Below are 207,500 nucleotides of genomic sequence, written 5' to 3'. Positions count from 1 at the left end.
ACCTAAGCGTGGTAGTCCCTATATAAAGCATACCTATTTACCACCACCTGTCATCCTAATCCATAAATTCATGTAGTCTTTTTTTGAAGCTCCCTATCTACTCAGCAACTACAACTTTATTACTAAGCCTATTCTAGTCATCTACCTCTGTATTTGATAATTACACACACACACACACACACACACACACACACACACACACACACACACACACACAGGCACTATAGTTGTGCTCACGGACTATATGTTGTTTCATCATGCTCTGGCATCCTATAGGCCCAGTTTTTTAAACGTTGGTGTTAGTAAATCCTAACACCAAGCCCACGTCGTATCTCCTCTTACTAACTTTGCAAATGCGCTTTTTAAACTCGGGGAAGGAGACACCACGTGGTGTTAGAACCCAACACCAACAGCACTCTTCGCACAGGTTGGCAGCTCTGAAGTGTCTCATGTGCCTGCCAAAGCGATCAGCTGATCAATGCTTTACAGTTTTCCAACCTAAACAGTCTACACTGAACACTGCATTCGCATATTATATATATATATATATATATATATATATATATATATATATATATATATATATATATATATATATATATATATATATATATATATATATATATATATATATATATATATATATATATATATATATATATATATATATATATATATATATATATATATATATATATATATACTATTTATTTATATTTTTTTTTATTTGCAGTTGGGGTTGTACATTCTCTAATCTCTAGTAGTTGCAGTGTATAGGCAAGTGGGCGCCTCTCCTCAGAGAGACATGTGAACAATTCTGGGAAGCCTCACTTACTCAGCTTGATGCACAAGATCAAAGAGCTCTAGATATGATGCAAATGTATGCAATGAGATAATTGTTTTCAGGAGTTTTCAAAACTATACTAGAAATGTTTCTTAGATGCCATCTACTATAGTTAGTTCGGAATCAGGTTATGGAGTCTTGTGCTTGTGATTACCAGATGAATTGACAAGAGTATCAAATCAATCTGGAAAAAGTGGTGGTGGCACAGTGTAAAGGAACCATAAATCACAAGGACAAAGGCGCCCGAACGCGTGTATTTATAAACACCTTAATCTCTTCCTTACAGTGATGGATACTATTTTCTTTTAGCACAAAAGTATACTGATATATCATCATACTTTTAGCATAACTTTCAGTCGCATATGAATCGTGAATATTATTGGTGTTTCTTGTTGGGGAGGGGTAGGACACACCAACAATTATTATAGGAACCAGTGGTGTCTCCAACGAGTTGACAATAACACCGCGGTTTAAAAAACGAGACGTACTAAAAATCAGCGACATTGGTATTGGTAACTACTAACACCACGTTTTCAAAATAGGGCCATACTCTTTTAAAACCATACACGTAGTAAGCTTTAAAAACTACGTATCACTAATAACAAAACATCCAGCCAACATTTATAACTCCATTATTTAAAACTTTGAGTTGATTGTGTATAGCAGTATTCGCCATTGCCGCCTTTATGCATTAATAACAAGTATCCCTAAAGAGTACCGCATACACTGGCTCGGACTTCGAACACAGTGTTGAGGAGAAGGCCAGTAGTAAGCTGCCTATGAATTACTTTGTTCTGAAACACTTCTCGACGCCCCTCTGTTTTCAAGAAGCTGTAGTTGAAGTTCCACGGGGTTTTAAGGGTCTTTCCACGGTTCTAGTAACAGATTAATAAGATTTCCACATTATTAAGAGTAGAAACACTCTTGAGAATCCGGCTAATAATTACCTTAGAAAATAGTCGTGGTGAGAGCAAAGCGTTTCTGAGTACGGCACACAGTAAAATGATGAAACCTTAGGCTCCCTTAACCGCAACTCTGGGACGACAGATTAGGAGCAAAGACTGACTACACTGTTCACTATAATACCAAAATGACTACGCACTGGCTAACGTGTGTGTTTATCGTAAGGAGAATAAACAAATACAGCAGTGTCGCTCATACGGAGCAGGCAGACCGTGGAGGAGAGTGAAGCGCATGTGCTCATCAGAAACTGTTATGCGAGGACAGAACTCAACACCATCGCCATAATTATCAGAGAGAGAGAGAGAGAGAGAGAGAGAGAGAGAAATATCATGAACGTAGAACAAAATAACTATTTAAATAAAACAAAATTTACAAACTTCTAAGTAACAAGAGGGAGGGACATTTTCCTGAGCAAGAGGCAGGAAAACACTATACAAAGTCCGTAGGAAAAATATAACACTAACAAAACGCCCTATAAAAATTGTAAGAACCGTGACAGCAATGAAGGGAACGAGGGAGAAGTGGAGACACAGGGAGAAGAGGACGGAGGGAGGGAGAAGGAGAGGGAGAGACTGAAGAGGAGACATAAAAACTCGGATGAAGATAAAGACGCCACTGTGAAGCTGCTAATTAAGGGAAGGGAAGGTGGGCGGTGAATTGGGCAAAATAAAGATGATGGTAGTGGGTGTAGGGGATGCGTGGATAGACTTGTGCTGGAAATGAGAGCCTAGGGAACCAAAAGAGTGTATACTTATATAATCTGCAATGTATATACTTCAGCAGTCGTGTCTGCATACATACATACATACATACTCATAACCGGTGTTGAAGTAACCTGTACTGTCGCTGAAATTTGAGGTCGTTATTAATATTTAATTGTAGTACAGCCTGGTTTGTTTATTTATTTTTTTTTTTATTAGTAAAGTCTTGAAACGAAGCGACGGGTTGGTAACATATCTGGCGCTTTAGTGGTGGTGGCAACAGTGACGGTGGTGGTGGTGGAGGAGGAGGAGGAAGAGGAAGAACTGGTGGTGGTGGTGGTGGTGGTGGTGGCTGTCTTCATCGTCGTCGTCGGGCTGTTGAGAAAGTGGGCGTGTAATTCTGGTGGTGGTGGTGGTGGTGGTGGTGGTGGTGGTGGTGGTAGCTGAAGCAAAAAAATAAATAAATAAATAAATAAAATATAAAAGAAAGTGAATGAAGCTCGTATCCAAAAGCCACCTTAATATTCTCCCCATTGCCATCGTAGCCTTCTCCAGCTTTCACACCCTCGAGGCGCCTATGTGGTGCAAATAACGAGGGTAATATATTGAGAAGAAAGAAAAAGACCCGTGAGCAAATGAGAAAAAAAAAAGAAAGAAATGAGAGGAAAAAATCGGCAGAATAGCGGGATGAGCATGGAAAGATCGAAGGATAACGAGGCTGAGAACAAAGGATTCCTTGATCAAACGACTCAGGAACTCAAGCCGGAGGCACCGAGGAGGCCAGTGATGCCAGGGGAAGGAAGGTACACACACACACACACACACACACACACACACACACACACACACACACACACACACACACACACACACACACACACACACACACACACACACACACACACACACAGCCATTCAGCATCTACTCATTACTTCTAATCCTTCCTACTAATCCCTCTTCGTACACCAATCATCCATTAATCATCCCACCTGCAAACTTTCCACCTCACCTCCATCTCACCACCACCTCACCGCCACATAAAAGAACCACTCCAAGCACTCTACTTCTCCACCCTCCTCCCCCCACACAAACACATCCCGCGCATTCTGCTGGCGTCCGACCCTTCCTGTCCCCCCACCAAAGTTTTGCTAACGCTTAGAGAGAGAGAGAGAGAGAGAGAGAGAGAGAGAGAGAGAGAGAGAGAGAGAGAGAGAGAGAGAGAGAGAGAGAGAGAGAGAGAGAGAGCATAATCAACAAACCATCCACATATATCGACGCTGCTCCACCTCACTGGCTAGGGAACCACATGCATTCGCGTTGAAAAATTAACACGACACCCCAAAGCCCAACCCTTCAAGTGTGTGGTCGGAAAACACCCTGCCCCCCGCCCCTTACCTTCCCTCCCCTGACGCCTCCACCAGCCTTCGCTCCCCTACCACCAAGGGCACTATTTTACTTTTTGCCATATTTTTCCATCCCGTCGGGGTTTTCCGTGTGTGTGTGTGTGTGTGTGTGTGTGTGTGTCATGGAATACTTTCCCATACACCCACACACACACAACACCCACACCGGCACACACACCCAAAAAGAAAGGAACAGGAGGAGGAGACGGCAGGAGAACTCGGGCATTCAGCGCGTGGCCCTTATTACCCTTAGGGCCGCCCAGTGACACACAGCGCCGCCATAACGACGTCTTTACAGCTGGACGCAATAGGCGGCGGCCGGCGTGATGGGTATACAACGTAACAGGCCATCTCGCATCCCGCCCTTTTACGGCCACACCAAGGAGCCTCTTAACCCACACCAGGCACCCCCTCCACCACCCCACCACCTCCACGCCCACAACATGCCACACTCCACCTAGCAGCATGTGTCTCCTCTCCCCCCTCCCCACACCACCACAGCCGCGACATTCAGCTCAGTGGCCTTACGACGATAGCGAGGAGCGATTCAGGTCATACACAACTGTCTTGGATATTATCATACACGTCTCAGTCATTGTATCTGTCTTGGCCGCACGTATCCTGGTATCCTGGCCACACAATGCAACTTGGCCACGCAACACACCTGTCTTGGCCACACAACACACTTGTCTTGGCCACACAACGTCTGTCTTGGCCACATTAAATACTTGTCCCGGCTGAAGCAACACTCCTCCTCCTGGGGACCACATAGCACAGGCAACACATAAACACATCGTAAAGAATGTGGAATTCCGCCTCAGATTCACTGCCTCCACTAACCATCTCTCTGCCATCCTAACGGTGAAGTATGAGCAAAATTGGGTAGCGAAAAACATGCCGCGTGCTGCATTAACCCTCCCTGTGCCTCTCCCTTTGATCCTCCTCCTCTTGTAAACATTTTTGGACAGTAGTTAAAATTTCGCTGTAACGAAAACGGTTGTCAGTAAACAATGGTGAAGCCTGGCGTTCCTATTCAGTGTGTACTTAGGTGAAATAAGGACGCGCCTTTAGTGACTGAAGACTAACACACTTTCTAATTGTTTTATGTCAAATAGTCGCGGAAGAATAACATCCTTTTTTCTCCACTTCTTTACCCCTAGATACGCAGCTTCATCGACCCTCAGAATACAATACTTAGTAATGTTATGCATTAGGGCTGATGTGATTTAAATAAAATTATTTATATCATTCGATTTTAATTTTCTATGAACAAATTCATATATTTCTAGTTCCACTGAGCTAAATATATAGCGACATAATGCGGTAGGGTAACTTGATTCATAGTAATGTAATGCATCGTCTTTTCCTGAAAAATGTTTGCATCCTCCGCCTGCATGCTGATTTAGCGCCACCACATGCCACACGCACCAATCACACACACACACACACACACACACACACACACACACACACACACACACACACACACACACACACACACACACACAGACAGCATCGTTACAGTTACATGTTCTGAACTTGCTCTTCATGGAAAGCTCAAGATTATTTCTTGTAACATTCTTGTCGTTCTTTGGGAAAAGAGCATAATATTAATACATTTGTCGGAAATGGCGAGCACTCCTCTCACTCCTTGCATGGTGGCGGTATCTTGCCAAGGATTGAAAGAAAACGTAATGATGTTCCCGGGCAGTTCTTTACGGCTGAGGCATCACTTCAGCAGCCTTTCACAAAGTATTTTCACAACTTTATACCCATGAAACATACATTTACATTGTTTTTATCTTATTCACCTTTATAGTTAGTACTGTCACAGATGCAGTAAATAATACATCGCGCAATTTCCCAAACCAAATAATCCGACTAACTTTTAAGTAAAATTAAATACTTCGACTAATGTATAAAACATTTCATATTCACGTCCTTCATTCCTGCCATACACCACCAATACTGAGCAGCACCCTTAAGTAAATGCAGCATTACGCCCCTCATCACACCACACAGCAGGACTTCTCAACAAGGGTTACGCGCACCAGCAGGGAACGTGAGATGAGTTTTAGGGGCACGTAACGAGTCTATTATAGGTACTGAACTGGCCCATGAATTCACAGACGATTGTTATTGTCATTACGTATGGTAGCGATGATTTCACGAGCACATCTGATAATAAATTTTACATGCTGATATATTTATGAGCAGATATTTCGTCATCACACGCCGGTTATTTCGTGGTCACAGTTGTTACTATTTACTGATAATTCCTGGACGCATGTTATATTATGATTGCATTCTGACTGCATTCAGGGTAAGGGATAGGTGACCAATACCTCAAGATTTCAAGGGATAGATAATACAGAGGGTTAAAAAGATTTTGAATCCTTGCCATAATGAAATACTCTTCCCGCTTCTGAAACCATGGCATCATTTCTGTGGTCTCTGAAATCTGCCCTCGTGAGAACACTACACACACACACACACACACACACACACACACACACACAGGCACGGATGAAAACAAGGTGAAGAGGAAAAGTCAACTATTCACAAAAGTCGATTTGCATGACAAAAGATTGTGTTTGTCCCTCTAAATGTAGGCCAATATTTGCGGCGCTGCCAAAGTAACGATTCAATATTGCTGCGATGAAAACACAATATTGGTTTTTGACTGAGCAGGTGAAAGTGCCTCAATACACCTACCTGTAACCACCCCATCCCCCCCCCACACACACATACCCTGCACCCCAACTCATCCCCCCTATACCAGAACTAATCCCCCCCACCCCTCCTTCTCAGCCACAGCCCACGGACAGTACTACTTCACCCACCTTCCTTATATGAGCAAAACAGAATAAAAATAAAAGACTCCACGGGGAAATGCACACAGAAAAGTGTAAACAAGACACACACACACACACACACACACACACACACACACACACACACACACACACACACACACACACACACACACACACACACACACACACACACACACATGGCCGAGGAAGTCCGTTTCGAGCTTGTCGGAACATAAAACCAACTAAACGTCATGAAAACAACTGCGTGATACTACAAGTCAATGAAATTCGTACAAAACCTTCTACAGGCTATGAACATTCAATAAAAAAAATATATAAAAAATCAATTAATAAATTAAATAAAGTAAATCAGATATTATAAACGTAAGGAAGAAATGTGAAGACTTCATTTATACTTGCGGTGAAAATAACACAGCAAAAGAGGTAAAAAGATGAAAAAAAAAAGCCTAACGTCGTGAGTGGCTAAAGGAGGGTCACTTTTCCGACCGCGAAGGCAGGCGAAGGGCGCGGGCCTCCCATTACATCTTGGAGGGCGGCGGTGCGAGACACATGAGAGCCGCCTCCCGCCTCCCCGATCAATGTTTCTCCCTCAGGCACTCCGGAGGCCACTACCGCCGCCCAGTAACAGCCGTAATGGGTCCCCAAGGCGCGCTAGGCAGTCTCACCCTCCCTGGTGCCAAGCTCGCCCTCTCTGCCCTCCCCCATGACCCTCACACCCACCCTCCACCCACTACCACATCTGAAAATTGCATGTGGCGGGCGTGGCGCACACCTCACAGCCCTGGGCTCCTTGCCTGCTACATTATGGAGGCCCTGCCGGCAGCCTCGTTTATTCCTGGCTAGAGGCGACCCCCTGCGCTGATCGCCTCCCTCCCCTACCCAAGCGAAGGAAAGTGGCGTTCGTAGAGCCGTGACGACGGTGCCAACAACTTGCACGAAGCCTTACGCCGCGTCCACGGTGAAGGTGAAAGCGTTACAAGCTACACATGACTATCGCGACGTGCCACGAAACTCCAGCTTCCTAAGGCTGAGCGCTGGTGAGGCGATGGCGGGGCGCAAGAAGGGTGACGCTGGCCCTTCCATGTGTGGCACTCCTCCTCTCCCTCGTGGTTCACCTTACACCTCATTCCCCGCACACAAAAGTTCCATCGTCCCCTAGGCGGCCGCCCTATAGTGCCACCTCCAGACGCTCTTAAAGGCCGTGCTGACGTTATGTATCACCACTTTGTCTTAAAAGTTCGCCAACCCCAACATAAAAGTTGGCTTTTTTTCAAGGTATCAGTGCCTTACAAAACCAGTGAATATTTCACCAGCCATTTCTGACTAGGTGTGGACCTGTCAGGTGGGCAGAGGGAAGGTGTGGTGAGGCGCCAGTAGCTGCAGTCCTGCCTGTCTGCAGTTTTATGTCCTGGGCCTCACGCAACACCTTTTTCTTTAAAGGATAAACAAGACTTGCTCTTTTATCCTTTTAAAATTTATTTCATCATAACATGATAATAAAAGGCAATGTTTTATGCTTTTAACTAATTAAAATACCAAAAAAAGAAACTGGTCTATTAATTTGAGTAACTACTGGTTCGTTTGTAATTGAATTATAAAAATTAGAACTGAAGGATATGTATGGACATCGAAGGTCTACAACATGATGCATTTACTTACTGGAAAATTTTGAAATTTTGCAGATATCACCGTGACACACAGAGGTTACCGCGCCAGGCTACGAATCAGCGGGTCGCGGTCTGAATCCGGTCTGGGGCAGTCGACGCACGGCTCACCTCAGCCTGCCGTTCACCTTCTTCCGGGTTAGTCGACAAATTATCTCGGGAAACGTTAGGAAGGAAAACTGTGTAAAATGAAGCTATTCCCTTACCTTATATATAACTTACCTTATATATAACTTACGTATAAACTACTAGACAAGGATATGCAAAGAATAAAGTTGGAACGCACCCCGGGCTGCCGCGGCTAGTCTCCGACCAGGCACGCTCCCATGACAACGATGCCATCACAGAACACACAGCAACAACCACTGCTGCCCTTGTGCATGCTCTGAACAGTATCCGTGTGTGTGTGTGTGTGTGTGTGTGTGTGTGTGTGTGTGTGTGTGTGTGTGTGTGTGCGCACACGAAACGTATTTTTAGCCTATAAGGGTAAACATTTGGGCAAGAAAATGCCGCGCTGGTGTTCCGTCTTGCGTGAGTTATCACACTTCTTTGGAGAAGCTCGGCACATTTCTAAACATGGCTGTCAAATGTTATTCCCCTAAAATCTTAATCGAATCATCTATCTCCTGAAATGCTATCTCTTGAAATGTATACCTGAGCTGATAACTGCACACAGCATGCTGTACAGTGTGTTACTAAGAAGCTGCTTCAGTCATTTGTGTCACCATTGGCCGCATGGCCTTCACTCGTGCATCCTCATCGCATTTGTTCAACAGTATTCCATTCCTTGATGTCCTAATTAAGTTATGCATTTGAATTTCTTCATTCTCTGCAAGCCAGCTCAAGAACCTTCTGCCCTAGTCTTTTGTTCGTCCTTTCTATTAATTATAAAAGCAGCAGCACAAAGGATATCTCTACAGTTTCATTCATAAATTTCTTACAAAATTTGTTTTTTCCAAGAATACTAAAAACAAGATTTATTTTTAGTCCAAATCCTCCAAACACTTAGCATCAGACTCAAGTTTTTAGACTATAAATAAGATAATTAACATAAATTCAAATACAATATATATATATATATATATATATATATATATATATATATATATATATATATATATATATATATATATATATATATATATATATATATATATATATATATATATACACTTAGAATCACTCAAGTTTTTAGACTATAAATAAGATAATTAACATAAATTCATATACAATATATATATATATATATATATATATATATATATATATATATAAAGCTCAGAATCTAGATAAAAAGGTTATATTTGGCATAAGTTAAATCCCATCTAGATTATGATGGTCAGTTCTAGCCCCTATGTTACAAGAAGGATGCAGATATACCACAGTGCAGAGGAGATTGACTGAAAAGATACAAAGGATGAGAAATATTTCTTATGAAAGGAGACTGAAGGTTTGAATTTACATTCCCTAAAGAACTGTATATTAAGAGTGGTTCTGATGGACAAACTAAAGATCAGTAATCAGGATAAGGCAAGAAATGATACATTCAAGCTTGATAAAGTTACACTGAAAAAAAAAGAGGTAAGAAGAAATTGGTTCTCAAATAATGGTAGATGAATGAACTGACTCAGTAATTAGGTTGTTAGCACCAAGTTAAAAGTGAACTTTAAAAGTACATTGGACAAATTAATGGATGGGGATGAGAGCTGATAGTAGATAAGCATGTTTTATACAAGAACTGCCACATATAAGCATGGTGGCTTCTTGCAAATTCCTTTATTTCTTTATGTTCTTATTGTCAGCCTAGAGTAAGTGCCACTGAAAGCAAAGACAATCAAAGGTAAACAGCAAAGCATTTAATCACTTAAGCCTTACATTATATAGAGAAGAAATGCAATAAAAAAAGCAATCAGTCAATAAGTCAGCAAGACACTGCATCAAGCAACCTTATCAGTTCCCTTGCTGGAGGATAGAGTAATCAAACTGGTTTTTGAAAGAATCTATTGCCAAAATGTCAAATGAAAGGTATAAACATATTCTACTCTCCAACAGCATCATCAGTAAAGTGGTGCAGTGTACTTATATCTATGAATGTACAGTACATCATAGTTTTACTTTGTTACTCCTTATCCAACCTAAACCATCATTCAAAAACAATCTAAGTACTGACTATTTGCATGAGCACTGATAAAACAAGATGCATTTCAAACAGCATATTTTCTTTTCTGAGACTAATTTATAAAAAGTACAAGTTCACTCATGCCAGCATCCCACATGACTTATGGCACAAGCAAGGGATCATCTTCAAAACCCAGCAGTGGACAGCCTCTAATCCTGCCATTTCCTGTGCACAGTGAGGCAACCAAAACAGTACCACCTCCCACACATCCAAGTGGAATCATACAAAGCTGATACATGGAGATATGGTGTTAAATGCCTAATATTGATGAAAAATTTATCACTGATATAGTTCAGCATTCTATTACCCATGCCATTTTTCCTCTGCTTGTGGCATCTCAGATTCAACATAGTCACAGCACTAAGATCTTTGACTGCAGACCATACACTTTCAGATGTTATGTGAGTTTTCACTTCTTAATTACAATTCTTTTGGCTGTTCGTACATGAAAAACATGAATTGTTAATAATAATTCACCTATATTTCCCACTATCAAGCCACCTGCCAAATTCCTGATCTTTATAACAACTATGAATTTCGCAAAACTGTTAACTCAACTTTGATGTTATTTTGTACATTCATGACTAGAATTAATACAATTGGTCTGAGAACAGGTTAGACACCACTAATTCCTGACAGGCAATCCAAAACAGATCCACTGATAACAACAACCACGAGACTTGGTACAAGCAAAACTAAGTTTTGGTACACATCGTGCATCTTTGCCTTCACTCAACCTGTTCTGAAAATTCCTTCAGTCTGACAGGATATATAAGTGATTACTCTATCAGCATTTCCACTCAGCTCTGTTTTATATGGTTATTCTTCTTCAAAGGTTATAATGTAAAAGCAGGGCTCTTCAAATTACAGGTTGGGACCCAATACTGGGTCGCAAGCTTTTGTTCACTGGGTCGCCACAGCATAATCAGATATATGAACAATTTAAATGTGTGTGTGTGTGTGTGTGTGTGTGAATTACTTTCCATATCAGAGGTCAAGAGGTACAATAGAATATGCGTACTGGGTCATGAAAGAAGTATATAAAACTAAACTGGATCGTGATAAAAAGAGTTTGAAGAACATTGATCCTGCAGCTCAGATCCTCTACACCCCTCCCCCAGGTGAAGGCAGGTGATTTTCTTTAACCCAAAGGGATATGGTTCCATGGGGTAAGAAAAATCAGATCCCCTACACTCTCCCCAGGTGAAGGCGGGTGACCTATATCTGAAATCAACCTATACTCAAGGAAATACAATATCTAACACATTACACAAGATGTCATACTGCAAAAGAGAAGTCATTAGATGGAGAGGTACAAGTAGTTCATAGGATAAGCTTAAGATTTTTTTTTCATACCTTATTTAAACAGAGATATCCATGATACTTAACAAGGTCCAACTTTCAATGGCTGGGTCACCATAGGCACAGCAAACCTAATGCTATCCTCTGAATGCTGGGCTTGCTTTCACTCCATCCACCACTTGCACAGTATTTCCAGATAGTGCAGTCTTCACATTAGCATTAACACTGTAATGCCATTCATGAGAGGAATTCTTACACCTGAGGCCAAGTAAAACTGAGTTTCCTCTAATAAAAGTTGTAAAAATTCTGGCTGGTGTTATTTCAGACACCTGCACAGGGATCACACCGAAAGTCTTAACCCAAAACTATTATTATTATTACCATTATTATTATGTACGTACTGTTACCAATATATTATTATAATAGCGAACCGTCCTTCAATCAGTCGTCACACTTACATCTTTGATTTAGATTTTTAATTAACACACGTGTTTAGAGAGTAATGAGGTCATAGCGGTGCAAAATCAAGAGAGAAGAGTCTCACATTGGGCAAAAACACGAAAAAATAGGTCAGCTCTGAGCCGCCCTCCAGGAAGCAGGTCCCAAACAGAGTCTTTCCACCACTCAGGAGTACTGTCACGCCACGAGCACGTCACCTCGCTTACCCTCAAGGTTACAACACCTCACTTTCCACGCCACGCTCGTGTGCCGAAGAACACGCTGTCACATAAGAACGAATATAGTCAAAGAAGACAATCCAGTTTGTTTTGATTCCAGTACTATTTTCTCGCCAAGGGGGCCAGCTGGTTGTATTTCAATAATTCTGGTATATTATGTCAAATCAAGGCACTTTTCACCAAACTCACTATCAAACACTATTTTCTACACTAAATGTCTTATGCAAATATGCATATTCATATATTTTCATTCACAACTAAGCTTGTTTATATGTTTTGCGAAGACTTTGCGCGTCCCCTAAAAGAGTTTCCTCCCTCACCGCCATCTGTTGGCCTGGAAAGACACCATGGCTGCCGCTGGAGGTGAGCCGCCTCCTCCCGCTTGCCCCCTTCCTTGCTGTTAACTCCTTTACCGCTATCGTTGTCCTCTGCTAACACTCAGAGCACCGTATAAATATCATTTGCATAGACACACAAAGTGAAAAAGAGGTATACAAGAATTAATAATACATCTTCTAGGCTACGGACTGTTTAAAAGACTAATATAAAATGTTATTTAACTAAGAAAAAAAATGTTAGCAGTGAAAAGGTTAGAGAAAGGGACAACGGTGTTTGGCAGATTTTTTTGTAGAAATCTCTAGCTGAAGAGAAGCAATTGCCTCCAACATCCCTGAATGGATTACTTCCTTCAATAAAACGTGTAACAGGCTGACCGTCACAATGTCCTTTATCATAAGAACCACCTCATAAAAAGACCACAGGCTGTGTTGAGGGGAGTGGTAGGTTTGGTGGTAGAATAATTGTATGTACAGAGAATGCTTGCGGGAGAGCTTCATCAATTAAGCAACGTCTGTTTCAGGTTTCCGCCCCTCACTTTACCTCAATGAAGACATCCGTGGAGCCGCGATGCTTTATGTGCTTGTCAAATGCGAGGAAAAAAACTAAGGAAAATATACTAGTTTTTAGTTTTCCATGACTGTGCCATCTCCTCATGAATGTAAGGAGTATAAAAGTAAGAAAGAAAGAAATACAAAGAAGGTCGTATACCGATGCCGCCTTCATATAAATAAAATGTCTTTGTCTAGAATTCTTGAGACAGAGGAGAGAACAATGGGTCTTGGAGCCACAATGGGGAAATCACAATGCACCTTTTACGTTAGCCAGGCCACGGCCACTCTTCTGAATAATCCGCCGCCGCCCGGCATCACGGACTCCATAATAATGAAAATCCAGGGATGAAGTGGGGCAAATTATCACGGCCGGAAAACAAAAGCTGCTGAGCCTCTATCGTTATTCCCTGCTGGCCTTAAATTGTTTCCCTACAAAAGTATAAAAAAAATATTACAAAAAAGCAGACTACGTACAGTACAGTCGTGGTCAGAATTCATGTATTCTGCCACATCTATTTCCATTGTTTAATGTTTTCCCTCGACCTCAAGCCCTTTATTAAAGGAAAGAGGACTGACAATGAAGCACAGTAGAATGATCGCACGTGACAGAAGCGAATAGAGAGCAGTACTGTTGTGAGTGCGTGAGGAATGACGCGAGCCTGCGACCTCCGAGGGAGGTGCCACACATCGATGGTCCCACACGGGTGTGGGGCAATCGGGTGTGTTAAAGGAGAGTACTTGCTATGAAGAAGCCGACGAAACTCTCCAAACTGCAATATTGATCCCCATAAAGTGAGGGAAGGAGTACTTTCTCTTTTCCGTCGGGGCCAAGGAGCCAAGAGAGTGGTGGGAATGTGTGTGTGTGTGTGTGAAAATTGTCTTGACTTGGCCACTCCCCTTTTTAAGGGAGACAGACTTATTACATGTATGTATGTATGTATGTATGTATTAAATATTATTATTATTATTATTATTATTATTATTATTATTATTATTATTATTATCATTATTATTATTATTATTATCATTATTGTTATTATTATTATTTTTATTATTATTATTATTATTATTATTATTATTATTATTATTATTATTATTATTATTATTATTATTATTATCATTATTATTATTGTTATTACTATTATTATTATTATTATTATTATTATTATTATCATGACTTATTATCAATATTTCTTTTCCTTCATTGCTGACAGGAATGTTACAAGTATGGAGTCCCTTATTGCTGAGTGAGGCGAAGCAAGGAGGGGGCGGCCAATTCTGTTCGACTGACCTCAGTGTTCGTCTGTCCTCGATTTATAGAAGCCTAGAGTGCTGCCTAGGAATACTGACTGGCAACAGAGCAGGCAAATTCAAACACGACAGACGACCTAAAGTCAGTCGCCAACTGGTCCTTAAAGACAACTTTTAATTGTGTTAAGTAGATACCTTGCAATCGGAGCCCAGAACAGATTAAGCTTACCGCAAACACTACTCAAAGATGACAATCCCATGCAGATCCTGGTATGCAAGACATCCGTCGTTATAAGACTGGTCTCAGTGATATAAGACAAAAAAAAAAAAAAGTGATAGGACACCTCGAAGCAAACACTGAGGCTACATACCATGATAACACGTCTCTGTGCTCGCGGTGATGGTATCAACACAGCAGTATTGGCACCGCACCATCGCCCGCCTGTTTTTAAAGAACGCGCCTCTCTGGGGAGGGAGGGGAGAGAGGGCTTATCCTCACGACGCCTTCATCATCAACAAACTTTTACTGTGTTCTCAAAAGATATTTTCGTCGCCATATTAATTAATTATTGGAAGACGACAAGGCTTTTCCCTGATCGGCTGGGTGATGGAGAAGGAGGGATGGGGAGGAGTGCGAGAGAAGAGCTTTTTTCTTTACTTCCTTTCCCGCCTCCCTCTCGTGCTGCGTCCCACTGATAACCTCCTCTCGCTTATCTCAGCGATACACCTGCCGAGACGAGAATGAAGATGATGGGGACGGCGGCGCCAGCTAAGGATTTGAAATGAAAAGACGCCTCGATGTTAAAGGAGGAGGAAAAAAAAAAAGGTAAGAATGGCGCAACAATGAACGATGGCAGAAGAAGAAGAAGAAAAAGAAGAAGAAGAAGAAGGAGAAGAAGATTACTATAATTTCCTTTCTCTAGGTAATCAGATGACAGCCTGTGCGCCACCATGAGAGACGTTTGGCACCCATGAGTGGCGCTAGTCAGGTGGCGGCTGGACTGGAGAGTTTCTCCTCTATACTGGTCACGCTAGAGCAAGGTTGGTCGAAGAAGGAAGCAAAGAATCTCCAGGGCACAAAAAAAATAAAAATAAATAAATAAATATAATAATAATAATAATGATAATAATAATAATAATAATAATAATGAATGAATGAATAAATAAATAAAATGAAAATAAAATAAAATAAGATAAAATAAAGTAATAAATAAATAACTACATTGTGTTAATATTTGAAGACACTGTCCAGTAACTCTCCGTATTAGTTGGCAACGCTGCAAAAGCTTCTTGCCCGACTGACATTTATATTTCACCTGCTTCCTCCGCGGCATTGGTAATACTGGCTAAACGCTCATCACTTCCATTCCAACATTATCAATTTTCTGGCGTGGAACATGAGGTTTCAATAGTACTTATCTGTCTAATTTATGGCTTACTCCTTTGAATCTTCCACGCTCACATTAATTTTCATCATATCCAAACTCCTTATTCACACATAGTCTAGTCCCTTCTCTCTCTCTCTCTCTCTCTCTCTCTCTCTGTTATTTAAAACCCTTCTAGGATCACAAACTTTTCTCTCCCACTTACAGCATCTTTCTTATTCTTCCTTACTTAATTCTTTACAAGTTGCCAAACCATTCCAGTGTGTTACGAGTGATCTTTTTTTTTTACTAATCCAAAATGTATACCTTCGCCCTTTCTAGAAAATATCATATCATGGACATTCACTTTCTTTAATCTCGCTGTAGCTGGATGATCGGCTTTGATTCCCTTGTCTCACTCAAACACTCATATATTGACGTCCTCTCTTTTTCTGCCACCGGATTCCCATGCTTTGATATCTCCACTTTTCTTCGTGTTCATTGCCATTCTGTTATCATTACAAGTCCACCAGAGTCCTCCATTGCAAGGCCGTTCCATATTCGCTTGCTTACAGTCATGCACTCCTCTCACTTCTTGTCCACTCAGCTTAGTTGCAGACTGGTTCTGACGCTATTATTGATACATGAGCTTATACATTATCATTACTATTTTAGAAGTTCTATTTCTAAGTCATTACTTTACTTATATTCTCATTTATCTTCTGTTTCTGACTACTACACATTGTATTACGAGCGTGTACCATTTCCACTTACCTTTCCTGTTCCCTGCAATCAACGCAATCAGCTGTGAACAGAATTGTACTGGACTTGAATTTGATAACATTAGCGTACGTTTCGACTGTAACGTTACGAACCTTTCATCTAATTTATCTTTAACTTCCATTCAGAAAGAGAGAGAGAGAGAGAGAGAGAGAGAGAGAGAGAGAGCCAAGGCAGCATCGCCACACCATCATGCATTCTGAAACCTTGAACCACATTCATAACATTTCATGGTCATTTCAGTGTAGAGCAGATGCATTCACCATATTTAGCAACTTTCTATCTGCGTAGTACACCTTAAGCACATCCCACATCGCCTCTCAGTCACCACACTTCCATAAAACATAACGCAGTACTTTTTTTTTTCTCTCTCTCTCTCACTTTTCTTGCCCAACGTTATATTTCAGATTCATCATCATTGTACTATTCATTAGTTTGATCTTAATCACCTCACCACCTCTTTCTTCCTATCTCTTCTTGTGTCATGCAAATTTTGTAACTCTCTCTCTCTCTCTCTCTCTCTCTCTCTCTCTCTCTCTCTCTCTCTCTCTCTCTCTCTCTACATTCATCTCTATCCTTGTTGTATATGTTCTTTCTAATCTGCATTATTCCAGCGATACTGCAATGCATCTCTCCACGTTCATCTGGTAAAATCATTCTTCTGTAATCAAGTACTTATCTCATATCCAAGCAAAATTGTCTCTTTTCCAGACTGAATCATGCACTCATCTTTCCTTTCCTTCTAAGTTTATTCACTTTCAAACACATCTATCTAACAAATGTTTTCTTTTATTGTCAGATTTTCTCTCATTCCATAGCCAAGTCAAGGAGGCACCTGAGAGTTTGCTGCTATTTGGAATCCTTTGTAATTCTTTAGATATCATTGAATTCCCTTTTATTCCAACAACGCTCATATACGCAATGCTTTCTCCGATTTCAGACACACCATTCAGACTTCCTTTCCCCCTTCACGCCAGCACCACATGACCACATTGTTGCGGTGCCTCAAACCTTTCAATCAGCCAATCCAAACATCAAACAACCAGTCCCTCTCCGCACTTCCTTCTCTCAGCCCTCCGGCAGCCTTCCCTCCACTCCCCTCCCCCCCTTCCAGCAACACTCCTCTCCTCCACTCTCCCCGCCTCTCCCAGCTACCACAGTTCCCTTCACGCTGCCCTCTCCCACCAAGCCAGCCACCAACACTCCTTCTCTCCACCCCTCTCTCCCTCTCCTCTTCCTCCTCCCTCTCTCCCCTCCCCCCACAAACCTGGCCAGCCAATCAACACCTGCCTGACGTGCAATTATCGCCTACCTGCCGCTCAGTGACACGCACACATACGCGCCCCCTTTGCAATGTACACTACTTCAACAAAGGATTTTTTTTTTTATTTTGCTCTCTCTCTCTCTCTCTCTCTCTCTCTCTCTCTCTCTCTCTCTCTCTCTCTCTCTCTCTCTCTCTCTCTCTCTCTCTCTCTCTCTCTCTCTCTCTCTCTCTCTCTTTCAGCGCAGAGGGTTTGAAGTGTTATTTCATTTTATCTTTTTTTTCATTCTGCATTTGTCCGTGTTCAATTCCGGGTGCCGTGTATTCCGTGTCTTTTTTTCTTTTTTTCGTGTGTGGGTTTGGGGGGGGGAACGTTTCCTTATACCTTTGTCTCTCTTTTCTTTCTCTCTCTCTTCATATTCTATTCTGCGTCGTCGTCGTCATCATCATCATCATCACTATCATCATCATCATCACTATTTATTGTTTTCACTGCTTTCTTTTTACTTCTCGTGTTCAGAAACGCTTTTGCTCTCTCATCGTGTCCGTTTTCAAAGCCCATAGAGATGATTAGAAGGGTTCCCGAGAGTGTTTTCCTGGTAATACAGTAGGAATCTTGTTAATCTGTCACTAGAGCCAAAAAAAAACTCCCTTAAAAAAAAAATGTAATTTCGACTAGAGCCTTTTGAATGTAATGAAGGTGAGGTATAGAAAAGTTTCAAAATGTGCTCCTTTACCTCTATTCTTAGCATCTTCACTACATCATCATCCTTATATTCTTTTCTCTCCTCTTCCCTACTTTTTTTTTTTAATCATCATCATTTCTAACATTTTCTCCATACGATTAATTTGTCTTCGAGTTTCTCTTTTTCCTCCTATTCGTCCTACATCTCGTCCTCGTTTTCTTTTCCTACTCTTTCTATACTCTTTCTAATTCTTCTCCTCAACTTTCTCCTCCTGCTTTTCATCATTCTTTTTCTTCTTGACTTTCTCCTCCACTTCCTTCTCCTCTTCCTTTCTCTCCTCCTGCTTTCTCTCCTCCTCCTCCTCCTCCGCCACGATAAGATACACGTCACGCTTACGGTCTTTAATGGATGGCGCCTCACCCGGGATGAAGGCTGACCACACACACGCCTGATTAATGACCGCCGAGACACCCCAAAAGGTAGGAAAATGTGAACTAATCCTCAAATACGGCACTATTTTAGGGTGCGTCCCACCAGCGGATGTGATCAAAAGGACCATATTCTGAAACATTTATGCGCCGCTCCTCCACTACTTTCAAAGGGCTCTAGTTGACGAGACACGGTTTTTTTTTTTTTTGTGTGTGTGTTTTTAAGAACATCTTTTATGGTTCTAGTGACAGATTAACAAGATTTCTACATTATGAACAGGAGAAACACGCCTGAGAACCCGGCTGATCATCTCTGTAGCCTTTGAAAATAGTCTTTGTGAGAGAGCAAAGCGTTTGTTGAATACAGGCATACTCAAGTACACCTACCCAAAGTTGTCTAGTTCTTCTTGTTCTTTATGGAGCTTTTAGTATTAAGTGATTCATTTGTTTCTTGTTTATTTCTGCTCGATTTTGTAGGTATGAAATTCACCGGGCTTCGTGACATTACTGCCTGGAGCAAATGTGTGTACGTACATGCTTGGTGTCCTCTCCTATCAGCTCTCAATTTTCTATTCAGGAAGACTACGATCAGCTCCTCCCCCCCTCTCTCTCTCTCTCTCTCTCTGGAAAATAATGAAACATACATTTTCGGACGAAAGAACACACACACACACACACACACACACACACACACTGCAGTTCTTGGCAAGTTTAAAATATCTGACATACCACTACAGATTGTCACGCATTGCATACAGTTTTATATGAAGATTTTCTGAAACTTGCAGTGCGTGTATGTGTGCGTGTGTGTGTGTGATTCACCTACGGTCGTCTGCTGGTCAGCCAGTCAGCCGTTACCCTACGGAAAAAGCTCAGAGCTCATAGTGACCGATCTTCGGGTAGGACTGAGACCATTCACACACCACACACCGGGACAGCGAGGTCACAACCCCTCGGGTTACATCCCGTACCTACTTGCTGCTAGGTGAACAGGGGCTACACATTAACAGGCTCGCCCGTTTGCCTCGCCTTCTTGGTTGCGAGCCGAGCGTGTGATAGATGCTTCACAAAATAACGCATTATATACACCTCTGGGTACATAAAACAGGTCCTGCAGAACAGAAGAAGAAGAAGAAGAAAGAAAGAAAGAAAGAAAGAAAAGGAAAGAAAGAAAAGAACTAGAAGATCGCAGTTACTTAGACCAAACAAATGCACAAATTACTTACACACTACATACAAACACTCACCAGGGATATTTACTGCACCCACTTTCATGTCTTTCAGTGACAACCCATCAACACGCGGGACAGTGGCCGGAGACAGCGGTGCCCCTCCCGCCGCGCGTCCAGCTGTTTAAAGGCCGCCTGCGTGCCACTCTTATTATGCCCATAAACCAAGATAATGGCGGGGCGCTTCCCTGTGACAGCCCCTATTTTGCCACCCTCGCTGGCTTGATGAGCGCTATGAGGGAGCGGGGCGGGCATTTGTTTCTTCAGATATTTTACGTAGCAATGGAAAACGGGTAAATGAGTGTGGATCTTTAATTTATGCTACTTCCCCTCGACGCGTTGTCATCGATCGCCTAACAGTCATCTGAGTATTAAGTAATTCTCGTCTGACAGCCATATAATAGTGATTTAGTTGATTACATACGTGCCACTGAACCATCACCTAATTATTACATAACAATTGAATACCACCCGGCAATCTCTACCACTTAAACAATTACCTGGCAGTCCTGTAATAGTGATCTAAGTGCCTTGTTATCACCTAATTGCCACGTACCAATAACTGCCACATAGCAAACATGTAACTGCCACCTGTCAGTTCTCAGTTGCCACCACATCAACTTCTCCGTCAGCCACGTAATAGTCAACTCATTGCAGGCAACTATCCGTCACGTGATAATCTACTAACTGCCAATTAGCAACCACCTGACGGCCACGTACCAATAATCTAACCGACACGTACCAATCACCTGTCATTTGAAAATCTATCAGGTACCTAACAGTCACTTCACTGCCTTGGGTTAAATAGCCTCGGTTACCAAAACAATTAAAAGGCATTTTCACAAGCAAAACATTCCAAGAGATCTCTCCTGAAAATTATAATTTACCGAATGCTAGCAACTTGTTGACTTTTTTCTTCAACATATTTTTTTTAAATTAATTAATTAATTAATTATTATTATTTTTTTTTTTATCATTGAACCACATTTCTTGGTCTGTTCTGTTCTGCTGTCCCGTATGTAGGTCAACAGATACCCTGACTACAGACCAACAGATCTGCCCTCATCTATTTCTCTTTTACATATTCCTACTTTCTATATTTGTATAACTTTGTTGTTCTATCCTTCCTGTGTCTATATATCCTCTACCTTTCTGAAACTCCTCACTATTCTATCCTTCTTATCTGTTTGTATGTATCCTAAGCCTTTCAAAACTCTCTGCCACTTTCTAACCTCATTGCTTTGCTGCAACCTTTACATCACAGTTTCTGTGCATCTTTTGTAACATCTGGACAACGCTAATTTCATTTACATTGGAAAGATAGTAATAAATAAAAACAAATAAAAAGTGTACATATTTATATCATTTGAAGCATATAATTGTCTATAATAAATTTTCATATACATCAGGATTATTTTTTTTGGAACACAAATACACCAAAATTATGAACATGAAGGAGCCGATTGGTGTACATTAATATCAGATATTTTAGGATCAATATAATTTAAATTATAATTAAAAGAAAAGAGAGATCATTGCACTTATCCTATGCAAGACTTTTATACACAGCAAGTGGCTAAACAGACTGGACCCAGAGGCCTCAGCTATGCATCCCAGGATACATGGTAGTAAGAGCTTACATAAAAAAATAGTCATACATTGTATGATACAGTATTGACACCAAGAAAAGAAAGTCTACTTTTAAATTCAAATTTCTCATCTTCAAAATACCTTTCCCTTATCAGTATTTTACAGTTTTGTGCTAGTTATTACACCAGTTGTGTATTTGCTAAAGGTAAGTGTATAAGGTTATAGTCTTCAGTAATGTACAAAACAACTGTGCCTAAAATATAAATGTCAAAAAATGTCTCCCCACAGCACTACTGAAGGATGTCCTGCAACAGTCCTGCAGTAAATACTCTACACATCACCCACTTTAGTTAACATTACTTAGATGTATTCAACCATTTAACTTTCTTTATCAATCAGAATTAATACCTTGTTCATGCAGTGAAATGAAAGTGGACATTCTTGCATCACCATCAGCTTCCACAACAATTTCCCACACAATGTGGAAGATGTCCATTAACTGAAAGCTGCAGCTCAATATTTATAACAGACAGGAGTCCCTTCCACTAAACAGTGATGAGAGTTCAATTAAAGAATAAATAAATAAAAAATGAGAAAAAAATACAGTATGGAAGAAATTTAACTGAATGAATGCATGCATACAATAAAAAAAAAAGTCAATTAAAAATATGGAAAGTATACTTGCAGAAATCTTGATAAGTTTTTTGTTAATGTTAGTGATGTCGGTGTCATGAGGTGTACATGCAGTGGCGGAATGAGCAATATATCCAGCAGAGTTACAGCAAAATGCAGTGATGAACATCACGTACTTGTGTCAATTCAAGAACTTTGGGAAAAGAATAATGCAATGACACTTTATAGTTTGCTTATACACAGCAAACTCAATCTGAGCCATATACAATATTCATATTACCTTTCTTTATTAGTTTTAAGCTCCAACTACCCTGTTCAGTTTTTTTTTTTGTATTAAAAGGCATACATATTTTCAGTGTTGATAAAGTAATTTCTTCAAAATTGAAGTAAATATTAGGAAAGTAATTATGTTCAGAAAACACTCCAATCCCTTACAAAAAAAGACTAGCAAATATTCTGATCTTAAATTATAAGAACTGATGAGTTTTAAAGCCAGTACATCTGGCTGAGGCTTTATTATTTAAAATGCACAATGCATTTCAGTAACTGTGAAAGCAACACTAAATTTAGACATTATCATCAAATATGCCACTAAAATATGTTCTGGTCTCATCAGTCATTTACATTTTATGGTATCTATGGACAATACATGGCATGATTTTATTTATTAAAAGGTTAACTACAGTACTTGCTATTATTTGGAACGGCACTTATGACATGACATGAGGCACAAGCTAATCCTGTTTTGAAAACATATGTATATGTAGTATATACCTGCATCTTACTGAATACAACATGATACATAAATATAATTTTTAGACTAATATTAAAAAATATCATGTAATACAAGTGTGAATATCAAAAAAGAAGCATGCAAAATCTTAAAATAACTGTATAAAATGTCATTCTAACAAATGTTTCATTTTATATGAAAAGAAAAATATGATAATCATAAGTAAAACTTTGCTAATCTGCATGTGTTGAAATCAAGTAGAAATTTCAATTTGAGTTTGATACAGTACTAAAGCAGAACTTCAACATAGCAATTGAATGACTTGTTACATTCCCTTACACTGCAAACATGAAAACAGGCTCCACCACACATACTATACCTGTATTACAATCACAGAAAACATCACACCTTTAATAACCACTTCCTTTATGCACTTGAAATAAATCAATTATCCACTTTCTGCTCAGTTGCTATACTTGGTGGTTCCAAATCTGGCCCAGAAATTTTGTCACTAAAGGGCATTTGAACATAGCCACACTGTCACTACACCAATGTTCTTATCCATTGACTAACCTATGTATTTTTTTTTTTTTTTTTTAAATATATGAGACAAAATGGCAGATCATCTGTATTTCTATAATCCAATACAGCCAACCCTCAACATTTGTAGGTTCAACATTCATGGATCTAGTAATTTGTGGACTGATCCCAAAAGGAAAATGTATGCAGATTAAATTTTTCATGGGTTGCCACCAATTCAAATCTCACCATGCCAAACATGTTTACACCCATGCACAGCTTATGGTGCATCAACCCACACACTCTCTGCTGCAGGGTAGTGTTGTCATTTAGCGCAATTATGGTGATCCATTGTGTACATTTCCTACTGCCTGTATATTGTGTACTCCCTCACTCTCACTCTTTTCATGACTACATTCATTATTGTCCTATTTCCTCCATGGTCCCTACAAGACCTTCTAAGGCATCTGCTGGAGGCTCCCTAAGCATACAAAGGTGCTCATTCTAAAGGAAAAGGTGGATTTATTAAATTAGATAAAAGAAAGGAGGCAGAACAGTAGAGCATGTGGTGATGACACAGCACTGGTAATCATGTTGGTGATACCATGGAGTAGGAAGGAGTGAGGTTGCACCATAGTATTTATTATTTTACTTTCTTTTATTAAATATAAAAAAAAATTTGTGAATACATACAGCTTTGGTTTACTTTTATGATGTCATAGAGGGATCAAGAGTGTTTTTAAGGGGATGCTTCACTATAGGAGGGTCAGAAGTTTTATTTAATGGGGTGCACCAATTATATGTTTTCACAGATTTCCAATATTGATGGGTGTTTGTTACATAACCTCTGCTAATGTTGAGACTGGCTGCACTTTATAAATGAAGGTTTTGGTAGGTTTTCAGAGTAAATGAGCAGCACATTTTAAAACAAGGAGGGAATATGTAGACTAATCAATGGCAAAGAACATTGTTCAGTGTTAGTATCTTTTCACGTCCTGTAACACTGCACATAAATATAATTTCAGCAAAGAGAATGTTAATACGCATATTAAAAAACAAATCTTGCAGTTAACGTGTGTTACAGTATCTTGAACTATAACAGCCAGATCAGATGAAAAGAAACTGGGCCCTCCTTTTTTCCTGAAAAGAAAATGACAAAACTGCTACTACTACTACTACCTACTCACGCCAAGCATTAAAGTAAGTGCAGCATACACATTATTGTCAGATGGGAGTATCAGTATGATGAGTGTGACACACATCGGAGTATTTTGTCCAATATATGGTGAAAGAATATGTATTGTCATCAGAGGCTGTGAAGATCCTACTCATCATTTAAAATCAAAGTAACTATCTTAACTAAAACTTTCATTACTGCAAAGATTAATGGAATGATAATGAGTTATTAAGAAACATGGGATTTGCTGTACTATTTGAAGAAAGAAAGGAGTTGAATACTACTATTACGAAAAAAATAGTTGAAGTTAGGATTGTATAAGAAGAAAAACACTGTTGGCAAAACATATGCTGTACAAGTTTGTAGTTTTAGGAATGCTTACAGTATTACAGATAAAGGATAAAAACTATGGAATGTTTAAGAGCAAATAAAGAAATACATAAATGGCAGTGAAGTGAGTCAATAGTCTGATTATTAGTAAAAGAGCAATGAAAGTGATGAAGTTTCCTTTAGTATAAATAAATAAAGTTGGGAATGTTTATAACAAAAAAAAAATTATGGAAATATTAGGATGTGAAGGAATCAATGTGCAAATACTATATATTCTTCGCAAGACAACATTTCTATACATCACTAGAATACCAATACCTAGAATATGAGCTAGATGTCAACGAGAGAGAGAGAGAGAGAGAGAGAGAGAGAGAGAGAGAGAGAGAGAGAGAGAGAGAGAGAGAGAGAGAGAGAGAGAGAGAGAGAGAGAGAGAGAGAGAGAGAGAGAGAGAGAGAAGGGGGGGAGTAAATAAATAATGAGACACTTTTGTTAAAGTTAAAGGGAAACAAACTAAAATTCAACAACACAGGTTATAATGTGTTTGTTTCATGAATATATACCGGGTGTGTTCAAAAAGTATCCAACCTTAATCTTTCCCACATGAGCAAAGAAAGCATGGAAAGTGCCTGCAGTGTGAGAGATGTAGGAGATCCTCATGGCCATGTGTAAACTTTTTCCTGCCTGTAGATGGCATCAGTCCGTGCGAGTAAGACTATACATTTAATGCCCGCGGGATTTTTAGTCAGCACATATGGCGGAACAAATTGAACAGTGGTACCACACCAAATTTTGTTAAAAAGATTCAGTAAGCTTTTTGGGAATGAAGCCATGGGTATTACATACATCAATGAATTGCACAACTGCTTCAAAGACAGCTGCACATCAGTGGACAGTGAATCACACTGTGGTAGGCCCTCAATGAGCAGAGACAAGCTCATTGATCAAGTTTGGTCGTTATTTATGCAAGACTGTCATATCACTGTTCAAGAACTTGCCAATAAGGTGGGATCACCATTGTTTCAGTGCATTCCAGGACCATGCATCTGTGCCAAGGATGCTAACAATGGAGCAAAAAACAATTCCATTTGGAAGTTGCACAAGACAAGCTGGACTGTACAAACATCATCCCCAACTTCCTGAACACAGTGATTGCTGGTGATGAGTCGTGGATTTGCAGATAGACCCTGAAACCAAGTTGCAATCATCACAATGAAGACACTCAGGATCCCCAAGGCTGAAAAGAGCATGGCAAGTGTGCAGCAATGTGAAAGTCACTTTGTGATTGTACATCATGAATATGCACCACAAGGCCAGAACATTATTGTACTTCAGATATGGAAGTTATCCATCATCTTTGAGATACTGTGTGCAAAAAATTACCAGATCTGTGGACAGCAGAAACATGGAAGCTGCACAATGACAATATATCTGTCCATTCTTTCCATTTGATTCAGACAGTCTTGGTCAAACACAATATTGATTCCTGTGGTTCATCAGACTCCCTACTCGCCTGACACAGCTCCTTTTGATTTTTGGCTCTTTGCTAAGCTAAAAATGACACTGAAAAGGGCTTGATTTCAATCAAGAGAAGACATCATGCAGAACACAACAATGCACCTGCACTGTTAGGGACTTATGTTTTTATTTGTATACATAATGATTTGTGATAAACAGTAAAGTGAAATATATCAATAGGAATGTTGTGTAGCTGGATGTGGCAGCCAAACAGGTTTACCATGCATGTGCAATGGTAGCCAAACAAATTGAATTTGCAATTGCTAAGAGTGTCACAATTTGAAGTGTTAGCTAAGCATCCAGGTCTGCAGTTTCCTTACAAGATAAAAGTGACAAACTGGGGAGTATTGGATAGCAGACTCTTCCCAGATACAGTGTTGAGAACAATCTTGAGTCTCTGTACATATCTGTACAATCTGTACATATTATATATAAAGAACAAAGCTCCAAAGACTGTTACTCCATCTTATCAACATAAGTCCCCAACAGTAGGCAATTCTAAAAAGAAGCCTTTCAGAGATGCTTCCATCAGTGGCAGGGCTGCTGGGAGAAGTGTGTGCTGTTGCAAAGAGAATACTACTTCAAAGGGGACTAAGGTTTGAGACGTTTAGGTATGCATTTTTATTTTTCCCAGCTGTAGGTCAGATACTTTCTGAACATGCAGGTACTTAGGATTAATGTGAGTTTGTCAAAGACTTGCTACACTTACTAAGGCTCAGCAGATTTTTTTTTCTTTTTGGTACAAGATTTTTGTGTTTACTTCAAGCTTAAAATGATCTTACAACTACATATGAAATACTTCTTTCCCTGGAGATGTATCATTTACATTCATTTGTAGTGTCTGACAATTTCACTAAACTTGAGTTCCTTTCCAGTCTCCTAAATGTCAACTGAAATAACCCAGCTACCAAAAAATGGTGTGTTTGGTAGCTATACTTTACAAGACAAGCAGTCTTAAAAAGCACTCAAGGGGCACTACTGATATGTATATTATTTATGAAAAGATGTAGAAAAATCATGAAAATTTTTATTAAGTTTATCAGTGAGGTAAAACTAATCCAATTGTGTTACCCAATATAATTCAAGAAGTGTCTTGATACACTTTTTTTAAATAGTCCAAGACATAGGGAGGTGGAAAAACATTATCTGGCAGTGAGTTCTATAGTTTACCAATGGAAAGGGTGAAAGATGAGGAATATAATTATGGTTAAATGAATGCTAGCATACATCATGTGGAAAGATAGAAAATGTGGACTGGCTGGCAAAACTTGTTATAGAAAAAGTTGAAAGAATACTACTACCAAATTCCCTGCTTGTTATAAGAGGCAACTATAAATGGACACAGCGACTGAAAACACCCTCCTCTACATCATTATTCCTATAGTGAGATAATATTATCTTTCCTTTAAAGAACAATTTTATTTTTCGACTACATGAGATGAGAATGAGACTAGAGATTTAATGCATCTGTGATGAGGATTGATAGAATGCACTGGTTTAATAATGCAGTGAAGAGATGACGAGAATGAGTGGGTGAAGCATGTTACTTATACAAGAATGAAAGGTGAAGTGCCAGAATGTGAACTAAAGAGAGGCATGGTGAAAGACATATTACACACAACAGTAAAACTAGGCGAGATGTCATTTGATGATTAAAGACATAACATTCAAACATGATCACTGCTTAACTTAGAGGTTAATGCATGGTGTATATATATATATATATATATATATATATATATATATATATATATATATATATATATATATATATATATATATATATATATATATATATATATGACAATCATGAGGCTGACAGCATGGAAAAAAGTGTACGAGATATGTGCTATGAATACCTGTGACAACTGTGTGGATGGAGTGAAGTGTGGAGTGGTGGAATGGGTGACAAGAAATATACTGAGATAACTTTGCCATATTGAGTGGATGAAGAGTGAACAATTTATAATATGTATGAATGGAACTGAAGGTATTAACAGGAAAGAAAGACCACTCTGAAGGTGGAATAAGGTAAAGGAGTACCCTATGAGATATTCCCAGAGCAAGCAAGCAGTCAGATAGGCAGACCGATAGATAGATAGGTAGGTAGGTAGACAGAAAGATGACAAATGATAACCATGGGATTTTCTAACTTCATAATAATTTACCTGCTGAAACCTAGGTGGTACCCTGCTTTGTATAATAAGTGTGCTCATGATATGTCCCACTGTGGCCAAAAGTTCTTAATGAAGGTTTAATAGATACCTTCAAATTCTAAACATGAAGGCAACATACAGCATTCACAATTTTCTGTTTGCAGCACAAGAGAATCAATGTTCATGTATGGATGCTATTTAGAAATTAAGGGTGTTCAGAGGTGTTCAGAGATGAAAGTGAAAGATGCATAAATTAAGCTAAGACTGCAAGGCTTGGTTGATGTCACAATCATCTGTATCACTACAAGATCACAATACTGGTATGAAACTGAGAGGAAATCATGGAATAATCTACTTTTCCATAGTTTTCATTATGGGGTATTTGTAGAAGCAGCAACCATAGGCTAGTCTTCTTATACAAGTGTAATACTCAACATTGTCTATATTTTTACTTCCTCACTATACATAGCAACCATGTGTGTATGGGTATGTTGTACAGATTACTAGTGATGCTGTTGATGCAGATTTTACCATTGTTGTCGTTATTGCTTTTCTTTCACAGATGTGGCAGAGGAAGGATCCTTCAGACATAATTACCTATCTATCTATCTATCTATCAATCTATCTATTTATTTATCCATCTATATGTGTTTGTGGCATACACCATCTCATCTCTCATTGTAAGTGTACATGCACACCCATCTACCCAAACACACACACACGTTTTATGAAAGACCCAAAATGGTCTTTACCACAACATGAAGGTAGTAGGAGGTTGATAAGAAAAAAAAAGAGGAATTAATGGACATGACTGGATGAAATTCCTCCTTTTGATTTCATGTTGGTTGACAACAAATACTGTATATGGGATAGTTCAAGTGTATAATAATTACTAATACCACTCCTGCAGTAAAATATTCTAGCATGGGGCTTCAGTGACTGAATGATGAGTGTGTCAGTGCAAATTGTTTTACGTGACAGTGATTATATACACATATTTTTATTTATTTATTTTTTTTTCAGCAGTCTGCATTCCACTTCTTTAGTGTGGAATGAAATGATAATAATGATAAAAAGATGATGATGATAAGTTAACTTATTTCCAAGAAGTAAACTATACATATGTGGTGAAACAACAGTGCAGGGAGTAACATGATGCTGCTACTTCTTTAATACTACTTGTTTTGAATTAGCAATGCTCTACTTAAATCAAGCTTTATCACCTTATTAGAGGTTTGATGTAATAATGGATCTTTTTTTCCTTTTCATTAAGATTAAAGTCCATACATGTAAAATTATTTGATTTCACACACATGCTAAGTAAGGTCAACACACCAATCTTCTCTTTTATGCGATCATAAAGGATTTGACTGTAGTTTAGTATTGTTCCAAATTGCTGGCAAAATTACATGCACCTGATGTAAATCTTTAATACACAAAAATAATGGAATGGAAAAATATATAAGTAGAAAATATTCAGGAAGAATAACCTATTCAGCCGAAAAAATATTATGTACATTTAGCAATACTGTTGAAGAAATTTAGGGGTATATGAGTGTATCCTAGAACAGTCATCTAGCAAGGTGACCTGTGATTGTCAGTTTTATGCTTCTGACAGCATGGTCACCTGACTGTCATAACTTTCAGCCAGCATTAAAGTTTTATTGATACCACCTATAACTGTGGTGGTCTATTTAGGGGCAATTCATCCCAGCAATATACTATTTTTAACTTCAAATATACTTAGGTGAAAAGAAACATTTAAATCTGAAGCCATGACATGTCATTCTTATCACAGTTTTGTAGGATATGAAAGTACAGTGAAAATAAATATCTTACCATTTTACACATTTTGTGGAGGTAAAGGGTGCAAAAAACCACCTACTTCACCTAGGCATTGTGCTGAATGGTGTGTCCCAGGGCTGTATTGCGCTGGTGCTCCAGACTCAGCCACTCACACTGCTCCTCCTTCAGCTCCAGGGCATTGAGTCGTAAATAGGAACTTCCTAGGTAAATATTCTCACTGAACTTGTCCTCACTCCACACGCTTATTTCAAGGATACGCTGCTTGATGATGTCCTGAGACATTCGGTAGGTTATCTGAAAAAGAGAAAAAAATAAGTAACTATAAAAAAAAAAAAAAGCCTCATTACTACATGACTAACAAGTACAACTGGTTCTTTTCTAAAAAAAAAAAGAAAAAAAAAAAAAAAAAAAAAAAACCTGATTACTACATGACTAACAAGTACAGTTGATTCTCTTCTAAAAGCAAACTTCTGTATAGCTATTTTTGTCTAATATGGCCTAAAAATGCTAATGAAGAGTCTATGAAAAATAACATGCCCATTTAGCCAATGTTTCACCATTTACTGAAACTGGTTTGAGTCCATTTTATATATGTTCTGAACAGCTAAGAAAAAGCAAAAGATATCTGACTGTAACAAAATTAGTTACTATGTATGTGATAACTGTATAAAAGCAACTAATGCTAATAATAGGCTGATGTACAATAGTTCAAAGTTATTATTTTCTACATAAAATTAGCATCCTCTAAATGCATTACATGTGTGTGTGTGTGTGTGTGTGTGTGTGTTAAGGAGTCTGGTCTGATGCTAAAAATGAATAAAGCAAATCAATCCTTCCCATAATGCTGCACCCAAAAAGGAGATAATGGAAAAAATGGGAACAGGTAACATGCATACAAGATGAGTGTAATATTCCTTTCAGATACAAAAATATTCACTAATCTTTAAAAACATCAAACAAAATAAAAATGAACACTAGAATGAAAAGAGTAGAGATGATATACGTTAAACTTTGATGAAGAGAACCTGAAAATATGACAGGATTAAGTAACAAAAAAAAAAAAAGAAAAAGAAAAAAAAAAAAAAAAGTTGTACTGAACATTCCTAAGACACTTTAACCAATAACTTACAAGCTCCATGAAAGTTGGATGGCATGTTTTTTTCACAACTTTTGTCTTCCTCTTTGTTTTCTTGTGCGGGTCTGGCAGGAGGTACAGCTTCACATAAGGGGAAGGCTCCTGTCCATTACTGATGAAAGACAGATTGCGGGCATGATGGACCATGATTTGCAGCTGCCCACGCAGGTACTGCACACTAACTTTCACTTGGCCCTGCACATGACCCGGTACACTTGGTAAATTTGGAGGGAGTGAACTACGGGTGTCTGAAAACAGAAAAAATATCTTAAAACACACACACGCACTCACACAAACTCTTCAGTCCTTTTAACAACCTGCCTGTAACTCTGTATACTTTCAGAACATCCCATAGTCCTTTCATGTCAATCCTATCAAATGCTTTCTCCAAGTTCATGAATGCCAAACAGACTTCCTTCCCATTCTCTAAAAACTTTTCACACATCTGCCTTGCTGCAAAAATCTGGTTCACACAACCTTTCTAAAACCTCCCTGTTTCTCTTCAATGGCATTTTCTCTTCCTTCTCTGATTCTCCATATGAACAGCCCACCATACACCTTTCCCACCACACTCAGCAAACTGATGCCCCTTTAGTTTGAGCGTTTCCATCTATCCCCTTTCCCTTTACATTTGTCCAGTTTTCTGTTACCTTGCCTGCAATGGCACACACATTTAGTAACCTTACCAACCACGATATAATGCTCTCCATAAATAAATAAATAAATAACTGAAATCTCTGAATGAATACATTTTCTCACCTCTATTTTTCAGTTTTTTTATGTGGATATCAGTGTCTTCTTGATCTCTCAGCAGTGGGTGAAAGAATGTGTAAACCAGATCAGAGTGGGATATCTCAGCTGTTAAGTCAAAGAGTGTGGCAAGGAAAAGCTCAATCTCAAATTTCCTCTTCTCAGCAACTGCCTTCACTTCTGAGCGGCCAATCTGAACACCTTTAGGAAGGCTGGAAAAATACATAGTAATTAAGAAAAGCTTTAAAGGGGTACCCTCATGCTTAAATATTTTTAACACCTGATAAAGACCAAGGAATACTTATCTTTTGTAGTAATAAATAATAAATCAAATAAGATGCAAAATATATTTGAAAAAAAGATGTTACTGAGTGTTTCAATTTTCTGCATTTACAACAAAAATGATATAGTTTACAAATACAAAAATTTAACTCACATTCATTAAACAAAGAAGTGATTAGATTTATATGAATACATCATGAGATGAAAATCAATATGCTTCACTTACCTATGGATCCTAGCTAATGGAAAGATGAGGCACAACTTCTGGTGAAACTCTGAGAATTCTCTGTAGGATCGGAACAAATAGGTTGGCTCTCTTTGGCCCTCCCTCTCCACTTCTAGGATGTACACATAATACTTATTGGGATTGTACCGTTTTTGGTAACTGTAAAGGCTCACCTTGCTGATTTTACCATCTTGCTGTGCTCTGTAATGCAGGTATCTCTGTCAATTCACAGATAAATTTTGTTCACTAAGAAATTATGAATAGCTGTAGTGACGGTCCCACTGCCCACCATGAGATGCACCCATGCAGTAGACCTGCATCTCACAGAGCAGTCAGACATAAAGTTAGCAGTCTTCCTAAGGGAATGTAATCCCAAAATCATACCTATTCCTCACCAGAGAAGGGCATCTGGGGAAAGAAACTTTTTGACCTGAACACATGAAACTTTTTAACTCAGTGAGATGTTCAACATTGAGTGACATGTAGCAAATGAGAAGAATCTGAAGATGCAACTCCACATTCACCATGACAATAAACTTATTCAGTCATCACCTGCATCAAATCATGTATATAATGTATAGGACCTCAAACTGAAATAGAAGTTTCACACATGAAGTTAACATCTAACCACTTCAGAGGGCCAGTAAATGTTACAAGTAAATTTTTCTCATTCAACTGTATAAATTCATGACAGAAACTTACGTATATATCTTTGGAATGAAGGATAAAAGGAGATCACCTGAGTGATCACCTGAAAACCTCAGTTGTGCCAAGTTGTGGATGAAGAAATTAACCTGGAATGTAAAGGAAAGTTATGAAAAATTATATTTTCATTTATGGGCAACACTTCCATGTATAAGCAATAAAAAAAACTATCCAGAAAACTGAATACAAATGAATGGCACATTACTGTTGTTCCAGTAGATGATGAAAAATTTATTTGAGATGAACTGATATGATACATCAAGTGAATCTTGAATATGGACTGCCGTCTGTAGGCCTGACAGCTTCTTGCTACTTACTTTTTCTTTTTGTTATATTCTGATGTTAGGCTGCTTGAAACTTGAAAGGAATATCAAAGAGTTCAATGATTAAAAACTAGTTTCATAAAGTATTAATTTCTCCTACATGTGTCCCACCTGAGTGAACCACGACTTGAGTGAGTCCTGGATCATGCGGGAGAACATGGCACCCGCCTCAGCATTGGTGTTGTCCTGTAGTAATGCTCGCTCCACGTATGTCACTGCTTCCCATGTTACACCAGGGATGCCGGAAGATGCCATCTGCAGGTTACATATACAAAATATCACTCATAATCAGTAATTTCATCTCTCATTCTAATCAGGATGAGATATCAAAAGTTGCCACAATAATGCAAGTATTTCACCCTCACTCTCTTGTACTTAATTTACTCCTATTTCAATCATACTTACCAGAGCAAATAAGTATAGGAGAAGTTGGCCATTTTTTCGAATAATGTTGAAAGCACAACAACAGAGATCAACAAATCCTTGGAATTTGTCAGAGGGTTTCTCACCTCCATTTATAACATAAGCCATGTCAGATGTCAGCACAAAGGGTGTGCGATCCCTTTTAAAACTACCAAACTTTTGTGCATCACCAAGGAATTTGCCAAAGTCAATGTGGAACAGATGTCCAGAGGTCTTCAGCATAATATTATCATTGTGACGATCACAGATTCCCAATATGTAAGTAGCAACACAGTACGCAGCACATGAAGCTGTAAAAAAAAAGAAAGGTGGTTTTCAGTACTTTTTAGCTTCTATGTGGCTTAGGTCTTGGAAGGTGTATGTTTCTTAAGTCACCATCATTTACATGAATTTTATACTATTTCATCAAGATTAAAACTAGTATTTTGTACTTGCTCGCTCATGATACAGTAGTTAACCTCTTCTTTTTTTTAGACTTACTGTTTTTTGTAGTGTGTGTGTGTGTGTGTGTGTGTTTGGGTGGGCACTTTGACACAGCTATTTTGGATCTGTTCATGCAAGAATGTCAACCTGGTATACAGATAGATAGTAAGATAGATAGATAGACAGCTTTACATGAACTGGATGAAAGTTGAGAAGAAAAAGCAGAATTTACCATCCCAGCATAAAAGACCGAGTTTCTTATTTTAAAAATCTAATTATCTATCTACTTAAGGTTGAGTCTTACAGAGTGATAGAGATATTTTAAGTAAATTTCCTACTTAGATATTTTTGTATTACTTACCAGTAAAATTTTCAACAGCTCTTTGGTACTCTAGCTGTGAGGGGTTTTGCTTCGCCAGCCACTCTGCTATGGGACGATCCTGAAAGGAGCCGGTGACCCCATATTCCGTCTGAATCTTGCGCAATGTTTCTGCATCTTTGACTAGTTCAATAATTCCTGTCAAATAAAAATTAATACAGTATTATGTTAGTCTTCACATCCCCCATGAATTTCTCACTTGCTAGAACATTTCCCACCAAAACATTATCCTTCCGTGTCATTATGTTCTTTTCATCATGGTCCAATCTCTCCATATTTTTATCATCTTTAACAGCAAAGTTTTACAACCATGAAGCATTGCACTTCTCACACATGACCAGTACCGTCTACAGTTTCCATGCAAAGAATTCTGGCTTCTTGTTGGAAGGGGAAATAACTCCCCAAAATAACTGCAAATACAGCAAATACAGTAAAAGTTAAACTTTATTACAGAAAATATACCAACAACAATAAAAATATACCCACCTATCTTATCTCCTGTGGGCACAACATTAAAAGTGACCACCTTGAGATCCAGATCCTCTTTGAGCCACAATCTGTCCATCAGCCGGATCATCTGAATCACCAGCATGTCTTGCCGCAGGTCATCTCCCACCTAGGTGAACCAGTGCTCTATTACCAGTTTTTATCCTAAACAGATCCCCAGTAATAAAACTTTTATCAAAGAGTTACTGCAGGATTTTTCTCATTAACTAATTGGTACATTTCTGAATGGGTTTGTGACCTTAAGATTTAGTACTTCCTGTATACAAAAATAATAATTATGTGAGATATAAGAACACCTGTGGTAACTTATCTCACCAAGTTTTTAGAGCAATCTTTACAAGAAAATACATCCACTTTTTCATTCTACTCTCACCAATATCTGATTTCCCATGAAGAAGCTTTCTAGTGCTTTCAGAAGCTTTCCAACCAAATAATCACCTCATCCATTGCTATGTGTTTTACCATTATCCATAAATCCTACATTTAAATCTTTATTTTCCCATAACTATCACATCAATGTTATAAAAAATCCAACGGTTGTTGAGTGACGATCTGTTTTCCCATGCTGTTCAACTTCAATCTGACAGTCACATGAACAACTATTTCAATTACCATTCTTATGAAAAGTTTTCTAAATATGCTAAACAAAACAATGTTTATTAAGTATCTACCTTGAAAATTGCATGTATTGGATCAGTTTCTGCCTCTGAAGACAAGAATGCCAGCCTGAGAGGCACTGTGAAGGAGTTGAAGTAGGAACAATTTTTTACATCCACTCCAGCAACTTCCATGGATGGTGACAAAGGAAGAGATGTTGGGCTTGCCTGAAATGAAGATGTGTACACACACACACACACACACACACACACATGTAATAAATATATCTTGAATGTTAAAACTATGTAAAGTACCTAATACTTGAGAGTTCAAAATTATAGAAAACTCTGCTTAATTACTAGATATAAAACAGTTGTAGACAGCATATGAGAGATCAACAGCTAACACATTTTATAAGAAAAATAAACATTGTACCTGAAGACTGTAATGTATATGCTCCAAATCTCTGCATAGTTTGGGCATTCTCTGGTTATCCTTAATGTCCTTGATGCTCATGGCTGTGGCATAAAGGCTCTGCAAGTTATACAAAATTACAATTAAAGGAAAGAAATCTTCATTGCTGTCTATACTTGCACATTTAGTAAGATGTATTTTGTCAGCATCCTAATAATGCACCAATACTTAGTCTTGAAGCAAACATTTTCCCAATTTTTGTTGTCATAATAATACTGCTCAGAGAATAGTGAAGTAATAAATATCCTTCATGTTTATGGTTATAAATCTCATAATTCAGCATTAATTATTTCACAAATATCTTGACAAACTTCAAAATTATAAAATCAAGCATTTCAACAAATCATGTCATTCTGTTTACCTTTATTCTTTTGTAGTTACAATTATGGTTCTATGCACATGGTATTAAATTTGCAGAATTACTCACTCTAAGGACAGCTTCTTGTTTAAGTAGCCTGTTCTCCATATTTTTCCCACACACTGCCATCAGTGCTCGGGTGACCAGGTTCAGTCGGCGCCGGTACCTGGCATCACTCACCACTTCACGCTCCCCTCCCATGTTGGTCTGTTGACAAACTTTTTCCTTACATTTAAGTAAAAATAATGTTCATCCTAAATATCCCTGAAACAACACAAAGTAAAATCCCAACTCATTCATACAATAATTAAAATCGTGGATATCAACATTATTTTTGACAATTTGTAAGTCTCTGTAAATCCCTCACAAAGGTTGTCTAAAACAAAATTGCCCCCAGAATGCCCTTTCATGTAAAATTCAGTTCATCTATTCATGCCACATGAAATTGCTTCTTCATTCTGTCCTTCTCATACTCTCCCTCCACCTCTCTGTTTTCAACAGACACCACTGTGTCATAAAAAGATATGAAAATAATAATAATTAATTTACATTTTTTTCCTTGGGAAGGGGCAAAGAACAATAATAATGATTTGCCACTGAAAGCACAGGATAGCAACCCTCACTCTGATATGGCTAATTCACCATACAAGATGTAAATTTAAATTACACAGCATGTAGATAATACTTCCCAATACTCATTAGCTACATGTTTCGAAACAATATGGCTGAACCTGCCTGAAGAGGAAGACACTGATTGAGTAGCCAATAAAGATGGTGTGCAAGCCTTGGGGAGGTGAGGGCACGTTCCAGCAGCAGCTCTGCTATGGGGGATACATCCCAAGCTTCATGTTTCACAGCCTGGACTAACTGAGGCAAAAATGATATCAGTTCATCAGAGCCCAGCCCCCTGATCCACTCCACTGCACGAGCACGCACCACACTGTCTGGGAAACTGAAAACAAATATAAACAAAATTTTACAAACAAAATTTTACAGCTGAGCTATCTTGGAAAACTATTTTATGAAGTCATAAGTCAAGTACCCTTGAATACTGAATTCCTAACAATGACAGAACCTTTTCTTAACTGATAATTTTGAGGACAATCTGACTTATATCAACGATTATTACTTTTTTTTTTAAGCAGTTCATAACACTTCATGGCATGCTACTTTCTAAAACTGGATTTCAAAATATCTGCTATTTCTTTCTAGCTCTGGAAACTTAAAACTGCAAAATGGAATGCATCGGTACTTAAAAAAAAACTACATAATTATTCTGATCTTTGGATGATTACACAGCATGCATAACAAAAATGGATTCCTATAAGTTAACTGTCTATTAACCCAAGACTAATATTTATGAATTTTTAGGCATTCATAATTTTCTGCAGGATATCACAATATAAATATAAAATCTAGTACCATGTCTTGCATCCAGTGCACCCTTCTAATACCTATGTGCCCTGTGAAATCATCCTAGTTTTTACCTACAGAAAATATGAACAGAAAAGAACAATCATATGAAATGACAAGTAAATACTCACCATAATAATCAAAGAATATAGAATGTTACCTGTAGCAAAGATATTCCAGATAAAAAAAAGTATATATTATGAAAAATAATTTTGATATAATCATTCAATGATGACACTGGAATAACTTTGTAGGAAAACTTGAGATGATGAAAAATATAAAGTTAATTGAGTTATAGAAGCTCTCCATCAGTCTCTGAATATGAAGGAAGGCCTTGGAGTTGGAAGGAAGGATGCAAGTGAGAATAGTGAATATGGAAAGGCAGAATTTTATGAGACATGAGGAAAAGAGAGAACATAAGGCAGGCAGGGATGTATGCATGAATAAACAAGAAAATTTTATCACAGCTACCAGATAGAAAGAAATAAAGTAACATATACAGATAAATGACAGTTTTCATCTTCTCACCAAGGCAACAGAAGGTGCAAGGCATCTGCTGGAGCTGGTGAGGCCCAATTCTTGACAATAGAGTGAAGATCTGGCAGACATGACACATCCCATGAGTGTGCAGCTAGCAGAACCTTGGCCAGGGCGAAGGGCTCTGCATGCAGATAGTGTCTCTTTTCCCATAGAATTTCACGTTCTTCTGCCGATCCTCTGAAAAGAGAGAACAGTATTAATACAGTATTTCTGGATGTTTCATATTTTCAGACTGAAATAAACATAAATAAAAATGCAATACTCTGCTTGCTATAATGAACCCCAAACACATTAAAAGGAACCTACTTGTTAAACGTAAAAATGTCCCTCTCTATTATATCAGAGAGAAGTTGTTGTGTGTTGATGTCCAAGGAGGAGAACTCAAGTTTTGTTGGCTCAAGGGGGATGATCTCTGGGAACACAACTTCCCCCTTAATGTCAAACAGCTCCACAGCTGAAATTCCATCAAATCAATAAAATTATTACCATCTTTCTAATAATCATCTACAGCAAGATGAACTGAAACTCAAACTCAAGAGACATAAATAATAATCAAAGAGAAAATTATCAGTATTCTGTTACAACACCACACAAGCTAATCATCTCAAGTATAATGATACTGAGATGTAATATATCCTACTATTCCTGTCTCCTTATTCATACTGAAAGGGTTTACACATAAAGCAATACAGCAACATTTTAAAATAAACAAGAATATTTTCTATTAGAAATAACCACTCACAGAGGACTGGGCAGCTGTGGACCTGTGGATGGTCAGAGGAGTAAGGCGCAGGACCCAGCCGTCTGTCACTTGCCATTGGCCACAGAGTGAGGAGGTGGGATCCCTGAGTGAGGTGTCTGAAAATGCACCATGATATGTAAGAACTCAAGCAGTTAAAAGCTAATCAATGACACATTTACCTCAGTTATGACCTAAAACTTTTTGGAGAAAATGTGTAAAGGGTTACTTAAGAATCTTTATCCTTTACCAAAATTTGCACCTAAACATCTGTAAAAAAAAAAAAAAAAAAAAGAAAAAAATAGATACATAAATAAAAAAAAATATATATAAATAAGTGATAAAATATAAATAATGACATTCACCTTAGCCTCAAACACAAACTCACTCATAATGGCATCCATCTTTCTCTCCTTGATTTGCCTAAAACATTCACAGTCAGTAAGTTTACAATATTCGCATTATTTTTAAATTAGTATAAAACTTAAAATGTAAAATATTTCCTGTCTAAAATATATTTTTAAGATGGCAACAATCAAACAATCACATACCCATCAAAGGAGAAGCACTGTACTGCCGCCCATCCAATCTCTTCTCTAATGTACTGAGGCTGGTCACCTTTACTCTCTGCTTCAATAATTTTCACTCCAAACACTGTGAAGACAAGTCTGCTCTCCTTTGGTAGAGTGTTGATGCGAGCTTCCAGATCAAGCCTGGGGTGGAGGAAAGAAAATGATCAATTTATCATGACACAAGAGGAGGAAAGGAAGTGAAGAAGACTTACTGATGTCAAAATGCGTAGATAAGAAACCAAGGCGTTACACACGGAACTACAAGCATATTACTATATAGATAAGTCTGGTCTTTAAGCTTTTTGATATCTCCTTGTATTATCCTTAAACTTAAGACTTACCATCCATTAAAAGTGACTTTGGGGTAGAATGTGGTGCCTTCAGACATTTTTCTGGTGTGAGAATAGCCAGGCTGTCCTAAACATCTTGACCCATGGAACAGCTGAGCATGCACAAAATATTCATCATATTTCCACTCTCGTTCCAGACGATGGAAACCTTGAATCTTCACAGACACTTTTTCTCTCACATCTCGTATATCTTGTGGGTCTGTAATTTGATGTGTGAATGGGATATATTAAGCACATTAAAACAATACAAACACTTTATATGCAATCACACTTCCTTTATGAATTACTGAACACAGTAATCTCACCCATAATTGAAGTAACAGAGCCAAACAATTATCCAGATGTGGAAAATACTGAATATGGTGCATTGACTCCACTGAAACTTCTTCCCTCATCTTTATACAACTGCTCAAAATGCTCATGAGTGAAGGTCACATGAAAAGTGCAGATTTTTATTGACACACAAAGGAAAAAGGTTAAATGACTTTTAATGAAAAAAGAGATAATAATAATAATAATAAAAATAAAGAAGTAATAGGCTCTCAAAAGTAACATTTTATCAACATTTCCATAACATTTTGAGTACAAGCATCACATTACCATTTGTGGGTTCTGTTGTAATATCCACTGTGAAATCCACCCTGAAGGCTTTTGCGTACATGATCAAAAAGTTGTTGACAGCAGCACCCAAGCAGCTGACAGCATCCAGGAGCTGCTTCTTAAGAAAATCTGGGCTGGATGCATCATGAGAACCAGTGGAAAGAATGCGTTGTCCAGGAAAGTCTTCTTCACCATCAAGAATGCCCTGCAGTCACATGAAGCATCATTGCATCAGGAATAACTAGCTACATGAATACTGGTCTAATAGCAGTAGAATTATCTGATATAGGTATTTCTATTTTTAAAATGTATTATATGTAATAAGAATATCTTTGTAAAAATACTACTGATTAATAAAAAAAATATGCAAATAGATTTTTTTAACAGTACATATATATTTTTTTAGAATTGCATACTCATATTTATTAATTATATATCATACATTACATAATTTGCTTCAATATATTTCATGGATTTATACTGTAATGTATTAGCTATAACTGCAGTTACTACATAGTTCTCTACTTACTTGACTCTTTTGAATAATTCTACATGTGTTCACAAGGGTAGTAATAGCATCAGAAACTTCATTTGTTTCCAAGTTTCCCAGCACAGTGCACATCTGCCTCACAACCTACAGAAAACAAGAGCTATTACTTTTAGCACATTAGGTGACCAGAATATGCATCTTACTTTGGAAACAAGGTTATAGACCAGTGAAGGAAGTGAAAACTAGTTGCAAAGAACAAGAGAAAACATGGTGTAGAGTTAGATGGAAAAAGGTTAAGCCAGTTACTGTTTTATTAATTTTTTTTTTTAGGTGTCAGCAAGTATTACAGAAGTCTAAATACACAGAACACACAGCAAAGATTTAATTACAAAATGTGATAGAGTATGTGATGGCAAGTAGTAGTAGTTTGGTGAATACATAATTAAAAGACAAATACCCAATAGTCATTATCTGTGATCTTATCATCTTTTTTTTTTCTGAGGGAACTTACACCAGGCCAACAATCCGACATGGGGTGGCCCCCCAGACAAAGCACCACACACCTATATACACACACATCATCCACACTCTTAGCTCTGTTGGCCCCTGATGGCAATCCCACATGGGGTGGCCCAGGCAAAGCAAAAATGGTTGCATGATTTAAAGGTACATACCTGACGGACTTTCCTTGACCTCATGGGGGAAGGTAAGTCTTGAACTGGTGTCCCATCAATCAGCAAAAATCCTGAATTCTGAAGGCGTGACAGTTCTTTCTCAAACGTTTCTGCAAAACAATTCACATGATATTTCCTATAAAATAACAAGGTTCATTTACAGTACCAATAAGCTTACCACAGTGTTGAAACTACTGCTTATCAATAGCCCAAGCCAATCCAATGCTTGACCCTCAGCATACAAGGTGCAAGGTGATTTTCAGGAAAATTTTATGGGGAAGATAGCATGCCCAAAGAAATGGTATCTATACACATAACAGGCTGACATACATCATATAGATTATAGAGTGATAACCAAGAGGAGGTTTACACCAAACCTTTCCTCACAATTCTATACCCACACATATACTGTAGGCCTGCTCACCTCTACAAGAAAGGCTAGATCTTTTTACTCTGAGCTTTTTTACATGTAACTCTGTTTCTCAGAGGACATTTTCATATTCTGCTCTGGTTTTCAAATGACATTGGCAACTACTTTTCCTATATCTGTCTATCCAGAGCATGCATTATTAAAAAATGTCTAAAATGGTTATCTTATCCATGCATTTTTCAACTAAATAACTAGAAGACACCTAAAAGGGTAGCTGGATAGCAGTTAACCACGTCCAAGGTGTTCCTACCTGGTGGAGAAATACAAAGTGATGATCAGCATAGTGTATTAACTTGGTCAAAACATTTGGCCTAAAACAAGACACAGCATCACTAATACATACCAACCACAATGGTGAGCTGTTCATAGTGTGCCACATCTCCAGATCCAGCAGACATAAGTTCTTCCACATGTACATTTAAGACTGTTTGGTCATCTTCCTCCTAGAATTACAAAGTTAAATTTTTTTTCACAGTAACAGTACTGTATCCATTAAGTCAGCTAATTTCTACAGTCACAGTATCATTATTTCTGTTCTTTACTATCAATTTAATCAATAAAAAAAGTTTACTCAATGCCAGCTCATAATACATAAACATATCAGTCATAATAAATTCTGAAAACAAAGAAAATATTGTTTACCGTTCGTAGATATGCTTGCTTGACTGAATCTGCATGCATGAGTGTGAAAATAACATCTTCATCAAATTTCATACAGGTGTGTACATATTCATACTCTCCAAGGACTGTCTCTCCAGATAAATATTCATCCAGTCCACGGACCTGAAGTAAACAATAATATCTAAGACAGTGGTATGCATGTTATTCAATAAACCATGAAATAACAAAAAAAAAAAAAGGGCATATGAGAGTTCACATAAGAAGGACCATTAAATGATGGCACTGAATAGAGGGAGAAAGTCTTTCATACTTTATATTAAATGTCATCTTCCTAAACAACAGAAATATTAATTATGGGCATCCATTTAATTCAGAAATGGATGGCCATAACCTGCTCAGCTTAATTACCTTGAGAACATAATCTGCTGATTCTCCAGGAAGTTCCAAAGTGCATACAGTGTGCATCACAACATGCTCCACGCTTGAATCCACTGAGGAAAAAAAACATATATATATTTATGAAATAAATTATTAAATAACAAGATTCAGAATAATTTGAAAATAACGAAATAACCTATATTTCATAGTAAAGAATATTAGGATTTTAAGACTGTCACAACAAAACTTTGAAATATTAATGGCAAATATTTCTTTTCAAAAAGCAGAGTAAGATGATACACTTACAGTTGCATGTGAAAGTGACAGATTCATGGCTGAGGTAGTGCACAGTCAGTTTAATACTCTGCTTAGGGTCAATCGAGCTTTCAAGGCAGGCACTGTGCAGGAGCCCAGGATTTCCTATGTGATCACTCCACGTATACTCTCCTGAAATTCAAAATTCATCTTTCAATAACAGTACATCTTTTTCATTCCAACTGAAATGCTACTTTCACAGGAGACTAGTCATGTAAAAATTCTTTCATACTTCTTGCATCTATGTACAACCATCACCAGTCAGCTGCATGTGAAGGAACTACTATCAGTCAATTACCTTTTCTGATCTTTTCTATTCCATGTGCACATGCATCTGTGAACATGCAATGGACTAACTAGCCAAGCCTAAGTTCAACCAGTTTTGAGTTTATTGTATCAGCAAAATCTTCTAGCCTTCAAATTCTGCAGTAGGTAGTAAGATACAGTAGCGTGAACCTAACACTGGTTGGGGGTTCAAAGTACAGGATCATGACTAGTTGCCACAAGTTAAGCTGACCTAAATGTCACACCCACCCCCAGCCTCCTCCTCCCCTCTGGCACAGCAGCTGGCTGGTAAGTGCATAATATAATCTTGACACTTCTTTACATTTTTATATTTAAGGTATTTTCAATCAAGTTATCAGAAAGCCTTGCCATAGGCAGACTTAAAAATATCAATATGAAGACCATAATAATATTGAAATATCAACCTGTCAAAAAAATAGTAAACAAATAAACATAATTACACTGGAGACAAGACACATTTTGATAGTAATATGGATGAATTTATGTAGACAACCTGTATGTATTAGTAAAGTAGCAGTAACAAGCTGCAAGCAAAGTATCCATGAAAATTAATAACAACTTAAAATGAGAATTAAACAAAACGACTCTATTTTACCTCTGCGCCTCTTGATGCTATCCCAGAAGGCTCTTGCTTCATCATCTGCACTCAGGGCAGGAATCTTGCAAAGCTGAATATGACTTGAGGTTGAAGTGCCATCAAATTTCAAGCAAGACCTCTTCTGCAATATGAAAACATATAAGCTTTTCATTCCTCTTTCCATAATGAAGGTATCAATGGAGGTCACAGTATCTCTATGAAGTGCATATACCACTATGTGCAGGAACTTGATGTATCAAAGTCTACCTGCTAACAATTATGCTGCCTATCAGCATACAGACAGGCAGACAACAATGCTACGGTCTTTTGTTTTCATTTGCTTCAGTTATATGCATAAAAAATTAATGTCGTAGGTATTCTGGAAATATTCATTTCAATTTTGAGTGGCCAGTCTCAGCCAAAATGGAACCAAAGTAATTTTCTGCCATTGCTTTGATTAAAACTCTGATGTGATTCGTGTCTAACACAGACTGAAAGCAAACCCGAACACTTACATCAGTCAATGCCCTGACTATATATGTTTATGTTGCACCTACACCTACACACACACACACACACACACACACACACACACACACACTTACATACACATCAACATGTATCTACACAAAACATACACCCTCACACACATACTGTACCCACCCCATCATGAATCTCGAAAGACTAAATAAAAAAAAATATAAAATATAATGTATCAAAATCAAATTAATGCAGCTTCAAATCATACATATTTCAAGTTTTTTTTTCAGCAATATAAGTGTACACAGTTTAACCTAATAAACCATTCCTAGACACAGTCTCACTGAACAGGATATTAGGTTTATAAATATAGGTATAGCTATTTGGCAAACTTTCAAAAACAAATCACAACACAAACCATCTCATGCTTTCTCTGATCTCTCTGCATGGCACTAGAGGCTGTGCACCCAGCGGCAGGTCGCAATGCTGATTCAGAGCTGTCACAAGGCTCCTCTAGATCATCACAATCCTCATCATCAGTAATATCAATGCTGCCATCATAATATATCATGTACCAATGGCTTTCTGACTTTCTAGTTCTAATTTGGAAATTAAGATCACAGTTATCTATAGAATCAACATTGTCTGTTACATCCACATCATTTTCATTCTCTGGACTTTTGCCTTCTGCTTCAAGTGGCAGAGGTGTGGGTACAGGTGTGGGTACAGGTGTGGGGATTGGTGCAGGCACAGGTGTGGGCACTGGTATAGGGGATTCCTCAAAAACTTCAAGATCGGCATTTACCGGAAATGAATAAAAGGTACTTTTTCTTTTGGATTTTTTAGACTTTTCCCTAGAAGTTCCAGAATCACTGGCAATCTCTTTTTCTGTTCCAGCTTTAACCATTGTAATATAATTTCTCTACATATAAATATAGTATATGTATACAATATAATATAAAGTCAGATAAAGCACTTATGCTTGTCCAAAACTTTGCACCACTCAAACTGAAAAAGGTAATTTCTACTCGAACCATTTTCATAAGGTATCAGATTCACTCCCACCAAGATACAATTGTTAACTGTTCCATCAATGAAACAAGTGATAAGATTTTGTTCATGATAATAGCTCTGAGAGATAAGATAATGCACAAGATGACGTTTCCCTGTTTATCCTAAGTTTACTCACTACCTCATTACCATACCTTTCAAAGGTTTAATTTATGTTTGTATAGGTTGGCCTTTTTTATTATTAGCAAGTAACTTTCCACACAAAATGTTTCATAGCAGCATCCCTGAAATCCTTCCAAACCCTTCTTTGCATGTTTTCTTGAATTACCTCTAAAAACTCCGCAACTAGCAACAATACAGAGTAGCGGATCTCTTCCAGTTAGGACTATAGCATACTGCATATCTACCTCAATATAAACCTTTTCCAGCAAGGCAAGCCTAATGGACTCTGTGTATATTATGATGTGGGGTTCACTGGTCTATGGTGGCCTGGGTGTACTTGTAATTCTTCCCAGGAATAAAACAATTAATGCTGGTTTACTACAGCATCTAGAATGGCCATCTGGAGTGTGTGTTTAAGAGTGGAACTAGCATTTTGCATCAAGATGGTGCCCCTTGCCACAAGGCCCAGCTCATTATTGGCTTCATGATTGCCAAATGGAGTTTATAGAGGATTGGACATGTAATTCCCCCAACCTTTCTCCTATTAAGAATGTGTAGGGGGATGATGCCTCCACTATACTGAGGCTGGTGGCAGCAGTCTGAGAGGCCTGGCAGATGCCTGGCAGCAACCTGCTGAAAAAGCTGTGATTCTGTTCCCAAGCACATTGCATAGAACAAGAAGAGGGGAAGGGGAAGGGTTATCTCTAAGTAGAGGAGCTGTTGGTGAATACCCATCCATAGTTTCATTTTGTTGAATTAATTTTTTATGCCTTTAAGTTCCTGTAGTCCATATTTCTGTGTGTGTTAATGCGGGGATGACACTTCAACTGATGGGTACTGTGGATTTGTAGATTCTGAGCCACAGATAGCCCAATAGGCCTGCTAATGTCTATCCTTTCTTTGTGTTGCTGTATCTATATGTGGCTGTTCCTCAGTTTCTTTGAAAATATTGGCATCGCCTATAACATACAGTATTGTATAAACCTAGTTTTATCAAATACTCATAGTCTGTAAATATCCAGAAACCAAGTTTGGCAGATTTTTTGGTGCTCAGTCTACTCTGAATTCAGCCAAGAAAATGCATTACATTCAAATAACTAATAGTAAACCATAGTAATATCAATGCTGCATCAAAATATAATAGAAACCTAAATTTGAAACAAAAAAACAAGATTCCCACATACCTTTAGTGCTGCTACTCTTGGAGATTTTGGACTTCTAGCTCCTCTCCGTAGTCTGATATCAACCTCTTCTACAACACTTGAGCGAGGGGGTAATGGAGGGGGAATGTCAAAAGTCTCTCCACCAACTGCTCCAGGACTGACCAAACCATCATAAATATCATAAACTGGGTCTGATCTTGTACTGCTTGCACCAGGGTGCATATACTCAAAGGGATCAACTTGTTCATAGTAACTCATTTCGTCGTCGTTGCGTGATTTACGTGACTTAAATGATAGTAACTCTTGGGCTTCTTCACTAATTGAAACATCAGAAGGCTCAACATTTGTTTCTCCTTGATTTATAGATGATGATGATGATGGAGACCTTTTCTTTGCCTTTTCCTCTTCTTTGGCTTTCAATACTATTGGGTCGAATGCATCTAAAAGACTAGTCTTTGTTTCACAGTCCACAGAATCTTTCACTGCTGACCCTTTACCAAGATCTATGAGATCATCTTTAGGAATGTTTGGTGATTTTCCAATTAAACTGACACTTAAGGCCATTTCTTTTGTGGGTGTTCCAGAGGCTGCTGATGTACTCTGACAATCAGATAAGTGATTACCCAAGACAAGATTAATATCCAGATTAGAACATCTTTGTGTGATGGGAGGAGCACTCTGAGTGCCTGATGAGGCTTGAGTTACAGGTACCAGCTGACCAGGATTTTGGAAGTTTTTGTAACTGAGACCACAAGAGAGGGAACTTGACTGTCCTATTACTGACTGGTATGAAACTGAGGAGAGGGATGATGAGCTGTAATTGGGATATGGAGTCATCCCATTCTGACCAGCTACAGACCAGGTGGACCCTGCTACAATGGGGGTTATTGTCCCTTGATATGTTGATAAACTGGAAGGGGGTCTCACTGTTGGAGGTGGGGTAGAGAATGATTGTCTGTAAGTATTTGACATTGTATATGTTCCCTGAGAAGTTGTGATAGGAACTACTGCACTCTGGTTGGCATTAATATTGTGAAGAAGAGTAAGTATGTCATTCTTTGGTTTCTCTGGACTGTGAAATGAAATCAAATCTTCCTGGTTTTCATCAGTGGATGTAAATTTTGATGTGCTTACTGATTCTAACTGACTAACATGTGTAAACTGAGATTCAGTGATAAAAGGAGAACCTTGTGACACTGATCTAGTTTTAGTTGCAGCTTGTGACTGTGGAAATAAGCTGACTGGCTGGGTGTGAGAGAGGCTAAATGTGCGAGGTTTGGGTGTTGGTTGTGTTGTGGCTGGACTGGGACGAGGTCTTGGTTTGACATCAGTTTTTGTACTCCCTCTTTCAGTGGGAGTCTGAGGCCTGGGTCGATCTGAAAATAAATAAGTATATGACTAATATCATGCAAGATATCAATAATTATAGTAATCATTTTATACATTAATATATTAAGGAGCTAAAAAAAAAGTCTTCTGATCTCACAGAGTAAGGGCTTAAAACAACAACAGGAATTTACATGGAACAAGGGAACCTCAATTACATGCATGCATTAATTGGTTCAATGTCATGCATTAACTACTGGCATAGATTTTTTTTTTACTGTTGAAAATTATAGAAATATCCAACTTAGAAATTTTAACTTTAGAAAATGAAAAAAAAAAAAAAAAAAAAAAAAAATGGAGAGTACTTAGATCTGTGTATACTTTATTTTGTGCTTCCACACTGCCACCCATCATACCTTGTGTGCCATTTTCCTTAACTGAGGCAGATCGCTGGGACTGTGATCTGCTTAGTTTTTCCCTTCGGATTCTTTCGTATTCTTTGTTTTCTTCCTCAAGGGCTTTTGCAATGTCCTGTTGTGTGTACTGACCCCCACCCACAGAGCGCATTTTTGGTGGAAGAGGAGGGGGCTTGTCTCCCATTGTTGCATCAGTCAGCTGAGGGTCATTCTACATCTGTACATAAGAGCAAGGTAGTTAATGCATATACTCATGTTCTGTAATTTCAGCAACAGAATATCTCTCCACCAGTACCTATGTATCTATGCTTTACATATACCAATAGTTATCTTTATCTACTCCATTAATGTATATGATAACAGTAACACAGGAAATTATTATCCAATTAATTAGTCAGGTTGGGAAGTTATATACATAGTGATATAATATGTAGATAAAAATGTTTTATATTTAACACGGTTTCTAGTCCAAAGCAATGAAAGTCAGCAAGGAAAAGACATGATCACCTCTGTCATGCACTCGGCACACACACACAGTTGGCTCCCTGACACAAAAGCAGTTATCATTCCATGGGAAGTCAGAAGAATACCTCTTCAGGTCCCCAACTAGTGGAGGCAGAATGGAAAAGCCACCTCTGCCTTGAAGGATCCTAAGGATAATTCCTACAGAAACATCTACAAAATTTGGAGAAATTACTACCTACAACCAAACCTAATCTAACATTACAAAAAACAACAAAATTGTAAATTTAGCCTCTACAAAAGTTATGGGCTTAACCACAGAACAGCTGTACTAATAATGAGGTCTTTAGCCTTTCAATCTTGATATTGCTTCCTGCATATCATTTCCTTCATATACATTATCTGCTCTGCTGCATAACGTATTTAATGCAAGTTACTTTTAAGCAGCAAGTTGTTCTACTGTACTGTATATACATTTTCCTTCACCTTCCTGTATTACATGAACTTTATCAACTTGCTGTACCAGGTAAACTTACCTTTCTGTGGCATGCAAACATAATTCCCAATACGAAGTGAACTTAACCACTTCATCATCCCAAGTGAACGCAACTAATAGCTGGTGAACTGTGCTATTTATCCAATAACTTCCGTTGTAAGATAACCATGTGTTTTAAATGTAGGCCATTTCCTTTACTTGTAATAATCAACAGGTGAAGGCAGGAGTATCTAGGCACAACCCCATGTATAGTACAGGCTTGTTAGCTTCATCCTCAAGCAAGGTTGTTATTGTTAATGTTACTGTCAACCTTCACTTTGCATTAACATTAATGCAGGTTACCTTCAACAAATACTGTAGTCAGGCTGCGGGGGGCTTGGGGTTCTTCAGCTGGTTGGGTGAGAGCAGTGTGGGCACCGTCAACACATAAGGAAGACATAAAGAAACACGAAATGAGAGAACCTCACCCGACGAGCACTCTAATGGTGACCTTCTCGGCGCCAGAACACTTCGGGTCCAGGACAACAACAACAATATCAACACCTAAAGTGGTGACAAAAAAATCTATATTTTATCAGTACATATACGCATTTGAACACAACATAAATCTTAAATTTGAGAACATCTTGAAAATACAGATCTCTAAGCATGACAGCAACCTAGGGGACGAAAAATTACATTATGATTTAGCTAGTTTCATTTCCACATACAATAGCTTTTTAAATTTTTCATATGTATATTATAACCAGCAATTAAAATATATTAACTTTAGAGATTATTTTTTAACGTACTACCAAACTTTTTAAGGCCGAATAAGTCTTGACACGAATGTCCTTTTTATCTTCCGCTGCACCGCCTTTCCCCACGTCCTATCTTTACTTTTATCTCCTTGCCGTCTCCCTCCATCCTGAGAGTTTGATATTAACTGCATTTATCAAGTATAAGTTTAGACTGGGATTTTAACTCTCGACAAGGACCCGATTATTTAGAACTTGAGAGGCAGGGATAAGGAGTCTTTTGATGCTACTGGTGTAAATTAGTGGTGCCTCTGTTACGGATCTGTGACCGGAAATATTATGAGTGTCAGAAAATTATTAGCCTAACTAGACAATGAGAGAGAGAGAGAGAGAGAGAGAGAGAGAGAGAGAGAGAGAGAGAGAGAGTGTGTGTGTGTGTGTGTGTGTTTGTGTCACCTCACCTGGACGAACATATGAAAGTGATTGGAATTTCTTGTTACATATACTGTGATTAAATGATGCCAATAACCGTAATTACTTGTTAGTCAGCTTTGTGGAGGGATAATCTTGTCCCAAACGCCCTTTTCTACTTTATGACAATTCTTAAACATTGCATAACAGTTTATATTCTTGATAAAGGTGTTGTTACATGCTAACTCTTCCAGTGAATAGTAGTAGTTGTTTGAACATTGAACATTATTACAGAAATACACAGGTAATTGATATATGTTTATTGTAAGTCACCACAAACATCTCTGCCCAACGAGTAAGAACAAGCAGCTGTACTTGGATCGATACAAGACGTTGTTACCAACTCAGCACCTCGATCGGGAACGTATCCAGTAATCCTTGTCGTTACCATGTACATGTGTGCCAAAGGGAACAAAGTCTAAGTAACTCCATCCATTATCATATCTAAATGCAAGTAGTTTTATGAAGTAAGCCACACCAGGCCCAGTTGTTGTGGAAAGCAATATCTGTCATCTTTTCTTATAACAACAAAGAAGGTAAACCAATTTAACTTTTTAAGAATAGTTACCAGCAGATTACATTATTCCCCATATTTCCTGTTTCAAGTTGCGTACAATTACGCGAATACTGTCAACACAGCCACTTCCTCGTAAGCCAGTTAGATTAGAGCTGGGGATGTGCCAGTAAGCTCGCACTCTGCCATTGCCGCAGCAGTGCATCAGGAAGAGAATTATACAATGTTTTGTAATTTTTATTTTTTTCCGGGAAGCACCCTGTGTACGAAACGCCCATTCCTACACACACACACACACACACATACACACACACTGAATACCTTAGCTTCTTGTAAATATAAGGAGCTTATTCTGAAACATTTCTGAGCCGCTTCTCCATTACTTTCAAAAGGATAAATTTGAACTTAAACGGGTTTTTAAGGTCTTTTTGTAGTTCCACTGACACATAAACAACATCTCTACATTATTAACTGGAGAAACACTCCTAAGAACCCGATAAATCATCTATGTTGTCTCTGAAAATAATCGTGGTATGAAAATAAAGCATTTCAGAATACGGGCATAAATAGCAGCGTGCCAGCTAACAATATTAAGACTACTGAGGTATCCGTAGACAATATTATTCCTCTCTCTCTGAATGAAACGCGCATTCTCGAGTTCTACATACGAAGCTTCATAAGTAATCACGACTAACCACTGTGGCCTGGTATGCACACCACAGCAGTCACGACACGCACGGCCGGTAAGGGGGGTGGGATGTGCACTCACCCTTACTCTTGCTCTCATTTCACACTCGCCACAACAAGTAAATGAGGAAAATTTAGAACTTTAATTTACTCCGCGGGCTCAAGATTTGTAAGACTGCTTTCTACATCAGAGAGAGAGAGAGAGAGAGAGAGAGAGAGAGAGAGAGAGAGAGCGTAGGAAGAGTTGGACTGAATGATTTATAAGAGGAGAGAAAGCAAAATAAAAAAAGAAAATGAAGAAAAGAAAAAGAAAAGAAGGAAAAGAAAAACAGCTACGGTAAGTCGAATCCAGACAAAGTAAAATTGTATCCTTGATAGCGTTGATAATTGTGGCTATTAAATGCACTGAATCACAGAAGGAAAACCATCGCTTAGGTTCCGTTACCAAGCATAACGTGCACGTGAAAAAAACATTATGTAAATTTATTTCAGCTGATGTTAAGTACGATGATTAAAAGCTGACTTGGTTGTACTACAGGTTACATTATATCATGTAGACAACCTCCCTTTTAGCCAGGCCGCCGCTAGAATGCATCGTCCGTGACCTTGTGGTAAAAATAAAACAAGATAGTGGAGTAGAATAAACTCGTGTTTCTGTTGCGACTGAAGTTATGATATTTTGAATTCAGGCGTGGCACTTCCATTTAATTGTTAACTTTCTTAGCGTAATAACTGTAGTCTTAACTAAACAATTGGTATCTGTTCATGACTTGGAGGATCGGATTCTCAAACGTTTCGGTGCCTCATCTCGACTCCTGGATCTAGCGAATGTTGTTAACTTTACAGCTACGGGTTTTTGACCCCGATGATAGGTTAACAACGATTCTGCACCATCAAGAACAAAATTACCCACGAAAATCCTCTCGTTCATTCCTGTGGCCCCTGAAAATAGTTCCAATGAGAGTTTAGAGCGTTTCAAAATACGGGACGCGAACTACTTATATTGGACATTAATTTCGATGGTCGCTCGCCTCCCGAGGTGTTGAGGTGCTAAGTCAGAACAACTAGTAATCAGTCCTAGGCATTGCCGCGACTATGACGAAGTGAATATAAAAATAGGATGCTATACACATATGTATTAGGTATATATTGGTGATAATACCCTCAAGGCACACAAATCACAGATATTTCTAGACCGCCAGACAAGAAGGTCATCCTCTTGGCAAGGGTGCGGCACGCGGAGGATGCTCGCTGCCGACCGCGAGGCAGCATCGTGCACTCGCCGGGCGTCTCCTCAGCAGATAACTGATCTTACCTATGCTTCTCAAGAATCTAAGCTATACTTGTTATGAAACATGAAACATGTTTAACTATCAGATTTCCGTGTTGTAAAACAATATTACCTTACACACACACACACACACACACACACACACACACATGGTTTTTCTTAATATCTTAACAGACAGCCGTATGTAATCCGTTAACTATAATTTAATTTCAGTACTTAAAAAAAATACATGTTGAAAATAAAGAACTTTCGGCAATAAGAAGAAAGAGAGAAAAGAAAGAGAGAAAAAAAAACGTAAATTTTAAGGCTACTGAAAGGTTACGTATCGCCGCATCCTGTGCCTCCCGTCCTGCCCGCGTCGTTCTGGAGAGTCTGCAGCGATTAGGTGAGGGGCAGCATGCACTTTACGCCGGCTGGCACCTTGCTGTCACACTCGCCTCTGTCCCAGTGTTCATGGCACGCGTGGAGGTTCTGCTCATGACCTTTACAGGATACTCTCCTCACCATGGCCCGCGGCACTTCTTCAAGACCATCCTCGCTGATGTTGACATTGTATGGCGACCCCTTTTTCCTGTAGAGAGAGAGAGAGAGAGAGAGAGAGAGAGAGAGAGAGAGAGAGAGAGAGAGAGAGAGAGAGAGAGAGTTTATATCTCGCATCCGCACTCTATTTTTACCGTTGTTATTGATGTCATTATGTGTGTTGCCGTTGGCGCTAGAGTATGTTTGTCTGTCTGTTTGTTAGCTAAATATACACTGAAAACAATCGGCTTCAGACTTCAATGAAGGAACACCTACTAACAGACTTTGAGATAGAGTAGGATATATATGTGAATCTAAAAGTGTTAGCAATATCCGCGAGAGTTTTCCACGTCACAAGACTACGGAGCATGTCCACTACACTCCATCACATCTACGGATGATATTTCAGCGCACAGGACAGCGCAGCGGACAGAGGCTCAGTCAGGCAGTCAGAGATCACGGTGTACTTACACTTTGCTGAACACCATGCGACAGGCGACCGTAGCCTCAGCATCGCCCCACATGTCGTCATTGCACACTGAGCTGTTTGTTCTCACCTCGCCGTTGAGCTGCCTGCTCCACCCGGTAACTTGCAGCCACCCTACCACCTCTAGATTGCTACCATTCACAACAGTGGTCGCGTTCTTCAGCGAGACACTGAAGGATGCTGGTAGCGCAAAATGTGTCAGTAGAACATGTGAACTGGTAATATAAATACAAAACTGTACTCATCTCCACATTTAAATCAGTGAGTCATTCTCAAACAGACATCTATTACTAAATTTAAAACACTTGCAAATCTGAAAGCTGGAAAAACAGCAATGACACGACTGAAAAGAAATAATAATGCCTAATGTCTGTATATAAACTCACATTTGATCATGAGGTCTGCAGCAGTCACAATCTCGTACTCATTGTGTGAAGGAGTGTGGCGAGGAATCTTTCTGGGCGATCGATTATCATGTCGTAATGGAGACACGTATGGTTCTCGATCCTCACGATCTTCATTACCTGTTAGTTCTTCTGGGAATTCTAAAAGTTCAAAATCAAGTTCTCCAACTGATCCATCGGGTTCAGATCCACTACCTTTGTCTTTTCCTCCTCCTCCCTTTCCTTTTCCTTTTCCTTTTCCTTTGCCTTTTCCCTTACCCCTTGGTTTTTCTGGACGTTCAGACTCATCGGGATAATCTTCGTTATCCCAGAAATCCCAATCGTCCTCCCCTTCAAAGTCCTTGTAATCAGTGCCCGGTACACGCGACCCATAAGCATTCGGGCAGGAACAAAGGGCCACTTGCTCCCACATGAAAGTACCGGACGGGGGGCATCTCTGTATGGCGTACACACTACCTTCCTCTGTAGGGTTAAAAAAAAAAGAATAAGAATAATAAATAAAGTGTCAAAATTGAAATAGTTACACATATGAAAAGCGTGTGTGTATGCAGTGTAGAGTTCAGTAAAAGGAAGTAAGTTTGCAGAGATGAGTGACTGTGGTACGTGCATAGTATTCATGGGACATCGAACTGCGCAACATAACACGCACACACACGCACTCTCTCTCTCTCTCTCTCTCTCTCTCTCTTACTTATCTTCCAGTACGTAGGTTCCGCCTGGCTCTTCTTCATCATCATGGCGTCCTCGAACACGTTTCTAAAGAATTCTTCTTCGCCTGTACTCTCGAAGTAGTCAGTCATGAGTCTTACTTCCTCATGGGCATCTCTGGTTATGAGGAGGAGGCGTTAAGAGTAGGAGTGATGCACATAAAAAACAACCCTGACCCATAATTCTTAACTTTATATAGAATAGGATACTAAAGGATTCTTATTTGCGCAGGTCCAAGAAAGTGTAACGTAAGGAGATGATTAGTTCAACTCACCTGAGGCAAACCATATCCTGGTTCGGAGCTCGTTCGGGTTGTTTTATCAGGCAACACAGCTGCTCGGGGGGAGACCACAGAGAGGTGATCTGTGCCGCAGAGAAGTAGTAGTAATAGTGTTAGTGTGTTGGAAGCTTCTGCTGGGGAGGTGTTTATGTAGAGTAAAACTTTTGCCAGAGAGAGAGAGAGAGAGAGAGAGAGAGAGAGAGAGAGAGAGAGAGAGAGAGAGAGAGAAGGAAAATGAGAACACGTAATAATCTAAAGTAATTAATGAGAAGTGAACATGCAAAATATTTTTTAAAACTTACCTTGCGCATATGTTTAACCCTTGACGTAATATCACACAATTCTGCCAAACTGTTCAATCTTTGGTAATAAAAAGAAAGTTATGTGAGGAGGCAGAGATTAATAAACCCCGCACCACAACCTCAGACCCTCACCATCTCAAGCACTTCTGTGACGACCACTGAGTTGTTCTTGGCCACATTCAGGTACTCGATAGCCAGATCGAGTGCTTTCTTCAAATACTCGTTGTAGGAATTGGACATGAACTCTGCGTCCGATGTAAAGTTGGTGGTGCTGAGGAACCCAACTACTCTGTCCACCGCGTCCTCCAGGGCAACCGTCTTCCCGGCATACACATCGGCTGCCAAACTCCACCTGGTAACGAGAGCATGAGAACGTGACGCCTCAGAATTCCGTTTTCTAAGAATTGTCGGTGCCCTCTTGATTCCTTTAAACAGGCTCTCGTGGAAGTAATTGGGGTTTTGTGTGGTGTCATGATTCTAGTAATATTTTAACAGGGGCTCTGCGACATTAATGATGGGAACTAAAATAGTGAGGAAATCAGCTAATCATTTTTGTGGCCTTTGGAAATACTAGTCCTTGTGAGGAAATGATGGACTTCAAAGATACAAGTCACAGTCTCAGTGATGAGGTGACTTGTCAAGGGAATGAAGCAGCTAGGGTGATTAGCATCAGCAAGCAGGCAAGCAAGAAAACACTTAACAAGAATAGAACGAGCAAAAACAGAGAAAATGTTTATAGACACAAGAGCAGGAAAATGAAGAAAGAGAAAAGACCAATGAATGAAAATGAAAATACACACTCAGTAACATTCATATTATCCTGAATACAAATAAACAAATAAATAAATAAACAATCTCTGTCTAGGGTGGATCAAATACAGCCCAATACTTACCAGATCTCATGTAACGTTTCGTAAATTCCATCATATGCCATCAGGTCAGAAAATACGTATATTTTGCCACTTTTGTAGAGGTTGACCACTTGCTCCAGGTCATCTAGCATTGTTTGGGACAGCACGCCCAACTCATCAATGCTCCTCACAGGCACATTGTTGCGGATCTGCTGCATGATGTACTTTACTGGATACTTTCTGAAAATAGCACCTTTTGAAATAGAGTTTCTTCATCTCACCTCCACTCTCTCTCTCTCTCTCTCTCTGATACTGGTGTCGTGTTCGTAGGTGTCTCCTTGTACGTAGCTTCATTATTATTATTACTATTACTGAAGGACAGCAAGTATCGCTTTGAAAGTCAGCTGAACTTGAAAGTTAAGGAAAGACTTACCTTCGAAACTGATCTAGACTGTGACTCTCCATGGGATAGATGGGTTGCATGTCGGGCATGTCATTGTCGTGTAGCTTCTCCTTGCGCGGCTTGTAAGTATGTGTCCTGTTAGACTTGTTATGTTTGGAGTGGTGTCTTTCCATGTATAAATCTTCGTCATCAAAATTGATTTCCACTCCTGGATCTAATGATTGATGATAATAAAAGTCATCAGGAAAGAAAATGCCGTCGCCCGGGCCACTGCAGGGGTCATGGCCATGGGGATTGACATCGAAATAGTTGACAATGTCAGGCAGTATGCGGAGCACCAGCCACCGCACAGGTCCATGTGTCGCTGCAGCTTGCTCGGTGGCTTGCTGCACCAACCGCACCAACGCCTCAAATTCCTCGTGCACATCGTCCAACTGTTAACCAGAGGGAAGGTAAAGGTAGCCTACAAGACTCGCCTAGGAAGAAACCCCACTCTCTATTACACCACAGCCCACTACACTGCCAACACCTGTTACACCACACACCACACCAGTAACACACCATACCACAACAATAACACCACACACCACACAATACACACCACACCACACACCGCACCATCATCACACCATGCACATCACCAGCACCAGGATCTACAGTTCCTTATATGAATAAAATTACTTCCTTCCACATGGAGCGAATTATTACTATCCTCACATTGAATCAAGAAGAAAATAGGAGTATGTGTTTTATCCAGAGTATTTTCATATTGAATTTCTACACTTCTACTCTCAGTTATCTTTCATTTCATGTTACCAAGTAATGTGAAGAGAACGCACGGTTGGCTCAAGTTGGGAGAGAGATTCAGAAATGGCGCTGCTGGCATCTCTCAGCTTCACTAACAACGAGTCATTGGTGGCGGTGTCCTGCAGGCCAGGGGAGCAAAGGTTGAGCTTGTTGAGTCTAACTTTGCGCTCAGTGGCCATGGCGAATTCCTCCCTCTCCTTCACTGTTCGTCCACTCACCTCGGCAAACTCAACACCGTAGGGCATCACCTGTCGACCAGCCAACACCACACTGTCCATCACACTCTTATCTCGCCCATGACAAGTGCTTAAGGCAATGTGTGCTTTGGAACATCAACTTTTTTTTTTTCCTGTAAATTGACTGATGACAGAAATGAAAGAAAAATAACAACAACAACAACAACAACAACAGCAATCAGTAAGTTTGAATCAGTGAAGTATCTGTAGTTATTCATTTGTAACCGTACATACTAAATAAAAGCTGTTTTTGATATTAACTGTCTCTCAGCAACCATTATGTTAAGCCGAGACAAGGACACACTATCGTCGCGTGCAGGAGGAATCAACCACATACCGTGAACTTTAGCGGCGTGGACCAGATCCCGTCGTTCATCTGTACCAGCGCCCCCTTGCCGGCCGCCCCCACCTCGGGCACCACCTCGCACCCCGCCCCGTCCCGCCCTACACGACACAACATTACCAGCTGCATAACTCACTGTCCTTCAGCTATACTCACATGAAGCTCCAAAAAACACAACACAACATTATCGGCAGTATAATTCAATACACTTAATTAAAAAAAATCACATCTTCCAAATCATACGAAGCAAATATTTTTTCGTACAGAATTGCAGCTATACTTGTACGTCGACAATGAGAGAGAGAGAGAGAGAGAGAGAGAGAGAGAGAGAGAGAGAGAGAGAGAGAGAGAGAGAGAGAGAGAGAGAGAGAGAGAGAGAGTGTGGGAGGAGAAAATAAGAATACATTTGTCACACTCACCCCTCATTGCTCCCTGAAGGTTTATCGAAGCAAAGACGATGTTGTTGTCGTAGTTATTGTCATTGGTCCTCCTGAAGGGGTCAATCACGAAGGCCACTAAGGCGAACTCCTTAGCGAAGGTGTCGGGGGCAGAGAGTTGCGTCACGTCCACCGGCATATCCTCATCTATGCCCAAAGCTGTGTGGATCAGACGTCAAAAAGCGCTAAAGGGTGTCAATTGATTAAGGAGGATAAAATAAAACTAAACAATAAGTATGAGAAACTTGTAGCATGCCTAGATTCTTATATAATAGTTTATATGTTAGCAGGTAGGTTTATTAAGGTGGTTGTGATGCTGTTGTGAGTATCAGTGGTGGTGATGCACATGGTGGTGACAATAGCGGCGATACTCACATTTCCCGGTGTCTGTGTCAGTCATGAGCAGCTCCCAGCCCCGGAGTCTTATCCAGGTTTGCTTCCACATCTCGACGAGCGGCAGGTACTGGGTTCTGTCCTGGTCTATGGCATCCATTATGGCCCTGGCAGAGAATGAAGGGCTGACAGGACTTGATAAGGTGGGTTTCGTAGGGTTGCTCTCTCTCTCTCTCTCTCTCTCTCTCTCTCTCTCTCTCTCTCTCTCTCTCTCTCTCTCTCTCTCTCTCTCCTGTGGTGTCCCCCATAACACATATTGATGCACGGCTTACGTTTCGTTAGTTAAGTTGAACGCTGGTACGGTCATCCCGGGCGAGTCCATCTTGGGTTTCATGTACACCAAGTAAGCCTGAACCTCCGGCGCATTGAGGAGTGATGTTTGAGCCATCGCTGCTCCTCCCTTGTTCACGATAGCCATGCTGAACCCTGTCGAGTTTAGCAGTGCGTCCAGATTGACTTACTGGGAATTTTTCTAGCTCACATTATAGTTCAACAGAAAATATGACGTTATTGTTTCACTATATAGTATAATTTGGACTTCTGAGTAATTTGAGGCGCTCGCTTATAGAGAAACATCCAGAAACGCCCTGCTCCCTCACTACGACTATTTTCGAAGGGGATAGAAATGAATAACTAGTTTTGTGAGAATGTTTCATCTTTTAATAATGTAGATATCTTGTTAATCTGTCATTGAAACCGTAAAAACATTCTTAAAAATCCGTGTAACGTCAACTATAAGAGACATTTGAATGTAGTGGAGATGCGCCGGAGAAGTGTTTCAGAATGGTCCATGCTCATTGCATCTACTGAGTGAGTGAGACCTGGGGCGGCACTTTCAAAGGTACTGATTCCATATATGGATACTTTTCGAGAGGCTTCACTAAGGAGTCACTGGAGTTTTCATGACTCTAGTGGTAGTTTGACAAGGATGATGCACCACTAGTGAGAGGAAATCACCCGAGGTATCATCTTTGTAGCCTCTGAAAACAGTCCTAGCAAGAGCGTAAAGAGTTTTGAAATAAAGTCAGATTTACATATGCAAGTACCCGTCATGCACTCACCGGAAGCCATAATGTTGCCTCCTGGTTCCGCTGATAAGGTCGGGGTCCCGTCAGTCTCGCTCACCATCCATTGCAGATCCACAGCTGATGAACGAAATGTTACCAGTTTAAAATCCTTGTAACAAACGTCCTTCTGATGAGAGACAAGCTGATTATGTTCCTCCTTAGAATAATAAAGCTGCGAAGGGCTGTCGATATTTGGCTTTACTGTTCTGGACAAATTGAACTCTTGTTGTTGGTGTTGTGAGGAGGAAGTGGTAGACCATGTTTACATTTTCACTCACCTTCCGTACAGTTTTTGTGCTGAGCGATGCATTTGTACTGAGAAGGCTCAAAGAGTTCTGGGGCTTCTCCAACATAAGCGGAGACGCAGATGAAGTAATAGCCGCACAGCTGAGAGAAATTTCCGTAATTGTTTTTAGTTTAGTCACACATTGCGCACATGAGATCAAACAGCTGCCTCATGGAAATATAACTAAGATATTTATCTCCTAGAAGAAAAAAATAAATAAATAAATCCGTCCACAGAAACGATTTGCAGTTCCGATGTATGTATGTATGCATGTATGTACCGATTTAATAATGAAAACATGCCTAATTATCATATCTGGAGCAAGATTCCACTGCAAAGCTATACGACTTTCTTTATTACGTATGATAAAAGATACATCATAAAGAGACCTAAGGTAACTCACAGAGGACGATGTATGCAGGTGAGGAACAGTAAGTTAAAGGTTCAACGCTTGCAGCTACTCACCTCTTCTTCCTCAACGTCATTGTTTACATCCAGGTTTGCGGTGGCGCCGACGGCCGGAAGACCTAGGAAACAGGAAGTGGTTACCAGTGTCTGCTGCTCACAAGTCTGAATCTACTCATTGACTCGCTGGTGGTCAGAGACTCCTATGTACATACTCCTACTGTATATACCTGGGGTCCGAGAAGCCTGTAGCACTTCCCGCCTGATGCATGCTACTGAATATTGTATCAGTATCATTATTTTCGATAGGAAGCTTTAAGAAAGAGCGGACTGCAAGGTTAGTGGAGTCTCGATCGCCCTCAGTGAATTGCGAGAGTGAGGAGATAGAGACACCAGGGATCGCATCTCGAACCTACTGGCGTCTTACAATGGTTAATCTTGACAGGCTCTGGGAAAAGTTAATGGGGTTTTCAAGGCGGTTTTCATGATTCTGATGATCGTTTAAGAAGGATCTTGTGTTGTTAGTGGGGAAAATCAATGAGAACGCTGCGTATCATCTATGTGGCCTTGAAAAACAGTCCTGATGAGAGCACAAGGCGCCTCGAAACACGGGCTGGGGTCTGCAGCGCCCAGACACACTGAGGCTGGTGGTCTTCCGCACAGCTTGGAGGCTTGGCTGTTTTTTTTTTTTTTTTTGAAGTGACATGCTGTAACTGTACATGATGCAAATATTTACGAAAAAAATAATAATTTCAACGAGATGGATTGAATGTACCTGCATTAAACTTCATAAAAAAATAAATAAATAAATAAAAAAAAGGAAACGAATCTGCACTTTAATAGATAATGAATGGATTAATTAGCTGTTGTGAGTATTATCATTATCATCACTACATCCGTCACTACTATCAACAGCATTACCATAACCACTACTCTAATAATCATTACCACCACCACCACCACCACCACCAGTCCACACCACGATACTGGTGGCAACGGCACATCACACCGCTATTGACATGTACTGCGTAATTTATTCACCAGTTTCTTGACAAAAGGTGAATGTCCTCTTTACCACCCGCAGCCACGAGTCCACCACTCCCACTCCACTCAGCGGCACTCCCCCCCCCCCCCCCGCCATCCACTCCACGCCCCAAGCTGCTCCCGTCCTCGCCATCACCGCCGCTGTCCCGGGCCTCTGGTGTTGCTTTCTCGCCTCCCAATATCTTGTCCGTGACGCAGCCCTGCACCATCAAGGTAACACCCTTATTATATAGCGTGCAATCTCTCCTCTCTCTAAAAGACATAGGTGCTGAAGGACACGAGTCAGGGATTCTCAAACACCTGATGAGCGTGTATCTCTCCTGGTTTTTGGATAAATGGTCGTTTGTATAAACTATGAATGTGTTATAATTCCTTACGTGTTCTCTATTACGGATGTGCCGGTAGGGATCTCATAATTACGCGGAAAACTCGTTGTTGAAGAATCAAACATTAGGGATCATGTTCCCTCCATCTACGCACTTGTGATGGGTGTTCCTACAATGATTCCACCACGTCCTTTGTCAGCCACCTTTTCATGGCGACTACACCTCTGTCTGGCTGCAACCCCTGGTGCTGGTGATGAATGTAGACTACAGGAACGCATCACAAAGGAGAGACAGTTCTAGGAAGGAAACACTCCCTGTGTAATACCTCCTTCACCGTAATCCTCCTCCCTGATGAAGACTCCGTTAGGGCTGGGTCGCGCCACATCAGGGTTCCTCCACAGCTGTATCATCAAATTGCCCGAGCTGGCCGGCTCCTCGTGCATCACCGTGACTGTCTGCAAGATATGCCATTAGAAGTCTTCAAATCATTCTTGTTATTGCTAGACACAGGCCAGTGTATCCAAAGAACAAGGATTTTTTTAAGATAGACCTTTTGTTTGAATCAATGTTTTTGTGTTTTCTGTCATCTTGAATGTTTTCCCACGAGCCAGTGCTCCATCTCGTTCCTTACCAAATCACTGTCGGTGGTTGCCACTAACTGAACGACGGTAACGGCCGCCATACAGCTCCTGAAGGCCAGGGCGTGTAGCAGCAGCAGCAGCAGCAGCAACAATATATGTAGTTGTTGGCGACTTCCTGGCGCCATCATTCCTTGCCTGAAAGAAGTCAGTGCGAGGCGTTAAGCAGGCGAGAAGGACAAAGCACTGCAGTAGGTTACGTACATATAGATCCTCAGTATTGCTTTGTACGAAATTAACACACACACACACACACACACACACACACACACACACATACACACACGCAAGTTTTCATTATCATTTATGACCTTCATGTTACTTCTCCAGCCGCCTACTCTGCTAGCATGCACCAGCAAGTACTAGTACATGCAGTAAGACACTAAAAAACCTTCCCGCTGTCCCACTACACTGTCATGCAATGAAATCCGTGCGGCACATCAGGCAAGGTGTTCGTGAATACTTCAGGCACTGTGGTGACGGAAGAACCAAGGGCGCTGGAGGAACTCAGTGGGTGTCAGCCTCACCCTCATCCCCTCCTCGGAATCTTTCACTTGGCACTGAAAGAAGCCGCTGCCTCATGTACCACCACCACCACCACCATCAGCACCATCATCATCATCAGCAGTAGCAGCAGTAGCAGCATCAGCCATTATAATTCAACTACAGGACTTAGGCGTTAGTCGATTATAGAAAAATTATATATATATATACATAGAGAGAGAGAGAGAGAGAGAGAGAGAGAGAGAGAGAGAGAGAGAGAGAGAGAGAGACAGAGAGAGAGACAGAGAGAGAGAGAGAAATGAAGTTACTGAATTCTGTAAAGTAAAACAACTTCCCGGTAGAACAATTTTATCAAACGTGAGGCGACTTTCCTGAGAAGGACTGGGTGGAAGGAAGGAGGATGAGAGAGAGAGAGAGAGAGAGAGAGAGAGAGAGAGAGAGAGAGAGAGAGAGAGAGAGAGAGAGAGAGAGAGAGAGAGATTTCCATTGCGTGTTTGCCTAAAAGAATAAAAGAGTCACTATAAGCTGTATCCTCGAAGGCGCGTCACGCAAAACACATCACTGGCACAGTCAGTATTCGAGGCGCCTGCACGCATGAATAACCTAACATCTATTTATTCACTTATGTATCCATATTTCATCAACTTCTACCACCCTTCCACCTCTCTCTCTCTCTCTCTCTCTCTCTCTCTCTCTCTCTCTCTCTCTCTCTCTCTCTCTCCGGTAATTCCTATCATCACCGTACATAACAATGATAATTACCACCACGGTTTATTTACGAGTAGTTATCAAAGCAAGCCTTGGAATGGTCGGCCGTGAGAAGCGACCGAATCATTACAACATAACTGAGAACATAAACTGGTGAGGGGCTTGGGCAGGGAAGAGCTGGGACGTATAGAGGGAGATGTGTTGCGTTTCTAGTTTCACAGAAAGTGTCACTACCTCCTTACGTGTCCCGCTGCTGTTACTGCTGTTGCCCTTAATACAGCTGCTGCGAAGTAGGAGGTGGATAGCAAGAGGAGGAAAGGAGGTTGGGAAAGGCACGCTAATAGAGAGAGAGAGAGAGAGAGAGAGAGAGAGAGTGTAGGAGATAATAACGAAGAAGGACTAGGAGGAGTGGAGGGGGATGGCAGAGGATGGGAGGGAAGATAATGACTGGGAGGGAAGGAAGGAAGAGGAAGGGAGGAGGGGGCAATGGTAGGAAGCAGGAGGAGGAGCAGGAGGGGAATGAGAGTGTGTGAGTGAGGAAATTATATCACGTTACACTCCCATGTTCACAAAATAGAGCAAACAATGGCAGGTGGAGCCGCGTAGAGCTTAAAGGGACGCCTTATTGATGGCAACACAACCTGGCAACCTACAGCTACGCCATTACATTATGACTGTGCATCGACCACCACAACCACGGCCATAAACACCATCGTCCTGCCAAAATATTCACATAATATGACATGGATTAATACTACAACTACAATAAGAACTGTTGATGTTACTACTACTACTACTACTACTACCACTACTACTACTACTACTACTACTACTACTACTACTACAGCCGTAATTACTTCTAGTAGGTATATGGAGAGACGTGTTAACCCTAAAACATGTTTCTTTTAACAGTACAATCTTACAGTAACTTAAACCACTGCAAATAGCAAGTTTCAGATAAAGCTTATGAAAAATCACCAACACTACTACTACTACTACTACTACTACTACAAGCACAGTCACCACCACCACCACCACCACCACCAACACTATTATTATTTCAGGGACGCATTCGACAACCTTCCTCCGCCTTTAACGACAAACTTTTCTTCTCAAAAATCAATAGGAAACGTGAAGGACAGGAAGAGAGGAGGGGAGAAAGAGGGGGAGTTGCTTTTTCTTTACTTTTCTCGTCCCCTCACACCAATACTATCTCTCTCTCTCTCTCTCTCTCTCTCTCTCTCTCTCTCTCTCTCTCTCTCTCTCTCTCTCTCTCTCTCTCTCTCTCTCGTAACTCTTGACAACATGATAACAAGTAAAGGCAAACAAGAGTGCACACACACCCACACACACACACACACACACACACATCCACACACACACACACACACACACACACACACACACACTACTTTAAACAGATTTATGAGAGACAAAAATCGACATCAAGGTATTTCATGAAGTCAAAGGTCCCCAAAACCATGACTTATTCTCCATGACAGGCAAACCTTTACTAGTATTCTGAAACTCTTTGTGCTCCCATAAGAACTAAAAGCAGGAGAGATAATTAGATGGATAATCATGAGTGTTTTGTCCATTGGTGATGCAGAATTCTTCTTAAACTATCTCAAGGTCAATTAAACCACCTAACCTAACCTAACTTAACTACCGCTGAAGATTCCAAGAACGTCCACTAGAGTTTGAAAGAAAGTGATGAAGGTGAGACGAGGAACACTGAGAATGTGAGTATTTAATCTGATGAGAGAGAGAGAGAGAGAGAGAGAGAGAGAGAGAGAGAGAGAGAGAGAGAGAGAGAGAGAGAGAGAGAGAAATATTGGCTGTTACACACAACACACACGTTACAACACCGGATAAGATAAAAGTAAGAGAGATAAACGACCGACAAATATAAGAATGAAAGAAAAAACAAGAAAACATTAAGAAAGAAAGGAAAAGGAAAGAGAACGACTGTCTTAAACCGAAGCTTACATGGAGAGACACTAGAAAAACACACAAAGAGAGAGAGAGAGAGAGAGAGAGAGAGAGAGAGAGACATGACGATGGATGGTAATGCGTGAGTGGGTAGCGTGCAGCGCCTCTGATGACTTAGTTATGATGCATTCCCTGTGTGCGCGCCGACTGTCGCCCATTTACTGACAAAACGAAGAAACGACAGGTCACTTACGTAAAACACTCACATTATTGCACAATCAGGCAGGGGAGACATGAAATAGTGACGAGGCAGGAGGGCAAGCAGTGACGAGGCAGGAGAGGGAGCAGTGACGAGGCGGGGAGAGATAGGAAGTGATGAAGCAGGGGATAGAGTGTGACGAGATAGGGGAGACAGGACAATGATGAGGCAGGGGAGAGATAGGAGTGATGAGGTAGGGGAGAGAAAGGACAGTGACGAGACAGGGGAGAGACAAAACAGCAAGGGAATTGTGTAATAGTGAACACAGAAATGCCATTAAGCTGAAGAACCAAAACTAGCACAGATTTCGAAAAATGCTCTTTTTTTTTTTAAGTAAATACTTGAACTCTTACTTGAATATTTACTAACGAAGCAGAAATTACGTTTTATTGGATTTACTGATGACATAAGTGACTACTACTACTACTATTACTACTACTACAGCACCTAACACAGTCATCATCACCACACCACTAACACCACTGGTATCACTACTATTACTACCACCATCACCACTATCTCACGGACACGTAATCGAAAATGTAAAATAGCAAGGAAATTATGTCTTATTGGACTCACGGATGTCTTAAGTGAGGAGATATAACTGATATGGATTAGAGTGGCTTGGAAAGTTGCGTCATTGAATCTGGCGTTGATTTTATGGATAAGGAAGTTAAGGTACGGTTCGCTTCTACGTTAATAATCTCGACTTGATATGAATTAGCACAGGAAAAAGTCACGTCATTGAATCTGAGGTTGGTATAAGGAAGGCGAGGTGCATTTATCCTCAGGGTAAATAAATTTGGTATGAATTAGCACAGGTAAAGTTACGTCGTTGAATCTGGGGTTGATATAGATTGGTGCAGCTAAGGAAGTCACGTCATTCAGTCAGGTGTGGCAGAGAGATTTTTATAATTACTGGAGAAGGAGAACGGACAGGTCATTTCAGCTTAAATACGATACGGGAGGATACTGAAAATTACAGGGCGTCACGGGCAAAGAAAATGGGAGTGGCAGGAGTTCATTTTACTGCTAGCGAAGAAAATATTCCCCGGGGAGCGATAAGGGGAGTCGCTGCACGATATAGAAATTATAGTGCTCCAGTAACTGACGGCGAGTGGAGTAGTGGAGTGGAGTAGCTGTCCTCGCCACTCACTGTACTTCATCTGAATAATAGTTTTCGTTTGTAACTTTTTTTGTAGAATCGGAATGTTTGAAGATGTATTTTTTTTTTCTCTCTCTCATAACTCTTTTTTTTTTTTTTTTGTAGAATCGGAATATTTAGAATTTTGTAATAGTTTTTTTTTTTTCCTTGTAACTTTTGGTAGAATCGAAATGTTTGAATTCTAGGGTTGACTTATAAAAGGACATCATAATAATAGTTTAACAAGGATATTTTAACGATAGTTTAATAAAGAGATTCTATAACGAAACTCTAACACGGAGATTCTAGTGTTAATTTAAAGAGAGTGTACTATTAGTGAAAAAAAAAAAAAATAATAATAACAACGACAGTCTGACTATTGATTCCTGTGGCCTTTGAAAACATTAATTATGAAATCCTTAAACATTTCCAAACATAAACAAATAAACTCCAACCGGATTCTGCCGAACTACCTCTCTGTCCTCAAGTTATCTATCCCGCCACCTTCACACCTTCCCTCCCTCGCGTACAGAGAAGGAAGGCGATAAGAAATGTAGCTTTAAGTGGAGGTGAACTGGAAATGGAGCACGGTGGATCGGAAGGGGTCAGTGAGTAAGTTACTAGTATACAGTGGCAGTGTCGTGCATGTGGTCCGCCATTAACATCGTTTGCCTTGCGTAACGCGTTAAAAATGCAAGAAGGTATACACAAGTACGCTATGCTGGTCTCTTTACCTGGACACGTGGCGATAGAGAGAGAGAGAGAGAGAGAGAGAGAGAGAGAGAGAGAGAGAGAGAGAGAGAGAGAGAGTGTTACGATGTGTCTCTTCACTAAGGAAGTTAGGTAAATGTTTTGTAACCTTAACGTAACTAGTAATTAGCCAATATATTACAGTCCAGAAAATCCATCATCTTTATTGGCTAAGGAAGGGACGTCAGACTCCACCACTTAATAACAACCTGAAAACAACAAGGCGTAATACGTAATGTTAGATTAGTCAATGTTGTACGTACGTATGAAACAATGATTTACTGAAATAGAGCAGATAGTTATTCAATCCGTACTAACTACCTAATTAGCTAACTGATTAGCAAACTATGCAATCACAATACTTTACTCACTCAGAATGGATACTTACAGAGTAGCTACGTAACTAACCAGTCAATTAACCAACCAACTAACAGTAACTGCCAGACTGAATGACAGACTGACTTACAAATCAACAGTAAATGAAACAACATCTTTCCTACCCAGATGAGACAAAGAGGGACACTTCCAGCCCTCCTTAATGCACATACACTGGCGCCTCGCAAAGAAGAAAGGTTCCAACAATTTTGCGTGACCGTGACAGAGCACAATGGTTTCAGGACACGGCAGGGAATGTTCCGGGACGCTTTATGGGACGAAATCGATCTTACATAGCTTATTGATGACTTCCTCGCTCTCCTTGCCACTCCTGTCACACTCGTCCCTGCCTCACCCTCAGTCTCCACGACGAACTTTGGCGGGGATACTGCAAAGCGTCTGAAACTTTCCTTCCCACTCGACTGCTTGTTTGATGTGGTATTGATATTGTAAATGATCTATAATTCAATACGGCAAGGTCAGGTGGAAGTACGACACAACAAAGACCCTCCCAGTACTGGTTTCTTTGTACTTTATCTTTAATATCCATGATCTGATGCATGATTTCTATTGCTTAACCTGTAGGTGATAAATTGTAAAGGAGAAAAATTGAATTGCTGTTTAATGCACTTGATGGAATATTACGAATGACTCACGATTTGATGCACAACTTTGTACCGGTGAATTGACAGTTGATGCTCATAAAAATACAATAAAAATAACTATTGATGAAATATGCAAACTAGTGTGGTGTTACATAATATTCGGATGGTTATAGGAATTGCCTTTGTCTGGTGTACATAGAGGGAATCGCGATGACGTAAGGGAAAAGTAAAGAAGGGGAGCACACTAACCCACTGTGGTGTTCGGGGCGAGCGCTTCACTGGTCAAGAGTGGCGCACAATGGTCCCTGTGACGTCACAAGTGCATCATTGCACATCAGCATCGGGTTTCTGAGTTAACGACCGCATGGATAGGCTGACTGACTGACTGATTGATTGATTGGTCTAATACCTCCACAAACCCGGTGTCACATAGCATCGCACTTTACAATGCCGAACTAACAACACTTGAAAATAGGATAGAAATGGGTAAAACTTGAATTCAGCAACACAAGACAGTCCAAACAGCTCATGAGGAAGGCATTGCCGGCGGACTGACAGCGGGGGAGCGAGGTGGGAGTCATTGTGGGTGGGAGAAGATTCAATTCCTTTCTGAGGTTAACGACATGCAGAGGCCAATGAATAGCAGTGTAACCTGTGCAAGCATTCATGATTCACCAGGTAAGTTAAGTTCAAATCGTTATCAATTTCACATAAAGATCTTTCTGGATTTGTGACTCTGGTGTGACTTCCCCTTTAGGTTTCACTACCGCTGCTACTGCTGCTGGTGGTGGCGCTGCTGCTACTACTACTGCTGTTACTACTACTACTGTTACTACTACTACTACTACTACTACTACTACTACTACTATTACTACTACTGCTACTACTACTATTACTACTTGGGCTGCACACACACTCTCCAAGCCGTGTCCAGCAGCTGCGTGGACTGGAGATCCTTACTGGGAAGTGTGTCACGCCCTGTACCGCAAGCCAGCCCTCGGTTCACTACTCGCTTCAGTCCCTCCCTTCCCAAGCCTGCTTAGTGGAGTGCTGCTTTGTTCCTTACCATGCACGGCAGACGAAAAATAAATAAAAGAATAAATAAAACGAATATGCTTATCAGTGGTGCTCCTATAAGTCTGATGTACCAAGCATCATTAAAAATATATTTGGGACTGTTGCCCTCATGAAAAAAAAGAAAAAAAAATGCTAGAAAGTTAGGCTCTAGGGAAGATTGTGAATGCAGATATAAATCAAGTTGAATGCAGAACAGCTGAACAAAAACAAAAATAGAAAAGAAATCACTTGAGGCACGTGCTTGTGTCTAGATCCACACACACACACACACACACACACACACACACACAACAAATACTTTCTCAAACAACCATAAACCATCACTGCTGCGTCACTTAGTAAACATGAAGCCTCTCTATAATAACAGTTTATAATCTATTCACGATCTTCCACTCAAAATATCGGTTACGTTCCAAGAAGACAGTGGCGGAGCTCATTTTATGCCGGCTGGTCCCGTCTCAGGTAGTGGTGCAGGAAAGGAAGGACGAGGCGCTGAGGTGTGACGCGCTGGGTGAAGCAGTGAGAGGGTGATGGAAGGAGAATGCATGCAGGGTGCTTTATAGGGAATGTGTTGTGTGTGTGTGTGTGTGTGTGTGTGTGTTTGGTTTATGATGTGTAAAGGAGAGACGTGAGTTCAAATCAGCACATAGACAAATAAATAAAGTCCGTCAAGTTGTCATTCTCTCTAAAAGTGAAGAGAATAATCTTGATGTCAGTAACTGAAGTATGATCGTTAATAGAAATAGCTGTCTATCAAATAAGTAAACAAGTAAATAAATGAATAAATAAATGAATAAATATATATTCAACTTGCCCCCTCAGTATATTTAACTCGAGATCCGAGTAGGAATATACGAAGACCAAAATGAAGTAAAGAAAAAGTAGTGCTTACAAAAAGTATCTCCCTGTTGATATTTTGTATTCAGGAAGGAGAAAAAGAAAAGAATAAAAACATCTGGAGACGGTTTCCAGTCTCTTGTCCTCATTCTTTGTCGCACTACTACTACTACTACTACTACTACCAAACACAAAACTTTAAGTAACCGCCATTCTGCTGAACCCTCGAAAAAGAGAAACAATAAAAAAAAAAAACGGATGAAAAAATAAAAAGTGATTGCACAGTTTACTCCTCGGAAGACGAAAACGAAGAAGAAAAAAAGTGCTACAATCGTGCCTTTGTTGGCCAGTGGCGGGACGCGGGAAGTGCGAGCGAATGCGAGGCAGCAGCAGCAGCAGCAGACAGGGACGCACTCACGGCCTTGAAGTAACGGAGAGTAGAAATAAAGTAGCGAGAGTCCCGTGAGTGAGTGTGCGGGGCCAACAGGCGGGCGGCGGCAGGTGTTACTAGCAAGTGCCAGGAGCTTCCTGGTCACTGCTCGCCCCGCCCTCCCCGGCTCCCTCACAACCCCGGCACTGGACTTGCGTTCGGTGCTGGATGAGGCGTGCGTGCCGTCCACACCACAGTCCACACCTTGACACGGCTGTGGGAGATGACTCAGTCGGGGGAGGAAAGGGGATGTATGTGTGTGTGTGTGTGTGTGTGTGTGTGTGTGGGAGAGGGGATGGAGTTGGGGAGGGTGTCGCGTCAGGAAGAAGGAATCCAGAGTACTGTGACCGGGTTGCTAGCCAATGGGACAAACACCACACCCACGGAGAGAGTGTTAAATACGTACATACATCCATGCATACATACATAGATAGACAGGTAGATATAGAAAAAATGTACAGTCTAATAATGCATAATATCTGCAAGAGTGGTGATGTTTTATCCCATCTGTTACATGACATATATACTTAGAAAAAAATAAATAAATAAAAGTCATGAAGTTAAAAGCATGCGAATATTGCATTAGCCGTCGTTTGTACGGATTAGTTACACAAGGACATAGGCAAAAAGAAAGAAAAAAAAACACAAAAGCGAGCGGATACTGTCATAATCAGTAATAGAACAAACTTGTGTGCTCACTTCCACTGTGTGTTTACCATTTTCTTGCAGTGTTAAGTCCCCTGATGTGGTGAAAACCCATCAATCGACAGGTTTTATAAGACTGTCAGCATATCAGGGAGTTTATTGCGGTAAGACGCTAAACACAGTGGAAGTAATATTTATATTCTTGAAAATTTCGTTATCTTCTATCGACTATGTTCAACAGGCTCTAGTGAAAGTAACTGCGGTTTTCAAGGGTATGCTTTCATGATCCTAGTGACAGTTTGACGAAGACTCTTTACTGTCAATAGGAAAAAAAAAAAAAAACATTCATGAGAATTCGAATGATCATCTCTGTGGCCTGTGACTTTAGTCCTTGAGAGAGACCAGCACGTTAAAAATAGAAGCCAAGTTTATTCTACAATTGGGAATTACTGTACCAACAAGTGAAAAAAAAAAAAAACTTTGGTGCAAGTTTCTATTAATGTGAAGCGATTACCGTTTGAGCAACAACTTCCAAAAGCACTCGGTAGTTTCCCAGATGGCGGTAGCGGGAAGTTGGCAGAGAAAGAACTAGCTCGTAGCGCTACATACACTTATTCCTGTTTAACCAAGATATATTCAATCAACAGAAAAGTCCTGAAATTTTATCCTTCCTTTGTATGCAGCCCGTGGTGTTTTTTATAGATAATGCTAGTGGCTTGTTTTGTCTATGAAAAAATTAAATGGGAACGGTTAGAATATGTACCTGATGGTAGTGTATTTAAGAAGTGTAGTGCAGAGAGAGAGAGAGAGAGAGAGAGAGAGAGAGAGAGAAATCACAGCTGCTATCGCGTCCTTCCAGAGAGCAAATCCAGAAAAATCAGGTAACATGAACCTTCCAGTGGGTTCCTTGTTTTCATGCAGAAAAATATAAAAAAAATAAAAAATAAATAAAAAAATAAAAATGACGCAAACCTACAAAAACTAACGAATATAAATATACATGTTCCGTGTTTTTGAGGTGCACACACACACACACACACACACACACACACACACACACACACACATGTTTATACTATGACTTAAAGAAGCTTGCATGTGTTAGTGTGTGTGTGTGTGTGTGTGTGTGTGTGTGTGTGTGTGTGTGTTGGGAGAGGAGGTTCCGAGAAACTGTAAATGTTTACTTTTGCTACCATTGTTGTCCTTGGTAGAGAGAGAGAGAGAGAGAGAGAGAGAGAGAGAGAGAGAGAGAGAGAGAGAGAGAGAGAGAGAGAGAGAGAGATGGGGGAAGTATCATTGGGGAGTGGAGAGGGTGGGGTGGGATGAAGGACTGGATGACTAAGGCGAGGTGAAAAGGAAGAAAGGAAGGCAGGAAGGCAGGAAGGGAGGAAGGGAGGGCAGGGAGGTTGATTATAAAACATGGCCCTCTATAACAGTGACCGATAAGGGCGTTATTCAACAGTGTAGTGGCCTGGTTGCCCTTCGCTACATTGATCGTTAACAGCCTACTCCTCTGCGCTATCGTCACCCTCGCCTAGCACCATTAATGAAGCCCTTTTCACTCGATAACTGGGACGCGAGGAAGGTAAAAAGTTTAAAAATATTTCTTTTCACTTTGCGTGTTCCAAACTGAACGTGAATGCATCTTGAATGAGTTGTAATACCTTTGGGAAATACTGAATGAGAAATGGCCTTACTTCCTCATCATATTGATTGATTGATTGAGTGAATGAGTGAGTGAGCGAATGGGTAAGTGATCTTTTGCACTTCATCAAGGAGGTCATAATAACACAGCTGACTCAGTGATAAATAATTCAAACATTTATGAAAACACTTCAATAATACGTGACATTTTAAACACACCCAGAACTACGAAAGTGTGGCTCATAAAAGAGAATTTTAGATCATATTAACAAACGGACCTCAACACTCCCACTCGCAATCTACAAAGTAAGTGCAATAATTATCCTTACGAGCTCCTGAATAACTGAAATTTTCTACCCGGCAAGGCTCTTCAGGTAATGGATAGTTTAATAATTATCGGCTTATATTTTTCCTCAGTATACAAAGAGTAATGGAGAGATGTTTGGGAGCTGCGAAGTTTCTTAGGGCATACGGTGCGTAAAGGGTATAACTATTTTAGTACACCCTTCATATTTACTAAAGCAGCGAACAGCATCATACCTCGTTTTCTATATGTTATATAATGGAAATCATGTTTAAAGTCACGCCAGAAATGTCAAATATTAACTCTCTCTCTCTCTCTCTCTCTCTCTCTCTCTCTCTCTCTCTCTCTCTCTCTCTCTCTAACCAAAACATTTCGCGTGTGTATCGTGTAACAGGGCAACATTTCCCTTGAATCAAACTCCTGACACCAAAAAAGCTCTTTCCATTTCCCTGCCTCTCAGCACCGCATCGTTTGTATTGATATGCGATAGTGAGAATTCCGTTGTAGCTGCTCATGGTAAAAACAGATATCAATGCAAAAACAAGAATAGCGAAAAGAAAGGAAGGAGAAAGAATTGGTAAGGTCGACCATTGGATTACGGCTCTCGTTAGCGTGTCTTATTTATGTACTGTTAGAAAAAAAATGTAAAAAAAGGGGGAGGAGCGAAGAGAAGAGAATGAAGACAGCAGTAAAGAGAATATTAAGGAATGAAAAATGGTGATGTTATAGGAATACAAGAAAAATGAAGTTCTTACAAGAAAGGGAAATAGAAATGAGGAAGAAAAATGAAGAACGGCGATGAAGAAGTTGACAAAGGAAAGCAAACTAAAGCAAGAACGCGAGGGTGTAAAAGAAAAAAAAGAAAAAAGCTACAAAGTTGAAAAAAAACGGAAAAAGAGAAAATGAGAATGAGAGGACGAAAGAAGGTAAACAAAACGAGTATAGAAAACGGAGAAATAAAAAAAATAACAGAAAACGAGAATGAGAAGAGCGAAGCAACCCTGGATATACAAAAATATACATAATAGCGAACAATGACCACAATTTTCTTTCATCATTTCTGTATTTTTGACCTTCATTCATATTATATCAAGAAATACCCCTCTCTCCCTCCCCATAAACACTATTGATAAGGTTATTTACTAGCATGGTGACGTAACGGCATCAGGGTCATGAATAATAAGCAGACTACCTCGTCCATACGGTTTGTGTTGGGAGTTATTCTGTTTATAGAGGGCGCTCGCTGGCCGGCTTGTAGTAAACTGTGGACTCTGAGGCGACGATGGAAGGTGAATGTTTAGATACGAAGTGAGTAAATGAATGAGTGAATGAGTTAATAAGTAAACATACATAGAAACGAGGAATAAATGAAAGAAATAGAAGAAAAGAAGAATGAAGGAAAGACAAAGAGAAAGAAGAGAGAAAATGCAACACACAAACTTAGCACATGATGATAAAGGTAGATGAATAAACAACTAAATATCTAAACAGAGGAACGCACGAATGAACAAACAGACACATCAACAACTAAACAAAGCAAAACAAAAAAGGCAGCACACACTCTTGACTCCCGTAACGCGAAGTAATAATGACTATCTTGCAATAATCTCAATGTTCCTTTGTGTGAAAACTATCTTAGAAATTATGTTTCCTCGACTTAATTGAGAAACGCAACGACTGTGAAAGTTTAAATATACTAGTTGCCTTTGTGATCCCCCCTCCTCTCTCTCTCTCTCTCTCTCTCTCTCTGATCGACTTCCCTTTATGCAATACAAGTACAGATGCGTGAGTGAGACAAGACAGGGAAGTGTTACGTAAGTGAATGACGTTTCTGATCCTTATTTCTTTCGTTTTCCTGCTTCTCTTTCGTCTATCGTTTCAGTCCCTGTACGTGTTCAGTGTGTGTGTGTATCACTGTGGAAGGGTAGTGACAATATATAGGCTTGTATGTATGTAAGTACTACGTGTGTCTAATGAGGTCGGGGAGGCCGCTATGTGTGGTTCTGTAAGGTAAGTTAATGAGGTTTCAGGTGCGTGGGGCGGACCGTGTAGGTGATGAGTGGGGGGAGTTTATGTATAACGTAGGGGGGGAGATGGGGAGGAATGTCTGGAATGCTAGTTATTTGCTGTAAACAAAACAACGATTAGTAACGTGCGACTCGAGGAACCTCTTGTCTATTTTAAGAGGGAATTACGTCACCTCGTGCGTATGACTGAGGATAACAACACGAAGGTCCCCGCAGCACATTCACGTTCAGCCACGTTGTGTGTACCGGACGGGAGGGAGTCAGGTTTATCTGAAGGACTGGAGCTTCAGTGGTGTGCCTTCTCGGTGTAACGGAAACAGCACAGGAATTATTAATGAAGGTTAAGGATGCCAAGGTGAGATCGACGCCGCTACAGGTTGTCTCAGTTTACCTGTCGTCATAGTGACAGGTCGGTGGCCACTGGTGCTGACGTCATGCAGCCAGCACAGCGCACTTGCCACTGCTGCTGACGTCACGCAGGTAACACGTCGCAAGGGTTCAGGGAATTTCCCAGGGAAGGGAAATATGTTCCGTCAAGTGGTGCAGGAAGTGGATTATGGAGCCGCTGGTAACTACGCTTCATTCATTCTCGGTCATGCAAACCTCAGAGCAACAGGTGCACGTGCTGCTTGAACTATGACTGCCTACCAGGAACTATATTTATGGAGCCTTCTCGCTAGCAAGCACTTTATCAATCATATGAAGGCATTGCCATTAGACTGAGCTTGTTCAGTAGCGATCATGCGTCCGTTGATTTTGATTTCCTATTCGCTTCACAATGCTTCAAACGGTGGTGCCTTGAGAGTATATCGGGCTTCATCAGAATGTGAGAACCTAGGCGTCACTTTTATTATTATTACTATTATTTTCTTATCCATTTATTTTTTAGTCCATGGACAATCTCTTCAGTGAGAAAAGAGGGTAGGCAGCTGTGGTACTGTTACTACTTTGCTTGACTTCTAACACAAGGACAGGAACCAACACTCTCTCTCTCTCTCTCTCTCTCTCTCTCTGATACACAAGGTAAGCACGTACACATGTACTTATTCATACACACACACACACACACACACACACACACACCAGACAATGAGGCAATGAACACCGAGGAGGATGGAGTGCCTTCCTTGATGAAGACCGTGTTTCGATCAATTAAGGTGGTGGACGCCTTAACAAGGGAGGGAAGGGGACTGGCTGTCAGGATCAATCAGCTCCTCTGTTACTTAAGGCCTCGGCGGGCACGACACCACCCAGATCCCGGACACACACACCGATCTGTTACTCTCTGATGACTGCAACATAATTCTATTGACAATGCATCTCAACCCAGAGCTCCACATTACAGTCCACATTATTACGCCTGTAACGAGTGGACAAATACCCTTGGCTTGGTGACGCAGAAAGATAGCAGCTCCTGCAGTCTAGTGAGGATAACAATGTAGTGAGCAGACACTCACTCAATGGTGACTGAACTCCACTTGAATCACGACGATCGATATGCCTCGATTGGTAATGAGTCCTTCAACGTTGTGTTCGATTCTTTGCATTCGTTTTTTTTTTTTTTTTTTTAAGTAAAACTTGATCCTTTGGAAAAAAAATTCGGCTTTTCAAAAATTAAGTTAATATCGTTACAATATGACACTGTTTCTGCATGTGATGTATGTATCTAAGTCGGTGAATCATCTGATTACTCTTCTAATGCAAGGCATTATATCCTTACTCCTGAAGAGAGGCCTTGCACAACTCTCTCACTTTGCCGACGTTACAGAACTGTGCTGGTCTGTGAAGTGCTTCCTGTAATCTTACTTCGTTATTATTTTTTTTTTCTAGTTTTCTGCCTAATGTTCAGCACAATTCTACATGTTATTTGATGGGTTTAATATTCTGACTATAATCAGCCTTTCTCTCTTTGCTGCAATGTTGGATCTCTTGTTAAGTTCTACAGATGTTTTCACTCTAACTGCTCTTCTGATTTTGCTAACTGTATGCCTCCCCTCCTCCCGTGGCTTCGCTGTACAAGACTTTCTACTTTCTCTTACTCCTATTCTGTCCACTTCCTAATACCAGGGTTAACCATAATTCACAGTCTTTCATCGCTTTCACTGGTAAACTCTGGAATCCCCTGCCTGCTTCTGAATCTTCCCCTTCCTATGACTTTTTTTTTTTTTTCAATGTCTCAAAACACTTCTCCAGCTTTGGATAATCTTTCTGACCCTTTTTCTATCTTGACTTGCACCTCGGTGGACCTTATATATATATATATATATATATATATATATATATATATATATATATATATATATATATATATATATATATATATATATATATATATATATATATTATCTTTGGTTTCTTGCACCAACAAAATGCATAGCATTTCTTGTTTTTAACAAAGAGGACCGCGGCATCCTGTGTGCTGGTACAACAGTCTGCTATGAAATTCATAATTCTTAACTAAATTTCAGATAACATGGGATTATGGTAAACGTAACACGAACAAGAAGTTATTTTATTTATGTTGCTTCATAAAACAAAATATTTACTCTAAGTAACAAATTGATAAAAGTCGATGATGTTGATTGCAAAGTTATCATGTGCTGTTGTTAAAAACCTCTGAGTTGAGCCAACGCTATAAAAACAAGTCTCAAAGAGAAAACAAGACTGTTACTGCAGGGAGGGGGCGGGGCGGATCCTGAGGACCCTTCACAGCCAAGGATCTGATTCTGGCAGCTTCTAGGAAGCAGAGGTATAGGGGGCGGAGGTGGGGAGGGAGACCATGTGGCAGTTGCCGTCCCTGTCCCCTACAGTCACCATGATGACGGCGTCGATGAAGCAAACGGCGATCCTTGCCAGGGGACGGCGCGTGAGGGAGAGGCAGAGCGAGGGCATGCAGGCTTCCAACACCTCCCACTTCAGGCCAACCTCGCTCTTCCACGTGTCTTCCATTATCTTGTACACCAACAAGTAACCTGAAGATGAAAGCCAGACACTCAATGCCTTCACATTTGTAACAAATGTCCTCTGTCCACACGATGGTCAGCTTCCTCTACTGAAGCGGAGCCACATGATCGCTATGTTGCAGCGCCTGAACGTAAATCAATCTGTCAAATTCCACTATACTGAAAATCCAATTATGGGGATGAGATCCTTATTCTTTGTTGTATGTTTACTTGCTCTTACGTTTTGACATGTCAGTAAATAAGCATCCATGATGATCACAGTGAAAATGGTAATAATGATAATAATAGAATGAAATATTTGCCTTGACTTGTGCCGCAGAAGACGAGGCCACGCTGGTATTGCACTATGGTGACCTCAAGCAGCACAGCGGCCCCGAGCCTCACCTTCGCCAGCGTCACCACGCAGCTGCTCCCTCCCTGAATAGTCATTTCGATCACTGGTACAGCTTGGCGAATATAATGTCAACATGCACTGTGCCTCACTGGTGCAGAGACACGCTACATGCCATGTAATACTGTCTTTACGTGTAAGAAGAAAAAGGAGAATATAGTCACATTAGTGATATATGCCCGACTCATTTAATTGACAGAAGACTAAAATAAAATAGACTTATTGATGGAAAGATAATGATACAGAAATGAAAGAGGGTAAGACGTTGAACGTGAGTCAAATGACAAGACACATGAAAGCCCAACTAACCTCAAAAAATGAAGAAGACCCGTTGGAAACAGAGCTGCCAGAATCTTGCCTTAATTCTTTGCGATGACTTGTGTTGCCCACGGCGTGCGCCCCCCTCTGGAGCCAGCTGGTGAGCACGCTCTCCCCCACCAGCCAGTAGTCGCGGTCACGGTCCATGTGCCAGTACGCTGTAACAAGACAGGGTAAGTATGTGTTTGCAGGTATGTAGTCTGACAAAGATAATAGCTGCAGAGTGAAATTTCATTCTTCAGTTTCAGTGGAGGGAGAAAAGTTTGCAGTTGGAAGAGTCTGTGTCTGAATGGTGGGTGACCGGAACGAAGGAACAGAAATAAGAAAGTGGCCATGGTAACAAGAGATGATATTCTTGTTATGAAACCGGAAATTTATTTAATTAACAACAACTTAGTCATAGTAATTCATCATCCTGATAGGAACACTCACACAGCAGTGTCCGCGAAGTGATGGTTGAGGCAAACACGAGGCCGCGGGCGAGCAGTGTGGGGTTGGGGTACCGCAGGTCCTTATACAGTGGTGACTCGGCCACAAGCGCCCCGCACAGCGTGTAAGCTCGTATGTGGCCACTGGGCACTAGTGTCGTCACCTGCATGTGGACAACAGTATCATTACCATGGGTAAGCTTTTTAAGGCGCCATTGTCCTACACGATGTAAGTGGACGAGAAGAATATTGCGTATTCAGCCATGGAAACATTTTAAGGAGTATCTATTATGGCAGAATTCTATCATGTAGTAATTTTATAAACAACATCCATGTATATTTTCCACTTTTCATTAAAGGAATGTTTGTTGAACTTGATGGTGACAATTTCCATTGAACACAGACACTTACAAATCCATTCCACAAGTCCCAGCAGATGGGCGGCGAGGTGGTCCGGATGCGACTCTGCAGGCTGAGCTGGAGACGGCCCGGCAGGAGCGTGGCCCGGTACACGGAGAGGTGGTAGTTCTCCTCCAGCTGGGACACCACCAGGGTTTGTCCGTCGGAACTGGTCCACCAAGATCTGGTATTAATATATTACACCTCTCAAAACTAGAGTGCAGGTATGGTTAATTCTGGTGGAAGAATTCTTGATCGAATAATGAATAAACCTGTGAACGGAGAAGGGAGGGAGCAGCGGGAGTGTGAAATGCAGGAAAAGTGAAGCACTAATGAGGGGGATTCTATATGTAATCTAGGTGTACTGTATGAGGTGTTTATAAATGTGTATACAGAACATTTTTCAAATCTTGGTGTTATTTTCATTTTCTTTTTTTTTTTTTTTTATCTTGGAAAATAATTGTCCGTTAAATAAGAAATGAGTATGTGGATGAAAACACAGTACGATGATGTTCACTGAAGAAGTCCTTACCATATCCTGGAATCCACCGCAAGGTTTGGAGTGATGGTGAGGGCGGTGAGGGAACGCAGGTCAGGATGCACCAGCAGGCCCAGCAACTCCTTGTTGACGCTGACGGCAAGCACTGAGGGTTCCCCGCCTTCCTCGAGGACGCACACCTGCAATCCCAAAACAGCTAAGTTATTACGAAAAGATGCAGCTAATCATGAAATAAGGATGGCGGTGGTGGAATGAGAGATGTCCATAACTAGGAAGCAAATCACACCAAACCGATGTGATTTTATAATTATTATGTTGGGTTAGGCTATGTACTTTGCCTACCTGACCAGACACACCTTGTTGACTTTACCATGGACTAGATACTGAAAAGTGACGCGCCCCTCCCCAGACACCAGGCTCAGCGTGCACGACTGGTCCTCCTCACTCCGCGTCACCGCCACCACGAACTTTTCTGAAGCAAGGAACGTGTAACACGGTGAGAGGATTTGTTATACAGAAACGAACAGTATACAGCTGGTAAGGAAAGAAGAGGTATCTTAAGATGCTGTTATTTTGAATGTTTCCATCTGAATAACACCTGTCTCAAGGCGCTCGTTCCTAACTTGAGGGATGACTTTCCATTCCTTGGTCACGTACCGGCGGCGGTGAGGAGAATGACCTGATTCATCTGCGACACAACGCTGCACGCATCCACCCGTGATGTCACCTGAGTCTGAATCAACATGCGACTCACATCGAGCCAGTCTGGTTCCTCTCTCCCGTCAGGTATTTCCGAGTCCATCCCTGCAAAAGATGAGAGCACTCACAGAAAACTGTACTAAGTACTGAGAATAATCTACACAACCCTTCTGTAAAAGGATATAGAAGCTTTTGAACAGTTAACTGGCATACCCCTCTCAGGCTTCCAGCGTTTACAATCTCAGTTTAAAAGCAACAGCAGAACCTTACCTCGCGGGCGGCATCGTGTGGTGTAGTGTTCGTGGACCAGCTCCGCCAGCAGGCGGGACGGTAGGCACTTGCACCGCTGACGACATATCCTGAAGTAAAAAAATAATAAATAAACAAATAAATAAATAAATAAATAAATAAAATAAATAAATGAATAAAATAAATAAATAAATAGTTTCAGGTGATAATCATCATCACGTTTCAGAGCAGTTCAGCATGAAAAACTTTCCTCCCTTGCATTATCATTTCACTACACAACTTACAAGAATGAGTCAGAGTCTGGTAGAACTAAAATGTCGAATTTGAGTTCTTCAGATGCATCGCTTTTAAACTAAAGAGTTCATGGTTAAATTATTTTGTATCTTATTAATTTGCCTTGGATTCCAATTAAGCTTTAATGGAAAAGAGTGGTGGAAACAAATGGCAGCACACGGTGTACTTACCAGTTCCATCATATATGTAATAAATTATACACAGGAAATGAAGAACATCAACTCTGGGCAAGGAGAAGCGCTTTGTTCTAACGTTGCATCAATCCAAACATCATTACAAATAAATAAATTAATTAATTAATAAAAAAAAAAAATAAAAAATAATAAAAAAAAAATATATATATATATATATATATATATATATATATATATATATATATATATATATATATATATATATATATATATATATATATATATATATATATATATATATATATATATATATATATAATCTATATAGAATTTATCTATATATTTTGTTGTTTTTACTATTACTACTACTACTACTACTACTACTAATAATAATAATAATATAAGGTACAATTACTATTATTATTATTATTATTACTATTATTGGTATCATTATCATCACCATCATCATCATCATCATCATCATCATTTTTCCTATTTATTTATTTTCTTTACTTTCCCAGGAAGATAGGCTCGTACTGCCAGCGCAGTGATAATGATTGGGCGACAGTGACGTCACAAGTAAACAAAAGTGTTCGTGCTGGGTGCTGCACAGGCTTTGTTTTCATCACGCCTACGGAAAATGCTGAAGAAACTTTTCTTTTCAACGTGTGAATATGAAGAACACATTGCCAAGAACACCTCTGAACCCCGTAAGGGCCCCCTGAGGAGTAACACTGGGTGAGTACACTTGACTGCAGTGTTATGGAGACTAGCGCCGGCTGACAGTTTAATATCTATTTTTAAGCAGCCCCGGCATGCATTTTAACCCACTTTTAGTATACGTAGGAGAATTCTAGATGGCAGTAAAGAGCCTTGGTAGTACTGCATGCCATGAACAATCATCACGAACCAGTCACCCAGTAATAATTTTCATGAGCTTGGCGACCGAGTGAGAGTGGCGTCAATCATGTACGTAGGCAAACATCAGACAGTCTGGTGTAGGGGTTGTGACGGTTCCGTGTGGTACGGCATCATAGGATTCATCACGTGACATTTAAACATCCATGTCGAAAAGAAAATCGTGTCGAGAAAAATTAACGCAGGATCCCCACATAAAGATATCTTCCGTTTTCTCTGACTCTACAGCCCATAGAAAACTTGGGTAATCGAATTTTCACTGCTGAGCTCCTATGCTATGCCCTAACGTTGCCACTTGACATGGCGTGATTACATTGGTTATAGAAATATCATGTGGAGGAAACATATAAGAATCAAGTAAGAGAAACAACTAACGAAATCAAGAAAATTATGTAACATTCACCTTCTCACTAGATGTCTCCACTGGCGACATACACAGGAAGCAGAGAGCAGCTCCTGCAGAGGGAGGTGGGCTAGAATCTGTTCCCATATTTCATTGGGGAAGATTGATTCCATCACTAACGCCTGCTGGAGGTAACCCTGCACGGTTACGCGAACTTTCACATATCTGCACGCTTTGACACAGCGTGTGGAGGCGCACTGGAAAACCGGGAACTGGCGGAGGGAAGGGCTGGGCAGTCACTGACAGAGGTGGAGACGGTGCCTGTGGGAGGGCGGGAGGTTTAAAAATGTTATTTGTTTTATAAGTGCAGGACAAGATTATTCCCAAGCTGCCATGCTCCTTCGGTAGGCAGACCTGAGGGCACGGGGAAAGGAGGGGACGCGTGAGGTAAAGTAATGGAAGGTGGAAGTGCAAGTCGTTTAGTAGCTGAACTTCCACCACCGATATATGGATGATTATGTATTTCTTGCGTGGTGCTGAGTGAGCCTTACACAGATGACATTCATGTGCAGGGTGTGGGATAGAGGTGAGGAGAGAAGGACATGATACCCACGAAACCGTCCCCAAGTATTTTTATCCTTGAGCTTGGGCACGCCTGGCGGCCACGGGTTTGAGGCGAATGTAAAAATAACATCCTATTTGTTAATGATTAGTCATACTGCCAAAAAACCTGCCATTATCCAGCATTACGATATGTTTTAACGAGTAGCTCCCAAGCATTTACACACGTCAGATGCTGTTTCAGATGAGGGTTAGATGGATCGCTCCGCCGAGAAGTGTCACTGTACACTACTCAGTGATAACCCAGCACAGAATTCGCCGCCACACGGGACACAGCACCCCGTCAGCACTGTCTCCTAAGACCTAAGATGCTTGCAGACTTGTGTGCGTTGTGCCAGTAGTGTGTCAGCAGCGGGTTTGAGTCTGTTCAGTAATTATTCAATTCATGCAGAGATGCCAACCGTGTTCTAATTGATATATTGTTGAAATATTAAATATCCTCCATTAAGCTTGGTATTCTTGGCCAACGACCTTTACGTAAGGTAGGTATGCATAGGTGGTGCTTCGCGGGTGGCAAGGCCGCGTGCCTGGCAATCTGGCAGATCACCTGGCTGCCCACCTCGAATTCTCACGCCATGTTATTGTCTCTCAGGCTCTCCACTACTCGGCCTTCTTTGCCAAATTATAAAGGAAGTGGTGAGCATGAGGCTGATTACTCGTCTCATTTTCCTAATTATAGTCAGGATGATCTAAACAACAAGAGCTTTCTTTCCTTTCTTTCCTTGCAAGCGTCCACAGTCACAATAGTACAGGACCCAGTGAGCCGATGCGTAGTAGGTTACACACCCACGTCAGGTTGCCGCGATGACTAGCAATCCACAACTCTCCGTGGTGTTGTATCCTTCAGGAACTTAGGTTTCATGGCGCGGTCTGTGCATTCCGTATGCTCCCAGTAGTGTTGCCTCATCATTTATTTTCTGATTTTTTATTTTTTTTTAGTTATATTGTACCTTTTTCTGACCTTACATAGTCTACGTCCATTTGTAATCAGTTATGTTGTTGTGATTGGTAAAATGATCCAGTAATAATGTGTACAGTTTTCAAGTGAGAAAATATGAAATATTGCTTGATGAAATAAGATACAAAGCTGATTTTTAGAGCCAGTTGCCACTTCCTAGTTTTCCCAAAGACTTTCCTTTCATTACCTCGCTTAACGTTTGACAGCGAGCCTACAGTGGGCAACCTTTGTTCTACAGTAATTACCCTCAACCTGACCCCAGCACCCCTAACCACCAAGACCAACCCGGAAAGGTAAGCGTTGGATAAGACAAAATGAACAGTTGGTGACCTTCTATCTGCAATCGTGGCTCCCTAAAATGGGATGACCGTGGCCGCCCTTCCCAAACATTGACCCAGAGACCCAGAGGACGCAAGCCACTTCCCTTCCCTGCCTCCAGACGAAGTTCTCTTTATCTCGAAAGAAAGGGAACTGGAAATTATATGTCAAATAAAAGAAGTACATATATAAAAAGAGAAAAAGGATTACACGATTATTAACGGAATCAGATCATCGTTGTTTACATGTAATTATCATACCACAATACACACAAACATCATCCAAATAAGCAAATCAGTCAATCACGTATAGCAGACCTTGTGACGTAATTAAAGATAAAGGTGGGATAAGATGATGGTGACATTTGGTTACGTTTATCAATGAATGACAGCTACTTTTGTCTCACCCGGCACGGCATTATGTAGTGTGACCTTACAAATGCAAGACTTACGTAAAATTCAATGTCACGAAAGGCAGATTAAAATTTACTTGAAATCATGGAGCTCTACTGGCGCTGGACTGACGTTTAAGGCCATTAGATATACATTTATTCACAAATCTTCCTATGAGTTGAGAATGGCGTTAATCTGCTGTCCGTCACTGCCAGAGGTGGAGCGGTGGAGGTAAGAAGAGTAACTGCGCCACACATCAAGCTTTCGTAACGAGTGTAAACGGATTAACTGTCTTGAGTGAAGATGCTGCTCGTGGCCATCCTGGTGTACGTACACTAACCTCAAGAGAACATTCACTTCTCATTTTACTCCTTGGTGCTTCCTGCTTGCTTCCCGCTGCTTCCTCTTGGCGACCACCAACCTGGTCTATTTATGTGCGTGGAGTAGTTTACAACATCATGCCTATAATCCAATATATTAACAGGCGGACGCTGGTCACAGGCTGCAGCTTTGTCTCCTTCCCCCCTACCTGGCTACACGTGCCTTGTGCCTTGCTGTTCTTGGCTATGAGGACTTACCTATGGAAAATAAACAGGGGAAATTGTTGTTGTGACCTGATGCAACTGATACTTTATTTACTTACCTTTTTATAACCCAACTTAGTCTACTAGGTACGAAATGTACACATATATATACTTCGGAAATCAAGCATATCCCAGTTTTCGTGTTCCCGGCTCTAAAAAAACTATTGGTTGAAGCAGAACACAGTGATCCTTCATGCTAACTTCAACAACTTTCTTTGTCTGTAGATTTGTGGCACATGGCTGAGTTACGCAGTACGGAAATGTGCAGCAAGAAGGCAGGAGTGATCACCTGAAGCCACGAGAAATGTAAACAAGGCGAGGAAGTTCACTGTCAAGCGGAAAACAAAGAGAGAAAATGATTTACGTAATTGGTCTGTCTTTACCGGGAAGAGTGGCGGGGGGGGTTAACAGGGGGACGTAAAGCGAGACTAAAGAAGTGCAAGTAAGAGGAGCTGGTGGTGAGACTGTCATGTTTTGAGATTTTCTTTTTTTAGGCAAGATTTGTTATTCCGTACATGCGTCAGTTGGTGATTCATTGACTGCTTCTTAATGCTTGTGTTATTGTTTATGATTTTGCTCTCTCTCTCTCTCTCTCTCTCTCTCTCTCTCTCTCTCTCTCTCTCTCTCTCTCTCTCTCTCTCTCTCTCTCTTAGTCTCCATTTTTATGCTGACTTTCAATCTTACGAGGAAAATTACCTGATGATGGACAAGCAGTGAAAAAATAAAGCGATGCACACTTAAAAAAATAAATAAATAAAATTAGATAAAATAATAATAATAAAAATAATATATATATATATATAAGAACAGTGTATTTATTTACCATATATTTTCCACCTATTCAGTTTACCAAGAGAATCCAAGCGGCAGTTCCAAGAGGCGGCGTGAGCAGATTGAGTTACTCTGGATCAGGGGGAGGGAAGGAGGGAAGGAGGGAGGGAGGGGAGACATCACACTCAAACCCTGGCGCGAGTTGGCCGGCGTCCAGTCATGCTGGGCGGCGCAGCTGTTTGTCGTGGTCCTCGTGAGAGAGAGAGAGAGAGAGAGAGAGAGAGAGAGAGAGAGAGAGAGAGAGAGAGAGAGAGAGAGAGAGAGAGAGAGAGAATGCGTCGTGGAAAACAGTAGTAGTGGTAGTAGTAGTAGTAGTACTGTAATGATAATAAAATAATAATAACTACTACTACTACTACTACTACTAAAATAATAATAATGAACAATGTACAAGACCTTCGTGAATAAATATGTGTTCCAAGCACCAAATCAGAGAGAGAGAGAGAGAGAGAGAGTCACGATTAATGATCTCCCCCGCACGTGCAACTCTACAGAATAACAAACAGTGCCAAAACATTTCTCAGAAGCCGGATCACGCTCTTAGGCAAGGACAGGGAAAGCTTCACAATGCCCGGAGTAGTTTCAACACTTTATTTATAGAAGGGAAAGAGAGTATGTACGTACTAAACCCGACAGGTGCGCGATTAGGTAGCCGGCCAACAAGCCCACAGGTGTTCCCGAGAGAGAAGCGCAAAAAAAAAAAAAAAAGAACAAGCAGCATATTGGGTGAACTGCTGTCCTTGGCGCAAATTATGAAGATGGATTGGAGGATGTGGAGGGGAATAGTGGATGAGATGGATGAGGGAGTTTATTTAGCTTAGTGCCTGCCTGGTTTAGTGTACCAGTAGTGGTGTAGTGGCCGTGGTGGAATGAATGCGGTGGTAATGGTAGTAGTGAAGAAGGATGAGCATAGAGGGAGTGGATGGATGAGTGGGATTTCCTGTAGAGGTGTGGGTGTGGTGTTGTGGATGTAGTACTCGTGATGTGGTAGTGATGATGGTGGTGGTGGTGGTAATGATACTGGTGATGAGTCAGTGTAGCGGTGCGTGGCGATGCAGTAGAGAGAGAGAGAGAGAGAGAGAGAGAGAGAGAGAGAGAGAGAGAGAGAGAGAGAGAGAGAGACGTAGTACAACAATCTTCTTGTAGCTAAATGATTCTCAAGGTCACGCTCTTCATTCACTATCACTTTTGTTTACCAGTTTCCCGCCAGGTGGCTTATCGCGCCGCCAGGTGATGACAGACGATTTAACCATTATATAACCCCTGTCACACGCCCCCCACATCCCTTCCCGAGGCTCCGTCACCCTTACTATCACTTGGACTAGGTACGCTCCCAGGACAGCTGGCGGAGGAGGAGTGGAGAGGAGGGGTGTTCAAGGATAGAGATAAATTGGGAGGGAGAGGGTGGGGGAGGGAAGTGAGAGCCTCCAAACAAGCCTACAGTGCCAATGTAAGGAAAATGTGGACTTGCTGATTATTTTATGCTGTATTTGAGTTATGATCGATTTTTTATTTTATTTTTTGATCTGATATTGTGAACTGCGGCACCCATTAATGTTATTCAAGTGTATAACCATGATTCGTATGTTCTCCAATGCGGATGCGGTCCACGGCTTGGCACCCAGCACATCACAGCACGCCACAACCAGATTATGTATTCTTGTCCTTCTGGCTAAGTGGATTATGGCAACTACGTAGCTACCAGTGCCACTCTAGTATTTAACAACAGTTTGTAAAGAAGGGAGGGAAACCAGCCAGTGTCTAATGCATTCAAGGAAGCTTTATGACTTTAGCTTCCTTGAATCTGTGTTCTGCGGTTCGACACAGCGTGGCACCAGTACAGAACCACGCTCCCTTTGTTCCTTGATAATGACAGTATCTTACATTACCAGGTGCAGGATGAGGGAGAGGAGCGGAAGGGAGGGGGGGGAACAGGTGTTCACATGGTATTATTCTAACCCTTACTTCCCCATCGATTAATAATTCTCCAAGTCAGGAATGCTCACTAGGGGTTTCCGGGTTAGGGTGCGTGGCTTGGTGCACCGAGCTGAGGACGGAGCGTGGAGGAGGTGGTAGTGGTGGTGGTGGTAACTGGAAGGTGGGAGTGTGGTCAGACTGGTAGTGCGTCGTGGTCAGTCAGGCGAGGGTTGGCAAGGCGCGGGTTCAGGCAGGAGACACGAGGGGGGGGATGGAAAAAGCTGTGTAAACCAGAATGAGGGAAGCGATATGAAGGAAAAAGAGGGCGGCAGGGACGGGGCGTGGTGGTGCAAGGCCAGACACGCTTGGGCACTAAGGGACAACGTGCGTAGGAGGAGCAAACTATGCGATGATGAAGGAATTTGAGAAGTATCCTGTGAGGGGTGCGGAGGGTGGGTGGTGGGCGCAGGGCGGGGCGTGTTGTGGTAGGGCCAGGGTGGACACTTCGTACACCACGATCTTTGTGGGGGGAAGGGTAGGAATGAGAATGTTGGGTAGATGTACTCTGACTTCTTGGCACTCCTCCGACCCTCCTCACCCATTTTTTGACTATAAATAAGTGACGTGTTGAATCGCCCACATTTAGCGTCGCGATAATAAGCCTCTCCTCTCATGACCGCTTTCACACCACAAGAAAACACGCCCCGTTTGAAAATGAAATAGCAGAGTCTACTTAGAACTTTAACCAGATTCTGTGCCTTCAGAGTACTATAAAGCTGATGTTTTCATGGTTACGCTGCCGCAGGTGTAAATACTGCTTCGTCATGAATCCCTTACGTGGCGAGGGTGTGCTTAGCGTCAAGAGCCCTGCCCTGGTCACTGTATGCGAGCTGCTTCAACTGTTTTGTGAGTTAACCACTGCTGATGGCTCCGAAATAAACACAAGCTGCTTCTGCAATTAAGCAATCAGTACATTCACTGCCAGAGGGTTGTGGAGTGGCCAAACTAGACAGAATTATTGCCGACATAGGGCAGTGTTACTCTTAATATTTAACTATTGCGCTGCCACGTAACAGTTTAATCGCCAAACTGATTCAAAAGCTTGCCACTAGAGAGCTGTGTTGTCAGTATTACGTAATAACACCTCTCACCTTCATATGGTAGGAACACTTGTTGTTTCTACCATATGATGTTAAATACTTGAGAAATGGTATAGCAGATCATAAAAGCAGTCTCTTAGCAGCAGTATCAGTAGTGGTAGTACGTTCAGATACGAAAACAACGTTTAATTATGCTCATTACACAGGTGGCAGCGCGGAAATTTATCACTTGGAAACTGACGCCGCATGCCAGCAGAAACACCCAACCGCCACATGAAAAAAAAAAAAAGTGTGTGTGTGTGTGTGTGTGTGTGTGTGTGTGACTATGACCGCCCGTCGTGTGGAGTGTGAAGCAAGTCTGAAATCGCTGCTGCAGAAGGGAAGGGAAGGGAAGGGAAGGGAGGGGCTGGTACATGTGAGGGAGACCGCTGCCAGATCATGAGGGGTCTGGTATCCGTACTGTGGTCACGTTGCTTGCATGTTTGATATGGGTGTTTTGTTCCTTACGGGTTTCATAATCATCATCATCATCATCGTCAGAAAGAAAGTGTACAGAGGCTCCTTTTAACTACGGTATTAAATCTATTTTCTTTCCCAGTCGATAAAAATATAAGTTTGTAGAGTATGTATATTATAAGTACATGATAAATACTTACATCACCTATTCTATTCGTATTTTCACCCTCCTTCAAGTGTGAATTATCTTATCGCGGTCTTTCAAGGTTTGTTTATTTGTTTGTGTACAGTGATACTGGTTAGGGCGAGGGTAGTAAACAAGCTTGACAAAAAAAAGTGCTTATGCGTGTTATCCCGTTGTTGAGTGACTGATATTTAACAGCCACGTGGAGCAGATTGGAGTCCTGGGCCACTGGCATATGGGGGGAGTTCAGTGGGAGGGGATTAGTGGGTGACTGCGCGTGGCAATGTCAAGGGAAGACCACGTGTATTGGTCAGATATTTATACCCAGTGGAGTACAAAAACCTGCCTGATAGGGAAGCTTGAAATATATGTGAGTTATGAAAGGCGATAAAGAGAGGTCGATTGGAGTGATTGATGTAAGGTGGTGCAACGATAAGAGAGAGAGAGAGAGAGAGAGAGAGAGAGAGAGAGAGAGAGAGAGAGAGAGAGAGAGAGAGAGAGAGAGAGAGAGAGAGAGAGAGAGCGCTAAAAAATCGATATACCGGAGAAATGGTAGTAGTAGTAGTAGTAGTAGTAGTAGTTGTTGTTGTTGTTGTTGTTGTTGTTGTTGTCGTTGTTGTTGTTGTTGTTGTTGTTTTTGTTGTTGTCGCTGTTGTCGTTGTTGTTGTTGTTGTAGCAGCAGCAGTAGTAGTAGTAGTAGTAGTAGTAAAAATCGGGAGTTTTATAAGTGTGTGTGTGTGTGTGTGTGTGTGTGTGTGTGTGTGTGACAAGCTAAGATGGTGGGGGAGCGTAGGTACAGTACCCCCCAATGTGAATAACACCTGTGTGTACCTGAAGATCATGAGTGAATGTGATTCCCTAATAAGTTTACTGCCTCGCCTGGACTCGCTTCGCCTCACCCCGCTCACTGCTGACCGCCTTTCCTTTCTCTCAAATGACACAACGCGCAGTTTCTTTCTGCGCATGTTTTTACTGGATGCCTCAGTGTTTCGGGGCGAGGGAGGAGAGGTGGTTGTACTTCTGGCGCCTCTCTCGCATCCTCATCACTCGTATGTCAGCCAATATATGCCAAGGTCAGAGCCCCCTCTCCTCTCCGGACCTACTAGGCATTCAAGCAGGCACCCAAGGTCGAGGGGACAGTAGATTAACACAGGCTATTTATGTCTGAGAGCACAGCTGCATGTCCGTATTGCCCGTACCGTTGAGGATGGTCGTGTGTGTGCGTGTGTGTGTGTGTAGTCATGCGGGTTCTCAAGTCTCATGATGCGTATGTTTACGTGACTTTTTCTCCCTTTCACGCCGCGCCATTCACTTTCATGGAGCAGTGTGGCGCAGCACATTCTTCTCGCCAGGGTTTGCTGCACCGTAAAAATAAACATTCGTGCCCCGAGGTGTCGTGACTAGGGATCGCAGATGTCCATATGTGTGTGTGTGTATGTAGGTGGGTAGGTAGGCGTGTGTATATCTGAGTTATACAGGTGTGGAGGGAATGCCAAATCAGAGTCTGTGAGTCTTTTTCATAACCAAAGAAACAGATGGCCTTGGTGATGGTGGGAGTGAAACAATAGCCAAGATACGCATTTCAGCATCCCTTACATAACCCTGTGGCAGCGAACCCTCCACTCATTGGTCACTGCCCGTCTGGCCGCGCCGCCCCGACAGATTACGTAACTCTGCCGGGAGGTTGTGATGTAATATTTGAAGGAACGCCCCACACATGTGCCTTTTTCTTCGTTTTGTTTACATTCAACATTTATTTTATTCTCCTTGCTTGAAGGGCCGGGAAGTGAGGCGCTGCATTAGCCAAGACTTTAACAAACGTTCCACAAACGTTCACTCCTCGCCAGCTGTAACAAAGCGGAATCACGCCGCATGAACACCCAGCTGGCGCGTCCTCCTGACACACAGACCTGCCACCGTAACCTTTTTCCCCTCTCTCGCCCCTTGTGCCAGCCTCGTGAAGAATCCACCTCTGTCAGCTCCAGTGCCATGCGTAGGGTAGTTGATACGTCATGATCTCTCGTCAGTGTGTCGCCACGGGGTTCCTTTAAAACAGTACTCAGCAGTAACAAGTATGACTAGACCGAGGTATGCTGTGTGGTAGTGGGGATGAGGAGGGAGGGAGGGGTGGCACCATTCATTTGACACTAACTTATGTCACTGTCACACCTTACGTAACTTATTTTGGATGTCCATGTCGCTTTACATGTACAGTAAAATCCCTATCATCCGGCATTCGAGTATCCGGCAGCTTCAAGTATCCGGCACATTTTTCCCCGAGCCTTATAATCAATAAAAAATCAATGTGTACTCATAAAATCGATTAAAATTCCCGCGCGAGGCATACTTTGTCCCCTCGCCACCAAAGCGCACTGCTTCGCGCCACCCGCGGCCCACTGCACTGTGTTTACTCTGTGACTCAGTCCCGCGTGTGCACTGTTTATCGCCTGACGCCTTCATCATGCCTAAAGTTGTAGAAAAGAGGAAGCGTGTTGTGCTTACACTTAAGCAGCTGATCAGATCAGCTGCTGATTAAGATCAGCTGATCTTTGTTATGGTAAGATGCGTGAGTATAGGGTGGTGATTGTGGACATAATTTCACTTCTATTCAAGTATCCGGCAATATTCAAGTATCCGGCATGTCGGCGGTCCCGTTGATGCCGGATAAGAGGGATTTTACTGTACAGTACCTACGTGTGGTACGTAGCTCGGAATACATCTGCACAAGCGGGGAGTAAGTGATTCTGAGGTGTTGACAAGTTATTAATGCATGTAGTGTGAGGGCCACAACTTCATCATGAGTGTATCAGTGAAGCTCGTGGTGAGTGGGTGAAGTAAGCTTCGCCCAACAAAGAGTACCAGGACGCGAAGCAGTCAAGGCGAGGGAGAAAGGACGGAAAACACTAGCGAGGTTTCTCCACAGGCATCACGCCACTGCCTCAGCCGTCCCGCCTCCACCAATGGGAGCGCGAGAACAAGCCGCACCTCCTTCGGCCCATTCTGAACCACACACGCCACACAGGTGACGCACGAGGCCGAACACTCACACCACCTTATCTCCTGGAAAGCTTGCACTGCAGCACCCAAAGGAATTCACGTTGCTGGCTTACGCTCTACTCGTTGCTTCTATAAATTGAAAGAGGAGGGAATGACTGCATGACTTTCTCTCTCTCTCTCTCTCTCTCTCTCTCTCTCTCTCTCTCTCTCTCTCTCTCTCTCTCTCTCTCTCTCTCTCTTGCACAGTAAGAGCAGTTTCGAAAGCTAAAGATATGCTCAGTGAGGATAAATCTGTCTTAAAAGTTACTTCCTCATGTGCGAGTGTTTTAAAAAATAGTGTTCATGGCATTAACAAAGCACTGTCTACTGTCTGGCTCTTTCACCTCAGGATCTCTTTCTCTCTCTCTCTCTCTCTCTCTCTCTCTCTCTCTCTCTCTCTCTCTCTCTCTCTCTCTCTCTCTCTCTCTCTCTCTCTCTCTCTCTAAATGGATTTTACTTCAAGGATTGCTGTAATTGAGTTTATTTAAGGTGTTCTTCGCGTGAGCTCTCCAATGGAACACTGCCTTGTCTCAGTGAAAAGGCTTACGTATTGGAACGACAGGTGTAGCTATACTAGACAACCCAACCGAGAGAAATCAGACTTAATGCGTTCACCAGCAAGACTCCTTAGCCAGCGCGGAATGTCTTGGCTTAACCTTCACCCAATCATGGCCCCTAGATGAGAGGAGGTTCTGGGAGGCCTTTGTTAAGCTGTGGACTCAAGGAACTGGTGGTCATGATAATTGTAAATGTGTATCTAATATCACCTTTTTATCCTTTCATGTGAAGTTCTTTTAGTAACCGTTGATCAATCCTTAATACCTTTCTAATGCTTCTTAACCCTTTCACTGCCACTTGATGTGTCTTTCCTTAATCACTAACCACTCTGAGATATCTCTTATTGTTCTACAGCCACCTCTAAATATTACATTACAATGGCTGGAAATTGCAAAACTTACTATTATAAATCCCTTTCTTTCTTGTAGACTCTTAATAAGGATTTCATGCATCGTTTTAGTGTCAGGAATTGTTGTATATTGCATGTAAAGGGTTAATGAAATAAGTTGCGGAGGCTTCAAGTGTGGCTGAATCGTGTGACAGCCTTACTGACAAACACTGCCTCGTAAATCATGTGTTCTGAGGGCTGGAAGGGACTAACTGCGTCAAAATATTCACCTGTTTGTGTAGATTATCCTGTCTGGATATTATAATTCTGAACACTGTCGGTACTATAGCACGTTACATAATAGTGGTGGTGGTTGAGGCAAGTGTCGTATGGAGACGGTTCAGCAGTACGCAAAGACGGGGCTCACTAAGGCTTCCCCTCAGCCCACCAAGGATGAGGGAAAGCCATATACGGCAATGAGGCGCACCGCGGAACTCTCCCGCATAGAGGTCAGGGAACTTTTTTGTTGTATCACTGCGTTTCTTTTTGCGTACTTTGGTATTATTATTATCATTGGCCCATATAGTTATTATTTTCTTTCTTTCATTCATTCATTCTTGTTTGTTTGCTTCCTGTTCTTGTTGCTGTTTTTCTTTCTTTTTTCTTCTTCTTTGCTTTATATAGTAAAAAAAAAGTAAATCATGGCATAAAATTGTCTACGTCACATTTTGTCAGTATCTGTTTCTTCTCCTTTTCAGAACTTATTTCCGGCTACCCCAATCTTTGTTTTATCAATCTTTGCTGCTCAGAGTTATTTGAGAGCGTTAATCTTTACGCACACGTCATGGTGCGGTATTACATCACGTTCATTGTGTAGTCTCTCCAGGGGCTGCTTCGGTGGCTAGGCTACCCGAGCCCTGATGTAATTTGCAGCAGTCATGAAATCCGATTATATAATAAATATTGCGTAGACACACTCTCTCTCTCTCTCTCTCTCTCTCTCTCTCTCTCTCTCTCTCTCTCTCAGGCTGCTGGTTGTGTAGCAGAAACGGTGCGGTGCCCCAGAGCAGTGTGGCCTTGCGGTGTGGCCCAAGGTCAGCGTGGCGCACACAGAATGAGGAGGTGGCGTGATGGTTCTTCTCTCTCATTGGTCCTCTGGCCAAGTCTGCGTCTTACTATTGGTATTCCCCTCCTGCATCCCGTTAGGTGATTGGTGCTCGATGGGGTGTGTGCCGTGTCTGGTTTGGCCCTGTGGCGCGACCTGCACTGGCCAGCTGGCTCCTCGTGGCAGTACTCCTGGGTTGCGGCGCTCGTGGTACGCTGAAGTGAAACGCTAAATGGGTGGCTGGCACTCGTCAGATATTTCAGTTCATATTTCATTATAATGGTGTTGTCTGCCTACATTCCCAGACGGCACTCAGATGACCCTCAGCGGTAGTAAACAACAGCAATTTCTTTTTACCTCCCCACAAATATGTGTTTAATATCCCTGCTTACCAAACTACACACACACACACACACACACACACACACACACACACACACACACATACTGTATCTGTATTTCTATTGTAGCTATATCTTCTTCAGCACTGTATTGTAATTAAATCAAACAACTTGAAGCTATGTTGCTTCTTGAAATTCACATGTATTCACTTATGCGTAATTCACACACACACACACACACACACACACACATGCGCCGCTCAAACAACCAGTTTTACCTGTACCATGCGCCGCACCACGTGGTTTGACAAGATGCGTCGTGCAGACACGCCAACACCCTCTTCCTCCCCGTCCCACGCCCTATCCCCCATCACCTTGCCCCCCGCCTGACCCTCCCATCCGGTCCCTATCCCATCTCGCGGGGATGCCGAGGCTGGCGTCGCCCACTCACCCAGACTCCGACACATGGCCAGCAACGTGCCGCGTGATGCTCATGTTGACTGGCTGATAATCTTGTTGGATGACGTCGTGAGGATAACTATGTTTTTATATTGATCTTATTATCAGGTGCCGTTCTCTCTCTTAGTTGTGTATTCTTGGTAGAAGCGGCAACTCCAGCAGGCGCGGGAGTCCGAGAAGAGGCGCGTCAACGGAATTCCTTATTCTGCTGCAGTTCCTCTATAGTGGTCCTTCTTGCCTTGCGCCTCGACTGTATCTTGTTTCTTGTTGACGCTTTCTGGAAGACCGCCAGATTTCTGACTATGAATGCCTCTGAAGATGTTGTGTGTATCAACTTCAGTATATGAAGACATTATAGTTTACTAAATATGATGTTAGGGAACATACAAAGGTCTTTTTCCTCATCAGAGATCACAATAGTGTTACATAATACGACTTGAGGTATTCAGTTGATGTCTTGAATACTAGCGTGGTACTAATGATCCAAGGTCTGTCTCGCATCCAGCTTCAAGAAACTGGTCTGCCACAATGGCTGGATGCTGCGATGTTGCTCCGTTCCACACGTGACGAAAACAGAAACGCTCTCTAGTTTTATTTTTTTTTTTTTAATGAAGTTAAGCGAAAAAAAAAACAAAAACAATACCTACTTGTTAGTGATCATGAAAATAACGTTAACACAGAGGCGTCATTTAGTTGTTGAGACTTAAAAAGACACATAAATAAAAGTCCCATACACTACACTGAGGTTCGTAGGTTTGTGTAGGTACCAGCAATAAATTCTAACTTGCAGTATAAATAGTGGTGGGAACGAGGATTCTGTGCTTACTCTTACTCTTCCTCAAGGCCGACGGGGCGCTGTTGCCATTTATCGCTTCCCGTCTGACCTTTCACTGCCGCGTTCGTGGGTTGCAAGTGACGAGTTCCTGGTGTAGGATTATGTATAGTTCCATAGAAGATTGACCTTGGGGTGCGTCTAGAGTAGTGACATGGATGAGGTGGCGGAAGGCTAACGGGCGGGAGGCTGTGGCGTAGCTGGTGCTGGCTTTGTAGAACTGTTACGTGTTACTGTCATTGCGAATAGCTGTCATAATTCTGCATGACGATTGGGTGAGATTGTCGAGACCGTTCAGCTTATGGTTCACGTTTACTGCGCCATAAGAACGTTTACTATGAAGTTAAACACCCATTATTTGCCATGGAATGTACTGCTCGTATTGTTTTACGGCTGAATGGAGTCATGTGATTGGCAACATCCGGTACACATACACACACACACTTACACACATACACAAGGGGAAAAAAAGTGCTAGCATAACAGAATACATACAAAAAACATGAGCTCTTTAGTAGCTGAGTGCACGTACAATAGCAAGGCCGTCTGAGAGCGTGTAAGCCTCCCCTCTCGAGTCAACAAAGGCGACCAGACCATCTCATGATGCAGCGCGACACCTAACACCCGCCAGGGACCAGGAAGGATGATGAGACACGCTTTGTACGTAACACAGGCGACGAACCATCCATGTCTTGCTCTTTTGCCTTTCTTTTTGTTTGTGTTTCTTGTTGTTCTTGTTGTTGTTGTTGTTCGGCGCTGTATGATCGAATTATTATTGCATCTTAACCCTTTCAATACCCTGATCATCGTTTTTATTAGATCCTAGATGCCATTAGAGCATTTTCATAAGCTAACACATAAATTTCGTAACAGAGAAGTTGGGACTCATTCACCACGACTGCATCCTAATTATATACTCAATTATAACTAAAAATACGTCATTTTAGGAAGTTTGGAAGTTATCCGCCGTACTGAAAGAGTTAAAATCAATCAGTCTTTGTTTTTTTTATTTTCTTTGAGTATGAAAACAGTGACTCCCGGAAAAAAATAAAATAAAAAAAACGTTTATCTGGCTGTCCTTCCATATGCAAATACAAGGCTGAGATTTGCTTTGGCTTTCAGAAACTGCATTGTGTAGGTCAGGAGTTGCCTTGTCTAGGTCAGGAGTCGCCTTGATGTGTGCAGCATGTAGGTCAGCAGTTGCCTTGTGGAGATCAGCTGGCCTTATGCAGTATCTTTATTATCTTATCTGCTTAATTTTATGTTCTTATTTTATTTTATTTGTCATTTTATGTAAGAGAAGCTCTGGCCAAAGGTTAAAAAAAAAAAAAAAGAGTGTGGGGTGGTGGGAGAGAGGTCTACTAAAGGCACCAGTCCTTAAACAGAAGTTCGAAAGCAAGTTCATAATTACATTGGGTATAAGAAAATAAGATTCAGTAATAACCGAGACAATGCCTTGGTTTCGGAGGAGCTCGGAAGAAAAGTGTTATTTTCTACACTTCTCCGAAACTCTGATGCATAAACAAACTCTTTCTTCTCTCTGGCTTTACGCGTTGCTTGTGTTTATAAACTCATTAATGAGGTAAACTTAGTAGTAATCTTCACAGTTGAGTTTCAGTGTTAAACATGTTAAGCTTCATGTAGAGACAGCGGATTTTATTTGTTTACTTGTTTATTTATGTATTTATTTATTTATTTATTTATTTATTTATTTGGCTGGCATTTTACTGTACTCAAATTGCAATATTGCGTTCACTGTTGTATCCTTATTATATTCTTATTGCACTCTTTATTGTGGTACTGTATTCTTTTTCCATTTTTGTTATGGTATTTATTATATTTTTACTGTATCCTTTGCTATATTCTTTTGGCCACGTTCACCTCCAGATGAAGGAAGGCGGTATCAGTCAGTCCGTGTCTGTCATCGTGTGTAGAATATCGCTCAAGTTTCTCTGTGAAAGCGTGACTGTGACGAGACTGAGACATGGCGCGACGAGCAGCAAGCTGTGAAGGGCGTGGCCAGCCTGAGGGGCACGTGAAGTGAAGGGGGACTCGAGGGGTGAGACAAGCCGGTGCCTCACTGTGTTGTTCTGAGACAATGGCAGTAAGTCATTGTTTGTGCTTCCTTCCTGTATTGTGACTCGCTGATGTGAAGATGTTTTGAGGTAAAATTTCCAAGTAAACATTTCCTCTAACATTCACAATCGCAGTGTCAATTTCCTATGCGAGTTTGTGAATCGCCTAAGTGCTGCAGTTTTTCTATACGATCTTTTTTTTTTTTCAGTAACGTTCATTATCATTCATCACGTTCTTTCTCTGAGACAACAGGGAGAAAGTGAGGGTGATATTGTGCACCAGAGCATGAACCAGCAACGTGATCTAGCCAGCATTCATCAGCTAACGTTGCCAGATCTGCTGTGCTTTACATGAAGTCAAGAATACCATTATTTTTTCCTCGCTTTAATACGTTCAAATCACTCTTCCTTTCATCGGCTAGAAATCAACAAAAACGAAATAGGATGACACGTATAAACTGCAGCTTCCTCCCCATCACCACTGTAGTGAAGAGGATGACTGTTATTTACTTCCCCAACACCGAGGCTGAGTCTTCCTGTCGTTAATCCCCGCGTCATGGCCACACAATCGTCGCTACCTCAGTCAACGAGAAGAGAATTGTTCCCCCAAGGCTGTCGCTGCTCTGATCCCCGCCTGAAGTCCCCCCTTAAGGCTGCTGGATCACTAAGCTCTCGTTGTGCTGCCAGGAGAGCGTTTTTTGTCGCTCTAGCCTGACGCACGAGAAGGTTACTGGCGCCGTTATACTACAAGGTCTGGCGGGGTATTGCGTTGTGTACTATTAGGCGGTCACTGTCACTCCTGTGATTGTTGTTGTTGTTGTTGTTTGTTGTTATTGGTAGTAGTAGTAGTAGTAGTAGTAGTAGTAGTAGTAGTAGTAGTAGTATATCATAATCATCATCGTTATTACTTTCGTTGTTCTCGGTGGTGGTGCCACTGAGAGAGAGAGAGAGAGAGAGAGAGAGAGCCTGGAAGTGATAGGTATGGAAATGTAAACACTTGCCTACCTACGTGGGGGATGAGATGCGGGAGGCAAGGAGCGAGGAGCCAAGGTGAGCCAGGCTGGAACTCAGTCCTGCCTCACGCTCCCTTGAAAACACTTCACTTTTTACCTGACGCATTTACACATTACTTATTAATTCATTTAGTTATTTCACTTTATTTCTTTTTTTTATTGATTGTTTTTTTGCCATGTAGTAGAGTCACACATTACAAGAAGGTATCACAGACATTGACTTACTGTGATGTATCTCTTCCACTAGTAGCTCGTGTAGAAAAGTGTAGTCAGACAACCTATGAAGGGGTTAAAGGTCTGTTGCTGTTCGTTATTCTATGTAAGATACTGTTAGACGGTTCTGATGGAGTCAACTTCATGTTTATCTTATCTTTTTTTTTTATCTAAACTTCTATGGACATTCATACCCTGTGTACGGTCTTCATAGAGTCTCTTCCGTGGTCCTCTCTCTCTCTCTCTCTCTCTTCATGGTCTTCTTAACCTGGTGTTTGTCCTTCAGTAGTCTTTTCTTAGTCCTGTCATCTTTTACGGTCGTCTTAACTGGTACTTTCCTGATACTGTCTTAGCTATACAGCCTTTGTCTACTTCCCTTTGTGCTCTGACTAAACACGAGTTTCTTGCTAACACTGCCTCGTCAGCTTTTCCGTTTCCGTTACGTAACATTTTCCTTCCTGCTTGACAGACGCTTCCTTCCTGTCATGTGGCTGCGCTTTAGTTAATTTGCTGTAAAGAGACGTGGCCGCTCGGATGCGTTAGGCTCTACCGTCATAGAGAGTGTTCCATAAAGTTTAGGACAAATGTTTAGTATCTTAACGTAAATTCTTGCCGATTCTGTCTCTTGTGTCTTTACGTTTTTCTATGCCGTGGTGGCCCTAGTCGGTGAAGCAGCCAATCAATCTATCAGTCATATCTGTTTGGTTAATGTTTCTCCTTAGCACATCAGCAGCAGGGTTTCACTACGTTCTTTTCATTTGAGGTACATCACAGTGCTCTCTTCTGCCGACCATCATCTTGTTTATCAGATACCTGCATAGTTCACTTCATGTAAAACTGATAAGTACATTAATGACTTTACCTTACGATTCACATATTTTCACACAGTACGATAGGAAGTTCATTAATCACAAACTAATAAATGGACAGACTGGCGGCAACGACTTTAAAATCATATACAAGTAGCTACAAATGGACTCTCCTCGACCAGGGAAAGAGAAAGAGAGGTCAAGAGGGTCCCCGTGTGGTCCGCGTGATCCCTCGACCTCATTCCACGCGGGGCCAAGGAAGCCACGCAGGTGACGGAAAGCATTGACAAAGCGCGGGCGGCAACAAGGGCGGCAGTAAGAGCAGCACACTTTACAGGGAGCAGGAAGGGGCGGATGAATGTCAAGCTTATCGCCCCAGTGAAGTGGGATCCGACCGTCAGAGGGGGAAATGTGCCGAAGCGAGCTGATGTGTCCCTCGTGGCATGCTCTGAATTCAACTGATCGCCTCATGACTCTCGTGGACATGTGATGAATATTATCGATCACGTGGTTAAGGATTTTGTTTCTTTGTCCTCTTTTTCTGTGCTTCTTTTTAATGCGCTGCACACTCGCCTGCTCAAGTGCCTCGCGGTGATATGCGTGGTGCTTGCTATTTTTTTTTTTTTTTTTATCGTAAGGTGGATGCGCATTTGTTGTGTGTGTGTGTGTGTGTGTGTGTTTGTGTGTGTGTGTGTGTGTGTGTGTGTGTGTGTGTGTGTGTGTGTGTGTGTGTGTGTGTGTGTGTGTGTGTCGTATTCCGCTCTTGTCGATGAATGAATGGACACATGATGAAGGAATGAATAGGCAAGTAGATCAATATAGCAAAAAAAGAAAAAGAAAAAGAAAAAGAAAAAAAAACTGCATGAATAATCAGGCAAATTAAATGAAAAAAAAAAGTGAAAATAAGAATAGCGGCCAAAAATGGAAAAAAAGGAAAATAAATATAGCAAACGAGGCAAAAAAAAAAAAAATAAATAAATAAATAAAAAGGTAACAACGAAAACAGCAACACACGTACGTACAACCATTTTTCGTCCGCCATACAGCACAGGAGTCATTCAGTTCAAGCTCTTGCCAAGTGTCTCAGTACCTCCTCAGACCAACATCGAGCATTAATCAGTAAAAAAAAAAAAAAAAAACGTTGATTATGAAACTGTTCTGCATAGTCCCTGTGGAAACATACTGTAGTGTTATTAAGTAGTCACGATTAAAGTATATTCATTTCTATTTTCACTACTATTCGTCACATATTTTCTTAGTCATTAACCCCTCTGAGCCATCTTTTCTTGTCCCACAGCCGCCTGCAAACACTGTAATGGATAGAAATTGCAAAATCTATTCTTTTTCATCCCATCTTTCTTGTAGACGCCTATAAAGATTCCATACATTGTTTTTAGTGCTGTGAATTGTTGCATATCACAGAGAAGAGTTTCCGTTCCCACACTTTGAGAACCCGGTAGCTGTCAAGTGTAGTACGACCGTCAGCAGATCAGAGGACTCACCAAGACTGAGATGAAACGGAAGACGTAATGGAAATAAGAGCAGCAGGTTAATCAATCTCTAACTCCCTTTACGTTTGTGGTGAAAGGAACAGTAGGAAATGCACTGCGTCCTTCACACCAGCACCCACGCGAATACTCAAAAGGAAAGGCCGCTTGACACATTACATCAGTGAATTAGAAGAGAGAGAAAGAAAGAGAGAGAGAAAAAAATGACATGCCCACAAAAGTCACAAGATCATGAGTAACACAAAGCTGTAATCAGTGACGTAGGAGTCAAGCCAGGGTGGGAATATCATCTCAGCGGTCAAGAGTATACACGGGACTATGACTCCACCCTCCAGTGATAAGTCTGAAGTGACCTGGTGGAGCGGCGGCCTCACCTGACTTGTGACTTATCTTGATGTTGCTCATGATTAGTAAAGCAGTCAGTCGTCTTGGTATTCCCTAATCTGGCCATTAAAGAGAGAGAGAGAGAGAGAGAGAGAGAGAGAGAGAGAGAGAGAGAGAGAGAGAGAGAGAGAGAGAGAGAGAGAGAGAGAGAGGCTATTCTAGGTACTACTTACTGACAAAACAGTGAGATATCAGGAGTGTGAGTGGCTCTAGTTATCACTTCTTCTCGATAGGAAATGTTTTCATTCGAGGAAAAGAGGAAATCAATACAGAGAAAACAGGAAAGGAGCAAATCGATACAAACTTGCACGCAACACCAATTTCCTGTCATCCCCGTCAGTAGTCGCCATTGTGGTGGACTGCTACCGCTGTACATCAATGGCACACGGGACTCCTGTTCCTGTGGCTATGAAGTTTACCTGTGTGACCAAACGCCCTTTGACTGGTAATGTTGCTTCACATTTATCAAAGCAACCATAAGCAGTTTTTCTCAGCAAATATTAACCTACATGCACTTAAAAAAAACTTTAGTATAATATCTGATCGCCTTCTTTGCTGTGTTATCTTTGAATGTTGTAATCAGAAATTGCTGAAAATGATTTTATTAATTTCAGAACAAGTCATTGCACTGAGAGGGCTGAAGTGTGAAAGTACGTGCAGTTATCGAATAAAGTGACGGTCTATCCTACAGAATGTTTAAATAATGTCTGGCAATCACCGTCACCGTCACCGTCACCTATCGCGTCCCTGCTCTTCATATCCGAGTGATACTTCTTATAAACAGTCCGTAAATATTTTCTTGTATATCAGTGACCTCTCAAGGGTTGGTGTAATGAGTGTGACTTTCTTCCTGCCGCATGACCACTCCATTACTCTTAGTTAATTATGTCCTATGAATATCTGGTGTCGTTACGCAAGGCCTCCAAACGTTTATGTAACACCGGAAGGGGGAATTCCTTTTCACTCGTAGGAAAATTTATGAATCCGTCGTGAATGTATAGGTGAATCAGTGTGTTGCTTCACCTCGTCCTCCCTCCCTCCCTCCCTTCCTCTCCCTTCTCGCTTTTGTTCGTCTCCGTCCCAGTCTCAATGGTCTTCTTAACTTGTTCATCCACTTCTTTTTCTTCCCTTTGCTTTCCTCCTTCCCGCTCATCCTCTGTTCCTTGCACTTTCGTCCCTTGACCGATGACAGGCGCCCTTTACTCGCTAAGGCTTTACACACACACACACACACTAATGAAGAAATGCACAAGACCACAAAATCTAGGGCGTTTTACCGAAATTACGAATGCATTCAACAAAAACTATATGATATTTCTGCCTGCCTCTTCCGTCGTCACTGTTTGTTCCTGCAGCTGAGGTCAACCCACTAACAGGTGTGTGAGTCAGGTGGTTGCTCCCGGAAAAAAAAGACTTACCCTCGCCACCTCCAATCACTTAGGAAGCCCACTGGTGCAGCGAAAGACAAAGTGGAGCGCCTCTTTATGGTCATGCCGAGTCAAGCCACCCAAGCCTAAAGTGGTGATGCTGTGGGATTATGGCATGGCTTGCTTTTTGTTGACATGTGATTATGTTAAGTTAAGACAGCAGCTTCCAAACTTGGGCTTACGTGCCACCATGAATGTTCGGAAGAATGTTCAGAGCTACCAGATGATAGTGAAGTCATCAAAGCAGTTTGAAAGCTTGTCGACAGAGAGAGAGAGAGAGAGAGAGAGAGAGAGAGAGAGAGAGAGAGAGAGAGAGAGAGAGAGAGAGATCCTATGGTTAAGTTTTAATTAGTACTCACTGTTAAGGAAGCAAAGTCAGCCAGCCATGTCAGACTCTCCATCCGTCACTCAGACATCTCTTCTCACAGATGGGCGCTGCCTGCCCATCCCGCGCCTCAACCTCTCGCCCCGGGCCTCGTCTCCGGCAGGTCTGGGTCAGCTAACAATAACCGGCTGCGCAAAAGTTTGGCTGCCAAGACAACTATCTTTTTTCCCCTTCCTTAGTTAAGCTTCAGGTGTTTATGGTGTGCTTTACAGGAATGCTGCGCCCCCACCAGTCAACGCCCGCAGCGGAGTGGGCGGTGGCGGTTTTAAGGACAGCGTGATCATGTTGGGGTAGGCGGAAGGTCTCTCTCAGTGTAGCCTTCGCTCTGCAGATGTCACCTTCGCCTTGGGGTGATGGCGGCAGTGACGTCCCAAATATTCCACCTCTATGCCTACACGTTCCTTTGTCCTCACCTTGAATTCATTTTATTATTATTTTCTGTACGAGTAATGCATCAGCGGAAGGTCGCGTCAGAGAGCCAGGGTGAGGCGGCGGAGCTGAAACAGAGCCCCCACATAGCGTTAGAAGCACCAAGGTTTAGTGGAAAAGACAAGAGCGAGGGAAGGACACTGGTGCCTAAAGCTGTGACGGAAGGCGTGAAGATGATGAAAAGGAGAAAAATAGAAGAGAAGAGGAAGAGGAAGGTAAAGACACAGGTCAAGGAGAACTACTGTATATGCTGCGCCGTGTTTTGTGGCTTCAGTTCCATTATAGGTGTCGTGGTGAGCTATTTAATGAACAAGGATAAAATTGGTGTATAACTTTCCCCTCCTTCCTCCTTTCTTTTCTTATTTCCTACTTGATTCATGTTGCTTGAAAAGAAAAAGAAAAAAAAAAATCGGGACTCATCTTTCTCCCTTTCGTTTTATCCTATATTCATCAGACATTTTCTCCATTACCTCTTCGTTCTTGGTTATAAATATCGCCTTTACCTGCTTCTCTCCTTCGCATCATCTAACGCCACCACCAACACTTTCTCGCATCACTCACTCAATAGCTTGGGGCTCGAAACACCGTTAATTAATTTCATAATCGTACCAGAGATTCGCGCTGCGGTATTGAATCATATCTGGCTCTTACTTTATTCATACTTTATATACGTCATTATATGCGAAGATTATCTGCTGGAAATGTATTTGCCACAGCTACGTGTACTTAGTTTTACTTTTCTTATCGGCAATATCCTCACATTCACTGAAATCCTTGAATTACTCATGGCAGAAGGACTGATTTCGTAAGCTGGAAATCCGTCTGACATAGATAGGAAAATCTCTGAGCATTGAAACAGTCCGTGTGTGAGATGGAATCGTGTTCACTTCCAACTTCAGAAAACAATTTCAGGCCACAAAAATTGCAGAGGAAAGCAAAACAAGCAGTATGGTAGTGCTTGTGGTGGAGTTTATAGATGCAGAGTTTGCTTATGATGATATCACGATATGCACATTAATTTTGGAAACCTTTGCCTCACGGAAAGCGAATGCGTGGTGGTGGTCTCCAAAAAAGACGTATTGTTTCCTGAATGCAATGGAAACATCCGAACACTGGCGGCCGTAATGCTGCCATGTGGCCTTTAATTGATAACACAGATTTTTTTTCTTTTATCTGCATACTTCATATACTTTCTTGTGTCTGCTTTGAAGAGCCTCGTTCGTGACAAGACTTTTAATTTAATTTGTCCAGTTGTTCGTTTTTTTTTTTTTTTTTAGATTTGTGTCTCTGTTAAGGGTAAAGTGCATCTTTATTGTCTTTATTTAACTTTGTTCCGACAAATTAAACATCTTCATGAATAAATTTTGCTGGAGTTTTCTTTAATATGAGAAACAAATATTTTAAATCTGTAAAAGAAAAAAAAAGTAAATATATAGATAAATAAATAAATCGTGCGGCACAATCAGGTTCTGCACACGAAGATATACTTGACATTCTTCTTGTGTTGAAAACCATAAATAAAAATAAATAAAAGAATCTAAGGAGGCGCAGCAGAACAAGAATGGCTGGCGTCACAGGGATGGCTGGCGAGGCTAAACTTACTCCAAGGACAGCGTGTTGTGCACCAAGAAATGAACACCATCTCCACCGCCTCCTCCTCTTCCTTCTCCTTCACCTCCTCTGCCTAGGATATCAGACCAACACCTCCTCCTTCTCCTCCTTCTCCTCTTCCACCTCCTCCTCCTCCTCTTCCTTCTCCTTCACTTCCTTTACCTAGAATATTAGACCAACACCACCACCTCCTCCTCCTCCTCCTCCTCCTCCTCCTCCTCCCGTAGTTCTCGCTGCCATCACTCACCAATGAAAATTTTTAACATCTCTCGCCGAGTCCACGAAATTAAAGGCAACGATAGGACTCTTTGATGCTAGACGTTACCAACACTTGTCGATTCTTCTGTCTGGTATTACGTACACGGTTCACGAAAACAGTAGCAGCAGCAGTAGTAGTAGTAGTGATAGTAGTAGTAGTAGCAGTGATGGTGGTAGTGGTGGTAGCTGTATCAGGAGTAGTAGTGGCGATGGTAATGGTGATAACAGTAAAAAATAGTAGCACTAGTAGGAGTAGTAGTAGTAGTAGTAGTAATAGTAGTTGGACTATGCGTGTTAGAATATTGCATTTATCTGTAAAACTTAAGTGGCTGTAACAAAGTAAGCGAGACTCCTTGCTTACGAAAACTTAATAGCAAATGTTCGTCCTTGCTTACATTTAGGTTCAGATATTTTCGGAACCTATGAACAAATTCAACATTTTTCTTGAGTATTTGGCCTTGTTCCATTTCCGTATACTAAAAGAATACGGAGTTGCGAGGTGACTGAAAGTATTAGCCTGAACATTCAGTAGCGATTTATTCTAATTTCACTTATATGTTTTACAAGACATCCTGGTGGGCTATCAGTGCATAAAGAGTTGAGTTTAGTGCTTGGTGTGAGCAGACTGGAGGGAAGAGACAGGAAGGGGTCAGGCTTGTGTTGTTTGATGATATTGATGATAATGATGATAATGATGATGATGATAATAATAATAATAATAATAATAATAATAATAATAATGATAATGATAATAGTAACAATATACACTTTCTTAATAATATATAATAAAAACCTTTCAAATACATCCCTTAAGATGCCTATAGTGTTGATATGTGATAGTCGTGAGAACACCAACGAGGCACGACCAGGACTTGGCTAATCAGTACTTGAAGATGCTCAAGGTAACACAGAGGAACACGCACAAGGAGAAGTCAAATGAGTTCTTGCGAAAAATGTTAGAAGTGTCTTGCATAAATTTCAAAGCCGATATGTTTCTAGGTTCTTTTCTAAGCTTTTTTTTTTTTCCTCCACCTTATTGATGGTCACAAAAATGCAGGTAATTTCAGATGTGTGACCGACTTACAATAACGCAAATTAGATTACCCAACGCTATTAATAACACCGCCTTATTGCCTTAAAATCTCACTACTGTTTGTTTCCACCACTTGATATTTAAATACAAGTTATTTTCGGTTCCTTTGTGTCGGATCATGTGGGTTACAAGCCGGTCCAGAAATCTCAACATCCTGTCGCAAAACCACATTTATGTATGTATGTCAGGAGGTACAGGTGTGTGTGTGTGTGTGTGTGTGTGTGTGTGTGTGTGTATTTGTTAATAGCAGTAGTAGTAGCAGTAGTAGTAGTAGTATAAGTAGTAGTAGCAGTAGCAGTAGTAGTAGTAGTAGTAGTAGTTGTTGTTGTTGTTGTTGTTGTTGTTATTAATATGAAAACAGATGGATAAATAAGAAGACATAGCCAGGTGCGTAAATCGGCAGCTAGATACACAGATAAACAGATATACAGACAGACAGATAGATAAACTAACAAATAAACACGCAAATCATAAGATAAACAGATAACAACAGTACAGAAAGCAAGATATCACCACATTTACCATTATCAGCAATAAAAGGCTACACTTATCACGCTGCCGTGTGGTGGAGGGCGGAAGGTAAACCATGCAACAGTCCGCTTGAAGGGTGTGACGCGATACTCATTGATTGGCCAACTTTCCGGCTCTCACGGTGCCTTTTCCTTGTTCTTTGTGCCCTTATTCTTTTCTTCCTTCCAGATGCAACCAGTTTCCTCCTCTCTCAGCTGCTTTATTTATGTGTAGTTTATCTGTCTTTCTAAATATGTATCTATATGTTTGTCTATCTATCTGTCTATCTATCTATCTATCTATCTATCTATCTATCTATCTATCTATCTATCTATCTATCTACCTATCTATCTACCTACCTATCTACCTACACGATCTGCAATACTCTCTCAGACACCAACCTTTATCGTATATTATAAACCAATGAAACGTGAAATTAACAAGTAAAGGAAAAACGTCCCGTGGTTGCCACATTGCCATAACCAGCTATTGAGTGCATCCAACCATTAGTCCTCCTCTGCAGGTATATATGGAGGGTGATTTTTCCCTCTCTACATCGTCTTTAGGGTTATATTAGGCCTCGACCCTTACAGATCTTCCTTTGTCTGCCTCATCTCGCCCCGCCCTGCTGTATATTGTAATGTTTACTTTGTTGGCGCGCGTTTTGGGTGTACTCGCATAGGCGTAGTCTTGGCGGGCGGTGGGTGTTGCCTGAAGATCTCGTGTCTCTAATCTTATCTATGGGATTGTTCAGAGCGGGCGATGAAGTGTGGCAACCTTCTGGGGATGTAGCAATGCCTATTTTGTGATACATCCCCTTTTGGTTATGTGAATAGTGCCGCTGTCGCCTTTCTGCAATGTTCAGTGTGTCGAAATAGAGGGAAAAATATGAAGTGTCACGGAGAGAAAAGGATAGAGACGAAGGTACAGTGGGGAATTAAAAAGTGTTTGAATTTCCACGCAGATATTCAAGAAAGTTTACGACTACAAGCTACAGAATTTGAATCTGGGACGCGGTACTTCGTGAGACATCGATCGCTGCCTTGGTCGTTGTAACATCAGTATATTCTTAGATAAGGGTGATGGCGTTATAACAGTGGATCATTTATATCCTAATCACGGTGGGCATGAATCAGATCAGAGGTGCATTAATAACAGAGCACTGACCGGTGTGATAATTGCTGCCTCTGCTTTAAAAGTCGACGCAGGAGTGCTTGCGAGGATAGATACCAGACCTCTGCCACTGATCAGATTACCTAACGTTGTCAGTGAGGACACGGAGAGGCTTCCCAGCTCACGATCACTTAACATTCACCTGCTTAACGAACTTCACCAGCGATAATGTTCACACTTTTTCCGAAAATAGATAAATAAATGAAAAATGAAAAATTAAGATCCCAAAGTTCGAGTTTCTTAATAATCTGTAATTGCTTATTTGTTTATCAGACTGCTTTATAAAAGTTTACGAAAATTGTGATAAAAGTTGGAGTGAAGATCAGATTATGAATTAGACGCCTTCCTTTCCACTCGTATGACCTTCGCTGTGAAGCCACGCAAGAATTTTTTTTTAATCACTTCACTTCACCTTCCACTCACAACCTGCGGGGAATAATCACGCGTACAAATTTCTGAAGAAGTGACACAGTTTTACAAATACCAAGAGTTTTCAAGGTTGGGGTTGTTTTACATTAAAATCTGAATGGCCTCCTAACACGATGATCTTGTAATTCCCCCGCCACGCACCGGGAAACTGTTAAAGTGGGAAGGTAAGAGAGCACACCTGTCAGACTGTTAATGAGCTGTATTATAAAGACCAGCTGGAAAGGAGCTCTTCAAGGTTCAGCATTGAGACATGTTCCTCATCTCTCTCTCTCTCTCTCTCTCTCTCTCTCTCTCTCTCTCTCTCATACAACTAGCAATTAGGAATAGTCGCTACTCAATTAAATCTGGCTTGATAAAATAGAGCCTATAAAACCGTGGGAACTATACGTATATGTGCTCAAAAGACAAACTATTTATGGAAGCAGTAATCAGCAGGTGAGATATGAGAGGTCAACATATCAAGTAAACAAACCCTCCCCGCCTCCCTCGCCAGATCTTGCTTTATATTCATTGTTGTTATGCTGAGGAAAGTAATGTTATCGCCTCGAGTGCCGCTGACCATCATTGGTACATGTGGCTTCCCGGCTTTCGTCTGTACGTCTGTCGTATTATTCAACGGTATCTTTAAAAGGGTACGTACTTTACCACGGGGTTTTCCTTGTTTATTTCTTCAGGTTTTACGGGGTTAGAAATGATGCACAGAGTAATGGGTGTCTCCTGTAGTCGTCCTGGTATCTTGTTTTGTGGGTGTTCTGTACTTGGGTATCATGAGCGTGGGTATTTATGATGATAAGGACGGTAACAATAAGAAAGGAAGATGTATGTACGAGTATATAATGAATGGAAAGGGGCACGTGGGAAGGCCAGTGTGTCTTAAAAATGACTGCAAGTAATTAGAGAGAGTGAGGAAATGTGGGATATTTGGAAAGAGAATGAAATGTTCGGAAAGGAAGGAAGGAAGGAAGGAAGGGGAGGGACAAGGGGAAGAGGGAAAGGTAATCTTGTTTACTGTACAGGAATGGAAGGAGTAGTGGTGAGCAGAGGTGAGGCGGGGAGATATTGCTACGGAAACCTGATACCTGTTACCTTGGCCGGGTATTTTACATCCGTTTCCTTGGGGAGCACCTGAGTCGTGAAATCAGGCTTGTGTTAGGAAGTTGAAAATTGTTTACGTAATATTAATTTTCATGATAAGAGTATCAGTGCTTATATAAATCCCTTATCAAATATTTCATGTGAGTCTCTTTATCAATCTTGTTATCCACCTCCTCCACAGTGTCATAATACGAAATTAGTTAATTAAAGCTTGTTATCATACATAGGCTTAAGGACTTGACTCAAGCACTTAACTTGTGTATTGCCATGTAGTGAAAAAGAAAAAGAAGAAAGAATGAATTTCACCGCTCAACTAACGTAAATGAAGTGAAGACTTATCATATCTCAACACAAGCATCCATCATCAGAAATACCCTGTGAAATTCCATGGAAAGTTACGGCTGGATAAGAGACACACGTAGTAACAAAGATAAAGAGGAAGAAATCACTGTTAAATGTTAATCAGACCTAAACTTTCACCTCGAACAGAATGACGGTACATTTTTTTTTGTTTTTTCGTCTTCTCATTTCTTGAATTGTAAGGTATTAAAGTGAGCAGCGGGCGAGATTCATACCACGAGCAGTTCCTTATGGCGTGAGTCACGAAAACTTCCCAACACGAGCAGCACAGTTTGGTCTTCTTTGATGGTGCTGCATTGTGTTCTCACCCTTTGATTACTAATGGCGGTATTGATCAACCCTTTACATTCTTCTTCTGCTGTTTCTTTTAAGGGGTTTTGTTTTTATTATATTATGTTTTATTTTATGTACTTATTTATTCATTTCTTTATTTCATTCTTTATTTATTTATTTTTTACTCATTTTGTGCCCTGGTTAGACTCGGCATCCTCCTCAAGGTGTACAAGAAAAACATTAATAAATAAACAGATAAACACAAAGATAGTTTGGTTTTCATTATACTTGCAGCTTTTAGATACTCTTTTTTTTTTTAATGCCTATTTATTTCCCCTACATACTAAACAAACAAATAAAGAATCGATAAACAGAAAGATAAATAGAGCAATACAATTTTTTTTTCATTTCATTTGAGTAACCTTGAACAACTTCACAAAACAAAAATAAAGAAAAAAATACAATCTTAATTATCTGAACTATTCTCTATTGCCTATAATCTCTCTTTCGAAATTACGATACAAACCTGCTACACTATTTTATCAAGCTGAAGGACAACGCCATGGCAGTCACTGGTTGATTTTCGCTAGCTACCTTCATGTTCTCTCTCTTCTGCCTCAACAAGTGAAGGAGGAAGTCTGACGTCACCCACTTTATTCCTCCCCGCAGTGACATCAGTTCATGCCACTAAGCCATTCATGACTTCCTTATCTATGTATCTTCTTTTTATCTCTTTATTGCATATTCGTATGTATGAGTAATTGCTGTCATCTTTATCTTTTATCATTTCAAATTTCTCCGATGCTCTTTTCTTTCACTCTTGTCTTTCCTCCTCTACAGTCGAGCCTCCCAACATTCTCCGCCCATTGCACCTTGACCTTATTATCTATGAAACACGAAGTCCTACATACACACGCTCATGACGTCTATCACCTCAGTTTTTTTCAACACCTGTCAGCTAAAAATACAATATCGCGAGAGAAAAAGAGAGAGAGAGAAAGAGAGAAAGAGAGAGAGGGAGAAAAAAAAAAGGTTAGCATGTATCCTTAAGAAAAATGGCTCAAGGTTCGTAAATCCGTGCCAGGTGGGGACAGGGACACTCGAGGCTGTTAATGATGTTGATAATGTGATAATACAGAAGGTCACTCCGGCACGATAGCAGGATGGGCGTGGTGATAGTGTAGTCAGGCTGAAGGGGTGATGGTGATATCTCCTGCCTTTCCCTTGGAGATTACGAAAAAGAAGAAAAAAAGGGGGTTTCTATAGGGCAAGAACCTTGTTGGGTTATTCCTTTCACTAACAGTCCGTGAAAGAAGTACAGAGTTTATTTTTGGAGTCAGAATTCGGTATTGAGAGAGAGAGAGAGAGAGAGAGAGAGAGAGAGCTATCATCCCCAGCCAAAAACACATCAGCATCTCACTCACAACTTTTCAGCTACGATTTCTCTAAGTCACGATAGAGGGTTTACAGAAGGCATTGGTGGTGAGATGTCCAGGCGTGAGGGGTCGTTCCTTCTTGGTGTGGGGACGAGGCAAGTGGTCCCAAACATGATGGAGAAGGACGCCCACGAGGAGAGAGATGTGAGGACAGACAAGATGAGAGAAAAGCAAGAGAGAGGCGTTTACTTGATCTTTCTTCTCTTGTTAGTGTTGATTGTTATGAAGGTTATGTGGAGAGAGAGAGAGAGAGAGAGAGAGAGAGAGAGAGAGAGTTGCTACACCACCATAGAGATACAGGTAGGTGGATAATTAGCCCCCCAGCACAGCTCCTCTTCAATTTAATGGGCAGCTATGATATAAGCATTTTCTCATGGCCATCTGAATTGCGATGAAAGTTGCTGATAGGAGCGGTGGAGACAATAGTCAGAGGAGGAAGAAGAAGTAAAGGAAAAGTCAGAACAAAAACTAAAACGAGAGGAACAAAAGCGAAAATAAAAACTAGAGGATAAATGACAACACCACCACCACCATTACCAACAACAACAACAACAACAGCAACAACAGCAGCAGCAGCAGCAGCAACAACAACAACAACAGTAGCGCGGCATCCATGACCTAGCTCATCATGACGGGCCCGCATCGAGGAGCTCGGGCTGGCACCGTGCCATCAAGGAGGCGGCCGTGTGACTGTCATGGCCTAGCAGGATCCGGCTTGAATAAGAAAAAAAACTGTCATGCGGTGGAATCCTTACATCCAGTGTGTGTGTGTGTGTGTGTGTGTGTGTGTGTGTGTGTGTGTGTGTGTGTGTGTGTGTGTGGGCAGGCGCCACTAAGGACAACATTCTGAAACACTTCTGCACCGAATCTCCACTACTTTCATAGGGCTCTAGTTGAAGCTACACGGGTTTTTAATGTTGTTACTGTTTCAATGGCAGATTAGCAAGATTCCCACATTATTAATAGGAGAAACTGTCTTGAGAACTCGGTTGATCGTCTCTGTGCCCTTGGAGAGCAGTCGTGGTGAGACGGCAAAGTGTTTCTGAATAAGGGTCTACATCGCATGAGTGCCCTGCTGGGTGTGGCAGATCGCATGTGTTACAAAGCTGAGTGGAAAGAGGAGAAGAAAGTTTGCTTAGGAAATTATCAAATGTAGCGTATTAGGTGGGTGTTTCCGGGCCAGTACAAGCTACGGAAGTGTCTTGTAAGCCACCAACATGCAGGCGGTGTGAGGAAGGGAAGAGAGGAAGAGCGTGCCGTGACGCTTCCTGTCTCTTGTTCATGCATCAGGCTTTTTATAACCTCCGGCACATTAGTGGTGAGGATGGCCACATACTCCCCACTCATGTGCATGGACCAGCAAGTCATGTACTAAGTGAACTCGCAACGTTTATAAATTAAGCTCAGCTGTTGGACAACTAACTTATCAAAGCCGCTGACGTCAAACATCAAAATAACATATACAGTATACATAGTGGTGTGGTTGTTGCCCTCATAAGTCTCCTTGCCATCTTTTGTCCCTGGCTGACAGGAGGCTGTGAGGCGGGGCAGCACGCGCCTCCTGGGATCGGATGCCAAGTGGCTGTTGAGTTGGACTGCGCAGGTATAGGCTCGGCCAGGGGGAGTCAAGACATGTGAGTCAAGTGTCAGATCTGCAAACAGTGGTCTTGTTTATGCGTTCCCGCTGCCCCATCGCAATACTGAGCTTCCTGGTGCGTTTGTTCGCGGTTACCATGACGCAAGGAGAGAACCCTGCCTTTCTTGCCTGGTGGTGCGTCTTTGTGGCGGGGTAGGAGGAAGAGAGCGGCCGCTGGGGATTTTATAGGTGGAGCAGAGAGAGGGAAGAAGGGGAGTCAGAGGGTCACTTAAGGGATTATAAAAGCGGAGCAGCTGGGACGAGAGTAAGGGCGGAAGCTCTTGAAGTGGATCAGTGAGAGGGAACCAGCAGGGGAGTAGGAAGAGTAATAAATGGAGATCTTAAGAGTGGATCAGAGCTGTAAAGATTGAAGATAAAGATACATAGAAGGATCCAGAAGGTGAATCAGCGGGAGGAAACCAGCAGAGGGGCAGGAGGGGCGATCACGGTGGGGTCTTAAAGGTGGATTAGAGAGAGGGAAGCAGCAGAGGGAACAACCGAGGACTGGTAACTAGGTCGCTGCGTGTTGCCTTGCATATATGTTCGCTGACAAGACTTTCTTCCACTTTTCTTATATACAACTCTGCGTCTCATAAGTGTAGCCTGCAATGCGGACCTCCTCTCTCTCTCTCTCTCTCTCTCTCTCTCTCTCTCTCTCTCTCTCTCTCTCTCTCTCTCTCTCTCTCTCTCTCTCTGCATCCCAGCCTCGCTCTTTTTAGCTTCACCTCATCTCTTCATAAATCTCCTCTCGTCTTATCATCCTCTCCTCTCGTTCCTGTTGCCGAGAGAGAGAGAGAGAGAGAGAGAGAGAGAGAGAGAGAGAGAGAGAGAGAGAGAGAGAGAGAGAGAGATTCAGATTTCAAACTATGGTCCAGAAGTCTTCATTGCGCAATTATCCCCATTAAAAACTGATGAGCCGCTTGTATGTATCGTTCATTCTCCTCAAATTGCCAGCAAAGATCTATTATGGAACACTTCCCTGCGTCTTTGATCCTTGACTACGAATATAATGGAACGGGAGGACAAAGAAGGTGGAATTTCTCTCTCTCTCTCTCTCTCTCTCTCTCTCTCTCTCTCTCTCTCTCTCTCTCTCTCTCTCTCTCTCTCCCTGAAACACTCACAATCTCCTCCGATCAACAGAATTAGGCGCCGCAAAATATATTAATGAGTAGAAATGTCTTCTTCCATCTACTGCACAGCCTCCCCCTGCTCCCCGCCGCCTCACTCCCCGCCTCCCCGCTCTCCGCCAGCGCCGACGCCTGAGTAACGCAAAGTTGGCAGGAAATAGCGACTTCTTGGCGACGAGGCTGAGGGTGGAAAGGCACTGTCCTTCTCGCCTCTTTCATGTCCTAGCTGACCTTAATGGAAAATTATATTTATTGATAAGTAAATTCGCTGCTTGTTATTTTTGTCTATTTTATATATTCATCTTTTTTCATTCATTCACTTAATTACTTGCTTACTTAATGATTTACTGATTTATTTATCTATCCACCCATCTATCTATTTATCTATCTATCTCTATTTATTTATTCATTGAGATACTGATGGAATAATTGATTGAAGGACTGTTTGTATTTAATTAGCCTTGATTGGGTATGTGTGTGTGTGTGTGTGTGTGTGTGTGTGTGTGTGTGTGTGTGTGTGTGTGTGTGTGTGTGTGTGTGAGTGAGTGGGTGGGTGGGTGTATGTGGGTGGATGGATGGGTGTGCGTGTGTGTGGGTGGATGGGTGGTGTGTGAGTGTGTGTGTGTGTGTGTGTGTGTGTGTGTGTGTGTGGGTAGGTAGGTGGGTGGATGTAGGTGGATGGATGGATGGGCGTGAATATTTAGTTTATTTTGACTAGGAATTTCTTATTAATAACATTAATAAACTACTACTACTGAGAGAGAGAGAGAGAGAGAGAGAGAGAGAGAGAGAGAGAGAGAGAGAGAGAGAGAGAGAGAGAGAGAGAGAGAGTGCGTATAATGCACGCGCAACCTCCCTCTCTCCCTTCTCGCATACATTTCACTCTCCCTCGTATATCTCACCCCCCTCTGTCTTGACTACGAGCAATCATGATGAAGCGCAAGATGAGACGCAATATGAGGACGTGACTAAGTGACCGTGCCAGGAAGCAATGCACGAGCCTCGCCGTCTGCGTATTGAAAGGGAGGAGGAAGGAGATGCAGGAGGCCCGGGTGGAGAGAGATAGAGAATGAAGTGTGGGCGGATGCGTAGATAGGTGAAGTGTTGAGCGGGAGGAGAAAGGATTGGAAAGAATGGAGGTTAGGTTTGCAATGTATGGATGGATGTTTGTGAGGTGATTGGAGTTATAGGTGAGGGTGGGAGAGGGAAAGGTAATTGAGATAGGGAGATAGGTATAGTAGAAGTATAATAGGTGTTTATGTCATTTTCCCATGCCTTTGCTGCCTCCTTGACCACTTGGTGCCTGTCTGTTAGGTATTGTGGAGCTGTGGGGTTCACGAAGGGGGGGTGTTGATAGATACTTCTTGAAAACGTGCTTGCTTGTGCTTCTTTCTTTTTCTCTTTCCTTTGTTTTGTCTTGCTCATTTTCGTCTTCTTTTCTGTTTTTTTTTTTTTCCTTCCGGTTGTTGTTGTTGTTGTTGTTGTTGTTGTTGTTGTTGGTGGTGGTGGTGGTGGTGGTGGTGGTGTGGTGGTGGTGTTCTTTTCCTTCTTCTTCTTCTTCTTATTATTATTATTATTATTATTATTATTATTATTATTATTATTATCATTATTATTATTATTATTATTATTATTATTATTATTATTCCTCCTCCTTCTCCTCCTCCTCCTCCTCTTGCCATAATCATCCTTACCATTATCATTATCCCTATACCATATTAAGGTATTACATATTAAACATTCTTGTGAGTTTGTTATTTTTTTTTCATTCTCTTACTAAGCATCTATCGAAGAATATTTGTTGCCTTCATGTATATTTAGCTGCAAGACACACCCCAACAAATTCACCCTATGAGCGTGAGAGAGAGTAGAGAAGAGGAATGCCTAGAAGTTGCTCATTGCCTCTTCTGACGTCTTATATTTACGAGTTTGACTCATCGCGCGTCCCTCCCAGTGTCTGGCACCTTGAAGTTGACAATTCCTCGTGTCCCCCGCTAGCTGTGACTTTCCTACTAATGGACTAAAGCTATTGCTAATCTCTCTGCTTTTCACGTATCTACTCGGTGTTTTCATGCCTACACATTTAAAGGCCCTGCTTGCGTCACCAGCAGCCGGCGAGCAGTGCCAGCCAACACGTGTTATCTCAGAGGGGGTCCCGCCAGCTCACCTGCCTCGGTTCGCACATCTCCTGACCCATGCCTTATCCTTTCTTCCCGCCTCCTCTGCTCGCGTGCACTCTCGCGAGCCCACACACACACACACACACACACACACACGCGCGTATAGGACAAACAAGGACGATGGGCACGAAAGTTATTGGGCAGATCATTGTAAAATCTCTCTTCCCTTGTTGTCTGAAGAGGAAGAACAGTTGAGACCTATAACCGACGGAGCAAAAAGAAGAAGAAAAAAAAAAAAAATAGAAAACGGGATTATCAGAATTTTCACCACTAAACTATAATATAATTGGCAGATGTTACTAATATGGCGCAGCTGATCTGAACACCGATTACCTTCAATCGCCCAAACTGATCTGAACCCATTTTTCCTTTTTCTTTTTATTGTATAGCCTTTTTTTAGCGAGCCCCTTTGCCGGAAAAAAATAAAAAATAAGTAAAGAGGCGGAGGAGGAGGAGAAGTAGGAGGAGGAAGAGGAGGCGGAGGTGGAGGAGGAGAAAGAGAAAGAGTAGAAGGACGAGGAAGGGAAAGAGGAGGAGAACGACGTCGAAAAGGAGAAGAAGAAGAAGGAGAGAGAACGAAAGGAGAAGAACGACATCGAAAAAGAGGAAAAGGAGAAGGAGGAAAAAGAAGAAGAGGAGGAGTAGGACGTCGAAAAGGAGCAGGAAGAGGAGAAAGAGAGAGAAAAAAGACAGACAGAGAGAGAGAGAGAGAGAGAGAGAGAGAGAGAGAGAGAGAGAGAGAGAGAGAGAGAGAGAGAAGCGTCCCATCGGCCAGTACAGTGATCCTTCCTCGGCTTTGTGTTGGACTCCCTCAGAGCAGCAAGTTTCATAAGATATTTCGGCCATTGGTACGGTAACTCAATCCGCAGCCTTTCGCGGAATCCCTCGTATCCGTGCAAGAGTGAGAAGAAAGAAAAGTATCGAGTCACCAGCTGGAAAACCAATTAATCTTATCAGAGTACATATTTTTCTCGTTTGGTTGAAAAGTGTTCTCTTTCTCTGTTCTCTCTTTGTTTCACCCTCTCTTTACCAAGTGGCAGAGAGAGAGAGAGAGAGAGAGAGAGAGAGAGAGAGAGAGAGAGAGAGAGAGAGAGAGAGAGAGAGAGAGAGAGAGAAAACCTGAAAAAAAACAAAATGACGTATCACACTCCTAGATACACAGGTAGGTATGTCCTGTTCATCTAACGTGTACCACAGACAGAGCCACATCATATGAGCCAAGTATACGAGGAGAGGGTCAACGCACGAGCACATGTAAGGGAGGGAGAGCCTGGAGGTCTTTGTGACGTCACTGGTAGGAGGGGGAGTAGGAGGAGGAGACGTCTCGACCCATGTGGTGGTTGCTTTAGGGAAAGGATCTTAGGGTTAAAATGACCGTATTCTCAAATGTGTAGGAGCCTCATCTCCACTTTTAATAGGTGAAAGTTAGAGGGCTTTTCAAGAGTGTTTTCAGAAGTCTAGTGGTGATTTTAAAACTGTTTCACCACTAGGAAAACAGCTATGAGAATCTGACAAACCGTCTCTGTGGCCTTAGAAGAGTAATTATGAGGGTTCAAAGCGTCTAAGGATACGATCAAAAGACTGATGCCAGGAGGAGAAGGAGGAGAACAAGAAGAAAGAGGCATAGGAGGGAGAGGAGATGGAGTAATCTATCTCTGGCCTTAGAAAAGTAGTTATGAGGGTCCAGAGTGGTAGGAATATGATCAAAAGATTAGTGCCAGGAGGAGAAGAAAACAAAGGAGGCACAGGAGGGAGAGGAGGTGGAGGAAAGTCAAGTCGTCGGTGTTAGGACTTAAAGGTATCACTCCCTCCTTCGAACATTACTAGAAGGGATACGTGATCTAAATAAGCCAAGTATGTAATCTTGCTCCACACTTCTCAAAAGACGCAGAGGAAGGAAACAGTGATAATGACTCGTATCGGAAGCTAGTCTTGGTTGCCTCCTCTCTTTTTACATACGAGTCTGTCGCAAGATTCCTTCCCTCGGGGTGTTTGTTATGTTAGCTGTGTTGATCCCCTGTCTGCCTGCTTACCTGCCTGCCCTGCCTACCTGCCTGTCCCCCCTACGGTAGCCGCTGAAAATAACCGGGACGTCATGAGTGATGCGTTTGAGTTTCTTCCGATAGCTTATGCATGATGTAATGCTGTGTTAATTTTGTGTTGCTTTGTGTTGCACGGACTCCGTTTTTTTTTATCATTATTATTACAGTTTTTTCGTGTGTGTGTGTGTGTGTGTGTGTGTGTGTGTGTGTGTGTGTGTGTGTGTGTTTGTGTTTTAAGTTTATTTGCTGTCATAATTATTTGTTTAGAGGAATTTATTCTGATTTTTCGCAGTGTTCCTTGTTTATTATTATAGTTGATGTTTCTCTCCTCCTGCTCCTCCTCCTCCTCCTCCTCCTCCTCCTCCTCCTCCTCAAATTCGCTTTTATTCTCTCTCTCAGAAGTCAGAATGGGCCGTCGATAATAAATATAGCCACAGTCCCTTGCACACACACACACACACACACACACACACACACACACACACACACACACACACACGTCATAATCAGAAAGAAGTACAGGACGCAAGTTGGTATGTATCACAACTCTCTCTCTCTCTCTCTCTCTCTCTCTCTCTCTCTCTCTCTCTCTCTCTCTCTCTGTTTGGATACAGCACTTCTAACTAGTTTCCTGCGGTTGCATCATTTCTCCTCCTCTTGATTCTTCTTTCTTTCATGTTATTTTTTTCTACTCCCTTCCCTTTCTCTGTTATTTGCCCCCTGTGCGACTCCTTCTCCTCCTCCTCCTCCCCGTCTCTTTCTCTTCCCTCCATCAAGACTCGTTTCCTTCAACATCCTTCTCCTCCTCCTCCTCCTCCCGGTTCGCTGACGTCACTGTTAGTTTTCTCCTCCCGTGTGACCTTATAAGGAGAGTACGCTGGCTTTTTTTGTCAGCCAGCAACTTAAAGGTGTTGGTGTGATGAGTGGTGAGTGTGGTGTTGCTGGGATGGGTGAGGGCGGTGAGGGTTGTGAGTGGTGGTGACTGGTGGCGTTGTGTTGTGTTGCTGGGGTTTGAGGTGGTGGTGGATGTTGGTGACTGTGCTGGTGCCTGGAATGGTACAGGGGTTAAATAGTAAGAAATAACAAGTAAAGGTCTAATGGTGTATGTCTGACAGGGCTGTGTGTCGTGATGCTGGTGGTGGTGGTGGTGGTGGTGATGGTGGTGGTTATGATGGTGGTGGTGGTGGTGTAATGGTAAGACCTTGCGAGGCTTGCTAAATATAAATATCAATAACACACACACACACACACACACACACACACACACACACACACACGAGATTTAATTATGTTTCAAGTTACGTACAAAGGGAATGGAACAGAGGACAGTAAAGACTCTCTAGTAAAGGAGAACGAAAGGACAAGAGGATACGAATATAGATCAAAGGATATGAGGAACACACACACACACACACACACACACACACACGAAATAGTGACTAATGGAAGGTGATGCTGGTGTGGAATATTCATGAAATTGCCACCAGATTTAGCCAGGTGGATAGGCAGACATGTCAACATAACCTTTGCTTAAATCCTGACCTATGGAAATGAGAAGACTGAACTAACACACACACACACACACACACACACACACACACACACACACACACACACACACACACACACACACACACACACACATGTAACGTTACCCATTGAGTCTCCCTCGCCCACGCAATGCTTACTAATGGGAAAACCGATGCTGTTGTTCTGTCCATTTAGTGAGGAACATAATTCTGCATCTGATTCTTCTTCAACCCGTATTCTGAAACGCTTTGCTCTCTCAAGATAACAGTTTTCAAAGGTCACAGAGATAAGGCAGGAAATGAAGTGAAATATAAGTTACTAATTGTGTCGGACATTAGTAGTAATAGTAGTGGTAGTGGGAACAGTAGTAAAAGTAGTTGTAGTAGTTGTAGTAGTTGTTAGTGTTGCAGCAGTAGTAGTTGTAGTAGTAGTAGTTGCCGTTGTTGTTATTGTTGTTGTTCTAGTAGTAGTAGCCATGTACCATATGCGCTGACCATGAAATGTTTATAAGGATGGGCAGGGAAAGTGGTGCAAACATTGAGGGCTGAGTTTTGGGCTTACCGTGAACACCTGAGAGCAAGAACCAGGTGTGGCCCGCAGACGACCTCATTCTCACACAGCAGCGGGTTTCGGTGCGGAAGGACAGAAAATACGGGACTGTACACAAGAAAAGTAAAAAGTGAATGGCAGATCTCTCTCTCTCTCTCTCTCTCTCTCTCTCTCTCTCTCTCTCTCTCTCTCTGATTTCGAGGAAACTGCAGGAAAACACATTTAGATTTCTTATAACATTAGATGTAACGCACCGGGCATCTTTCCACCTCCTGTCTCTTCTTATCTCTTTACAGTATCTCCCAGGGCTGAGATTGTCTACACAGCTATATGGTTTAAATATTCAGTTTGCGTTTATTTTTGGCGATGCTGTATAATCTCTGCTTACCTTCCTCGTGAGCGTTTGTCTTCCCTGTGTCTTTCGTTTTCTTACTGCTTCGTTTGCATGAAAGCGATGGAAGCGTCTTGGTATTATGAGATACTCGTTTTTTTTTTTTTTTTTTTATCTACGTAGTGACTGCATTTTTTTTTTTTCTTCTGAGCGAAAGGCTTGGTCGTGTATGAAGGCAAACATGAAAACTCATTTTATTCCGTTCTCGAGTTACGCTCTCATGCCAATCAGTAAAAGTGTCGTGTTTTTCCTGAGGGCATATCATGACTAAGCCACGAGAGAGAGAGAGAGAGAGAGAGAGAGAGAGAGAGAGAGAGAGAGAGAGAGAGAGAGAGAGAGAGAGAGAGAGAGCAAATCCAACAGTTCATCCTCTCAGCTTGGGTACCCCTCCATATAGGACATGATGCGGAATCGCTTGGAAAATCTCTCATCCGCTACTGCTTTTCCGGTTTTTATAAGGCAAAGGACACTGGCGGGGGAAATGGCAATACTATTTCCGCGGACCCAATACTCTCCATCCCCTTCATCCCTCTGCCTCGCCTACCTTTCCCTATACCCATCATTGTTCTGCCTTGCCGCTCTCTGCAACACTGCCGCTGCTAGATCCGGGACGCTCGGCAACCATAGGGAAGGGGGAGGCAGGTGTTGTGATCAGCTGTTGTTTCGTTGTGCAGGGCCGCTTGAATGCATGACTATGTGGGGTTATGAGGCTATGCTGCTGTGTGGCAGACGGGTCTCGGCCAGTAAACATCCATCCGCATATTATGCATTCTCGCATCACAAACCAATATCTGCTTTGTACTTTCACTTGAGAGTGAATGAGGCTGGTACGTTGCCAGATGGGATATAAATCACACATGGCTTCCATGCTTTCGTCACTAACAGACTGCTAATATAATAACCGACAACATCATGTGGAAGTGGGCCACTCAGCAGGTACAAGGTATTATAAAATCAAGCGTATTGAACGACACTGTCAGCACAGAGCATACTTGTAATAAACAAAAATATAAATAAACAAGAATTAGAATGGATAATCTTCTTTTCTTTTATATATGATGACGATATAAGAGGAGAACATTATTACGGAAACTGGTAACTACAGCTACCATCCGTGGGCCACTCAGCGAGCAGGCCCATCTAGCGCAGTGCGTCACCAACAGCGAGGGAGGGAGCATTCACGTTTTGCATCTCCTCGCGGAAAGTACTACACTTCATATTGTGAGTGAATAAGTTTGGATATTTTGGGTCATGATTGAAGTGAAGCTTTGTGTTTCTCGTGTGAAGAAATTAAATCGATTAATACGTGGGTTATGTTTGCTGGGTGTAGAAAGCTTAGTCTTTTGTGCTGACAGTGGAGTGAGGGCCAGCTGAGCCGAGGCCCAGTGAGGAGGTGGCGGCCCAGGCACATCGAAAGAAAGAGAGAGAGAGAGAGATAAAACGTGAAAGTGTTGTGTGGCACTCTGCAAGACGGGAGCCGCACAGCTGACGGCTGAAATGCTCCCCGGCGTGGACTGGTCGAGAACTGTGGAACTTGCCGGGTATTGATTTCTCATCGTGCACCGTCTGGTGGCGGCAGAAGGTGTGGCCCTAGTGATTCACTCTGGAGCACAGGTGACACGGGAGAGGACGGCCCCAAGCACGGCTCAAGCACGGAGGAGGAACACCACCGCAGGATACAAGACTTAGTGATCAGTGCCCAGTGTCGTGTGGTTGACAGCCTCGCGTGGCAGCTCGTCATTGCGTCATTGGAGTAGCGGATGCGATGCTTACTAGGTTTGAAATGTGTTTGCAGCTTGTTCCCACTCGTAGCATAATGGTTATTACATCACCGCGGAGGCGCCGGTGGAAGGTGGGCGGCGGTGCTTAAAGGGGAACGTCCATGAGGTGCTCAGTGCTGGCAATTTATTGACGGGCGACAAAGGTCAGGCGAGGCTCCAGGCCCCTTGGTTCTGTGGCTCTGAAGGTTTTACTCTGAGGAATTCTTTGCCCAGAATCGATGACTCGTCCTTCAGTGATTAATCCAGCCAGTCACTCCATTCCCAGCCGAGATCCGCCGTGGCTTTTGCCCTGGCCATCATGCGCTTTGTGTCTCAAGCAGGCACTGGTCGATCCAGGCTGGCACACAAACATAAGAAAAAGTGGTCAGACGGGCTGCCAGGTGTGCTAAATAGTTACCAAGTGTGTTTTTTCTCAAGCAGGAATTCTTTTTTTTTTTTTTTAATGCAGAGAGAGAGAGAGAGAGAGAGAGAGAGAGAGAGAGAGAGAGAGAGAGAGAGAGAGAGAGATTGTTGATCCATTCTCTATAAGTCAACTGTAGTCAAGTCTTGGTCAAACGTGTAGGAGGCGTCAGACCTGATAAAATCCCACCATTGCTTGCGTGCTGCAAAGGAAAGGATTTTTTTTTTTTAGTTCGAATTGTTCAGCCAGTCATTGTGTGTATGTGCGCTCGCGCTCGTGTGGGCGAACTCCTAAAGGGCCTCTGACCTTTGTCCGGACAGCACTGCTCAGGTGTGGCGAGGCTTTTTCAAGTCTTTATTCTAACCGCATCGATAGCACTCTCGGATGTAGCAGTAATGTGAGATTGATTGACTTATCAGAGAGAGATAATTTTATCATGTTGGGTATGAGGTTAAATCCATTGCGAGGCTGGAAAGTCCGAGATGAGTGTCAGGTCAGGCAGTGAGTGGCAAATCATTCTTGAAAAGGAGTTTGGCGACTTGTGCCATGGAACGTCATTGTGGTTACCTCGCTTATTCTTGTAAAAACATGCCTATCTTTAGATAAGCGTTGCTTGAACATGTTTTAAGAATTAAAACGCACATAATTTAATCGCAGATCTGTATAATAACCAACTTTGCACACTTGCTTACCAGACCTTGCAAAAACAATACAACAAAGTCATTGTGCCCAACTAATTTCCAAACTTGTTGGATGAAAGTGACCAACAGGAACTTGGTGGTAATAGGTTAGCTGTTTCTTTAATGAAAACAGTCTGGCACAACTTCCAGTACGTTATCGTTATTATTATTATTATTATTATTATTATTATTATTATTATTATTATTATTATTATTATTATTATTATTATTACTGTTATTATAAGGCTAGCCGTATGTGCGTACCTACACCCACTCCTCCACATGGACGTGAGTCACGGTAGCGCGTCAGCCAGACATACACGTCGGCTTCCAAGGTTCACGGGCAGCAGGTGTGGAAAAGTGAACAGGTGTACTACTGCCAGATGGTGGTCCGAATGTCCTGCTAGTGCCTCCATACGTGTGATAATGTTTCAGAATTTTTTTTCTTTCTATCCTTCCATGCTCTGGTGCCGGGGTGGACACGATCGTTGATTAGCAGTGTTGTGCTATCAGTGACGTCACTCCAGCTGAGTCTTATCGTTACCGGCGTTGTGCAAGCAAGGAAGGAAGTTAGTTTATATCAGTGGTTCAGACAATAGCGTTCTTCCTGTGACGTTGTGAAGGGGGAGTTTTTTTGTGTATGGGCTAATAGATACTCATTTCATACCTCATGGTTATTAATGTGTGTCAAGCGCTATGTCGACGGTAAACAGTGACATTCCTAGACCACCAGCAGAGCGTCAAGGAGGTCATCCATTGTCTGTGGCTCGTGGTGGTGAATCGTGATTAAAATTTGTCTCCTAACAGGACGCGCACGCCTGTTGGGGACACAAGTTCCCCGCCCAGCTGCCGAGGAGAGGAGAGGATGAACTACATTGGCAAGTTCATATCCAACTTCAAGGATTTCTACAACGAGATCAACGCCGCGACACTAACGGGTAAGCACGTCATGTTCTGACCTCCAGTTAGGGACTTGAATTCAAACCACACCACGTCGGTTAATCATTGCGTATGTGTGGGCGGGTGTCGGCAGCGGGTCTAGAGTTGGAAGTAGGTAATGCTACTTCATGCTGGTTTAGATTGTTGCATAATTCACTTTATTTGTAAAGAGGAAGTCTTATTTCAGTAGGCATGTAGAACACACACACACACACTGAAGGTGTTTTTTGTTCACAGTTATGTAGAGGCTATGCACCCCCTGCTTGGGAATGAACTAATTCGTCAGAAGCACCGGAAAGGCTGGTGTCTTCTGCCTTGCGAAAGTTTCCTATAGTTTTCATGACTTCATCTTGTGTGAACGGAGTACAATTCGATAGCGACTATGTGCATTATTGCAGAAACTTCGCCATTCCCGTGATCATGAAAGTTTTTAGAATCTGGTACAATATTTTCCTCTTTCTTGGGAACTGTCCTGCAGGGAGCGGTGTACCACGAAGGACAACATGGCGTGCTGCAGTGTAGGAGTGAAATTGGACCTTGCCGTGTGTCAGGGCGGCGCCATGCGTGTTGCAGCATGAGGGGGAGTTCCCACGAGGGGAGGGGAAGGAAAGGGGCGGAAGTCCTGGGAGGGGTTTTGGGTCACTGATGAAATATGTGTTACGTGGGGAGGGTGAGGAGGTGGGCAGGCAGCACCCGTCTATAGTTGATGTGGGGAGAAAGAATTTGACAGCGGTCAGTACAGTATATAACTCTCTCTCTCTCTCTCTCTCTCTCTCTCTCTCTCTCTCTCTCTCTCTCTCTCTCTCTCTCTCTCTCTAGGCTTCCCATGTAGTCTAGCCTGAAACAATTTTAGATGGTAACATTAATAGTTGCAATGACACGAAGCTCATGAGTGACATAGGAAACATCATCCGGTTGTAGTTTTACTGGAAGGTGGAGGTGAATAGAAGGCGGAGGAAGTGTTTATAATTGTCTTACACACACACACACACACACACACAGTTTAGTGAGCACGAGGCGGACGCACTCTCAACCTCCATGTCTCTGGGGCTGCGTGGCCAGACGAGGGGCGGCTGACTCACCCAGCGCCACAACCATCGACTCGCTGTCTAGACTTGCCCTTGTCTCCCTTCCCTCCCCCTCCCTAATCTTTCCCTCTCCCATTCCCCTTTTTCCCTCGTGACTCGCTCTTTCCCTCCCACACTTCCCTTCCATAGCTGCTTTTTCTTTGTCACCTGCACAAGACAGCGTCATGCCTTTTACCAATGAGTTTACTATTGAGATCATGTTGTGGCGTTATTAATCTATTCACTGAAGTAATTATCATTGAACGGCAGGCTTTAGGGCGTGGCTTTGTGGAGCAGTCGTGGGATGTGGCCTGGAGGGGAGTAGGGGATGGATGGATGGTGACGGGGGAGGTATAGTGTAGAGTATGGATTGCAAGAATTCCAAGGATGGTGGGGAGTGAAGAGTGGAGGGTTAGTCGATAACGATTGGAGTGGAGTTTAATGGATAGGATTAGATGGATGATTGGCGGAGAGGAAAGGGTGAAAAGTTTATATAAAAGGAGCAAATGGAGGTTTAGTGGATTAAGTAAGTGAAGTTTGCTGGATTATGAAGAAAATATTGTGTAGGTGGAACGAGGCTCGGGAGTGGAGGGTTTGTGGGGAAGGCGTGGAGGTAATGTGGGAGAAGTGGATGGTGGGTGTGGAGGTGGCAAGATGTGGTGGAATGACCTCGTGCCAGTGAGCCACAGTGGAAGAGAATCCAGGGATCGATGTGGTGGTTCGCGTTCCCTGTGATGCATCCAGCGCCGTGAAGGACAAGAATAGAATGACTTGCTTCAAACATCAGTGCAACAGTAACAACATGATCCAGTAGTTAAGAAATTTAGCCTTGTCTATTTATACTGAGGTGCGAGTTTATAAATGTCGCTCAAATAAATGCGTGATGTTATATTAAAGATCCAATGAGAGATAACTGAACTTGTGTATTGCAAACGAGAAGGTTAATCTAATTATTTAATGAGCAATGCAGGTGTGTTGAAGTGTATCGAATCTTTCAAGTTTTTAAGGTAATCAAGAAAAACGAATAACAATGTAACTGTGAATCATCAAATACGAGAATGAAAACCAAGACATAAGGAAATTCTGGGAGTTATTCGTCATTCGTCCTTATGGTGGCTGATTGTGGCGGCTGTTCGTGACATGATTGTGGTGGAGCAGGCATATCTGGCGAGGTATTCTGCTCTTATTCCTATACTTGTCTCTGCTCTTTATCGTGCTCAGAACTCGTTAACTCTCTCTCTCTCTCTCTCTCTCTCTCTCTCTCTCTCTCTCTCTCTCTCTCTCTCTCTCTCTCTCTCTCTCTCTCTCTCTCTCTCTCTCTCTCCTAGTAAATTAATTCTCGCACACTTCTGAAAGTGAAAGGAGCATGTCTGGTTACAGAATTCGAGTAGTAGTAGTAGTAGTAGTTAATGTTGTTGTTGTTGTTGCAGAAATATACGTTTAAGGGGAAAAGAAAAAAAATAAAGTGAAATGTTCCTCAGCTTTGCACGTCATCCTGCAAGTTCATATTTTCGTAACTCGTAACCCAAGGAGCATTACGGTGACATTTTTTTTTTTTTTTTACCTTGGACAGTTCACGTTACCCAAGATTTAGAAGTGAACAAATGTCAGAGAGAGAGAGAGAGAGAGAGAGAGAGAGAGAGAGAGAGAGAGAGAATATATCCGGAACACTTATGCGATGATTGAAGCTCGCGAGCCGAACCGGATTCTAGGTAACATTCTTAAATTCCCTTGAAATAAACATATCCTTTATTTTTTTATACTTTTTTACCTTCCTATCTTTCCTGGTGTTGTGGATAGGTGAATGGTGATGTAGGTGGTGGTGGTGGTGGCGAAGAGTATTAATGATGGTGAGCGGTGACGGGGGGAGGCGAGTGAAGTAGTGATGGTGAAAGCGAAATGCAACGTAGAGGCTGGTGGTCTGATGGTGATGGTGGTGGTGGTGGTGGTGGTGGTTTAAATATTTAGCGAATGAGGGATGACTAACAGGAAAGTGTGCCGTAAAAATGAAGTGAAGTAATGACTCATATAAAGTACTAGTGCAAATAATGCCAATCTCCGCACATTACTCTAAATTGCTGTGTTTGTTTTAATTCGCATATCTCATCATAAATTTGTTTTAGAATCATGTGTATCGTGCGTCTGGCATCGCAACACTCAGTCATCAACGACGCAATGGTAACAGTTTATCTGAAAATTTGAGTTAAAGGCCTCATCTTGAAAGTGAGCATTGTACACCTGTCGTCTTCTTAACATTTGGCTCACAGTTCCAGTAATGCACGTAGAATAATGATAATTCAGTACATAAAAAGCCTCACCAACGACGAAAAAAAAAAAAGTCAACAATATATGCACGCATTGAAGATACATGTTACTAATCATTGCTCAAGAGGTCATTGCGTGCTCAGCTGGTCCGCTTTGTGGGCAACTACCAGGCTGAGTGTGTGCCGCCAAACCACTTGTTCCCGCCGTGCTCGAAACTGATCACAGGGCATGGCAGGCGAGGCGGGCTTGACGGAGTACCAGACATTTCTGATACTGCGGGTTCGTTTTGTTCTGTGTGTGGTGGAAGGCTGGTGAATATCTCTCCCTCTCTCTCTCTGGACAGACTTTTTTTTTTTTTTTTTTTTTTTTTTTTTTCCTCTCTAAAGTGATTCGACAAAATACATTCCTCAGTCAGTGTAATTAGTAACACGTACGTATGTAGCTTTCGTGTAGGCTGCGTTCTCCTGGCTTGACGTTTCACAATCTTATCTCACGATTTGAATGTGGGGATTGTTCTTGATACGACCATTATTAACGTAATCCTGGCAGGCTTAAGTGAGGTAAAAACAAGCTTTTCAGTGTCTGGTTTCGTGTTTGTGTGTGTATGTGTGTGTGCGTTTGTGTGTGTAGGTAGGTAAGTAAAGACCATTCATTCAAGAGCACAAATATGGAAACTTGTTGGCGTCAATGGAATACTATATTATAATTAAGAATTTAAAACTAGGGATACTTAATTTTTAGAGCAACTACACACACACACACACACACACACACACACACACACACACACACACACACACACACACACACACACAGGCCCTTTATGTAACCTTCGTCTTTGTCTCCCCGCCACAGGTGCCATCGACGTGGTTGTGGTGCAGCAGGAAGATGGCACGCTGGTCAGCTCACCCTTCCACGTCCGCTTCGGCAAGATGGGCGTCCTCAGGAGTCGGGAGAAGGTGGTAAGTACTCATTTGTGCATTCACCAGCTTATTTATTTCTTGAGTAATAGTTAATGAATAGTTTAAAAAAGGACTGAAAATAGAAAGTATGGGGTTTTCCCTTTCCTGAGAGTTATTAAAGGAAAAAAAAACTGATCGTGTTCAATTTAACTCCGGTAGGGACCTTCGTCTCAAGAATTATGTTGTAGAATATGGGGGAAAAAAAAATGACAAGGCGGAGTAGCGGAGTGTTCAAGAATTTATGGGTGTCTTTGTGTGTGTAGTAAGGCGCATGTATGAACTCGCCGCCCTTGAGCCATTCGCAGCAGAACCTCAGAACGCAAAGGGCACTGCAGGAATCCACTAGTTGACTAGGCCGACAAGTGGCTGTATAATTCAGTGCTTCATTAAAGTAGATTGCCATTGTCAAATACCACTTTTTGGGGATGGAAATAGCGGTGAGGGTCGTAACACACACAGACGAATTATTTTATTGTTCTTTGTTTTACTGGTACTTTACATGGTCGTCTGGTTTAGTCTCGTTATCTGATCCTGGTACTTTTCTTTAAGGGCTCAAGATAATATCGTAATAGCTCCTTCTATCCAAGTAGCTTATCGGCCCTAGTGCAACTCAGAGGTGTTAAAATTGTTGTGCCTGTGATGTGTGACTCTTTCTGTATTAATCGTCTAATCATTTGTAAGTTGAAGGAAGAAAGCATACCACTGTTGTTTATATATGTATGCCCTTATACGTAGTCACAAGGCACGAGGACTATTATATGAGAATTAACATGTTTATTTGTTGTGCATTCTGGTCTTCTTTCATTTCTTACCTTGGATTCCAGTTTTCCACCATATTGATGCTAATATATATTTATTTAAAATATGCAAATTCGTGGCCTTGTATTTACCCGTTTGATAGTAATAATGATGGATATATCCTTGGACTTTTTTTTTTTTTTTAATGTGGAGTATTAGATGCCAACCCAATGGAGCATTATTGCACAAAGATGAAGGGATCGCAGCAGCAAGTGTCAGCAGTAGAGTGGCCCCAAGCAGAACACGGTTAATTTATTACTAATGTGGAAATCTGCTGTACAGTTAATTTTCATATCACGGCTCGTCTTGTAGCAAATCTACTCGTACATGAATTTTATCTTCATCCTTTCTTATTTTTCGCATAGTAACGCGTGAAGTATTACGATGTTAATGGGTTACGTTTCCTTCATTACATTTCGGGATTAATTTTGATGCCGTGGAAACGTGAGGCGGATGCAGATGGGTTGTTCCCTTTACTGGTGTCAGTCGTCGTTCATTCTGGGTACTCCTCCGTTGTTTTGAAGTTGCTGTGTGTGTGTGTGTGTTGAGGCGGGATGTGGATAATCTAGACGGTGATTGATTCAAGGTCTGGCGAAGCTGACTGGAGTGGAGTGGAGGCCCTTACCTACTGATAGGACTCCCGGCGCACACAGCTGCCCCGCCTGATGGCATTCCATCGTCTCACACGAGACGACGAGAACGAAAAATCACTAGTTGATATGTTACTTGCGTGTCAACATTTCGAGCCCCGCCTCGCTTTCCTTCTCTCTCAACTTTGTCGAATTAAAGAAAAAAAAAAAAAACCGGTAAACCTGACTCGGATTTATCATTGCAAGGTCGAATGTACAAACAAACGTGACCAGTGAGTGGAGCGTGACTTTATGGTACGGGATGAGTTTTGTGGCCACATGATGATGCGCTAAGAGAAAACTGAAGAAGGAATGAAAAAAAATAAATTAGTCACAGGTGGAAGCATTCATTGGCTTAGTTGGTCTAAATACAGTCTGTCTTCAAGACTACTGACGGTGGTCACAGACTGAAATTTTATTTCTTGTTTAATTATTTGCATGATCTTTTATTTCAAAGATTTTTTTTTTTTCATCAGTAAAGCAAGTTGTAGGATCAGGGTTGTGTGTTGGAGGGATTCAGATTCTTCTTTTTCTAGGGACGTCCATAATGCGTTGCGTTTCATAGGATGTGCTGGTGGCAGCGTGAGTGTCGTTTCATAAAAGGTAGTGGATGGCGTCTGCCTTGCCCTGTTGTTTTGAGATCGGGAATCAGACCTTGTGTTAGATTCGAGCACGTGATGCAAAACTGTGGTCATTGTAAAAGTCATCGCGTGGGTCCTTCGTAAACACTGAATTTGAACACGCTTGGTTTGTGTTGTTTTATCTGCCCTCACCATGTAGTTGACGGCTCTGGTAGCCATCTAAGCGGTCGTCAAGGAAAGGAGTGAAGTGTGTCCTCCATACATCCTCGAAGGCTGATCGCTGCAGTGTATCACTATCGTGTCACTCGTCTTGGTGTCCCATGGATTGCTGTTGTCGGGCACTGCTGCTTGGTACGTTCGTGACGGTAGAGCTGCCTTTTACTTTTACATTCGGGGTGTCATTACTTATTACTTGGGAAAGGATGTTGTCAGAGATGTGAGGCCTTTCAGGACTGACGTTGTTGTCATAGGTCTAAAAACTGAGGATGGCGAAGGCTGTTGCTTGTCACTAATTTATCCTTGGATAACAGCATAATGTAATTCGTCAGAGCAAATAAGTTCAGTGAAGTGCGTCCACATCGCAGGTGACTGCTGCACTTCTTGCATTTCGTTAACATGTAATTAATTTTGTCTTTATGTAAGGCCTTTGTATTGTAAGCGTTTTCAGTACTCGTAAGAAGGTAATATCACCAGAAAAATCATGAAGCCTCGGAGTCTACGGCTTTAGCTTAGTAAAGACCCTGCCCTGTTCCCTAGGCGTGCAGAAACTTGAAGCTCCTTTTCTTAATGATATAGTACCACCCGGTCTGTTTGTTGAAACGGTAATATAGTGTGTGTGTGTGTGTGTGTCGTTTTGCAATATAAACATTTAAATATTTAGTGTATCCCATATTTGCTACAGTTTCAATTCATGAAAAACTTCACTTTGCTATAGTTTTCATGTCCTGTCATCCTCTCATCGATCGTTGACCTCTGTTCCACCCACGACTGCAATTGTACTGCCTTATCTTTTGGGCGCTGACACACACACACACACACACACACTCAACGTTGTGGTTAGCACGCTGTACACAACCAAGGTTCTGGGAGCGTTGAGGCAGATAGGCGAGCTTATTATTGTGTAGCTTCTGTTCACCAGCATCAAGAGGGATGTAAGCCCAGGGGTTGCGACTTCGCTGCCCCTTAGCGTGGTGCGAGCGCCCAGAGATCGGTCACTATAAGCTCTAAGCTCTCTCCGTAGGGGAGCGGTTGGCTGTGTCGCGAGACCAGCAGACGCCAGTGGGTGAATAGCAGCGTGTGAAAGGAGTGGGAGACGGCAAGGTGGTGCACGTGCAGGGGGCGTGTTGGCTGTTGCCAGGTGAAGCCCAGGCCGCCACGCCTCGGCCAGCCAACCGTCCACCTTTAAGCTGCAGGAAGGAGGATAACTGTGCTTCTTACATCCTTAGTAGTCCGCTGAGTGACGAATTAATGCTGCCTGCGGCTTGGCCTTCACTGGGTGATATGCGGGTGGCGCGGCTGAATGCGTGCCAGTTAGTCAATATCATCCCAAGACTGTCTGCCAGGCACGTGACTCCCTACCGCAGTTACCGCCGCGGTCACACACGTCTCCGCTACCACAGCTATCACACACAATCCCCTCACATCGAGTTTGAGAATACTTGTAGTCACGGTCTCCTTGGGGATTTGCGTGGGTGTGAGGATGCTTGAGGCTTGACAGCTTATTGTACATGCAGTTTATCTGTCTTTTACTTTTTATTAACGAAGCGTTAGGTCGCCACAGCAGAAAAGCAATCTGTCATGATTCGTAGCAGTAACAGTTATCAGATACCAAATATTATCCATGTCCTTGGCACTGATCAAGGTGACATTGGTCCTCGAAGACATTAACATTAAGGAGGTGGATGCTCGGTAGTTTAACTGGGTGTATAATAGTGACACCTACACAGAATGGGCCCAGCATGGCAAGCAGTGGCCGGTTTTGAGTGCTGCCTGCGTGAGTCACTGGAGGGAGATGGGAAGTCTCAATTTCAAGTTTAAAACTGGTTTTCGCTCAGCACTGGGCGACGACCTATGTCGGTGTTCATGCCACACCTTGGTGCTCTACTGCCGCTTGATCCATGAGCGTCTCTCTCTCTCTCTCTCTCTCTCTCTCTCTCTCTCTCTCTCTCTCTCTCTCTCTCTCTCTCTCTCTCTCTCTCTCTCTCTCTCTCTCTCTCTCTCTCTCTATATATATATATATATATATATATATATATATACACACACACACACACACACACCATTCCTATCTCCATCCATCTCGCCATCCGTTTGGTTATATTGGGATGTTGACTTTCCCCCAATAGAATCAAACAACAATGCAAAGCATGTGGTAATGAGCACTCGTTGGGAATTCCCAGTGGTATAAGGCCATAAGCCTTCGCGTGGGGAGGGCCAGCAGTGGCCATCGTGGAGGGCACTGGTTACTGGTGGCGAGGCAACTCCTGGCCCTGTACTCGTGTTACCTGTTTTATTTGCAGCTTGTTAGCAAACAAGTGTGATTGAAAAAAAAAAAAAAAAGAAAAATGTGATGTAGACTGATATTTCTCTTTAGTTTAAAGCGTTTGTGAAATATTGATTTGTTAACGTCATGAAAATTTGAGTTATCAGTCTTGAAAGTATATTTTATACAATTTTATCAGGTGTGGATTTTATTTAGGAAAGTTTTTTATTGCTAAGTTTCTTTATATGAAAGTGCAGTGGTGTTGTGTGTGTGTGTGTGTGTGTGTGTGTGTGTGTGTGTGTGTGTCCCAGCTTATATACTTGTATTCATATTTATAGAATTCATTGATGTGGCATTCTTTTTTCAGGTTGATATTGAGATTAATGGAGAGCCTGTTGATATCCACATGAAGCTTGGAGAGACAGGGGAGGCCTTCTTTGTGGAAGAGGTTGAGGAAGGTGACAATGTAAGTCCCCTGCTGGGGACTTCACCTCTGCCCCCCCTCAATCCTACAGAACTACCAAGGGTCTGCAGAAGACTTTGAGTGCCAGCGGCATGATTCTGGCATTGATAACTCTGCTGACTCCTCTACAAGTGTACCAAAGAACATTAATAGTGGCATTAGCTCTCCTGGTGATGGGGTGGAGGAAGAGGAAACCCAGTCCCACCAGAGGACTGTAATCCTAGATGACAAGACCAAAGAGGAAGACTCAGAGCTTGGAGTGATCAAGAAAGTGAAGAAAAGTGTTGAGAAGAAGGATGTTAGGAGCAGCTATGCCCAAACTGATGAGTCTTTCAAATTATCTGAAGTTCCTAAGAAGGGAGTGAAGGAGTCTGCTTCACTCAAGAGTCCTCAGAAATTGGGAAGGAATGATACTGGTTCCAGACGCAGCAGTTTGTTAGCAGAGGCGCATGGAAGCAAGACTGATGGAGAAGAGACTGTTAGAGGTTTGTGTTGTTTCTATACAAGATGTGTTTTAAAAACACGTTTGAGGGGTTCATAAAAAATCCTGACAAGTTTCATATTATGAGGATCACACTAGTTTTGGAATGTGACATCATGTAATTAACTGATAATCATGGAAGTTTTCTCCAGTATTGATACACATGCATGTCCCTGTTAGGACATGAGAGGTTAAAGATTAATATTTTCATTTATGTTTTCATGCAGTCAAGAAAATAATTATATTTAATGTTGTTGATGACTGATCTTAATACTTGCACCTTGTGTTACAGTCAGTAAGAATAATCGACGTAAGCGTAAGAAGCGGTGCTACAACAAGAAGCAGCGTCCCAAGAGCTCAGGGAGTCAGTCCAGTGACACCTCTACCACCAGTGAGGTGGCAGACTTGTCTGCTGTGGTTCCACCAGTGGCCAATCAAGAGGGGATTTTTGTTATGGATGATGTTGATTCATCTGAGAAGGTAAGATTGGATGTCATCAGGCTCTGTTAACCTCTGTGTTAATAGAAATCCTAATTTTAATTTATTTACCTTATTTTAGTTTGCATGTAACATGAGCAAGTAACAGAATATTTGTCAAAAGTATGAGAGGAGCTGCTTGCAACAGATGACTACATGTATGTTATTTGTAACAAAAGCTTTTGTTTGTTGGGACTAGTAAAAAAAATAGTTAATGCATTGGCTGTTAAAGAAGACTAACAGACTTGATAGGTACCATACAGAATTGTGCTTGGTACCAAGCACAATTCTGTTTGGTTTTTAATTTGAGCAGCTTATGAGAAAATTTATTTGTAGAAGCTGAAGTCAAGGTGCAAACTGCACTCAGATCATGCTGATCGTTATGGCTTGATTGATGAGATGCTTGAGTAGATTGAGTGTCCTGCCAGGGCTCTTGAGCTTGAGACACTGTCTTGTGGCTAAACCCTGTTGATGAAAATCTCATTTTCTCATTGTTTCAAAACATGAAGCATTATATATTCAAAATAAGTAAGGCTGTCCAAGAGGTTTGATTGCTGTATTCTTAACTAAGATTTAATATATATCTTTTCTATTGAATGAAATGAGTGCATGTGGGTTCTTGATTTATGTATGTGTTTCATTATTGCTACTGGGATTAAAACATTGCAGACATGTACTTACATCCCCCCTATCCAGTCCTCATCCCACCCAAACACACACACACACACACACACACACACACACACATACAGTCAGTTACAATATTGAGGTGCTATTTTTTCTTACTTTTATCCATGTGAATGTATCAGAGAATGTCTTTATTCTGAAATTTTAACAAATGCATTACTATCTACTTGTTATAGATTTGGCTGTAGTATATGCATGAAACATTAATTTTCTTTAGATATTTTCCTAGTATTGGTTTTTGGAGTCACTTTTCTGGTTATATTTGCAACATTGAATATTAGCCATATTTTGGATTTTCTCTCAGTCTGTTCCAAGTTCATCTCCTCTCACCAAAAATATGGCACAGTCTGCATCAATGCCACTGTTACATGAAAAGTCTCGGGATGAAGCCGTGCAGGAGTGGAACAGTGCCCTGTCCAGATCCATGGGGCCAGACTTCCATCCATTCAGCGACACTGATCTCAGTCCTCCCCCAAGGTCAGTTGAGGTTTTTGAATAGTTTCACTAGTATTGATGTGATGTGAAAACAAGAAGTTTCATGTTTGTAAATGAATATAAATTTTATTTGTGCCTGTATAATAGATAATCAGGCACTTTTTTTCATTGATGAATGATTGAAATTATAAAAAAAAATTTTAAGTAAAAATTTATTAATGGAAATGGAATATATTTGTGTTGCAGTCCCTCCAACTCCCGACCACCAACACCAATCAAGTCAGACACTGAGTATGAGGTTGAGCGGCAAAAGGCAGACTTCATTGATGGTTCATCTCAGACTGATGAGAACAAGTGGCAGTGGACCTGGGGAGAACTGCCCACCCCTCCCCCCAAGACACCAACACGCATGGCAGCTTCCCATCCAGATTCTCCACTTGTCAAGTCTAGTACTGACAAAAATAACATAATTGGGAAGGATGAAGGTTAGTGGCTCTTTATTGAATTTTTCGGGTGTTCTTATTGCTTTGTGTATGTTCATTGTGGACGTCTCATGTTTGCAAGGTCACTTACAAGTTTTTCTTTTTGGGTTGATAGGCATCAGAGGGATGTGTGTGATGAATCTGCTTGCATATTACTTATGCAGTGACATGTCAGTAATCCAGAACCATATTTAAAAGTTAGCTTTCTTAAAACTGAATATTTCTTGAGTGATGAAATATCAGGTTCTAAATTAACCAATATAACATCCATTTGCAGAGAGGTGTCAGTACCTCTCGAGTCTTATTGTTTTCTTTTAAAAGTTTTCGTGAATTATTCATGGTAGCAATTAGCCAAAAGTGGGTGGTGGTGTTACATTCTGATGCTGTCCAGTTCCAGCTTGAATCATTAGCAACAATTTTAGGAAAAGTGCAAACTGAAGGAAATGCACATATAGCTACTTTACATTACATGTTTGGTCTCAAAAACATGATGTCAGTGAAAATGTTATTCCTTTGTGCTACTATTTTATCATGTATACATATTTTATTAAGAAATCTTGGTTACTATGCAAATTATCTGGCATGTTATATTTTTCATTGATACTGTTTGTTATGAGACTATCCTTTTTGATTTTTGTTTGTTGTCACCTGCCCTTGTTCATATACTTTGATCTTTAGAATTTTTGGTTGTCACTTCCCCTTGTCTATGTACTTCATCTTTGCAATATCTCTCTCTCTCTCTCTCTCTCTCTCTCTCTCTCTCTCTCTCTCTCTCTCTCTCTCTCTCTCTCTCTCTCTCTCTCTCTCTCTCTCTCTCTCTCTCTCTCTCTCTCTCTCTCTCTCTCTCTCTCTCTCTCTCATGAAGCAATAGTTAATAGTAATAGATTGACATCCTCTTGCTGCTTCCTCTCATTTGATACCCTCATTGCAAAATTTTCTTATGTTTTCATACTTGCACAAGATCAAACCAAAATAATACATTTATCTATTTCCATGATCTGTTCTCTCCTCTCTGTCACATAGTATCCCATTCATTTGTTGCTTCTTTTCCTTGGTAGAGAATAAGAATTATTTCCTTGTTTGATCTCCATGCACTGTTTGTTCCCTCCTGAGTTAGGTTTGAGTGTATCCAGCAGACAAATATAGTTTCTCCTCCATGTATCAACATTGAGCCATTATTGACATGAGAGAAATAAAGAAATATGACAAATATAATAATAATAGATTGTTAATTTATGGTTATTCTTGTAGTAATTTTGCTGTCAGAACAAATAGCACCAACATCCATAAGGGGAAAGTACACCCATAACAGTGGAAAGCATCTTGTATGCAAATCATGATTTCACTATTTATTAATGTATGGAAAACAGATTGGTATATTTGTCCTGGGTTATTAACATTTTACTGTATCATAGTACGTATAATGTGTGTGTGGTAGTCTAGTTATTATAGTATTGTCTTTTATCCCTTTTAGTGGCATTAGTCAGCTTACCCTTTTCTTTATCTTTTGTCACTTATATAGTACAAATGCATTTGAAGATGAATGTGTAATTAAAATTTAATACTTTTAATTCCTCTAATATGATATTGTATTTTAGATGTACTATAAATTATTATTTTGAGCCTTTGTCCCTTTGTTATTCATAGTTTGTTTCATGAACTTGTTTCTTTATTATCATAGTTTGTTTCATGAGCTTCTTTCATTATTATTATTATTATTATTGTTTTTATTTCTCACAAGGGAGACAATAAGAATCATAGATTATTATTTTCACTGAAAAACTTTAACCTAAAGTCTTGGACCTTGTTAATTGACTTATAATTCATTAGCAATTTGAACACTACATTCATTTTAATTAACACTACATTCTTCTTTATTTATATGCCCTAAATAAGTTTTCATTAATCTTAAGGCCTGGGGTATTTACAGTAGTATTTGTAACATCTTTTGTATTACTGTTTTGGGTTTGTGTTTGTGAAAGTGGAGTAGCTTGCCTATGTAGACTTCTTCCTCCCAGATGATGAACGCTCAGTGTTGGGCAGTATGTTTAGATTCATGCGGGTCACCAAGAAGGCTCGCCATAACCCTGAGAGCGAGGGGATTTACCTTGATGATCTTAACTTGGAGGAGCTGGACCCTGAAGTGGCAGCTCTGTACTTTCCTCGAAACTTCAGAGTACCTGAAAAGTCTGGTTACAGTGGCTATCCTTCTGGTAAGAGAAAGTTTTATAGCCATGAATGTGTTATCTGCTTTTACAGGCTGCATGCTCTATGATGCACTTATTAGAAGAATTTTGTGATTGGTTAGAATATATTACCTTCAAGTAAATCTGTGGCTTTGGCATTCTTAAGATAGATAGTGTAAAATTAAATGTTTACATGTATATAACAAATATTATTGTGTACCACTTTAATTATGACTTGATTAATTAGACTATTGCTTTTAATAGGCTGATATTGCTTTTAATAGGCTGAATCATCTACATGGTGTTGATTTTTTCCAGCTTAAATTTAGTATATAATCAATGAAGATTAGATATTGCACTTCTTCTGCAATTAATCTGTTTTATTTTGTGTTCTCTGTTCTGTTTTGACCAGAAAGTGAAGCTGAAGTGTACGCTCAGTCTTGCCTTTTCAAGAAATACATTTTACCTGACTGTATAATGCATTTCCTAAGTAATATACCTTTGTATTTCATTAATACTTGTTTAAATGATAAGCTATACTTGATTTGTCCATCATAAAGGTAAATGTGTTTAGATATACTTGATTTGTCCATCTTAAAGGTAAATGTTTTTAGATAATGCTTATTTAGTGTGTTTACACTGATGTTTGTATGTGGGAACACCACTCATGAAGTGGCAATGGCAGAAGAGTTCACTTGTGCTTCTCCCCCCTCTCTCTCTCTCTTCTCTTCTCTTTTCTTCTCTTCTCTTCTCTTCTCTTCTCTTCTCTTCTCTTCTCTTTCTCCTTCTCTTCTCTTCTCTTCTCTCTCTGAAATGAAAACACATATACCCATATGAAAATTTTTTCTAAAAATGTGCACTTCATTTGTAAGGCTATTAGGTGAAACACTGTGTTTCGGTAAGTGTTTCTATCTTACTGATTACTTTGTTGGAAAGATACTTTGAAAACATTGTGCTTCATTCCTTTACTGGCTAACAGTGTTATATATAAATGCCTTCTTTTTGTTAAAATTCCACTTCCACCATATGATATTACTCAGCTTATCTCACCACAAGGAGTTTTGTGTTGCACTTTTCTTCCACATCATAACTGAAATACTTTCAAAGTTCACCTATGAAGTAGCATGGTGTTGAATAATGTAAAAAGAAATTGGAACTGTATATTGTGACTTAAGATCTTACAAAGCTTTATAACCATATACTGTTCTTTTGTTACTGTTGTGTCACAAACAATTGTGAAGGGAATTGCCCAAGATGAAATTCATGAAAAATTAAACATTTCCTGAAAATTGTGACATTTCAGCCACTCATCAGCTGCACTGATTCCAAGTGTGAATTCTGCTTTTCAATTTTTGCCATGTAAAACAATAGGTAAAATACAATTGTGTGGGTCCCTGTAATGCATGTTGCTTGGATTCCATTTTCTGTCTGTGCATGTAGTTTACAATAGAACAATCTATGCAATTTAAAAAAAATGTTTGTGCTTCTTTATGGTTAATTAGACACTCCACTGGGTAACATTACATCCAAGTGTGTCTGTGCCAGTGAGTAATCTTACAGTGGTGGTTAAGGTGTGAGGGACAAAGCTGTAAATATTGAAGCCAGTGATCCTGCATTTATAAAGTGATAAGAACATTTCTTTTTGTCTGTCAAGGTGCCATGCTATCATGGAAGACAGTGACATATTGTATTAAAAGCTTCAACACCCACACTGGGAAGAAAATTTAATTGCACCTTGCTCAACACACTGGACATGCTTGCCGCAGAACCTATACCCTCTGCAGTCAGAGCTTACCTTGCTCAGCAGGAAGGTCAACCACCTGGACAACACCACTGCCAGCACCTAATGGGATAAGAAATAGCATCATAGAAAATTTCACAAATCACAAGAAAAGTAGTGTGTGAATGTTGTGACGTGACTGTGTGACTGATGCTGGAATTGTGTGTGAAGCTGCACATTTGTCATTGAGAAACTGTGGCCATTTCTGCTATCAAACAACTACAGATGCAAGATAAAGATTGCTTCTGCTGAAAAAACACAGACCAAAACCAGATCCTGGTGGATACAATGCCAAAAATCCTGATATACACACACACACACATACACATGCATATTCATAATACAGTATTTTGAAATTCTCTTAATCAGTTTGAAAGGGTTCTAAAATCATCCCATAAAATTTTAGAAAATTCATTAAAAAAAGCTCAAAACATGATTGAGCTGAAACTGCTGTGAACAATACTAAGTTGGGCCTATTACTGCACATGAGCATTGCAAGCAATGCATTGAAGTGTCAGAACCTCCTTAACAAGCTCTTTATTTCCTTTTAGCTCAATTTACTAGCTTATGTAATTTCAATATAGGTAATTCCATTTGAGCACTGTCTATATTCAGGGATAGGGCAAGTTCTTGTTTAACTCACTGTCTCATTTCTAACAATGGATGGTTTATCCTCCATGCAATCTCTGTTTTTCCTATTTTAAGAGAGATAATCCTAATGGTTTATTTTAATTCACAGGAAGTACCAAGGATGAGGATGCTGAATCTGGCAATGGTCCCTCCCTCCCTCAGTCTCCACATAGTGTAGAGGGTGCCATTGGTGGTCCAAAAATTTGCAGCGACTCCGACTTCGAAGATTCAAGACATCCTAGTTTTGATTACAAGTATGGTCATTTTGTTCACGAACTACAGATGTATCTTAACTGAATGTGTGAATGGTAATTGCATGTTGTGTGATCCATTACAGGGAACAATCACTTGATAATATGAATTTCTTCCCCAAGTTTGGATACCTTATTGGCTAGTAGAAAAATTATAACGATGGCAGTGATCATATTGCCAGCAATTATACTTGTTGGTATCTGAATGGTTGGTTGGTATTCTCCACATAATCAATAACAGCATTTGATTTTCAGATTTTTTGTTATCCAATGAGTGATCTTTCAGTTGGTCTGTTAACTTCATGTAAAGTGTTCAGGTGGTGTTGTCTAGTCCCCTGCTTGTAATTTTTAGGTAATGGGTAGTATTCATATTAATTTAATATGATATTGATAGAAATGCAAGGGTAAATATGGCTGTTTCTAGTTGAATTATTGGAGTTTTATCTTTCAACAGAGGCTACCAAGACATTGCCTTTTCATTGTGTGGTCGCCTTAACGAATACGAGACCGACTTCCCGGAGAGCCTCTTCTTGCAGAGCCTTGTTACCTATGATGACTTTTGTGAGAACCCAAACATCCTAGACAACCCTGACCTTGTGATAAGATTAGGAGGGAAGTACGTGAATTGGGCAACTGCAGCTCCTCAGATCATGTCTCTGGTGTTATTCCAAAGGCCTGTTCCTCAGGTGAGTGGCTGATTACTGTCTTTTCACTCTTACTTAGTGAGGGCACAACTCATCTTCTTGGAGGAAGAGACCTTAGCTGATAATTCTAAAGGCCCTGGCTAAGGAGTTGAATTCTACATTAAGGGTTGAGCATATGAATCATGTTACCAAAGAGTTTCTTATGATGATGATTATATTAATAACACAAAGTGGTATATGAACTATTGCTGCAAGATAAGAAAAAAGTAAAATCTTGGTTTAGAGGTAAATTGTGGTATATACTAAAGCAATCAAGTTCAGCTCTTATAGACAGCACATGGATGGTCAAATTAGTAACTGAGGTTCAAAGCCTTTTTTTTTTTTTTTTCCCCACAAAAGCAGTATCTTGGATGATGGTTAAAGTTGTCTTGTCAACTTCAGAAACTTGCTGATGATCTCATGAAAGACAACATGCCTAAGAAGACCAGGAAGCGCTCAGAGTCTAAGGGGTACTCATGGTTCTCTTGGAGGCGTAACAACCAGACTGAGGATCCCAACACCAACAAAGACATGAATACAGATGTTGAGAAGAGTACCATGCTTCCATTACAGTCCAAGGAGGTGAGCTTATTGAATTGATTAATTTCTTTTGTGAGGTGGTTGGCTGATTCCCTGTAAAATTTTCAACTTTATTTGCATATGCTTTCTTTACTAACTCTTCGCTCTTCATTCTCTCAATATGGCCATACTATCTTAATGTGTCTTTTCTGCCATCCCACGAATCACAGTGGTTGCATAGTGTTCATTTCCATCACATCACATCTTTGCTCCCATTTCACTACACATACTCTTAGATAATTCCTTTCCACTGTGCCTTATTTCACATCCAGATCTCTGATCAATACATCAATGTTGGCAGGAGAACACTGTTCCTTAAACCCTTATTTATTTCCATAGGTACATTTCTCCTATCCATGACAAAGTGTCTGCAATTCACAACCCTCTCTTTAATCTTTATTTCACCATGTCTACAAAGCACTATATCTTTCTCACCTCCTCCATTCTCTCTCTCCTTCAATAAACACGTTACACTTTCCTACAACTGGCACACTCATTCTTCAAGGCATCCTGAAGTCACATGCCTCCTTTTCTCTCTCAAAACCTTATCTTACACTGAGCTGACTTATCCCTCTGTGACTATTACACTTGTTCCTCCAACCTTTACCTTTATATATGAGTACAATAACTATTTTCCTTCACTCATCAGGTATTTCTTGCCTCCATGCCAGGTTATGTATTAGAAGATAAATCTAATCTGTTACCATGTCGCCTCCATAGATTGATAAAATAATTGCCTAGTCCTTGCAACTTCCATAAAGGAATGGCCAATGGCTGAAAAGTGGGGGCATCAGCTCCTGTCCATTCTTCCATTTATTTCATGCACCCTAATCTTGTTCAGTATCTTTTCAAAACTTCAGGTACATTATATCACAATTATTCCCATTATCTGCACAAGCAAGAGTAAGAGGATGATGAAACTTTAATGTTTTGAAAACCTGCACTTTAGTTTTCAAGGTTTACTACAGTACTTCCACTTTATATTGAACACAAAAATCACTTACAGCAAGAAGCCAGTCAACCAGTAGACTCAAGTCTTATTGAGGTTACTGCAGCTGAAACTCAAACTAGCTTACCAGGAACTCCAAGGAAGCAGGGTGTTCACAATCGTAAAGTGGGCACAGATTCCTCTGAATCAGAGGACTTAGAAGAAGGAAAGGAAAGAAAGTTTTCTGGAGAAAGATACAAAAAGAGTTTGAGACTCTCATCAGAACAACTTGTAAGTAATTATATATTATCAGTTAGATACTATGTGATGAAACAAATAATTCTTTAATGGGCAGTTTAAATCTTCAATATTTAACATGTAAATTTCTTTCATCAGCTACATAGCAAGCTAAGAATTTTTATCTTTTCTTTTTAGGTAAAGCTCAATCTCAAAGAAGGAAGGAATGAAGCACTGTTTTCAGTGACCACTGCTTACCAGGGAACTACTCGATGCAAGTGCCATATCTTCTTGTGGAACTACAATGCCAAGATTGTAGTTTCAGACATTGATGGAACCATCACAAAGTCAGATGTACTTGGTCACCTCTTGCCCATCCTTGGAAAGGATTGGGCCCAGAGTGGTGTGGCACAGCTATTCACCAAGATCAAGAACAATGGATACAATTTCTTGTACCTTTCAGCTAGAGCCATAGGTGATTGATGTTAATAGCAAGTAATTGGAATGCATTCCCAATAATGATGTATTTTTAAGGTTATGTTGAAATTGAAATGTTAATGCTGAAATTGAAAAATTAAGCTAAAAAAATTTTACTACCCTAAATTTTAAGTACCTGTTCATAAACACATGGCTAATTTTGCATTATATTCCAGGACAAGCACGTATTACTAGGGATTACCTAAGGTCTGTCAAACAGGGAGATTTGTCCCTCCCAGATGGGCCACTGCTGCTGAATCCCACATCCCTGGTGCAGGCCTTCCACCGGGAAGTAATTGAGAAAAAACCTGAGGAATTCAAGATATCATGTCTGAGAGATATTCAAGCTCTTTATCCCTCAGACAGGAATCCGTTTTACTCAGGATATGGAAACAAAATTAATGTAAGACAACACGCAGTACATCATATAATGCATGGTAACTTAGTAATATCTTGTGGTAGGTGAGGAATGAAGAATACAAATATCTAAGGTCTTTGTATTCTAGCTTGCCTGTTTCAGTGTTCACATGTTTTATGAATTTTTAGCTAAAACTTCTTATTCTTTACAGGATGTGTGGGCTTATCGTGCTGTTGGAATTCCAATATCAAGAATCTTTACCATAAATCACCGAGGGGAATTGAAACATGAACTGACTCAGACATTCCAATCCTCGTGAGTATACATGCAAGGTTTTGTTCTTGAGCATGAATTTCATCCATCCTCCCAGGCAGGCATGGACAAGCGTTATACATTTTTTTCTCACGTAGTAGGCTCTATACCACCATGAGAAAGAAGGAAGCTTTGTGCATGGCAGAGTAGCCATAGAATTATTATATCAGCTTACTTTTATGAACTTTATACAGCTTAACATCATTGTTCAAGTTATACTTGATGGAGGAAGTTGTGTATTTTAGAAACATGTATATAAGCTTTTCTTTAAGGTGAAAAGAGAAAAACTTGGATGATGCAAGTATTGCCCTCTTCCTTAACAAAAACTTTGTCTTTACAGTTACATACGACAGAGCTCTGTAGTTGATGAAACTTTTCCACCTATTGAAAATAGAGAAATATCCCGCAATTTGATGACATTTGTATACAGTGACAGTGATATGGAAGATGATGATAATTGTGTTGACTCTATGGATAATGTGGAGAGTGACTGGGTGTGGTATCCTTCAGGACTATTGTCATTGTACTCTAGAGATTTAAGAAGGCATAGTGAATGAATGAGCATATATATATCAAAGTGACAGACCAATTGGAGAGTGCATAAAGTGATGAAAATTTTGAGCAATGCCTGAACAAGGTTATTGAAGATCAACGTTCTAGCTATGTCCAAAATTCTAGTCTGTCTGAGACTAGACAAGAAGCCTTACCTAGGGTAAGCGCATGGTGTGCGGTGCTGTCCTGTACTTTGGCACCGCCTCCTAGGCTGGTTATTGCTATATCTTGCTTACTCGTGCTTAACCTTCTCATCTTCATGCAACAAATTTTAGGACAACTTACTAAACATGCACAAAGTGCTTCTTAACATATTTACTCTCTAAACATGCTCTTTATTGAATCTATAAACATTGATGATGCTACTACCTGTATAATCTGACAAAGCACTATTTTGTCAGAATAATTTACAGACATTGCTGTTTTGTACTTCATACAGCATGTGCAGTAAGTGAATGCCAAATATAATAACTACTAACATTCACTAATGAATATAGGCAGATATCGTTCCACTTGTAGTTACATACTTGGGTAGTGAGGATACATGCAGTTCTTGAAGTAGTTTTTTCTAGCATAGTGTAACAGTTGCTTATTTGATATATTTCCTGTAGAAATTAAGATATAGAAAGTTAAAAGGGGACATACAATGTCAAGCTATTTTAGTGAATGATATCTTCCAATAGATACTTGGAATGTGCTTTAATTGATCCATTTCACTTGTTATAAATTACTTGTTAAGGTTGAAAGTATACCATGAGAAGGCTCATATTCTTCTTCAAATATTAATGTAAAGAATGCATTAGCCTAAGAAAAGTTTTAAGCTATTTGTGGAGAAAGTTGCAGGTAAGCATATCTCTTAATCCTTTCTTGCTCAGATGCACCAGCTAATTATACCTCCCCCTCACATTCTAGCATAAATCACCTATGGCAACCTTCTCCTCTGAATATTGTGAAACTTTTATGAGTTAATGCACTCATTTGTAGATTTATAGAAAAGTATAAGCTTTCCCAAGATGCCTTCAATTTTTACTTGCAATAACTGATTTGTAATTTATTTCAAGTTAAAGGGGTCTGTTAAAGCACATCCCATCCATGTTTTTTATGGGGAATCATTGACAAAAGTATCTTGATGTCAGTCATATCACAGATAAAGGGGTTAAGTGTGGCTGGTGAGCAGATCTTAATAAGAACCACATGCATACTTTTGCTAGGCTGTTAATCAGAAGCTATGAGCAAATTTTCACATCATGGATTAGCATGGAAAAGCTACAACTACGAGTATACTACAAAAAATAAGCCCTTTAATAGTGACTTCTCTGAACTTTGTGATGAGGTGGGTCAGTAAAAACACTAGAAAGCAACCAAGATTTCTGTCTTCATTTTGAGTTTTTACAAGGGAAATGTTACTATAATCATATTAAACATATTTTACTATAATCATATTAAACATATCAAATGCATATGTAAAGAAGTGAGACATCAAAGGTTTTTGAATAGTACAGTTAGATGTAGACTTGGCCTTTGGCATGTTTTATTACTAAATCGCTAGAATGTATGTATAATAATAATACTGCATGCAAAAGTATATGACAATACAAATTTTAAAATTTTCATTTTGTTTTACAAAAAGAAAAGAAAAAAAGTGATCACTAATCCTTTTCCTCAAAAGTACAATATGGCAATATCCTATTGAGACAGGATTCTTTTGAGCATCAAACATTTATGTAAATTATTATTATTCAAACCCATATGTGAAAGTTGAAGCAGTCCCAGTAAACCAAGTTTCCTATAATCTCAAACATTTAGCTGTAAGAAGAGTTGAATCATACCTAAACTCCAACATGCAATTGTATTCAGTCAGTCTAGCAATGTGCATATGACTGACTCAAAGCAATGAGAGTTGGTGTATCTTGTAGTTATAAGGGTTGTATCTTACAACAAAGTGCTTTCCTTTAATTGTTTTACTTTTTGCAGTTACTCCAACTTGAGTGATATATCCAATCACATGTTCCCACCCGTGGCCCATCAGGAGACTCTTGGGGAGTACTCCTCTCTTCAGTACTGGAGGCCTCCTATGCCTGATGTCTCACTTGAGATTGAAGCCATTCTATCTGAAGAGCGTGGGAAATAACAAAATTAAATGTTAGATTTTGGAAATTCTTATGGTAAGTATGGTTTGCATTGTTTACTCGGAAGAAATGAACATTGAATTTTGTGTTATGAGATTGTGGATGGTGGGGTGAAAACTGTATAGAAGGATGGAGAGAGAGAGAGAGAGAGAGAGAGAGAGAGAGAGAGAGAGAGAGAGAGAGAGAGAGAGAGAGAGAGAGAGAGAGAGAGAGAGAGAGAGAGAGAGAGAGAGAGAGAGAATCATATGGACCACCTTCAATACTGGGCTCTATTTCCCAATGCTGAAAATTCTAACTACAGTAATCATGTGCCTAGTATTTGGAGAGGAAGAATGGCTGAGTGAGTGTATGTAAGCATGATGTGTATGAACAAGGAGTCACATCAAGAATCTGAAAGGATCATTTATCATCCTTCCCAAGAAATGTTTATATTATAGTTCCTAATTTAATGACTGAAATGTTGCAAAAGAAAATATATTTATTTAAGATATGTAACAGAGTTACATATCTTTAGATATGTTTAGAGTTGCTAAAAACTAAATAAATTAATTAATAAAATAATGCCAGGACTAAAGAGAACAGGCAGATGGATTATCCATAGTTGGAGTGTCTTGAAATCTCGGTCTTCAAAGAGTTCTTCAAGTTATGTGAAGTGGGAAACACACAAGAAGGCAGGCAGGCAGTTCCAGAGTTTACCATAAAAAGGGATAAATAATAATGGAATAATGGAAAATTCTAGCACTATAAAGTTAGACAGAACAGGGTTGAAAGAAAGTAAAATATCTTGTATGGTGAAGCCACAGGAGGAGAGGAGACAAGACATGCAGTTAACAAGATCAGTGCAAAAAGCGACAGAAGATAGCAAGAGATGAAACATTCCAATGGAGAGAAAGGCTGAAGACAGTCAGAGGGGATATCCATAAGAGTGGCATGAGTGGAACCATGTATGTGAAATGCATGAACTTAATACATGGATGGATAAGCTCCGGTGGAGGGGTGAGAAAAACTGGTGGAGACAATTCAGAATGTGTAACCTTATAGAAGCTGCTTTAGCTAGAGATGAGATGAGATGTTTCCAGTTTAGATTATTAGTAAAGGACAGACCAAGGATATTCTGTGTAGAAGTGTAGTGTGTATTGGCTTTATTTACAATTTTAAATCATTATTATTATTATTATTATTAATTATTTTCTCTCTCTCTCTCTCTTCAGAAACTGATGTGCAGTGGCCAAGATTGTAGTTACATTCCAAGATGTCATCTCTGTTTAGAAGGCAATTGTACTGGTGTATTTCAGTTTCAAGTGGTTAAGTTCATACTTACATAATTTTTTGTATAATTAAAATTGAGCAACCAAGTTAAATTTCAATCATGATAGCAAGCAATCACTCTTGTTAGTTTGAAAATGTCTGAATTCTGCTGCCTCAGGGAACAATGATAATTTAATGTGATATTGCACTTATATCTTGCTGATGTAATGGTGAACAAGCTGGACAGTGTCTTTTGAACCTGCATTGCATATTTTGAACTGGATTTTAAAATGACATTTGAATAAGTGCATCGACAGCAACTTTTTTTTTATTGTTTATTTTTAAGGAGTCAATCACTTGTGATAAAGTAATATGATTAAGCAAGATGTGATACATTGTTCATACATTGCTAATTGTTGATAAGGGAGTAGCAGTCATAATAGACAAACATCCATCTGTAGTGATGAAGAGCCAGGGTGTGCCTGTGAGTGACACTGACTGTTTTGTCAATGGGCATTACAACTTCATACTCATGTGCCATGTTTTCATTTCATTATGTTATTTAAGGATTCAGTTGACTGTGTAATTGTTTATAATTACTGCAGCATATTGAATGAATGGACAAATTATTTACTAGTGAACTCCAAAGAAATTGTTAGAGTATGTTAGTGTTTGTTCTCCCACTTGTGAAGGACTGGTGTGTGTACAGTTCTGAAGATATGTTAAGTTATTTTTGTTATTAGTTTTAGTGTAAGAATTATGCATATCATTTAGTGTGCTATTCAGGGAATTTTCAACATATTTATTTTTATAGAGTGGTATCATATCATTTACTTGTTTCTTTCATAGTCATGGTTAATGCCTCTGAACTTTTTTTTTTTTTTTCTCCACAGAAAGGACTGTAGTTTTTTTTAAGTTCTAGTGTAAACACAAACCCAGTAAGATCATTGTATAATGTTTTGCACTTACTGAATTCAACAATTGGAAATAGTCATAGTTTATACACATGACAGTGTATGTGATGCTATAGGAGGCAACTGCCCACAGAGTTCCTCATAACTGGTGTAAAAAGTAAGCCTTGTTACACCTTTACCTGTGATTTGTTGAAATAATGCATCTAGGTGCTCTACATGGTATTGTAGTAATTTGTGGGAAAAATACAGTTCAATTATGGTAAAATATACAAATTTGTTTAAGACTTATTTGTGAACTTGTGCTCAGTGAAAAACTGCACTGTGTTACCAATTCATTGAGTTCTTTAATGTAATTGTAGCAAACAGTCCTAGTACATACTACATGACTCGCTGTGATTCGTAAGCGTTTCAAAATTTGTTCATGACAAAATCTACATGATGTGAATTTGTCTGTATGTCATTAATGGTCAGGTTGAAGAATACTTGATGTGATATATACCCTAAAAGACACCATCATCATATATATAAATAATCAGTGTTTGCCCAGAGTTGATCTGAAAACTATTGCACTGTTTGGGAAGCCTAAAACTGTGGTAGATAGCCATTACCAGCTGTTAGTCCTGAGATATTTATTTATCGCAATTACTGCCAGGTTCATTGTGTAAAAATTCACTGCAAATAATACATGTTGAAGGAGTTGTGCCTATTGTATGTAGGTGACCTGCTTTTTTTCTAACTAATCAAATGTAATGTTAGATATTGAAAATGTGTGGTGCAAAGAAAATTGCACTTTGAGTTGGGAAGGTTGGGAGGTGGATGTGGAGAGGGCATTGAGGAATCATGACAACAGCAGTAGGGAAGTGTTTTAAATAAGACTGATATATGACTTGACACCTTCATTAACTGTAGCAGCTGCATGTTATCATATGTTCTTAAGAAAAAAAAAAAAAAAAGTCTGATCTTGAACAAGTTAAAGTGACTCAAGGATGCAATGCTTGAGATGTTTGGGGTATGAAATTTTAGAATGGTAGGTTTGATGAAAAGTTTAATGAAGATGTTTAAATGAATAGTAGTGTGATAAAGGAATTAAAAGTATTCACATGGTGGTAATGAAAGGCACTAAAAAGAAATTTTAACCACAAAAATTGGGAATAAGTATATTGGCAATATACAACAGCATGCACTTGTGCTGTGAGAATCCAACAACCAACTAATACTGAACACTAACAAAAAAAAAAAAAAAAAAAAATGGGAAATTGCTTTATTTTCTGTTGCGTTACATACTTTCACTGGATGTTTTGTAGTGCAGCACTAAGTTTTGAGTTTTAGTATGGATTACATCACTATGGATATCGCTATGCCAGTACACATCAGGACATGTCTCTAGGTACAGACTACTGTGCTCAGAAATCCACACTACCCCAAGGTGTCATCATTGTTCCATATTTGTATAATTAATTACCAAGTGTACAACTGCTGCGGTCACATCAAAAGTTTACAGACATCTGGTTGCTACAGTCACCACAGGTTAATCTTTCCTTCCTCTTCCCTTTCAGTGGAGAAGTTGACTGGTGCACTTGTAAAATTCCTGCCACTTACCCAAATTTTCAACCACTATCAGTTAATTTTGCTCCCAAGCTGGTAATATCAAAAAGTATTAATCCTTTTGAAAAAAAAAATTGTAGAAACAAATTATGGATGAACTTACATAAGAGTTAAAAACTTGACATTATCATTGTTTTTGTAATGGGAAAAAAAAGCTACTGGAAGGTAACTGGAGATGTTAAGTATCAAAATGTGCATCAATTACCTGCTATACTGAAAAGGTGATTAGTGGCAAGGCCATAGCTTCTAGATCAGCTTAACCTGAAGCAACTATGATGAAAAATGACAGCATAGTAATAACCACTTAATGTTTATATTATTAATGAATACAGTCATTTTCAGTACATTCTAAAGAGAAATTTAACACTGACGCAATGTTTGAAAACACATGTAAAGGAAACAGTTTTATATTTGCGTAATGATGAGGTATTAGTGATGGTAAGCTCTGGTTAGATCCACAAGGCAGGCAATTAAACAAACAGATTCGACACTGAGCTAAACAATGTAGTCAGGAGTAAATGTTACCCAGAGCAAAGGCAGGTGAAATCACCATCCTCTCATAGGATTTTCACTATTTTTCATCTGGTGCTCATACAAATAAGCTGAACCATTTTATGTAGTAAGCATTTTTATGCTTTGTGTGTGTATAATTTTAGTACTGCTCACTTTATGTATATTTATTATATTTTCATTCTATGTGGAATTTGGTTGCATATATTCTGTGTGCGTCCTACTTTTTTTGCTTGTATCAGGCATTTCCAAATTATTTATAAATCACACTTACTAATTATTCATTGTGGCAAACTTCATGACTTAATGCATATTATCTTTAGTTTGTATAACTCCTCATGTTGTGGCACTGAATAATATAAGAAATGAACAGTGGTTTGGAAGGTTGTAGATATTGTGCATTCCCAAGTAACCATGTTACAGTTACATGTCTGCAACTGAAAGGCATTTATACATTATATATATATATATATTTTTTCATTATTATTATTATTATTATTATTATTATTATTATTATTATTATTGTTGTTAAGATATTTCACTTAAATCTGCTTACCAACAGTGTAAATTACAGTTGTAGTAAAACTGCTCTAGTAATAGCATTACACTTTTCATTGTGAGTGATGATTAATTATTTTTTGAGCTGCTAACCCAGACAGTGTTCTATTTGCATTCCTCATTCCAGATTTGATTACAGTATTCAGCTTTACATGTCCTTTGTGCTAATGTACTTTTGCAAAAAAAAAAAAAAAAAAAAAGAAAGAAATGAAAAAAAAAAAAAAAACATGGTAGGCATTTAGGGTCTAATTTTGAGATGTTAATAGACTAGCTTGGCTATCAATGGCCTTTTTCTACTGTAGTAAATGATAAGTAGCTCCTGTGACAATATCCTCTACAGAAAATATTTGATAAAACCTAAAATATAATCTTGGATGTTAGATATTTTGCAGTTTGCAATAGTCACATCCACCATTCTAGTCAAATGACTTAATAGCTCCAGAACAATTGCAGGTGCACAATCTATACATTTAGGAATTAGTAAATTATGCCAGATTAAACCTTTAGCTTAATGCAACATGTTCTTTTGATTATCTAAATGCATTGCTACTTACACTGTTGGTATTATTTTTGTCTATTTGCATTCATTTGCATAAAAAAAAGTTTCAAACAGTCACAGGCTTGACATATAAAGCTTTGGCTTTGTATTTGTCTTCTGTTTTGTTATGTGATGTGCTCACAATAAAATGTAAACTTGAGATGTATTCATTATTACACCTACCAACTCTCTTATAATTAATTGCACTCCAGTTTATTTCTTACCTTCTTCACCTATTTATCTGCAGCACCTTTTCTTAAGATCTATCCATAAGGGATGGCTGAAAATGGAGTGTGGTATACTTGCGCTGTTACTGCTAGTTACTAATAAGCACTATATTATAGTATTGAACCTGTGAGGTTAATTAAACTAAGGTGTGAAACTGGATTACCAAAACATATAAGGACTTCTTAGTGCTAAATAAATAATTGCATAGCAGCAAGAAGAGCTTGCTATTTGATAAACTTAGTGCATTATGCAAAGTACTTCCAAAAATCAAAATTACATTAAAAGCCATGAAGACATAAAAATAAGGATCATCTGGATATAGTTAAAAACCTTTAATAAGTTGTTAAATTACAATGGGAAATTAAATGTGATCCAAAGTATCCTATGATGTAAGGGATTTCAAATTAATTGCTCAGTAACAAAGTTTTTAAAACTCAGAAAAAAAATACCACTGCTGACCACACCACCATAGTTCAACTATGTATTTAATGACAGGAGTTACATATAATCATGTACTCCCATATAGTTTTTGTAACTGAAGTATACAACCTATCTTGCAACAGAGAGAAAGAGAGAGAGAGATCTCAGAGCTGCCTGAAGACTTTTTCCACATTAATGTGTACACTTATCACTGATCAGCTGAGTGAAAGGTATCTGTTGTCTCCTCCACCAGGAGCATCAGACCACATTGCTCAGAGGTGAAATGATCAAAGGCATTTTCACAATCAATAATGATTCCATCAAGAAATTTTCAAATTGATTAAATTCCTTCATGCAGTACCATTTATTACCAAGCTAAAATTTTATTTATTTTTTTATTTTTTTATTTTTTTATTATTATTGCTTGTGGTGATGAACACTGGTGAAAATGCAGTGAAAGAAGGCATACAAGGTAATGGAAGATGAATATGAAAAAAAAAAAAAAAAAAAAAAAATATATATATATATATATATATATATATATATATATATATATATATATATATATATATATATATATATATATATATATATATATATATATATATATATATATATATATTGATTGATTGATTGATTGATTGCATATATTTAAATAAGTGGAAATGCCATACCATGGTCTCAGTCTGAGAAGGAAAATAAGACTAAATGATATTATAAGCAAGGTGTTTGATAAAATTCTTGTTGAAAAGAATTAGGGAATTATAAATTAAAATTTTGTTGAGTAGCATGGTGGATGTATCACAATGAAGGCCAGTGTGCAGAAACTACAATATGGGGATGAATTACAAAATGTAAATATATTAAAGAAAAAAAAAATGTATTCACTAATGTAGAGGAAACTTGTGGCAAGATAGACAGGTAATGTGGCATTTGCAGAAGGCATATTATGTTGACTGAACACACACACACACAGACACACACAATCGCGCGCGCGCTCGGCAAAAAAGAAAAAAAAAATCAGAGAGAGAGAGAGAGAGAGAGAGAGAGAGAGAGAGAGAGAGAGAGAGTTAATGATGCGATCTGTGTAGTTAGATGTTGTGGTTGTGATATATGGTTTCGTAAAACGTCACACTACAGCAATTCATGGAGCCCGCCAATGTTGGTTTACAACTGTCAGCTGATGAGCCCTTCACGAAACGTTGGCGTATCAGCGCTGTTTTTACTTGCTACACTAAATATGATGGAAGGGGGGGGGGGGCGATAGGGGGATGTGACAGTATGGGGTATGTGGTCAAACGAATGGTTTTGAATATACATTAATGATTCCAATGCTTTGTCCCTTAATATAATTTTCATTTATTCGTATAACTCTCCCGATGAGATATATGTACACAATAACTTCTTACTGGACGTCTCTTGTTTTATAATTAAACACGTAAGCCGTGCATAGCTGTCATTATTTATGAAACAAACCCTCGTTGCAATGAGCTGAAATTTCTGAAACTTGACTATCTCCTTTGATACTTATGTGAAATCTGGCTGAGTCAGTCAGCTGGTAACACCAGTGTGGTGCTTGCGACTCGGCAGCGAAATCACTGCCCGTATTACCCATCAAAAAGCTGCTGCCTGCCATTACTGCACAACATTGGCTAAACGGCTGACTGTAATACGTAACTGGCGGTGTCATTACTATGTTCCATAACAACCCGTTATCAACAATAACTTGGAGAACACACTATCACTAACGGTGCTGCTTTTATTGTGAAACTTTTTTCTAACAACACACCAACTTTGTTCAGTTAGGTGAACTATCTTCAAGTGTGTGTGTGTATAACTAGAGTACTGGAAATTAATACAATGATTCATAAATGTTTTTATTTAGGAGATAAGCTGTGTACTAATGTTTGATATTTTTTTTTTATTTTAAGAGGAGGAATACATGTCCGCTCTGACATGCGATGGAATGAAGTTTCAGCATAGGAAGTCATATTCAGGAAGTAGGAAGTTTTTTATTTTTTGTGGGAAGGTTTCGTAATACCATTAGCATGATCAGAGCAAGTACAGAGCAGCTTGAGGATTGGGGTAGGGTAAGGGAGGGGGGACGAGAATAACTGGGAGGCACCACAGAACGCGTTGCTTCACTGAAGCTGCTGTAGTGCGGGACGAGATGTGACGGTAACAGTTTAGAGTATTAGTACACCAAGGATGTTCAGAGTAGAAGAGGAGGCCAGTTGAGTGTCACTGAAGAAGAGGGGATAGCTATTTGGAAGATTATGTTGTGTTGACATAATCTTCAAACCAAGTTTGCTCTGCCCCAATCAAAAAAAAAAAAAAAAAAATGGAAAGATCACAAGTTAGGCATTCTGTGGCATGTTAATAGAAAGGCTGTGCAAGGATATGCAATGAAAACCCAAGTGTGAGGCCTTGGAGAGAGAGAGAGAGAGAGAGAGAGAGAGAGAGAGAGAGAGAGAGAGAGAGAGTACTAACAATGGAAATAATGAAGATGCATTAGAAACAAGAGAAATTGGGGGGGCGGGGAAGAAACAGGAAAATGAGAGAAGTATCTTCAGAAAAATTCTAGAATAAGAGTTGGAAAAACCTAATCTGATGGACAAAATTGTTAGAGTGACTGAAAGAGAAAGAAATATGTTAAGGATGACATAAAATGTGCATACTGATCTTTGGTGTTTGGGAATAGGAAATCTCTAACAAGTTACTAATATAAAGTGAACCAAAACAAACAGCAACTTGGATTGTGGATCAAGTGCATGAAGAAGATAAAACATGCAGCAGATCAGACAGAAGTAACCCAAAGAACTGGGAAATAAGCAGAATAAGGAAGCATGTAAACTAGATTTAACTAGACAGAAAAAAAAAGTCTGGGCAAAGAGAGACATATAAATGTACATAACATTGTTAAACTTAACGTGCATATATATATATATATATATATATATATATATATATATATATATATATATATATATATATATATATATATATATATATATATATATATATATATATGAGAGAGAGAGAGAGAGAGAGAGAGAGAGAGAGAGAGAGAGAGAGAGAGAGAGAGAGCTAAGGTGAAAAAAAAGGCTTATTATAGAAAGATTGACATGAAACTAATGACAGAGATGGGAGAGGAGAGACTTAAAAGTGATGAAGGGAGCAGAACAATTAGACAAAGATGTGTGGGGAATGAAAGAGACAAGAGGGGACATGAAGGAATGCTGAAGTGAACCACTTGTAGTAAAGAGATGACACAGCTTTCCCCACAGAAATATTTAAGTCTGAAACAATTTGGAAAGGAAAATGGTCCATGCAGGGAACATTTATGACTTCAAGATAAGTTGGATACTAGTAAATATGGAGACGGGACAGTACGAGGATAACCCTTTTCCTTTATGTTGCAACTAAGTAGATACACTCATTTTCCATTCATTACACTTTCATTTTCAGGAACTCTACTCTTCATGGTATTGAGTGCCCATTAAGCAGAATGGTGTCCTGCCATTACAAGATCCACTGAAAATTTCACATGTTACATCTGACTATCATGTTATTAACAAGAAAGAAGAGGACTACATCCTTCACAATTATGCCAAGCTACAAAACTGCTTTAGTACTTGCTTCAGTCCTTCTCTGTATCACTACCACTTCTGGAAAAAATTATGTCTCTCCTTTGAATGTAGTTGAAACTTTCCCCATAAAACATGATGTTCGAGCATCCCTAAATTCTTGTCCCTGCAAAAACAAATTTCTTTGCATGCCTCTTTCACAAGCCAAGAATAAATATCCAACAGCACCACACGTCCTCAACTTCATAAAAAAATCGAACAAAACAGAGGTAGGTAATTTTTTTTATAACTTAGTTCTTAGCTTATACTAAGAGGGACAGATCTTGTAGTTCTTAGACATCATCAAATCACCATTTTTCATCCTATATATTAAGTCATATATGATTCTAATTTAGGACAAAGATGTCTCCTTGATACCAATGAGTCAATTAAGCTAGATCTTGCATCATGTTGGCTTAAAGCACCTTGACAGGGTGCCTATGGCATGAAAAGGCTGAATTGTTAGCCATGCTTGATGTGTCCTCTCATCTGTGAGGTAAGCACTAACCCCAACATCAGCAATGTTTTAAGCACACATGATATTCAGTATATTGTTCACTGATTGTAAGACTTTCCAATGTGATAAACAGCATTAGGGATGTCTAAATCATAGCATGAAAACAGGAGAAACAAGCTCACAAATAAAGCAGTTTTTTATTGCCACAAGAAACAAACATTCCCTTATTTTGCTTTAGCAAATCAAGTCAGCTTTCCTGCTTTCTTGCAATATTTTACATTAGTGACAGACATGAAGGTTTGAAGCCTTATGAGAACAGTAGCTCAAGGGTTCAAGCTTGTTAACCACTAGCTAGTAAATGCATTCAGGTTTTCGTAAGGTTTCATGAGTTAAATTTCATATTTGGACAAAACCTTGACATGACTTTGTCTTTGACTGTACATGAAGATATTAAATTATTCATGACCATACATTAACATTGTTATATTGATTTTTTTTTTTTTTTTTACATTGTGCTAGTGAGAGTACATTACTTGGTAAATATTGCTATAACTTAACCTTTAAGAAAATATTTTCCCTTACTCTATTCAAGTAAGATGTATAGGATTTTTTTTAATGTACTATACCATTTCTAATGAAGGAAAAGTGCCTTACAAGGTACAAAATGCATATGAATGTCCTTGCCAAATTTTACACATCATGTCATCAAGGAATTTTTCATTTTCATTATCTTTTCCTACAAGTACACTGCTCAGTAATATTTTCTACTCAGGTGTTTGCTTTTGTTGTGAAATGTGATGCTTCAGTGTGGGGAAAGTTTGACTGGTCCAAGCTCACAACTGTGGCTCTAGCCAACTTCTATGATGCCGAGTTAATCTGTCATGCCCACCAGCATGGTGTTCGAGTGGTCAAACTAGGTATGGACAAATACTGTACACATATTAATGGTAAAAAAAAGTCAGCTTTCCTGCTTTCTTGCAATATTTTACATTATGAACCTTTGTCAACATATTAGACACTTTATACAAATATCCAAATGTGAAAGGAAAGCACCACAAAGAACATAATTGTCTATGAAATATATTATGCATGACTTAAAAATTACCAGAAGTAAGACTTTTGTAATTGTCTAAATCTTCAGCTTTATGTATACATAAGTCTTCAAGATTCCTAATTCTTCTTTTATATTTTACTTTACTTATTTCTAGCACTCAATGAATTTCTTGTCTACAGGCAATTTTCCAACAACTAAGCTTGGTAATATTACTGCTCGAAGGAATTGGATCAACATACAGATTAGTGATGTTACCTTGAAATTTCTTGATGGAATTAATATTGATTATGAAGATGCCCTTGATCCTTTCACTCCTGAGCAATATGGTCTGACAAGCCTGGTGAAGGAAACAGCAGAGGTCTTCCACACAGCAATTCCAGGCTCACAGGTAAGTGTATGTACATGTTTATTACACAGCACCGGCAATTTGGCATACTAATAAAAATTGAATTCAACTTTTTTACTCATATTTTGTCATGTCATTACAAGATGGCATAAACATGCATATGATGATGAAAACTACAGATAAATGAGATTGGTAAGAGGTGACCAACTCATTTTGGCATTGGTCAACTTCTGGTGAATGTACTAGGGTGACATTTTTTATTTACACAGGTATCATTTGATGTTGCTTGGTCAGCACGTGGAATTGATGGCCGCTACTACGAGTACAAGAAAATTGCTGATTACAGCGATGTCATCTTCATTATGGCCTATGATGAGCAGAGCCAGATCCTAAAAGGTCCTTGTGCTGCTCGGTAAGTGTAACTGTTCCTAACAAACATTTGTACATCTGTATGCCAGGACACCCAAAGGCACAAAGTCAGCAAAATGTCAGTTATATCTTTTAGGACAAGTGGCTTAGGATTGTGTGTCAGTCTACAGACTCCTTTGCTTGGGGATCAGGAAATCAGCACAAATAAGAACTTTTAAAGTTGCATCACCTTTCACCACTGTCCTAATAATTCTGATCAGACATGATTTGTAACACAAGTGTATGATGAAACATGTCAGAAGAATATTGTGCCCTGGTACTCTGTGCATACATGACAATGAATTAAATTCATCATGAACTGCAGGACAGGCATACTGTATGATATAATTGAAAAAATAACATGCTTATATTATCATTTGACTGCTATTCATAGAATCCCATTTATCAGGCCAAACTCTGGGTTTTATAAAACTGTACAAGGGATGATGACTTACTTGGACTTGGGCATCCCCCCCACCAAAATGATTCTTGGGGTTCCTTGGTATGGATACACCTATCCCTGTCTTCAGCTAGACAAGGTAGGTCCTCCCTGAAATAGTGATCAATTATTTTTCCTTACAAATAATCAGGAAACAAGAGATTTTTTTTTATATCACACTAACACATTTTCTACAGTCCATTATCCCACCAACAATTCAAAATGTAAGATTATAATTGCAACTCCACAACCTCAGACATATCTTTCTGCAACTGCAACAACACAAAAAAAAGATGGGAATGAAAATTTTCACAACCACAAACTGCAACCTAAATCCAGCTTCTAAATTTTATGTCCAGTGTAAATATAAATCAGAATGGAAATTCTGTAAATTGCTTACTATAATTGTTTACTTGTAAATTTAATTGCTGCTTGTTACTATAAGTCAGGAGTGTCAAACACATGGCCTGCCAACCAAATGTGGCTCAGGAGGTGACAAATGATTTTTCAACTTGATACTATAATTGTTACAGTTGAGGAAGCAAAACATAATAATAACTAATAATAACAATAATAATAACATTCCATATTATTTATATGCCAGTCATTTATTTTGTATCAAAATTGCTAGCAGTAACTCTTTTATTGCTAATTTTAATAAACTAACATTATAACCTGAATGCATAAGCTACCTAAACATTCTCATATGTACCGTCTGCTGACGACTTACCTGCTACTAGTATTGGGCATGAGGGAGACACAGAGGCTTGAGCTACTGTCAGGTAGTATGTCTGTTGGTTATTCAGTTATGCGATGTAAGATGTGGGTTGTGATGTAGCTGGGTGTGATGATGGTTCTGATTTGGCTGGGTGTGGTGTGTATGGTGTGATGTAACTGTGATGGCCTTTGAGATCATACCCAATTGCATAATTGGCCCTCAAATTGATTTGAGTTTGATACCCCTACTATAAATAATCACAGGCCTCTGAAAAACATTCAGCTGGCTGGGAACTGACATGTTAAATGGTGCAATGCATGCTTTTATGTACAGCAGCATATAGCATGCTCAGATAGTTGGGATGTGCAGAAAATCATACTTCAGCTTGATTATTCAAATGTCATGCCATAACATAGAGGGATGGGACAGGGTTGGGTAGAAAGGAAGATGAAAGGGAGAGGATGGTAGGGGAGGTAAAGGTAGGTGGGGAAGGAGAGTGGAAGGTAGAGTAATATAAATAACATACTACTGATGTGGTGGCAACACCATCTGCCAGCACAATACCACAATCTTTTGGCAGTATTTGCCATATCTGGAACCCTTAAAGAAAAAGCATAAGCCCACAATAGGGGAGTTGTAGTTTGTGGAACTTTTTGGAGAAGTATCCACCAACACCAATATCTCAATCTATATTCACTATTGTTCCTCTGTACAATTTTTCTGCTTCTCCATATTTAGATTATTCCTCGTAGATTGCAATAAGAATGGCTACTGCAATTAATAAGAAATATATCTCCATGTATAGTTGTCTTTTACACTCAGAACAATACATGCTACATCAAGGAAGTGCCATTCAGAGGTGTCAACTGTAGTGATGCTGCGGGAAAAGAATTGCCCTTCAGAGAAATTTTGAACATCCGCCATTTGTACAATGCAACAGACCACTGGGATCAGAATTCCCTCACTCCTTGGTTTAATTTTAAGGTAGGTGCAGAGGTCAGAACATGTATGAAAGGAGAAAATTCAAAGCAAATGGAACTATTAGTAAAGTAATGAAGTATATAAGGAGGATATTCAGTAGGAGGTGTGTGTGTGTGTGTGTGTGTGTGTGTGTGTGTGTGTGTGTGTGTGTGTGTGTGTGTGTGTGTGTGTGTGTGTGCCCATCATGTTGGCCTGAAGTAGAAAATTATTCAGAATCAAAATGGAAAATTCTATGTATGTATAAATTTCATATGTGAATAGACATTTTAAAATATGTAATATAATCACTGGATCACATGCTTTTGCTTTTTATCACTGCAAAAAGAACTCTTGTTGAAGCAATTTTAATACAAGTGCAATCACACTGAAAAGATTCCACTGTATTGTTTTGCAGTTTTACACATCTTGAATCGAAAACTAACCATGCAAAGTCTAAGCAGTAAACATGTACTTATTGTAGTACAGCATGTTACTATTTCTTTGATTTAATTTATTACAGAGTAAGGAGGGACAGCATCAAATATGGTATGATGATGAAAGAAGCCTCCTCTACAAGTACATGGTCGCCATCGTCACAGGCTTCAGGGGGGTTGGCATGTGGACAGCAAATTTTCTAGATTACTCTGATACACCGGAGGCTAAGCTCCAACAAGAGCATATGTGGGGCCTGCTGCCTTGAGATGACCCTTTCAACTTCTTGAAATTCACCTAAGTGAAGAGAATAGTTTGGCTGAATGTGCTAATGAGAGCAGCTGTGCATCATACAGTCTGGGGCAGGTACTTATGCATTACTTAATAAACAGCTACTGCTTGATTTTTAACTGTCAAACAATGCTTATGGTTTACTTCAGACTCATCATTACAGTGCAAAATTATGAAAGTATTAAGCTATATACTTCTGTATTATTTTAAGGTTCATCACATTTAATTCATTTACACAGTGATTTAGACTCTGTATTCAGTTATCCAAAGTAACACAATGCCCATACACAAAGTAAAATACAAAATTGTCTTGTAAGTGAAACTTAGCAATAACATCCCAGTAATTATTGAGAATCTGGCTTGTATAGTGGAAGTGCATGTGGCTGCTATTTTGTGGCTGTGCATTCAAGCCCTGGTCCTAAGTCTTTTTATCTGTCAGACATTACTGCCCCTATAAGCAAGGGGTAAGGAGGTGACCAAATCATCCCAATTTTCCTGCTAATGCAGCCATAGTTTGGGCTGACTAATGTCTCACATGGGTGAAGAGGGGGCCAGAAGTGTCCATCATGCATGTGACAAGTAGTTTGAGTGTTCACAATTTCCTATCGCTCCAACAGTCATTGGCGACCTTTTACCTTCAATGAATTTTATGGCCATCCTGTGGTATCAACCACAGCCATTGTAAGAGCAAGGTGAAATTACAGGACCAAGCTGTTCTGCCAGTTGCAAAAGATATGCTTTGTTTGGATGGGCCAAAAATGTGAACATTATATATTACTGGCAGAAAGAAACACGAGATAGTGTCAAAGAGCATCATCTTCAGTCTTTCCCCATCTATCAGCAGCAGAAACAAGATGATAATTCAGGTGAATCTCCATAATTTATCTGTGATGTTACAGACTTCCAATGGTTGAGGCAGGGCAGGTAAAAATATCCCAAATATGTAGCAAGATCTTGAGACCAGCTGGATGCCCTGGCAAAGACCTGAGGCAAGGGTGGATGCACTATGTGGTGACTGGAGTGTGGTACCTGGATGTGTGGAGGCCTGCACAAGGCTGTGGAGGCCAGAGGGAGCTGCAGCCTGGAGGAAGACTGCAGGTGGGTAGATGGCTGTGAAACCTCCATACTGCTGGAGCCTCTGTAAGGTGTCCACTGTGTGCCTGAGGGCTGACCTGAGGATGGAGTGCATGAAGAAATCCTGTGGCTGTAAGGAGTACCAGCTGCTTGGAAGTGCAGCTGAGGGGGACTCTTTGTCACATCTTTATAGTCTTCATGTTGTGCTGTAAGTTGTGAGTTGTGCCTTCCTTCATGCGTGTTCTGCGTGGATATCTGGGTGACTTGGTTCTCTGGATGTGTGTGGGCAGTGTGTGCCACATGCTTATAATTCTGTGCTCTGCTAGGTGAGTTCTTGTGTCTGGTGTCCTGTGTGTCAGGAGATAATTGTGTTCTGTTCTCTAGTTATGAAATATATGCCTGTGCTGTGCATATAGTCTTTGCATTTTTTCTTGCCTCACACTCCAACTACATCCATCCCTCTGGGTTGCTTCCACTAGCATTGTGGTGCCTGGTGATGAAGTGAGTGCAGTCCTGACTTCTCCTCTATGTGAGTTGCTGCCTGCCTGGTTAAGAGTGTTACTAGTGGCTGGTCAGTAAGTGGTGGGTGCCACAACAGTATATTAAAAAATTATGCTGGGAGATCAAAATTAGAACCACCCAACATGCCTATTCTGTAAAAACACACCCACCCTAAATACCTACACAGTTAAATATAGAAAAAAAAAAGATCCTTGTTGAAAATTACACAAGTACTGTTAGGTAATTCCTCACAACAGTGATGTGTTCTAAGTCTCAAACTCCAAATACTGTCCATTCTTCCCCAATGCTCTCAGGACTCATTCCACCTAACCTAACCTAGAGGCCTGTCTATACTGGGCCTTGTTAGTGTTGGTGTTGATTGTAAGGTGTTGAAGACAGGCTTTTTAATACACCATGTGCCTCACAACTGCCCCAATTACATGAAGCAGGGCAGTGGTCATCATTATGCAGGGAGTGAAAGGCACATGGCTTATGACAGATGATGTTCCAAGTTATGATACACATTTGCCATAACCTATATGATACATGTCATAGCTATATGAAAAATATGGCCCCTGCTGGGGTTTTGCTGTATTTTTTTTTTTTTTTTTTGTATTGAGGCTTAGGATAGTTATGCATTTGCAAATGCATGATTTGAGTATATTTAAACATAAATGCACATTTGTAATTTTTTCCTTAATACGACCTATTTTTGAAAAGTTCTTATGTGCTTATGATGAGTATTCTATGTATATGTACTAGTATTTTTAATTGTAATTTTTGTAAGTCACATGTCATTTAAAATCTGGTTTTTGAACAGGATAAGGCTACATATTTCATAAGTGGAATGTATATTTCAGTGCATATTTTACCATATTCTATTATAAATTTGTATGTATATTTAGCTAATTTTAAGCGCAAATTATCCTTAGCCTCGTAATGAACGAAATGTGATGCCTGAGAGGATGGAGAGATGAGTGACAATGCCACTAAGGAGAGAGAGAGAGAGAGAGAGAGAGGAGCCTGGAAGATGAGCAAGAGGAGGCTACACATCCTTCCCTTGATAATGTTCAGAGAGGTGACTGTCACAGTGTCACTGACGTGCAGCAACACTCCGCCGAGCGGTGAAAGATTGCGGACACTTGGCGCTTCATTCAACACTGCCATCTGCCTCATGGAGAGCTGCACGACGGAGCCTAACAGGGAGGGGACTGTGTCCCCGGCTTTCCCGAAATCTGAGAGTTAACTCCATCTAACCAGGAGCTCTATTGTAAAAAATTCCCGCATGTCATTATATGCTGCCCTGTAAACGTATGTAAACTGGAAGCGAACAGTCTTTAGTCTGGTAATGTCATTGTGATAATTTCATCTCATCTTTAGCACTGTACTGGATGAAATCTGCCCCACAGTATAGGGTGAAGTCTTGAAGCCTGAGCCCTTCTCAGCTTTGAAGGTCAGACTGATTTCGGACATAACACGGTGGCAATGGTTTCCCATAACCAACGATCTAGGAATATGAACAAAATAAAAGCTTGCATACTTATTCAGATGTTCAAATTTGCTACTTTTCTTATGCCATTTTACTACCATCGTGTAACATTACAAACCGTGTCTTCCTATCACATAATTTACTATTACTATATACCTTACATTTAATAACGGTAACACAAGTGGGATTCTACATACCTTGTCCCAAATAGAAAAAAAAAAAAAAGCCTCATATCTTCATCAATCACATTAACAGGAGGGTTTACAGTAGGGGAGAAGCCAGCCCACCATCACCACCACCTATTCCCGTCTAACTTACCTGACACCTTTTGGATCGTGAGCTTCGTGGCAAGTGGACGTGGCATTCGCGCCTGCGCACTGATTTTTAGTTACAGCCAATGCAGCAAGTAAGGAACAAACATCGGCCTGTTGTAAGGATATTCAACAATATATAAAGAAAAAAGAAAATTGAAAAGTGTATAAACGAATAATTTACCTCCTTGTGGGTGAATTTATATATAGCAATGTGTGACGGCTTCAGATACCATTGAGACCTGAACCTCATAAACAAGAATTCTATGCAGAGTTGGTGATGAGAGGTGAAAGATTAAACAGAACACAAGTGAGGAATAAAAACTGACGTGATTGCAAAGATGTAGGTTCGTGGTTACAGTTGAATTGCAGTTTTAGAGCTCAGTGAAGAGGGGTAACTATTGTATTCCGTCTGAAGCAACATTCGAAGCTTCTCAACTTGTCATGTTTACATACTATTTTCAACAAGTGACTATCGTGTTTTCAGTTATGATAATATAATGTTGTACATATTTATTTTTAGACTTTAGACTATCTGTGTTCGTATAAAAGTATAATATTATGCAACCGTGAGGTAACATGAACCATCTATACTATCCCTCCGAAATTAGACAATAATGATTACCAACAAGAGTACAATAATCAATAATCAACCAAGGATAAACACATACGAGTAACAACACTAATAAAAAGTGGCTGGAGTGTACTCATGCGAAACTACACAACACAACAGTATGCATGGACACACCCCTTTCTAGCCTGACGCTTCCTCTGCTGCTGCTGCTGCTGCTGCTCGCGGCTGTGGGACGCTCGCTAATGTTCGGATTTATCTTGCCTTTTAGATCATATTCCTGTTTCTGTTAAGTACCCACGAGAGGTATTACAATACGATAGTGTGGATAGTCATTTACCTGGTGAGTTGTTGTTGTTGTTATTATTATTATTATAAATTTTTAACTAAGACCTGGGTAAAGATGCACTTCTTTGAGATATTATGGAAAAGTCTATATTTGAGTCATTCATAATACAAGTCATCAACCATTCATGATGTCGCAAAAACAAATGGAGTAATATCAATATTTTCTTTTAGGTTACACACTAGCTATGGTGGAACTTATCCCATCTACAACAAATCTACATTTTTACTTTTGTGTCCTTGCTTGTTAGTAGACACAACTCTTAAATTCCGAAAAAAAAAAAAACTCACGATCCTGCTTATTACCAAATATAAATTCCTGTTATAGTGGATGCTAAAATCTTGAATTGCTCATAAACCTCCTTGCCTGTTGTCAATCCTTGTATTTTTTTCCAGGTGAGCCAAGTAAAGTAAGCCTCTGGATGAGATATCTACAGTTACTTTGTGTTAACAATTTCAACCTCTTCTGTCACATATCTATACAATATATTCTGTATCAAACTCTAAACATCAGTCATTCATACCAATAAAAAGTATAAACAATTTTCAGGAACCTCTTTGTTTAAAAGAATATTTGAGTATCAATTTTTCATGAACCAAGACTTTCCTGTACACCAAAAGTTTACATTACAGTGAAGTGCCTCAGTCTTCAGATCACAATGGAATGCAAACTGAATGCACATGGAACCTCTGGATACTCAGGTTAGCGACATTTTGTGTAAAAAGCCTCAGATTACATGACCTGCCCTACAAAAATATGAACCCAGATATGAAAATTTTAAGATTCCCTGAGATAAAAATTTAGAATACAGCTTTCCATATTTCCTGCATGTTGTAGAAGGCAACTCAGAGGGATGAATATGGGGATCCCACAGTGATCTATGTACTGTATATTGTGCATTTCCTCAAGAGGAAAGACATGAGAGAATTTGAATTACTCTATTAGTATGACTTTTGGTATTTGTTCAACTTTTGTTATCTTTTCTTTCTAGAGTGCCATTTACATGTGCAGGCAAAGGCGAGGAGAGAGAGAGAGAGAGAGAGAGAGAGAGAGAGAGAGAGAGAGAGAGAGAGAGAGAATATTCTTAAACTAGCATAAACATCAGGATAATGTAGTGCTTCAAGCTATGTGCATTCTTGCATCATACAGTTTTCTTATCATGTAGAAAATTAAATAATCTCTATTTACTTAAAAAATAATAATAAAACAAAAAAATAAAATAAAATCATCCCTTTATTAAAAAAAAAAAAAAAAAAAAAAGTGATGCCATCCAAAACTTTCAGTATTCCAGGTCAAAATCAGCAGTCATGCCAAACTTCAATACTACACAAGTGAAATGACATACTTCTGTTACAACTACATACTACAAAAGTTAACCAATGGAACCATTATCAAGTTATGCTTTCAGAAAACAAAATTTTGCTCAAAATTTCATGATTATGAAATAATTATTGAATTATGCACAGCAGTATAGTTAATTAAAATATAAAAATTAATCATAAATATCACACATAACATTAATACAGTAATATTTATGGAAATATATATGTGAGAATATTTTTTTATATATGTAAATCATACATTGCATTGCACTGCATAATAAAGTTAAAACTAATACTGTACTGCATTACCAAATACTCACATAAATAATGCCCAACTCATTTCACCTCTTACAAAGTCAACACAGTCAAAATGGATCTGCCCTTTTCCTCTTTTCATAGTGCTGTTTGTTAACGAGTCACAATCCTGCAGTGTGTGTGAGCACAGTTTCATCTGAGGTGGAGTTCATGCTGATACACAATCTTCAGGATATAATGGTCTCCCAGATGTGGCTTGTATAGAAAGGAATGCATAGATTAAGCACTAAAATGTATTTACTTTACTCATGTGAATAAAAAATAAACAGACAGGGCATATAATGCAGTGCCAAGAGCACAATTATTGGCACAAAATGCTGAACTATATACATAATTACTAACACCAATTTACGTGAAGCTTTATAATCATTATATTTAAAATACACATACGGGATTTGATCTTAAGCTTCCAGGATGCATTCTAGAAATACACAATGTATTATGCATTATGAAATGCCACAGGATTCTAAATATCTCTATAGAACTCTTGATAGTATTAATTTCAATGGTATTGTGGAACTGGTCTTGCTATTACTACAACGTTCCTTCTATTCTTCCCTCATGCTCACATCATCTAGTATAATATTGACAGCATTAGTAGCAGACTCTATTTCCCTAACAAATACTGTTTGATTTTTGGTATGTTAATCATCATGATGACCAAATCTTTACAAATACAGGAAGACAACATGTAGTAATAGTTCATTGTCTTCAGCGGAAAATTTTTTTCTTAAAGTATGTTAAAATTACTTACATTATCAGTTCAATTTGCTACATGCTGTTCTTAGCCCTCTTATATCTTTGCTCAGCATAAATTTAATCTACTATATTAGTTCATACTCGTCCTTAATGTCTTCACATTGTAAAGCTAAAATATGAAAATACAGTTTTATGAATAACAGGAGTAGTTCTGAGAAAACTACTCCATAAAAACCTTAAGATACAAGTGGTTCTACAAAGAGCACATTTTGCTTATTACCTGCAATTTCCTTCCCAATAAATAAATCACTATAATTAATCTTGTGGAATTAAGAAAAAATCTTATGCTAATCTAAAAAGGAGTGGAGAATCCCGATGATAATATAAGCTTGATTGTTGTCATGTTTTAGTTTAGCCCAAATATATCCTTACATATGAAATTTATTCACATCATAGTATCCACATGTACAATGAAAAACTTCCAAGATCCTTAAATAATATAAAAAAGGCATATTTGACATGTTGAAATGTCTTCTCAGTTTACCATAATTCTATGCATGATGTACATACATAATACCTGATTTTTTTAACAAAAAATAAAATGTCATTAAAATGTTAATGTTTAGTAGGTATATATATCAATAAATTCAAGAAAATGGGCTGAACTTATAACATTATGAAAAACATCTTCATAAAGTTTCCTCACTGGATTTACAACATTTCTATATACTCACAGGCTTACTAAAGATGTCAATTGACTTATGAAGGTATTCTTATGATCAATCAAGATCTACATTTTCTCTTCCTAAAGGCTTTCTTACTGCCAGCATCTAACTCGATTTACTATGATAAATTACTTTTGCATGTGTCAATATAATCTATGAGCTGGAACAGATTAATGAAGCAGTAAGTAGACAAGGTGTTTCAGCAATGCCTTTTTTGTAACTATGTTGCTGGATTTGTTCTAATAGCCATATAACTGTACTTTTGAGGCAACACATAAAGCTTTCACAAAAATAAGGAAGCATATGCAATTACTTTTATTGTGTTAAGGCAAGAAAATTTTGAAAGCTGCAATATGACAGCTTTCAATTGCATAATTTTGTGCATCATAGCTTATCAAACACTAAATTTGATTTCTTAAAAAGTATATGTTCATATCTGATTAAACACAGGTTGACCACTGGTACTCTGACATCGCTTAATTTAGAACCTCATTTAATATGATATTTTCAGTTAGCTGTATTTTTTTTAAGCATGTGCTGTGGCCATGTGATTAATTTGCTGCATGCAGATGGCACTACAAACCTAGCATGGTATCACTGTTGTGTGAGTTTATGTGTCAAAACTGCTCCTGGAAGACACCTTTGTGCATGTGCACTATAGTGAGAAGGCATCAAAACTCTAACAGATAATTTATACATTTAACATGTAATGAATTATGTATTAACAACATCTGTATGGAGTTATCTTAGCAAATTATTATCACTCTGTTGTCTGTAGAATACATTATGATAGAAATGGAGTAAGAAAACAAGAGTAATGTGTTAAAACAGAGCACCAAAACATACCCTATGTGCGAGTGTAAAAGTCCTACCATCCAATCTTATATTAGTAGATTTGGTGTGCTATCAACAATTATATTGAGGTATATTGACAAATTATTACTGCTGTCTGTAGAATATGTTAGGGTAGAAATGGAGCAAGTAAATCCAGGAACAATTTTGATGGTGGGAGTGATTCCACATTGCACTGCCAATCCATTCAAGAAGCCCTTCAGTGTGTGTGTGTGTGTGTGTGTGTGTGTGTGTGTGTGTGTGTGTGTGTGTGTGTGTGTGTGTGTGTGGAACTGGTGCTGAGCAGAAATGTTTTTATTCAGATATTTTTTATTTGTGACTCCTACATCATGCTAGTTATGACTTCAAAAGAAGCAAGTGGAGATTGTGGCACAAAATGTTCAAATGTAAAATAATAATAATAAAAGAAAAGTTAAATTTTTGCAAAAATCGGACTGCAGCATTTTTTCATCACCTGTGTGAAACTTATGGCACAGGATCAGCACTTGCTTAGAACAGTTTAATGCAGTGGGAAAAATTGAAACAATTCAAATTCGAAGAAACAGATATGCATATGAAAAACTATGAAAGATATAAAGATAGAAAGAGTACAGCTTATGATCAAGTAATGCCACAGTGGTTTCAACAGCAAGTGATGATGTAAACATATCTGATACAATAATGATGAAACAAATGAAGGTATTTCATAGAGGGTTTGGTTCAAAACAACACTGAGTTTACCACGGGATGGTTGTAGAGATTCCTGAAGTGCCATGGCATTTCAGTGAATTAGGTTTGTTTCTGAACAAGGAAGGAGCAGAAGAATACACCAACAAGTTCACCAGGCTTGTTTCCTGTTTTGTGATATTTGTGTTTGACTTACATTTAATACAATATCTGTTTCATTTTACTGGAAAACATTCTTTGGCACACCAGTCACATTATTTAAGTCTTTTAGATATATCAGGAGCTGTATTAGAGGTGTCAAGGTTAAACCTTGGTTAATTCAAGAAAATGGTTAATTTGGGATGGTTCTAAATCCAATGATGTTAAAGTATTGATGGTCAACCTGTTTTACATCTTGGAGATAAAACAAATTAACAGAACTTTATAATCCTCATGGAACAAGGCAGCAGAACACCTCCAAGATTGAAAAATTAACAAATTACTAATTAATGTTGATTACTTAGATAAAAACATGATTTCCACAAATGTAGAACTGAAAAAATTGAAACATTTCAGTCTACTGGATATTATAATATCATGCCACTGTTTGAATGATAATATTCAATGCTTTGGTGTAGTACCTAATGAGCTCAGCTCTCAACCAAGAGGACTTAGGTTTGAGTTCAAGACCATCAGAAATTAATTTGGACTTGTCTCCTTTCACACTGTAGTCCATGTCCACTATGCACAAAAATGGTATAGAACTAACACTGAGATATTGTGAACTTGAAGCTTGACATGAAAAAGGTGGTTTGCAGTTGTACCCTACTGTAAGTGAGTGTGCTTACTATAAAAGAACAAACCTCACCAGTACCACATCATGAGACAAAGACAAAAACTAATAATTAATAATAATAATAATAATAATAATAATAATAATTACTGTGAAAAATCAGGTGACACCATAATCTGTCATTAATGTGCCTGTTCTTATGATGATACAAGTACTGCCAAAGTGAAGATAAAGCAATGAACTGTTATTGCTATGGGTATGCTGTTGAAGAATTACAATATGCAAGGAGACATGCTAAGTATAAAATATTAAAATTTTATGGCTATATCTTAGATGAAAGGGAAAACTTGTAAAAAGAAAACTTCCAACAATCCTGATTGAAGTGTTTCAACTGATTGCTTATGTGGGTCATAAAATTCTTTAGTGATTACTGTAAAAATACTGGATTAACTTGAACATCAAAACTTTAAATATCCACCCATATAGAATATGTCACTTGTAATAGGAAGATGGTATATACTGGATGTCCTGGGTGGAAAGTTGTATATTCTCAGAAATGAAAGATTGACATTCAAAGTCAGAAATATTCTATGGTCAAATGGTTTAGAAGTTACCGGAAATTCAAAGCACAATGGCAAGTGACTGCACATGGGCTGTCCTGCAATGTCCAGCTAATTGCTGTTGCCATATGGCATTCCCTATGTTTTAGCTATTATTTGCTACAACAATATGCTCCATTCTTGAATACGATTATATATCTTTATTTATGAAAACCTTGAAGTGTAATCAAGTAACATCCTCAATATGCCCTCTCCTCCCCCTCTCCCTTGCCAATTCTTAGTGCCTTCATATTAAAATGTCGTTACTTCTTAACAATGGCACTGAAAGCATTAGACCACAGAATATTTCCAACTTGGAATGGCTTGATCTTTCATATCTGACAAGATGTGACTTTCCTTCTAGGACATCCTGTATATGTAATGAATATATGAAGTACTTTTAATCCAAAAGAATATGGAAATATTAGTATCAAAATCTAAATGCATACTTCAGAAGCTTAAACTTACATATATCATTATTTTCTATATTAAATGAATGTCTGCTTTAGCAATATTAGTCATTTTTGTTAAATTACTGAAGTTCATACAACATGAGCTCCACTATTACCAGGTTGTGGGATTCCAGTTGATAATGTTGTGCCACTGAAGAGAGAAGTGCCACTGAGGAGGGAAGTACCACTCAGAATTGAATGCCCAGCTGCCAAAGCATTGCCACTACCACTGAGCGAAGTTCCACTCAGGATAGATGATGCACTGCTTGTTGAAGCTAATGTGGTTCCAAGCTTATTGTTGCCTGCAACAGACACTTTGGTATTGCTGCTGGTGTTACTGCCATTGTTACTTTTAGTATCCGACAAACCTGAGAGATTGATGCCCTGCGGATGATAGGATGGGCTGCCTGAACGAGGCTGCTGAACTACAGTGTAAGGGAGGCGTTCGGGGTGTTTTCTTTCCATATGTGCATTGAATGTTTCCTGACGTACAAACTCCAAGTTGCATGGCACACATGTAAAGGGCTTGTCCACTTTGTGAATCATCTCGTGACGTTGCAGCTTGTCCTTCCTAGTAAAAGACTTTCCACAGTGCTGACACACAAAAGGTCTTTCCCCAGTGTGGACAACAGCATGCCTAGTAAGTTTGTCCTTTCTAGTGTAACCCTTACTGCACACAATACAAACATAAGGGCGCTCTCCTGTGTGGATCCGAGTGTGGACACGCAGTCCCTCGGAGCGGAGGAATCCCTGGCCACAAGTGTCACAATGGAAGGGAAAGTTGTTCGTGTGGGTGCGAATGTGATTCTTCAGCTTGTCACCTCGAGAGAGAACTTTCCCACAAATGTTACAGACTTTCTTAGTATCCCAACGTCCAGTTCCAGCTGCAAAAAGTTAATACAAGGTTATCAGAGAAAACAACTCCAATTCACAAAACATGCCCAAATAGTACTTGCAATTTGATGTCATAAAGCTATTTACATTTTCAAACACCACTCCTTTTACTACTGTCATGTTATTGGCCGAGTTTACCTTGAATGGGATCACATTTTCTTAGTGTCCCCCTTGTTCTGATTACCTGCCATTCGGGCATTATTCTTATTATTGGTTATAAGTAGTGTAAGGCTTATTTATCCATTTTATATCATGTAGTATTATTCTCTTCATAATTTAATTTAACATTAATCTGGTATTAGAGGTGATTCCAGGTGTGCTGAGTCAAGGTAAAGGTAGAGTGAGAGGTAATCCTGGCGATTTCGGATAGGTCGGGTAGGCACTCGAAGCCTTTAAAAATCCAGACCTTTAAAACTTTCTGGGATCAGTGTAACGTCCACTTTCTTGGAAAGATAACCGGGATCGTACGATCGTAAGTAAGTAAGCGATCGTGACACTACTCATTACAGCTAATTTTTTCGTAAGAATAACATTCTCTCTCACATGCACTCTTAGCAACCAATAATTTTACCTTTTTATATATACTCTCAATTCAGCCTCATAGAACTGAACACCATAACTAACTTACCAGCCTTAGCTTTATGGCTGTTATGGGCCATGTTGGTGGAGAGTGGTGTTAGTGCTACTGATGGGGAGGGTGTGTCACTTCTGTCATCATCCTCTTTTTCAGACTTGACTTTCGGAGACTCAATAGGGGGCCGAAAAGCTGACTGTGAGTTTGCTTGACTTGTACTTGTATACACACTGTGGTTAGTAGTTGTATGGCTAGTGGTATTTCCAGGGATTGGGATTAACTGAAAAGAGCCTGGAAATCACAAGCATATGAATATCATTATAAATACTACAAACATCTGAGGCACTTTTCATCATGACTGACAAACAACAAGTATTATTTACCATTGAGAGAGAGAGAGAGAGCATCTCCCTCTCAGCAAAAGAACAATAATAATACTTACTGTTACCAATGGCAAACTCGTGCGAGGCTACGGTTGCACGCGCTCCATACCACGGGTTATTTCCGTGATCAAGGCCACTCAAAAAATGATCCATAACTCAGCCTGGAGGATGAATAAGATTTAAAATCTAAAAGTCTAGTTAACTATTAGTTTATCATAAAAAGTTGAATTATAGTATACGTCTTCTAGGCTGAGTGGAAATTAAGAAGACATTAGGCATACATAAATCTAAACTTAACATACGTGTCCTTAGCTTCAAATGATGATGATGATGATGATAATAATAATAATAATAAAAATTGCCCTCATGGCTTGGCACTGTGAAGCTGAAGGAAATTTTTGTCTACCCAAATTTTGGCTGTTCACCAATATTTTGTAGAAGCAATTTTTTTTCTCAACCAATTTTCTAAAGTTAGAAACAGAAAAACAAGAAAATTCTTCAGTTTCAAAATGGAATTTCTCTGATAACATGAGACTGTCTGTTACAATAAGCATTGGTAATTTCTGGCACTAAAACCTCCCCTGATCTTTCAAGTTTCTTGGACTATAAATTCTACCCTAATTTTTATAGTTTATCTAAGCCTTGTCACATCATAAGTTTTTTAATCCCATAAATTTTTTCCCTCAAATTTTTGTTCTTTGTCTACTCGTGTGAGGACAAGTACTTAAATATCACTTGTGATTTTAGAACCAAAATATTCTGACTGATTTTGAACCTTAGAAAAATTAGCAAACATTTTGGGGCTCAAAATTCCCCTGATATAAGGAGGCTGTCTCTTGCAAGTGTATAAGAAATCTATGGGTCACAAAATTCCCATTAGCTCAGTTTTTATTTTGGCCCCATATTTTGCCTAAATTCTAGTATTATTTTAGGGATTGGTCCTGAAATTATTATTATTCTTAAACTTTTACAAAATTATTTTGCCCATTTATCTTATCATTACAAGAGTTTACTGGAATGTCTGTTACCAAAAAACTGATATGATAAGCTCATCTGTAAATAACTGCTCACAAATCTGATTTGAATCAGTTTCTTAGTTTCTTTTCCAGGACCAAGAATATATATATGAGAGAGAGAGAGAGAGAGAGAGAGAGAGAGAGAGAGAGAGAGAGAGAGAGAGAGAGAGAGAGAGAGAGAGAGAGAGAGAGAGAGAGAGAGAGAGAGAGAGAGAGAGAGAGAGAGAGAGAGAGAGAGAGAGAGAGAGAGAGAGAGAGAGAGAGAGAGAGAGAGAGAGAGTTCTCACAGTATGACCAACAGCTGACTGAACACTGGCACCCTCAGACTTGAACAATCTGCTTCCAGTTGCTGTACATGAAAAGCTGAGTCAATACAAAATTTCTCTCTACATGTGTATTTAGCAGCATGAACTACATTTTCATGCTTATTATTTCAAGAAGTAAATAATCTTTCAAGTATCATGTGCCTGAAAATTGCCACACTTACTACTTCTGGAACTTCTTATCTGTAATAATATAACAAAAATATATTATTTGCAGGTGGTGCAAAGGGTGCATGTTGACAAGGGCACAATGTATTGCTTTAAAATACAGTAACACCAAAAAAAGGTAAAATGTTTCTTTCATAACAGGAAACTAAAAATATGACAATAATGTACACTGTGTAGAAGTGACTGACTAGTGTGCACAAGACTACAAAATCAAACAAGCCAGATGCACAAACAGGGGTAGGTATTATTTTTTGTTAATGCCATGTGAGGAAGCAGTGAGATACAGTAATCCTGTAGGCACTCAACACACACATCATCATCTTATTCATCAGGCCATAATGACTAATATGGCCAGTGAAACTGGATAGATGTTGACCATTCTACCACTTGAATTGAAGTCTTCACTTCTGAGACAAATGATTGATTCAGGCTGCATTCACACGAGCTTCTTTTTGTGGTCAGTGGCAACCACAGAAAATGGGCGCCACAAAAAAATGGTGAGAAGAAGCACCATGCACATGAGCCACTTGATGGTGGCCACAAACGAGGTCAGTATCTATGGATCTTGTGCAAGTAGCAGCTGTCTGTGCTCTCTTTGTGAAGATGAAGCACAAAAGGCAAAGAAAGTTCTGGGTGCACCCCATAGTTAGTAACAGACTACTGAGTGAAGCATTCAACACATTATTTTTCTTTAATATTCCTGTCACTGTATTCCTTCTGATTCAGATCATAAAGTGCTGGTCTCTTTTCCATTCTGCCATCAATATTTCACAGTCAAACAACTCTTTAGGTATTCTTCCCACTCACAGAAAGGAGTACTTGGTGCTGTAACAGATAGGGCAAGACAGCGTGAAAACAGCAGGAGGCAGGGTGGCGGCCACAAATAGTGGCACATGTGTATGCTGCCATTTGAAATAATGGTTGAAAAAATGGCTCCAACTCACCACTTTTTTGTGGCTGCCACAAAAAAAGTGGCCTATGTGAATGGACCCATAAAGATGTGTGTGTTCTATATTTGACCATTTTTTTTGTGGTTGTCACTGACCACAAAAAGTGGCTTGTGTGAATGCAGCCTTAATGTGTCCATTCACAAGCAAGAGCATGCAGCAGCTCACTAGTTGGTGCAATGAATACAAACTCAACATCTAGCTGCTCCTTCTAAAAGAGAGAGAGAGAGAGAGAGAGAGAGAGAGAGAGAGAGAGAGAGAGAGAGAGAGAGAGAGAGAGAGAGAGAGAGAGAGAGAGAGAGAGAGAGAGAGAGAGAGAGAGAGAGAGAGAGAGAGAGAGAGAGAGAGAGAGAGAGAGAGAGAGAGAGAGAGAGAGAGAGAGAGAGAGAGAGAGAGAGAGAGAGAGAGAGAGAGTGTGTGTGTGTGTGTGCCCAATCTGCACATCAAGCAGTGTTATCTAAGTGAAAGCATGAGGTCTTGTTTGAGGCAATCTTTCTCACTCCACATTTTCTCCCAGGGTGAGGTAAAGCTGCTCTCAACAGTTGTATTTTCTCATTAATAACTAAGACTATTCATGCAAACATAAAGACATGAATGAGGTAAGAGTTATGTAAAGCATCTCCTACCTTACTCCTGGCATCCTCAGCAGTAGGCCACTGTGTATTGCTTGCAAAGGACTTTGAATTATGAGTTGCTTATAATACACTCAAGTTGATAGCATAAAATTTTAATATGGACAGGTCCTTACTCAAAATGTATCTGATTAAGATGTCAGACTGATAGGAAAGAATACAGATAGATACTACACCTGGTGTTGATAGACTGGTCTGACTAAAGGACAGTCACACCAATTTCCTACACAGACATTGAAGCATGACACGACATTCCATATATACATTACCATTCAAGATAAAGTTCAGAGTATTTGCACTAAATTACAACTATGACAACACATTCTATTGATTTTTCTTTGATCAATCTACTGGTGGGCAGAAAAATATTGTTGATTATTCTGGTGCCAAACTGGTCATAACTCTGGTGTAAGTCAAATGGTTATAATAGAGAAGGTATATGAGCTAATTCAACATTACTTTTAAATAGGTGCATACATAACAATGTTTGACTAAATGTCTACTGTTAATTCTCCTCCTCCAAAGTTTAGTGGTGACTGCCAAGCAGGGCCACTCATGACTCACAGTTATCCCCTGCCTAAATCCACAACAGTAGGGACAATCGGCCACTTTTTCAACACCACACCACAACATGGAGATGCTCGGAATGAAATTTGAAACTGCATTACGGCTGGCTATTCAATATACCATTCCCATTAGTTAAAACACAGAGCTGTGTCCCACATCAGGCATCATCCAATTCAAGACTTCACTGATTAGGTCAAGGCCTTCCCTTTTCTCCCAGAGCAACATATTTAAAAGAACTTTTTGTCACCTGGGGTTCTGTGTGCCTGATGGGCAAATCTTCACATACGAAGCATGTGAGAAACATGGATTAATGGGCTCTGGTTGGCATAGGAATGGATTGTGTTTGGTCATTATTGAACAACTGTGACTAGGTTGTGTGGGGATATGAGGAGGAACAGGTGGGTGATGAAGGAAATTTTAGGGAAAGTCACGGGGGTTTAAGGCAGGTGTGGATCAATATGTAGATGGTTGGGTGCCTTCACAGTTCGGGTAGCAAGCCTCGTGGCTCTTGACAGCCCTCAGTGTCAAGACACTCTGGGGTGCAGTGCTGCTGGCTGCACACACCGCAGAGCTCACCCTCCCCTTACAGTCCTTCTGTACATGCCTGAAGGCATAAGAACATAAGAAAATAAGGAAAGCTGCAAGAAGCCATCAGGCCTACACATGACAGTCACTGTATGAAACATACCTACCTACCTACTTCCACCTATCATCCCCATCCATAAATTTATCTAATCTTCTTTTAAAGCTTCCTTATGACTCAGCACTAACAACCTGATTACTGAGCCCTGAAGCACCAGAGGTACATAACTCCTGATGGAGAAAACACCCCACAAGCCTAGGTCAAGGGAGTCAGGGACGTCGGCCATGAACGTCACCTCAATCTGGCGGATGTGCTCACATGCCCTACACACCTTTTTGCAGAGGTGATGTGTGGATGCTCCTGAAGAGGCACCAAGGAGTAACAACACCCTGAGTCCCCTGATCAACCTCCTTGAGAGCCAGACCAAACAGTCTGCCCTCCAAGGACAAGCAAGAGAGACAGAACATGGTAATCTTGTCCTTGGGGGTGAAATCAATCTCATTTCCCTCAACCATGAGCCTGACCTGAAGCTCTGGCTGAGGCTCCTGGAGTTGTCAAATGGCTCCATGTGCCGTGTCATCCCTGTGCACCACAAGTCTATTCCTGTGGTGTTCTGGGGCTGAAGGTTCTGTAGCTTTTGAAAATAGTCCTGATGGGACCCCAGAGTAACCAAGAACACAAGCAGCAATTCACTCCCATACATAATAGAGAATTAGTAAAAATGCAAAATAAACACAGGTAATCGCCACAAACACCTGGGATCTCTAAATAAACGTCTAAATAAACCAAGCCACCATAACCCTAACAGAACTTAAACCTAACCCAACTCGGATACCCTCCATAGCTCTTACACAATACCCAAGAACAGTTTACTGCCACAACACACGGTTCCGTAACGTCAAGAATAACAGGTAATGCGCCAAGCTATGGCCCTAAAACACAGACATGGAGGTAGTAAGGAGCGTCGCATCAACTCAACACCTACATTGGATAACTAAAAGAAAAATATATCATTAGTACACTTACCGTTACGTGTAGCCAAGAGAGGGTCCAGAGGATCCAGTTATGCCTCAAAATGCTGCTTAAGTAAATGCCACTCAAAATACAAGCCAGGGAAGCCAGAGCACTCAGTTATAGCCTTCAGTTAATCGTCTGGTCCTCAAAATACATCCAGTATAGGAATGTTAAATTTTCTCCAGTGTTGCAATAATACTGTGCGATGTGAAAGTGTGCATAAGTTTGTGTTAGCGGTAAATAAGCCAAATACAGGATGAAACTCGGCACCTCCTCCTTCTTCTTCCTCTTGTGACCTCTACTTCGGTATTTCCGGCTCGCGTAGCTGAGATTTTTGTGTGCTTTCATCGGGGCGCGTTTCTTCTGTTTCCTTAATTATAAGCTTATGGAGGTAAAAAATGAATGTTTTGTAAATTAATTAAAAGTTTTAACCATATGTAGTGTTTATTTTTTTTTCGTTGAGTATCTCAAAAATCCACGTAATTTGTATATAACTGCTCTGCGCCATTTTAGATGCTTGTAAACATCCTCGTCAACCCGTAATGGATTGAATAATGTCACTGCACGTTTTTCTCTATATCTTCATAACAGCAAAAATTGATGCAAAATGGAAACAAAAAACTTATATAATATTCTACAACGTTCTTACATAAAACGCAGCAGTAATAGCTTCTTAGTATTATCAATGTTTATTTAAATGTTTTTTTTTTTTTTCTCAAATTTGGGTCATGGATTTAAACATATTTATTTCCGAAAAAAAAAAAAAAAAAAAAAATTGAGATATGAAGGGCGTGCGAGCAGGCTGACAGTGAGGATGATACGGTTCCTTGGTAGGTAGGTAAGGTTCTCTGTTGCTAATGTTGAGTAACATGTTGAATCGTACAAGTTGACGAAACTAGCTTCGTGTCCTTGGTTTTTAAGATTTGGAGCAGAAAATATTAGATTTATATTTTATTTAAGTTTCTTCAGGTACCAGTTTATTTTGTACAGAACAGGTCACTCGATTCTGTTAACTGAAAGTTGCACTAACCATTTCCTGTGTCAAGTAATTTCTACAGCACGTGATAAATAGTAAACTTAATGTCTGAAACTACCCGTTTAGGGTGAATCTGCAGAACCAAGGACGTGGATGGTGTATAGCTGGAAAAAAAAAAAAGCTTGCAGTCCATGCAATAATTATTTTCCTAAGCTGGGGTGATTATTTATCCAGCCTGATTAGATGGGGCTGTCCGGCCCTCTCATGACCCTCTCATTAATCGTTTCACTTGCGGACAGTAAGCAAAACATGTGCTTTACCAAAGAACACTAGAAGTGCGGATTGATATTCAATGCACTTCAGGCTAACGACAAAGGTCAGAATAGTCAGTGAAGCATATTAGTCGCTAACCATGAGTCACCAGGGTATATCCTAGTAACTCATGATGAACGAGTAGCGTCTGTTCATGGCTTATCAGGTCTCCTGTATTATTCATAGCGATTCATACATAAAATTTAATCTCCTTCAGTATATATAATTTGATAAAAATAACCAAGAGTAAAATGTTCTTTCTTAAAATTTACATTTTTGACTATGTTAGAACAGCTATGAGAAGAATCTTGACATTCCCTGCATTGTTTGAAAATCAGAGGGGGAGATGGTAGAGTCCATATCATGGGTAGTCACACTCAAAATTAACTGCTCTTCGACATCTTGTCGTAAATCCACCTTAAATACTTGGTGACGCGAGTGAGGCTGTCTGGAGCCAAGAACGGTTTGCAGCTGTTGCCAAAGGAGACAATACCGTAGAGCGACTTCTTGGTCTCTCCTGGTCGCCTGCAGGAAAAGGGCCCACCGGAGTCACCAACGCAGGAGTTGACAGTACCCAAAGGACTTCCGGCACACACGAAGGACGACGTGAAGTTATTGGTGCCTTTGACAAAGGCCTCCTCACAGTCATGGTCTGGTCTGATGATGATTTTACCGACATTGGGTTGATTCGAATCCTGTAAGATTGTGTAAGTTCAGCAAAGTTCAAGAAAATAGCCTAAATTAATTCAACCAACTCAGTAATTTGTTCATCTGAAGCACAGATGTGCAGAAGACTCACCGCCTCTAGAAGTGAGGTGGGTCCCCAGCCGACGATGGAACAATCCTGGAGGCCCTCGTAACTCTCACCAACGTGCGGCAAACACAGGGGCATGACTTTTGAGCTGAACCTAAACCCAAACCACATACAAAAAACGTAAATAAAAATCTTGAAGTACTCTGCCACAACAGTCTACGATAACTCCATGAATCTTTCAAAGCAACAGTGCACACGTGAAATGGGAAAAACGAACATTCTGCATCTTCATGAAACCTTAACACATTTTTCTCATTTGATATGTATTTTTCTTTGATGTAGCATGCACTGTATCAAGTCTTTTCTGTGTTAGAAAACATTTCGTCACTGCCACTGACCTTATTCCACGGCCATCCTTCGGCTGCACTTTCAGGAGAGCAACGTCGTTATCATTGAAAGAATATAGTGAGAACTCCTCGTGCTTCCAAATCTTGTCAATGAAATACTCCTGTGGAAAGACCAACATACTGTTTAAACTCGCTCCTATGAAAATGTGATTAAGGCTAAGGCTTTTTCTCTGCATGAAATAAATGTATTTCTTTATATCTTTTGATGTGTTTATCGCTCCGTTTTCATTTCATTTGGGCTTATTAATAAACTAAACAGATAAGTTTTCTTCCCTTCCGTATGGCATACGCACCTCTTCGCTCTGTTCGCGGAGGTTTGCCGTGTGGTCCCCGACGCGCACCACAAGGTTAAGGGAGCCAAGATGTGAGAGACAGTGAGCCGCTGTCACTATGTAGTACTCTGAAATGATGGTGCCACCACACTGCAATACACCCTCTTGGGCAGAACCCTATGGGATAAAGGGAACCATATCTTACTAAGAGTCGAGTATCCAGTGTGGAAAATCTCTGGGAGGCTCGTTATCTTGAAGAAGACAATTTAACAAGCAGTCGGTATACATTCACTGTTTAAAAGATATAATTTTCCATATTATGACAACAATAAAGGAGAAATATACAAAAAAATAGATCAAAAGTAAGCACTGAAAAGTTATTTAATGTGATGAGAGTTGGAAAGTATTCATTCTCTCGTACGCTAATGATGATGAATGACGAACTCCAAGGTACTTCTTCAATATGCAACAAATGTATATACACTATAATGAACGTGGTAAACAAAACTAAACTGTTCTATAATGACATGTGATAACCAGGGCGAGCTAAAGCCCCAATAAACGACAAAGGTAAAATCTTTACAGATGAAGAAAACACTCACAAGTCGCTGCCGACGAAGAGACACTAACCACGGGTGGTCAAAGCGGGTGGGGGTTTCGCCGAAGCGAACCTTAGCCAGACGGGTGAGGAAGAATTGGGAGGCATCCTCTGCTTCGCCACACTGTTTCGGCAGCAGCGATTGCAAGCCAGAATTCAGGGTTCCTGACCTACGCGGGAACAACAAATGTGGTATTAATTTTAAAACACTTCGAATGACAATCAGTTAATATTAAACAATTACGTGTAATAAATACGAAGAGATAAGTTTCTAGCTTCCTAGCGTTGTGTTCCTTTTAAGGACACTGCACGAGGGGAAGATGCCCTGTATGCATGTTGTATATATGCATGACGGTGCCAACCCTTACGTGGAGGAGCACACGACTCCGGCGGTGCTGCTACAGGTTTCGTTGTTGAACCTCAAGCGGCACTGTTGTACGTGGGTCTCGTGGCCGAGACAGTCCAGGTGCATCTGCCACACAGTACGTGCGGCACCTCCAGCCTGTTTGTACGCCCGACTGTCGTCCCCATTGTAACCCAACATCTTACACACTACCTGAAATAAATCCTTGAATTAGTAAATACATAGCAGTACACTATGTTACGCGCACAAACCCTGTATCGCCGCTGTAGTCCAGGGCAGAGCAATGAGTACACAGTGACGGTAGTAGCCTCACCCAAGCATCGAAATCATCAAAGCGAGAGTCGCACACAGCGCCCCATTCACCTCCAAGACGCATCTCCACGACTCCAGCAGCCCCTTGCGCTCCACCATCCGCCAGCCGCACCTCCGCTTCCTGCGAACCACACAATACTCTTATCCATGACTTCTCTGGAACAGTTAGTGCATCAGACGTTGCTGTAATGCAGGGCAACAATGGAATATTTTCTTATATCAATTTAAGAACATAAGAAGTTCTCAGGTGTATGTGAAAATAGACTTCTTTGGGCTTAGAGAGAGAGAGAGAGAGAGAGAGAGAGAGAGAGAGAGAGAGAGAGAGAGAGAGAGAGAGAGAGAGAGAGAGAGAGAGAACCTTGCAAATCTTGTTTCCTCACTGTGCTCGTAAAACACTAACCCCATCATAGCAGAAGACGCTGGCATCCTCAATATGGGCGCAAAAAATTTCACCCGATCTTTCAGGTGCACACTGGCCAATCCACTCTTCATCCCCGAGGCAGCCTGGCGAGCCAACCCATATCGGGGTCTCCTCGCTGCCCACTCCGAAGTAACCCCTGCTGAACGCCAGACTCCATCCACCCTCGTATCCGAGACTTCGGCAGATAACCTGAGACAAAAAGACAAATATAAAGGCCTCTTAGGTGTTCATTGCTATGATCTTTTTTTTTTTTATCAACATTCAGACTACAATATGTTAAAAAAAAACTTGCTTGGACACACTGCAAAATAGAGAATATGATGTAAATGTATTTTTAATGCTACAGAACTATTTAAGAAACTGCAGTACAAATGCGTTTATAATTTCAAGGAGCTTATGAGAGAAATTATCTAGCATACACACACAGGGATATAGCTACTGCGGGCATGAAAGAAACAGAAACATATCTATAGGGAACACTAAAAAAGCACCTTGGCATCATTATTGTCAAAGTCAGTATCGCACACGGTGCCCCACACGCCTTCAAACTTAATGTATACTAGTCCCAGGGCAGCGCCAGGGATGTTGGCATTAGCGAGGTTTGACGTCAGCCTGGTGACGCCCACATCCAAACAGAGTGTCTCAGCCTCGTCACTGCAATAAAGGCGACAAGTGTTGGTTTCCTGACAAGATGAAGAGAATGCATTACATTTTTCGTTAGATATCAGCGAGGCCTTCACCCGAGGGAAACTCACCTTCCGTCGTCACAGTCAGTAACGTTGTCGCATACTGACTCGCGAGGCAAACACTCGCTTCCTGTGCTGCATGGGAACAGGTTTGCCTCGCACTGCGCCTCCTCCCTTCGACACGACACGCCTGCGATCTGCCAGCGGACCACTGAACATTTATCGGCATGCTTTCACGGAATTGTTAATAACATTATAACATGCAATACATAAACATTATACTATAAAATAATTGATAAATATCAGAACATATTTGTGTTGGCAGCGCTTAAGTCTTGACACAGGTCGTCCCAAGACAATGCCTAACTTACAGCCAACAAGCTTTCTCTGCAAGGTATATACTAGTGGTGATGGATAACTAAGAGATTTACCTCAGTGGGGCCACACTGGTGTTGTCCTAGCCGAGCAGAGGTGCAGGTAGTGAGGCTGGTGGCCAAAGAACAGTTGACGTCACTTAGCCAAAACTTGACTGAGCTTCGACGCCATGCTGAAGAAAAAATGAGGATAACAGACTATAGGGCAGTGGTTGCCAAACGGAGGGTAGATTACCGACTGAGGGTAACACAACTAATTTGACACTTTTGTGAACTGGCACTCAAATGGACATTTTCATTTTTTATTTTTGTTCCCTATAGCCAGTGGACTTCTTAAAAAAAATATGCACTATATATACATTTTCCTTTTTAGTTTAACACTTGACTTGTTTTTGGATATCTTATTTTATGTGATCCCCCTGCACACCGTATCTCAAGACTTATGTATCTCCTCCAGCCTCCCAGCCCTGTCTGCACGCCTCCCATGAAGCAAAACATCATCAATTATTAACAAATGCTGATCTGCTTTCCGCCTTTGTCATGCTGCATTGATAACTAAACAAACATATGAATAATGAAACATACAGCGAGAAATTGCAACTTTCATTATTGCTTCTGAAGATCATGTCAAACGAGATACAGTCACAACACTAACGAAGTATCAAAGTTGCTCATAAATCAACAAACCTGCAGAATTATCACCGAAGTGGTTGTTTCGAGTGAACGCCTCCGCCACGTCGTAGCCGAGCTCCTTGCACACTATGTCAGCTTCATCGAAACCGAAGCCATCATCACAAACGTAGCCCCACTCACCGTCCACCTCGACCTGCGACACAGCGCGGAGGAACACATGGATCAAGTCAAGGCAAGGAACAGGATAGAATGCAACAGTATAAGCGTAATATTTGTGTGGTTATCACGAAAATACAAATAACTCACTATCACTGCAAGAAACACCAGCAAATCAGTGTCAGATCACGACAAAAAATACCGTAAAATAAAAAGAGACGAATAATTTGACAGTTTCTTAAATACGAGAACACACAAATAGCAATTCTAAAGCTGGAGAACTTTAATGCTGTTTTGATACGGAGGGACACGTGAGGTGCAGGATGGCACTTGTGACTTTTAACCTTTCAGTAATTTCTCTTCTGCTTGGAGTGAAGAAAGTAGTACGTCTTGTTCCTTTCCAAGCGTCTAAACACTACCCAACCCTCCACAACATCCAGGCACCTCCCAACCCTCCACACCAAACAGACATACAACACCTGACCCTCCACACCATACAGGCACACAACACCTGATCCTCAATACCATACAGAAAAACACCACCCAACCTTCCACACCATATGCAGCACCTGACCCTTCACACACCATACATACATACATACATCTTCCAACCCTCATCACATCCAAACATACACTACCTCCGAGTCCTCCAACAGCCTCCGTCCCTATTGATATATCCAACCACCACTCAGCCTCACCTGTATATTGCCCTCGTGAGGTCCTTGCCCCCCGGAGAGACGCACCAGGTCAACACGTTCCGTCCCGCTCTGGAAACCAATACAAAGACCAATCGGTTTACGTCACAAGAGAACACAAGGTAACATTGTCAGATATCAAACATGTGTGCCAACTGTTAGCAGAGAGAGAGAGAGAGAGAGAGAGAGAGAGAGAGAGAGAGAGAGAGAGAGAGAGAGAGAGAGAGAGAGAGAGAGAGAGAACGTTGAGTATACCTGAGCAGCAGCGAAGGGAAGCAACAGGGACATCAAGAGGACGCCAGGCAATTTCCACCGTTCCAGTTGGCTGTCTTTCTTCATGGCTTCACTTGGGAGTAATGATAATAATAATAATAATAATAATAATAATAATAATAATAATAATAATAATAATAATAATAATAATAATAATAACTTCACTTCAAAACCTCTTAAGATTTGCCAAGTCGTTGAATGGAGTAATGCGAAGTGAAATATCGGTTAGACAAAGAAAAAGAAGAAAAAAAAAAAATTGCACTATAATTTAAAGTATCAGTATGCACAACTCATAGTTTATCCCACCCACCTGCTAACAGCATAGCATAAGCCACAGCAACATCACCTCACTACCTACCTACAGGGAAAGCTAAGTAGAGTACCGCACTGCCACACGCTGGAAGGAAGGCTCGCACACACACACACACGCGCGACACAAACACGCTGGCATATATATACTAAGTTCCATACACAGTTGCCAGTTTGAGACTCGCGCCTTACGTCGTTAAGCTGCTTTAGTACTGTGGATATTGTGTTCACTGATGCCGTTCCCTTTGTCGTCTCTCCAGCTGAGTTTGGTATAAATGATTTAAGTACATGCGGAATATCGGAGCGCGAGGAGTTAGGGATTAAATATTGGCAGAAATAGTCTCACCAGAAGTCTATGCAATACGCTGAGATCACAAATATTCGTTCTCTGCGCCAAGATGTTCCTATTGTGAATGACAATGATAAGTGGCGCAATCACCGACCTCTGCGGGGAATTTCGTACGTTGACTCCTGGTGAGGAGGTGAATCAGTGAACGGTGCATCCCTGTGCGCCTCAACTCAGCACGCAGCTTTGATCCCTGCGTCCTCTTCTACAATTGATTAAAATGTTCTGCTGGAGGAAAAGAAGTGACCTAGTAATTCAAATCTGTTAGCGCCTGTCGTTCTATATTTGGTCAGTCTAATAATCTAGGGTTACTCAAACGAAGTACCAGGTGCCACTCTATCATTCACACCCTAAGAGTTTAAACCTGTCATTGTAAACTGGCCTTTTGGATGTGTGGACTTTGCTGGTGTACGAGCTACTTCTACATGGTGTGCATACTTGAAATTCTGAAGCCTTGAAAACACGTGCTGAGGCGAGTGAAGTAAATGTAGTATGTTTTATGGCATGTTGTGTAAGGAGCATAAATTACCTCTCTCTCTCTCAAAAAAAAAAGAAAAAAAAAAAAAAAAAGAAGAAGAAGAAGAAGAAGAAGAAGAAGAAGAAGAAGAAGAAGAAGAAGAAGAAGAAACACTTAAGTCAGTGAATAGGTTCAACACAAGGCGGAACATATTGAGTAGCATTACACAACAGACGTCACCAGGAATCAAAAGCATGACTCACCGAAACAAAGCGAAAGGGAACAGAAAACAATGACAAAAGAAAAGAAGAAGAAGAAAAAAATAACAGGGCTTACTAACTGCAACAACAATAACAACCACAACCACAAGCACCACCGCCACCACCACTACCTCTTTGCAAGGTTACTCATGCAAAGGTACATTTTTCTTCGCCTAAATGAACCTTTCTGTCCCCGTATAAGCCACTTCCGTCCTTTATTATGTCCAGTAAATCTTTCCATTCACGGACCCTCTTCTCTTGTTGACGTCTTTGTTTTGTGTGAAGGGAAGAACGTGAAATGCTTGCTCATGTATTCTCTGGATCTGACGAACACTACTCGCCATAACCTTCCAGGAGTAGAGGAAGTAATTAAGCCAGCACGTCATGCTTCCCAGTAGCTGCTCACGTGCAAGATGGTATGTTTAAATCTTTAAACTGACTCCATCAGCAAGGGTTCAGATCGTTGGCGATAGTGGGACATTTGAGAATCTGCATTTTTTTCTTTTTTTGCTAATCTGGCGCCTTTACTTACAAAGATCTACTCATTTGTTTGTAAGGGCGTATAAAGTTTCATCATCTGAAGGTAATTTACCTAACACAACACGGTAAGTAAGCCATGCGTAGTCGTAATGGGATACATAATTGCAGACTGCGGTAATCCACAACTTACTTTCCTCCACGGGGAAAGTATCCACTGCAAGCTTAGTTTCCATGTAGACTATGAAGCTCACGTCTGTTAACCTAAGTATCTCTGACGTCATACCTTATTACCTTCACCACGAAGCGTACACAGAGGCTACATGTAGGAGACATCAATTCCTGCTTATATCGTCACCTTTAAGAACAAATTGGCTGTCAGTTTTTTACGTCTCAGGAAATCAAGATGAAAACGGTATAATTTTCTATATTTCGTATTAAAACAGAAATGTTTAAGTGACTTTTTCACCGCTCACATCCTAGACATGACAGAGACGATATCTGAATTTAATGAAGCTAACCCTTGTTAAAAGCTGTGCATTGCAACGAAGAAAGAAGGTGGGAGAAGGAAGGTTTACATGAAGAAGAAGGGAAGGATAAAGTAGGAATAAAATGACAGTGGGAAGGAAGTGGCTAAGAGATGAATGGAAGGAAAGATGGGAAGGAGGGAGAGAGAGAGGGAGAGGACAGTAGGGAGGGAGGAGGAGAGGGAGGGTAAGTGCACAGAATACCAGCAGTTGGATTCCTTGAACTCATTCGGTGCCTTTGCCTCAGTTTTGCCTCCAGCCTCTTGCGTGTGCTCCTTCGTTATGCGGGGAAGAAGACACCGACACCTTGTCCGAGAGTGACTTCAACTGTCTGTCTCTCTTCCTCTCTGGTTTTCATAGCAGTCGATCAATGCAGTCCAAGTAAACTGTGTCCAGGTTTTAAGCAGTGATGAAATACGCTTGCAGATAGAATCTAAGCCTAAGGCAAGGAAGCACTAGGTAATGATGATTCAGCGAGTGTATGCCACCGTGGCCTTGTGGCTCCCTCGCTTGTTACGCCGCGGGCTGATGATGAGTGTTATTCGTATGCAGCGGATCAGCCAAGCAATTACCAAACTGACAAGCATATGTGATCGGCAGATTGTCCGATTATAGCATGCATGAACAAGTGGTTTACTAGTAATTCTAGGGGCTTTGGAGTTAGGTGTTTGCTGTTCGGCACTAAATCTCTCTCTCTCTCTCTCTCTCTCTCTCTCTCTCTGTTATTACTATTCTTTCTTTTTCCTTCTTCTTATCATCATCATCATCATCATCATACTTGTTATTATTTTAGACAAACACACACACACACACACACACACACACACACACGCGCGCGCGTGCGCGTGCTCAAGCATGCATAATTTCTGCATGACATGATTATCTATTGCGGTTTGCTTCTGTCCACATTCAGTGATCTGTGACTGGCATGCTCACAACAATTTCCTCTTTCTGTAATGTTTCCTGTTATTTCTAGTAATGATCAATGACATCTATCGGTTGGCAACGCCTGAGCACACAATGCTAATTTATATTTTGAATCCTTGGGCGTGCTAGGGAGACAGTGTAGCGGAGGGCAACTCCACTTGAGGGATTGAGAATAACAGAAGTCTGATCAGGTAATCCGCGTCCATTGTGGTCACCTACCAGCGCCGGAGGCCAGCACTGGTAGGCACTGGTTGGCGCCGGTTGCTTGCGCGTGAAACCAGCGTTCTCTGTTAACTCACCCTAACTGTGGATTGCAGTGGTAGCGACATATTAACAAGACTTCCTTATTATTAACAAGCAAAACACTGGAGAATCCGGCTGATCATCTCTGTAGCCTCTGAAAATAACCGTGGTGAAAGAGCAAAGCGTTGATGAATACGAAGCCCTGCGGATAAGCAGTTCGCGGCGAATGTTGGGGACAAGGGGTTAGACTACATAATTACAGTCATCAGCAACAACAGTCTGCAGGACAAAGCCCTCCATTAACCTCGACTCAGGAGATTGACAGTACGTCCATCGCCGAATATTTGTGAATGTAACGCACAAAATAAGCTTGGCAGTCACGTGGTTATAAAGGACATAAGGAAATAAGGGAAGTTGCAAGAAGCCATCAGGCCTACATGTGGCAGTCCCTGTAATTGAAATAGTAAAAGCGAGCATGAAGATGTACTCAACAGGCTTAAGAGGTCAAGGAAATGGGATTAGAGTAACAGCGAAATTTATCAGTTGTTCAAGGACAGTGACTCTTACTCTTCAACACCCGTGAAGATTGTGCAATGCGAGTAATAAGCTACTACTTGGCGGGGCAGGGGGGAGAGGAGACTGTGAATATTTTGTCCATCACTGACTCGACAGCTGATAAGATTCTGTAGTCTGAGTAATAAACCACTATTATGAGAGCCGGAGAAAAGGGGAGGATGAATAATGTGACAAAACTAAACTACCACGTTCAAGCCAGTCACCCAAACTCTATACTACAGTTACCCCCTGACATCCTTTCTCCGTTATCCTAAGAAAACCTCTGCTTGGGGAAACTGAAGTGAAGTCTACCGAAAATAACAATATTGGGACTTCTTTTCTCTTATACCAGGTGAGTAGACGGCATATTCATCCTATCACTTGTAATATTCATTCGGAGTAATCTTTCATATATCAATGAAATTATCGGAAGAGAACGGACATCTCAGCAACACAGGCGGTTTGCTAGACGGAAGAGGAAGGGAGAGACGACTGGAGTAAGGTGGCCGCAGGGGATGTTGTAGTTGTATTATCCTTTGTACTAAGATATCCACAGTAGTAATTAAGACCCATCTATCTTCCTTCCTCATTCTCTGTCCTCCCGAGCGTTCATTTTACGCTGCTTCCATGAAGACGACCACCGACCGCATGGTTTCGTGACGCAAGGTTTTCAAGGGAAACGCATGTTTATACGGGAAGCATTCACACGTGACGCTACAACGTTACCATTGAGGCGTGTGCATGTGGTGTGTAATCTGTATACGTAACTATGTAGACGCGGACGAAAAGAAAAGGTGATATATTTTGCTAAGATTTCCTGAATAAAGTTGAAAATCCCAATTCAGTTTAAGGAACATACAAATATCACATAGATGCGCAAAGCCTTACTAAACAAATGAAGATAAGTCAAGTGATGTAGGCCTACTGGCCTTAATTCACTAAAACGATAAGTTCATCCAATGGTCTATCGATAAAGCTAGCCTTAGATGCTTCGATAAATAGCAGAACGTACCAAATTGCCACCTACACAACCAAATGCACCAGCCGATGTGCCAACACCACCTTCCAGGACTGTCCAGGACATAGGGCGAGACAGTGACATGCTCAAAAACCGAGACAAAACAAGACAAATTTTGTTTACTCACTGCTGTTCCATAGGAGTCCCAGGTACAGTACCTCCGGTACACGTTTATGGTCAGCGTTCTATATATATATATATATATATATATATATATATATATATATATATATATATATATATATATATATATATATATATATATATATATATATATATATATATATGCTCATTGACTCGGGGTAAGGATGCATATTTCTACACTTCTTTCACTATTATTATTATTATTATTATTATTATTATTATTATTATTATTATTATTATTATTATTATTATCATTACTTACAAATCGAGCATGTGTAGTGTTGGTATTATTTACGTCCATGCATGATTTTCTTTGCGGCACCTTAAATTTGAATTTGTCATATCCTCACGCTGCTACTGCACGCCTCTTGTCCTGTACTAGACACCAGTACAGTGCCTACCTATCTCAATATGGAAATGGAATGGTATACCCGCTTTAAATACAGGCTAAGCTGTTTTGTGGTATTACGGAAAGAAATAAGTGGATCGCATCCAACAGTGATGTGTTTCACATCATATGAATATTACGGGAAGCGGCAACCCAGCAGAAGGAATCCTGCGAATAAGATCAGCACTTGCTCTCAGAACACTGGTCGCTGTGAGGTGCCTACAGTGTTTGGTGCATCAGAATTACAAGACGTCGGCAATATCGATATTGATCTTCATCACATAAAATGAGAACAACTAAGAATAAGTTAGGCATTGTGAATTGTACCTTCATATTACGCAGTGTGAAGTGTACCTTTACATTTTCCAGGGACAAGTACTTCCAAATTAATTTACTTCATTGAGGCTGAATTTGTTCCACCAAAAGTGAAGAAAAACCTTTCCGGTGAACGAAAACCCCGTGTGGGAAGGCCGCGGCTGTCTGCCACACACGTCTGTCTTAAAAGGACTCGCAAGATTTATCACACGCTGGTCCAGTGAGATTGTGCCGTAATTACTCGGCGCGTGTCTCTGTGGAGACCAAATTAACGTCAGACCAGCCGAATGGGTTTCCATTAAGCTCCACACAATTGCTGGAGTCTCTCCCTTAAGGAAGTGCCGCGCTGGAGTCCTTCCATTACGCCTTGTTTGGGGAACTCTACTACATCTTTACTATATTCTCTCTCTCTCTCTCTCTCTCTCTCTCTCTCTCTCTCTCTCTCTCTCTCTCTCTCTCTCTCACACAGCGTTTGCAACGCAATCATGTTGTTATTCAATTTATAACAGAATTTAGGCCTTAACTGACTGTCGGTAAAACTGGTCATAACGTTTTAAAATTTTAGTGTAAATGGTTATTGCTGAGCTGTATGTGTGAGCAAGAATTGCTTGTAAAATGGATCCACAGAGTCAATTTCTACGTTTTGAAGTGAGGAAACGAAGTTGATTATTGTAATAAAAGAAAACAACACAAGAATGTGTTCATAACCGTATAAGCGCGTTGCCAGTGTCAGGACACAGACAGACACGTAGGAACAGCTCGGCACCTCAACTTGTGGATTTGCCATACATTCTGCTTTCTGACCACACACTAAAGACAGGTTTATTTTCTTGATAATTGGAAGTGTGCCAACAACTGAAGCACCAGCCGTTATCATGTGACCATAGAGAAGAGAACCACTCAGCATACAAGACTGTAGAAACTGTTCCTGATGAAGGCTTTCAAATCTCTTACAAGACAGAGGAGTTATAAACTTTTCCTACCGAAGATCACTAAAGAGACTGGTGGACGAAGACGAGTGTTCAATGAAAGTTGCACACTCATTCTGAAACACTTCTGCGCCGCATCTCCACTACTATCAAAAGGCTCTAGTTGAAGCTACACGGGTTTTTTAATGGTGTTTTTACGATTCTAGTGACATATTAACATGATTTCTACATTATTAAAGGAGAAACACTCTTGAAAACCCAGTTAATCATCTCTGTGGCCTCCGTGGTCGTGGTGAGAGAGCGAAGCGTTTCTGAATACAAGGCTCAGACATCAGCCAGCTGCTCCAGCCTCCCTAGTTATTAATCTTACTCGTTAATTTTTTCCCTCTCTCCTTGGCGCGTTAGTTGTAGATGCTCAAAGGCTTTAAATTACTGTTTTACTACTTCCTTATCTCCTATTTTACTTAACTTACTTCCGCATGTAATGGACTAATCTTCCAGACTTAATAATTTCACTGAGCACATCTAAATTTACTCAGCACACTGCGATACTTATCACCGCGCCAGCGTTTTCCTTTCTTGTATCATAACTTGTGAGTCATATTGCGCTGTTTGCTAAGAAATGGGATGTTTACTAAATTTGTTGATGGGATTCAATTTTGGTTCACTATTGTAATATACACACGGAAACGGAGAGAGAGAGAGAGAGAGAGAGAGAGAGAGAGAGAGAGAGAGAGAGAGAGAGAGAGAGAGAGAGAGAGGAAGAGCTTTGCCTACATCTCTCTCTCTCTCTCTCTCTCTCTCTCTCTCTCTCTCTCTATCTCTCTCTGGCATTCCGATATCCGTGATCAACTTTCACCCCAAGACTTTTCCCAGCTGCCTCATTAACCGTAATAATCTATTGAGAGGTTACCTGATCTCACCGGCCCACAATATCTCTTCTTCCCTTAACATCAAAGAGAGAGAGAGAGAGAGAGAGAGAGAGAGAGAGAGAGAGAGAGAGAGAGAGAGAGAGAGAGAGAGAGAGAAGGCAGGAAAGTGGAAACATGCTCCGTCTTCCCGTTTTCTTCCACGAGCTGCGCAGGCGCGAACATAACGCTTTTCTAGTGTTTTTTTTTTACTTGTTTATTTATTTGTATTTATTGTTTTTATTCATGTATAAACTCATCATTCGAGTTCATTTGCTTTATAAGAGTTCAGTACATTAAAAAAATAGTAATAAGATGAAGAAAAGAGGAAATGTGGTGATGATGATGATGACGATGATGATGATGACGATGATAAGGAGGAGGAGAGAAGGAAGAGAAATTTATTGCCACTGTTGTACTTTTGCTTTTCTGTTATAGTTTTTATTATTATTATTATTATTATTATTATTATTATTATTATTATTATTATTATTATTATTCATGTCTATTTCCAACCATCAGTATTCTTGCATCCTCTTATTGTTATCTTCACTACTTTTGTTATTTGTTTATCAATTTTACTTCTTGCGTACTACTGTCATCACTATCACTATGCATTTGGGCAACAGAAAATTACTATTACTATTATTGTTCTAGCGTCGTGTTGCCTTTTATTCTTACAACGGTCCCGATTCGTTTACGGTTATTCCCCACTATTATTATTTTATTATTTTCACTCCCACACTAATGACCAAAGCCAATTATTTTCAAGTGGCTTCGTATTAAAACTGCTCTTGCCCTCTGAAATGTCTTTGCGCTGCCTGAAGGTGGGAAGAAAAGCGATTAAATGGGCTACCTTTCTACTACTACTATTACTACTACTACCACTACTAAACCATCATCCCTATCACCACCACTTCCACCACCACCATTAACAACAACACCAATAGCAATACAATCACTATAGCCCACGTGGAACAGCATATTTCTGTACATTACAATTGCACAACAGAGGCAGCAAGACAAACACAATCACCACCATCACATACATTTGCACATTACTCCCTACCGGCCCTCGCTTACCGCAATCAAGGCCGGGGATGCAGGGAGCTGAAAAGGGGAGTCGATTTACCAACTAGTGGCGTGCGATACAAATAAGTGGATGGGCGCTAAATCACTTCATTGGTAGGTATTCGTTTTAATCCTGTTACCGTGGGGCTACAGAGAGAGAGAGAGAGAGAGAGAGAGAGAGAGAGAGAGAGAGAGAGAGAGAGAGAGAGAGAGAGAGAGAGAGAGAGAGAGAGAGAATGAAAACGGGATTAGTGACAGTAAATAATTATTATATTAAGTTAGTAGCAGCAGCAGCAGTAGTAGTAGTGACAGTAACACTACTACTACTACTACTACTACTACTACTACTACTAAATAATAACAATAACAACAAAAACAACAACAACAACAACAACAACAATAACAATTAAAACGAACAACAACAGCAGCAGCAACAACAATAATAATAACATGTAAAAGCCACATCTGACCTTATACAAAATATGAAAAATTAGTTTTTTTTTTCTGTATTTCTGTTTTACTTTACTACTTCTACCTCTACTACTACTACTACTACTACTACTACTACTACTACTACTACTACTACTACTACTACTACTACAATTACGACTTCTCTTATCGGTCATTAAAGTCCCGGGCATCGTTGCATAATTTCATCCCACGCATCACACACAACAGGCAACTTTACACCGTTTCAACTGCAAAAAAGAAAGAGAAAAACTTGCATGTAGAGAATAAAAAAAAGAAGGAAAAAAAATCTCACATACGTAAGCAAGAAAATTTTCCTGCTGCAGAGAAACATTTAATTAAAAACTGCAGCAAACATATTAGTTTTCTTTAAAAAGAACGAGATGCCTTAGCTCTTGATTAATTATAAAGTTTTGAGATATTGTGGAGAATTAAACAGAAAATGTATAATAAGCGAGGCTTCTGACTTGGTAGGAACTAGGAAGGCGGCAATAATTCAGGAGTGGCATAGATGTGAGGAAAGAAAGAAGCAAAGAAAAAAAGAAGCATACCTGGGCGAGCTGAAAGATTAATTCTGGAATACAGGATAAAAATGAAAATGGAACACGACGTATGATAAATAACTGAAGAACACGACGTAGGGTAAATAACAAAAGCCCACAAAAAAAGGAGGATAAATATCTTAAAACCACCATTTTGTAAGAGTTCAAGTCACAGGAAGGAGAAAATACAGAAGCAGACGTGGAATTTCAGATTTAACCAGGAAAAAAAAAAAGGGATGAATGATTAAGAATACTGTTTAACTCTTGCATTAGAGAGGTGGACAGAATAGGAGTGAAAGGAAGTAGAAGGTCCTATGCAGCGTACGTTGCCCTGCTTTGCCTATAGGACGCCGCTGAGGGGGAGGCGTCCAGGGGTGGTGAGGCGCATTCTAAGGGCTTGTCGGTCCCTGGAAAGGCTCCGACCCCAGTCAGACTTAAAAAGAAGATCTAGAAATTCTCGTAAATATTCCTGCGCCTCCCGGATGATGTACACAAATAGTGGCCCTCATTCCGGAGTGCATTATGAGTTTTCTGTGAGAGCGAGGTATTTTTTTTTATTTAGAGACGTAATCAAGCCTCTCTCTCTCTCTCTCTCTCTCTCTCTCTCTCTCTCTCTCTCTCTCTCTCTCTCTCTCTCTCTGTATTATAATTACTTTATGTTATTTTTTATTCTAAATGTACTGTCAAAAAGGAATCAATCAGTAATGGAAAAGATAAATTTATTCTTCTCTCTGTGTGTGTGTGTGTGTGTGTGTGCGATTATTATTATTATCATCATCATCATTATTATTATAACTATTTCTCCTACTCTGCAATAATCCTTCTATAAAACCTCCATCAAATAAAATAGATTCGTGCCAGCATGTCGCATTCCTTCCTGGGCTGATTGGTTTGTTTGACGTGCCAGCTGGTGCTTCCCAAATCAGGCGGCTCACCTTCGCTTCCGTCCTCATTAGAGTCCGGAGGCGGCGGGCGAGCGTCTGCCGGGCGGGGCAAGCACTCGGGAACAGGGAAGCTGCAGGGAAGAGCAAGCAGAGTCCGTATCGACTGTGTGTGTGTGTGTGTGTGTGTGTGTGTGTGTGTGTGTGATGAGGGGTGGTGTGTCTGGCCAGAGTGGTGTTGTTATAGTTAAGAGCTAGATTGGCTTCGCTGCGGCGGGAGGAGCTGCCGGCAATGATGCTCTTTTCTCCTGGCCAAGGGAGGAATCAGCGTTGGTCTCTTGGGATTCCTGGAAGTCGCGCCGGCCGTGCTTCTCCCGGCTCGGCTCATATCACCCCTGACGAGGTTAATATAAAGTGATGCGCTTGTCTTTATTAGTGTTTCCTTCCTGCTGTCTCTTGCTGCAGTTCTCTGTTATTATTTGTATACTAGTGCTGACTTTTTTTCTTTTCTCGCTCTTATTTTTTGTAGTTTTCGTCCCTTTTATCCCCTTCATGGTCTTCTGTATTCTTCTTCTTGTTCTCGTTCTTGTATTACATCCTTTTTTTCTCCCCCACGTAGTTTACTTGTGATTGTATGCAGTTGTCACCATCCTCCCTCTCCTCCTCTTATTCTTCATTTATTTCTGGTCTTGTCCCCTTTCTCGTATTACCTGCTTTTCTCCCACATGTAGTTTATTAAATATGACGCGAAATGTGCCAGATATCTTCGTTATACACCAAAATGTTCTTTGATCTTTGTTGTTCTTGTTCTTTTCCTTCTCCTCTTCCTCCTCCTGCTCCTTCACTCTCAGGCTCATAATACTTGAAAAAACAGTTATTAGGTTCTCATCTCTGCTAAGAAGAGTGCTGGCATCGCTTTTACTTGGTTATGTGAACAGATACGTATATATTTTATAACTATACCGCCCAAAACAATAAGTTGTGTTTTCCTGCCTTCCCAGAGAGAGAGAGAGAGAGAGAGAGAGAGAGAGAGAGAGAGAGAGAGAGAGAGAGAGAGAGAGAGTTGTACTGTTCCCTACAACAACACTAATGGAGCTTCCTTCCGCACGCAGCCAAGGTTAATGGCGTCATCTAGTCCATTCCGGCAACTCTGGCGACAAAACGCGGAACTACAGACTCACAAACTTACGCCTCCTCGGGGAACCAAGAGGCAAGGTCACTGACTTTCCTCTCGCTAGCTATTACATGTATTCATATCGCCCTTACTGGAAATAATAGAAAATGCTGATATATAAATACGTCGTCATATCAATAAATACGTGGCTATATCGCTAATTAGTGATAAGAATTCGAGATGTTTATTTCGTGATGAATTTAATAGTGGACAAAGAATAGAATGGACGAAGAAAACGAAGAACTGCACTTTAATGAAGGAAAGTATTCATATAATTCTCCATTTCTATTCCCCCTTGACGTAATTTCATTAGGGACTCATTAGAACTCATCGCTTCACAGTTGCTGGACATAATTACGCCAGAAGAGAATAATCAGACGAAGGAAAGAATAATAAAAAAATAACGAAGGGAAAATACTGAAACACATTCACGTCTTAATTCCCTCTTTACAGAAATTCAGTGGACTCTGTAAGGAGAAGGAGCTCATTAGAACTCACCGTCATCAACTCTGCTACTTGACTAGAAAAAGAAAATTAAAAGAAAACGCTTCAAAAAGTATTTATTATAATTTCAGGGAGGGACTCATTTAAATTCCCCGTCAGTCAGTCAATGCCCTCCTCTACCCATCGACTAAGCCCTCGTGTCTACGTTATAATTACACGTCAAGTCTCTCGATAAATGGAGAGGGTCGGGCGATGACATGTCAGGTTATCAAGGGGCACCGAGGGAGCATGAGGGGCCTGGATGTGTGGCGGGACTTGAGTGTGTGTGTATGAGGGTGCGGTGATGCTGAAGAGGAGGGGAGGGTGTGGAGAGGCGTGGAGGAGAAATTAACAAGTTTAGAGGAGAGGAGATGAGACGAGATGAGTGTAGATTGACTTCTTAAGGGCGAGAAAGGGTTACAGGGATAAGAAGGAGACATGGAAGGTTGTATGTAAGGGAGAAAATCGTATGAGGCGAGTGAATTGAGTGGAGTGGAGAGGCATGCAAATACACATACAGTAAGGAGAGAACAAATAGAGATGACAGTGGAAGAAGGAAATGGAATGAAGGATACAAAACTATATTTAGCAGTGAGGAATTGAAAAGAAGGGATAAGATAAAAAGAGAAGGAACAACTTTGGAAGGTGGGCAGATGATAAGTTGGGTTCTCAAGACTTTTCCTCCTGTTAATAACGTAAAAATTCTGCTGATCTGCCACTATAACCATAAAAACACCCTTAAAAACCCGTGCCACTTCAACTACAGCCTTTTGAAAGAAGTGAAGGGGCGGGGCAGAAATGTTTCATAATATGGCCTGAAGTACAATAGTGGAAAAAGGAAGAGATGAAGGGAAAAGAAGGCGAAGGGAATGGAGAATGGTTTAAAGGTAGGATATGGGAAAGCGAGACAGAAAACAATGGTGAAGTGTGACAGTGGGAAAATGGGAATGATGAAGGGAGGTGTAAAGGGAGAGGAAGATGGAGGGAATGGAGAGCCGTCTGAGGGAGCTGGTGGAGGAAATGCTAGTAGCCACTCAGAAGTCAATTGGCGGGCAGAATTTCCTGTCGCTCGCGGAATCATGATCTGGGGCGGACAGTGGACAGTAGCGCTGCGTCACACTGCCAACCCGTGGATTACTGAACTCCCCCTTCCCTCCCCTGTCCTCTCTCTTGCACACACACCAGCCGGCGCTTCTCATACTATTGGAATATAACTGTTAATATCCGGTACCCACATAACACTCCGCTCACCCTAGACTTGCTCCACTGAGAGAGAGAGAGAGAGAGAGAGAGAGAGAGAGAGAGAGAGAGAGGAGAGAGAGAGAGAGAGAGAGAGAGAGAGAGAGGAGAGAGAGAGAGAGAGAGAGAGAGAGAGAGAGAACAATAACAACAATAATAATAACAATAGGGAGATAACAAGCCATCGTTCATTCTATTGGAAAAATAATTCTGTACCTCCAAAAATTTCACACGCCACTCACTTTGAATCCACATACTAATTTTTATTGAAGGGCAACTCTCTCTCTCCTCTCTCCTCTCTCTCTCTCTCTCTCTCTCTCTCTCTCTCTCTCTCCTCTCTCTCTCTCTCTCTCTCTCTCTCATCACAAGGGCCTGCAGTGCATTAAGTGTGCACATAACGGCAAAAAGAATCATGTTTGCAGTACGTGGAAAGTTTCACGTCGTGTCTCGGTGCTTCCAGTTACCCAAACTTCTCTCAAACACGCGACATAACTTCGATTACAGAACACCACAAAGGCGGAAGAGTAGCACACACGCACCCACGGACACCCACCCCCACCCACGCACACACACACACACACACACACACACACACACACACACACACACACACAGACACACACACACACACACACACACACACACACACACACACACACACGCAGGGAATGTTAATACACGGCAACAACGGCTTGTATATTCCCAAGATTTCCAGTGAAAGAGGACGCAAAGTGTGTGCGCGCGCGATGTGTGTGTGTGTGTGTGTGTGTGAGGTGAAATGAATGTAATATCACGAGCAGCAGCAGGCGAGAGGTGCAGGAGAGAACTGTGTGTGTGCTTCCTTCCTTTCCTAGCCACTGGTCGCCTGCACGCCGAGGAAGGGCCGGCGCGAGGGGGAGGTATGAAGGACGACCAGCTGGGGACGTAATACTAATGACTTTGGCAGCGAGTAAGGAGACAGGGACGGCAGAGAGTAATTATTTTCCTACAGAAGGTCTGAAAATTAGTTACAGCTTACTCTCCTGCTTCACGGAAAAAGAGGAAAAAAAATGTAATTCATCTATGTAAATTTTCATGTCGCTTGGTTTATCTAGTTTTTCATTATTACTGTTATTATTAAGATCCTACTGTTAGTATTGTGGATAATTAAACGTCACCTCATGTGTGTGTGTGTGTGTGTGTGTGTGGGGGAGGGGGAGGGAAGGTATGTACGAACAGATGTAGAAGCCAGAATGATTTACACTGCTTGCTTTAACGTGGAGGAACAACACCATCCATGACTTGTGCAATGGAGGGGAAGGGTAGGGAAGGGCAGGGAAGGGCAGGGGAGGTAACTTATTGCCCTTCGCCACGTATCCTTTCGTCAACTTTCCTTTTCCTCGTGATTGTCTGTCTGTCTGTCTGTCTGTATCATTTATGTTTGTGCTGTATGTCTGTCCTTCGTCCATTTATGCTTTGTTTGTCTCTCTCTCTCTCTCTCTCTCTCTCTCTCTCTCTCTCTCTCTCTCTCTCTCTCTCTCTTGTCATTAATCACAAGTCGCCGAGTCACTGGTTTGCCGACGCCAGCACCACAGCGGAGGGAAGGAAGGAGGGATGGAGGGAGCAAGAAAGAAACAAGATGGAGGAAAGAGACGAGGGAGAGAAGAATGAAGGAAGAGGAAGCCAATCAGGGAAGGTGAGTCGTGCTTGCAAAGTTAATATAAGACTGTCGATCTTACCCCTCTTTGAGTGTACCAAGAAATCCAGGCACCAAGACAGCACTCAGTATTGCTACACGTGTTGCTGTTTCCTTCTTACATGGGTATATTCTTGTTTGTGATACTAGCCACAGTAATGATTTTGCCTTCATCCCCCTAA

At 40.5% G+C, this 207,500-nt stretch overlaps 7 protein-coding genes and 1 long non-coding RNA gene across 19 annotated transcripts in view; 2 read left to right on the top strand and 6 right to left on the bottom strand.

The window, feature by feature from the left end:
• The window catches only part of LOC135114044 (uncharacterized), a 14,185-nt gene extending 1,495 nt beyond the window's left edge, over positions 1-12,690 (bottom strand). Inside the window, exon 1 of the long non-coding RNA XR_010275182.1 lies at positions 11,949-12,690. This is a non-coding gene — a long non-coding RNA (uncharacterized LOC135114044). The remainder of the gene's footprint in view (positions 1-11,948) is intronic.
• An 11,329-nt stretch (positions 12,691-24,019) lies between these two features.
• Positions 24,020-51,528, bottom strand: LOC135114042 (phosphatidylinositol 4-phosphate 3-kinase C2 domain-containing subunit beta-like). Of its 2 annotated transcripts, XM_064029695.1 has the most exons (30): positions 51,366-51,528; positions 50,066-50,282; positions 48,345-49,699; positions 45,526-45,649; positions 44,616-44,756; positions 44,340-44,422; positions 43,953-44,093; positions 43,654-43,753; positions 42,881-42,990; positions 42,246-42,350; positions 41,717-41,921; positions 41,108-41,315; positions 40,746-40,907; positions 40,198-40,313; positions 39,762-39,909; positions 39,444-39,632; positions 38,238-38,454; positions 37,572-37,709; positions 37,106-37,204; positions 36,745-36,897; positions 36,053-36,182; positions 35,549-35,704; positions 34,747-35,054; positions 34,453-34,596; positions 34,016-34,107; positions 33,314-33,514; positions 32,815-33,017; positions 32,050-32,303; positions 30,954-31,214; positions 24,020-25,075 (listed from the first exon to the last, which is right to left on the bottom strand). In XM_064029695.1, the coding sequence occupies exons 2-29, from the start codon at positions 50,247-50,249 to the stop codon at positions 31,005-31,007; spliced, it is 5,676 nt and encodes a 1,891-aa protein (XP_063885765.1). In that variant the 5' UTR covers positions 50,250-50,282; positions 51,366-51,528; the 3' UTR covers positions 24,020-25,075; positions 30,954-31,004. The 2 variants fall into 2 exon arrangements, with proteins under 2 accessions (XP_063885765.1, XP_063885766.1); XM_064029696.1 differs by lacking the exons at positions 24,020-25,075; positions 48,345-49,699; positions 50,066-50,282; positions 51,366-51,528 and adding an exon at positions 46,406-47,014.
• Positions 51,529-52,476: 948 nt separating this feature from the next.
• On the bottom strand, positions 52,477-72,551 carry LOC135114393 (uncharacterized). Its single transcript, XM_064030295.1, has 19 exons — positions 72,423-72,551; positions 64,653-64,797; positions 64,347-64,476; positions 62,712-62,773; positions 62,239-62,347; positions 61,955-62,038; positions 61,166-61,319; positions 60,876-61,000; positions 60,328-60,659; positions 60,058-60,186; positions 59,517-59,732; positions 58,708-59,111; positions 58,317-58,514; positions 57,556-57,775; positions 57,116-57,204; positions 56,825-56,958; positions 56,116-56,595; positions 55,714-55,909; positions 52,477-55,294 (listed from the first exon to the last, which is right to left on the bottom strand). Exons 2-19 carry the CDS (start codon positions 64,788-64,790, stop codon positions 55,105-55,107), a joined length of 3,390 nt encoding a protein of 1,129 aa, XP_063886365.1. The 5' UTR covers positions 64,791-64,797; positions 72,423-72,551; the 3' UTR covers positions 52,477-55,104.
• Positions 72,552-80,398: 7,847 nt separating this feature from the next.
• On the bottom strand, positions 80,399-83,370 carry LOC135114040 (uncharacterized). The gene is made up of 7 exons (XM_064029693.1): positions 83,269-83,370; positions 82,932-83,077; positions 82,412-82,568; positions 82,005-82,164; positions 81,564-81,730; positions 81,166-81,280; positions 80,399-80,872 (listed from the first exon to the last, which is right to left on the bottom strand). Exons 1-7 carry the CDS (start codon positions 83,269-83,271, stop codon positions 80,637-80,639), a joined length of 984 nt encoding a protein of 327 aa, XP_063885763.1. The 5' UTR covers positions 83,272-83,370; the 3' UTR covers positions 80,399-80,636.
• Positions 83,371-84,856: 1,486 nt separating this feature from the next.
• LOC135114041 (phosphatidate phosphatase LPIN3-like) lies at positions 84,857-157,735 on the top strand. Its single transcript, XM_064029694.1, is given in 18 exon segments — positions 84,857-85,012; positions 129,160-129,290; positions 133,479-133,585; positions 138,443-138,615; positions 138,617-139,023; positions 139,312-139,499; positions 140,488-140,660; positions 140,865-141,103; positions 143,119-143,313; positions 145,806-145,950; positions 146,402-146,633; positions 147,033-147,212; positions 148,216-148,428; positions 148,573-148,849; positions 149,028-149,254; positions 149,421-149,524; positions 152,048-152,238; positions 153,414-157,735. Coding segments are annotated over 17 exon segments (3,246 nt in total). The 5' UTR covers positions 84,857-84,914; the 3' UTR covers positions 152,205-152,238; positions 153,414-157,735.
• A 2,010-nt stretch (positions 157,736-159,745) lies between these two features.
• Positions 159,746-168,443, top strand: LOC135114037 (di-N-acetylchitobiase-like). Of its 6 annotated transcripts, none has more exons than XM_064029686.1 (8): positions 159,746-159,889; positions 161,692-162,079; positions 163,079-163,223; positions 163,540-163,748; positions 163,976-164,118; positions 164,524-164,653; positions 166,094-166,255; positions 166,752-168,443. In XM_064029686.1, the coding sequence occupies exons 2-8, from the start codon at positions 161,771-161,773 to the stop codon at positions 166,929-166,931; spliced, it is 1,278 nt and encodes a 425-aa protein (XP_063885756.1). In that variant the 5' UTR covers positions 159,746-159,889; positions 161,692-161,770; the 3' UTR covers positions 166,932-168,443. The 6 variants fall into 6 exon arrangements, with proteins under 6 accessions (XP_063885756.1, XP_063885753.1, XP_063885754.1 ...); XM_064029683.1 differs by having other exon boundaries at positions 159,750-159,896; XM_064029684.1 differs by having other exon boundaries at positions 159,773-159,973.
• Positions 168,444-171,309: 2,866 nt separating this feature from the next.
• LOC135114039 (zinc finger protein 264-like) lies at positions 171,310-185,138 on the bottom strand. 3 transcript variants are annotated; one of them, XM_064029690.1, is made up of 5 exons: positions 184,762-185,064; positions 182,580-182,619; positions 179,559-179,660; positions 179,171-179,407; positions 171,310-178,532 (listed from the first exon to the last, which is right to left on the bottom strand). In XM_064029690.1, the coding sequence occupies exons 3-5, from the start codon at positions 179,650-179,652 to the stop codon at positions 177,739-177,741; spliced, it is 1,125 nt and encodes a 374-aa protein (XP_063885760.1). In that variant the 5' UTR covers positions 179,653-179,660; positions 182,580-182,619; positions 184,762-185,064; the 3' UTR covers positions 171,310-177,738. The 3 variants fall into 3 exon arrangements, with proteins under 3 accessions (XP_063885760.1, XP_063885762.1, XP_063885759.1); XM_064029692.1 differs by lacking the exon at positions 182,580-182,619 and having other exon boundaries at positions 185,020-185,138; XM_064029689.1 differs by lacking the exon at positions 182,580-182,619 and having other exon boundaries at positions 184,762-185,063.
• A 36-nt stretch (positions 185,139-185,174) lies between these two features.
• On the bottom strand, positions 185,175-192,439 carry LOC135114036 (neurotrypsin-like). Of its 4 annotated transcripts, none has more exons than XM_064029679.1 (15): positions 192,341-192,439; positions 191,965-192,055; positions 191,713-191,781; positions 190,913-191,051; positions 190,283-190,398; positions 189,921-190,048; positions 189,657-189,819; positions 189,145-189,354; positions 188,746-188,865; positions 188,437-188,624; positions 188,073-188,238; positions 187,492-187,647; positions 187,190-187,299; positions 186,837-186,945; positions 185,175-186,732 (listed from the first exon to the last, which is right to left on the bottom strand). In XM_064029679.1, exons 2-15 carry the CDS (start codon positions 192,046-192,048, stop codon positions 186,421-186,423), a joined length of 2,070 nt encoding a protein of 689 aa, XP_063885749.1. In that variant the 5' UTR covers positions 192,049-192,055; positions 192,341-192,439; the 3' UTR covers positions 185,175-186,420. The 4 variants fall into 4 exon arrangements, with proteins under 4 accessions (XP_063885749.1, XP_063885752.1, XP_063885748.1 ...); XM_064029682.1 differs by having other exon boundaries at positions 191,965-192,050; positions 192,341-192,408; XM_064029678.1 differs by lacking the exon at positions 192,341-192,439 and adding an exon at positions 192,293-192,311 and having other exon boundaries at positions 191,965-192,050.
• Positions 192,440-207,500: the final 15,061 nt, after the last annotated feature.

Source organism: Scylla paramamosain, chromosome 27 (assembly GCF_035594125.1).
Source record: "Scylla paramamosain isolate STU-SP2022 chromosome 27, ASM3559412v1, whole genome shotgun sequence".
Classification (NCBI taxonomy): domain Eukaryota; kingdom Metazoa; phylum Arthropoda; class Malacostraca; order Decapoda; family Portunidae; genus Scylla; species Scylla paramamosain.
The sequence above is the reverse complement of the archived record's forward strand: the minus strand, read 5'-3'. Positions and strand labels throughout refer to the sequence as shown.

What these genes read in the sequence shown, in the direction of transcription:
- LOC135114037 (XM_064029686.1), top strand. Translation starts at nt 161,771, where the DNA reads ATGTTACATCTGACTATCATGTTATTAACAAGAAAGAAGAGGACTACA. An exon ending in AAAAATCGAACAAAACAGAG is followed by an intron (nt 162,080 to 163,078) that starts GTAGGTAATTTT and finishes TTTTCTACTCAG; the next exon opens with GTGTTTGCTTTTGTTGTGAA. An exon ending in TGTTCGAGTGGTCAAACTAG is followed by an intron (nt 163,224 to 163,539) that starts GTATGGACAAAT and finishes TCTTGTCTACAG; the next exon opens with GCAATTTTCCAACAACTAAG.
- LOC135114036 (XM_064029678.1), bottom strand. An exon ending in TTCCCTTCGCTGCTGCTCAG is followed by an intron (nt 191,782 to 191,964) that starts GTATACTCAACG and finishes ATTGGTTTCCAG; the next exon opens with AGCGGGACGGAACGTGTTGA. An exon ending in ACTGACTGTGACGACGGAAG is followed by an intron (nt 189,820 to 189,920) that starts GTGAGTTTCCCT and finishes CCTTTATTGCAG; the next exon opens with TGACGAGGCTGAGACACTCT.
- LOC135114393 (XM_064030295.1), bottom strand. Translation starts at nt 64,790, where the DNA reads ATGATGGCGCCAGGAAGTCGCCAACAACTACATATATTGTTGCTGCTG. An exon ending in GCACAAAAACTGTACGGAAG is followed by an intron (nt 62,039 to 62,238) that starts GTGAGTGAAAAT and finishes TTCGTTCATCAG; the next exon opens with CTGTGGATCTGCAATGGATG. An exon ending in AGTCTAGATCAGTTTCGAAG is followed by an intron (nt 58,515 to 58,707) that starts GTAAGTCTTTCC and finishes TGCTATTTTCAG; the next exon opens with AAAGTATCCAGTAAAGTACA.
- LOC135114040 (XM_064029693.1), bottom strand. An exon ending in GGTCTTCTTCATTTTTTGAG is followed by an intron (nt 81,281 to 81,563) that starts GTTAGTTGGGCT and finishes ATGACTATTCAG; the next exon opens with GGAGGGAGCAGCTGCGTGGT. An exon ending in CTTCTGCGGCACAAGTCAAG is followed by an intron (nt 80,873 to 81,165) that starts GCAAATATTTCA and finishes TTTCATCTTCAG; the next exon opens with GTTACTTGTTGGTGTACAAG.
- LOC135114039 (XM_064029692.1), bottom strand. Translation starts at nt 179,652, where the DNA reads ATGGATCATTTTTTGAGTGGCCTTGATCACGGAAATAACCCGTGGTAT. An exon ending in CGAGTTTGCCATTGGTAACA is followed by an intron (nt 179,408 to 179,558) that starts GTAAGTATTATT and finishes TGTGATTTCCAG; the next exon opens with GCTCTTTTCAGTTAATCCCA. An exon ending in CAGCCATAAAGCTAAGGCTG is followed by an intron (nt 178,533 to 179,170) that starts GTAAGTTAGTTA and finishes AACTTTTTGCAG; the next exon opens with CTGGAACTGGACGTTGGGAT.
- LOC135114042 (XM_064029695.1), bottom strand. Translation starts at nt 50,249, where the DNA reads ATGGGAGACAAGCCCCCTCCTCTTCCACCAAAAATGCGCTCTGTGGGT. An exon ending in TAGCATCAAGAGGCGCAGAG is followed by an intron (nt 44,757 to 45,525) that starts GTAAAATAGAGT and finishes TTTGAATTTCAG; the next exon opens with GAGAGTATACGTGGAGTGAT. An exon ending in AGCTGTTGAAAATTTTACTG is followed by an intron (nt 35,055 to 35,548) that starts GTAAGTAATACA and finishes TTTTTTTTACAG; the next exon opens with CTTCATGTGCTGCGTACTGT.